This window comes from Bubalus bubalis, chromosome 2 (genome assembly GCF_019923935.1).
Source record: "Bubalus bubalis isolate 160015118507 breed Murrah chromosome 2, NDDB_SH_1, whole genome shotgun sequence".
Lineage (NCBI taxonomy): Eukaryota > Metazoa > Chordata > Mammalia > Artiodactyla > Bovidae > Bubalus > Bubalus bubalis.
In genome coordinates this window covers 73,955,559-74,222,468 of record NC_059158.1, presented here as the reverse complement: position 1 = coordinate 74,222,468, position 266,910 = coordinate 73,955,559, and the positions used below count along the sequence as shown (strand labels likewise).

The window sequence follows — 266,910 nt, the reverse complement described above, 5'->3', positions numbered from 1 at the left end:
CTGTGGGAAACAGTATGGAGATTCCTCAAAAACTAAAAATAGAGCTACGTATGATTCAGTGATTCTACTCCTAGGTATATGTCCAAAGAAAATGAAAACACTACTTTGAAAAGATACATGCACCCCAATGTTCATAGCAGCACTGTTTACAACAGCCAGGATATGAAAACAACCAAAGTGTCTGCCAAGAGATGAATGGATAAAGATGATGTGATACACACACAACAGCCAAGATATGAAAACAACCAGAGTGTCTGCCAACAGATGAGTGGATAAAGAAGATGTGATACACACACAGACACACACACACAGACACACACAGACACACACACACAGACACACACACACTGAAATACTATTCAGCCATGAAAAAGAAGGAAATTTGCCATTTGCAACAACATGGATGAACTTGGAGGGTATTGTGCTTAGTAAAATAAGTCGGACAGAAGACAGATACTGTATGATATCACTTATATGTGGAATCTAAAAAATACAAGAAACTAGTAAATATGACAAAGAGCAGATTCACAGATACAAAGAATAAACTAGTGGTTACCAGGGGAGAGAGGGAATGGGGGAGGAGCAAGATAAGGGTAGGGAATTGAGACATTCAATCTACTGTGTATAAAATAAATAAGCTACAAGGATCTATTGTACAGCAAAAGATATAGCCAATATTTTATAATAACTATACATGAAGTATAAGTTTTCAAAATTGTGAATCACTATGTTGTACACTTGAAACATACAATGTTGTGCATGCTAAGTCGCCTCAGTCATGCCTGACTCTGTGTGACCCCATGGTCTGTAGCCCGCCAGGCTCATCTGTCCATGGGATTCTCCAGGGATGAATACTGGAGTGGGTTGCCATTTTCTTCTCTAGGGGATCCTCCTGAGCCAGGGATCCTGACCCAGGGATCGAACCTTATGTCGCCTGGATTGGCAGGCGGGTTCTTTACCTCTAATGCCACCTGGGAAACCCCATATAATGTAAATTATATATATATATATATATATAAAATAAGATTGGGAAGAGGAGGATGCAGCAAAGATCGAGAAGAAGGAAGCACTGAGGCAGGAGGAGATCCAAGAGAGGGTAGGTTCTGGAAGCCAGGTGAACAGCTCTGGAGGAAGAGCGAGTGGCCCACTGTGTTGAATGCTACTGTTGGAGCCCTTGAGATGAAGGTGGAAATGAACACGGGGCTTAGCAATATGGCAGCCACCGGTGACCTTGACTCGCACAAAACCTGCCTGGAGTAGGTTTAAGAAGGGAGGGATTCGAGGCGCTTTATTGCAAAGCGTAAGGAGGAAGTAAAGTCATAGCTGTTGAGAGAGGGCATCAATAGAAGCTTTTTCTTTTGTGCCCTTTTGTGGGGATGGGGGAAAAAACAGCATATGAGCGTGATGATCATAAGGACCCAACAGTAACAAGAAAAAGAACTGATTGTGGAGTAGGGAGGTGGAAGAAAACACCCATAAAAATGTTTTTAAAAATGAGATTACTATGTATACTTTTCTGTAACTTAGAGTATATTAAAAATAGCTTCCCAGTCAAATAATGTGTCTACATCTTCATTTTTAATGGCTGTAGTATATTCTGGTTTTGCATTTATGATAATTTGTTTAAACAACCCCTTATCACTGGACTTTTGGATGATTTCCTTTATTTTTTTATTTATGTTTTTGCATTTATAGACAGTCATACAGTGGGTATCCTTATAAACCAAGCAATTTTCTGATTGTTACCCTAGGAAAAGCTCCCCATGGTGGAAGACTAGGTGAAAGAATGAAAAGACTTTAAGTAGTGTTAATGCATATCAAATAGCCCGAATCTCTGTTTTAGATTTGTTCAAAAGCCATTCAGGCTTGCCCTTATCTCTCTTTATTTTTCTATTGTATCTATCACAGTTGTGTACTGTTACATTTATTCGTGTGATGATCTGATTAATATCCCTTTCTCCCACTAGACTGCCAACCACTGAGTGCAGAGACAGTGCCTGATTTTGCTCACTCTTGTGTCCTCAGTGTTTGGCCCCACAGTTCGTCCCAAGGTAGGCATTCAGTTAATAATTATTCATGATGGAGTGAATAAATGTAAAGCTTAGTTTGGTGCATAGGGGAGAAGATCACACTGATCATGTCATCTGAAGGCACAATGAGGGGTGGCAATCCATTGCCACAGTGCCTCTCAGGCTACCTGGTTTATAGTGATAAAAGTGCTTTAATTGACTAATTAAATAGTGTATGAATGAGGGTACTGCTTTTACAAAAGCCCGCCTTCTTGTGGGATTAGTGAAAGGAATAACTGTGGATCCTCCCCAGGTCACTTACTTGGAGAAAACCCTGTCTGTGTCTATATTTTGGTGCATCTGGCAGGAGCCTGGCTACCAGTTAGCCAAACCCTCGTTTCCTGAGCCGAGCACCTCCTTCTAGCAGCCAGCAGGTGGCAACAGTGGGTCATTGATGTGTCGGTGGGGCGGCTCTCCTGATGAACACCAACCGCGGTACCAGAGCCTACCGGGGTGCCGTCCACCCGGAATCCCATACGGGATGTTTCCTGGGACCCCAGAGCAGTGGCTTCCCTTCAGGAGAGTCGGGAAAGAGGGGTCAGCTCTCAGCCCCCAAGAGAGTCCATTTTACAGTTTACAGGCTCGAGGAATCCTTACCTGACCGCTCAAGAGTCAAATGAGACTCATTTGAAAATCTGGACTTCCCAGGCCCTGAGACTTCACCAGTTCACACCAGCTGACCTGCCTCTGTTGTTTCAGTCTGTCTGAAGTGCTCAGTTTCTTTTGATTCGATTGTTTTTTTTTTCAGCCTACCTCAGTGCCAGCTAGCTTGTGTGTTAGTTGCTCAGTCGTGTCTGACTCTTTGTGACCCCATGGGCTGTATAGCCTGCCAGACTCCTCTGTCCATGGGGATTCTTCAGGCAACAATACTGGAGTGGGTTGCCATGCCCTCCTCCGGGGAATCTTCCAGGCCCAGGGATTGAACCCAGGTCTCCCTCATTGCAGGCAGATTCTTTACTGTCTGAGCTACATGGGAAGCCCAGGCAGCTCAGGCTGACAGTTGTGTAGGAATTGCTGGTTTCAAATCACTGAGTTATAGAAATGCTTCTTACAGCGTGCCAAACAGGTTTCTTTCCGTTCCGTGTGGGCCACCCCATCTCGGTTTTATTCCAGGGGCTGGGGTGGATTTGCCCCCGTCTGTCCACCTTACTCTCTCTCTTCTGTGTTCCCTTGAGACTAATGGTAGTGAGGAAATCACCGTTTGCTGAGATCTGGCTGTCTACCATTTCACCCTCACAGCCCCCCAGTGAGGTGGGTGTATGTTCATGTGTCCAAGCCCACTGGGTCCTAAGTAGCAGAGACGTTTCCAATTCCAAATATGGTTCTCCATCCACTACAATTGTGCTCCATGCTGTGCTCCCCAAGCCCCACAGAGAGGGGATGTGGCCCAGGGGTTATGCTTCTTGCCTCCTACCCTTCATCAAGGGCAACTGTACCTGGGCTTAAAAGGAAAAAAAAAAAGTGTGTGTGTGTGTATTCTCCTTCTAAAGGGAAAGCTTCTGTGAAATTTTATGTACATCTGTAAAGTATAAGGAGAGAGAAGTTCTGAGCTTCACAGGATATGTTGATTCGGGGTGCAGTCTGACATGGGACTCACGGCAGGAGTGTGCACCGTGGCTGTAAGACAGATAACAACGTTTACAGGAACTACAGCAAGGCCGTGGCCCCCAGAGCTCCAGGGTCTAACCACTTGATTAACTCAGGAAATACTTTGATGACAAAACCCTTCTGCCACTGGCTTCTCATGTTCTCAGGAACAGATACACATCAGGAAAAATGAGTCTGATATGAAGCTGAACCTACCCTGATGCCACCCTCCTCTAACAAAGGGTGTGCTTTGAACTTTAAATCACCCAGAGTCTGGGTGAGAGCAATCTGATGGAAAACTAAGGAATCCTGGGAGGCCAAGTTGAATGACAGATGGCAAACTGGGGCAGAGAGAGAAGGGGTGGAGACGGAAGAGCCTGGGGCTGGGTATCTGGTGTGGCGAAGGGAGAGAACTGGTCAGAGAGAGGAGTCCAAAGAGTATCACTAAGGAACTCTGCTGGAGATTTTTTAAATTTATTTTCAATTGGAGGATAGTTGCTTTTCAAGGTTGTGCTGGTTTCTGCCACACAACAGCGTGAATCAGCCATAGGTACACATATGTCCTCCCCTTCTTGGACTTCCCTCCCACCCTCTGCTCCATCCCACCATTGGTGGAGATTTAAAATACACGCCTACCTTTAGCATTTTCTCAAGAGACCTATAAGATTTGAACTGTTTTAATTATATTTTCCTGCAGAACTGGGTCCAAGACTGGACTATGTAGGATGCTTGATTTATATCAGTTACATAAGCGAAACTTCAGTCTTTGCTGTCATTTGAAAGAGTCAAACCACGCGTGTTTTTGTTTCCTCTTGTCAGCTGCTTGAGTTTCTATTCTGAGAGGTGCTAACTGTTAAACATTGTTATTCACTTGTGTTCCCTAAATAATTTTTAATTAGTTTTAATTTGGACCAAGCATGTTCTGTCGTTGACATAGTGACAGGAATTATCAAAACTAAAATTAATAATGAACTTCAGAAAAAAACTTGCACTAACATTATAGTATTTTATCATATCTAGCTCAACGGAGACACAGATGATTTAAATTTTGGTTTTTCGATGACTTTCCTCAAAGCAATAATTGCATTGGTAAAAAGGCTACTTAAGCATTATTTTTCACCTCTCAAGCATTTTTCACAATGGAATTTTTCTGTTGTATCTCAGTGAAATCAATTGCATTAATGCAAGAAATGGGATCAAAACAGCAACTCTATGTAGCCTTTGAAACCTCACATCAAGCTGGATAATTACTATTTTCATTACATAGTGGGAAACAGGAGCAGTGACACTTTCACCTAAAAAATTGCCAAAAGAAAAAGCTTGTCAGGGCTCTCAGAATATCATAAAGCAGACATGACAATAAATTTTAAAATATTTTTGGCGTTTTTAAATCAAGCCACTTCTCTTCCCTCCCCTGTCATTTAGGACAATGGTATCAGTTGTCCCCTAACCATTAGTGCATAATTCTAACAAAGACCTGTACATCCCTTCAGCTAAAAAGTGGTCAAATATCAAACAGCTACTAATCTTGGGGTCAGCCCCTTTTCCAAAATGAGTAAAGCCTTTTGAATCCTTTGGGGTAAAAATCTGGCAAAGATCACAGAGAATTCAGTAAAGCTTTCTGATACATCAGTGGACTATCCTCTGAGGATTCTGCCCATGAGACTCATCCAAGCATGCTCTAGTTTAGTCCAAACACCTATAAAGTCATACGTGCATGAGGGAGTTTCTTGAGTGAAAGCCTGCAGACCTGCAGGGTAAACTTGCCAAGTGCAGCAATCAGCCGTGATCCTCTCTACAGTCTCATCTTCACTGTGCTCTTAAGTACTATGTAATTTGGTCTTGGGACCACTTAGCTAATTACAGATTAGAAGGATGGGGTTTGAATGTTACTGAACAACTGACGGAATTATTTAGTATTCTGCAGTTCAGTGGGAAAGAGTATAGATGTGCTTGAATATTTATGAAGTTTTACCTTCTCTTTTTGTCCTAGAGGTCTTTCAACAAATTAAAAGATGTGTGTTAGCACCATAAGGATTTGCCTAGACTTTTAAAGACTGGCAAGCCAAGACTGACTTTTATTCAGACAAGCATTATTTTGTCATATTGATGGAACTGAGAAGGGCTCATGGGCCCGCAGTGCAGAAAGCCAAACTCTGACCATGGGTGTTTGTGGCAAAGTCAGCGTTTATGTCAGGGCTCCATGCAAGGGAGTTGGAGACAAGCATCCTACCAGGCTTTCTTAAAGGGGAGGAACAAAGAAGCTGGGGTTAATCATCGCCTTGTGACATTTCTTAATCATAGTCTTGAGTCAGGATGCCCAAGATACATGTCACTGGTCTGGCACTCCATGACAAGGGCGGTAGGTGTGGGTATGTGTCTGTTAGCTCATCTTGCCCTGGAGAAACTGATTATGTTATCAATTATGTTATCAACAACAACAGTTTTAGTCATCTGACTCTAGTGGATTAGTGTGCAGTTAGCACAGGATTGAGGTTGGTTGGTGGGGGAGGGGGTGGAGAGAATAAAGTTTTGGATAAAGAGATTAATTATAAACTCAGCAAGAAAACTAGGTTTTAGGGAGACTGGGTTTCACTGATTTTAAGTATTTTAGCTTACTGTATGGGTGTGACCGGCACTATTTAAATTGCCAATATCAGTGTATCCCTCTGTGTGCCCTGACTCCTTGTATCGGTGGCAGTAGCTTAGCTTTGTCACGGCTCTGGGCACAGCAGCAGTCCCTTGGAGAGTCTGGAGTTCCTAGATAGACACGGCGCATCTGCCCGGAGCTTTGATTTCACTTGAAGACTTGGAGAAAACAAAAGTGATCAATTTAACCATTTATGTAATGTGCTGCCAGTTCTTTATTTAATTTGCTGTGAAGCAAGTACAATTATGCATTGACTATAATTAAAAACTCAATATTGGCTAATACTTGCAGTGAGAGAATAACAACTTGTAAACCAAGAAGTGTGTCTATTAAACTGTCAGAGTTCCAGCCGGAAACCAACTGGTGACATGGAGAAAAAAATCTGACGCCATTTTTTCCTGGGAGCGTGATGGGCCAAGGTCCCACCTGGCCCCCAGGTGAGGCAGCCCAAAGCTGGCTCCTCCCGTCTCCTGTCATTGGCAGGAACTCTAAGGACTGCTGGAAGGAGAGGAAACCTCCAACCCCAGCAAACAGGACCATTCTGTTATGTGAGATCCTGGAAAACCTGGACCAGCTGGGCATGGCCAGAGACATTACGGAAGTTCCCTCTCACCTCAGCTAGGCCTGCCCTGGGCATCTGGACATCCTCCAAGAACTGTCCCCCTTGCTCTCCCAGACTTCCCACAGCACCTCCCAACTCCTGAGACCCCACCTCGGATGGGGACCATCCATAGCATGACCCCGTGGTACCCTTCCCCTCACCAGTCTACTGCATTATGGGCAGCACAGCCTGCTCACTTCCGGCCCTTGACCCTGGTCCAAGCTTCCACTTCCTGTCTTGTGTGATCCATTCCCAGGAATAAGGACTGAATCGTCTATAGCCTGATTTCTCTGTGAAAATAAATAGGAATGCAAAATTCACACTACTGGGAAGATCTCAGAGAAGATGGGTGCTCTTTTGGCCCCTTTGAGCAGACCCTGGGGGTGCATTCATCCTCCTTTGCGGCTACAGCGCCACCAGCAGGCACATTGGAGAAGCAGCAAGGAGAAGGAAACGCCTGTGAGGCTCTACCCACCCCAGACTGGGGACAGTGCTCCTCAGAGGGCACGTGTCCCACTGGAATTCGGGCAAATTCCACACCATTCCAGATATCCAGCCTCCCAACTAAACACCCTGCAAAGCCTTTATCCCCTCCTGCCAATCTGTGCAAAATGTCAGGGGGATAAGCCAGTTTTCTTTCTTCTCGGATTCACAAAATGGTTGTGCCAATTTTGTGCAGACTGATCCTTCTCTCTCTTTTCCTATACATTTTTTTTTCAGAAGTATGTGAAGTCATTTTGGTGAAATTTAGCTGTACGATGGTTGTTATTTGTTTCAAGAAAGACGAAGGCAGCTTTGGCTGGTGCTGGGGAGGTGGAGTCAGAGAACTGGAGATAGCATGGAGTGTTGTGTCTTGCTTGTGAAGACTTATGCAGCAATGCACACAGCCCCATCTCCAGGGCTCCATCCCCTTTCCTACCCTTAGAAACCCTGGGGAGCCCAGGCAAGAACAAGAAGCCTTTCTGAGCACGTGGCTGCTGATGGGTGGAGGGATCCCAGGATGACCTGGTCCTGGACTCCTGCACACACAACTGCTGCTGCTCACCTGGCCTCTCCTCCTTTTTCCTGCTCAGAGGGCATTCAGGGTGTATTTGGGTTGGGAAGAAATGCACCCCAGGGGAGCACTGATTGGAAATCTGACTGTGAGAGTCTTTGGTTACAGTCAGGCCAGTTCCAGGCCCAATTCAATTAATTCTGGATTAAGTTTCAGGGTCTGACCCTTCTCAGAGAGCCTTTCTTGCACAACCTCTTAAAAAGTAATTTCTCAGAGACTGATCTTGGTTTGTGTTTTCTAGAGAACAAATTAGGGGGATTGTGCTTCCATATTCATTTCTATTTTGGTGATTCATTAGCACATTGGTCAAGAAGGATCTTGTACATTTATTAGAATGTTCACCTTAGGGATGTGTTTCCAAGGTTGGGCTCTGTGACAGACATCCATACCCTCCTAGCTGCACAAGCTTCATGTACCCCTTTTTATCCTAAACCAAAGTTCTCTCTCTAGTATCATAAGCATGAAGACTGCACGTGGAAGTTCATCCCTGAGATGGAGGCAGAGAATCAGCCTCCTCCTCAATGGCTTAGGAAGGGCAAAGGATTTAGAGGAACTGAGCTAAGAAAGTAAGATTCAGGGAATTGGGTCAGCTTAACTCTAGGGAAGAACTAGGAAGCAGGTTTAGGGAACTAGAGGGTACTGTCAGAGACCCAAGGGGTACGCATCAGGGAGCTTCCTGGAGATGTGGGAAAGGGCCCTGGTATCAGGGAGGAAGACCCATGATGTCAAGGATGAGAGGCTGAAGGAAATCTTGACTGGCTGTGGGCAGAGAGAGGGTGAAGATATGGGGTATGGGGAAGGGAGCTGGACAAAAGAATTAGGGAGAAAATTCAGACTATCCCAATAGCGCTGGCCTTTGCAAATTTACTGGGTCCTAAATTTTCTCATCAACAAAGTAACCCTTCCACCAGGATTAGAATGGGATGCATATGTACCCTCTCCTCAATCCCTGCCACCCCCAAGATGATGATACAAGGACACTTGTATGGGAGCAAACATTCTGATATGTTTGATCTAAAAAAAAAAAAAGAAAGTTTCATTTCCCTAAAGTTATGCTTGCTGCATTCATGCTTGCTGCCTTTATGCTCTCTGAATTTGCCTTTTCAAAGCCAGGCTCTTTTCCAAAAATCCACTCTGGCAGGAGATCAAGGGAGGGCCTGATGTTCTCCAGTTAATGATAAAATTCCACAGTGAAGCTTTCCCAGCATCACCCGGAGAGGACCAGAACTAGCAGTCTGGCTCTGACAACCACAGCCTAAGTCCCCTCACGAGCTGCACGCCTTGTCTGACTAGCATCGCTGTCCGTGGCCAGCAGAGGGATGGCTCGGTCAGGTGAGGGCAGGTGTTGCTGGAACAGCATGCCCCCAGGTTTCCAGTGTCGCTGTCAGGCTGCAGAGCAGCCCCGCCGCCCGCGCCCCAGAGCCAGGGCCTGGCGCCTTGCCCCAGTGCCAGTGCCGTGGTTTGCTTATTCTGACGTACTCATCCCCGACATGTCAAGATGAAAGGCAGGAAATGGGCAGTTCCAGTTCCCACAGCAGAAGTGGTTGGACCGCATCGCATCGCGTCTCATGCCGGTCGTGAGATCCTGGAGGCAAACCTGACGCAGGCCGACCTCAGGCCTGGCTGGCCCGGCACCGCGTCCCCTGCTCCAAATCCCTTCTGACCGCAGACCGCCCGCAGCCTGGCTCACTCCCACCGGTGCCAGTGACTGGAGCCACCTCCTCAGAAGGTCACCCCCGCCCCGGGGCTCCCTGCTGTCCCCAGGGGCCTGCCCCTGAGCCGGCCCACTTCCTGCAGCCACTCCCAGCCTTGCTGGCCTGTTGCTGAGCCATCAATGTGGAGCTTTCCCTGTGAACAGAAGTGCCTCTAGGCCTTCAGGGCAGAGGCTTGGGAACCCCCAGGATTCTATTGAATTTATTTTATTTTATTTTATTTTTAAACTTTACATAATTGTATTAGTTTTGCCAAATATCAAAATGAATCCACCACAGGTATACATGTGTTCCCCATCCTGAACCCTCCTCCCTCCTCCCTCCCCATTCCATCCCTCTGGGTCGTCCCAGTACACCAGCCCCAAGCATCCAGTATCGTGCATCGAACCTGGGCTGGCAACTCGTTTCATACATGATATTTTACATGTTTCAATGCCATTCTCCCAAATCTTCCCACCCTCTCCCTCTCTCACCGAGTCCATAAGACTGTTCTATACATCAGTGTCTCTTTTGCTGTCTCGTACACAGGGTTATTGTTACCATCTTTCTAAATTCCATATATATGCGTTAGTATACTGTATTGGTGTTTTTCTTTCTGGCTTACTTCACTCTGTATAATAGGCTCCAGTTTCATCCACCTCATTAGAACTGACTCAAATGTATTCTTTTTAATGGCTGAGTAATACTCCATTGTGTATATGTACCACAGCTTTCTTATCCATTCGTCTGCTGATGGACATCTAGGTTGCTTCCATGTCCTGGCTATTATAAACAGTGCTGCGATGAACATTGGGGTACACGTGTCTCTTTCCCTTCTGGTTTCCTCGGTGTGTATGCCCAGCAGTGGGATTGCTGGATCATAAGGCAGTTCTATTTCCAGTTTTTTAAGGAATCTCCACACTGTTCTCCATAGTGGCTGTACTAGTTTGCATTCCCACCGACAGTGTAAGAGGGTTCCCTTTTCTCCACACCCTCTCCAGCATTTATTGCTTGTAGACTTTTGGATCGCAGCCATTCTGACTGGTGTGAAATGGTACCTCATAGTGGTTTTGATTTGCATTTCTCTGATAATGAGTGATGTTGAGCATCTTTTCATGTGTTTGTTAGCCATCTGTATGTCTTCTTTGGAGAAATGTCTATTTAGTTCTTTGGCCCATTTTTTGATTGGGTCATTTATTTTTCTGGAGTTGAGCTGTAGGAGTTGCTTGTATATTCTCGAGATTAGTTGTTTGTCAGTTGCTTCATTTGCTATTATCTTCTCCCATTCTGAAGGCTGTCTTTCCACCTTGCTAATAGTTTCCTTTGATGTGCAGAAGCTTTTAAGGTTAATTAGGTCCCATTTGTTTATTTTTTCTTTTATTTCCAATATTCTGGGAGGTGGGTCATAGAGGATCCTGCTGTGATGTATGTCAGAGAGTGTTTTGCCTATGTTCTCCTCTAGGAGTTTTATAGTTTCTGGTCTTACGTTTAGATCTTTAATCCATTTTGAGTTTATTTTTGTGTATGGTGTTAGAAAGTGTTCTAGTTTCATTCTTTTACAAGTGGTTGACCAGATTTCCCAGCACCACTTGTTAAAGAGATTGTCTTTAATCCATTGTATATTCTTACCTCCTTTGTCAAAGATAAGGTGTCCATATGTGCGTGGATTTATCTCTGGGCTTTCTATTTTGTTCCATTGATCTATATTTCTGTCTTTGTGCCAGTACCATACTATCTTGATAACTGTGGCTTTGTAGTAGAGCCTGAAGTCAGGTAGGTTGATTCTTCCAGTTCCATTCTTCTTTCTCAAGATCGCTTTGGCTATTCGAGGTTTTTTGTATTTCCATACAAATTGTGAAATTATTTGTTCTAGCTCTGTGAAGAATGCTGTTGGTAGCTTGATAGGGATTGCATTGAATCTATAGATTGCTTTAGGTAGTATACTCATTTTTACTATATTGATTCTTCCAATCCATGAACATGGTATATTTCTCCATCTGTTAGTGTGCTCTTTGATTTCTTTCACCAGTGTTTTATAGTTTTCTATATATAGGTCTTTAATTTCTTTAGGTAGATATATTCCTAAGTATTTTATTCTTTCCGTTGCAATGGTGAATGGAATTGTTTCCTTAATTTCTCTTTCTGTTTTCTCATTATTAGTGTATAGGAATGCAAGGGATTTCTGTGTGTTGATTTTTTATCCTGCAACTTTACTATAGTCATTGATTAGTTCTAGTAATTTTCTGGTGGAGTCTTTAGGGTTTTCTATGTAGAGGATCATGTCATCTGCAAACAGTGAGAGCTTTACTTCTTCTTTTCCAATTTAGATTCCTTTTATTTCTTTTTCTGCTCTGATTGCTGTGGCCAAAACTTCCAAAACTATGTTGAATAGTAATGGTGAAAGTGGGCACCCTTGTCTTGTTCCTGACTTTAGAGGAAATGCTTTCAATTTTTCACCATTGAGGATAATGTTTGCTGTGGGTTTGTCATATATAGCTTTTATTATGTTGAGGTATGTTCCTTCTATTCCTGCTTTCTGGAGAGTTTTTATCATAAATGGATGTTGAATTTTGTCAAAGGCTTTCTCTGCATCTATTGAGATAATCATATGGTTTTTATTTTTCAATTTGCTAATGTGGTGTATTACATTGATTGATTTGCAGATATTGAAGAATCCTTGCATCCCTGGGATAAAGCCCACTTGGTCATGGTGTATGATCTTTTTAATGTGTTGTTGGATTCTGATTGCTAGAATTTTGTTAAGGATTTTTGCATCTATGTTCATCAGTGATATTGGCCTGTAGTTTTCTTTTTTTGTGGGATCTTTGTCAGGTTTTGGTATTAGGGTGATGGTGGCCTCATAGAATGAGTTTGGAAGTTTACCATCCTCTGCAATTTTCTGGAAGAGTTTGAGCAGGATAGGTGTTAGCTCTTCTCTAAATTTTTGGTAGAATTCAGCTGTAAAACCGTCTGGACCTGGGCTTTTGTTTGCTGGAAGATTTTTGATTACAGTCCAGGATTCTAAAAAAGTGGCAGACATTGACCCACCAAAAATCAAATCGAAAAAAAGAGTAGCAAAGCCCAGGCTTTGCTGTTTTCCCCTGAGTGGCTGCTGGCCTTTCCTGCAACCACCCCAGTCAGCTAGAGGAGTCTTCAGTAAACAGGCCATCTTTTCCATAAGACATAAGTAAGCATCGCTTCCACCCACACTCAGGATGTTAGAACATTTGAAGAATGATCTGTTCTGGACCAGAAATAACCTTACAGGAAGAATCCCACTTCTCTTTCTCCAGGTATGTGCCACATGGCTGGCTTATGGGGACAGTGGGGACTGTCAGGGTCTACTTCCTGGCTTTGGTACAGTTACTCCAAGCCCTCCTCAACAGGCTGCTGCACGAGCATTTGTGCTCTTCATTTCCTTGGGGAGGATTTTTTTTAAAATGGCTGTAGGGCACTTTACATCACATTCAGATGTGTTCCCTGGGCAGCAGATGACTTGAACGTTCAGTAGAGCCGGGCTGAGCAGTGCCCAGATAGGGCCCCCCTTCCTGTTCAGCAGAAGCCACCACAGACGGGTACTCAGGGACAGTAATGTCCTTTTGTGCCTTTGTCTGGGGCAGCTTATTAAGGTAGAGACTCCTCAGCGTTGACAGGACAACCCCTTCCTGTGTGTTCCAGGAGAACATAATTGGCTGCTGCTGCTGCTGCTAAGTCGCTTCAGTCGTGTCCGACTCTGTGCGACGCCAGAGACGGCAGCCCACCAGGCTCCCCCGTCCCTGGAATTCTCCAGGCAAGAGTACTGGACTGGGGTGCCATCGCCTTCTCCGTGTGACTAAAGTAGCTGAGCTCAAATTAACTGGTCCAGCAGCCATGCAGGAGGCTGACCTGGAGCTTCTCTGGAAGTTTACCCTGATTGGTGGTCTTGTTTCAGGAGCTCTCCACCGCCTGTGGCTTGGAGGAAGCCCGGCTGTCAGGACAGGACGCTGAGCCGGTGCCAGATTTGGAGGCTTTCTGCTTTTAATTTGACTTGTGTTGTGCTTGGTTTGTCTCCATGGAGTGGGTCTACTCTGGCCTCAGTCAGCAGAGGGCATTTGGAAAGAAGTGGGGTGGAAGTCTCTAGAATGTCAGCCCAGAGGCCTGGAGAGTCAGCTGGGACTCTCGCCCGCTCATAAGCAACAGAAACCAATTCCGGCTGCTTTAGGCAGAAAATAAATGTGTTAAAATGGCGACAGGCTGGCCTAGGATTCAGAGCGGGTTGGGGTGGGGAGTGGCTGGAGAGCGAGCTTGCGGCAACAAAAGCCTGAGGGTTCAGCCGCAGCCAGGCCCACCGGCAAAATCACATCCAACCCCAGTCCTACCAGGCCTCTGCGCCCCCTGCTGGGCGTCTCCAGGCATTGGGCCCCCCAGGCCGGGGGGCTCCTGCCCGGTTCCTGCCACCATTCTGACCTCCTCACTCAAGTCCAGAGCTGCCCCACCTGGTCAAGGCCGGCCACTCGCCTGTGCTCCACCACAAGGCGATGAACATCCCTATGCCTGGGTTCTGATGCTGATTCGCCCACTTTTTACTGTCAAGGGGCTTTAATGAAGATGGAAGGAGACGTCTCCTGAGCTCTGGAAGTTTCCTCCCCTGGCCCTGCACCCAATCACTTTTGGTCCGAGGCTAGTATTCAACTTGGTGGATATCTATGTCCTTCCTTTATCTTTCTCAGACTGCTGCCATTTTTATTTTTCTCCTTAGAAACTCCTTCAGGAGAGAGGGCAGGGTGCGAGGGGTGGGGGTGGGGGGTGCGTGGGCAGAATCAAGTTGTGCCCTTGCTCTGCAGAAGGTTTAGGGGGCAGGGTGGAGACCTGATTAGAAAATGAAATGCTGAGCACCTGTGAGAACTCAGCACGTGGAACAAAGCTTCAGCCCGGGCTGCAGCTGGGGTCTGCAGCACCTACGCCCACAGGGAGTGGGAGAACCTCTCTGAGCAAGGGGACAGCGTTTAGCTGCAGGATGCAACACCAGGAGCCAGGAGAGTTCCTCCCCCGACCAGGTAGGAAGGAAACGGAGTGGGCTGGAGAACAGGGAGGAGGTTTGGAAAGATTCTAACAAGACTCTCCGTTTCTCTTCTCCCTGGCTTCTGCAGCCGGTCTGCAGTTGGGATAAATTCAGCACAGGAGGAAAAGGCAGCACATCCTCCCCCCATCTCCTCCCATTTTAGGTGAGAGGAGGAGGTGGCATGGGGGATAGAGAAAGATCTGGCGAGCTCACCAGCTGGTGCTGCAGGGCTGAGCGGCGCGAGTGTGCTCTGCGCCCCCACACAGAGGGGCCCAGGCAGGAAGGAGAAGTGCCCCCTCTCTTTTATCCCCTCTCCTTGAAATCAAGATAGTCTCAGGATGGAGGGAGTAGGTACCCCCTGACACGATGTGGTCCAAGGGTCCCCATGGCCAGCAGTCCCCTAACAGAGCTCCACCAACCAGACAGGGCAGGTTGCTTCTGGTGGGGGCCAGAAGCAATTTTGGAGAAGAGCACTACTTCCCGTAGACCCAGGAGAAATGCCATCCTATTGCCCAGGGACAAGAATGAGTACCTGAGTCCCCTCCACCAAGCTGGCCACGTGGATACTGCGGGGTGGCCTAAGGGTGCAACTGGAGAGATTTCAATGCTAGTGAAGGGGATGAGGGGACATGCAGTGGCCCTGGCCACTGGATGGAGGGGTCCATGAGACTCTTGGATAACAAGGGGCACAGGAAGGTTGAAATGAGTGAGGAACAAAGGATTGGGGACAGGATGGTCAACACATGGCTTCTTATTAGAAAGTGGGATAATTTGGTTGTTACCGCGCCCCGACTGGGTGGGAGAGTTGTTTTGAGGCCAGCATTGCCTGGGAGTCATTGGCCACTGGGTGGTATAAAAACCTAGGAGGGAGCTAAGGGAGGTGGGCGAGAGCCGCACATTGCTAGGCTATTTTGATAAAGACATCTCAAGTTAGTGAATGTTACATTGTTTATATATATATATGCACATGTATACAGCATGTTAAAAAGTAATCTTCTGGTGGTGGAATGCAGGTTAGTTTTTTTTCTTTATGTTCTGTGATTTCCAGGTTTCTGCTTTGATAATAGCTTACTATTGTAATTAGAGGAGTGTGTCTGTGTTAGTCGCTCAGTCGTGTCCGACTCTTTGCAACCCCATGGACTGTAGCCCACCAGGTTCCTTTGTCCATGGGATTCTCCAGGCAAGAATACTGGAGTGCGTTGCTAATTTTTTCTCCAGGAGAGGAAAAAATTTCTCCTGACCCAGGAATCGAATCCAGGTCTCCTGCATTGCAAGCAGATTCTTTACTGTCTGAGCCACCAAGGAAGCTCCAAGAAGCCCACAAATATTAGTTTGTAAAGAGAAGGAATAAATTTTTATCTTCAAAGGATGTTTTTTAGAATTATATGTATAACTTGTGTGTCCATATCTGTCCATCCACCCATTTATCTACCTACCTATGCATCCATCCATCCTTCCATCCGTGTATTTGCAAAGAAAGATATCCAGAGTTATGTTGACCAAATGTTTGCGGTGGTTATTTCTGAGTGGTGAGATTTCAAATGCCTTTGCTTGTGTTCTTCATACTTAGCCTGTTATTTGAAATATTTAATGAGGTACGTTTTTTAAAAGAACATCTCTCTTCTGTTCCTGGGGTGGGCCCCAGCCACCAAGCCCAAGTGAACATTGGCAGTGGGTAAGGCCAAGCGAGACTCTGATCTCAGGGCCCTGCTCCCTGATGACACTGAACTGCTGAAGCCCGGGAGGGGCATGTGTGCAGCTCGGCAGGGAGGGAGCCGGGAGGGAGATTGCAGGCGACGCTTGGGCTCTGTTTAGACCCACAGCCAGAGGCATCCTGAGCCTTTGATGGATGTTTTTTGACTGGCTGGCCAGGTCTGTAACTGGGGGCTTGCCATTCACAGCTCCAGGGTGTAAGTGACAAGCCCCCAGTCCCTCTGCCCCTAAGCATCTCATTCTCGTGTGGTGTCTCTCTCCTCAGCTCCCCTGATACGGGCATAGATCCTGTGGAGGGATCTCCAAGGGTCCCTGGTTTGGAGGTTGCCAAAGTCAAGGATGTGCCTGTTGAATGTTTTTAGCTCCAGCGGGAGAGCCAGGTGGGCACTCCTTGTATAGGGATTTGCAGAGCGTTTTCTGAATACTGGGGAGCTGAGGAGCCGCAGGCATTTCTCACCTGGGGTGAGAGTGAGAATGACAGCCACTCAGGAAAGCAGGCTGGCATTTATTATCTTGTAGAGGAGAATATATACAGACACTGTGACCTGCTCCTAGGTGAATGCTCTGCTTCTGGAAATGTATAAGGATGATCATTGGAGTGTTTTATGCAGTATCCCCGAACTGGGAACAACCTACTGTTCATCAACATTTATAGCATCCATGCCTTAAATAAACTGAGCTATATTTATGCAACGGAAGGTTATACATCTGTAAAGATTAACTAACTACAACTAGGAGCAGTGACATGGATTTAACTCACAGGCATAAAGTCGAGTGAACAGAGCAAATTTGAGAAGAATATATACAGCATTATCCACTAACGAAAAATTCAAAAACAAGCAAAACTAAACCATCTTTTTAGGGATTGCATATAAAGGTAGTGAACACTTGAAAAAAACTCAGAAAAATTATTATAGAAGTTAAAATAGGGTTACCCCCGTGGGGAGGGAAGAGTCAGCATCGCCAGGGTTTCCCAGGGTGGAGGGGACTCCTGGGGTGCCTAGCAATGTTCTTCTTAACTTAGGTGCTGGAGACAAGGATGTTTGCTTTATAATTATCCATAAACAAATCAGTTACATCTCACGTGCTTCTTTGAATACATATTTCCAACAAAAATACTAGGAAGAAAAAAAAGCAAAAGGTAGCAAAGAGATCTCCTGGCTTCCATGTCTCGAAACAGTCTCTTTTTTTACCTGGAGGACTCCTTTATTGCAAGAACCTCAGGCAGCATCTTTGTCCAAGTCTCTGACCAGGGTCAGACATGAGCATGCTCTTATTTACCAAGTTCTTCTACTAGCTCAGCCTTGGACCAGATACTGGTGGGGGTCAGGGTGGGGAATGTGCTGCTTCTAAGAGGACAAACCATTAGAAATAACAGTGAAAACACCAGACCAAGATATATCAACTTCCAGTCCTGGGGAGGTTCTCAAGAGAAGGAACTCTGTGAAGGCTTGTGTGGTACCTGTCAGTTTCTGCTGGACCGGAGGGTGGGCTGGGTGGAGGCAGCGGGGGCTGTGGGGAGGGTGGGGAATGGGAGAGGGTGTTGTGATGAAGGAAAGGATGTCGTGAAAGGTGCAGGCAGCCATGGAGGGTCCTGAAGGCTAAGGAGCCATGCCTGACTGGATGCCCAGGTCCCCTTGGGTGTGTATGGAGGCCAAGTTTTGCTGGATTGACAGGGCAGCTCAGGACAGTTTAGAAAACCAGGAAAATGAATTTCCCTCACATCTCCACCTTATTGCTAGTTGAGGTGCCAATCAATCAACAGATCATCAATCTGCTGCCCCCAGGCACATTATAGTCTAAACAACCAGTAGAAGAGAACTGAACTCAGACTAAGAAACTTTCAGAGAAAAATAGATGAGTGAATGTGAGAGAATTAAAAAAAAATAAAGACAATGATGTTCTTTGCCAAATTCCAATAGGAAAAAATTCTCATGTGCCCTAGGAAATAGACCGATCGAAAGTCCATGGGGCTGGAAAGAAAATGACACTTCTTCAGAAAGTTACATATAGAGTCCTATATGGTTCACAATTTTATTTTGGGGTATATACCCAAAAGAATTGAAAACAGAGACTCAAACAGATACTTATACACCCGTATTCATTGCAGCATTAGTCCCAACAGCCAAAAGTGGAAACAACCCAAGAGCCTATCCAGATGACTGGAAAGATGAAGTGTGGTGTATACTGCAACATAATATACTTCAGCCTCACAAAACGAATGAGGTACTGATGCATGCTCTAACTTACATGAACCTTGATCATATGATGTTAAGTGAGACAGTGAACCAGTGAAGTTGCTCAGTCGTGTTCAACTCTTTGTGGTCCCATGGACTGTGGCCTACTAACCTCCCCCGTCCATGGAATTTTCCAGGCAAGAGAACTGGAGTGGGTTGCCATTTCCTTCTCTGGGGGATCTTCCTGACCCAGGGATCGAACCCGGGTCTCCTGCATTGCAGGCAGACACAGAAGGACAAACACTGTACGATTCCACTTATATGTCATTGTTTAATGGGTACAGAGTTCCTGCTTGGCATGGTGGAAATCATTCTGGAAATAGAGTGTGCTGGGGCTACCCTGGTGGCTCAGTGGTAAAGAATCCACCTGCCAATGCAGGAGACACGGGTTGGATCCCACGTCCAGGAAGATCCCACATGCCTTGGAGCAGCCAAGCCTGTGCACCGCAGCTACCGAGTCTGTGCTCTAGAGCCTGCCAGCCCTACAGCCTATTCTCTGCAGCAAGAGGAGCCACTGCAACGAGAAGCCCACGCACAGCAACGAGGAACAGAGAAAACCCACACAGCAATGAAGACGCAGCACAGCCATAAACTAAAAAAAACAAAGAGCGAGCCTGGTGATGTTTGTACAAGCAGTGAATGTTCTTAATGCCACTGAATTATTAGGAGATTAAAAATATATTTAATATTTAGGGATTAAACCCCTTAACGGAGAAGGCAATGGCACCCCACTCCAGTACTCTTGCCTGGAAAATCCCATGGATGGAGGAGGCTGGTAGGCTGCAGTCCATGGAGTCGCTAGGAGTCGGACATGAATGAGCGACTTCACTTTCCCTTTTCACTTTCATGCATTGGAGAAGGAAATGGCAACCCACTCCAGTGTTCTTGCCTGGAGAATCCCAGGGACGGCGGAGCCTGGTGGGCTGCCGTCTCTAGGGTCACACAGAGTCAGACACGACTGAAGTGACTTAGCATAACCCCTTAAATGGTTATGTATATTTTACCATGCACTTGAAAAAAAAAGTCTACAGGGCCTGTTGTGGCTTGAATGCGTCCCCCCAAATTCATATGTTAATATCCTAACCAACCACGTGATGCTGTTAGTAGATGGGACCTTTGGGAAGTAATTAGGTCAAGAGGATGAAACCTTCTTGAATGGGACTCAAGCTCTTACAGGATGGGACAAGAGAACTTGTTTCCTCTCTCTGCTGTGAGCTGTGTGAGGGCAGCCATCTATCCACTCGGAAGCAGGCCCTCACCAGACACCAGATCTTCGGGCACCTTGATCTTGGACTCCTAGCCTCCAGAACTGTGAGGGATAAACATGTGCTGTTTGAGCCATGCGCCTGTGGTAATTTGTATTAGCAACCCCAACTGACTCAGATAGGCTCAAAAAATTGTTCCTGAGTACTGAGATAGAGACCGGGGCTATGGAATCATTTCTGAATAGCAGGAACAATAGAAAATGAAGTGAACTTTCCTCATTGAAGACTGAAGAAGGAAAAGAAATCACTGTCCTTGGTGGGTTTCTGGAGCCCCTCCTGTCAACATCGGAGATGACCGGAATGACTAATGACCAGGTAGGCTTGACTGTTCCTTGAAAAGTAGCCCAACTGTCTCTCTCGTGCATTCATGCCTAAACAAAGGCTGACCCCACCACGCTTCAAGGAGCTGTCCCTTGGAAAACTACCTTTTAGAATTCTTCTTTTACTGCATAAGCCCACCCTAAGAAAATGAATTGGCAGATGCCACAGGATGTTTATATATACACAATGGAAATTTTGCTTCTCAAACAGCTTGAGCAGAAAACCTCACATCCCCATGGCAACAAGATTCCACCGTGATCATGCATCTCTGCCGGGGTCACCTATTCGGTTTGTAAGCCTCAGCTCTTCAGCCCCTCCTGTCAGACACCTGGGGCCCAGATGATACTATGCATTGTGGCAGTTCCACGCCTCCAGGGTTGCTGCTGAGGGCTTGTTCTAGTCTGTAAGGGGCATTCCTGGAGACCCTGGATCTAATCCAGGGCAGGGGACCAGCTTTTCCTAGAAGTCACCAGGAGGCAGAGGACTCGGGGGCAAGCGGTCGCCCTGTGCAAACACAAGGCCCCTGCTGCCTACTCAGGGTTTGGAGCGCTGGGATGTGGGGTGAAAGAGGAGAGTGAAAAAGTTGGCTTAAAGCTCAGCATTCAGAAAACTAAGATCATGGCATCTGGCCCCATCACTTCATGGGAAATAGATGGGGAAACAGTGTCAGACTTTATTTTTGGGGGCTCCAAAATCACTGCAGATGGTGACTGCAGCCATGAAATTAAAAGATGCTTACTCATTGGAAGGAAAGTTATGACCAACCTAGACAGCATATTCAAAAGCAGAAACGTTACTTTGCCAACAAAGGTCCGTCTAGTCAAGGCTATGGTTTTTCCAGTGGTCATGTATGGATGTGAGAGTTGGACTGTGAAGAAAGCTGAGCACCAAAGAATTGATGCTTTTGAACTGTGGTGTTGGAGAAGATTCTTGAGAGTCCCTTGGACTGCAAGGAGATCCAACCAGTCCATTCTGAAGGAGATCAGTCCTGGGTGTTCATTGGAAGGAATGATGCTAAAGCTGAAACTCCAATACTTTGGCCACCTCATGCAAAGAGTTGACTCATTAGAAAAGACTCTGATGCTGGGAGGGATTGGGGGCAGGAGGAGAAGGGGATGACAGAGGATGAGATGGCTGGATGGCATTACCAACTTGGACATGAGTTTGAGTGAACTCCAGGAGTTGGTGACGGACAGGGAGGCCTGGTGTGCTGCGATTCATGGGGTTGCAAAGAGTTGGATGCGACTGAGTGACTGAACTGAACTGAACTGAACTGATGTGGGGGTATGCCGCAACCAGAAAATCAGCCCTTTGATAATCACGGGAACTGCAAGTCCCACATTCAGTAAAGGCTTGGATGATAATTAGATCCTCAGTGTTTTATTCCCTTGAACAGAAATCATGACCCCTGTATAGGGTCATCTTCCCTTTGATCTTTCAGAACAAGTACTAATTTCAAATGTAAGTTCTCAGTACCACTTTCAAATAGCATTTCAGAATGGCCTACCTGTGATAAGGCCACCCTCTCCTGCTGCCACTCTCCCCTGATGACACGAGGAAAGCTTTGCAGAGGGTTATGGGAAGAAATTAAAGCCTGCAATTTTGATGTTTCAGGGTCCCCAGCCCCTGAATGGCCAGCATTCCCCTCATGTCTCAGTTTTTATAATTAGCAACTTCTGTTTTTAGATTCCAGGCCTGAAATCTCTTTTCCCACAAATTACAGAAAGCTTGGGTCCCTCTGAGAGCTGATTTGGTGTGTTTGCCCTATTGATTATATTTGATTGGGTCAGGCTTCCAGTATAAGGAAGACATACATGGAAAAAAGCAACTGTCCATGTTGGATCACAGGGATTCTTTTTTCCTTTACTGTTTTCCTTACTCTCCATGGGGTTCTCAAGGCAAGAATGCTGAAGTGGTTTGCCATTCCCTTCTCCAGTGGACCACATTTTTTCAGAACTCTCCACCATGACTGGTTCATCTTGGGTGGCCCTACACAGCATGGCTCATAGTTTCATTGAGTTAGACAAGGCTGTGGTCCATGTGATCAGTTTCATTAGTTTTCTGTGATTGTGCTTATCATTCTTTCTGTTCTCTGAGGGATAAGGATAAGAGGCTTATGGAAGCTTCCTGATGGGAGAGACTGACTGTGGGGGAAACTGGGTCTTGTTCTGATGGGCAGGGCCATCCATGCTTAGTAAATCTTTAATCCAATTTCTGTTGATGGGCAGGGCTGTGTTCCCTCCCTGTTGTTTGATCTGAGACCAAACTATGGTGGAGGTAATGAAGTTAATGGCAGCCTCCTTCAAAAGGTCCCATGCATGCATTGCTACACTCAGCGCCCCCAGCCCTGCAGCAGGCCACTGCCAACCCACACCTCTGCCAGAGACTCCTGGACACTCATGGGCAAGTCTGGGTCAGTCTCTTGTGGGGTCACGGCTCCTTTGTCCTGGGTCCTGGTGCCCACAAGTTTTTGTTTGTGCCCTCCAAGAGTCTGTTTCCCCAGTCCTGTGTAAGTTCTGGCAGCTCTGTGGTAGGGTTAATGGCAACCTCCTCCAAGAGGGTGTATGCCATACCCAGGTCTGCTGCACTCAGAGGCCCTGCCCCTGCAGCAGGCCACTGCTGACCTGTACCTCCACAGGAGACAAACACTCACAGGCAGGTCTGCCTCAGTCTCTGTGGGGTCTCCTGGTGTGCACAAGGGTTTGGTTGAGCCCTCCAAGCATCTCTGGCAGGTATGGGGTTTGATTCTAAATGTGATTTTGCCCCTCCTACCGTCTTGCTGGGGGCTTCTCCTTTGCCCTTGGACATGGGCTGTCTTTTTTTGGTGGGATCCAACATTCTCCCGTCAATGGTTGCTCAGCAACGAGTTTTAATTTTGGAGTTCTCATAGAAGAAGATGAGCGCCCGTCCTTCTACTCTGCCATCTTGATTTGTTCCCATTTTGATTTGTTACAACTACACAGTGGATGTGACAAATAGATTCAAAGGATGAGATCTGATAGACAGACTGCCTGAAGAACTATGGATGGAGGTTCATGACATTGTACAGGAGGCAGTGATCAAGATCATCCCCAAGAAAAAGAAGAGCAAAAAGGCAAAATGATTGTCTGAGGAGGCCTTACAAATAGCTGAGAAAAGAAGAGAAGCTAAAAGCAAAGAGAAAAGGAAAGATATACCCATCTGAATGCAGAGTTCCAAAGAATAGCAAGGAGAAATAAGAAAGCCTTCCTCAGTGATCAGTGCAAAAAAATAGAGAAAAACAAAAGAATGGTAAAGACTAGAGATCATTTCAACAAAATTTGAGATACCAGGGGAACATTTCATGCAAAGATGGGCTCAATAAAGGACAGAAATGGTATGAACCCAACAGGAGCAGAAGATATTAAGAAGAGGAGGCAAGGATACACAGAATAACTGTACAAAAAAGATCTTCATGACCCAGACAACCACAATGGTGTGATCACTCAACTAGAGCCAGACATCCTGGAGTGTGAAGTCAAGTGGACTTTGGGAAGCATCACTATGAACAAAGCTACTGGAGGTGATGGAATTCCAGTTGAGCTATTTCAAATCCTGGAAGATGATGCTGTGAAAGTGCTTCACTCAATATGCCAGCAAATTTGGAAAACTCAGCAGTGACCAGGGGACTGGAAAAGGTCACTTTTCATTCCAATCCCAAAGAAAGGCAATGCCAAAGAATGCTCAAACTACTGCACAATTGCACTCATCTCACATGCTAGCATGGAGAAGGCAAAGGCACCCCACTCCAGTACTCTTGCCTGGAAAATCCCATGGACAGAGGAGCCTGGTAGGCGGCAGTCCATGGGGTCGCTAAGAGTCGCACACGACTGAGCGACTTCACTTTCACTTTTCACTTTCATGCATTGGAGAAGGAAATGGCAACCCACTCCAGTGTTCTTGCCTGGAGAATCCCAGGAACGAGGGAGCCTGCTGGGCTGCCATCTATGGGGTCGCACAGAGTCAGACACGACTGAAGCAACTTAGCAGCAGCAGCAGCAGCACATGCTAGCAAAGTAATCCTCAAAAATCTCCAAGCCAGGCTTCAACAGTATGTGAACCATGAACTTCCATATGGTCAAGCTGGATTTAGAAAAGGCAGAGGAACCAGAGATCAAATTGCCAACATCCGTTGGATCATCAGAAAAGCAAGAGAGTTCCAGAAAAAACATCTACTACTGCTTTATTGACTATGCCAAAGCCTTTGACTGTGTGGATCACAACAAACTGTGGAAAATTCTTCAAGAGATTGGAATACGAGAACACCTTATCTGCCTCCTGAGAAATCTGTAGGCAGATCAAGAAGCAACAGTTAGAACTGGATATGGAACAACAGACTGGTTCCAAATCAAATTGGGAAAGAAGTACATCAAGGCTGTATATTGTCACCCTGCTTATTTAACTTATATGCAGAGTACATCATGTGAAATGCCGGGCTGGATGAAGCACAAGCTGGAATCAAGATTTCTGGGAGAAATATCAATAACCTCAGATATGCAGATGATACCGCCCTATGGCAGAAAGCAAAGAAGAACTAAAGAGCCTCTGGATAAAAGTGAAAGAGGAGAGTGAAAAAGTTGGCTTAAAACTCAACATTCAGAAAACTAAGATCATGGCATTTGGTCCCGTCACTTCATGGCAAATAGATGGAGAAACAATAGAAATCACTGTTTGAGGAAAAGTCCCCCCAAATCACTGCAAGATGGTGACTGCAGCCATGAAATTAAAAGATGCTTGCTCCTTGGAAGAAAAGCTATGACCAACTTAGACAGAATATTAAAAAGCAGAGACATTACTTTGCCAACAAAGGTCCATCTAGTCAAAGCTATGGTTTTTCCAGTAGTCATGTATGATGTGAGAGATGGACCATAAAGAAAGCTGAGCACTGAAGAATTGATGCTTTTGAACTGTGGTGTTGGAGAACACTCTTAAGAGTTCCTTGGAGTGCAAGGAGATCCAACCAGTCTATCCTAAAGGAAATCAGTCCTGAATATTCATTGGAAGGACTGCTGCTGAAGCTGAAACTCCAATACTTTGGTAGCGAAGAATGGATTCATTGGAAAAGACCCTGATGCTGGACAAGATTGAAGGCAGGAGGGGGAGGGGACGACAGAGGATGAGATGGCTGGATGGCATCACTGACTTGATGGACATGAGTTTGAGTAAACTCCGGGAGTTGGTGATGGACAGGGGAGTGTGGCATGCTGCAGTCGATGGGATCACAAAGAGTTGGACACGACTGAGTGACTGAACTGAACTGGACTGATTTTCCTTACCTTTGAGCAAGTACAAAGTGGGGGAGGGGCAGCGCTTCCTCACAGGTGGAGTTTTGCTGGATCTCAGGTGGCTCAGATGGTGAAGTATCTGCCTGCCTGGGTCAGGAAGAACCCCTGGAGAAGAGAATGGCAACCCAATTCAGTATTCTTGCCTGGAGAATTCTATGGACAGAGGAGCCTGGCGGGCTACAGTCCATGAGGTTGCAAAGAGCTGGACATGTCTGACTGACACGCACTGGCTAAAGCTGGGCTGGGCTAGCCCTCTGCTGGGCCTTCCCTGAGGCTTCTCAGCACCCACTCTGGAGGCGGGCACTAGGCAGGTATTCCCTGTGCAGTGTTTCTAGTTCTCCATCAGAGTGACCAAACCCTTTGCTTCCCGCCCCCCACCCCCCACAGAGCTGGAAAAAGAGAAACAGTGGTTCATGGAGTACAGGCAAGAAAAAAAAGCCTTTGGTATAATCCATATTCACCTCGGTTGACATGGAGTGGTATGGATTTTGCAGAATGAGAATCTGAAAAGAAATGTATAACTGAATCACTTTGCTGTATTAACATAAACTACTATATATAAAATAGATAACCAACAAGGACCTGCTGTATAGCATGAGGAACTATACTCAGTATTTTGTAATAACCTGTAAGGGAAAAGTATGTGATTTTGCAGAATGAAAAGCTCTGGCTTTCCTCTGTAGATAGACAGCTAGTAAATTGAAGCTAACAGCGAGACAAAAAAGAAAGCATGGAGGGGAGGGGTGGAGAGAGGGAAGAGAGAGAAGACAAGAGGCAGAGAGGGGCCCAGAGTCTCCAGGACCCCAGGCCTGCTGCCCAGCTCAAGCACTTTCCCCTCCCTTCCTCTCTCTTGACATGATAAAGCTTCTTCCCTTTGGCAGCTGTTTTATCTTGCTACACCCAGCCAGAGCTCTAAGGATTCAAGTCTGTCTTCACAGATGTTTCCTTTTCATCACTGTAATTAATATTAATGGTGGTTAATTTCTAATGAGGACGTATCATGGAACACACTGGCAGAACTGCTCATTGTAAGTGGAATAACCTTGATGTTGTGAGGCCAGCGTCCTTTTTGGCTTGGCCACTTGTTTCACAGACAATGCATTGGATCCCGGAATTCTCTGATAATGTATTCATTTCTCCTCCTACATCTCTGGTGTTTCCAGGGTGGAAACGGTGGGGAAGTGAACTGCCCTGACTGATTTCTCCTCCCACCTCTGAGGAGGAGGCGGAGGGGCCAGGTGGGGAGCTCCTTTGATCTTTCAGCAGTGCCACCAGGAACAGGAATTGTTACTTGGTGAGCACTCTCTGACTTCACTTTCACTTTGAGCAGGCTCTGAGGCTCATTATGGACAAATCACGGTGCAAAGTCAAGTGGCTTTAGAAATCCAGAGCCAGGAGGCGTCCTGGTTCCTCCTTCTCTGACAAAGTAGGTGCTTGCCTTGTTCGCAAGCCGTAGGGCATGGTCCTCTGGAGACAGACTGCTGGATGTGGGTGATCCCTCCCTCACTAGTCAGGGAGAAACTATTTATGTTGTGCAAACCCCTCTCACCCACAGCCAGCCCAGCCCAGAGGCGCTGATGGTGGGTGGGGACTCTCCTAGGTGGGGAAGCCTGGTGTCAGCTCCCTCACCAGTAGCTTTAGGATGTCAGGGTTATATGTTACATGCGTGTGCTGTGCTTAGCTTAGTTGCTCAGTCATATCTAAGTCTTTGCAACCCCATGGACTGTAGTCCCTGAGGCTCCTCTGTCCGTGGGGATTTTCCAGGCAAGAATACGGAGTGCGTTGCTATGCCCTCCTCCAGGGGATCTTCCCGACCCAGGAATCGAGGGTCTCCTGCATTGCAGATGGATTCTTTACCAGCGGAGCTACCAGGAAAGCCAGTTACATGCCTGCTGCTGCTGCTGCTGCTAAGTCGCTTCAGTCGTGTCCGACTCTGTGCGACCCCATAGACGGCAGCCCACGAGGCTCCCCCGTCCCTGGGATTCTCCAGGCAGGAACACTGGAGTGGGTTGCCATTTCCTTCTCCTTCTCCAATGCAGGAAAGTGAAAAGTGAAAGTGAAGTCGCTGAGTCTTGTCCAACTCTTAGCGACCCCATGGACTGCAGCCCACCAGGCTCCTCCATCCATGGGATTTTCCAGGCAAGAGTACTGGAGTGGGGGTTACATGCCTAGTATGTCTTAATTTCCCTCCAGTCACTCATGACTACCTAAATCAGTGTTTTGAAAACTGATATTAAGGGGGAAAAATATTCTTAGAGAAGTTGGCACGTTTGCAGAAAAACAATACTTTCCATGTACAAGTTGCCAGTTCGCTTTGTTTTTTTGTTTTTTAAAAAATATCTATTTATTTATTTGGCTGTGCCAGGCCTTAACTGATTCATGTGGGATCTTTTTTAGTTGTGGTATGTGAACTCAGTTGTCACATGTGGGATCTAATTCCCTGACCAGGCATTGAACCCAAGCCCTCTGCATTGGGAGCAGAGTCTTAGCCACTGGACCACCAGGGAAGTCTCAAGTTTGTTTGTTTGTTTGTTTTAAATGCAGAATTTTTCAGACTTATTATGCTAACATTGTAATATTAACATAGGTGTCATTGACGCTTGAACAGTTGACCCTTGAATAAAGCAGACATTGGGGGCACCAACCCTCTATACAGTGTAACTCATAGGTGGCTATACCTGTCGTTCTTCCGTTTTCATGGTTCTGCTTCTGTGAATTCAATTCAACATATTTATTGGAAAAAAAATCCACACATAAGTGAGCTGTGCCATCCAGACCCCTGTGGTTTGAGGGTCACCTGTATAGTATTGCCCCAATTTTTTTGATTCTAGAACCCTTTGCTTCCCAGTGTATTATCAGACTGTCTGCTAATAAAGCACAACTAAGGTAGCTGGAACTGAAGGTAGTGAGCAGAACAATACAGTGGCCAAGCAGCGTTGCAGAAGGGGGATGTCAGAGCGGGGCTTTGCAGGGTTTCAGGGGCCTGGGCTCAAGTGTTTATGATGTGTCTTTCAAGGTGGGGACCTCTAACCCTGAAGGAGGAAATGGCAACCCGCTTCAATATTCTTGCCCGGAAAATCCCATGGACAGAGGAGCCTGGTGGGCTGCAGTCCATAGGGTCACAAAGAGTCAGACAAGACTGAACACGTGATGGATGGAATCAAGGTGGGGAAATAGAGTTGTTTAAGACTGGTGAACATAGCAAGGATCTTGAGAGGTAGGCTGTGGTTTGATAAGCTGTTTGCCCAGGTGAGGTGTCCATTATCTCAGGTTAAGTGATCTGCAGGAATTTCCTGATGGAGAAGGAAATGGCAGCCCACTCAAGTACTCTTGCCTGGAAAATCCCATGGTCAGAGGAGTGTGGTAGGCTACAGTTAATGGGGTCGCAAAGAGTCGGACACAACCGAGCAACTTCGCTTCTGAAGCAAAGTCTTATCTTCCCCGGGAAAGGTCTCTTGAAACAAAGAGCTAAATAATATTAACAGAAATGGCTTCAGCTGTTAGGCCTTCTAGCTGCGTGAGGCTGGCGCAGGTGGTTGTAGTTGTCAGAATAATTCATATTTCTTACATTTTGTGGAATGTTAGTCTCATTAAATGTGACCTGGGAAATATGGAATCCTTCCTGAAGTGATTTGACATGCTGCTTCCTGTTAGAACCCATCTTCTTCTGACTTAATATCTAAGTTCGGTTATGCAATGGGATTTTGAATGAAATTTGAATAAGAAAGAAAAGTATTGAGGACAGAATCAGGAGATGAGACACTGACAGGAAGCACATGTAGCCGACTGTATGGACTATACTTTCTTATTTTCTGTATTCTTGATGTTCAGGCATCTGAGGCCTTCTTCCTGGATAGACCGCCCCTCCTAGGGTTAGCTAACTCCTAGAGATTGCAAAATAGTCTGTCACTAAGAAGTGTCCGACTCTTTTGTGACCCCATGGACTGTAGCCCGCCAGGCTGCTCTGTCCATGGGTTTTCTCAGGCAAGCATACTGAACGGGTTGCCATTTCCTTCTCCAGGGGATCTTCCCAACCCGGGGATTGAACCCGTGCCTGCTGCTCAGCAGGTGGATTCTTTACCACTGAGCCACTAAGGAAGCAGGGGGTGGCAGAGGATGAGATGGTTAGATAGCATCACCAACTCAATGGACATAAATCTGAGAAAACTCCGGGAGGTAGCAGAGGACAGAGGAGTGTGCAGCGTTACAGCCTATGGGGTTGCAAAGAGTTGGACATGACTTAGCAACTGAACAGCTACAAAGAGATTGCAAAGGACTCATGAGATGTCTGATATAAAACCAACCAGTCCAGAGCCCACATCCCCAACTGTCTCCTGCATTAAACTCTCACAGACTAAGCCCACATACCCCTGGCCTTAAGTCACCTCAGTGTGGGGTCCTGGACAATGAGGGGCTACTCCTCCAGCCCAGGACTCATTGAAGTTACTCAAACTCTCCAACCTAAACCGACTCAGGGAACCCACCCTGCCTCAGCCACTCCTTCCCAATAAAGGCTCTGGGCCGTGCTCTGCTTGCTTCCCTTCCGCTCCTGACTGACCCTGGTCCATCCCCACATGGCCCTGCTCGCCTCCTGTTTCTAGGGGTCATCATTTCCATGTCTGGGTGTCTTACACCTGATTAAAACAAATCCTGGGCACATTTTAACATACCAATAGGAAATGCAACAGTCTGCACGCCAGGGACACATTACAGTCACCCAAGGAGCTGTCTGCCCAGCGCTTGTGCACAGAGCTTTCATTTAATTGGCCCGCACAAGGGCCTCAGGTGATAATGTGTAGCCAGGGCTGAGACACATTCAGCCAGTGGTTCTCAAAGTGTGATCCTGGGACCAGCAGCATCAGTATTCCCTGGGGGCTTGTTAGGAATACAGATTTGGGGGCTCCACCCACATCTCCTGATTCAGAACCTCTGGCAGTAAGGTCCTAAGTCTCCTGGGTGACTGTAAAAGAGGCTGAAGTTTGCAAACCACTGTGCTGGGCTGAAGCAGAGCAGAGTCAGAGAGGCAGGCCACCCGTGGGCCGAGGGCCTGGAGCCCTTACATTTCTGGCCACATGTTTAATGCCATCTCCTGGTGCTGAGCAACACCTTCTTCTCCTCCTGGAATCTTGGTGCCCTCCATTAATTCTGGTATGTTGTATTTCCATTTTTGTGTGTCTCAAGTTATTTTTTCATGTCTCCTGATTTCCCCTTTGACCCATTGATTGCTCGGTAGCATGTTGTTTAGTCTCCACACATTTGTGAATTTTCCTGTTTTATTCTTACAATTGATTTCTAGTTTTGTACCAGGAAAGATGCTTGATATGATTTCAGTTTTCTTAAACATATTGACTTGTGTTGTGGCTTAAGATGATCTATCCTGAAGACTGTCTCATGTGTGCTTGAGAAGAATATGTATTCTGCTACTTTTGGCTGGAATGTTCTACACATGTCTGTTAAATCAGTTTGGCCTAACCTGTCATTTAAGGCCCATGTTTCCTCATTGATTTTGTCTGGAGTCTATCCATGGATGAGTTAAAGTCCCCTCCTATTATTGCATTGCTATTCTCCTTTCAGGTCTGTTAATATTTGCTTTATATACTTAGGTGTTCTTAGATTAGGAACATAAATATTTATAAATGTTATAAGCTCTTGTTAGACTGACCTCTTTACTGTTATGTAATGGCTTTGTCTCTTATTATAGTCTATGTCTTATTTTGTCTGATATAAGTATAGCGATCTCAGCTTTCTTTTGGTTTCTATTTGCATGAAATATCTTTTTCCATCTCCTCACTTTCAGCCTGTATGTGTCCTTACTTCTGATATGAGTCACTTGTAGGCAGCATATTGATGGGTCTTGTAGTTTTTATTCATTTGGCCACTTTATGTCTATTGATTCGGAGAAGTTAGTCCATTTATATTTAAAATGCTGCTGCTGCTAAGTCACTTCAGTCAAGTCCGACTCTGTGTGACCCCATAGATGGCAGCCCACCAGGCTCCCCTGTCCCTGGGATTCTGCAGGCAAGAACACTGGAGTGGGTTGCCATTTCCTTCTCCAATGCACGAAAGTGAAAAGTGAAAGTGAAGTCGCTCAGTCGTGTCCGACTCTTTGTGACCCCATGGACTGCAGCCTACCAGGCTCCTCCGCCCATGGGATTTTCCAGGCAAGACTACTGGAGCGGGGTGCCAGTGCCTTCTCCATATATTTAAAGTAATTATTGATAATTGTGTACTTATTGCCATTTTGTTATTAGTAATTGTTTTCTGGCTGTTTTGTAGTTCCTGTTCCTTTCTTCTACTCCGGTTCTGTTCTTTTGTGATTTGATGATTTTCTGCAGTGGTATGCTTAGATTCCGTTCTCTTTATCTTTTGTGTATTTACTGCAGGTTTTTGCTCTGTAGTTACCATGAAGCTTACATAAAACAACTTATATTTGTAACAGTCTATTTTAAGATGATAACAAGTTTGAGCACATTCTAAAGCTCTACATTTTTCCTCCCTCCACCTCCACGTTTTATGCTTTGGATATCACAGTGTTCCTGGAATCCTGGACAGAGCTGGCACTGATGTAGTTGAACTTCATCTTTGTATGCCCATCTCCTCTCTTTATAGTTTGGATACAATTAAAAAAAAAAACCTGAGCAAGTTATTCCTCAAAATTACGAATTTTCTTTGGTAAGAATAAAAACTGCCTTAGGGTAATGTTCATTGCTACGAAAAGGCATCCAGATAGCAGGCCTGGCCTTGACTTTTGGCACAGACAAGCCCCAGCCTGTGCCCGCATTTTACCCATAGACACATCAGAGGAGACTCACTGCTCTGAGATCTACATAATGAAAACGAAAAGATTTTTATGTTTTTCTCGAGTATTCCAGGTTTACAACATTTTACCTCTGAGAAGCCCCTCTTGCTAATTTCCCTCAGTGAGTCATTTTAATCTCTAAACATTGCCTCCTCTGCTTTCGGTATTACCACAGTGACATGGGCAGTTAAGTACTTATGTTCCAGAACCAGATGTGGATCCAGTTTCACATGGTGATGTCACCTGCTACAATCAATCACGACTGCATCAGAACAACAATAAACCCCCTGACACTTTCAGAGCTCCCCAAACTAGGTCAGCAACATGCTTATACTTCTCGTTGTTTTATGCTATCCTTGGAATAAGCAATAACAGAAAACGTTTACATTGTGAAATATGCTATTACTGACCGTATTAAAATATTCTGTCTTCAGCAGAGAACAAAACCTCACAAATCAGGGGCTTCCTTACACTATGTGTTGATGTTAGCTTAGCTCTGTCTCGCATTTTGGTTTCAATACCTGAACTATCAATTGACATGAGATGCCTGTGTGATATGCAGGACTAGTGAAAAAGTTTTACTTTAAAAGTTATTTAAGGATTTGCTGAGAGGCCCCAATGACTTTGATAAGGTAGAAGAATGTGTGGAAACCAACAGATGTTTGAATCTGTAATGTTACGAATATAATGTTTATTAATAAAATTGCTAATTGGTCTTAAATAAGATCTGGTGTATTAGTTATAATCTAAGTCCTTGACCATAAAAATCTAGAGAAAGCAACCTGGTTTTTCCCCCCTTCATTATTATTAGGGAAATGTGCAGGCTGTCACAGTCTGTTTTAGATAAATGGTGAGACTTGGAGCTGTCAGGTTGAGATCATGTCTTTTTCCAGAAAGACCACCAACTATGTGTGGAATTAGCCAAAATGAGCTAAAAGTGCAGTCGGCTGCAGTAGACTGACTGATTCCATCACCCTGAGCCTCATGAGATGTCGGGGGATTAGGGGCCAGTGACTCCATGGCAGAGGATGGTTGACGGGGCCTCTTCGCGCTCTGTTGGCCCTTTCCAGAGAACACACCTCACCACGGGGACAGGCAGCTAGTACTGAGGCCCATAGGAAAGACAGGGAGAGAGCAGGACTCAGATTTCCCTAGGCCAGGGTGATCTGGTGCGTTCCTTCAGGAGTGGAGCTCATCTTGTTTCCAGGACAGCACAGTGCATGGCCCGTGGGGAGGGAGCAGGCAGGAACCAGGTGTGGAACAAGTGCAGACACACCAGGGGATGCAGGTTGGGCTCCGCTTGTTGAGACAGTGCAAGTGGAAACTAGATCGCTAAAAACTGGAGATGCTGACTGAACCCGGACAGTGCTCTACTCCTCAGCCTTCTGTACCCCCACGACGCTCGTCAACCAAGGGCCAGAGCTTCCCCGCGTCCAGTGGAGGGGTGATATGTGGTAATGATGTGTGTAGAGAGCATGGTTACTTCCGTTCATAAGACGAAAGTCTCTAGTTAACACTAGAGTGTTGTACAGACTTGCCGTGGGCAAGTCAAGTTAAAAAGACACTTAAAGAGTTCCGTAAGAAGCTACCCTCCTGATGGCTAAAACATATAGTTGGGAAGAGTTTGGTTACACTTCTTTTCCATTGTGCATTAAAAAACACTTTTGGCTCTGTAAGTGGATTTACCAGTATTATCTAATCAGCTTTGGGACCATAAACTCGAAAATATTTTGTTAAAAATAAAGTGTTGGAGCCCTGAAGCTAATTTATTCAGAGGCCTTCTAGTTGAGCTCATTAGGTAACCAGAAACATTTTGATATATATCCATTCTTCCACTTAAGGACACCTTTTTTCATCTCAATTCAGTGAAGAACTACCTCCTCTGACCGATTGGTATAACTAACTGGCATTTTAAAACAAAAAATGTAGAGAAGGGAAATCTTTCACTTTTCAATCATTTCTTTAAAACTATATATAGAAAATTGAGAAGAACTGGGCTCGATGCTCAGGGCAGAGTATCTGCAGTACTGCCAGATCCGTGGGAGATGGTGGAGAGGTTCACTGGCCTCTCCTCCCACTCCCAATGGGATGGAAATTGAAGCTGCTGCCTCTTTTTGTAGACGGTCATGCTTTTAAAAAATCTCCAAGTAGTTTTAGAAAGGCATATATAAAAGACTCTGAATTATTGAGTAAGAGCTTCCCTAAATGACTGAGATTTGTTCTTTCAGTTCAAGAGGTGTCACCCGATGGTACCAGGTGCTCAGAGATGACGTGGCTGTGATTTGTACCTGCACGTCTCAGGGGAAGGAGCCTCACATCCATCTACTTCAGAACATGCTCAGTGCACTGTTCATAAACCTGGTAAACAGTAACCTTGTCTGTAGACATACTCACTTTATCTGAACATCTGCTTCATATTTACTGTGATCAGGCACTGCTCCTGGTCCAGATCCACCTCTAATTCCAGAAAGTGCCTGCTCTAAAATCAAGTGTATCTGTTACTTTCAGGGCAAAAAAAGGGTGATTATATTCTAATAAGGCATATTTCTTTACAACTGAAGTTTCCTTTAAAAGGACTTAGTACAACACAGACTTCAGTCCCTAGTATGTAGCGGCAGTTCAGATGTGCCTAACCCTGGGACAGTCAGACACGATCAGATTTCTCCGACAAACGTGTTTCATAAGTCAAAGCACCTTAGTGTTCAGTGCCTTGCAGTGACCTCATTTTAAAGCCAGCATCTCTGCTATAGAAAACTAGGCTCTGAACTTCATTAATCTAGGGACCCCATGCTGCTTATGCAGTGACATTTTTCATGGGTGACTGTGGTTGAGACAGTTATGAAGGACTGCGTAACTACACTTAGCTGAGCATAAGCATTAATAAAACATAGGATCAACTTCCTACTAGAGCCTAAGGGTAAAAATGTGGGAAACAACATACTTCTGTCAGTTCCCATTATCACTGAGATAGTCTTGAAAGCATTACGGACTGAAATGGCAAAAATGGAAATGTGTCTTGTATTACTTTTTCAGTTTTTAGAGGAGGACAGAGCTTCAGTTCTGGAAGGGCGCTCATTGACAGACGAGGAAACGGAATCTGGAAGGTCATTTGCTCAAAGGCACGTTGAGTGCCTAGTGTGGCAGCAGGCCTGTCCTGGGCTTCCCAGCGCTGGGCGGTGCAGACCCCCGTTCCCCACCGTCAGGCTGCTCACCCGAGACTGCTCTCAGGTAGCGTCAGCTTCAGGCGTCACTGACTAACCAAGTGTTTAGAAAGTCAGGGGTTTTCTTGTTGGTTTTGTTTTAGCCCTTTTTCTTTTTGTGATGGCTCTAGAATGAACTCCCACCTGCCCTCCCCACTCCCCCCAAAAGCTGAGATACTATTCTACATTTCTGCCCACCTGCCCTCCCCACTCCCCCAAAAGCTGAGATACTATTCTACATTTCTGCCCACCTGCCCTCCCCACTCCCCCAAAAGCTGAGATACTATTCTACATTTCTGCCCACCTGCCCTCCCCACTCCCCCAAAAGCTGAGATGATACTATTCTACATTTCTGCCCACCTGCCCTCCCCACTCCCCCAAAAGCTGAGATACTATTCTACATTTCTGCCCACCTGCCCTCCCCACTCCCCCAAAAGCTGAGATACTATTCTACATTTCTGCCCACCTGCCCTCCCCACTCCCCCAAAAGTTGAGATACTATTCTACATTTCTGCCAGAGTATGCAAGAGAAATAAATCCATGAGTGGGTATTCTATTTCTAAGCAGTTTTAAATTACTTTTTTAAGGAGCATTCGATGCAAAACTTTCAACGGTAAACAAGAGAGGTGGCAAGGAATACTCAGTATTAAATAAATGGTCAAACACATTTTCCCACATAGGATCAGTCATGAGAAAACAGTAAGCTATCAATATTTTTTATTTCTAAAAGCCAAATTTAATAAATTAATAAATGCATGCCAGATAAAAACACAAAATTACAACTGAAGACCAATAATAATTTAACAAAATGCTCTGTGTTGTACATTTTTTTATTGGTAGAGATAATTTACTAAAGTAACAAATCTGAAAACACATTTTGCTTTTGCTGGAAAGAAAGTACTATGTTAGAGAAGAACTAAGACAAACCAGAAATGAAGCATTTGAGAAAAGTAGGCATATGTTAGTTATAGTCTATGGCAATGCAGCAGCCAGAGGTACTGTTTTCTCCATTTGTGTGCATGTTTATAGAAGCATCAGAAATCAATGACATAGGACCCAAAAGCAAAGTCACGACAGATTTACTCTGCGAAACATGCTGAATTACAACCACAGGCGACCCAGGATGAGGGGCGGTGCAGGCTTGGTGTCTCCTTTGTATGGGGTTCCCTTGCCAAACAGGGGGCTAATCATGCAATAGCTTGAGTTTCTCTGAACATGATAAACACCCAGGATTACTAGAACTGGAAAGCGTGTGTTCACTGTTTTACAAGGACATCTGAGCGGTGCTATGAAAACAATGGGAGGTTCCTTCATTTTAATCTGGTTATATGCCCAAACTTCTAACCAAGAAATAATTCAGCTATAAGAGCCAATTAAATTACTATAAAACATTCCTTCATCTGTAAAACACTTCTTTTTTCCTTCAAACTAAAAATTTAAAATAAAATGTCTTCATTTTTGATAAGCAGCTCCACCACCAGTCTCTGATATCGTATATCGTTCAGGGCAGCCATGGCGTCTAGCTCTGGAGATCTCATGAGTGTCGGGCCGAAAACAATCCCAAGGTTCTCTGCATTCATCAGATTCTCCTTTTCGTGGAGGGTGACTCTGAAAAAAACACAAGGGAGGGTGACTTCATGTAGGGCATGGGGGTCTTTGTCGTGCTGGAGCGCTAAAACAAAAACAAGATTCAAAGTGGGTTGTATCCACTGATCAACCCTTCTGCTGGGTTATTTCTCAACTTCAAAGTACTGACTCTCCTTAGAGTAAATGATAGGAATAATTTAAACTTCTGGTGACCACTGGAACTGAAGCCAGAGCTGATGTGCTGGCCTGAGTGGGTTCTGTTCTATTTGTGGATTCTCCTGCCACAGCCCAGAGCTGCAGGGAAGGGGCTGGGTCATCTTGATGACCCATCAGGTCTCCCTCCACTTTGGTGAGATCTTGTTTCCTATAGAGAGTTTTTGCAAGCTGAATAGTTTATTGAGTATCTAGGGGGAGAGTGGTAGTGATATTAATAGGAAACGGCTAGGAGTAAGCAACCTCATCAGGGAGTGTTAAGTATTTTTATGATTTTTATTGCTACAGCAAAGGCACAGAGACTATAATTTGAGAGTTATTCCTTTGTTTTAGTGTGGAGTTCTTAACTGCATCCACATATGCAGCAAACTTGAATTTATAAGTGAAGTTATAATGCTGGGCTGGAAGAAGCACAAGCTGGAATCAAGATTGCCGGGAGAACTATCAATAACCTCAGATATGCAGATGACACCACCCTTATGGCAGAAAGTGAAGAGGAACTAAAAAGCCTCTTGATGAAAGTGAAAGTGGAGAGTGAAAAAGTTGGCTTAAAGTTCAACATTCAGAAAACAAAGATTATGGCATCTGGTCCCATCACTTCATGGGAAATAGATGGCGAAACAGCGGAAACAGTGTCAGACTTCATTTTTTTGGGCTCCAAAATCACTACAGATGGTGACTGCAGCCATGAAATTAAAAGACGCTTACTCCTTGGAAGGAAAGTTATGACCAAGCTAGACAGCATATTCAAAAGCAGAGACATTACTTTGCCAACAAAGGTTCATCTAGTCAAGGCTATGGTTTTTCCAAGGGTCATGTATGGATGTGAGAGTTGGACTGTGAAGAAAGCTGAGCGCCGAAGAACTGATGCTTTTGAACTGTGGTGTTGGAGAAGATTCTTGAGAGTCCCTTGGACTGCAAGGAGATCCAACCGGTCCATTCTGAAGGAGATCAGCCCTGGGATTTCTTTGGAAGGAATGATGCTAAAGCTGAAACTCCAGTACTTTGGCCACCTCATGCGAAGAGTTGACTCACTGGAAAAGACTCTGATGCTGGGAGGGATTGGGGGCAGGAGGAGAAGGGGACCACAGAGGACGAGATGGCTGGATGGCATCACTGACTTGATGGATCTGAGTCTCAGTGAACTCTGGGAGTTGGTGATGGACAGGGAGGCCTGGCGTGCTGCGATTCATGGGGTTGCAAAGAGTCGGACACGACTGAGTGACTGATCTGATCTGATAAGCATATTAAAAGTCTTAACTTATGGTGCTTCTAAAGATGGAGAGTATGTAGAGTCTCTGAAAGCACCATGAGTTAAATATTCACTTTTGGGTAACTTGGACCTAAAGGTGTATAAAGTAGATGTCAAGTTCTGCTGAGTTTTTTTGTTTACTTCTGATTGGTCTTACATCTGGGAACCCTAAAACTACTAAAATTTGGTCATATAATTTTGGAAACTTTGCTTCAACTGGGAGAGATGGAGGGTGACTGAGCCGGGAAATAAAGCTACTTCACCATCCATCACTTTAAAACATTAAACCAGAAGTAATTGAAATATTTTATTTTCCATTCCTCTCTTTACCCCTTTCTTTACTCCATCACTTTTTACAGCAGGTTTCAGTGTTGGCAACATTAATTTGATAATCTAAAATAGTAAGTCTGAAGTGCCTATTCTGGAGCAAGACATAAGAAAAGTGAGCTTTCTTACAAGTTGCTTCATTCTTGCTTTATTATATTAATGCTAGTGTCTTTATATAGCTGCAACCTTTTCCCTTTCCACAAAAATTAATGCATGTCCTTGGCAGAATATTGGTATTTCTAACATGTCTGCAAACATATACTGGAACTGCAAATCTATTTATGAAAGAATCAAGTCTGCATACCGTATTATACTACAGAATATTTTTAGCCTTCCTTCTCAATGTGTGATTTCACACCAGGGGACAAAGTAGCTATGCATTTATTCATTCTTTGACAGATCACCTGACCTCTCTTTCACCTTTGCTTTCATTTGATTCTTAACATCTGGATGTGGTACAAGTATATTCCAAGTTGGAAACTTGCCTCTTCAGATGCGCCATGAGGTACCGGAGGGTTTCGCAGTGAGCAGGCGGCAGCAGTTTCAGTGCTTCGTGAAGGGTTTCTAATTGCTCATCAGGATCCATAATTTCTGTAACAGCAAGATGAATACCAAGGAGAGAAACTTTAACAGACAACTGGTACAAATGGCTCATTTAATTCTATTCTTAAGGTGATCTTCTGAAACTGACAAGGTCACTGCCCATGGCTTTGGAAAATAATCTTTAAGGTTCAAGTCTCAGACTTCCAAAAGGTTAGTGTCCATGGCAAGTCCATTTCCTTGGACTTCTGGGGAGGGTACCCAGTGTTTTCAACTTGAGGGTCCTGGGGTCTGTTAACTATGAAAACTGGATATTGGATGTATAGGATGTAACTTTAAAAAACTCAGACACATGTATGGTAGGATAAAAACATATATGCAAACGAGGTCATCTTTGAACACTACAGACATACTGAAGCCATGCTGCACTGTTCAAAATATTTTGAAAATCTCCTTTCAGCATCTTCATTTAGATATTTTAGTTCTCTGTTGGCCAAAAAGTCACATTCCTTTCAGGTCACAGAGTGCATTTAATCCATCAGTTACTTCCATATTCAGAAACAATAGATATCTTTGGAATTTTGTGTTCTCAAAAAGAGAACCACAGCACATTCCTGCTTCAACCCAAACATGAGGAAGATGGGGCACCTTTAAATGTTGGGTGTCAGGGCAACTGTCTTGAAATGTTGGCTAGCAGCCTTGAAATGCTGGAAGTCCACATCTAACCAGAATATAACGTTTAAGATACAAGCCCAAGAATCCTTTCTAATTTATAAAACTAATTCAATGGCAATGTACTGGAGTCAGGTAAAAACTAAAATAATATCAGTGTGAAAAGTTTCTAGAATTGGCAGAGCAGATGTGGTAAATTTTACACTGATTAAAGAGTTTTTTAATTCAAAGAAACTTTAGCCATTTTACAATTTCTGCCCAAAGTTTCCTCCGAGTTCTTGGTTCATTTCTCAGCAATAAAGGATGTGTTGTTTGCCTTTTGCTATAATAAATAACACATAGCCTTTGAACCTTGGGACATCAAGGTTCAAAGTGCCAATATATAACAGCTGTAACACCTCAGATACTGAAATTCAATCATCTAATTTCTAAAACTAAGAGAAGAAAATTCCATTTACTATAGAAAACTACTAGTTTTTACTTGGCTATAGATTTTATGATTAGACTATTCGAAACTATATTATTCTGGAAATTGAAAAAAAGAGTAACAGTTTCCTTTTAACTTCTACAGCTAATCTTTATAAGGAGAATCCTGAGATAGTATGAAATTAAGGACAGTGTTGGTGGCCTAGCAAACAAGCAAAATTCCCTGCTCACAGACAGCTTACTTTCTACTGGAGGCAACAGACGATAAACAATGAACAGTCTATCTTAGACTTTTTACGAGATTAGAATGATTCCTATGGAAAAAATCAGCAGGATAAGAAACACTGGGAGGGCTGAGAGGGTGCAGTATTACATGGGATGGTCAGGATGGGCCTTAATGAGAAAAAGGTCTTGAGTACAGACTTGGCGGGAGCAAGGGAATGAACTCCATGGAGATCTGGGTGAAGATGGTTCCATGCAGAGAGAAGCCTTGCAAAGAAACAGCCGTGCAAAGGGCCTGAGGGGGACACTGTGCCTGTGATGTTTGAGGAAAAGCGAGGAACCAAGTGTGGCTGCAGGAGCCCAAGCAAGGAGGGGAGAAGAAGGGGGTGAGGTCAGAGAGGTAAGAGGGCGCTTCATTGCGGCATGGGCTGTGGCTAGTTTAAGAGCGCAGCATTTACAGAGAGAAATGGGAAGGTTCTACACGAGGGAGGGTCATGATCTGACATACATTTTTCATATCATTCCTCTGGCTGCCATGTAGGGAACAGGCTATGGAAGGGCAAGAGTAAAACCGGAAAGATGGCTCGGGTCATAATTACACACACCCAGGTGAGGCATGGCCAGGTGGTGCAGTGAAGGTGATAAGAAGTTGCTGAATTCTGGGCATATTTTGAGGGCAGAGTCCAGAGGATTTTCTGATGAGGGATGTATGAAAAAGAGAAGAATCAAGAATGGGCCAAAATTTGGGCTTAGGCAACTGGAAGGGTGGAGTCTCAATTAACTGAGATGGGGAAGATCACAGGTGGATGAGGTTTGGGGAAAGATCAAGAGCTGCTTTTGAGATGTCTTTCAGATATCCAAGTGAACATGCTAACTATAGACTGATCTGGGGTTTAGGGAGAGGGCCAGACCAGAATTATAAATTTGGGAACAAATGGCAAAATGCAATTGAATATACTGATATTAAATTGACCAAGATTCTTCTCTAGAATTAATTTCTCTTTTTTTCCTAAAGTCTTGCTGCTGCTGCTGCTAAGTCACTTCAGTCGTGTCCAACTCTGTGTGACCCCATAGATGGCAGCCCACCAGGCTCCCTCGTTCCTGGGATTCTCCAGGCAAGAACACTGGAGTGGGTTGCCATTTCCTTCTCCAATGCATGAAAGTGAAAAGTCTAAGTGAAGTCAGGTCACTCAGTCCTGTCCGACTCTTCACGACCCCATGGAGTGCAGCCCACCAGACTCCTCCACCCATGGGATTCTCCAGGCAAGAACACTGGAGTGGGTTGCCATTGCCTAAAGTCTTACCCATGATCAATTTTTCAGAGAATGCAAACCTTTAGCCCCAAGAAAACCACAGCATAACTTAAGAGTGAGACAGATACAGCGGAATGTACTCAGAGGTGGAAGGTCACCAGTAGTTGCTGAAATGTATGAAAGACTTGCATGTGGGAGAGGGGGACACTGGGATCACCGCCCACGACACGGAGTTAAAAGCAGGCAGGTTCCTGGCGCCTCTGTCAGCGGACATCTGTCTACCAGTGGACGGGCCGCCTGGAGAAGTAGTGATCTTAGCTTTTTGTTGTTGTTTAATTGTCTACCGCTTGGCAGGCAGATTCTTTACCACTAAGCCACCAGGGAAGTCGTTCCTGTAGTTACAGTGTATTTAAAAAACAATGTGTTGGTGCTGCTGTATTTAAAATGGATAGCCAACAAGGACCTACTCTATAGCACATGGAATTCTCCTCAGTATCATGTGGCAACTGAGATGGGAGGGGAGTTTGGGGGAGAATGGATACACATATATGTATGGCTAAGTCCCTTCCTTGTTCACCTGAAATTATCACAACACTGTTGATTGGCTATACCTCAATACAAAATAAAAAGCTGAAAAAAACAAACAAAGCCCCAACAACAAAAAAGAATGTGTTGGAGAAAGAAGTCCAGTTACATGACCCCTTAGATTATCCAAAAATGCTAAGATACTATGGTTCTTAGTATAAAATTATGTTTACTCATTCAACAAATGTTTTTCAGCACTATTATTTTGGGCTTCCCCTGGTGGCTCAGTTGGTATAGAATCTGCCTGCAATGGAGGAGATCGCTCGCAATGCAGGAGACTCGAGTTTGATCCCTGGGTCAGGAAGATCCCCTGGAGAAGGAAATGGCAACCCACTCCAGTATACTTCTTGCCTGGAAAATTCCATGGACAGAGGAGCCTGGTGGGCCACAGTCCACAGGGTCACAAGAGTTAGACATGACTTAGCAACTAAACCATTACGTAACTGGGCACTGCGGTGATACAGACAGGAGAGGACCCCTGCACCTGAGGGAATTACAGTCTAATAGGGAAGACCAGATATAACTATAACCTTCGCAGGAAGGAATGAGGCTGTGAACGAGGCCCATCTGTGTGTGAGGCGACTCTGAGAGAGAAAGGTGGCCTGCAGCTGAGAGGTCCTGGAAAAATCTGGAGGATTCGGGGATGTGGGTGTAGACATTGTGGGGGCAGGAAGTGAGCACTCTGGACATGTATCAGGCCTAGTTACAAGCTCTCTGAATGAAAGTACTGTCTGATTCTTCAGAGAAATTCAAATCCAAGAAGAATAAAACTTAGGCAAGCAAAAGGGGTGAATCAGTGGCATAGCTGATGGGGAAACTCAGCAAGCTCTCTTTCCAGACTTCTCTTCAGCACATTTTAAATTGCTGAGGACAAAGAACCCTGGGTTTTCTCTCTGAGTTTATCTGACTCACTCACAGTTACATACTAACTGAGTCATGTAACTTTTCTGAGATCTTCTGGGAAGAGCTCTTAGACTCCTTGGCCGGAAGATGGTTTCTCCATTCAGCCTGACCCAGAGCTCAGCTGTGGCAGTGGTCTTTTCACTGTGATGCATGCTGGGTTACTGAGCATGGCCTCGGTTTTGTAGGGCACTGATTTCTTCACCAGGGAGACCAAGGCTTCAAGTTGATTCATAAGAGAGTTTCCAGGGGATTATGAATGAAGGGTTATGAAGCTCTTCAAGCCTTTGGTTGGGATGCCCTGGCCTTCTCCATCCTTGAATCCTTTTCTCATTTTCTGCAACCACTCCCTTCCAGCTTTCAACCAGCAGCCTCTCGAGGGAAGGCTGCCAGAGCAGCATTCAAACAGCTGTTGCAGGGGAAAGCTTTAACAAGAACTCTGACTTTATTGTTGTGGTTGCTATTTGCAAGGGCTTCTAGTAAATGCCAGAGATACCTGAGACCTGAAGAACATGGTCCCCGGTTGTTTCAATGGCTGAGATACGAAAAAGCTCATTGCGAAAGGTGAGTTAGCTCTGTGCTCTGTTTGAAAGGGGTCCCACCCCTTCCCTCTTGTCTTCCTCTTCCTTTTAATCCTTCTGTTCCCTGTCCCATGAAGGAAGCCATGCAGCGTGCAGAGGGGACAGGGCCAGGGCTTTGATGTCACACAGATGTGAATTTGAATGCCAGGGCCACCCCCTCTTGCCATGTGACCATGGACAATTATACCTATAACGTCTCATTTCTTCTAAAACAGCATCATGGGTGTAAAGTGCCCAGCACCATTTCTGGTGCTGAATATGTTCTATAAATCTTAGCTTCTCTCATTTTCCTTATCAATCAATACAGAAAGAGAAAGGCTGTTTCTATGGGTCTGAAGAATGAAACAGATTCTACTACCAGGAAAGACATGTTATAAGGACACATTGTTCCACAAACTCTTGGATACCAGTATCTAACCCGTACAGTAAACATGTATATTGTGCGTAAACATTATGCCAGGGTTTTTGGTGTCACACATCAAACAATCTTAGAGGGAAATGGAATTTCTACCTTAAGGGAAGTTTCTTACGATGTGCTTTCAAGGGCTCTCTGAGGGGTGACATAGGGAGCTTGCCGACTTCGCTGAATATGAATAGGAGGGCTGTTTCAGACACAAACCCAAGAATGGTGACAAATGCTTTGGAAGGATAATAAAGAGGGGAGATTGTCCTCAGCAGCTTGGGTGGATATGGGGAAAGGCAGTGAGGTAATCTGGGAGTGAGGGGTGAAAGGCCTTAAGATCCATAAGGAGAGCTTAGATTTTTCTTCTAAGTAGATAAAGGTTATGCAGCATTCAGAACTGGGGTTTGAATCCCGGCTCTGTCCTTTGCTAACTGGATGCCCACGGGCTCGTCACTTCTCACTGTTACTCCCAAGCCACATGGGGACAGAAACACTGTGCAGTGGAGCCCCGTGCTGTCCTGGGGACTGGGGGAAACCGAGGTCTGAGCAGCCCTTCATGGCACAGGTGTGTGTCAAGTGCGTTCCAGATAGCGGTTATGTGAGTTCTCTCTCTGGGAGGAAACCTGTGCCCCACCAAACAAGAACCTCTAAGCGCCTTCAGACAATTTTCATGATCTGTCCTGAACGCATCCTGAATTCCCATGGAAGAGATAGAGTCTTGTGGCTTCTAACATGAATGCTTGTAAAAAATCAGTGCAATTCTCACAGCTGTTCTCTACATGAGAGCTTGAACTGACCCGCGAGGAATCAGGGCTCCATGGAACTAACCACAAAAATTCTCAACACGAGCTCTGAAGGGAAACTGAAAATTAGAACAAAGAAAGTTTGTACTTCATGAAATTCCAAAATCAAAAAGCAAATCAGTGTTACTAAGGAAGTGATGTTATTATTTAAAGATCAAGACAACATATGGTTTTTAAGAGAGAGAGCAAACGACGGAAATAGCCTATCTTTTCAGAAAAAAAAAAAAAAAAGGTAATGCCAACATTTAAAATCTGTTAAGAATTCCGTTCTTTAAAAAAAAAAAAAAAGTGTGAACTACAGGTATGATTTTTGCACCATAAATAAAATTTGGCAAATGAGCCTTTGCTTTTTCTCATTTTCATCTTAACTAGAGCTTATTTTTCAACTTTTTAAAAAGTTAACTTTTTAAAACTTTTATTTCTTAACATTTGATCTAAAACAGAGCTTCTTAAAGTATAATCTATGAACCTCAGCCAGTCTGCAAACTGTTACTGACGTGTCACAGGATAAGGACAGAAACTGAAAGTAAGAATTTATATATTTTATAGCAGTCTGACAGGATCATCTTTGTGTTTGCTGAATCTGACAACAGATAGTTGGTATTTTTTCAATTTGTTTTTCTAGTTATTTTTATTTTACTTTATAAACTGCTGTTCATGTCTAGGAGAACTGGTGTAAGCCTTACTGTGGAAAAGTAAAGGTTACAAATTACAAAGATGCTTCTGATGGTAGAAGTCATAAATAACCTATGTTAGAGAAGAGTTCAAAATTCTTGTGAGTACATTAGCCATGGAGAGAGGCCAGGGAGAAATATTTCATAAAATGCATTCAAGATACTCAGCGGAAAAAACCAGGAGATTGACTACCTAGAAGAGACGGTTTTCCAGGTTACAAGTGCATGCCTACACACTTACTGGCGGACTCTATAAACTTAGGGTAGGCGTCGTATGTGATGAGTGGAATCGGCAAATCCCTGAAGTACAGTTTCAGTGCGCCAGTGATAATGTTGATGTCTTCATACATGTTCACAGAAATATCTGCCTTCTCACCATCTTTGAAGGATGTTAAAAGAAACAAAAGTAAATATCTGGATTCATAGCACTTTTAACAAATAACATTTTTGTACACTGTTAAAGATTCATAATGCTTCAGTTTTAAACATCAAATTCACTGTGCTGATACATGTGTATTTTTTTCTGTGGAAGACAACCTGAATTTTTTATTCTAAAGTTATTTATTCTTCCATGATTTATGATGGAGGGGGATAGTAGAAGATGACTGAGGTTAACAGAAATATTTTAAAATTTCGTGAGAATTCCTAGAGGAATATTGTGGGGTAACTTTTTCTTTCTTTTTAAAATAAACATAGAGAATGTGAAAAATAACAACTGAGGTCCTCCCAACTTATAAAAGACCCAGCACGAAAGGCCACCTTCGATTCACCCCGGGTTCCCATACATAATGTTCGCTCTTGCCTGAGCCCTGGGGATAGGAGAACTACTGAGAAGGAAAAAAGCAAAACAAAACTCTAGAGTGTTGCGATAACAAGAGAAGAAATTATAAAACACAGGAATGTTTTAAACTTGCTGGGCCTTAACCCTGAAGAAAAGCTGGCCTTCCTTCAGGGTGACCCCTTCTGCCCTCCCCTGCACTTAGTACTCTGTTAAAACAGCTCAATTTTCATCTACTAAAGATTTAATTAGTTTCTACTCTGAGCTAGATCTTATACTAATTTCTTTTATTCCATTTGGCTTATGAAAGATTTCTAAGGATGAAAAAGCAGCCTCTTCCCTACAGAGCTATTAGAATGGCTAGAACCCGGAACACCGACAACCCCAAATGCTGACAAGGATGTAGAGCCCCGGGAACTCTCTCTGGTTGCTGGCAGAAATACAAACAGGAGCTGGCACTTCAGAAAGCACGCAGGTGCTTGCAAAGCTAAACAAACACTTACCATATAATCCAGCAATCATACTCCTTGGTATTTACCCAAAGGAATTGAAAACTTTTGTCCACACAAAAACCTGCACACAAATGTTTCCAGCAGCTATATTTGCAATTGCCAAAAGCATGGAAGCAACCAAGGTGGCTTTTAATAAGTGAACCGATAAACTGTGGTATACCCAGACAAAAACAATATTATTCAGTGATAAAAATAAATGAGCTCTCAAGCCATGAAAAGACATGGAGGAACTTTATATGCACCTTCCCAAGTAACAGAGGCTGGTCTGGAAAAGTTACATACTGAATGATTCCAACTATTTGACAATCTGGAAAAGGCAAAGCTATGGAGTCAGTAAGAAGATCAGTGGCATTCGGGGAGGAAGGGGAAGAAGAACAGATGGAGTGCAAGGATTGTTACAGCAGTGGAAGTTCTGTATGGCACTGTAATGGTGGATACGTGACGTTACGCATTTGCCCAAAACCATAGAACTGTACAACATAAAGATGAACTTTAACGTAAACTACTGACTGTAGTCAGTAATAATGTATTGACATCAATATTGGCTCACAATTATAACAGACTGTATTATATGAATGAGAGATGTTAATAGAGGAAACTCCTGCTCTATGGGCAGGAGCAAGAAAGGAGGGGTTATATGGCAAATCTCCCACTGCCAGTGGCTGGGAATGGACTTGATCAGTTGTTACCTTCCGGAGAAAAAGAAATGCCTCTTTAACATTCAATCTTGTTTAGATTCAGGGTTGTTTCCGATGCCATTTCTTCACCTCGTCTTCTTCAATCTTGTCAAATATGTGGGCTGACCTAGATTTCCTCTTACTGTGTTGATGATACTATCTCCTTTATTTTGTCTTCTACCTCTGTTGGCTGTTAGAGGTCTGTGATGGGAGAGGAGTGTGATGGAACCAGAAGTGCGTACTTGCAAAGAAAAGGGTCTCTTCACCATCACATCTCCTGTTCTTTTTACTTCCTATATTCAAGCTTACACTCTTTGGTACCATTTATTCCAGTGCTCAACACAAAGACAAATCGGAGAACCATGGGAACAAAGCCTTAATTTAAATGTTAAAAGAAAATAAGCTGCGCTGAGCTTTTCTTTGGCTGGGCCCCTCCTCCCACAGAGGGGTCTGATGCCAGGTCTTTAGGTCCTCTCAGATTCTTGCCCCAACACATGAGCTTGATTTTTTTTTTTTTCTGGTTGGTCTTTCAAATCCACATATTTTGGCAGTTTTGTGATACTGGAGATTTAACACAATATTTCAGCATAACAATGTTGGAGAGAAGACTACTTTGACCATGTAATACCATTCCAACAGTCAATTAGCTGGGAAGTGCTAAGCATGCATGCCAACTTACAGGAAAATTCACAAAGCTTCTCCTTTTTTACCAAATAGATCATATCAACTCAGAAGTAAAGCTTTCAGGAAGTAAGTTAATTAGCACATGTGGTCAAAACCCTAAATTTCTTAAATGAAAATTAATGACCTTGAACTTGGATGACAAGATGCTGGGGAGGCATGCACAGCAGGCAGAGTTAGGTCAGCCACCACAGACCTGGGAAATCTGAGCTCTGTAATGACTTAGATTCCTTCCTCTCCCACCTACCTCCACTGTTTTTTATATGGTTTCTGGTAAATTTAATTGCTCTGTATATATTTTGGTGAACATGGACCAGCCTTGGAGACTCAAATATTGGTAATATAGTTAAATTTTACACTTCCTTCTCATCCTGAAATTTAATAGGTTAATACTTACAACTAATACAGAAATTATAAAAATTATAAGCTAAGTTATTTGGCATAATAATAATTAGTGATTTAGAAAAACAATGGAAAGAATAAAATAAGAAATTATGTCTCTTTGGGTAGAGTATTTTTGTCCTAAGTTAATGAACCTGCTGGAAAACATACCTCTGTCAAAAGCCATCTTGACATCTTCAATTAGGTCACTAAATCCTGAGACTCGGTACAGTCCTTCAGAATTAAGACCTGTAAAAATAGAGCAGAGGAGCTAATTAGTCTCTTTGGGGTAACGTCCTTTCCTCAGATTTTAACTTTTTCTCATACTTCAGGTTAGGGAAGTAATGTGTCAGGAAGAATGATGAAACATACATGTTTAGAAATATGTATGTTTAGAAACCTCTTCATACTTTTCTCCTAAAATAAAATCGTTTTACTCACAGTTCTTTAATTCTGCCTGAATATCTGTAATTTGGCTCATCATTTTGTCTAACTAGATCAAATGCATTAAGTCTTAAGGGAAATAATTTCATCATCACTGCCATACCATAAATTCTTTTACATAAGAGAAGACTGAGATAAACTATATTAATAGGCCCGTAGCAATTATCTCCAAAGTGGCAGAGACTAATTAGGGCGTAGTTCTAGATTTTGGTTGTTTGGCCTGTTTTAAACAGAGCATTTATTTCTTTGCTTTTTGGACCTAAGCAAAGTATAAAAACTGAAAAAAGAACTGGCATCTACATATCAAATTTTACAGACTGGAAGAATCATCCATAAATATATTTTTAAGCATATTTCTTATAACTGGTTAAGTGTACCTTGAAATCATGTTGGTTAATTACTTGTTAACTGCTTTCAGACTTTCAGACTGTTATCTGAAATCATTCCCCCTAAACTTGCAGAAGAAAGCCTGGTTGTGCAGGGAGTTATGACTGCTCCGAGCCCCACTGGAAATGCTCACCTCGAGATTCAATCTCCCTGATGCACATGTCCACCACCATGGGCCGCTTAGTGATGTGGGCTTTCACGAGCGTCGTCAGGTCACAACTGTACACCTTCTTGACATGTTTCAAGTCTGGCTTACAGTCATTTGGGACCATCTTGGAACACTGCTTATGAACATTCAAACCACAATCTAAAGAATTTAAAAAGGAAAAATTCATTATTATTTTCAGAATTTTGAGTGTTCTGGAGTGTTTATTTTGGCAAGACACTTCAACCTGAATTAGGTTTAAAGACTAGCTTTCAGCCAGCAGAGTGAGGGGAACATTCCTCTCATTCTCTCTTTTGGAAAATTTTGATTTTAAGTTAGAAGACTAGAATTCCAGCTCATGTTCCATCATTTACTCACTGTATGATCTCAAGAGAATACCAACCCAGACCAAAGTTAATAAGTGTTCAATTAAATGTCTACAAAATGTAATATTATGCCAATTAAAAACTTATCCATTTCTTTAAAGTTACATAAAAATTATATTCAGTGTGGGATATAACTGCATTTTAACAAATCTAATATGAGGTGGAATTGAACCCCCAAAAGTAAAGAGTATCCAAGGGCCCTCTTAAAATGATGCTGATCATATTTATATATACTCATAGCTCTTTAAATATATGCATATGATAATGATATAGAATACATCTAGATAGCTAGAAGTAGCTATAGTTATTATTTGTTACTGCTATCATCAACAGCTTACTAATGCCAAGCACACTATTTCAAGTGCTTTACATTATTTAAGCTCACAAATTTCTATAAAACAGGTTTTATTCTCTTTTATAAATGTGATGAAACCAAGCACACAGGTGTTAAGTAACTTACCTACAGCGTTTAGTACATTGTGGAGCCAAGATTCAAGCCTACAAAGATTGTAATGTCCACGATTTTAACACCTATACCATACTGCCTCTACTGAAATTATTCCTTTGCTTTGTCATTTTATTGGGTTATAAATTCTAAAATGCCAGAGTCCAAATATTTTCTAGTTAACATTTTGAGACATTTTATTTTCAAGAAGAAGAGCACAGTGGCATTTTAGAAGAAGCAGACAGAAATACAAATATTTTGCTAAATTAGACTTAGGAGACATGGACTGTACCTGAATAATTTAACTAAATTTTGTCTTTCTGGTTTTTTGGTAAATGTTACCCGTTTGTTTTTAAGCTCATGAAAACTTGACACTGACCTCTTGTAAATCAAATTCAAGTGGGGTACACACAGTTTATAGCCAGGTCTTAATGGATTAGGGGCTTCCCAGGTGGCGGTAGTGGTAAAGAACCCTCCTGCCAATTCAGGAGATTCAAGAGACGCAGGTTTGATCTCTGGGTCGGTAAGATCCCCTGAAGGAGGGCATGGCAACCCACTTCAGTATTGTTGCCTGGAGAATCCTACGAATTGAGGAGCCTGGCAGGCTGCAATCCATGGGGTCGCAAAGAGTCGGACACGACTGAAGCGACTTAGCACACAATGGATTTGAAAACCATACAATGCGATTACCACTGTCTGTGGTCCTTGGGTAAGCTTCGGTTTTGCTTACTGTTTGGGCATAAAGGGGAGCGTAACATTCACCTCACAGAATTGTTATGAGAATTAAGGAGCCAATGCAGTCAAGGTGATTTGCATATTGTAAAATGTTAGACAAATACCGACAATGATCATCATCATGACCTTTGGTAAAGTTGCAATCGAGTTATATTTGACAGTAACAGTTAACAGAGACAAGGAAAATTAGCCATGGCTTAAAAATAAAATTGTTATTTCATCAAATATGTAGACACTGCCAATCTGACAAAAGAACTTAAAGCTTGTGGTGACTCTTAGGGAGGAAATCCTATGTTCTGAGCATCGCCCAAGTGAAAAGACAGGTTTGGGTCTTTGCAGGGGTCTGTGTGTAAGTGGACAGCACCGGAGATGGCACGGCAGTGCCCACAGTGTCCCAACATGACCATCACTAAAGAACAACAGCTGCTGCTTCGAGTACGGAAAGGCTGCCAGGGATAGGAGCTCGAGTGTGCCATCTCAAGAAATGACCCAACATTGTTCTACACAGTCAAATAATGTCCAAATGAGTCCAGGACCCAAACCCTAAATTTCTCTTTATTCTATATTAGATATAAATAAAATTTGATTCAATCATAAGGCAAATCGGTAGTAAAATGTCCACTTAAAAGACCTCACTTCCCCTGAACATTTTAATATTTTGGACAGCTTCTATAATTTAGAGCTAGATCTATTGATGTGTGCTTTTGAGTGAGTTACTTAAAATTTTCTGTGACTTATACAGAATGGGAATAATAATAGTATTTATCCATTAATATTGGATCTACTATTAGGTTCTATTATTATGTTAATGTGAGGCTGTACATTTCTCTGTTGTTATTCAGAAGAAGGAAGTAACTCTGGGGGGGGGGGTTTCCTAGGCAGTGCCCCAGGGTTCCTTGAATGGCACTGTCATGACCAGCTTAGGGTCAGGAGCTAGGCTGACCTCTAGGCCAATTCTGTTTATCAGATGTGAATGCCAGGTCCTAAAAAGGACTGGGATGCTAGGTTATAGCTGCTTCCTCATCTACACAATTCTTAGTACATTTCATTTACAAAAAAGTACCTCCAAGCAGGTACATCATTTTTCTCTGACTGCTTTACCAAATTTGGGGAGTTGCAGCCACTGATTTCTCAAATATCTTTTACCCCTCCCACTTATTATTCCTCTCCTGGGATTCCAACAACACAAATGTTAAATCTTGTTACTGTCCTACAGGTCTTTGAGGCTCAGTTCACTTTTTAAAATCTATTTTCCCCTCTCATTTGAGTTGGATAATTTCTATTGATCTATTTTTCAGGTTCATGGATTCCTGCCTCTGACATATCCAATCTATCAATACTACTGAGCCCATCCTGTGGGTATTTTGTTCATAAATTTCTCAGTTCTAAAGCGTCCACTTAATTCTTTCTTATATCTTTATTTCTTTCTGATATTTCCTATTTTTCATTTGTTTCAAGAGTCTTTCTAATTGCTTCTTGGAACATTTTTATGAATGCGGTTTTCCTTATCAGATAATTCCAACATCTATCTATATCATCTCAATATTGGTGACTACTGACTGTCTTCTTTCATCTGAGTTGAGATTTTCCTGGTTGCTGGTAATGAAGTATAATTTTGAACTGGATATTTTGAGTGTTCTAAGACTGTGTGGTCCCTACTGAAATCTTCAACTTTAGCAGGTAGTTAACCTGTTTAGATTAGAATGCACATCCTGGCACACTATATAGGCTGTGTTTCAAATGTCAACCTAGTTTACAAAGCCTTTGTAATGCTTTTGCAGTGTTATTTTGCCCACCAAACTTGTATGTTATTCAAATGGCAGGACTCTACCCCACATTCTGGGCAGGGAAGAGGTCCTAGTCATTACGGCAGGGTGGAGAAGTCTTGGTTTGCCTCTATGCCTGGTTGGGGAGGAGTATTGTGCTGCATGAACTGCAGGGTGGGTACTAAAGACCGAGTTCTGATCGTGGTCTCAGCTGCCTCATTACTGCAGGGCAGGGGTGGAGACAGGGCTCTGCCCGTCGATTTAGGCTGAATGGGTGCTACTTCTACTTGAGGGTGAGGATGAAAGGCAGGGTTCCACCCACAGGCTCAGCCAAGGAAGGGTACCACTTTCTTCCTGCAGGATGGTGGGGGGAAGACTCACAGGAGAGAAGTACAACCCTGTTACTGCAGACTGGGGTGGAAAACAGGTATCTACCCACAGGCTTCTGCCACAGTATCCACGGGGGCGGGGGAGCAATGTGGCTTTGTCATGGTGTCCACCTGGAGAATGCAGATGCACTAAAAGGTTTCTATCTGGCTCAGCTGCCCTTTCCCCAAGACTTTGCCTAGGAGAGCCGGTTCTCTCAGGATTATTTTTTGTGTCTGCTGGCATTTATGACTTGTGGGTGTCTCTAGTGCTCAGGCTGGGATACACAAGCGTTAAAAAAAAAAAATCCAAAATACCACCAGGCAACTGACTTCTGAGTTCTTTGAGTCCTGAGGTCCCTAATCAGCCACCCCCCTCTTTTTTTTTAATGTGGACCATTTTTTAAAGACTTTTATTAGTTTGTTACAATCTTGCTTCTGTTTTTTATGTTTTGGTCTTTTGACCCCGAGGCACATGGTAACTTAGCTCCCTGACCAGGGATCAAACCTGCACCCCCTACATTGGAGGGCAAGAAGTCTTAACCACTGGACAACCAGGGAAGTCCCAGCCTTCCTTCTTATACCGAACTTTCACAGTCTTCTGATAGTTGACATACATATTCTGTCCAGGGTCTTTTGTTATCATCATTGTGAGGAATAAAACAAAGCCTATTTATTCATCTCGTCTAGCACTGGAAAAACTTACATAGTATTTTAGAAGTATAAAAGTCAGCAGAGCTTCATTATCTAAAAATAATGCTGAGGTACTTTGAGTTACTTTAAGATACTTTAATGCTTTAAGTGTGTGCACAGAAGTCATAGAACCAGCTGGAAAGGGCTGGTATTAATAACCTATCCCACTGTCTTCATTTCACAAAGACAGTGAAGCTCAGAGAGGCTAAAGGATTTGTTCAAAAGTTACTCCGCCAGAAAGTGGTAGAAAGGAGATTTTAACCTTGGCTTCTTAATTCCTAGTCTGTGCTCTTCCCACTCAGTGATATATATCACTTTTCACTAGCAGTACACCATGTACGCTGAGTTGTTATTTTCAGTGCTGAAGACAAATTTGGTATTTTCAACCTTTTATTCAATAATGTGTGTGGTTTCTATTATTTGTTGTATATACTTAAGTTTAAAAGACACGGCTGTATTTTACTGTTATATGGGTATCGATACATGATTTGGCAAGGACGTTTAAAAAGCAGTGATAAAACCCACCCATTATATCTTATTTTGTCACATTCTTTCCTAACTATAAACTCTAAATGGAAATCCAGTAGAAAGGAAACAGTAAAATTTGAATGTATCCACAGAATATCAAAATATCTGAATGGCACTAATGGTCTGATATTAACTTTTTTTCCTTTGAGTGTTTGCAGTTCTCTCTCATTTTAAACACCAGCAAATGCCTAATTTATTTGTGATTCACTGAAAACTGGATAAAGTGATGACAATGGTCAGATTTAGGTATTTAATGAGGATGGAAATGCTTTCTGATATTCTTTCTTCTATTTGAATAAGATTAAACTATGGGACAATATATTATGCTCAATTTTAGAATTTCAAAGGCCAAATTTTTGGCAGGATTGGATATGAAGTCCTTCAGAGGACCAAAGGATAGGGCAAAGTCATTAAAATAAAGCATCTTTATACCCTTAAGTTCACAGTGCAATATACCAGCTCTGAGCGTGCTCTGAAAATTGCTGCTTCAGGGACTAGCAGTATATCAATATTTCAGTTTGCCATTAAGACTTTATTTGGTTTTCATACTTATTTATTAAAGTCATATAACTCCTATATAGTTCCATTTCTCCCAGGGAAGCTCTACACTATAAATGAAAAAAAAAAAATCCATAAAAGATTATTTCATTTGTTGCATCTCTTGGCTTGGCAGGTTATTTTTATGTTACAATTAAACCACATTGTCCCCTCCCAATTCTTCAAGTTAATAAGCATAGAATAAACACAAGAAAGGAGGAATGAGAAATTCAAAACATATCCTATCCTTATAAAGTATTTCTGTTAGACTACTAACTTGAAGTTACTGTCAGATTTTCTGGGCTTGAGTTCTCCCCAAAAAATGTGTTTTATATTTAAAAAGCACAGAAACCTATTTTTTAAAATAAATAGCTGATATTTATATTCTACTGACATGATTAAGGGGTAATATTAATATGTGTTTTGAAAAGAAAGGTAATTATTCATTCTTTTCTATGAGTGTTCCCATTTTAAATAACTGCAAATAGAAGTTTTTAAACATGTCTCGTAGTTGACCCCACTACCACCCCAGAATAGTGGGACTAGCCCATTTTTAACATGTATTAGAAGGCCTTATTTTCACAAGCAAAATTGAGAATATTTTGCTTTTGGGGATATTTATGAAAATACTGCTTTCATGTATAAAAGGAGCTACATGAAAGTCTTAGGCAAGTCTGACCAATTTCTCATTGGATTACAAGGACAAATGTAACTTTTTAGATATAATCAAAGCAGTAATTAAAAGACATTACTTCCCTTTCTCCAACCTAAGAGTTAAGTGCTTTATACACAAAGCAATAAATACATTTTATTATTAGGAAAAAACTGCTGCTATTTCCCTTTGAGGGCTGGCAGCAATGACAATGATACACTGGAAAAATGAAGTCACTTTCCTAAATAACAGACACTAAGCTGATATGTCTGATTTACAATTATCATCCGGCTTAACTTCTTAGAATATTCTGGGCAGGCTAAATGAAAACAATTCAGGAATGCTGGTAGAATAATGGTCTTTTTAATGAGAGGGATGTTTGATGATCTCAGTGATTATATAATAATAATAATAGATTACTTTAACCTATAAGCTTACATTTCATAAAGGGAAAATGGTCTCGTAATATTATTCTATCTGAACGACAATGATCCTTTGCCCTTTACTTTTGAACGCTACTTACTTTGCTCATAACTATTTTAGTAGGAGGAGCAGTGCTCCCAAGCTGCAGTTAGACGGTCCCTTGCAGTGTCGTTTTACTCACTTTAAAGACGCGAGAGTAAGGCAGACCGTGGTCGCAGGGATGTTTAACGCAGACTGTGGGGCTTTGGAGAGCATGTCTGCAGTGACTGCAGGCCCATGCCTACCCTCGCTGTTGCCTCGGTTGTCCTTGTCTGTGTGGGCTGCTGAGCAAGCCTAGAGCGTTGGGTCCTGAAGGGACAGCTTGCTCGCTATTGGCTGCCAGCCTGGTGACTGGAACACCACCCAACACTTTATATAATGTTTTAAAAAAAAAAAGGGGTGGTGGGATACAAAATTGCTGCTCTTGCCAAACATTCTTTAAAAGTTCCTGACAAGCTCTCTTCTGCCTTGGTGGATTTTGAAGAAAAGAAAGCAAGCTGTCAAAAGCAGAAAAATACATCTCTTTTCTGACAAGTTGTAAGCAAGCCATTTTTCTTTGGAAGTACCAGCTTTAATGTTCAGTGGCTAGTGTATTAGTTTACTATTGCTGCTGTAACAAATTACCATAAACTCAGGGGTTTAAAACAATACAAGCGTATCATGCAACAGTTCTAGAAGTCGGAAGTACAAAATCAGTTTCACTGGACTGAAATCAAGGCCTTAGCTAGCCTGTGTTCCTTCTGGAGGCTCCAGGGAAGAATCTGTTTCTTTTCTAGCCTTTTCCAGCTTCCAGAGGCCGCCTGCATTCATTGGCTCATGGCCCCCATTCAAAGACAGCTGTACTTTGCACTTTCCTGACCTCTGCTTCTATGCTTGTATCTTTTCTCTGAATCAGCCTCTACTGCATTGCTCTTCTAGGGACTCTTGCAATTATGATTGCATTGGGCCCATTCTGACAATCCATAGGACTCTCCCCATCGCCATCTCAAATTCCTTAACTTGATCACAGAGTCTCCTTTGCCATGAAAGGCAAGACCTGTGCCATGGGCACAGGTTCTGGTGATTAGGAAGCAGACATTTTCAGGCAGCCAGTGTTCACCCTACCATAGTTCTGCCTCTCTTTAAATTATTAATTCTTTGCATTTTGTTTTAAATAAAGTAGATGGCTCAAAAACCAGGATGAGCCATTTTAGATGAAAGAATCTGTCGATCTAAATGTAATTAGTCATAGAATAATTCAAATCCCAACCTTCCACATTTAAAAACTGGGTTGACCTGTTTTATACAGCTCAGCAATACAGTTCCAGTAACATAGAATATAATGCTTTTGAAGGCAAGATATAACATAAAACCAATAAGCTTTTCTTTACATTCTTGACCTTTACTCACAATAAAAAGAAAAGGCTATTCAAGTCAGTGCCTATGGGATGGGATGAATCATTTTATTTCTTTTCCTTCACATTATTACTATCATAAACATTCCAAAACATTTCTTTCAAATATGATTTTGGACTGTAGCATACTGCCAAAAATTATTCATGTGTGTGGTGCTAGTTTTCTGCCAATAGCTAACTCAGAATTCTCATGTAGATGGCCTTCACTCTTTCAAAACATACATGATACACATCATCACTCTAGTCAAAGAAAAGCTTTTGAGTTAGTGACAGTCATAAAGTGTTTGAAAACCATTGCAGTCTCAGCTGGTCAAGGTTATGTCATAAAGGCAAACCAAGCTTATCGAGACCATCGTTCTTTGAACAGGTGATCTGTGCTTTGGAAAGTGTATGTCATTTGCCTTTGAAACACCATGACAATGTGGTTGATCTTAACTACACCACTATGTTCCACTGTGGGCCCCTCCAGTTCGAGGCTCAACCATAGCCTTCCCAGTGATGCTTCCTTGTAATGACTCTGGGCAACCACCAGCCAGAAAGATAATGTTCTCATTTACTCTCTGGGCAGAAACCTGCAAATGGGGCTGTCAGTCTTCTAGGATGATAGAGGAATTAGACTGGCTGAGCTGAGGCTCTCCTTGAAGGACACCTTTGCATGGTTCAAAGTCAAGGCGTGGGGAATTCTTACCGCTCCATGTGGCAGAGAAGTCCATGAATGGATCTGGCTAGTGACATAAGCCTGGAACCTTATCATGCCTTAGTGGTGCTAAGGAAGTCGAAGGTTGGGGGGTGGGGGTAACTTGGAATGCTCACATGCAATGCATACTTATCTTGCTATTCAAAGAAAATGCAATTGAGAAATAAAAAAAATCAGACTCTAGAAGTTTCTGCACATAATGGACAACAAAAATATTCCATTAAGAATCATGCCACAAAAGAAATGTGGGTTTTTACAGTGCTATATTTGACAATTACTTCAGTTACCTTCAAAATACTTCACTCTTCATATACATATTTAGAGTTAAACTTCATGCAAAAAACATGTAAGAACATATTTTTTAGCTTTAAAATTTAAATAGCAGAAACTTCTATGACCTAATATCACACACTTGAAACAAATAATAATTTTTAAGTCTGTGCCAGAATTTAGAGCAGTTGAGTAAATGGCCAGTACTCAGTATAGTTGTTATATACAAATGAATTTCACATGATTTCAGTAACACTTATTTCATAAAGCATTTCAATAAATCCCTGAGTTGGTTATTTATGTGGAAATCTTACAAGTTTCTAAATTTAAATCTAAAATACTATGGTCATATGTTATAAAAAGGATTTGGCAAATTCAAGCTTTCAAAATATCAAAAACAAAGTATCAGTGACTAAGTGGTTTTTCAAAATATGATAATCATCTTTGAAGATAAATTCACAGGTTTTTAAAGCTTCAATTTGATTTCACAAAATTCAGTAAGGACAATTCAGCTTAACAAGCTTTTTAAAATTCAGTTTCTAAGGCAACAATCATAGGTCCCTGTACATTGCTTTTAAAAAAATAATCATTTTTACAAATTTAGTTACTGCAACATCAGAGGCAAGGCAAATTTAACTGCCTTACTTTTACCTCCTTTTATCAGACTTTCTGAACAAGATGACTTCCCTCTTTTTAATGGACCAGACTGCTGCCCATTAAGTACAGGAAGGTTAAAGGCAGATAAAATATCAGTATCCAAAGGGGATGCCTGAGATGTCAATGGCCTATTGCATGTAAAGAGCAAATAGGGATTCAGCCCATTTTATGCGCCTAACAGCCAGTCTCCTCCTAAGTTATTCCTTATAACTTCATGTCTTACTCAATAAAGAGAAAAGGGACGAGCTCTTACCTGCACATTTCACTCCCTGAGCAATGAGCCCCCACATGAAGTTGGCACAGTATTCACACCAGTGTGGCCCTCTGAATGTATGGACCTGAAAAAGAGCAGTGACACAGTGGCCGGGGGAAACCATACACGAGATTATTTCCCTTCAAAGCACTCATATGCAAGTCACAGTTAGTAGGAAGAAGCACAGTACGGTTACATTTACAAAAACCTTGGTTGAGTGGATCTAAGCATTTAAGATTTCTTTCAGAGCTTGATTTTCTCTTTGTTTTAGAAATGGTGATAAATCAAGCCAATATCCTGTGATTTACTTTTGAAAACAGTTTTTACAGTGGAACTTTCCAACTGGTTCCCTCCAGCTGTAAGCAGTTTCATCTACATGTTATACAAGCACTGGCGTATTCTGAGCGCTATAGCGAGGAGGAGGAGGAGGAGGAAGAGGAGGAGGAGGAGTGATGTAAAGTCTGTCTGGATCCTGTAAGGATTTTGTTGGATGATCCACCTTCTGTTCTCTGTGATCACAGTTGGGGCCATGGGTGTTGAAGGTGATATTTAGTGACTGGTCACAACAGAATAATCAAAAAGGACCAATTTCTGTTCAAAACTATTTTGATACTTACTATGTTAGCAAAGAAAATATATTTTAGAAACTACAGAAGTTACAGTTAATCAGAATCCCTGTTTGAGTACAGTAATTACTCACTCATCTTCCCAGCTCATAAAAATTTTACTTAAATTCTTTTATCCCTAAGAAAGGAACCCCCAAAGAATTCAAACACTAAGATACCTATAGACTTTATGCATAGGAAAGAGAAGCCATTCTAGCTTAAGCCAGATGAAAAACACTGGTAGAATAGAAAAACAATACATCCAAATCCTGAACATTAAAGAATAAAGGAAAAAATATCTTGAATATTAACACTTTAAGACTTCTGAGCAAATATTGGCTGAAAATGTACTCAAGAAACAGGTTAGAAGAAAAGGGAGAGGGAACAAGGAAGTTACTGATCTACATCAATTACATTTACTTGAGATAATTTCTTATATATATGATTTCCTCTAGCAGACAACAGTAATACAAGAGTCAAAACCATAATGTGACAATATGATTTGCAAACAATGAAACTACAATGAAACAATGAAATTACAGCTAATATTGTCACTTTTACTGCTGTTCTGTTTATGTACTGAATTGGTCTTAGAAACCAAGTGTTTTTTTTTTTTTTTTTTTTTTTGCTTTGTTTTTGCTTTTTGTTGTTTACCTATTTTATATATAGTGGTGTGTACATGTTAATCCCAGCCTCCTGATTTATCCCTCCCCTGGCTCCCTTTCCCCTTTGGTAACCATAAAATTGTTTTCTGTGTCTGTGAGTTTCTGTTTTGGAAATAAATTCATTTGTGTCTTTTTTTTTTTTTTTTTAGATTTCACATATAAACGGTATCATCCATTTGTCTGGCTTCACTCAGTACGATAATCTCTAGGTTCATCCATGTTGTTGCAAGTGGCATTATTTCATTCTTTATGACTGAGTAGTATCCCACTATAAGTATGTACCACATCTTCTTTATCCATTCCTCTGTCAATGGACATTTAACTTGCTTCCATGTCTTGGATATTGTATATATACTACTGCAATGAACATTGGGATTCTTGTATCTTTTTGAATTATGGCTTTCTCTGGATATATGCCCAGGAGTGGGACTGCTGGGTCACATGGTAGCTCTATTTTTAGATTTTTAAGGACCCTCCATACTAGTCTTTATAGTGGCTGCACCAATTTACATTCCCACCAACAGTATAGGAAGGTTGCCTTTTCTCTAACCCCTCTCCAGCATTTATTGTTTACAGGCATTTTAAGGATGCCATTTTGACCCGTGTGAGGTGGTACCTCACTGTAGCTTTGATTGGCATTTCTCTAATAATTAGCAATATTGAGCATCTTTTCATATGCATTTTGGCTATCTGTATTTCTTCTTTGCAGAAAGGTCTATTTAGGTCCTCTGCCTAGTTCTTGATTGGATTGTTTGTTTTTGATAGAGCTGTACGAGCTGTTGGTGTGTTTTGGAAATTAATTCTTTGTTGGTCACTTCATTTGCAGATATTTTCTCCTCTCATGTATGTTGTTTTTTCATTTTGTTTATGGTTTTGTTTGCTGTGCAAAAGCTTTTAAGTTTAATTAGGTCTCACTTGTTTATTGGTAAGTGATTTTTAAGACTGATACAAATATATATATAAACTTCAAACTTAAGATGCCACTGAACATAAGACTTACCCTGAATGTAAGATACATATATTCCATGTAGAGAAATCACCAATTAACTTAAGGCATGCCACTGATTATAAGCTTCATCCCAATTTCAGAGATGTTGAAAAAAACAAAAAACAAAAACATGTAGTAGATTCAATGAAATATGGTATATTAAAATTCAAAATACTACTGCTGGCCAAAATATCCATATAAGGCAACAGTGGATAAACCAGGGTTCATTCCAAGCAGGTATGTACTTGTGGCTCTGGTCGCTGCCAAGTGAGCTCAAATACAAAACTTTGTGTTGATTTTGGGGAGGCGGGGGGAAAGGCGGCCATAATCCTGTCTATGTTTTTTATGGAAGTGTCAGGAATGCAGACACAGTTGCTTCTGGGTTGTTAATGATGTTCAGACCCTGCAAACTGAAAGCATTTCCTGGAGTTCCTGAAGCTGAGCCCAAGATTAATATCCAGATAGTGTCTGATGTCTTTTCCTATGTTCCTCTGAGTGAATAAAACTGGATAAAGTATGCAATCTTGCTTTTAATCTGAGGCAAATGAGTGAAATAGCACTGACTCATATTTTAAAAGTTATATAGTCACAAAACAGCTATAGAACTGTGAAGTTATTTTTAGAGGCAATCTCAGGATAATCCAGTTTCACTTAACTTGGTAAGGTTAATAAACTGGACTAGAAGAGTGGAGAAGTCCCGGGTTTGTACCTGCCGTTATGCATGATAAAAGGTGTTTAAAAGTTCCACTGGTGTGTAAATCACCAGAACAAAGAAGGGCTCTTGGCAGACAGCGCTGGGTACTGAGATGTTACAGACCCAATTCCCTGCTTCGCCTTCACAAAGCCTTCTGAAAGCCGTGTGCCATCTCTTCATATCACATATGCTAAAGAAACGGTTTCACTGTCCCATGGCCCAGTGTTCTCTAATCAGGATCACACATGCATCTCAGAAACCAACCTTTAGGAAATTGTTCTTGATTCAGTTCCTTCTCGGACAGGTTTTTATAAAGGCATTTTGCCACCTGGGGCTGGTTTTAGTGGTGGTGGTGGTTTTAATTTTGTTTTCTTAAACCACTTGTAAGGCAGGTTATATAGCTCTCAAGGAAATAGTTCTAGAAGTAGGCCTTGAAGCACCAGAAGCTTGCTAAACCAGTATTTGTGTAACAGGATTTAAATGAATTTCCTTTTCAATTTTTGTACCTAAAAATTATTATTTCTTAAATTTTTTGACTTTCCCGACTCAATGACACTGGATTGTACTTGTAAAAATTGAATATTGTAGTCTTTGTGTCTCTTTGATCCTTCTAAAGGTTATCAAAACAAATGGACATCATTCATGAATTAATCATTTTTATTCATTTACAAACATTAAGTGATGACATATACAAAATTTTTTTGAAATATTGGCTCAAGGAATTCACCATAGGTTTCTCCTGCTAAATACAACATGAAAAGCCTCTTCTAAAAGTGTCTGCAAAGTATAAGGGCAGCTGGGGAGGGGCGTTGCTTGGTTAAGATGAATGAGTTGAGGCTTCTGGGTGAGCAGAATCAGGCTTAAATGGGGTTGTGTGTGTCAGAGGATGCATTAGGAAAGGCTGCTCCAAGGAAATCAGACACACACCAGGAGCGAAACAACTGGATGTTTAGAGGATTGTGAGGCAGTTCAGTGTGGGTGGGGTGGGAGTGACTGGCGTGGCAGGAGCAGAGAGGGGCAGACAGGGCCTCTTCCATACCTGCAAACGTATAGGTTGTTCAGTCAGCAATGCAGGGCCACTGAAGATTTTTAAGGAAAGTGACACAGTCAGGGGATCAAGGCTGGAGGAAGACAGACCAGGCAGGCTGCTACAGCAATGGATCAGGTGCTGGATGCCGTGGACCTGAACTCAGGCAGTGCTGACTGAGCGCGCGGAGGCAGGGTCAGTAGGACTTGGTAACGGACTGAGTCACAGGCAAGGGAGAGGAGGACGACGGGGGCCAAGTCTTAGGCTTTGGGGCCTGCTGATGAGGGAAGATGGCATTAACAGGGGAACAGAAGCAGAGGAACAGGTCTGGGAGTGAGGTGGGAGAGGAAGAGTGGAAGGGATGGAGACAGAGGAGGTAGCTCATGGAATAAGTTTCCTGTGGGCACCCAGTGGAGATGGGACCAGGGCAGAGGGACTAGCTCTGAGTAAGAGCAGACAGACTCTTCCCCTTCCCTGAGGTGGGAGGGCCAAGGCTAAGGGGAGAGGATGGCTCTGCAGAGCAGCAGTGGGAGCCCAGGACCCAGAAGGCTAAGGGAGTACATACTTGATGGTTTAGCTGCTGTTGTGTTAGGAAGTAAGTTCAGTCATGAAGCAAATGAAGTTTAGAAAAAGTGGGGAATAGGAACTGGAACTGGTCAGAAATTCAGAGAAGGGCTGCTGTACTTAAAAGCAAGTCTCTTTCCTGGATGGCATTATAATTGTATCACTGCTGTAACAGTGTAAAGTGCATTAAAGAAAAAGTGATGCACACTTTCTTTTAAAAAGGGTGATTGTGTTACATTTGAGCTTTATCTGAATGTTTTATTTTATATGCAGTTTTACATTAGCAGTGATGTTTATATCACATATTTTACTGATTCAAAAAAAGATATCTTTAACAATTGTACAAACTGTACAACTTAAAATAGCTGTATGATTTCCAGTTGTTCTGCTCTATCTGGCACCACAGAAACAGGTCCCTCGTTACGCCCGCAGACGAAGCTCCAGGGCACTGGCACCTGCAGATAATTCTGCTTACTAGATATGGTTGTATTCTGACTACCCGTCTCAGAAAGGTTTAATCAGAAATGTAATGGACATTCAAAATACAATAATTAAAAGGTCAAAAGTTGCATCTTGGAGGTTCTTTCTGCTTAGGAGTATGCTAAGAGAAAGCTAGGCTGGAATCTGGAAGAAAGGAGGCCTGAGTGGTTCACAAGGAGCTCAGGCAAGCGCTAGGTTACAAAAGAGAACGGCTTGTGCCTGAGATGCCCTGTCGTATACAGCAAACAGTCTTAGACATCCGCCCAGGTCAGCACTCAGGGAATCAAGATTACTGATGTCTTCATAACACAACGAACAGACACTCATTAAGTAACATTTTCCATGTGTAATTTTTTAGGGAATTTTTGTAAATTGTCCCAGCTTTTTATGTTTATATAAGTCTGTGTTTTAGTTTTCCTGTCTCTTCTTATTCTCCAAGGCTGTCAGCTCTTTTTCTCTCTTTCTAACCCTTTTCCCTTTTCCAACCACTAATTCTTAGTTGTAAACCTGGAAATCTGATAAGGTAACTTTGCTAGCGCTGGATGTAGATCAAGAAAATGTATCACCTATCTTCCTCTTGAAGGCATTAACAAACCAAACCAAAGCAAACCAAACCCACCAAACTTCTGGCTCCTTGTCTGAGTTTCTTATAGCTAAGGCTGAGGGATATTGGTCCTGTGAAAAAGAATGTGTTAGTAGCATCATGCTTTATTCTATAACATTCTTTAGTCTCTATTTACTGTTTCTTATAAGCAGAGGCCACCTCAGCTTCTGTTGTGCACTGTATGACCTTAATGACATACGCTGGCTTTATAAGGTGGGAAAATAACCAATTCCTTTATAAACGGCACTGTTTCTTCCTTTTGGTTATTTAAACCAATCACTTCATTAATTTGTAAAAAAGGGATTCCTTGGGGGAATGTTTTGATCCTAATCAGTGTCAGCATGTAATGGTGTTAGTGTGGTCAGAGATGGTCCTGAGGAAAGCTACCTTTTAACCTGGCCACAGGTATTTTTTTCTAGGCCACCTCCAAAGCCTTTGGTACATCTTGACAAATGAAAGTGACGCAGTACATGGCATGAATTATACTGCCAGGAACAAAGGGCAGAGCAACTTGCTTTAAGGACCTCTTCTCTTGCAACTGGAAAAAAGACAACTGTATTACATGGCATCCGAGACTGCTCTCACCTGTGAATACCTCCTGTCACGTCAATCACCTTATAAACGAAGAAGAGAGACTGTATTAACTAGAGGACCCAACATGTCTGTCACAGGGTGGGTAACGGGCAGAAACAGGCTGAAAAGGACAGACAGGGAGTGAGACGGGTGGGCTCCTGCGGGGTCCACATGGCACAGGCCAAGGGTCCTGTGTCTCCTGGGTATCAATCTAGATAAAACTGAAGCGGTTCTTAACTGGGCCTACCGTCACATTAACACGAACCCTGGTTTCCATAAGAAAACCAGCACGTCTGCTTCTCAGGTTTCTGACGTTCACATCTCCAGTTTGAATGTCAGTAACAGAAACAGCAGAAAAGAATTCTATGCTATGGCAACAGAAAGAAAAAAATCACATCTTCATTATTCTTCCCAAGCCGTAACACTACCTCTAGAAATAAGCATGAATGCAAACAGCCAAGGAGAGTGCCTGCAAAGCCTGCTGCAAATATAAACTATGTTGGAGGCGATAAGAACATTAGGGGAAATCAAATTTTGCCTGGAAAGGTGGGAATGACATTTCAGCTGCCGCTCTTCATTTGGGAGGCTCTGATGAGTCAGTTCTCCAGTGTGATATTAGGTAATGAAGGGAGAGAACAGATGATCAAAATCAAAACGAAAGGAATGTAGGTAGGCAGGCAGCTGGGCACGAAAGGCTTTTTTTTTTTTTTCTTTTTTTTTTTCATTTTTATCTTTAGGGCACCTGAATGTACTCTTTTAAGTAGCCAATTTTAGTCTTACTGAGATGGCTTAATTTTGATCCAAAAGGTCTGGGATTTAGAATTTTGGTCCTAATTTGACTTCTTTATGGTTAAGGTATATTTTGATTGATACTATAATGAGCCAAGACTGCAGAACATTGGCTATTATCATTAGCAACAAATACTTAAAACTGTACAGAGGTACCCTGCAGGGGAAAAAAAAAATGGGAGGGAGGGGGAACTTAAAAATAGGAGTATCTTTAGTATCATAGCTTCCTGGTGGCTTAGTGGTAAAGAATCTGCCTGCAATGCAGGAAACCTGGGTTTGAGCCCTGGGTCAGGAAGATCCCCTGGAGAAAGGAACAGCTACCTACTCTAGTATTCTTGCCTGGAGAAGAATCCCATGGACAGAGAAGCCTGGCAGGCTACAGTCCATGGGGTCACAAAGAATGGAACACAACTGAGCGACTAACACTTTTTTTCTTTTAGTATCAGAGCAGTACTTCTTGCCTTGTTATTTAAACTATGAGTGGTCTTAACATTCTTCAGGAAAAGTCTATACCAAACAGTAAGGTTTGGGTATGGTTAAGCCAGCAGCACTGACATGGCGCTGGCCATGCCTCCCCGACTTGTTCTAGCGTAAGGTGGTGCCCAGGGCAGGAAAGGCATGAGGAGTGCCTGGAGCACATGCTGAAATGTGGCCTCAAGTAATGCTTGGGGCTGGAGGATGCCTGGTATAGGAGGACAGGCACAGCCTCTGGCCAACCTCAAGGGGGTTCTGTGTGCATGGAAGCACTGGGCAAATGTCCCCTTTGCCAGGTGTCCAGGTGCTAACAGCGTCCACACCTGGCTACTACCCATGATTGTGCAGGGGCTGTGAGGTACTCACTTCACCACACAAGTAGTTAATACCGTCAGAGGTATGTATCACTGTGAAAGGAGGACAAAGGACAGAAAACTCAGTAACCTAAGGTTTCAAGAGTGAGAAAACTGTTCAGAATTGAGGGAGGTATCGTGAGACTCCTGGTCATACCTTGGTCATATCACAAATCAGTGGTATCCCCCTAAATATGAGAAATAACTATAGGCAAAAGCTATCGTAACATGGTCAGACTACAACAACACTAGCCATGCTTTACTATTAAGACAATTATCAGGACACTATTAATAATTTAGTTCTGATTCCACATGTAAAACATACAAATGATTTTTATTAAAAGGTATATAAAACAATTCTTTAAACATAAGCATGTACAGAAAAAATAATGTATTATCAATTCTATTCACACAGTCCACTCACCACAATCCTATACAAGGTCTTGTTGTTCAGTTGCTAAGTCATGTCCAACTCTTTGCGACCCCATGGACTGCAGCACACCAGGCTTCCCTGTCCTTCACTATCTCCTAGAGTTTGCTCAAATTCATGTCAATTGAGTTGGTGATGCTATTTAACCATCTCATCCTCTGTCACCCTCTTGGGCCTTGTTAACAAAGTTTAAATTTCTTTATGGCTTCCTTCATGATCTATCTTTCCACATCAACACTATCCCAGTGAGGGAGGAATATCTCTAAAATTACAGCTGAGTTAATGTGGTACAGACAAGTGAACTTGCTTAGGCTCATGCTGCTAAGTTGCTTCAGTCGTGTCCAACTCTGTGTGACCCCATAGACGGCAGTCCACCAGGCAACTCTGTCCCTGGGATTCTCCAGGAAAGAATACTGGAGTGGGTTACCATTTCCTTCTCCAGTGCATCAAAGTGAAACGTGAAAGTGAAATCACTCAGTCGTGCCCGACTCTTCACGACCCCATGGACTGCAGCCTACCAGGCTCCTCCGTCCATGGCATTTTCAAGGCAAGAGTACTGGAGTGGGGTGCCATTGCCTTCTCCAGCTTAGGCTCATATACAACTTCATTAGTGCTAAAACACCAACAGTTTCTGGTGTCAATGTTCTAAGCTGCCAGACTGGCCCCTTACACAGAGCCATCAACTTGAAATCCAGGAATCAGGCAGTGGAAACACCAAACTACTCAAGGCATTTATTTATCACATTACAAGGTGAAGTTTGCATAATAAATGTATAACAATAAATATCACCCAGTAATTTAAAAACTTTCCATTCTAAAATATGGGTGTTTAAAGCGTTATAGAACCTATAATTTAATGTTTAGCCATTTTTCAAGTTTCAGAAGCAAATTTCTTTTAATTTCTTTTTATAGGAGCTCTAATGAGAGCTTTGTCTCTAAACTGAACTATGGTTAAAAAGTTTTAAAATGTCGAACACCATACCTAAAACACTTCTATTTTGAAAGTTTAGTTTCATTACTTGGACTAATGTTGCATTTAAATATCAGTGGGGAAAACTCAACAGAGTAAATCAACACTTCAAAATATCAATCTCCTAAAGTCATATTATCAAAGGATAATAAGAAAATACAATAAATGAATCAACTAGGCTGTGCAATAAAAACCACTGTACCATCCACAGCTGAGGGCCAGATAATCTCTATACCACGTTACAGGATGTAAACTCAACACTAAGAGACAAAAAAGCTCAGACTAATCCACATTATCTTATGATCCGCAATTTCTCAAAGCCAAGTCTGTACTAATAGTCACAGCTCAAAGCCAGGTTTCAATCTCTCTTTGGCTTATAGTTGTAAAAATGTCACCTGAAGCAGTTTGTTGTTTTATTATGAATATTCCTCTAATCACCTGGAAAAGGTTTCACTAAAATGCACAAAAAATTCTATGTAGGTCAAACTCTTTTTAAAGCTCTAGTAAAAGAGATTCAAATTTTCTCTACTGTTTTTCTATCGGGTTAATTGGGTCTTCTTTTTCTAGTTTCCTAAGGTCAAAGTTTAGCTAATTAATTTGACCTTTGCCCCCCAAAATAAGCATTTAATGGTACAAAGTTAAATGGCACAAAGTTAAAAGCACTATTTTAGCCACATTCCAAGAATTTTGGTATGTTGTAGTTTTCCTCTTATTCAGGCTAAAATATTTTCTAATGTTCCTATGATCACTTCTTTAATTCATGAGTTATTTAATAGTAAGTTGTTTAATTTCAAAACATGTGGAAACATTTTCAGATTTTGAATTTAATTCTGTTGTGGTAAGAGGATGTGCTTTATATGATTTCAATCCTTTTATATTTATTGACACTTGTTTTATGGCCCAGAATATTGTCTATCTTGGTAAACCTTTCATGTTCATTTGAATAGTTTGTGTATTCTGCTGTTGCCAAGTAGAATCCTCTGCAAATACCACGTTTGATACTGTTGTTCAAGCCTTCTAAATCCTTACTGATTTCACATCTGTTCTGTCTGTCTGTCCTATCACTGTGAGAGAAGTGCAGAGATCTCCATCTGTAATTCTGGATCTGTCCATTTCACTTTTCAGTTGCTGCTTTATGTATTTTGAATCTCTGATATTAGGTGCATATAAATTTTAAACTATGTCCTCTTGATGAATTTTACCCTTTTTACTGCCAATAATACTTCTAGTTCTGAAAACTACTATGTTTAAGTATAGCCATTTGAACTTTCTTTGAATTACTGTTTATATGATAAATCTTTTTATTTCTGTCTCTTTAAAGTGGGTTTCTTGTGGACAGAATATAGTTTGCATCTTGGTTTTTAAATCCAATCTGACAACAACCTCTCTCTTTTAACGGAGTGTGTAGTTTAGTTCCATTTAGTGTAGCTCTCAATATAATTGGCTTTAAATCGTCATCTTGCTTTTGTTTTCTATATATTTCATTTGCATTTTTTTCTTGCATACTTTTTATGAATCCATTCTGTCCACACTATTAGCTTATAACTTTTATTCTTTAGAGTTTGTTCTAAGGTTTACCATATACATCTTTAACAATATTATAGTCTACCTTAAAACAATACTATACCACCTCATGTATAGTGTATCTTACAACAGTACATTTCCACTTTCCGATCCTATACTTTATGCTATTGTTATTTGTGTTACTTGTGCAAACTACATATTACTATTTTTTGCTTTAAACAGTAAATTTAAAAAAAACACTAAAATGATGGAAAAACATATTTTTACACTTACCTACATGTTTAGTATTTCTGGCATTCTTTATTGTTTTGTACAGACTTAAATTTCCATCTGGTATTATTTTTCCTTTTTATAGGTCTCTTGGTGATGGAATCACTCAGGTTTTTTTTGTTGTTGTTGTTTAAAAAATATTTTGTCTTCATATTTGAAAGATTTTTTGCGGAATATAATATTCTAGAATATAGTTTTATTATTATTGTTGAGTACTTTAAAGATGTTATTCCATTGTTTTCCATATTTTGCTGTCTTTCAGCATCTGTATGTATTCTCCCCACTTCCCAACAGAACTAGTGAAGTGAAAGTGAAGTTGCTCAGTCGTGTCGGACTCTCTGAGACCCCATGGACTATAGCCTACCAGGCTCCTCCGTCTATGCAGTACTAGTGACAAAGCAAAATGTGCTTCTTCTGTTGACATATTTTTCCTACACTGAAATAATCTTTAAAGAGGTTAACCTTTTCTTCTAAAAAAGTGTACATTCTATTTCTATTTGTGATTGTGCACATTTAAGGTCCTATAAAACCATAAAACTACAAACATAATGAAACTGGAGTGTGAAAATAAAATTCAAGAGAAACCAAATACACGTTTAATTTCTAGAGCCTAGAGACATCTTTTACATATTTTACCATATGTAAGGGATTAAAACTTCACCTCTCAGGCTGAAGCAGAGTACCACTTTAGGAAGAAAACTTCTTACCCATAACCTGGTTTTCTCTTTGTTCCTCTGCTGCTCTTACAATTTTCTCTTTAGCACTGGTTTTCAGCAATTTGATTATGATGTGCCTAGTGGTGTTTTCATGTTTTTTCTATTTGGTGCTCACAGCACTTCTTGGATCTGTGGGTTTTCATCAAATGTACACAATTCTTGGTAATTACAGCTTCAAATAATTGTTTTATCCCGTGACCTCCCACCATTGCGTCTTCCGACGCCAGGTGCACCTAAGGTAGATGGATACTGTCCCATTGGTCTCTGATGCTGGGCCCCCACCCCCTGCCCTGGGTCTCTGTCCTCCATTTTGGATATTTTTATTGCTGAGTCTTCTGGTTCAATAATCTTCGTCTTCTCTGCTACCTAGTATGCTATTAACACCATCCAGTGTATTCTAAATTTCAGGCATGTTTTTTTATCTCTAGAGATTCCATTTGGATTGTTTTAAACAGCTTCCCTTTCTTTCCTCACTGCAGCCTTTAGTCTACTGCTAATGTAATCATGCTCCTAAGATGATACCATTCTGAGGACTTGTAAAACAATGCCTCATCTATTATGATGTCTTTCTACTTCTACTCTCAGGTGGGCAAAACTACGCTCAGCCTAGGGTGAATTTCAGTAATTATTCAGCCTGTTGCTTTCTGGTGGTTTTCTGATAGTTTTTTCTCATGCAGGTGTAGATAAGCACTCACTCAAAAGACTCATGAAGACGCCTATGCAGAACTCCAGAGCTCTGTGCACAGCTCTGTCCCCCAGGTACTCTGCCTCCCAAATTTTAGCTTCTTTGTCTTACCAAACTCCAATCTGTGTCCCAACTTGGTTAGACCAGAGGATTCCCCCTCCATGTGCTGTGGCCTGGACACTGCCTTCACGCAATGAGTGAGAGCAATCTTAAGACACACCTTGCTTGTGTTCCTTCTTTAGGTATCACAGAACTGTAATACCTGTTGTTCAATGTCTGACTGCTGTTTTGTATACTTTTTATGGTTTGCTAGTTGTGTAAGATGGGAAGGTATATCTATTTCTTTCATCATGGCTGAAAGTGGGAGTTGAGATTATGTTCTTGATTCTAAAACTGATCTTTCATGTGAGCTTGAACCTGCGACTTTTCTGGGCATCCATTTCAACACACGTCAAATGGCATTAACCTAATCAGCAGTCCTCACTGCCCTTTCTACAGGCTGAAATGCTTCTGGATTCTTTTACCCTCATGTTCTACATGTGCACTTCTCTCAGCCAAGTGTTACATTAACATTATACTCAGTGAGCTGTACACTAGGATCTTGTAACTGGTGATTTCATTTGTCATTTAATGTTGTAATGGGCATTTCTTATTTTTCAGCCATACAGAATAAATGTCTTGTCTTTGGCTAACAGTTTTCAACCCATGTGAACTGTATGGAGCTGACCCTATCCCCAGCTCCAGCGGAAGGTATGTGACCTAGATCCAAGCCAATCGGCACATTCCATTCCCTTGAACCAGAGCTACTGGTTCAGAGATGGGCATATAAGATAATTGGGTGAATGCCTGCCAAGCCCTTTGCTCAAATAGTCTTTAAGCAGCTGACTAGAATCTGCGCATATACAGAGCAGGAACCTCTGCCAGCCATCCTGTCACCAGAGGGAGCCTACAAATGAAGACAGAACTGAGTGGCAGAGTTCTGGTAGCATTTTAAGCCCTGGGCCAAGGGATGCCTTCAAGTAACACTGGACTCTTCCTACTATGCGAGCCAGTAATTTCCCACTTTGCCTCAGAGAGCATGGGTTGGGCTTTCGGACACTTGGATGGAAAGTCTCCCATCTGTTCTTTCAAATGGTAAATATCAGTTTGGGTTCCAAGTGGATTTCTAAAAAGACACACTGAAGCAACATCATACAATGGTGGAGTAATGAGCTGTAATAGCAAACCGTGAAAGCAAAATTACAGGCCTCTGAGAAGTGGATCTTCACTTTATGAACACACTGTGCAAGCTTGCAGGGCAGAGCCACAAGCAGCCATCAGGGTGTGGAACACGTAAGGGCTAGGACTCCAAACACAGGGAGTTCTACAAAAGAGAAAGAATGAACCTCACATTCAGGCCTGATTTGGGCAAATCCATTCACATAGCCAAAAATGTCATCTCCACTGCAACAGACTGGAGGAGATTCAAGAATCCTCTGGCTCCCATGACCTAAAAATGAATGTATTCTTTTCAACTTCTATGTCTGGATAACACTTTAAAAACACACCCAGTTCTACTTTTGCTCCCTACAAAATACACACATATAGAAAATAAGCAGTTGATTATTTTCTTCAGGAGTGTACCACCACTGGGCTATTTCCCCTTTTCTTTCTATCTTTCCTATTCTAGCAGCAGAAAGAATATTAATGTAATTTAAGATGAGAGGTTAGTAAGCCTGGAAAAAAAAAAAAAGCTATTGGTATGTTATTTATTGGAAAATAATCTGTAGTGGTTTCTCAGCTATCAGTAGTGCTGTGGTAAAATATCTAAGCAAGAAAAATCAATATCTGCATGTGCTCTCTTCACTTAAAAAGATCTTTCCTAGATTTATATTCCATTTCTTTTGGTATCTATGTGTCTGTTCTCTCTGCCCTTTGGGCAATGATATTTTGGGCTATATACTGTTACATAAGAAAAATGAATGCTAACTAATAAGTGTAATAATTGTACTGAGATATAGAGAAGATGTTATGACATGTACATATTCCTCAAGCATAAACTTTGATTATTTTATTAAAGCCACAATAGGCTTCACTATTAGACTGTCTCCCAAGGAATGTTGATCTAGTGGGCCACAAAGAAAATGAAGAAAAGTATAACGTGTCAAGGTTGTAGAAAACAGAGATATGAAATATTACACATGAATAGAATTAAGACTTAATCCTAAATTAACTCTGAGGGAGAGGGGGATGGATATATGATACAAACGACTATAAAAAGTTGCCTATAAAGCATGAACATGTCCCCAATCCTTGAAGATTAGATTACTGTGTGGACAAAAACTAAAGTACTAAGAGAAAGGAATTCTAGAGGAGGTGACTTTTCAAAATTGTGTGTTCTTCCTAAGGATTTACATCCTTAACTTGTTACTGTGTTGAGTCATATGCCAGGCTGACTCTCTACTTTAGGAAACATTTTGGAGAAACCACGTTTTCTAAAACATTGTCAACAGCACAGACAGACATGATGGAAATAATCAATACTGCATTAGATGCAGCTCTCTGACAGAGGGTCTCAAATTAGGATACTGGTTGAAAATAAGAACTAGGATAGGTTCCGGTGACAGAGAAAGAGTGCCAGGCTCATCCTCAAGGTGTTTAAAAGTGGCAACCTTAACATCTTAAAAGCTTGTTTTGTTTTTAAATTATTTGGTTTTTAATTTCATAAAAGACATAGTACACCTTGAAAACAAACTTGCAAAGTTCTCCCCAAATGCTAAATTACTCTCTAATACTTTGTTTTTTAATCCCATAAAGAAATAGGACTCCTAAGAAATTCCACTAATAGTCTCCAAGAAAGACAAACTTCCAAATCTCTCGCCAAATTTGAAAAGAACAAGAGCAAAAAATAGGCAAGTGAGACTATATCTAACGATCTTCTGCACAGCAAAAGAAATCAACAGAGTGAAAGGCGACCTGCTGCTGGGTCATCATACACTAACAGTTTTAGTTTCAATTTTTTGAGGAACCTCTATAATGTTTTCCTTAGTGGCTGTACCAATTTACATTCCCATCAACAGTGCATAAGGGTTTCCTTTACACCCTCTCCTACACTGGTTATTTGTCTTTTTGACAACAGACATTCTAACAGGTGTGAGATGATATATCTTGTTTTGATTTGTATTTCCCTGATGTGAGCACCTCTTCATACAGCTGTTGACCATCTGTCTATCTTTTGAGAAAGGTCTATTTAGGTCCTTTGCTCATTTCTGAAATGAGTGTTTTGGTATGATGTCCCTATATATTTTGGATATTAACCTCTTACCAGATACACGATTTGCAAATGTCAATGTTTTCTTAATCCACAGGTTGCCTTTTCACTCTTGACTGTTACCTTTACTGTGCAAAAGTTTCTACCTACCTATCTTTTGCTTTTGCTTCCTGTGCTTTTGGGGCTATATGTAAATAATCAATGCCAAGATCAATGTCAAAAACATTTTCCTCTATGTTTTCATCTTCTAGATTTTTGGTTTCAGGGCTTATATCTAAGTCTTTAATATGAAACAGTTTTTTAATAAATGCTGTGAGACCGGCTGAGTCCAAGAAGTACAGAGTTCCATACAGGATAAACCCAAGGAAGAACACACCAAGACACACAGTAATCAAATTGACAAAAAGACAAAGAACATCAAAAGTAACAAGGGAAAAGCAACAAATAACCTTATGGGAGTTCCCTTGTAAGTTATCAGCTGATTTCTCAGCAGAAACTCTGGAGGCCAGAAGGGAGTGGCATGAGATATCTAAAGTGATGAAAGGAAAGAAGCTACAACCAAGAATACTCTATCCAGCAAGGCTCTTGTTCAGATTTGATGGAGAAATCAAAAACTTTACAGACAAGCAAAAGATAAGAGAATTCAACACCACCAGACCAGCTTTGCAACAAACGCTAAAGGAACTTATTACTTTTCTAGGCAGAAAAGGCCACAACTAGAAATGAAAAATTATAAATGGAAAAGCTCACTCGTAAAGGCAAACACACCGTAAGGGAAAGAAATTATCTGCACACAAATATATCAAAACCAGCAACTGTGAGGAGAGGAGAGCACAAATGCAGGACATTGGAAATGCATTTGAAATTAAAAGACCAGCAACGTAAAACAATCTTGTTTCTATATAGACTGCTATATCAAAACCTCATGGTAACTGCAAACTGAAAATCTACACTAGATACACAAAAACAAAAAAGGAATCCAAACACAACACTAAAGTTAGTCATCAAGTCATGAGAGCAAAAGAAGAAAGGAAGAAAAATCATCTACAAAACCAAATCCAACATAATTAAGAATGGCAATAGGCAATGGGAATTTGTCATATGACTTGGAACTCAAACCTGAGTTGAGCTCTGCAACAATCTAGAGGGCTGGGACTGGGAGAGGAGCAGGCGGATGGTTTAAGAGGGAGGAGACATATGTATACTTATGTCTGATTCATGTTAAAGTCTGGCAGAAACCAGCATAATTGTGTAAAGCAATTATCCTTTGATTAAAAAAAAAGAGAAGAATGACAAAAGGAACGTATGAGTTGGCCTAAAATTTTGTTCATGCTTTTCCATAAGATGTTATGGAAACTCAGAATGAACTTTTTGGCCAACCCAATACATTTCAATAACTACCTTATATGTAAATGGATTAAATGCTCCAACCAAAGACACAGGCCGGCTAAATGGATACAAAAACAGGACCCATATATATGCTGTCTATAAGAGAACCATTTCAGATATAGGGACACATAGAGACTGAAAGTGAGGGGATGGAAAAGGTATTCCATGCAAATAGAAATCAAAAGAAAGCTGGAGCAGCAATACTCAGACAAAACAGACTTTAAAGATTGTTACAAGAGACAGGGAAGGACACTATAAAGATCAAGGGATCAATCCAAGAAGAAGATATGACAATTTTAAATATATATGCACTCAGGAGCACCTCAATATATAAGGCAAATGCTAACAACCATAAAAGGAGAAATCGACGTTAACACAGTAATAGTGGAGGACTTTAACACCTCAATTTCATCAATGGACAGATCATCCAGACAGAAAATCAATAAGAAAACACAGGCTTTAAATGACACATTAGACCAGATGGACTCGATATTTATAGGGCATTCTATCCAAAAGCAGCAGAATACACATTCTGAAGTGCACATGGAATATTCTGGACAGATCACACGCTGGACCACAAAGTGAGCCTTGATAAATTTAAGATCATATCAAGCATCTTTTCCTACCACAACACTATGAGATTAGAAATCAACTGAAAGGGGAAAAGAAGTAAAAAACACAAACATGTGGAGGCTGAACAATATGCTACTAAACAATCAGTGGATCATTGAAGAAATCAAAGAGGAAATCAAAAAAGCGCCTAGAGACAAATGAAAACAAAAGCATAGCCATCCAAAACCTATGGGACACAGCAAAAGCAGTTCTAAGAGGGAAGTGTATAATAGCAAAACAATCTCACCTCAGGAAACAAGAAAAATCACAAATACACAACCTAACCTTACACTTAAAGCAATGAGAGAAAAAAGAACACCCCCCCCACTAAAGTTAGTAGAAGAAAATTATAAAGAAAGAAAAGATCAATGAAATTAAAAGCTAGTTCTTTGAAAAGATAAAATCGATAAACCTTTAGCCAGACTCACCAAGGAAAAAAAAGGGAGAGGGATCAAATCAATAAAATTAGAAATGAAAAAAAAAAAGTTTCAATGGACATCACAGAAATACAAAGGATCATAAGAGACTACTACAAGCAACTATATGCCAATAAAACGGACAACCTAGAAGAACAAATTTTTAGAAAGGTATAATCTCCTAGGACTGACTCAGGAAGAAACAGAAAATATGAACAGACCAATCACAAATACTGAAACTGTGATTTAAAAGATCCCAAGAAACAAAAGTCCAGGATGAGATGGCTTCACAGGTGAATTCTATCAAACACTTAAAGCGTTAACACCTATCCTTCTCAGATATTCCAAGAAACTGCAGAGGAAGGAATATTCTGAACCTCATTCTATGAGGCCACCATCAGCCTGATATCAAAACCAGACAAAAATAACACTCAAAAAAGAAACTTATAGGCCAATATCACTGATGAACATACATGCAAAAATCCTCAATATAATACTAGCAATCCAAGTCCAACAATACATTAAAAGGATCACACAGCATGATCAAGTGCGATTTAGCCCAGGCGTACAAGGATGCTTCTATATCCGCAAATCAATGTAATAACACCACGTCAACAAACTGAAGAAAACGATATGATCAAATCAATAGATGCAGAAAAGGCTTTTGACAAGTCAACACCCATTTATGATAAAAGCTCTCCAGAAAGTGGGCACAGAGGGAACACACCTCAAAATAATAAAGGGTATATATGACAAACCTACAGCTAATATCATTCTCAATGGTGAAAAGCTGAAAGCATTTCCTGTAAGATTAGTAGAAAATAAGGATATCGGCTGTCACCACTTTTCAACATAATTTTGAAAGTCCTATCCATGACAATCAAAGAAGAAAAATAAAGGGAATCCAAACTGGAAAAAAGAAGTAAAACTGTCACTGTTTGCCAATGACATGGTACTATATACAGAAAATCCTAAAGATGCTACCAGAAAATTACCAGAACTCATCAATGAATTTGGTAAAGTGGCAGGATAGAAAATAAATACACAGAAATCTGTTTCATTTCTATACACTAACAATGAAAGATCAGAAAGAAATAAAGAAATCCCATTTAATATCACATCAAATAGAATAAAATACCTAGGAATAAATCTAACTGTATTCTGAAAACTATAAGGAGGCAAAAGACCTGTACTCCATAAACTGTAAGCCACTGATGAAAGAAACTGAAGATGACACAAACAGATGGAAAATATACCACGTTCTTAGAGGAAAATATAGGCAGAACACTCTTTGACATGAAATGAAGCAGTACCTTTTTTTGATCCATCTCCTAGGTTAATGGAAAAACAAAAATAGACAAAAGGGACCTAATTAAATTCAAAAGCTTTTGCAAAGCAAAGGAAACCATAAACAAAAAGATAACCCACAGAATAGGAGAAAATATTTGCAAATGATGAGACTGGGACATTAATTTCCAAAATATACAAGTAGCTCATACAGCTGAATATAAAAAAATAAGCAATTCAATTTAAAAAATGGGCAGAAGACCTAAATAGACATTTCTCCAAAGAAGACATACAGATGGTCAAGAGGCTCATGAAACAACATTGAAAATGCTATGTTGAAAATGCTCAACACTGGTAATTTATTAGAGAGATGCAAATCAAAACTACAATGAGCTATCACCTCATACCATTCAGAATGGCCATCATCAAAAAAGTCTACCAACAATAAATGGAAAGAGTGTGTAGAAAAGGGAACCCTTGCATACACCGCTGGTAGGAATGTAAATTGGTAAAGACACTGGAGAACAGTTTGGAGGTTCCTTTTTTTTTTTTTTTTTTTTTTTTTTATTTTTAAACCTGAAACACTGTATTAGTTTTGCAGAACTACCATATGATCCTGCAATCCCACTCCTCAGCATATATCTAGAGAAAAATCTGGTTTGCAAGGATACATGTACCCCAATATTCACTGCAGCACTGTATACAATAACCAAGACATGGAAGCAACCTAGATGTCCATCAATAGATGAAAGGATAAAGAAGACGTGGTACATATATACAATGGAATTAATACTCAACCATTAGAAAGAAGGAAATACTGTCATTTGCAGCAACACGAATGGACCTGGAGATTATAATACTATGTGAAGTGAGTCAGACAGAAAAAGGCAATTATCATATGATATCATTTATATGTGGAATCTAAGAAAAATGATACAAATGAACTAATTTACAAAACAAACTCATTCAGACAAAGAGCAAATTGATGGTTATGGGGTGTGGGAGAGATAGATTGGAAGTTTGGGATTGACATGTACACACTACTATATTTAAAATAGATAACCAACAAGGACCTACTATATAGCACAGGGAACTCTGCCTAATACTCTGCAATAACCCAAACGAAAAAAGAGTTTGAAAAAGAATAGATTCATGTATATGTGTAACTGAATCACTTTGCTGTATACTGGAAACTAATACAACAGTGTTAATCAACTATATTCCAATATAAAATAAAAATTTTAAAAAGTATCTATAATCCTTCATGTTTTCTTTTAATTAATTTGCCCAAGTAGCCAGTTCTCTGTTATTATTATTACATTATATGTAATCTTGATTTTGTCTTAAAGAGCTATTTGAATTAAACATACCAAATGGAACACTGAATGATTTGAAGGAAGTAAAAGAAATACACAAGATTTCACTGTATTCTGTGGTGCGTGAAAATGCACTGCTCTTACATAACTATGCCTGGGAGCTAAGAAAGAAGCAAGAGCTTTCTTTAGCACCACAATCATGCCAGGGTTCTCAACTGCATCAGGATCTCTGCTACTGGGCAAGAAACAGTCTTGGTATGGATTCAGAAAAAATATCCACTTAGCGGTAATTTGTAATAACAGGAATAGTGGTTATCATGTACCTACACATATCAGGAATTCAACTTTTCTCATGTAGAACCAGAGGTTTAGAGAGATGAAGCAACCTGCCCAAGGTCACACAAATAGCAAGCAAGTTCCTAAGGGCAAGGACTGGATCTGAGTTATCATTCAATCTGGAGAGCCTCAGATGTAGGACAGTCACTGCTGGTGGGGTGCCTGTGTCTGACTTTTAATGGCAGAGGTGGTTTTGTTTTGCTTAGTTTTTAAGTCGGTTTAAGATATTTGCACTTGTGCACTTGCTCTCTCTGTTGTGATAGGATAGGGGCAGTTCTCAAAATGAGAGGTTGACCCAGGAGACAGTTAAAATTATTTTCACTCTAATATATGCTGACAACTTTACAGGATAATCATTTTTAAAGGATGTGGTGTATTTATTTTTAAAAGATGACCTCCCTAAGAAAGACACCTATCTTTCTTGTGATAGATTCTTTATCAAATCCTTCCTTGTAAGTAATAATGGAGGGGGGCTGTGTTATATAACACAGCAAAATGGGAAGCCTTCCTGTTTTTTTCTCTTTTATTATAAACAACACAATAACAAAAAACCAAACACCTGCCTAGAACATGGAGTTAGGCCCAGTTGAATTTGGGGGGGGGGGGGGTGGAATTTCACCAAAGGTACAAGATACTCGTGGCTTCACCTTCTGAAATGAGATCTGACAGCTGTTCCACACCACAGAGCAACGTTATATAACAAGGCAGTGCAAGAGGCAAAAAAAGAAAACCACACTGAAGTGAGGCTTTGGTGAGTGGGTTGGTGGTTCAGCAGAGTACACTTTCAGCAACCAAAAAACAGTCAATGGCAAGGCCACATGAATGATTATCAGTATGTAAATGCTCAGGACCTTCTAAGTGAGCATTTGTGTGGGAGAGCACTGCTCCAGCCACAGACTCTGAATTCTTTTAGGGATGTCCCCAGAAGTCAAGTATGCCCCCCACTTCTCTTTTTTATAACGCGACCCTACAGAAACATTTTTTAAGAAACAAAGAGTAATTTCAATGGAAAGAGCCAAATTTTGAGACTTTTGACCTTATTAGCAACTCTAAAAAATATGTAATGCAATCTACTGTCCAACATGAGCTCTTCCTGAGCATAAATACTTTACTTTTTAAAAAAAAACAGTAAGTCCAAGCTCATTTTAATTTTTTATCTCCAAAAAGGGAAGCAGACTTCTACTTTTTAATATGCTCTTTATAAACAAACCCTAGAAATTTAAAACAGTATTGGTACCGAGCTATGAGTCACAATTGGTCCCACAGTCAGCACTTTCTGGTTATACAAAATCTGCTCATTAAAGTCACATGTTAAATTAAAACTGAGAAATTACTGGAAGACAGAACCCAAAAAATGAAAGAATGTGCTTGATTATGAAATTCTTGAACAGATCTACCCTTTGCTTTTTATCAATATTGACAGAAAGCATGTACAATGAACTTAGCACTAAAATGGCATCCTTAACAGGTCAATCTGTTTCTGCTTAACATACCAGGGGGATATATTTAAAAATCTCAGCCATTTTGAAAGAGTTCACATAATTTCCTGCTTAGGAACCTAAATGGCTATTTTTGAGACCAAACATGTACATAATTTGGTATTTGCAAAATTATATATTTGGGATCATTTTCCTGATAAAAATCCTGTAGGACCAGGTAGCACATCATGCAAGACACTGAGGCCTAGTACCTAGAGGGACTGTTTAGGTTGTAAATGGAAGAGGTAGTTAGGACTTACATCAGTGGTCTCAATTTCACTTTACATCAAAGACTGGTTGAAAAGGTCAAGTCTTTAATAATGTTGAAAGAGAGAAAAGAAAACACTACTTGGTTTACCTTGAAATATTGGCAATCATTACACAGCCCATGCATTCTGGGATGTATCCTTTATCCCCAGATAATCTGAAGTTCATAAAAATCTTTTTCACTATGGAAAAAGCTGAGCATATTGGAGGCTGGGTATTTGGCATTTTAGTAAAATTAATGCTAGTGTTAACAAGCAGGAAAAATTGCAAATTTGGAATGAAATGTCTTACTACAGAGCTTGGTGCATTCTATCTGCTAAAAAAAGTAATAAACAAATGGAAGAGCAGGGTCTCCAGCCTTATCATCTTCTGAAAACAGATACCCCCTAACATCAAAACTAATGCCATTTTGTCTACACTAACAGCATTCTTGTCTCAGGAACTTCATCATAAACTATCATAAACTGCCCGTATAACTATCGGGCAGTTAGATAGAAATGCCAGTGCATTTACCCATGAAGTGTGACTGGGTCTCCCACATACAATCTCACACATGTTCTCCGAATTAGGTTGCAAAGGACTGAACTTCAAGGTCTTGTATCATGCTATAAATGCAGGCAAGGTCTACACATACTTTGAATCTACACACACATTTTGATGAAAAATGATTAAAGTACAGTTGGTATACACATACACAAGGTGAAAGAAAATACTCAAAAAAAGTGAAGAGAAGCTGCTAAGTGTCAGCAGCATAACAGTCCCATGGTAGCCATCCTCCTTTCACCATGGTCAATTCATTAGCAGAGGAGAAAAGACAGAAACTATGGGAAATGGACACCATCTGCTCAATCCAGATGCAACAGCACATGCTTCTTAGAGCCAAAGCTTTTTTACCAGAAACGAAAGGAGATAAGGTCTAATCCTCTCACAAAACATCCCACAAAGGTGGTTAGACATATTTGCATCACAAATAATAATGCCAAGATCATTATTGAGACCTTTTAAATATCAGTCAAGACTTTTACCATTGAGTATACACTGATCAAACAGAATACTAAATCAGCACTAGAGAAAATGGGGTTGGATTCTATCAGCTTTACTCAGCTATTCCTTAAAAAAAAAAAATCATGCTTAAAACATCTTCATTCCCTGAATAGCAAGAACAGTTTAGTCCAGTCATCCTACTTTTAAAAAGACATACTTTTAATATTGTATATTTCAAGTAATGTGCATTTCCTTTCTTATAAGAAAAGGTTAAAAATAAATATTCTTACCTTGAAATTGTGGACCTTTTCATATTTTGGAATTTGTTCGTTTTCTTTCAGAGTTGCTCTTCTAACAAGTGATGTCAACTGCGAATAAGCAAAGAGTTTCAGAGGTTGCCAGATTGTCACAGACGACTTTTGAGAACCCAGTTTCATTCCCAAGGCTGCTATCAATAAATCTTGCTGACGGCCCTCTTGTTTTGATTTGTGAACTGTAGCTCTATTAGTTTTCCTACCCGACCAAGACTCTTTGGATGGCATTTTGGAATTCACAGGAAATAAAGCAAACCTATATTGATCTATGTCTGTCGATGAACTCTATTCAGCTAACAAATGAGCATTCTTCCAGCCAGCACAGAGCCCTACCCTACAGAGAGCTGCAGAGAAACAGCACGGAGAGGTGGAGGAGGGTGATGAAGCACTTCTTAAAAAGAGGTCCACTAGCCAGAAAAATTCTTCTTTCTTCCTTTTTTTTTTTTTTTTTTTTAAAGGGCTCTATATTTAAGCTTCTGAAAACTTAAAAGTCTGAACAGAAATAAAGAGTCGATGCCAACATACAAAACATTCAGCATTTCTCTTTCCTTTTTAAAGAGCCATGCAATTTTGACAAATGATACATTTCTAAAAGCTTTCTTTTCTAGTAAATGTATTAATGTCCATTCTGAAGGAGAGATGCCTACATCCTGCCTGCAGTCAGTTTCAAGCAACTGACACCCTGGGAAGCCCCTGGCAGAGGGTGGGGGAGGGGAGGGACTTGGCAAGGAAGGCTGATTAGACTGGTCACCGTAAGAAAGGAGAGAACCAATGAGAATCAAGCAACAGTATTTAAGTACTGTATTCCTCAACTCTGTATCTCCCTCCTCTCATGTAAGATTTTTCTTGCTGGCTCAAGGCAAAAAAAAAAAAAAAAAAAAAAAATCAGTGGGAAGACAATGAGCACTGAATGAGTCATGCATCATTACAAAATGGATTTTTTTTTAACCTATTAAAAGCAAAGGAAAATTAACACACACAGCACTAGGTTTTAAAAAGAAGGTACCACCTGCCAGGTAAATTATGAAAAGCTGATCTATAATTTGCCTTTGTGCATATGGACTACAGTTAGTTAACTAAAACCCCATTTTATTAAACATGAGCAAAAGCTGAAAAGCATTTTGATGAAAAACAAAAGTTTAACTAGGTATCGTACTATTTTCATGAAGAGCAAGGAGCACACCCTTGTCTGCACCGACAGCCTGGAACAGTCAGTTCAATCTCTCTACCCTGAGTAGTTTTATTGTGCATCTGTAATTTTAAATAGGTCCAACCATTATTTTAAATCTTAATCTCAACATTCTTCATTCAAAGAGCTTCAGGCCAGGTCACGGTGCAAGCCTGTTGGGAACAGTCCCTCATGTACACAGGTCCCAGATGTAGTGCTGGACCCTGAGCTGTTTCCTGATACAGAAAGGCAAGTGCTGGGCAAGAGCCTCAAACCCAGCTCCAGTGAAGAGCAATACCTACACAGTACATTTCTTTAAAACCAAGGGGCTGTAAACTTAGGTTTTCTCATATTGGTTCCCTCAACACCTCCCATCTGTTTCATCATGCTATAGTAATTAAGTTTAACCCATTCTGATTCTAAAGTTACACTGTATTTAAAGAATCAAAAATGCTATATTCAAATGAATTCAGTCCATCTGCTTAGATAAGTGCAAAAAATTTATTTCAGATTTCATAGTCTGTAAGGACTATGGGGCCCCTGCAGATTCTAATTTAATTAGGGCATGAAGTGGTCCTTAAACCATGGCAGATATTGATAATACTGAATGACTGATTTATATACATGCCCCAATATTTTTTAATGAGTCTATAGTTTCATCTTTTAAAATGATTTCTTTTTTAAAAAACACTTCTAAGTAAATAAAAAGGCAAACATTAACATTTAGATCTACAGATGTTTCATTTCCACAAATTTATACCCTTACCTGATTAATAGGAGACAAAAATTTTTTTTCCAAGTAGAAATACAATGGAAAGAACTTCCTTGCCTAACCTACATTGCTCTTTAGCTTAGACCTAGTTTCTCATGTGATGACTAAAAATAGAAAGGCCAGCCAACTCTTTAGTTACACACAACCTATAGCAAGTTTATGTTTTTCTCAGTGGGCCTGAAAAACACAGACTCTAAAGGCAAATTTGACATTAATTTTTTTCTCCACATTATTTAACAATGAATGTTTAAATTACTAATTTAGAGACAACAGTTACCCCATGTAACCCAAGAAACTTTTTTCCTGAGTATTTCTGATCAAGAAATACTTGATTATAGATCATCCCAGTTCTTCAGCTGTAGTAACTAAAATTCAACCAAAGCATAAAAATATTCATAGTAGAGTTCTCCAGAAAGTTCATGGCTGAGTAAAACTGAATATTTTTGTCACTGAGAGGTAAGGTCTACTAAGACTCCGCAGTCACTGTCTTTCCTGAGTAAGTGTTCTACTTACGAAAGAAATACTGGAATAATAACAACTTGGGAAACTATCCAAGGCACTAAGAATACAAAAAACAAGGATTCCAGATGAAAAACTTCTTAGTTCCTCTTAACTGGCTGGAGGTCTTGTCACTATTACACCTTCCATAACTGCAACTGCATTTCTGCATTAATTTTGAGGAGCTCTGAAGTCAGAATCGCTAACTCTTGAATTCAGAACCAGTATTAATGTTCTGACATTCCAGACAAATGTCTACCACTCTTCCTTATTTTTTCTGGCCATATCTATCTACTTAGATGGACAGAGCATCTATTAATTATAACTATCATTATTAGGTACTTAGGCTCTAAGCACCCAGCTAAACACTTTCATATATACAGAATCCCATTAATTCCACAGAAGAACTATCTATGAGGCATATATTACCCTCATTTTATAGCGGGAAGAACTGAGGCCTATAGAAGTTAACTTCCCCAAAATGTACAGCTATTAGGTTAAGTGATGGATAGGAGTTAGGCTTTTAAACACTATGCTGCTGCTGCTGCTGCTAAGTCGCTTCAGTCATGTCCAACTCTGTGCGACCCCACAGATGGCAGCCCAGGCTTTTAAACACTATGCTGCTGCTGCTGCTGCTAAGTCGCTTCAGTCGTGTCCAACTCTGCGCGACCCCATAGATAGTAGCCCACCAGGCTCCCCCGTCCCTGGGACTCTCCAGGCAAGAACACTGGAGTGGGTTGCCATTTCCTTCTCCAATGCATGAAAGTGAAAAGTGAAAGTGAAGTCGCTCAGTCGTGTCCGACTCTTAGCGACCCCATGGACTGCAGCCCACCAGGCTCCTCCGTCCATGGGATTTTCCAGGCAAGAGTACTGGAGTGGGGTGCCATTGCCTTCTCCAAACACTATGCTATATCCACTCAAATGAGAAAATGAAAGGAAACCATGGAGTCTGAGAGTAGTTGTTTTTTTCTCTGTGGTATTCAGGGTGTTTCTCTAGTTATTTTCTCTTTTCAGTTCTGAAGAGTAGCAATAGATTGTAAGACACTGCAAACAATGAGGAACACCGAATGGTAAGAAAAAGTAATAAATCACTAAGACCTAGATCTCAAGTGTAGCCCACAGTACATGCAGTAGGAAATGCAGCCCTCAGGCTCCATTCCGATACCCCCTCCTTCAGGACGCCTTTGACCATTTGAAGCAATTAGCTGTGACGTTACCCACCTGTGAACCTCAGAGTCCTTCACTTGTTCATTAATTACGAGACGTATCACCTTCTACCTCATATCACAGTTGCCTATGTAGCTGTTTATATAGAACTAGGTCTAACACATCTCAGTATAAATCCTGAATCTAGCACAGTAGCTGGTACAAATAAAGATTCAATGAATAAAAATCAAATGAAGGCAGCTATTTTTTACTGGGGGGCAGTGTATTATAATAAAAAATGTGATTTAAAATCAGAGACACTGAAGTTTGAATCCTGACCTTGGGAGATTTATTTGTTGCCTTGGTTATTACATACCATGGATAATAATCCTGGAGAAGGGAATGGCTACTCACTCCAGTATTCTTACCTGGAGAATTCCAAGGACAGAAGAGCCTGGCAGGCTACAGTCCATGGAATTTCAAAGAGCTGGACATAACTGAGCGACAAACACTTTCATGTTCATGGCTAATAATACTTATCTTACAGGATACTGGACAGTTTGGGGATAATACATAAAGAAGAAAAGACTACAGGGAGTTCAGTTCAGTTCAGTTGTTCAGTCGTGTCCGACTCTTTGCAACCCCATGAACCACAGCACACCAGGCCTCCCTGTCCATCACCAACTCCTGGAGTTCACACAAACTCATGTCCATCGAATTGGTGATGCCATCCAGCCATCTCATCCTCTGTCGTCCCCTTCTCCTCCTGCCCTCAATCCCTCCCAGCATCAGGGTCTTTTCAAATGAGTCAACTCTTCACATCAGGTGGCTAAGTATTGGAGTTTCAGCTTCAACATCAGTCCTTCCAATGAACACCCAGGACTGATCTCCTTTAGGATGGATTGGTTGGATCTCCTTGCAGTCCAAGGGACTCTCAAGAGTCTTCTCCAACACCATAGTTCAAAAGCATCAATTCTTCGGCACTCAGCTTTCTTTATAGTCCAACTCTCACATCCATACAAGCATTCAATAAATGATACAGGGCTGCTGTGCCAAATATTAGCTGCATAGTATGTACACTGTGTAATATAAGACAGGTTTCTGTATAAGTGAAAGTCACTCAGTTGTGTCCAACTCTTTGTGACTCCATGGACTGTAGGGTCCATGGAATTCTCCAGGTCAGAATACTGAAGTGGGTAGCCTTTCCCTTCTCCAGGGGATCTTCCCAACCCAGGAATTGAACCCAGGTCTCCCGCAATGTAGGCAGATTCTTTACCAGCTGAGCCACAAGGGAACCCATTCTGTATAAGGAGTTAGATTAATCTGCCTTTGGTTCATACATACAAGCATGCCTAAAACTCCTGCTCTTCTCTTTATATTATGGTCTCTATCAAATTCCCCCCATGCTAGTTCTAATCCTATCTTTCAAAAGGCATATAATGTGTGTTAGCTGAGGGAGCAGGATGGGATGGGGCTAAAAGGAAAGAAGATTCTCAGCATTTGTTAAGATGTCAGGAACAATGTGTGATGCTTCATATCTTTGTCCTAGTTCTTGGTTATAGAGCCCGAGACATATTGCATAATGGACGTTTTATAGGCAAAGAAATGCTCACGGGTCATTTTTGCTGGAAACACCAGCAGTATTTTGCTTTGTATTTTGACTGGGAACCTTTGGCCTGTCTTGGACCTGACTCTGTCCATCCTTAACACAGATATCATTGCTGTATTCTGCTCAGATAAGGGTGACTAGGCTGGAAAGAGAGATGGGAAAGGAGCAGATTCCACAACTTCTCTGTGTCTACCTTTGTCCATACCATTTGCAGTTCAGAGAAGAGGACTGGGAAAATGCGGGCTGGTAGTGTTGTAAGGGGGAAATAGGTGACCTTGGAAAGGAATGCATTTGCTGTTTTTCAAATAAAGAAATTTCTACCACTGACCCCACTCTGCTGTTGTCTAGTAACAATACTGGATTTGTGCTGAGCTAGCCTCTCATTTTCACCAAGCCTAGCAAAACAGGAACATGGGCTCTTGGGTCAGAGAGAAGTGCTGACCTTAACCCCTTCATCTACTGGCTGTGGTGAGTCTTTGCTCAAGCTACTGATTTAAGTGGATTAAAAGTACTTACATTATAGAATGACTAAGAATTAAATGAGATAATAAGCATTTTTCATTATTCCTAGCACAGAAAGTAATTAACAAATAGAAGTTTCACCTCTTTTCCTTCCAAGACCCCATTTGTCCAAGTTCAGAGTTAGTCTAACCTGTGACAGTGATACACATTAAAGGCCCAAGGCCACTGTCCTAAGCAACGTGAGTTTCAGGTCAAACTGTAGCCACATGGTTTAGGGACACATCATAGTTCAGTTCAGTCGCTCAGTTGTATCTGACTCTTTGCAACCCCATGGACTGCAGCATTCCAGGCTTTCCTGTCCATCACCAACTCATGGAGTTTACTCAAACTCATGTCTATCGAGTTGGTGATGCCATCCAACCATCATCCTCTGTCGTCCCCTTTACCTTCTGCCTTCAATCTTGCCCAGCATCAGGGTCTTTTCATAGGCATCACCATTCTGCAGTTTTTAAACTTACCATGTACTGGTAATCTGAATCCCTGGGCTCAAACTGAGTAACCCCGTCCTCTCCTCCTTCCTGCCTCAAATTCTGCTTACACTAGGGTGCAGATGACTGATTACACTTCCTTTTCCATGAGTATCTGATTTTAGTATGGGACCAAGACTTAAGCCAAAAGAATAAATCTCCAATTACCGAATGTCAGGACATACTAACAGTAAGAATGTTTTCTAGAAAACTACAAAGACCTCATGCAAACAGTTACCTCCTTTGTAACATCATGATGACATCACAGACTCATGACCTCAATGCTCCAGTTAACTAAGCTAAATCAACATTCCATCCAATAAGTACCATAAAAGATTGTTCTAGCTAGCATGGCCCTAAGGCTCATGGATGTGTAGAGTAGCTGGATTTGCATACTACTGGGTGATCTAAAACACTAATTCAGGTTTAGCAAATTCTGCAATTTCTGCAAAATGTTGAAACTGAGTTATAAACAACAGCTCTTCCACAATCAAAATTTGTAGATCCAAGCAAATTCAGCTCACTCTAGATATACTGATTATTCATACTTGTGTCCCCTAAATTATCATTTGTAACCTAGTTTCTCTCCATTAGAGCCAAGAGTGGAATATATTCAAGGTACTTAACAATTATATGTCAGCTTACATTTATTAACTGACAACTACACGGCACTGTACTAGTAAATGCTTTACAGGTATGACGTAGTTTAGTTCCCCTTCATGGGTCACAGCCTTGTCGTGGTGAAGGGGCTTGCATAACTCAATGAAGCCACAAGCCATGCCATGCAGCACCACCCAAGACAGATGGGTCACAGTGAAAGGTTCTGACAAAACATGGTCCACCAGAGAAGGAAATGGCAACCCACTTCAGTATTCTTGCCATGAGAATCCTATGAACAGTATGAAAAGGCAAAAAAAGATATGATGCTGAAAGATATGACTCCAAGTCAGAAAGTGTCCAATGGTAAGAGCAGAGAAATAGCTCCAGAAAGAATGAAGTGGCTGGGTCAAAGTGGAAACACTCAAGTCCTGTGAGGTTCATGAATCAAGATAAATTGGACATGGTCAAGCAGGAGATGGCAAAAATGAACATCGATGAACACTGACATATAGGGAATCAGTGAACTAAAATGTACAGGAATGGGAGAATTTAATGCAGATGACCATTATATCTACTACTGTGGGCAAGAATCCCTTGGAAGAAATACAGTAGCCTTCATAGTCAACCAGAGTCTGAAAAGCAGTACTTGAGTGCAGTGTCACAAATGACAGAATGACCTCAGTTCCCTTCCCAGGCAAGTCATTCAACATCAGAGTAACCCAAGTCTATTCTGCAACCACTAATGCGGAAGAAGGTGCGGTTAACCAGTTTTATAAAGACCACTCAAACCACGTAATCCTAAAGGAATTCAACCCACAATACTCCTTACAAGGACTGGTGCTGAAGCTCCAAAACTCTGGCCACCTGATGCGAAGAACTGACTTATTAGAAAAGACCCTGATGTTGGGAAAGATTGAGGGCAGGAGGAGAAGGGGGTGACAGAGGATGAGATGGTTGGATGGCATCACCGACTCAATGGACATGAGTTTGAGTAAACTCTGGGAGAGAATGAAAGACAGGGAGCCTGGTGTGCTGCAGTCCAGGGGGTCACAAAGAGTTGGACATAACTTAGTGACAGAACAACAACAACACCACCTTCTAGAACTAATACCCAAAAGATGTCCTTTTCATAATAGGGGATTGGAATGCAAAAGTAGGAAGTCAAGAGATACCTGGAATAAAAAGCAAATTTGGAGAGGAGTACAAAATGAAGCAGAGCAAAGGCTAACAGATTTATCAAGAAAACATGCTGGTTACAGCAAACTCCCTTTTCTCACAACCCAAGAGATGATTCTCCAAATGAACATCACTACATGATCAATAATGAAATTAGATTGATTATATTCTTTGCAGATGGAAAAGCTCCACACAATCAGTAAAATCAAGACCTAGAGTTGACTGTGGCTCATATCATGAGCTCTTTATTGCAAAACTCAAGCTCAAATTGAACAAAGCAGGGAAAACCACTAGGCCATTCAGGTATGACCTAAATCAAATCCCTTATGATTATAGAGTGGAGGTGACAAATAGTTTCAAGTGATTAGATCTGGACAGAGTACCAAAGAGCTATGGATGGAGGTTTGTAACACTATACAGAAGGCATGACCAAAACCATCCCAAAGAAATGCAAGAAGGCAAAGCAGTTGTCTGAGGAGGCTAACAATTAGCTGGGGAAAGAAGAGAAGCAAAAGGCAAAGAAGAAAAGGAAAAGATATACTTAACTGAACGCAGAGTTCCAGAGAATAGCAAGGAGAGATAAGAAGGCCTTCTTAAATGAATAATGCAAAGAAAGAGAGGGAAAAAAAAGAATAGAAAAGACTCTAGATCACTTCAAGGAACTTGGAGATATCAAAGGAACATTTTATGCAAGGATGAGCATGATAAAGGACAGAAATGGTAAGGACCAAACAGAAGCAGAAGAAATTAAAAAGAGGTGGAAAGAATACACAGAAGAACTATACAAGAAAGGCCTTAATGACCTGGAGAACCACTACAGTGTAGTCATTCACCTAGAGCCTCACATCCTAAAGTGCAGAGTAAAGTGGACCTTAGGAAGCATCACTACGAACAAAGCTAGTGGAGGTGATGGAATTCCAGTGGAGCTATTTCAAATCCTGGAAGATGATGCTGTTAAAGTGCTGCACTCAATGTGCCAGCACATTTGGAAAACTCAGCAATGGCCACAGGACTGGAAAAGGTCAGTTTTCATTCTGATCCCAAAGAAAGGCAATGCCAAAGGGTGTTCAAACCACGATATAACTGTGCTCATTTCAGAAGCCCATAAGACTATGCTCACAGCCCTTCAAGCTAGGCTTTAGCAGTACATGAACTGAGAACTTCCAGATGTACAAGCTGGGTTCAGAAAAGGCAGGGAACCAGAGATTAAATTGCCAACATTCACTGGATCATGGAGAATGCAAGGGAGTTCCAAAAAACATCTATTTCTACATCACTGACTACACTAAAGCCTTTGACTTGTGTGGATCACAACAAATTGTGGAAAATTCTTAAAGAGACAGGAATACCAAACCACCTTACCTGTCTCTTGAGAAACCTGTATGGAGGTCAAGAAGCAACAGTTAGAGCCAGACATAGGACAATGGACTGGTTCAAAACTGGGAAAGGAGTGCGCCAAGGCTGTATATTGTCACCCTGCTTATTTAATTTCTATGCAGAGTACATCATGTGAAATGCTGGGCTGGATGAATCACAAGCTGGAATCAAGATTGCTGGGAGAAATATCAACAACCTCAGATATGCAGATGATACCATTCTAATGGCAGAAAGTGAAGAGAAACTAAGGAGCGTCTTGATGAGGGTGAAAGAAGAGTGAAAAGGCTGGCATGAAACTCAACATTCCATAAAAACTAAGATCATGTCATCCAATCTCATTACTTCATGGCAAACAGAAGGGGGAAAAGTGGAAACAGTGACAGGCTTTCTTTTCTTGGGCTCCACAATCACCGTGGACAGTAACTGCAGTCATGAAATTAAAAGATGCTAGCTCCTTGGAAGGAAAACTATGATAAACATAATGTACTAAAAAGCAGAGATATCACCTGGCCGACAAAGGTCCATCTAGTCAAAGCTATGATTTTTCCAGTAGTCGTGTACAGATGTGAGAGTCGGCCCATAAAGAAAGCTGAGCGCTGAAGAATTGATGCTTTCAAATTGTGATGCTGGAGAAGACTCTTGAGAGTCCCATGGACTGCAAGGAGATCCAACCAGTCAATCCTAAAGGAAATCAACCTTGAATACCATCGGAAGGACTGTCACTAAAGCTCCAATACTTCGGCTACCTGATGTGAAAGGGTAACACACTGGAAAAGACCCTGATAGTGGGAAAGACTGAAGGCAAAAGGAGAAGAGGGTGGCAGAGGATGAGATGGCTAGATAGCAACATGGTTAGATGTCTGACTTAACGGACATGAACTTGAGCAAACTCAGGAAGATAGTGGAGAGCACAGGAGCCAGGCTGTAGTACACAGGGTTGCAAAGAGCTGAACATGACTTAGTGACTGAACAACAACAAAGTAGCTTAGTTGTTAAAACAACAGGGCAGGTTTCATTTTATAGATAAAGAAACAGAAGCTCAGATTAAAGTCACCTAACTAGTAAGTGGTGAGAACAGGAGCTGATCTCAGGTCTAAGTGACTTCAGATTCCGTCTTTCCTTTAAACTCTTCTGCCCCTCATATTACCTATAGTTAACATGCAATTTGGAAAGGCTATCATTTGAATAAGTTTCTAGATCATTTATATTCTAGTATCCCTCAGATCACTAGCCAATTTAGTACTGCTTATATTTAAATTTATAGCATCTACCAGATTCATCACCTCTTCAAAATTTTCAAATACATTTTAAGTCAAACATTAGAGATTTCTACACAGAACTCTATAAATCCCTGAAGTTATATTGGAATAAGTAACTTTTTATGTTGCACAGGAAACTCTTAAACCTGACCAGGGCTCTAAATTTTTATGCTCCTGGCATGAGTCACATTGTAATTTCTAACTGAGTCGTCACTACACAGGGCTCTAGCATTAACGTAACCTCTCTCTAAACAGATAACGATAAGGCACAGCAATGCATTCATTTCACTGTATAATAAATTTAAACTACACTATATTAACATTCACACTACCAAACTCTGTACACTCTAACATGTTCTCTGACTTACATGAAGCAATTACAGAAACATAAGACATTTAAAAACACAATGCAAACAAAAAAGCACAGCCTTGCATTCCTTATCCTTGCAAGAAATAACAGATATGATCAACTTCTCCAGGCGACAGTGTGAGGAAGTGTTTTGCACACCAGGCCGAGAGGAGCGGGTGGAGTGGCACACGGCCTGGTTACCAAGCCTGGTTCTGACTGATACCAGCCAAGTCCCTGAACTTTTTCCTAACTCCCAGATCTACTAAATGAACTCTGTGGTCTTCTCCATATTTTAAAAAGAAATTCAAAAGGAAGAAGGAAGGTTCACACTCATTCAGCACACAAGGATGTAAAAATGTGACTGTCCAACTGGGAAAGGCCAGCTGGCTACGAGCGCATCCCTTCAAGGCAGCTCTGCCTAATGTACTACAGGCTTTTGTATGGTTTAGTTCTGCGGGCTCGAAACTTAATCCGTCAGCAAGGAGGCCACATCTATTTCTCAAGAGCAGACTGACATAATGCCAAGCTCATGAAACTGAAGGAAAAAGCAGAACGATGGTTGTGTAGTTTATATGAGATATAATGATCATAAAGTGGGTGACCAACATGCTCTCTTTTGGGTAGCATACCTACACTGGAAAGAAAAAAATCATTAGGAAGCAGAGAATAGAATCAGACAAGTGAAGTGGGTTAGATGAACTGAATACAGAATGCACAGAGCTAAGATATCCTTTGAATCTTCTATAATTAGGATGGCCCTGCCAGGGAACTAGAATGCTCAGTACCCATTTATTGAGAGGTACCTTCATTTTAGGTCAATACTGAGATTGGCATAAGCAGCTTCTAGCTCTGAGTCTTTTTCCAGGTGTGTCTTTATGATGATGCTGCATAGTTCTGCTCAAATACCTTAGGTGGTGATCTTAAATCTCTTTCATAGAACAGTCTTATTTTTTTCATTTACAAGTTCTTAATGGACACTAGATTGTAGCCCTGGTGTATCGATAACAATTTTATATAATAGGTGCTTTGGGAAGATAAAATAAATGGCAGATATTTCCTGGTGTAGAATCATGTAACAAGTTAATATACACACATAATTATATATAAAATTACATAATAAGAGTAAAATATTCTAGTCTAACAGTCTCCAATATTCAGCCATTGGCAACGATAGTTGTATGCGGATCATAACATTTTTCTTGGTTCTTCCAAATGAAAAGTTGAAAATAGCCTCCATAGGAACTCGTTCCCAATTTTCCCCCTAAATGAACCTGAGGGCTAATGAGGGAAATATGTCATTAACATTTTGGATTTTGTTTTACCCAAATTTTTTATATCTATTACTTGCACAACTTAAAGAAACAATTTTTTTGTTCTGTAACAATAGAGGACATGAAATGAGAGAAGCTCTGACAACAAACTACCGCACAATTGCACTCATCTCACACGCTAGTAAAGTAATGCTCAAAATTCTCGAAGCCAGGCTTCAGCAATACATGAACTGGGAACTTCCAGATGTTCAAGCTGGTTTTAGAAAAGGCAGAGGAACCAGAGATCAAATTGCCAACATCCGTTGGATCATCAAAAAAGCAAGAGAGTTCCAGAAAAACATCTATTACTGCTTTATTGACTATGCCAAAGCCTTTGACTGTGTGGATCACGATAAACTGTGGAAAATTCTGAAGGAGATGGGAATACCAGACCACCTGACCTGCCTCTTGAGAAACCTGTATGCAGGTCAGGAAGCAACAGTTAGAACTGGACATGGAACAATGGACTGGTTCCAAACAGGAAAAGGACTATGTCACCCTGCTTATTTAACTTATACACAGAGTTACATCATGAGAAATGCTGGACTGGATGAAGCACAAGCTGGAATCAAGATTTCCGGGAGAAATATCAATAACCTCAGATATGCAGATGACACCACCTTATGGCAGAAAGTGAAGAAAAACTAAAGAGCCTCTTGAAGAAAGTGAAAAAGGAGAGTGAAAAAGTTGGCTTAAAGCTCAACATTCAGAAAACGAAGATCATGGCATCTGGTCCCATCAGTTCATGGGAAATAGATGGGGAAACAGTGGAAACAGTGTCAGACTTTATTTTTTGGGGCTCCAAAATCACTGCAGACAGTGACTGCAGCCATGAAATTAAAAGATGCTTACTCCTTGGAAGGAAAGTTATGACCAACCTAGACAGCATATTTATTCAAAAGCAGAGACATTACTTTGTCCACAAAGGTCCGTCTAGTCAAAGCTATGATTTTTCCAGTAGTCATGTATGGATGTGAGTGAGAGTTGGACTATAAAGAAAGCTGAGTGCTGAAGAATTGATGCCTTTGAACTGTGGTGTTGGAGAAGACTCTTGAAAGTTCCTTAAACTGCAAGGAGATCCAACCAGTCCATCCTAAAGGAGATCAGTCCTGGGTGTTCACTGGAAGGACTGATGCTACAGCTGAAACTCAAATACTTTGGCCACTTCATGTGAAGAGTTGACTCACTGGAAAAGACCCTGATGCTGGCATTGAGGGCAGGAGGAGAAGGGGATGACAGAGGATGAGATAGTTGTATGGCATCACCGACACAATGGACACGGGTTTGGGTGGACTCCGGGAGTTGGTGATGGACAGGGAGGCCTGGCGTGCTGCAGTTCATGGGGTCGCAAAGAGTCGGACATGACTGAGCGACTGAACTGAACTGACAACAATTAGAGACTTTAAGTACAGTGCAAAACTCTGGGATCATGGCTGTTTCCACTTTTTTTCAGAGAGCTTTTGGTTGTAATATACATAAGGAAAGTACAATTAAAAAGCTAAAAGGCAGACTCAGATAGACATCAGGAGTATTTTCAGATTTTAAACTGCCATAAGGGGTTATTTCATGTTATTGCAGCTCAGTGAACATTTCACAATCACCGATTTAACAGAAGCAAGCCAATGAATCAGAATAAAAACTAGGCATTATATTATCAGTTTTCTCATCCCTCTACTGATTTCAACTGATTAAGATGAAGTGTATGTGATTTGGTTATAAAAAAAAATGTGCTACTGATTTTTTAAAACTTGAGTTATAAAAGCATATTTCCTATATGCACAGTTTGATTAGAGTATTCCAACTGTAATTTATTTTAATGGTGAAGCCATTCCCTTCTCTGGGGATCTTCCCAACCCAGGGATAGAACCCAGATCTCCTGTGTTGCAGGCAGATTCTTTTACCATTTGAGCTGCCAGGGAAGCCCAATATGTATAGTTTGATTAGAATATTACAATTGTAATTTATTTTAATATTCACTTTAAGCCTCAATAAAGACAAATGTGGGCTCATGGGATAAAGTGTATTCATGAAGTTCAAATTGAACGTGTTTCTGAAAGCCTATTTTTAATATTTAAAAATGGCAATAGTGGCCTGAAGGTAACAGATTAAACTTTCATAAATAATTTCCCTGAGAAGTATGAGAATAATTCATAGATGTGTTAATCATGCACGTCACTGCCAGATATTAATTTGTCTTTTCTTTGTAATGACACTACCACATGGCAGGTTTTACATTAAGATAATGATGTTGAAAAGTAAAAACAACCTGCATCTGGGCATTTTTCTAAAATAAACATTTCATATTGTGTCCATAGTGTTTCATCTCATGAAATTTCTGTTAGTTCAAAGGATCCTAATGAAACTAAGAGAGAACAACCCCTAACTTGGATGTTCTTTTTCACGTAAGAGATAGATTCTTTCATATATATATATATATATATATATATATATGTATGTAAATGTATGATATATATATATATATAAAATTTAATTGTATTAAATTCTTCCATATGAACCTTGATATCTCATGAGTGATTTGAGGCATCTAGACCAGGCCCAAAAATGATCAGCACATTACAACAGTAGACACAGAAAGTCAGACTACAATCAACTTCCTGTGAAAAGGAAGAAGGAAAGATTAAAGGATGATTTAACATCTATCTTTCAGGGACATTTTAATGTACTAAGAGGGATCTACCTTGCCGTTTCCCTCCTCCACAAAGGATAGGTTAATGGGAGATAATTTAAGGAGCAACTGAAGATCTCAGGCTGGTAAGATCAAATGCTACTTAAGGCGCTCCTGCCAGCTTCAGCTAGTGCTTCATTACCTTTTCCATCAAAAGTCGCCAATAGCAACCAACCTTGAACAGGGGTGTGCAGGGATCCACGGGTGGCTCTCCAAGTTCCCCAAATGTACCCATGTAAAAACGCTTTTGATTAATGACTCCTGAGTAAAACCGATGCTCTGGGAAGATGTGTCACAGTGATCTTTAAGTTTAGCATGCCCCTGCCTAGAAACAGGAAGTCACCACCTAGTTTCAGGAGAGCAGGTGTGGGTGACTGAGGGTGCCTGACAAAATCCCTTCCAGCAGCAGGCCTGATTCTGTCACCATGGTGCACAGCAAGAAGTAATCAGTGAGGTAAATGGCTTCATAATCCTGTTCTACCATCATTCTACAATAACTTCAATTACTGTATTCTTCTGCCTGTTCAGTTTAAAAAAATTCGGGCCCAATTCTTACACTGCCTCCAAACCAGCAGCACTTGTTTAGACAGAGTTTTAGATTCTAAAAGTGCTTTTTTCATACGTATTATTTCACTGTATTCACATACATTATTTCACTGTATCCTCACGTTCCTATCTTGCAGAATGACAGTGCAAAGATGTGAAGGTACTGGATCCAGGGCAGAAATTGATAAGCAAAGTGGCAATGGTGGGGCCTCCCGATTCAAACCTATTCTCTGTCCATTCCCCCTGCTTTCCTGAGACCTGGAGATAAGATCACTCAACATGTAAGGAGACTGACTCTTACTTTAGTAAGGCTCCGGGCTCCAAAGACCCAGAACCATCAGCAAGCAGAAATATTCACAGCTGAAAATTACCTTCCCCAATTCAGTGCTAAGCATGACAAATGGTTTACAACATCCAGAGAAGTAAGGTCAGCCTTGGTGATTAATTTCTGGCATTTAAAAAGCCTTTTTCATTATTTTGAGGGTAGTGGGTAAAGTGATATTTCCTTTTCCTGACATACATGCAGCTCCTGGTTTTATTTTTGCACTGGGTTTTCATGTTTTTTTTTTTTTTTTTTTTTTTTTTTTAGATAAGAACAAGTCAACAAAACTACCTTCCAAACAAATGAATTGAGAGAGGGGTCTCTTGAGCAACTAATTAAGCTGTCTTTAGAAATAGCTAATTAAACTTTCCATTTAAATTCACCAGACATACATAATTTACAAGGTGGAAAGCCATTCTAATCTTATGGTAAACAATCAACTAAGGCTTACATTTATAACAGAGATTCCAGAATGGCCACTGCCATGAGTAATTATAATATGCATTTTTCTTTAGAAGAATTTGGGTTCTGGACATGCAGTCTGGAAAAGTACAAACACTGCATATAGCCCACAAATTCATTAAAAGAAAGTACAGAAATGGTCAATGCATATATTACCAGCTTGCCACATGGCTCACTGGTAAAGAATCTGCCATTCATGCAGGAGATGCAGGTTCAATCCAACTCTCCATCCCAGCTCTCTCTTGCTCTCCATCCACTATGAATGTGCCTTCCTAAGCCTTCTAATGCCCAAATAGGGAATTTTGCTGAACACATCATATAGTTGTTTTTTAATCAGAAATAGTGCACACAGAGAGCTGCTATCTTATTTATAATAGCCAAGATACCGAAGCAACCTAAATGTCTATCGACAGATGAATGGATAAAAAAATGAAGTGTGTATATATAAATATACACACACATACACACGCGCGTGCAATGGAATATTAATCAGCCTTAAAAAGAAGAAATATTATTTGCTGCAAAATGGATGGAACTAGGGATCACCATATTAAGTAAAGTAACTCAGAGACTTTACTTTGCCAACAAAGGTTCATCTAGTCAAGGCTATGGTTTTTCCAGTGGTCATGTATGGATGTGAGAGTTGGACTATAAAGAAAGCTGAGCGCCGAAGAATTGATGCTTTTGAACTGTGGTGTTGGAGAAGACTCTTGAGAGTCCCTTGGACTGCAAGGAGATCCAACCAGTCCATTCTGAAGGAGATCAGCCCTGGGATTTCTTTGGAAGGAATGATGCTAAAGCTGAAACTCCAGTACTTTGGCCACCTCATGCGAAGAGTTGAGTCATCTGAAAAGACCCTGATGCTGGGAGGCATTGGGGGCAGGAGGAGAAGGGGACGACAGAGGATGAGATGGCTAGATGGCATCACCGATTCGATGGACATGAGTTTGGGTGAACTCTGGGAGTTGGTGATGGACAGGGAGGCCTGGCGTGCTGCGGTTCATGGGGTCGCAAAGAGTTGGACACAACTGAGCGACTGAACTGAAATGAACTCAGAAACACAAAGATCGTATGATATCACATATGTGCAGTCTAAAACATGACACAAATGAACTTATCTATGAAAGAGAAACTGAGTCACACACACAGAAAATAGAAAACAAACTTAAACTTATGGTTACCGAAGGGGAAAGTGATGTGTGTGTGTGTTAGTTGCTCAGTTGTGTTTGACTCTTTGCGATCCCATGGACTGTAGCCTGTCAGACTCCTCTGTCTGGAATTTTCCAGGCAAGAATCCTGGAATGGGTTGCCATTTCCTTCTCCACGGGATCTTTCCGAAAAGTGATGGGAGAGGCATAAATTGGGCTTGCCCGGTGGCTCAGCGGTAAAGAATCTACCTGCAATGCAGGAGCCACAGAAGATGTGGATTCAATCCCTGGGTTGGGGAGACCCCCCTGGAAGAGGGCATGGCAACTCGCTCCAGTATCCCTGCCTGGAGAATTCCATGGACAGAGGAGCCTGGGAGGCTACAGTCCATAGGGTAGAAAAGAGTCAGACACAACTGAAGTGACTTAGCATGCATGTAGGCAAAAGGCATAAATTAGGAAATTGGGATGAACATATACACACTGCTATATATAAAATAACCAATAAGGACCAGCTGTGTAGCACAGAGAACTATACTCAGTATTTTATAATAATACATGAGGAAAGAATCTGAAAAAGAATATGTATATAACTGAATCACTGTGCTGTACACCTGAAACTAATACAACATTGTAAATCAACTATACTTCAATAAAAAATAAATTAAAAAAATAGAGAGCTGCTGTTTCTAAACTCTCCTATTCAATCTGTCTCATCACCCTTTAAAACAATTTAACAAATTTTAATCTAAAGTTCAGTGTTATTTATAGTTAAGTAGTTAGGAGCTTGGCTTCTCTGTAAAAAGAATCTCAACTTCACTTACTAGTTACTGGATCTTAGGAGAAGTCTCAGTTTCTTCCTCTGCAAAACTGGAATGAGGATATAAGCTACCTCATGGAACGAGACAATGAACGGAATGTATGCGAAGCCTGTATGTCCAGCGCCCAGCATGCAGAGAGCTCTCAAAGATCAGGTGGTGGCACAGCTGATGACACTGCTGACGTCACTAGCGTCAGTCTCATCATCCCCCACGACGCGTGCAACAAAGCAGACACTGAATATTGAAGGAACGAGTACCCAAAGTACATTAGCAAGCCTTGCTGAACTCTTCAGACTCATAGAGAAATGCCTATCTGAACGGTGCCAGCTTCTGGTCTTACGATATGGCCAGAATAGATTTAAACACAAAGAAAATGGCCATTTTAAACAATATCTTCTAGCTTGATTTAAAAATAAAAAGTAACTGCTGACCAGAGGTGCAAACCAGCAGAGCATTTTAAATAATTTTTCCTCATTTGACAGCCAAAATGTATGCAAATATGAACTGGAAACATGTTAAAGAGAAAATGTGTGACAACATAGGTATCTTAGCAACACAGCTGACTACAGGGTAAGACCGAATTGAAAACGTTTGTTGTGTTAAGAGAACAGGTGCCACCTGACATACAAAGGATGTCAGAGAGTCATGAACTGCCATTTTTCAATTCCAAAGATGGTTGAATCATGGTTTAAATTAATATGCAGGACCGAAACAACTATTATTGGAGGAATAGTGCAAAGTGCCACAAAAATATATGGATGAATAAAATCCCTCATTGCTGCACTCAATATGCCACGAAATTTGGAAAACTCAGCAGTAGCCATGGGACTGGAAAAGGTCAGTTTTCATTCCAATCTCAAAGAAAGGCAATGCCAAAAATGTTCAAACTACCACACAATTGCACTCATCTCACACACTAGTAAAGTAATGCTCAAAATTCTTCAAGCCAGGCTTCAACAGTACATGAACCATGAACTTCTAGATGTTCAAGCTGGATTTAGAAAAGGCAGAGGAACCAGACATCAAACTGTCAACATCCGATGGATCATCGAAAAAGCAAATGAGTTCCAGAAAAACATCTACTTCTGCTTTACTGACTACGCCAAAGCCTTTGTGTGGATCACAACAAACTGTGGAAAATTCTGAAAGAGATTGGAATACCAGACCACCTGACCTGCCTCCTGAGAAATCTGTATGCAGATCAAGAAGCAACAGTTAGAACTGGACATGGAACAACAGACTGGTTCCAAATCGGGAAAGGAGTACATCAAGGCTGTATATTGTCACCCTGCTTATTCAACTTATATGCAGAGTACATCATGAGAAATGCTGGACTGGATGAAGCACAAGCTGGAATCTAGATTGCTGGGAGATATATCAATAGCCTCAGATATGCAGATGACACCACCTTTATGGCAGAAAGCGAAGAGAAATTAGAGAGTCTCTTGATGAAAGTGAAAGAGCAGAATGAAAAAGCTGGCTTAAAACTCAACACTCAGAAAACTAAGATCATGGGATATGGTCCCATCACTTCATGGCAAATAGATGAGGAAACAATAGGAACAGTGAGAGACTATGGGGCTCCAAAATCACTGCAGATGGTGACTTGCAGCCATGAAATTAAAAGATGCTTGCTCCTTGGAAGAAAAGTTATATCCAACCTAGACAGCATATTAAAAAGCAGAGACATTACCAACAAAGGTTCGTTTAGTCAAGGCTATGGTTTTTCCAGTAGTCATGTATGGATGTGACAGTTGGACTCTAAAGAAAGCTGAGGGCTGAAGAATTGATGCTTTTGAACTGTGGTGTTGGAGAAGACTCTTGAGAGTCCCTTGGACAGCAAGGAGATCCAACCAGTCAATCCTAAAGGAAATCAGTCCTGAATATTCATTCATTGGAAGGACTGATGTTGAAGCTGAAATACTTTGGCCACCTGATGCTAAGAACTGACTTATTAGAAAAGACCCTGATAATAGGAAAGATTGAAGGCGGGAGGAGAAGGGGATGACAGAGGATGAGATGGTTGGATGGCATCACTGACTCTATGGACATGAGTTTGAGTAAGCTCTGGGAGTTGGTGATGGACAGGGAAGCCTGGTGTGCTCAAGTTCATGGGGTCACAAAGAGTTGGACATGACTGAGCGACTGAACTGAACTGAAAATCCCTCTGTACTGATGAGTTCCAAGAAAATGTTATATGCGAAAGGGAATTTGGTAATATCTACCTTTAATGAGCCTAAAGTTTATTTTTCTTCCTATGAATTCAAACTCATAACTTGCTGGAAAATTCCAAGATGAAACTATTTTCAAATGCATGAATTAATAAGGAAGACATTAAGAAGTATGATGTTAAAAAAATAACTTGCCTAAAATATCTCTTCCTGCAGGATCAGCTGTACATTTTTAAGTGGGTGCTTTAGTTGCCTTTTCCAGTGTTGGAAATATTAAAGCATGTCATCAATTGAACAGCATTTTCTCTGTTGTCTTCCTTTTCAAAAGAAATTGGTGAGATACTAAGCATAGATTTTGATGTAACATTTTACACCAGTGGTACTGTTTTTTTTGAACACCAGTACATTAAATTAGTTACTGTGGGTCACATACTTAGACAGTTTTTCCTAACTCTGTCTCTTCTGTTGTTTCTACTCTGGATTATGTTTAGAGTTTTATACCCCTACATTTGAAAAACTATCCCAAAGAGAGAGTCAGCATCATACCAAATGATGTAAAAGGCAATTGGGACTTTGTGGGGATGGTTTTCTCTAGGAGAAGTCTTGTTTGAGTTGCAAGCGGAATTGGTGGCTTTCTCCATGGAATACTATTTTTTAACTGGGAAGAACAACTAACATAAATGTTGATTACTGAGACTTGGAATTTCCTCAAAAATGAACAAATGAGCCTGCCACCTCAAGGAAAATAACATGACAGTCAGTGATAAAATCCAAACATGCAAATGAAAATAAGAACTCTGTAAACTCTATGTCTGCCACACTGAATGTGATGGCTTCCCACTACTTAATGAGTTTTCTGATGAAATGAATGATGATACTAAGAAACGTGATTTTGTATCATACACAGAAATGTTTCAATGTTTGAAAGTCCTAAATAACTCAGTGAACTATTATTTTCCAAATGACCAATGCATGTGGTTAAGTTGAAAGATCCATTCAGAGTTCAAGACAGACCAATGGATTTTAGTGTAACAGAATAAGAAATGCTTATTTACAACATTTCAGATTCTATATTGCAAGTAATCTTTAAGAAACTACATTTATCCAGTCTGGTGTATCAAAGAAAAACATCCAAATTATCTGAAAAGGCTTTTAAGATACTCCTGTACCAAATGTTTATTTGTATGAGGTCAGATTTTTTCATATACTTCAACCAAAATAACATACCACCATATACTGAATGTAGAAGCATTTAAAAGAATCCAGTTCTTAATATTATGTGTAAAGGGATCCTAAGTCCAAAAAGTTTGAGAATCACTGACCTAACCCATAAGCCATAACCTTTATTATACACAGGATCTCATACACATCACACACAGTATATAGAGAGACAATTATATTAACAGACGTCTGGGTCCCATGTTGATTCTATTGAATCAAAATTTCTGTAGGTATCCCTATTGTATATTAAGTTTCATTAGTAAGAGCACTGATCTGACTTAGCACTTTAATAAAAAAAAACAAAAAACTATTCATGACTATATATTTTATAACTTTCCCAAAAATTTATTTTACATTAAATTTATTTTTAAAAAGTTTTTTCACTGTTTCATTTCTCAAAAAGTACTAATATTAATATCTTTGATTAAATCTTTATTATTGGTTTCCCTGCTTCTAAGAGATACCGAGAAGAATGATAAACTCAAATTGAGTTTAAAAGCTGAGAGAGTTTTTGTTTTTCTTTTTGCCTCTAAATTACAATAAACTCTCCACAGTAAGTTTTACATATAGTCTCTGGAATACTGATTTGAAAGACACTTCAACTGCCTTCAAAATCTTGTTTATTTAGGAGGTGACTGTCAACTCAGAGGTCTCTTGTCAGTTTCAAAGAGCTAAGCAAGCACCAACTTTGACAATGAAATGCTAATAAGCACTTTGAAGACTGAAATGATGAAAACCTTTAGATGTCAACCTGAATTCAAGTGAACTACTGAAAATGTAAAAGCGTGCTGACTAATCATAAATAAAATAAATGTGACATGCTTTATTATAAATCTTACATTTCATTAATACATAGATAAATTATGTTAATCATTTAATATGGTTCAGTTATACAAACTTAAAAGAAATTTATCCAGAGCTCATTTTATTAAGTATATTGTGATTTAAAATACACATGCTGAAGTGACAGCTTTGCACATTTACGTATAATTTACATCACATAAGTATAAATCCTTTCTTATTTATTTGTGTTGCTGTTGTTCCTATGAAAGGAACAAGACTATTTGGATTTGTACACTTCTGTGGTACTTAAAGAAGGGAGGGTAGCATTTGACACGATCAACTTTTAGAGAACTAAGCTACGTTATAGAGAAGGATAGTTTTTGTTTTTTTTTTAACATTTAAAATTTGAATATAAGCTCTCTTATTCTGTAAGGCAGAATCTTCTTCCTTTAATATTTGATAAGAGTTTACTTTAAAAACAACATAAAGAGTTCCAGTTCAACAGTAACATGCCTCAGTGGGTGAAGGGCCCATTTAAACTACAACTTCCTTTGGACAGGTTCCAGGATGTTTTAACTTCTCTATTTTGAGTAACCCAATTATTCAAAATACAGTGATCTACTTAGATACTAAAGAGTCCAATGTTCAGTCTCCACAATGACATCAAGGGGCATCTGGTGGAAGGGTCTGGTTATCCTCTGTGATTTCATATTTCAAAACAAAGGGTGCCTTACTGAAACACACCTATACAATCCCTTGATAACTCATCATAAACCTATCATCTCCAAAGATACTTATGTTATTATAATACCTACCCTCAAAAGGATTGCTATAGAGATTAAAGGAGATAATCGGGTAAAGTATTTAGCCAACTTTCTCACATAAAGAGGCTCAGTAAATGATAGTTACTACTATTCCTAGTTTTATAACTTTAGGAGATCTATACTGAGGAGCAAGAAGAGATCTTCAATTTCTTGAAGCAAAAAACAAACAAAAAAATTATATGACCAGCTCAGAGACTTAAAGCAGAGTCAAGCCTATACCTAAATCAGCACGTTTAAAATTAAAAGCTTTTGCACTGCAAAAGAAACCATAAACAAAATGAAAAGACAACTCACAAAATGGGCGAAAACATTTGTAAACAATGCAACCAATATGGGATTAATCTCAAAATGTACGAACAGCTCATGCAGTTCAATATAAAAAACATACAACCCAATTAAAAAAAAAATGGGCAGAAGATCTAAATAGATATTTCTCCAAAGGATACATACAGATGGTGAAAAAGCACCTGAAAACATGCTCCACATTACAAATTATTAGAGAAAGACAAATCAAAACTACAATAAAGTATTACCTCACATAGGGCAGAATGACTATCATCCAAAAAAAAAAAAAAAATCTACAAATACTGGAGAGGGTGTGAAGAAAAGGGAACCTTTTTACACTGTTGGTGGGAATGTAAACTGGTACAGCCACTATGGAGAACAGTACAGAGGCTCCTCAAACTAAAAATAGAACTACTAGAAGATCCAGCAATCCCACTCCTGGGCATATCCAGAAAAAACCATACTTCGAAAAGACACAGGTACCCCAGTGTTCTTACAGCACTGTATACAACAGCCAAATCACAGAAGCAACCTAAATGTCCATCAACAGGTAAATGGATAAGGAAAATGTGGTACATATATACAATGGAATATTACTTAGCCATAAAAAGAATGAAATAACACCATTTGCAGGATGGACCTAGAGATTATCATTTAAAGTGAAGCAAAACATAGAAAGACAAATATTATGATATCACTTATATGTGGAATCTAAAAAATGATACAAATGAACTGATTTACAAAACAGAAACAGATGCACAGACTTAGAAAACAAACTTATGGTTACCAAAGAAGCAAGAAAGGGATCAATTAGGAGACTGGAATTAACATATGCACATACTATATATAAAATAATCAATGAGGACTTACTATATAGCACAGGGAACTCTACTGAATACTATCTAATAAGTTATATGGGAAAATAATCTGAAAAGAATAAATATATGTGTGGGGCTTCCCTGATAGCTCAGACGGTAAAGAATCGCCTGTAATGCAGGAAACCTGGTTTGATCCTTGGATTGGGAAGATCCCCTGGAGAAGGGAATGGCTACCCACTCCATGTATGACGAAACTACTGTGCTGTACACCTGAAACTAACACAACACTGTACACTGACTATACGCCAAAGTAAATACAAATTTGAAAAAATCTGCATGTTTTTAGTCTGTTCTACCTCTTAAATAATAAGTTCTTAGAAGTACAGAATCTTAAGTCTGAGAAACCTCTTCAGGGTTAACAAAAAAAATTTATGAGTGATACCTAGAGGGACTTGAATGTCATCTCTGAAGCTGAGTCCTTCATTTTACAACTGAGGCTCAGAGAAGTTGATGACATGCTTAAAGTGACAGCATCAAAGTCATATAAGATGAAGATCCTGATCTCCTGTTCCAAGGAGATGCCCAATTAAAAAAAAAAACAAAAAACAGTTTTGGGAGTGTGTGTAGGAGGGGCTGGATAAACAGAAGGTAATATGTGATAATCAAAGCTCCTTCTTAAGTGCTTCTATCTGACGAGTAAAGGTGGATCTTTATGGAAAACAAATCTCAAAAAATAAGTAATTAAGGGAGAAAGGGAATAGCATAAACAGGGCATCTGAACTAGATGCTGTGGACTGCTTCAAAGTTATTAGCTTACAGGGCTACAGAACTTCTTTTATGAGTTAACACTAAGTCAAATGTTAAGAATCCATTACTATTTACGCATTCTGTCTTCGAGTGAAAAAAATTAAATTAGCTTAAAAGTTTAGAATATTCTTGTATGAAACCCAACGTGAAAACCCCTTGTTTACAGCCCAATATCACTATGAATTTAAAAAAATAGGAAGTCATAAAGAGAGAACAAGACTCAAATAATACTGCTTATATGTGGACTCTGGAAAAATGGTACAGATGAACTTATTTGCAAAGCAAAACAGAGTCACAGATGTAGAAAACAAACTTATTGTTACCAAGTGAGGAGAGGGGGTGGGATGAATTGGGAGATTAGGATTGATGTATATATACATTACTATAAATAAAACTGATAACTAAGGAGAGCCTACTGTATAGCTCTGTGGTGACCTAAATGGGAAGGAAATCCTAAAAAGAGTGGATACATGTACATGTATAACTGATTCACTTTGATGTACAGCAAAAAATAGCAAGACACTGTAGAGCTATACTTCAATAAAAATTAATTTAAAAACTACAAAAAAAATTGGGTAGCTTAAAAAAATGAAAAGTAAATAAAAATCTAAAATAGAAAAAAAAAAAACAAACAAAGCCCCTTTGCAGTAACTATGAACACTGCTTCTAAACTAAAGCATAAGTCATAATCATTAATTAGGCAAATTAATTAGGCAATCATCAGACATAATCATTGGCAAAGGCATTGGTAGGGGGGTGGTGCTTTATCTAAAAGGAAACAAAGGAAATTTACTATTCACACTGAAATAAGTGGCAAATTTGAATGTTAAGTCCACAAGACTGTAATATATTTCTGGTTTAAGTAACAGTTTCAGAAAAGTCCTTCTTGTGTATCCTGCAGATGGAATTTAATGGAAATCCTTTCCTCTTAAAAGCTTCGTTAATTTAGAACTGGTAACTGTAAATGATACACATGTTTGGCCCTCTCTTTCACACACACACACACACACTCACATATACAAACACACTCACATATAAAACACTCAGTTTGGCTGCTGTCTGAAGGCCAAACAGCAGAATGTTATTGGTTATGTTAACCTGTCAATAGCAGGATACACTGGGATTTTTAATATTCTTACTGTTTTTCACTTTTCTCATTCACTCCCATTCCAACAGGCTTTTCTGAGGGAGATGGGAGAAAAGTTATAACCATTTCTCCAGGAGTTTTATGTGACCTATATAGTCTTCCCCATGGAAGCTTGTTACACAAGAGAATGTCATTCTTCACTGGGACTGGGCAGAGAACTCTGGTCTACAGGACTCTTGAATGGGTTACAACTGCATGCTTTCAAGGATTGTAGACAGAAAAATCTAAGTGTTTTAGCAGTCTCTACAAAGCTGGAAAAAATGCTTTAGTAGTGTTCCATAGGGAATTTTGGAAGCATATCACTGCCACAAAGAATGCCTGTTTTTCCTTGGAGTAGACTGGGAGGAGGAAGCAGAAATGGTAGTTTTTCTCATTATTATACCTCAGACCATGTAGTACAGTTCACAGAGAGCAGGAGACACCTTTTCCCATCAACTTAACCGTGACTAACACCTGTCATGGGCCCTAGCCCAGGTCAGAGAGGAATGGCAAGGGGGACAGCCAGTGGTTAAAGGAGGGCTGGCTCAGTGCTTCTGGCTCGGGTCCAAGATGCCAGCAGATTCTTCCTCCCTGCATCTAAGAGCCCTCTCTCACCATGCCCCCAACATTATTAAACTCCTTGTTATGGGTTAAAAAGTAAGAGTCCATAGTGATAGGATTCAACTTCAACAAGTTATAGTATCTTGCACTCACTATTACATATCAACAATTCTTTTGTTGCTTATATTTCCCTAAAAATACATGACCTGAAAAATTTTGTATCTAACAGAGATCAGGAAGATAGGTATTTAAAAATAATAAGATGACAAGTTTAAAAATAAGTAAAAAGTAAAAAAAAAAAAAAAAGAGGTCAGAAGTGCTATAAATGTAGAAAACTAAAACATTAAATAGGACGTCACCTGTCATATCAACCATTAAACAAATTTCTTGTCCTGATGGAAATCTAATCAGTAGTGGCCTTAGGCAGGAGGTGAGGGGTGGGATTTTCTACAAAGGGACACTTGGGACTTTCTGGAGCAATGAAATGTTCTATATTTGATTGCAGGTGGGGCTTTACACAGGTGCATACATTTGTCAAAGGTCACCAAATTGTACATGTAACTGAATACATTTTACAGTATGTAAAAGATACTCAATAAAATTCACTTATAAAGAATTCTTGGGAAATGAGCCTATAAAGAGATATGGGTTCATTTGTAGAGTTTCCCCCATTATATAGAAAAAGAGAACTTTCTCAAGAGCTAGGGCATCAGTTGTTTCCTTACTATGAACTTGCACAACAGCCCAAAGTCATTCTAAAGTTATGATGTAAACTATCAATATACCCACACTTAGGGCTCCCTTCCTGTTGAGTGGGCAAGAAGAAGGGAGTTGTAAATCTCTTAAGAAGGTGCTAAACAATCTGCAGCTTGTATAAAAGCTTCTGCTTTTGGAGAGAAATTCTACAGCAAAGGTGACCTTTCATCAAACATTGCTGGTATATAAGTACAGAAACTTAGAAATTATCAAGGAAAATGTTTAAGTTGTATGAGATATAAAATTAAATAATATAAAATAGGTCACCAGCAAATCTATAGCATTAGTGGATTTTCACTGGATGGTTCTAGAAGCTAAGGAAATAGAAGATAACAGGGTTGATTCATTCAAGTTACTGTAATGTAGCAGCACAAAAATTTTAAAAGAGATACACAAACAAGGGTACAAGTAGTAGCCATTAGAGACATCTATAACTTCCTACTGAAAGAATCTTAATAACTCCAATATAAAACTCAGGTTTGAGCATTTCTGACCAGTTATGATAACTTGTTCAAGTTATAGCTAGATAAATCTCAGGCTGGAATGAAGATTGCTGGGAAAAATATCAAAACCTCAGATATGCAGATGGCACCAATCTAATGGCAGAAAACGAAGAGGAACTAAAAAGCCTCTTGATGAAAGTGAGAGAGGAGAGTCAAAAAGCTGGCTTAAAACTCAACATGCAGAAAACTAAGATCATGACCTCCAGTCCTATTTCATGCAAATAGATGGGGAAACAATGGAAACAGTGAAAGACTATTTTTGAGGGCTCCAAAATCACTGCAGATGGTAACTGCAGCCATGAAATTAAAAGACACTTGGCTCCTTGGAAGCTATGACAAACCTAACAGCATATTAAAAAGCAGAGACGTCACTCTGCCAACAAAGTTCTGTCTAGTCAAAAGCTATGATTTTTCAGTAGTCATGTATGGATGTGGGAGCTGGACCATAAAGAAGGCTGAGTACCGAAGAATTGATGCTTTTGAACTGTGGTGTTGGAGAAGATTCTTGAGTCCTGTGGACTGCACGGAGATCAAACCAGTCAATCCTAAAGGAAATCAAGCCTGAATATTCATTGGAAAGACTGATGCTGAAGCTGAAGCTCCAATACTTTAGTCACCTGATGCAAAGAGCTGACTCACTGGAAATGACCCTGATGCTGGGAAAGATTGGAGAAAAAGGGGATGACAGAGGATGAGATGGTTGGATGGCATCACTGATCCAATGGACATGAGTTTGAGCAAACTCCAGGAGATAATGAAGGACAAGGAAGCCTGGCGTGATACAGTCAGTCCATGGGGTTGCAGAGTTGGAAACGACTGAGCAACACAGGTAACTTTAAGGAAACCAAGAAGAGTTAAGGACTAACTTAGGAGGCCATATAAAAAACATTAAGTTTTCATAACTCACAAAAAGGCTCAAGCCATAGCTATGACTTATCAGTCTCCAAGAGTCTAAATATTAGGGGGAGAGAAAGTAAAAGTGAAAATGAAGTTGTTCAGTTGTGTCCGACTCTTTGCGACCCCATGGACTATAGCCTACGAGACTCCTCCATCCATGGAATTTTCCAGGCAAGAGAACTGGAGTGGGTTGCCATTTCCTTCTCCAGGGGATCTTCCCGACCCAGGGATTGAACCCACGTCTCCCACATTGTAGACAGACACTTTTATCACCTGAGCCACCAGGGAAGTAGGGGGAGAAAGGATGACTTCAAATAGAAGGGGAAAATATGGAGCAAAAAGCAGAAGATGAAAATTACAGATCAAAATCATTGAACATAAGGTATAAGTATTTACTAAAACTGGTGAGCTGACTCTTTTAGAATGGGTCCACAAAGTTAGTTAGACAGCAACGTGGGAAGGCCAGATTATCGCATGACAGCCTCTACTTGCTTGGGACCCCAAATGCTGTGACCAACGAAGTCAGCAGAGTTGATTTCTGTTCCATGAAGCTAATGAATGGGGATCTTGCCACCAATGATTATTTCCTCACCAAAATTCTAAAGGCTCTAAAATAGCAATTGTGAAAGAATTTCTAGTAGCTTCCTTTTCAAACCCTCAAACCAGTGATTTAAGAGTTATTTTATTTATTTAATTGGCCCATACACAGAAATCTTCCAAAACTGCAGCTGGCTTGGAAAATTACAATTTGGTCTTCCGTTGGCCTGGTTCTTTGGAGCTGAGGAACTGATGTTTATCTTTCATCTTCCTCTTTCCATCTGGTTTTCCCTAATGGCTTTCAATTACTAATCCTTTCTGTGGGTGATATTATTGAAGGACAGATGAGATTCACACAAACAATTTCCTGGGTCACATTTGAATTTTCATCAATCATTTCAAGCATGAGATTTTCTGTTAGGGTCTAGCTTGTCCTGACACATGACCGGTACTGTGAGTTTGGGGAGACGCCCTCTGCCATGTCGGCTTCTTTGAGCCTATCCCTAAAGATGTATCTCCATCCACCGCCCTTCACAAGCTACTCCATGTCACAAAGACAATTTTTCTAGAATTGTCTAGAAAATATATATTTTATATATATACCATATATCAGATGGTATATCTGTGGAATGAGGAATGGCGTTCCCTGCTGCACAGAGACATTCTAAAGATTCTGAGAGCAGGGGACACCCCACTTTCCTGTCAATTTGACTGTGACTAACACCTGCCATGGGACCCAGCCCAGGTCAGAGAGGAATGGCAAGGGAGACAGCTGGTGATCAGAAGAGGGCTGGCTCAGTGCTCCTGGCTCAGGTTCAAGACTCTAGCAGGGCAGAGAAGATCTTCCTCCCTGCACATAAGAACTCTCTGTCAGTGTTACAGATTAGTCCTTATTACAGATAAGAAAGCAAAGAGTCCACAGTGATAGAATTTAACTTCAACAAGTTATAGTATTTTGCAATCACTATTACATACCAACAATTCCTTTGTTGCCCGTATTTCCCTAAAAACACATGACCTGAAAAACATTACAACTAAAATGACAGTCTTATTAAGAGACTCCACTTTGTGATGAAGCGAGTAGGAGCCTTTGGATGTTCTCTTGTGAACTCAGAGGGCCGATGAAGCACTGAAAAGACAGATCTTGAAGAGTATCTCACACATGCTGTTTCTAGTGAAGGTGGGGGAACAGTACTGAGACCATGAATCGGCATCTGGTTGGTGATCACTCTGAGACTAGAGGGCAATAACGTGTCACATACAAGGAAGGCCACTTTACAAAATCTCATTAATACTCATAACCACCAGTGCAATGGAATCCATAGACCTTTTTTTTAAAGACTACAGCAGACTGAGATCTAGGGAGATTAAGGGCTTGCTAAGAACACACATATTTGTGTGTATATATATATACTGACCATGTCAGCTTCCAAGTGGCACCAGTGGTAAAGAATCCGCCTGCCCATGCAAGAGACGTAAGAGAAGCAGGTTTGATCCCTGGGTTGGGAAGATGGAGGAAATGCCATTTTCCCCAGAAGGAAATGGCAACCCACTTCAGTATTTTGCCTGGAGAATCCCATGGACAGAGGAGACTGGCGGGCTACAGTCCCTAGGGTCGCAAAGAGTCGGACACGACTAAGTGACTTAGCATACACACTGATCACGCAGGCTCTTTCTTTTAAAACCTGTACTTGATTTCTTAAGAAGGTCATTGAGAAGAGGACAAACCCACTATGAGAAGTTCTGTATGGAAATTGTAGTCTCCTCATAAATTACTCAATTGATTTTTTAATACAAATAAGTGACGCTGGGCCCATGTGGCAGTTCTCTAAGGGCCTGTTCTCCCTGAACAACTGATCCTAACCTTGAACCAACCACACGAGAGACCTGACAAGGGGAAGAGGGATGGATGAGGATAAAGACAGAGTAAAGGAGAACAAGAGGAGCACAGCGTGGGGAGGAGCAAGGAAGAAAAAGAGGCCCTAGAGGCCAAGAAAACACAAAATCCAGTAATCAAATGGTTTTCTTCAGACTGTTTCATGCTGCCCACTTCTCTGATATTGTTACTTTTATAATGATTAAATTTAAGTTTGGGTTTCTTATGATTTCTACCTTGAGATGATACAGAAACAGAAAATGTGCTCTACGTATTTTTAAGCAAAGTAAAAACACTGGGAAGAGTGGCTTTGTGGGAGACTAAGACAATTAGCAAACCAGACAGTCCATGCTCTGTCTGCTCTCCCAGGGGATAAAGACTCCTGTCACTTTACGAAGCTAACCAAAGAATTCCAGCAGTTACAGCATTTTTGGTAGGGCTTTCATTTCAACAAAGCTCTGTAATACGTATGCAGTCTAGGGATCCCCAAAGAAGTCTTTGAAAAAAAAATTTTAATGTACAGGAAATTCCTTAAATTATATATACACCATATATACATACCATATATACCATATTTTACATATATGTTTATATATATAAACATATCAAGAATTGCACTCATTCCAAAATTCTAGGGAAGGGAAACATGTATAACACACAGACACACATAGGTTATTTAGCTTGGTGAACTTCCATAAAACCAACAAGCTGATTTTTGCCCCCTCTTGCCATCACAGGCTATCCTTATGTATGAGACAGGTTTTGAACTTAGAGGATTAATCCAAAAGGAAAGAGGTTCTGGCTAGAGTCAAGAGTTCTGACTGACTGTACGGTTTTTGAAATGCAAACTATGTATTTTATTTGACAACATGCATTATTAACAGTTACAGGAGACATTTTCAAAAGCATGGTTTTGGAGAATGTAAAGCCACATTACTAGTAAGTGCAGAATCATCACAAAACCACTGTGTTCTGCCATAGTCCAGGACCTGTTGAAGCAAGTGCACTATATTCACTACTTGGAAGAAGAAACTGTTCTCTGTGGGGGAAGGCGAGGGTGGGATGATTTGAGAGAATAGCATTGAAACATGTACACTACCATATGTGAAAGACGACCAGTCCAAGTTCGATGCATGAGACAGGGCACTCAAAGCCAGTGCACTGGGACAACCCAGAAGGATGGGATGGGGAGGGAGGGGGAGGGGGGTTTGGGATGGGGGGACACATGTACACTCATGGCTGATTCATGTCAATGTATGGCAAAAACCACCACCAGAATATTGTAAAGTAATTAGCCTCCAATTATAATCAATATTAATGATTATTAATATTATTAATAATAATTAAAAATAAATAAACAAAACAACCTTTTAGGGAAAAAAAAATGTTATGGCCATAAAGCCATCCTGCCAGGGCTTCCCTGTTGGCCTAGCGGTTAAGAATCTGCCTTGCAATGCAAAGGACACTGGTTCAATCCCTGGCCCAGGAAGATCTCACATGCCACAGAGCAACCGAGCCTGTGTGCTACAACTGCTGAACCCATGCACTGCAACTACTGAAGCCCACGTGCCTAGAGCCTGTGCTCTGCAGTAAGAGAAGCCAACACAATGAGAAGTGTGTGCTGCGCAACACGGAGTAGACCCTGCTCACTGCAACTGGAGAAAACCTGTGTGTGGCAATGAAGGCCCATCACAGCCAAAATAATAAATAATAATAAATCTTTAAAAAAAAAAACCCATCCTGTCAACCTTCCACAAAAGCTCAGACCCTCAACTTAAATACCTTAAGGACTGAAAAAAACACATGTAGAATTCTCATCCTTCAATTTTAGAACAAAGAAAGACCTTAAGAGATCATCTGGCTCAAAACTTCCCAAAGTGGGTTTCATGAAACATTATTCTCCAAAATGTTCTGAATAGGGGTAAGGTGACTCAGATAAGTTTGGGAGAATTCTTGAGAGTCACAATGCACATTAGGGATTAGCAAAGCTGTACAGTCTACAGAAAAGAAATGATTAAGCTTTTTTTTTTTTTTTTAAAAACTTCCTTTTTATCAAACCTATTTGAGCACAGAACCCTTTCTGCAGTATTTATTAAAATCCTGTAAACTACTGTTTTGTAGAAAAACCCATGTCTTATATATTGAAAAAATGAAGTTCAGACAGGTTAGGGATTTGTCTCAAGGTCATACAGTTAGTAGATACACTGAAAACAGATTTCACCTTTCTAGACTTCACTTTAGTGCTCTTTCCTGTGCCGTGTTCTCATACAAAGCCTGTGCCTCCAGAAGGATCATAGACTATATAAACCAGACCGTGGATGTCATCTAGTCCAGAGCCCTCTTATTTAAAGGGGGAAACACAGTCTCAAGAGAGGTGAAAAAAGCTTGCCCCAGTGACAATGCCTGTAGCAGAACCTAGCTCTTAATTCCAATGCTCGTATCCTTTCCACAACAGTATACCAGCTCCTGCAAAGCAAACATCTTCCACCTCGGAGAAAAAGGAGTGATGGGTAAGAGGGGATTTAGCTATTCAGGACCCAGTAAAATATTTATCAAAGTGCACTTGTGTCAGTAGGTATTTTAAACCATTTAAACATGATTGTCTTTACTTACAAATGTCATCCACTGTGACAGGGAATCAATGTTTCAAGCTGTTGAACAGGTCATCATCCCTGCCCTGTTGGATGACACCTGTAAATAAAATAAATCTAGTTTTGAGTGAGTAGATTTTAAGCCAACTAGATTTAAGATGCATGCAGCTTAAAACAAAGAGTAGTTTTGAAGAGATGATTCTTAATCAAGGTTTGCTGAAGAGAAACACTTTCCAGGGCCAGCTATTTCACTCTATGCCACTGGCCTTCAGCACAAAAATCCAGGTAATGATACAGGTAATGTTGCCAGAATATAGAGGGCATCATGGCTCTTAGAACTAAAAGCTTCTTTCAGGCACTAGCTATACCTCAGTCTCTTGCCTCTGTGAATATTTTCACTGCGTAGGAGGGGCAACCAAGACACTATGAGGTTAAATGACTAGCCCTATGTTAATGTTAAATAACTAAGTGTCTTTAACTTGAGTCCCTTAATGTAGAAAAATGTATACAGGACACATCAGTAAAGTTTATCATTACGCTGACCCAATTTGAAAGACTTACAGACATTTAAAAAAATATTTTACAGATGTTAACTTAGAATATTCTAGACACATCTTCATAACATAATATCAGTGCTAGATATTTAAATACAAGCATTACTAAAAAAATGCCATGAATGAAAAATAAAAATGAGAAAATGGAAACTCGAGTGCAAAGAACAATATTAAATGCAGCATGCACTTAGGATTCTAAATTCTGGTTACTTCCAAAAAAGATCTGTAGTTCCTAACAAATTTAAGTATATGAAAACGATTTGCTATAGTCTATAATTTAATATGTTGGTTTCTCTGTAGCCACAAAATGCCACTCTAAGATCTGCCAGAAATTAAGATTTAGGTTGGACAATGCACATTTGAAATTTCCATTCTGTACCTAAATACTCCAAGATAATGGAAAGCATTCAATATTTTAGAATCCTGCCTTGAGGTAGTATGACTGTCATAGTAACATTCCCATCAAACTCACGTTGAGTGCTTACTTTGTGTCACAACACAAAGCGTCTGATTGTTTTATACATACTATCTCAGTCAATCCTCCAAAGCTGAATATTATTACAATTTTACAAATAAAGAACATTAAAGCACAGAGAATTTAAGTATCTTGCTGAAGTTCACGCAACTGGTAAAATGATAGAATTTACGCACAAATCTATTTGGTGACAGAATCAAGCTCAAATCACTATATAATACTACATTTATTTAATATGGCAACTTAGGATACTAAAAAATATAAGAATTCATTAAAACAATTACAATTAGAAAACATAAAACTTTCCCAACTAAAGCCCACACAATATTAAATATGAGGAAATTCTCATTCTTTTTCTTGGGGGATTAAAGGGAGACTAGGGACAATTTTCAAGGTAAAATTATTTTAATGCCAAGGAATTAAAGGTTCTGATGTTAACCTTAAATATATTACAATTAAGACAAATGAAAACCTTAAATGTCTTTCATAATAATAGAAAAGTATATCTTCCTGATTTACTTTCTAAGTCCATAAAGAGGTAAATTCTCCTGTTACTTAAGACTGATTCTCAAAATAGTGTAACAGTTATTGAAAAACTGAATTTAACCATGTATATTTAAAAATACATGTTATCTATCAATCTTCTAAAGAAGAAAACTAATTATAAAGTAAATTACTTTTAAAGAAAACAAACTGATAGATAATGTAACCCCCTTGATTTTTTTATGTAATATAGCTAGTACAAGTTATGCTTCTGATTAAGACTCAAACTTTTTTACTATAAAATCTGTTGGCCATTTTTCCAGCAAATTTTTAAAACTGTAAAACTGATAAACAAGAAATAATCCGGAGTACAAAAACACACCTGACATTTTAACTGAGTAAGAATCAGATATATGCAAAACTCAGCATCACAGAAACTAGACATTAAGGAAAAGGCACACCCTTTCCAAAGCACCATGGAGAAGTCAATCTCTTCTGGCAATAATGGTTTTCTTATAAGGACCCCAAACAGAAGAAGATAAAGTGTGGTTTCATGGTAGCTTACCCTTTTCTCTGACACCCCATCCTGGCCTGTAGAATCTTTCTCATCAAGTGTCTCTTTCAGGACTGGCATATGTTTTTGGTATGCTGGCTCTCTGTTTAAGGTTGTGTATCCTATGTGCTCATAAATTGGGTTTATCGTCATCTTGGCAATGTATTCTGCTGCCTTGGTTTCAATATAGAGAGTAATCAATCCATCAGTCACCAGATCGTGGATGGACTCAAAGCGCTTCTCCCCAACAAAGTGCTTTCCATCGTAGTAGAGCCTGAAGTTTCTGGTTTGACTTCCAAATCTGCCTCAATGAAATGGGAAAGATGTTTTTAAGAAAAGTAAGCAAGTGAATTCTTTCCGAAAAAAAAAAAAATTAAAACTATTGCTCTGTGTGTGTCTTCTTTGTTTGTTTAAAAAAACTGTGGCTAATCTCTATGAATCGTCTGGAATATGGAAAGTTAAACTTTTGAACACAAAGAATGAATTTGCAACTATGAGGGATAATTAGACCAAAGCAGGCCTACCCTAGAAGGTAAATTTTGTTCTTATTTATCTTTTTAAGCCACTTCATTATGATTCTAGGAAAAACAGTGGAAAATAAACCTCATATACTATTAGAACACAGTTAATAATCAACTGGTCAACTATATATGACATTTCTGTATTAGCATGTTCTTTCCAAGTTGATCAATAAAAGTATTCAATATACTTCAGATCCCAGCATTCGTGTCTTTTAAGGGGAAAGCACCACTAAGGGCTCACCTAGGTGTGATGCCAGCAATCATTTAAAGAAGAGCTGATTCCAGAACCTGAGTCATAAGTAGAGCAAGATGGCACAGAAACACACTTATGCTATTTCTAGCCATGGGTTAAGGACACGCTCTTCCCTTTTACATAGTCATCCTTCTATCTGCTTGCTGAGTCTGGGCAAGAGATGCTTGGAATACATACAGGGCATATAAGTCATAAACTACTGGACTCGAGAAATTCTATTTTTACTTCAGTCACATTTCAGTGGCATTTAAAAAAAAAAAAACTGAAGAAGAATGGTTTATGATAAGTTCAGTATTTTGCTTCCTGCGGTAAACCTCAGAAATGGATCCAAGTTGGCACAACTAGCCTAATGTCCTTCCAAGATTACAAAGACAAGAACATGCACTGACTTTAATAAAAGCTGATGCCAAAAAGCACTAAGGGCCATCTCACAGTCTCTGGAAGATAGCCCTGAGTGAGCCTAATTTAAAACCAAACAAATCAGAAAGGATATATTTAATTTCACTGTTAAAAATACACAGAACAGAGATGAACTAAACACTAAATTAATAGCTGTTTAAGTGTTTAAATAGAACTGCAAACTTATGCAACAATACTATTCTGGTATAGGTTACATTTCAAGAAGACAGAAGTGAGAATTTTTTTAAGATTTCAGTTTAAATGTGCCCTACAAAATGAATCATTTTTTTTTTTTAAATAATGGCCTGAGGTATCTCTGATTCTGTCATTCAAATTAGACTTTAATAGTTATTTAATCTAGAACCCAATATTCTATACATGCTGGTCCTTCTTCTAAAATATAACTGATCTAGCTTTTGGTTCTTTAAGAGCAATTAAATTTTAGTTTATATTCAATTGAATGATCCATATAATTCCACTTCCCATTCTCATTTTCCTCTAACATTAAAGAGATATTTCTCCCAAGTAAATTTCCCTTATGATGTATGTCTAAAAAGTTGGGAGGTAAAATTTCTATACCAAAGTTAAATATACACTTTTTTTGAGTTAAATACACTGCTTTTATTATTTCCTCTTCACTAATATTCATTATTTGTTACTGCAAAATAAACATAGAAAGCCACTTTATAATTTTTGTAAGGTTCATACAGCAATAAACACAGTATTGTTTAACATTAAGCTCTTTTATATTTCACTTGCATTCAAGGCAGTTCAGTAAGGGATTAGACCATTTTATTCCACAGGGGCTTAAGATTTTACAAATAAGCAGTTTCACAATGCGTATGACACTTAAAGACCATCTAAGCAACGGTGGAAGGTGTTTGTCACTCAACTGTCTTCTGAAATCTGCTAAGTATGGGAGCAGAGGGCAGAAGGGAAGATGGCTGAACTGGCCTCACAGGGGTGGGATGGTTAACTGAAGAGTGGAAATCTAAGGTTAGACTTCTTGACCCTTTACAATGAAGCTCTTTACAAGCCATTCAAGGAGGGGTTTCCTGGCTACTTCTATGTTATTGGGCAAAAAAGTCTAAGAAAGTTTGTTCTCAACTTAGTGACTTTAAGAGATTGTGTGCATGATTCCCAATTTCCAATACAAAGACAAGACGAAATGCTGAACTTTTACAAGTTTATCTTTAGGTGGTTTTCTAAAAAATGATTATAATATATATGACCTTATTCACATACAGAAAAGTTACATTCCTATACAGTGATACATGATACCAAGTCAGTCCAATATCCCCCTCACATTATGAAAACCAAGAAACTCAATGTTTAACAAGATCTAACATATACACTCAAACCCACATAAGATCTGAGTTATTGTTTATGTCCCAATACAAAAGACCTTTGCAGTCTTGAAAGAGGGTTTGGACAGGGGAAGGCAAGTCCTGGTTCCTTTGTGTTTAATAAAAAACTTCAGGCTTCTGCATCAGACAAATTAAGTTTATATCCTGGGATCTGCCACTCAGTGAGGAGATTTTGGGAAAATCATTCTTCAGATTCTGCACCAAGATACAGAAATAACATTACTCTATACAAAGTAACATTACTTGACTGTGAGGATTACATAAGAATATTTAAGATAAAGTTACATACAGTTAACCCTTGAACAACACAGGTTTGAACTGCACTGATGACTTGGGTTTTTTCAACAGTAAATCCTATAGCAAGCACTACATTATCTGAGGCTGGCTGAATCCGCAGATCTGATAGTGGATATCACAGATAGAGAGGGCCAACTGTAAGTGATATGTGGATTTTTACTGAGCAGAGGGTAGGCATCCCTAATCACAACACTGTTCAAGGGTCAACTGTAGATAGTAGGTTCAAGTGCAGTCTCCTGTCTCCTATGTTAGCTTAGACTTTTGCAGAGAATAACACAATGATTATCAAACAATAAAGTAAAACAAAAGATATTCAATAATAGGTACTGAAGTAAAACTGGTTGTGTAGGAACATCTGCACTGGTTGACTTTACAGCCAATGAAAGGCAAAGAGGAGTTCCTTGTGAGTTTTTTCACTCAGGATGCCGCAGGTTTATACTATGTGGTTAACTGAGTGGAACTATAAACAGAGCGCAAAGAGGGGAGGAGAGAAGCTGGAAGAGTCCTTCCACAGGGCCTTGGGAGTTAGGTTTCTGATTTCAAAGAAAAGAGGTCAGTATATATACTTGTATTGAAAGCAGGATGTTTTAAATGGACCCAGCGATAACTCTGGTGGCTCAGACAGTAAAGAATCTGCCTGCAATGCAGGAGACCCGAGTTTGATCCCTGGGTTGGGAAGATCCCCTGGAGAAGGGAATGGCAACCCACTCCAGTATTCTTGCCTGGAGAATCTCATGGACAGAGGCACCTGGCAGGCCCCAATCCATGGGATCACAAAGAGTCAGACATGACAGAGACTAACACACACAGAACTCTTGAAAGCAGAGTATTAATTTGTAAAACCTGTTAATGCTAAACCATTTTCCCTTAATGTTTATAGGAAAATATTCTTTTCATCTTTTCATATATTCACCCTCTGCTTCTGCCCTTATTTTTAAATAGCTGTTCATTTTTTGATGAACGTGTTCAAAACTGTATAGGTCCAACTCTCACCTAGATAGAGTTCAACTAGATGAAAATTTGTTTTCTCCAAAGTGGTACTGCAGCTAACAGAAAAGAAAGACCAGAATAATCTGTTCTGTACTGCTACTGATATACATAATTATGACTTTCTAGAAAGAATGCCTTTTTATCCAGTGACTTCAGGTTTTGGTTTTCATGTTTTGAAAAACTGTTTTAATGCTGTGCCTATTTAAATTCAGATGAATTTCAAAATACATAATTCTAAGAACTAACTTTAAAAAGTGAACAGAACTCTTAATACCATCCTTTCTATTTTTTAGCAAGTAAACTGCACTCATAAAAGAAAAACTCAGTCTAGAGGTACAAAATGATGAAAATAGATACAAAGAATGACCTTTGGGGTCTTTACTTTTTTCTGAAATAAAGAATTTAGTTGTGATTTGAGCCCAAAGTATTGGGAAGTATCCCTTCAAAGGAAAGCTCTAAGCTAACAGATGTTTCCTGTTAACAAACAGAAAACAAAACATATACAACACATTTGTCTAAGTTAACAATAAAATGTTAGAACTATTTCCAGAAACCAACATACAAAAACAATTTTATTTATCATAAATACGTATTCATGTATTTTTATCAGAGTCAAAGAAGCTAGTGGTAAAATATCTCATAAATTCTAATCATAAACATACTCTTGGAAGAAGGTTGAAAGAGAGACAAGAATATGAGGAGGCATTCACTTGAATACTAAAAAATGAATTTAACTAAGAAAGGCTGAGGGAGAGAGAACATAGCTATACACAATTTCAAAATATTTTCTCCATCTAAAACTTTTGTTAGGATACTACTTATTCCTATCTTGCTGTATAATTCTGGATGGCAAAATGGCATAAAATATTAAGATATGTGAACTCAACGATGATATTCCCTTGGCAAAATAAATCATCTTGAGGAAAGGAGAAGACCAGTGTATCTAACTAAACCTTCAAAGGTGGCACCAGGCAGCTCTGGAAGGTGGAACTGACATGGAAGAATTACTGCAGAAGATCTGTTTAAGAAACAATTAGCTATGCCCCTACATTCCCCAATCTTGTCCCTGTCCCCACGCGGGTGGAAGACTTGAGCTCTGTTCTCTGGATAGTAAATCAAGGAGATTTTGAACTGAGGAACACCAGATAGAGTAGAAGGCAGAGATATCATCCTGTAAACTGAGTGAGTTTTAAACACTGAAGATTGAGACTTCATCTCTCTTTCCTTAAAAAAAGAATGGAAGACTCTTCCCTGGGAAATCTTATCAGCTCACCTGAAAAGACATAAAATAGAGACATCATCCTATATTTGGGATGCTTCCCTCAAGCTCTCAGAACTACTAGTCAACTTTTTAGTTTTTATTTGCCTCAAGATATTTTCTAATTTCCCGTGTGATTTCTCCTTTGACCCAAGAGTGTGCTGTTTAATTTCTACACGTCTGTGAATTTTCCATTTTTCCTACTGCTTGACTTCTAATTTCATTTCACTGTGACTGGAACAGATTTTTGGTATGATTCAGTTTTCTTACATTCCTTAAGACGTGTCTGGTGACCAACATGTGATATATGGATGTTCTCTGTGTGCTTGAGAAGAACGTGTATTCTGCTGCTGTTGGGTGAGTGTTCTGTACAGGTCTGTTAGGTCCAACTGATGTATAGTGTTGTTCCAGTCCTTCCTTTTCTTTCCTGTCTAGTTCTATTCATTTAGTGCCAAATAAACTTAAATTATGAGCAGTAGGCTGAGGATCAACTGATATCTGAGGAAAATCTCTTTGATGAAGGATAAAGGCAAACAAATGGAATCAAAACAAGCTGAAAGAAACAAACCAAAAGATGACAATATTTTTTAAATTATCAGTATGCTAAAAGAAACAAAGTAGGACAGTTCATATTTCTATTCTTGAATAGGATTCAGCAAGAAGTATTAGGATGCTACAGAAAAGGAACAATGTAGAATACATAGAAAAATGAGCAGAAAAAGAAAATATAACATAAATGAAAAATTTAAAGAAGAAATAAAAAATAAAGTTGAGAAGATATTTAAGAAGAACAAAATGACAAACAGATGAAAAATAGAGGAAAAATAAGATAGAGAATCAATCCAGGAAGTCCAACATGTAGGTAACAGGAGCTCTGAAAAGAGAATGGAGAAAATAGAAGGGGAAGAAATCTAAAAGGTAATTCAGGAGAATTTATCACAACTGAAGAATATAAGTTTACGTAATGGAAAAAAATAGGCCCACACCAAAACGGTAAACATGAAAAGATGCTCAAAGAGTGGTCCAGTAAATACAAATTAAATCTTCATAATGGTGAGCTTTTGTAACTCAGACAATATTAGCCACTGGCAAGGATATAAAACCAATACCTGGCATACTTTTTAACAAAATGGTTTAAAATGATCCAGTAAACTTGAATATATGTATACCTATGACACAACAATTTTATTCCTATGTAATACTCCATACAATATGAATGACTATGTGCTCTAGGAAAGAAATACACAAACAGCAGGAGCAATGCTCAAAATGCCTAAACCTTGAAACCACATAAATTCCCAATATGACAAAAAAAATCCTGTGGTATACATACTGTGGTGGTTAATTTTCTAGGTTAACTGGAAGGGTGTTTTCAGATGAGACTCACATTTAAATCAGTGAACTTTGAGTAAAGCAGATTACTCTGCATAATTGGCTGGGTCTTAGTCAGTTGAAGACCTAAATAGAACAAAATGACTGGCCTTGAAGCAATTTCTTTCTGAGGGAATTCTCCAGAAGACTGCCATTGGACTTTGCATCATCTGCTCTCCTGGGTCTCAGGCCTGCACGCCCACAATGCAGACTTAGACTTGCCAGCCTCCACAATCATGTGAGCGGGTTCCCTGAGGTAAGTCTCTTTCCATATACATACACATCCTATTGGTTCTGTTAGTCAGGAGAACCCTGACTAATACAATAAAATCCTATACAGCAAGGAAAACATACAACATACATGCAACAATCTGGATGAATTTTTAAAATATGTTGGGAAAAATTAACATGTCACAAAACAGCACATAGAGTGTGATTCAATTATATAAGTCCAAAAGCAGGCAAAATTCAACTGCATTATATCAGAATGTATATGTGGATGGTAATACTATAAACAAAAGCATTCAGGATAATTACAAAGTGAGTCTAGTGGTTAACGGCAGTGAGGAAAGTAGAGATAATTATAAGAAAGGAAAACATAAGAACCTTCTGGAAACTGAAGTGAAGTTGCTCAGTTGTGTCCAATTCTTTGCGAACCCATGGATTGCAGCCTAAGAGGCTCCTCTGTCCATGGGATTTTCTAGGCGAGAATAGTGGAGTGGGTTGCCATTTCCTTCGCCAGGGGATCTTCCCAACCCAGGGATCGAACCCGGGTCTCCCACATTGTAGGCAGACACTTCACCGTCTGAGCCACCAATGGTAGTCCGAAGTCTGGACTACCATTAAAATATAATACTTGATAGGTAGGGATTATGTAAGTTTACGTATATTTAAATGTAATCTATTTTAATACTGTACACATAAGTTTTATATATTTTTATATGGTTTACTTTATAGTAAATTTGTACAAAGTAGGAATTCTCTGGTGGCCCAGAGGTTAGGACTCTGCACTTCCACTACAGGGGACACAAGTTCAATCCCTGGTCAGGAAACTAAGATCCCTCACGCCACCATAATATGGCAAAATATTTTTTTTGTTTAAAGAATAAAAGCAAAGAACATAGCATCCACACAAAACTCAAAGACCTTACCTTGAAAGAGAAAGCCAACAAGAAACAGATTCCTTATAAGTGCGTTACATGGAATCTAAGAATATAAATTTAGTGAGAGAATTCAATGCTGAGCTTTTAAAATAGTGACATGAAAAAAGATTATACAGCTGAGAGAAACTGAGTATCAAAATACTATGACTATAAATCCAATAAATAACTAGAAATGGTAGGGAACAGAATCAACAAGACTAAAAACAAAATGGTGGCATGGAGGTAAGACCTGAAGAAACACACTGAAAGTAGAAAAATAAAACAGCACATCAATTATGGGGTAGACGACACACACAGAGGGCTTCCCAGGTGGCTCAGACAGTAGAGAATCTGCCTGCAATGCAGGAGATGCAGGTTCAATCCCTGGGTCAGCAAGATCCCCTGGAGAGGAAATGGAAACCCACTCCGATATCCCTGCCTGGGAAATCCCATGGACAGAGGAGCCTGGTGGGCTACAATCCAGGGAGGCCATGGAAGAATTGGACAGGACTAAGCCACTAAACAACAACAAACACAGAAGATTAAGAAAATACAACATTAAAAAACGCCCGAGGTTCAGATGGCAACAAACAGAACAGAACACTTAGGCAGAAATATAATTTGGGAAATATTCCAGGAGGAAAAGAACTAAATCTCAAGAAGAAAGAGTACACTGTCTGATGGATAAGTTTATTAAAGAACTATCAACATTAAAATATGTCCTAGTTTAAGCTACTAAATTTGAAAAACAAAGAATTTTCAGATCACCAGGCAGGAAACAGTCCATATAGGGGTGGAGGATGGGGGATGGGGGGGGAGGAGGAGGAAGACTGTTTCCCAATTTCTCTACAGTAACAATAAATGTCAAAAAACAGAGATGTGATAACCATACAGTGAGGATACTCTATCCAGACAAGCCATTCTTTAAAGACACCAGGAAGACATTCCTGATAATAAAGGCATACGTTCATTTCAAAAACAATGTTTAGAAGTCAGTGAATGGGGCCTTCCTTGGTATCTTAGCAGTAAAGAATTCACCTGTCAATGCAGGAGACATGAATTTGATCCCTGATCCAAAAAGATCCCACATGCCGCACAGCAACGAAGTCTCTGTGCCACAACTACTAAGTCTGTGCTCTAGAGCCCAGGAGCCACAATTACGGAAGCCCATACACCTTAGAGCTTGTGCCCTGCAACAAGAGAAGTCACTGTGCAGTGAGAAGCCAGAGCACGACAACTAGCTAGTAGCCCTCGCTCTCTATATCTAGAAAAAAAGCCCACATGGTAATGAAGAGCCAGCACAGCCAACAATAAATACATAAAATTTTAAAATATATGTATACATTTTAAAAAATAAGTCAGTGAATGATATTAACTTGGGGTATTTTTAAATATTGATACCTTTTAGAGTTCCCTAATGGTCCAGTAGCTAAGACTGTGAGCTCCTAATGCAGGGGGCCCAGGTTTGATCCCTGGTCAGGGAACTAGACCGCATATGCTGCAAGTAAGACCTGGCACAGCCAAATAAATAAATATTTAAAGTAAAAGGTTGATATCTTTAAGAAATGCCTAGGATTTTACTTACATTAATAAATGACCATCCCTCACAAAGGAACTACACGTATTAGAATTTCACTTCCATGAAATCCATGAAACTTTCTTATTTATGAACTGCTGGATGAATTCCTCTATGTCTTTAGGATACCAGTTAACAGAACTGTTAGAATGAAAACAAATCCAAGCAAAGACTGGATAAGGAGGGTTGGTCTTGAAGACCCGTCCCACCATACTAACTGGTCTTCTTCAAGAGGCCCCCAAAGTTCCTTAAATGCAGGGAGAAGCTTATCCCCTGGTAAAATCTCTTTACCATACAATTTTAGTGATAGTATCTTGAATCTTAAATTTGTAAAATCTCTCTTCTTTACTCATCTCTTCCTCCTGTACCTACTCATTCCTCAGTCAGTTCAGTTCAGTTGCTCAGTCATGTTCGACTCTTTGAGACCCCATGAATCACAGCATGCCAGGCCTCCCTGCCCATCACCAACTCCTGGAGTTTACCCACACTCATGTCCATTGAGTTGGTGATGCCATCCAGCCATCTCATCCTCTGTCGTCCCCTTCTCCTCCTGCAGTGATGCTGTGTTTTATACTGATGAGTGACTAAGACTGGGAAAGATAATTTACTTAAGTATATGTCAGTATCATTACTCCAGAAAGAAGGTATATGTATAAGTCTGCACCATCACAGAAACATGTCTCAATTTCAATCAACTGTTCAACTTGATAGCTAACTAAACTACAATGAAAGATTTGAAAATGAGAATATGTTAAAATAAATGCATATAATCCAATGAAAAATATATGAAAGAAAACCAGGTGACAATTTTCTGGAACTATAATATTAGCTTGGCAAAGCTATTAATTAATAATGTGCTTTTACTGAGCCTTACCTATACCTATTGGTTCATCTGCCAATCACAAAATAAAAATGTATGTTGAATGAATAAAGTATAAGAACTCTGGCTTCTCCTACTTTACAAAAAACCTTAAGATTGAAAGATGAAACTCTGGAGACAGAAAAGATCTTTGTGATTGTCCTGTTGTTCAGTTGCTCCGTTGTGTCTGACTCCTTGCGACCCCATGGACTGTAGCACCAAGCTTCCCTGTCCTTCACTATCTCCTGAAGTTTGCTCAAACTCATGTCCATTGAGTCAGTGGTGCATCCAAGCATGTCATCCTCTGTCGTCCCCTTCTCCTCTTGCCCTCAATCTTTCCCAGCATCATCGTCTTTTCCAATGAGTCAGCTCTTTGCATCAGGTGGCCAAAGTACTGGAGTTTCAGCTTCAGCATCAGTCCTTCCAGTGAATATTCAGGGCTGATTTCCTTTAGGATTGACTGGTTTGATCTCCTTGTTGTCTAAGGGACTCTCAAGAATCTTCTTCAGGACCACAGTTCAAAAGCATTAATTCTTTGGTGCTCAGCTTTCTTGATGGTCCAACTCTCACATCCGCAAATGGCCACTGGAAGGCCTGCAGGTCCCACCCAGACCTTCAGATAAAGAATCTTGTTAACAAGATTCTGAGGTGATTCTTATGTGGATTAAAGTTAAGAGAAACATAAGTCTACTCCAACTCCCTCATAATATAGATGAAACAATTAGATCCAAGCTCCTAAAACTGTAAAATAGGCAGGCTAATATACACAAACCAACAATTTCAAAGAAAACAAATTTTTAAAAAACCCAATCCATTGTTTAGAGACTGCTTTATAGTCTCTCCCTGGCAGCCCAACCTGATTTCATGTATGCCTTTCTCCCCAAGCATCTCTAAGCACGATCAAATCAATATGTTCCCCCAGCTAACTTATCAACTTTCTCATCTCTTCCACACCTTTAGAAAGTCATTCCTAACATCCCTTAACAGAACTACCACCTACCCAGTCAACCCTGTCAAAACTTTCATAATTACCTGAGAGTCTTCGAACTCCCTCTACGTTTAAACTTAATTTATTGATCTTTTTGAATATATGTAGACTCCACCCATTCTTCCTACAGCTACCAAGGTTTATCCCAAGACAGATCCTATCACATCACTTTCTGTCTTAAAAATTGTTAATGGTTCATTACAGTTGAACAGACTCAGTAAAGACTTCATTAATACTTTCCCTTAAGTTGACCAGCTATACATTAAAAAAAAAAAAAAGTATACTAAAAAATGCATGTAACAACAGAATAGCCAAAATATAAGCAGATCCCTAGAGTTCTGTCTGGTGTAACACATCTGCTCTCAGTGTGATGATGTGGATAACATGAACTCCTTTCCATATCAACACTGGAAGTAAATAAATGAAATACAATCTTCTAAATGTAGTAAATCAATTATAGTATCTTCTGCTACCCTCAGTTTTCATTTTACTATTAAATCAGAGACAGTATTAAGTATTATGTCTAGTCAATGCTCAGATGGTAAAGCGTCTGCCTACAATGCGGGAGACCTGGGTTCAATCCCTGGGTTGGGAAGATCCCCTGGAGAAGGAAATGGCAACCCACTCCAGAACTCTTGCCTGGAAAATCCCATGGACGGAGGAGCCTGGTAGGCTACAGTCCATGGGGTCGCAGAGTCGGACACGACTGAGCAACTTCACTTTCACTTACAGAAAAGTAACGTACACACATCATAATCTTATCAAAACCAGGGAAGATCTGGAAACATCAGTCTATTTGTATAACAAAAACAGATTTGGCTTATTCAAGAGTTGGTGACCAGTCCCACTAAAAGTTTATTAAAATATTGTTTCCAAGAGCCTATAACTTCAGGATAAAGTCACACTACTATAAAGGTTTACAAAAGCATGGAGTTATATATATATATGTGTTAATGCTTGATAAGTGTGGGGGGCGGTACAAACAGAAACTCACATGTTCATATATGTTTTCCAGCTTCCTACTATTTAATTCCTTTAAACAACAAAATGTTTTTATTTAGTCATTTCTGTATAAACTACACAATACTAAGTATTACAAACAGACTATGATTCAATGTTTTTCTTGAAGGTTCAGGTTTATTACAATGAATGTACTACTAAAACTTTGGTGTCTGAATACAGAAATATCACAGACGCTATTGTAGTGTATTGAGTTGCCTTACCCTGATCTATATGGCCCCTAATTATTGAACTTATAGTTCTTAAATCTAACTTTATATTTTAAAAATCTTCTGGGACTTCCCTGAGGATCCAGAGGCTAAGACTGAGTGATCCCAATGCAGGAGACCCTGATTCGATCCCTGGTCAGGGAACTAGAACCCATTTGCCACAACTAAGAATTGGTGCATCCAAATAAAATAAATAAATATAAAAAAATAAAAATTCTTCTTTGCAGGTTATCACCTGTGCTCATCTTTTAATTCACTACTTAATATGCAGTAAGCTTGGAAAAAAGACACAAGGGTTTATAAATATTTTATATAAAGCTAGATTAAATAGATTATAGTGGGGATTCCTGAGCATTCTTTCACTATAAACATCTAGGCTCTGTGCAACTATTTAGCCCCTCAAAGGCACTTCCCAGCCTCTTGGCCATACTTTGGAGACCTGGGGTTACCAACCGTCTGACCATCAGATAAGTAGGATGCTACTGTAGATGAGCAGAGACTAGCCTAAATTTGCTTATAGCTTTAAGTTTATTACCTAGAGGTCATTAACAATCTGCAAATTACTACATTAAATGCATCATAAAATGCCTCGCTTTAAAAATCAATTTATTAATATATAATTTATGGACAATAAACTGTACCCATTTAATGTGGATAATTAAAAGAGCTTTGACAGATGCTATTACCACAGTCAAGATTCAGCAACATTTTTAATACCCCCAAAAGTATCTTCATGTTCTTTTGTAGCCTATACCTCTATCTCTTGTCCTATTCAATGACTTATTTGCTTTTGGTCACTATAAATTTCTATTATTTTATGTAAATGGAATCACACAGCACAAACCCCTTTGTGTTTGAATGTCTCAGTTCCTACCAAGAAGATTCACTTTAAACTGATGGATATTGTTCTCATCAGATTTTAAATACAACTAGACCAGGATTTTAGTTATGGAAAGCTTTGTAATTGCTTCTGTGTTTCTGAAGTTGTTCTTAAATACTTTCATATCTCCAATGATATTAGGCATCAGATATAATCAACCTGTTAGCTAGAAAAAAAAAGAATCATCAATATAGTTATGGTTGCCACATGTTGACTTTTAATGGCTAGTAAGAGCTTAAAATGTAATACATAATGTTATCTGTATGTATTCATATTAATAACACAATTTAATATTTGAGTGTTATGTGCTACACACTTATGTATGCATGCATACTCAGTTGCTCAGTTGTGTCCAACTCTTTGCAACGCCATGGACTTTAGTACACCAGGCTCCTCTGTTCATGGGATTTCCCAGTAATCCCATACTGGAGTGACTTGCCACTTCCTACTCCAGGGGATCTTCCTGACTCAGGGATCAAACCTGCACCTCTTGCATCTCCTGCACTGGGAGGCAGATTCTTTACCACTGAGTCACCTGGGAAGTCCCACACACTATGCGTTATCCCAAATAACCCTTCCAATACATATGAGGTATTACAACTCATTTTATGATTTTAAAAACTGGGCTTTAAGGAGATAAATAATTTGCCCAAAGTCATACAGAAAATGCTGGAACCAGAGTTTGAATCCAGGACTGTCTGACTGCAAAACCATGTTCTGAACCATTGACCACATACTGATTTAAAAAAACAGGTCCAAAGCCCAATAATTAGGTCAAATGTATTTCTAAGAGTAATACAGCTAAGGAAACAATAAATAGAGCAATAAAGCAATAAATAGAACGAAAAATGGATTTCTTCAATTCCTATTTGTATAAATAACTATATCACAGGGAAGTATTCTAAGTCTGAAAATTATCCAATGCAATTTTATTAAATTAAATAAAAATTTGAAGAAACCAACATGAAGAAGAGTTATTGCCCTGGAGAACCTCAGTTCACCTGTAAAGATAAATAGACATGTAAATAGATTATTACTGTGGATAGTACCTTGTTCCTAGGGATACTCAAGGAATACATGAAGATCTTTTCAGAAAATAAACTAAAAACCATGTGATCAACAATATCAGGTATCAATGAATCATTAGAGACTGAAATATAACCCTGCACATTAGGTACCATTCATAAAAATAAAAACAACTCAGCCATAAATAGATTTCTGCGTGAGCCTAAAAACCTGGCAGCAAACATCTATTAGAATCCTTAGGGAAAATTTTGAAAGATCTAGCAAGAGGAGTCAATCTGTGGCTTGGAGAATGACCACAACTGATAGTGGAAGCAGAGCCAAGACCCAACACAATTGTCTGAAACGGGCAGATGGGGAGCAGGAGGACAGAGGAACGCTCACTGAGAAGGATGACAAGAGCCATAGGGCAGCTATTTTAATCTGGGGGTAACATGAGACATTCAGAGGAGGATTGTTCTAGGCTCAGGGAAAACAGGACAATGTAAAAAGTGTGGGTAGGCAGGATGACAAACTAGAAGAAGCGTTTAACATATTTAATGAGATAAGCATTAAAAGGTACCCAAGAACAACATGGAGGAACAGGAAGTTCTAGCCCTCATTCCCTCAGAGAGACACAGAATTAACAACAATTTATGGACCAGAATTCTTTTATGAGAACTCTAAAAACTGTTTAAGAAACTGCAGTAGCCCCAAGTGAGTGCAAAGCCAAGAAGAGCTGCACTGTAAGCAGAGTTAAGAAGAGATGTATTTTATCCATGATTGCCCCTTCCCTAAGTCAGCACAGCTCAGCCTGGCTTGTGGCTTGTCTAGGTTACACCTAGAGGTGGAGGAGGAGGCACGAGAAGAGGACAAGAGTGGACCTGTGTCTAGCATTCTGGCTTTTCAGAGGGTTGCCCAAGGGATGGGCTACTATCTCGCCTGACTGAGTCCTAACAGAACTGGTACAGTCTGGATGCCTGGGGCAGGATGGTGGGGCTGAAAGCAAGGGAGAGTGAGGGTAGCCTGCTACCGCACCAGAGGGCCTATGGTGTCCCAGACAGACAAGAGAAGGCGCCCAACTTGTTGTTTCGCCCTCAGTGGTGAGACAGAAGAGTGGGCAAGTGTCCTGTGCTCCAGTTTCTCAGATATCCACTCACAGGGACTGGTATTAGTCTTGACTAATTTGGACGTGTACAGGGAGCTGGCATACTTTGGATGCCCAGGGGCTACTGAAAACAAAAAGAGCAGGATAACTTGCTCCTGTAATACCAGAGAATCTGCTGTATCAAGACACCAGACAGCACAAGAGATTACAAAGTCCTAAAAAAGAAACTGACAAGCGTCTTTAACAGGGAAACCACACACACACAAGCCTAAAGAAGTCACATCTACCCTCAAAAGGTGTCCGAGGCCCTCATAACCTCTACCTGGGAAGACTGGTGAAGGGCTCCCTCTGAATGAAGTCAGTCTAAAGTCTCAGAGAAATGGCTGCTTTACACATGCATAAAACTCAGAAAGAAAATCATACATTACATGAAGAATCAGGGAAACATGGCCCAATCAGCAAATATAAACCTCCCAAGTAAACCAACCCCAAATAAATAAAATTAAAAAATAAAAGCCACACTACTCAAAGCAATCTATAGATTTAATGAGATCCCTAGCAAATTACTCATGACATTTTTCACAGAACTAGAATAAATAATCTCAACATTAATATGGAACCAGAAAAGATCCAGAATTATCAAAACCATTCTGAGAAAAAAGAACAAAGCTAGAGGAATAACCCTCCCAGAGTTCATATATTATAAAGCTACAGTAATCAAAACAACATGGTATTGGCCCAAAAGCGTACCTATGGATCAACTGAACAGAAGAGAGAGCCTAGAAATAAACCCACACGCCTACCGTCAATGAACCTCTGACAAAGGAGGCAAGAACATACAATGGAAAAAAGACAATCTGTTTAGCACGTGGTGGTGAGAAAGCTAGACAGCCACATGTACATCAATGAAGTTAGAACATACCCTCTCGCCATACACAAAAGTAAACTCAAAATGGTTTAAAGACTTAAATTTAAGACACAAGACCATAAAACTCCTAGAAGAGAACATAGGTAAAAGAAATAAAAGCAAAAATAAACAAATGGGACCTAATCAAACTTAGAAGCTTTTGCACAGCAATAGAAGCTTTTGTAAACAAAAAAAAAAGGACAATTTACAGACTGGGAGAAAATATCTGCAAATGATGCAACCAACAGGGATTAATTTCTAAAATGTATAAACAGCTCATATAAATCAATAACAATAAAAACAAACCATTCAATCAAAAAATGAGCAGGGCTTCCCTGGTAAGGCAGTGGTTAAGAACCCACCTTGCAATGAAAAGGACATGGGTTCCATCCCTGATCCGGGAAGATTCCACATGCTGTGGAACAATTAAGCCTGTGTGCCACAACTACTGAGCCCGAGCTCTACAGCCCACAAGCCACAACTGCTGAAGCGTGTGCACCTAGAGCCTGTGCTCCACAACAAAGTAGCCACCACACTGAGAAGCTTGCACACTGCAACAAAGAGTAGCCCTTGCTCGTGGCAACTAGAGAAAGCCAGCATGCAGCAACGAAGACCCATCACAGCCAAAAAAATAAATAAATCTTTAAAAAAATGGGCAGAAGACCTAAACAGACCTAAAAGAAGACATACATATGATCCACAGGCCCATGAAAGGATGCTCAGCACTGCTAGTTATTAGAGAGATGCAAATCAAAGCTACAATGAGGTATCACTTCATACAGGTCAGAATGGCCATTATTTAGAAGTCTACAAATGAAAAATGCTGGAAAGGGTGTGGAGAAAAGGGAACACTCCTACTACAATGTTGGTGGGAATGTAAGTTGGTACAGTCACTATGGAGAACTTGTATGGAGGTTCCTTAAAAAAAAAGGAAAACAGAGTTGCCAAATGATTCAGAATTCCCACTACTGGGCATATATATGGAGAAAATTATAATTTGAAAAGATACATGCACCTCAATATTCACAGCAGCACTGTTTATAACAGCCAAGACCCGGGAACAATCTAAATGTCTATCAACAGAGGAATGCATAAAGAAGATGTGGAATATTACTTAGCCATAAAAAGAATGAAATAATGCCATTTGCAGCAACATGGACGGACCTAGAGATTATCATACCACGTGAAGTCACAAAGATAAAGACAAATACCACATGGTATCAGTTGTATGTGGAATCTAAAATATTACACAAATGAACTTATTTATGAAACAGAAACAGACTCACAGATATAGAAAACAAACTTACAGTTACCAAAGGGAGGGATAAATTAAATTTAGGAGTCTGGAATTAGCAGATACAAACTATCACATATAAAATAGATAAATGACATGGTCCTACTATGAAGCTTGGGGAACTAGATTCAATATCCTGTAATAAATCATAATGAAATAAATCATATAAAAAAAAGTATGTGTATGTGTAAAAGTGAATCACTGCTGTATATGAAAAACACAACATTGTAAATTAGCTATACTTCAATTAAAATTTTTTTTAAAAACCAGGAAAAAGTTATAAAGGGTCAATTCACCAGGAACATATTACAATTATAAATATATATGTACTTAACATTAGGGCACCCACATATATGAAACTCATTCATGGAACTGAAGGCAGAAACAGTTACATAATAGTAGATTTCAATATCCCACTTTCAATAATGGATAGAACCAGACAGATCAATAAGAAAAGGGAGGACTTGAATAACACTATACATCAGTTGGAAAAAGACTTACAAAACATTCACCCAACAGTACCAGAATACCTATTCTTCTCAAACACACAGAGAACATTCATGTGTCACATGCTGGCACAAATCAAGTCCTAACAAATTTAAGAAAACTAAATCATACCAAATGTCTTTTCCAATCACAACAACATAAAACTAAAGTCAAGAGCACTAGGAAACCTGGAAAATTCACAAATATGTGTAAATTACACAGCGCTCTTGAATGACCAAGGGGATCAAAGAAGAGATCACAAGGGAAATTAGAAAATATCTTGAGACAAATAAAAACATAACATACTGAGAAAGAATTTTATGGCAATAAACCTCTACATTAAAAAAGGAGTTTCAAATCAACAACGTAACTTCACACCTCAAGAAACTAAAAAAAGAATAACAAACTAAAATCAAAGTTAACAGAAGAAAGGAAATAAAAATTAGAAAAGAAATAAACAGAAAATAAAAAAACAGTATAATAAAGAAAGGTCAACAAAACTAAAACAAAACAGAATGGAGAGCCCAAAAATAAACACTCATGTAGATGTTAAAAAGATCTTTAAGTTTTTTTAATTCGTTTTATTGAAGTACAGTTTATTTACAATGTTGTTTTCATTTCCTGTATACAGCAAAGTGATTCAGTTTTTATACACACACTCATATATATATAAAAAATATGTATTTTTTTCAGAATTATTTAACCATATCAGTTATTACAAATATTGAGTATGGCCAAAAGGATAGTCTCTTCAACAAATGATGCTGGTGAAACTGGTATCCAAAAGAAAGGGGATGAAGATACCATAAATAAAAATTAACTCAAAATATATTACAGACCTACATGTAAGACCTGAAACCATAATACTCCAAGACGACAACAGGGGAAAGCTTCAAGACAAGGGAATGAGTAATGATTTCTTATATATAATGTCAAAAGCACAAGTAACAAAAACAAAAAATGGGACTACATCAAACTGAAAAATTCTTGCACAGCAAAGGAAGCAATCAACAGAGTGAAAAGGTAACCTACAGAATGGGAGAAAATATTTACAAACCAGTATCAGATAAGGCACCCCACTCCAGTACTCTTGCCTGGAAAATCCCATGGACGGAGGAGCCTGGTAGGCTATAGTCCATGGGGTCTCTAGAGTCGGACACGACTGAGCGACTTCACTTTCACTTTTCACTTTCATGCACTGGAGAAGGAAATGGCAACCCACTCCAGTGTTCTTGCCTGGAGAATCCCAGGGACAGGGGAACCTGGTGGGCTTCCGTCTATGGGGTTGCACAGAGTCGGACACAACTGAAGCGACTTAGCAGCAGCAGCAGCAGCATCAGATAAGGAGATATAAGAAGAACTTATACAACTAAAGAAATTTTTTTAATGGACAAAGGACTTGAATATAACAGTTCTCCAAGAAGGTATGAAAGTGAAAGTGAAGTCGCCCAGTCATGTTCAACTCTTTGCGACCCCCTGGACTGTAGCCTACCAGGCTTCTCTGTCTATGGGATTCTCCAGGCAAGAATACTGGAGTGGGTTACCATTTCCTTCTCCAGGGGCTCTTCCCAACCCAGGGATCGAACCCAGGTCTCCTGCATTGTAGGCAGATGCTTTAACCTCTGAGCCACCAGGGAAGCCCAAGAAGGTATACAAATGGTCAATAAATTATGAAAAGATGCTCAACATCACTAGTTATCAGAGAGATACAAATCACCACCAGAGTGAGGTACTGCGTCACTGTCAACAGTATGGCCACCATCAAAAAGACAAAAACAACAAGGACTGGAGAAGACGTGGAGAAATCGGAACCCTTACGCACTATTAGTGGGATTGTAAATGGTATAGCCTTCACAGTAAACAGTATGAAGGTTCCTCAAAAAATTAAAAACACAGCTACCATATGACCCAGCAATCCCATTTTAGGATATATATACACATATACATAAAACTAAAAACGGACCTTAAAGAGATATTTGCAGATCCATATATACTGCAGCATTATTCAAAACAGGTTAAGATGTGTAAGCAACCTAAATGCTCACTGAAGGATGAATGGATATAGAAATGTGAGCCAATTACAAAAAGATAAATACCACACAATTCTATTTACATGAGATATTACAATAACCAAACTCACAGAAACAGAAAGGAGAATGGTGGTTGTCAGGGGTGGGGGAAAAAAGAGTGAGAATTGTTCAGTGGCTGCAGTTTCGCCATGCAGGATGACAAAGTTCTAGAGATGCACTCTACAACAATGTGAACAGAGTAAGCAATAGTTTAATCTATACCTAAAAATTATTGAGAGTAAAGAGATATATGTGTATATGTATATATGTAGTTCAGAAAAATGAGGGTATTGATTAGGAGTACCAAAGGGATACTCCACTGAGACAATAACTGCTCGTCCCCAGCAAATTCAAATACATCTCTTCACATAAAGCAAGTTGTTATCCTTAACCTATACAATGTCCATGATGCTCTTTGAAAAGTTATCCTTATCCATGGCAGAGGAGGTTTCTGAAATCTGAAAGAATTTATTACATTTATTTTTATTATATATATATACAAAGTTTCCATTTTCCCTTAGCTCAACTAATAGGAATTACTTATCTTTACTGACAGAGGAGAATTGAAGGATGATTAATATTTTCAGTCAGTAGAAGACAGATATAAATGTGACTGAAATCTAGACACTGAAACATTTCTAATGCAAGGAAAAAATGAAAGGCTTACTAATTATTTAAGGACAGCACCTATACTGAACTCTTAAGGCCAGATCTATCAATATTTACATGGTATTTATGAAGTCCTTGACTTTATTTTTCTGGGCACCAAAACCACTACAGATGGTGACTGCAGCCATGAAATTAAAAGACGCTTACTCCTTGGAAGGAAAGTTATGACCAACCTAGATAGCATATTCAAAAGCAGAGACATTACTTTGCCAACAAAGGTTCGTCTAGTCAAGGCTATGTTTTTTCCTGTGGTCATGTATGGATGTGAGAGCTGGACTGTGAAGAAGGCTGAGCGCCGAAGAATTGATGCTTTTGAACTTTGGTGTTGGAGAAGACTCTTGAGAGTCCCTTGGACAACAAGGAGATCCAACCAGTCCATTCTGAAGGAGATCAGCCCTGGGATTTCTTTGGAAGGAATGATGCTAAAGCTGAAACTCCAGTACTTTGGCTACCTCATGCGAAGAGTTGACTCATTGGAAAAGACTCTGATGCTGGGAGGGATTGGGGGCAGGAGGAGAAGGGGACGACAGAGGATGAGATGGCTGGATGGCATCACTGACTCGATGGACGTGAGTCTGAGTGAACTCCGGGAGTTGGTGATGGACAGGGAGGCCTGGCGTGCTGCGATTCATGGGGTCGCAAAGAGTCGGACACGACTGAGCAACTGATCTGATCTGATCTATTTCCAGCTTCAATATGTTTTACTCACATAAGCTGAAAAAGGATGTCACAAAGGTTAAGCCTAGAATTAAAAAAACAAACAAACCTTCTTTATATATGAGACCTATATATATTTATTATAGCCTCAAAAGAGTATAAAGAGCCAGTTTATATTCCTGAGAATAGGACACTGCTATATAACTCATTAACTTCTCTATGTATTGACTATAACAAAGGTTAAGTTTGTTAAAACAGAAAACCAGAAACTAGCCCAGATAACCACAATGGTGTGCTCACTCACCCAGAGCCAGACATCCTGGAGTGTGAAGTCAAGTGGGTCTTAGGAAGCATTCCTACGACCAAAGTTAGTGGAGGTGATGGAATTCCAGCTGAGGTATTTCAAATCCTAAGAGATGATATTGTTAAAGTACTACACGCAATATGCCAGCAAATTTGAAAAACTCAGCAGTGGTCACAGGAATGGAAAAGGTCAGTTTTCATTCTGATCCCAAGAAAAGCAATGCCAAGGAATGTTCAAATTACTGCACAATTGTGCTCACTACACATGGTAGCAAGGTATTGTTCAAAATCCTTCAAACTAGGCTTCAATAGTCCGTGAACCAAGAACTTCCAGATGAACAAGCTGGATTTAAAAATGGCAGAGGAACCAGAGATCAAATTGCTAACATCTGCTGGATCATAGAAAAAGCAACAGCATTTAAAAAAATAATAATAATAATTGTTTCACTGACTACGAGAAAGCTTACAACTGTGTGGATCACAACAAACTGTGGAAAAATCTTAAAGAGACAGGAGTAGCAGACCACCATACATGTCTCCTGAGAAACCTGTATGCAGGACAAGAAAGATCAGTTAAAACCGGACATGGAGCAACAGACTAGTTTCAGATTGGGAAAGGAGCAGTCAAGGCCTTGTCACCCTACTTATTTAACATCATGCAAATGCTGGGCTCACAAACTGGAATCGAGACTCACAAACTGGAATCAAGACTCACAAACTGGAATCAAGATTGGCGGGAGAAATATCAACAACCTCAGATATGCAGATGATACCATTCTAATGGCAGAAAGTGAAGAGGAACTAAATACCCTCTTGATGATGGTGCAAGAGGAGTGAAAAGGTTGGCTTAAAACTCAACATTCAAAAAACTAACTTTCAATATTCATTGGAAGTACCGATGCTGAAGCACCAATACTATGGCCATCTGATGCAAAGAGCCAACTCACTGGAAAAGACCCTGATGCTGGGAAAGATTGAGGGCCAGAAGGAGAATGGGGCACCAGAGGATGAGATAGTTGGATGGCATCACTGACTCAATGGACATGAGTTTGAGCAAACTCTGGGAGATGGTGAAGGACAGGGAAGCCTGGAGTGCTGGAGTCCATGGGGTCCCAAAGAGTCAGACATGACTGAGCGACTGAACAACAAGGTTAAGTCTGTAACAGAGAAAACCACAAACCTCTTTCATTACATCTTAATCTGTGATCTCTTCCCTCTTTCCAATCTTAAGTACACACTTGATTTCCTTCTGTTTTTAAGATCTAATGTCACCTACCTGTCACCTTTTCCTAATCTTTAGTTCTTTAAACACTAAGAACAATTAAGTCAGTTTTCTGGAAAGTGTTTGGTGATATCTGGCAGGGCAGTTTAATTAGGTAGATGCATGAATATAATACATATCTGTTTCCAACATCAGTGTACTTAATTCTGCTTATCAATAAATCTTCAAAATTCATATTTTAGGGACAAATGCCAGACTCAACTAGTTAAATTTTAATGTATATCACTAACCTTATATATAAAATGCACCTATCATATAATGGCATAAATTATACTTTTATCTACACTATAAATGTCATATCAACATTCATATCATATATGCTTTAGTGAAACAGCTTATAAATATGAAAAAATGGGGAAGGAGGAGAGAAGCAAAGAAAGAGAAGAGTTGCTTTCCCCATTTTCTATTGATACATTCTGGCAAATCTAAAATTGCTGTATTCTCAATCTGTTCTGGCAAAATGTGACTAGAAAAAAAGTTGACTAATTATTTGGAACCTCATGCTTTTTCTTATTTAAAATGGATATTCCACTTTGTGAAATCCACTGAAATTTAGAGAATGGAAAGATGATTTTTCCCCAAATAAGTAAAATCTGAATCACTCTGTATACTACCTTTTTATTATTTTATACATTATAATCTAAGAGAAAGTACATTCATTCTTTTATATTTTGACATGGCAGAAGTCTATCCTTGCAGCATCAATGACAAAAGATCAATATTTGCCTTAGGATCATGACAAAACTATCTTCAAAGAAATCTGTGTGTGTGTGGAGGGAGAGGTGGGTGCATGTGTGTGTGTGTGCGTGTCCATGTATGAGCTATAAATACAAATATACATAAACGTATTTTTTAGGCATTTCTAAGATAGACTTTACCTATTGTCAAGATAATTTAAAAAAATTAAAACACTCCAAAGTTCAGCTGTATAGAATAAAAAGCATCCTTTCTCTTCCTAGTTCATAACAGTTTCACCAACCTACCAGGTGGTGATCTGAGCTATTGATACAAATATATGCACTTCTATTTTGGAAACAAAGAAACACATAACGATTAAAACAACACAAAAATAATTACCACGGAATTTGGAAAGCTTGCTAAACAAGGTAGCTCTGACAATCCTAGAGAGACAAGGCTCCCCTGAACTGATTAGAGTCTGTTCTCTTCCCGGCCTATCAACAAAAAGGTACATGGTGAAAAAGGAAAAGGAAAGAAGAACCAGCTTTTAGTATTTCCCACAATGAATGACCTGCCTCTAGATAAGACAAAGTCTAACTGTAACCCATCATTTACTTTTGCGTTAGAGTTCCTCCACAAAAAAACCTCTGATTTTCTGGTGCAAACATGGCTCCCTAAACTGAAGAGCACATTTCTCAGTCTGCTCTGCTTTTCTCTTGGAATAGCCAATGGGATCTAAGTGAACGTGACAGGGGTCTTCGCCCTTTCTGTCTACTAGCTGAAATGTGGACACAGTCTGGCACTCCAGCAGCCACCTGAGATAAACTGTAAGCCACACACAGGAAAATGCTAAGACGGGACCAGTCTGGATCTGCCACCATGGAGAGGGCTATTGGCCTTGAAATACTTCCAGATTTCTCGAATGTGGGAGAAAAATAAACACCTATTTTGTACTAGAAACTGATGCTTACTTAGTTACTTTTAGTCAAACCTAATCCCAATTCATGCTCAAAATTCTCCAAGCCAGGCTTCAGCAATATGTGAACCGTGAACTTCCAGATGTTCAAGCTCGTTTTAGAAAAGGCAGAGGAACCAGAGATCAAATTGCCAACATCTGCTGGATCATCGAAAAAGCAAGAGAGTTCCAGAAAAACATCTATCTGTGCTTTACTGACTATGCCAAAGTCTTTGACTGTGTGGATCACAAGAAACTGTGGAAAATTCTGAAAGACATGGGAATACCAGACCACCTGACCTGCCTCTTAAGAAACCTGTATGCAGGTCAGGAAGCAACAGTTAGAACTGGACATGGAACAACAGACTAGTTCCAAATAGAAAAGGAGTACGTCAAGGCTGTATATTGTCACCCTGCTTATTTAACTTCTATGCAGAGCAGATCATGAGAAATGCTGGGCTGGAAGAAACACAAGCTGGAATCACGATTGCTGGGAGAAACATCAATAACCTCAGATATGCAGATGACACCACCCTTATGGCAGAAAGTGAAGAAAAACTAAAGAGCCTCTTGATGAAAGTGCGAGTGAAGAAGTTGGCTTAAAGCTCAACATTCAGAAAACTAAGATCATGGCATCCAGTCCCATCACTTCATGGCAATTAGATGGGGAAACAGTGACAGACTTTATATTTTTTGGGCTCCAAAATCACTGTGGATGGTGATTGTAGCCTTGAAATCAAAAGACACTTACTCCTTGGAAGGAAAGTTATGACCAACCTAGAGAGCATATTCAAAAGCAGAGACATTACTTTGCCAACAAAGGTCCATCTAGTCAAGGCTATGGTTTTTCCAGTGGTCATGTATGGATGTGAGAGTTGGACTGTGAAGAAAGCTGAGCGCCGAAGAATTGATGCTTTTGAACTGTGGTGTTGGAGAAGACTCTTGAGAGTCCCTTGGACTGCAAGGAGATCCAACCAGTCCATCCTAAAGGAGATGAGTCCTGGGTGTTCATTGGAAAGACTGATGTTGAAGCTGAAACTCCACTATTTTGGCCACCTGATGCGAAGAGGTGACTCATTGGAAAAGACCCTGATGTTGGGAAAGACAAAAGGCAGAAGAAGGGGACAACAGAGTATGAGATGGTTAGATGGCATCACCGACTTGAGTTTGGGTAAACTCCAGGAGTTGGTGATGGACAGGGAGGCCTGGTGTGCTGTGGTTCATGGGGTCGGAAAGAGTCAGACATGACTGAGCGACAACTGAACTGAACCCCAATTCTTATTCCTTACCACAAAAGATAGTCCACTTCTGTTTCTTTTACTTGGGGATTTTCCTTTATGAGGTCATGTCTTTCTGAGTATAACATAAAATTTTTTTAAAGTAATAGTATGAATGACTTTCTGTCACCATGTGCCACCAGCTACCCTAAGAATTCTATGACAGTAACAAAATAAGAGCTAAAATATGTGCAAACAGAAAGGCTCTAAATTATCTTCCATTATCTAGCTACTACCACCCTCAATGATGTTTTCAATTGTCTGTTATAACAATACAGTGAAAATCAAGAGCAGAATTTAAGTTTGATGGCGATTGGATTTGCTTGGAAAGTTCCTGGAAAAATCCAGAGCTTTAAACGTCTTCTTTACCAGTAGGACAGGCTCCATTGCCTCCAAGGCTCCCACACCCACATTGCCACTTTCTTCATTTCCTTTTAAATGTACATTTAAGAGAGTAGAATCTTTTTTAATATTAAAAAAAAAAGAGCAGAAAAAGTTTTAGAAAGTAAAAAGGTAAGGGCCCTCAGAAGAGAACACATAGAGCAAATACAAATCAGAAAGAGTCATCATATGTGTTAGTTACTCAGTTATGTTTGATTCTCTGCAACCTCACAGACTATAGCCCGCCATGCTCCTCTGTCCATGAAATTCTCCAGGCAAGAATACTGGAGTGGGTGGACATTCCCTTCTGCAAGGGATCTTCCTGACCCAGGGACTGAACCCAGGTCTCCTGCACTGCAGACAGATTCTTCACCGTCTGAGCCACCAGGGAAGCCCCATCATGCATGGTATAGATTTCTAAAATTCACTGATAAAAAAAATAAGAATTATATGTGAACAATAGAAGCAAAATGAAGTTGTAAAACCACTCTGTAAATATATTCTTTTCCTTGTGGCTATGACCCAGTGTATACATCTACTCTAGAATGCACGAGGAAGTCAAAGATTTGCCCACTGCAGCAGTAGGAACAACAGATAGTGCCTACATCAGGGATTGGCACACTATACCTCACCAGCCAAATCCAGGCCACTATCTGGTTTCGTAAGGCAAAGGAGCTAAAAATGGATTCTGTATTTTTCAATGGTTATATTTTAAATAGCTGTGTAAGTACCTACATAACATAATATTCTCAATTGGCCTGCAAAATCTCTAATATTTGCTACTGAATTTTTAACAGAAAAAGTTTGGCAACACCTGATCTACATGACTAACCATGTCTTTTAAACTAAGGTTTAAAGAAAGGAAAAATAAACATAACTTCAATTTGGAAAAGTCTGGCAAAGTCCACAGTATAGTTGACAGCATTATGATGTTAAAAATGACCTTTAACAATTGGGAAAGAAAGGATTACTTCGAATTTGAATGTGAACCACTGGTTCTCAATTAGCAAATAAATCTACTTGGAAATAAATTTTATGATATGAGGTACTAATAAGCAGTATTTGTAGTCAAAAAGTTAGGGAAATACAGAAAGCTGAACAAATTATTATCTTTTATGTGTGCTCTTCTTGTTTTACTGTAAGATTCTCAGAATTTAAAAAAAAAATCTCTGGAATAAGATGCCATATGCACCAAATCCAAAATTCATTTTACCTTACTTCTATGACACCAAATATCTGGAAGAAAGAACCCCAAATAATACTTTCTTTGGTATAACTGGGGAAATACTTACCTCATATGACATCAAAATAAGTTACTGGGGTTTAAAAGGTTAAATGTATACAATACATCATAAACTAGAAGAGAACTAATTTAACTAATCAAATCTCTTGTGGAGGTGGTGCTTTCCAGGCTGAAGAAGAATGGAAGAAAAAGACTCACTGAAAATGCAACCACATACAATTAAAATAGTTTATGTCAAAACCAACAAAAGAGAAGACATGCCCAGTAAACATGATAGATGGCTGCATATATAACATGTAAAAAATTTACAGGGCAATGAACGTGAAAGTCAAAGTACTAGTTGCGCAGCCAAGTCAGACTCTTTGTGAACCATGGACTGTAGACTGCCGGGCTCCTCTGTCCATGAAATTCTCCAGGCAAGAATACTGAAGTGGGTTGCCATTCCCTTCTCCAGGGCGTCTTCCTGACTAGGGATCAAACCCAGGTATCCGGCATTGCAGGCAGATTCTTTACTGTCTGAGCCACCAAGGAAGCCTGGGCAATGAACACGAACCAGTCACTAAGAGAAAAATTCAACAAGTTAACTTTCTTGTGTGTTCACTATTGCCCTCCTTTTGTTGTTTTCCTACTGAAACCAAAAAGAAATTCAAACTTGGTTCCAATCACAATTCAGCTTAAAACCTGGCTATGGTTCCCTAAGAGAAAAATCCTCACCATGGCCCACAGGAGGCAGATGGTACACCTCACCCCTTCACTCTCCAGCTCTCTCTCTGCCCGCAGCTGCACCCTCTTTAGCTTCTTTCAGCTTAGCAGGAGGCTGCCTCAGCGTTAGAGGCCTTGCTCGTGCTGGTCTTGGGCCGCTCTCTCCCTCACCCTCTCACTCTCAGATGTTCTTCAGTTCCCAAATCAGACTTGACTTCTTCAGAGTAGCTTTCCTCACTGTGATTCCTCGAATTTAGATCAGATTCTCCTTTGCACGGTGACAGCACCTGTGCTTTCCATGCACAGCATTCGCCTCTCAGCTTTTAATTCTATGTTTGCAGGACAATTTCATTAAAGTCTAAAACTCTCACTGACAGACTCCTTAAGGTGAGGGTTATTTCTTGACTATCCTGTTGATCCTTGTATCCCCAGCACCCAGAGAATATCATTACAATTTTTTTTTAGAAACAAAACAATAACTAAATACTTTTTTAAAAAAATGCCAAAAACCTTATGTATTTGGGGGGCACTTTTCCTACTTTTCTGTATTTTACATATTTTTTCTAGTGCACGTTTAATAAACAGAAGTGTACAATGGACCTAAAGTTAAATAAATACAAAAAGTGACAACAGCTTAAAAAAAAAACCTGAAAGATGAAACCAGACCTTATGAAGAATTCAAGTAACAAAGTTCTTACATATTTATTGACGTGGAAGATGTTCAAGATACAAAGAAAATGTATATGAAACCATTTCTACTCAACCCAGGAAAGTACTAGAATTTCATACAATTTTAAAAGTGAATATCTGTGACCAGTGAGATTAGAGGTGATTTTTTGTTTGTTTGTTTTTGCTTTTCTTTCTACTTTTTTTTTTTTTACTGTTTTTTTTCCCCCAAATATTGTTCTCTGTATTTTTTTCAAATTAGGAAAAAGCTAATCTCTCTAAACAGCTATGCACTCTTGTGGATTTACAAGACAGTTCAATTTGGAACCCATTTTTAGGAATACATCTATATTTTTTCAAGTAAGGGATGCCTTATCTTAAGCTACCCGTTCCCTACCATGCCATATCAAAACTACTTTCTATGGTTTGTTTTATTATAGCATACTTGACCAGAGGGGCCTCTATAAGAATTATTATGCCAATATTTTTTAAAGCTTATGGCACTGACAACATAGTATTACATTTTAAAGTAAACTATGTTATCCTCTTTATCAATTTTAATTTTTTGACATCACAGGACCACTAAATTCTATTGTTGTCATGTGTTTTATCATATATTCTTCCATCCAGAAAATTTCCCCCAAAAGTGATTCATAAGCTTAACTAAGAGAAGCAGAAAAACATTTTTGAAAACTTATTCTGCAGAACACTATTTTTCACTTATTCCAAATAGCATAACAAGGAGGTTTGCAGGAAATGAAGTGAAACCATGGTAACTGACTAAACCTATCATGAGCTATCAGATCAAGAGAACACACAGTACATTACACGTCAACGCCCACCAGCCACATAATCCTTCTCTGGTTCCTTTTGATCCTTCTTCCTAAATATGAAAAAGCTTCCAACCAATTTTCATATTTGAAAAATGTGAAAGCCCCTGTAGCAGTATCTACTATAATCTATGACTTTACCTAGGAACTCTTTGGGTGGGTTCACTTTAAAAGTCAACTTAATGATCTGAGATTCAATTAGAAATTTTTTTTCAATAGTTAGCGAAATTGTATTTTTTTACTTCAATGCATTTTACTATTTTCTAATACAGTAGCAATAGTTTCTTCATACTGAATCACGGAGTTGTAAAGATTACCATTCTCTTAGGAATTCCTTCCTTAATAGATCTTTGTTGTTTGTTGTCTAGGCACTCAGTTGTGTCCAACTCTTTGCGACCCAATGGAGTGTAGTCCGCCAAGCTCCTTTGTCCATGGGATTTCCCCAGGCAAGAACATTGAGTGGGTTGCCATTTCCTTCTCCAGGGGATTTTCCTGACCTAGGGATTAAGCCCACAATGGCACCCCATTCCAGTACTCTTGCCTGGAAAATCCCATGGACGGAGGAGACTGGTAGGCTGCAGTCCATGGGGTCGCTAAGAGTCAGACACAACCGAGCGACTTCACTTTCACTTTTCACTTTCGTGCACTGGAGAAGGAAATGGCAACCCACTCCAGTGTTCTTGCCTGGAGAATCCCAGGGACGGGGGAGCCTGGTGGGCTGCCGTCTATGGGGTCGCATAGAGTTGGACACGACTGAAGTGACTTAGCAGCAGCGGCAGCTCCTGCATTGGTAGGCAGATTCTCTACCATTGAGCCACCAGAGGAGTTAATAGAATCTTAGTGAAAAGTTAAAGTTGCTCAGTTGTGTCCAACTCTTTGCGATCCCATGGACTGTCTAGTCCCTGGAATTGTCCAGGCCAGAATACTGGAGTGGGTAGCCTTTCCCTTCTCCAGGGGATCTTCCCAACCCAGGATCAAACCCAGGTATCCCACATTGCAGGTGGATTCTTTACCAGCTGAGCTATAAGGGAAGCCCAAGAATACTGGAGTGGGTAGCCTACCCCTTCTCCAGTGGATCTTCCTGACCCAGGAATCAAACCAGGGTCTCCTGCATTGCAGGCAGATTCTTTACCAGCTGAGCTATGAGGGAAGCCCAAAGTCAAAGTCACTCTGTCATGTCCAACTCTTTGCGACTCCACAGACTATATAGTCCATGGAATTCTCCAGGCCAGGATACTGGAGTGGATACCCTTTCCCTTCTCCAGGGGATCTTCCCAACCCAGGGATCGAACCCAGGTCTCCCACACTGCAGGCTGATTCTTTACCAGGTGAGTCAAGAATCTTACCAGCATTCTAAACTGAAAGACACAATGAATTAAATTACAAATGGAAATGCGTTTGTAATAGGTGCATTATGAGAGGAGCCCATCTTCTCACCTTGTTGCCCATTCTATTACCAATCATCAACCCCTATGATAAGAACTAAAGCTAAACCCATAGACTTTAGCTCAAAATGTTCTTAAACGGTTACCAACTATTAGCTAAGACTAAATAAACAAGGTATTGATAACTTTTTAAAAGGCATTGTCTATTAGTTACATAACTATACAGTCAAGCAGACAATAGGACAAAGATCTGGAAAGACTAGAGAGGATCTCTGCTTCTATAATTAGCCTCTACCTAATAACTAATACTTAAAATACAATATATATACATGACATAAAAATGCACATATACTTTATACCTGACCAACTTCTAGAAGGATCGACAAGTGATTGTGAATAGCATTGTCTCTATAGACTAGAACTAGAAGTATGTGGAGGGAAAGTAAGGTACAATATAATTATATACCATTCTCTCGTTTGAAAAAAAATTTTTCTTTACCAGTCATATATTGTTTTCATAATCAAAAGAGATGTTATAAGTGACATGAATTCAAGAATACTATTATTCTTAAGATTATTATTGCTGTTTTTCTCTGAAAAAGATTCCAAACTCACTACAAAATTATTCTTATAAGCACATATGATTATGAAATGATTTTATAATGGAAGTTTACCTTATATAACTAAACTTGATACATACTTAATTTGACTTTTCTCTTTTTTAGGGGAGAGGGATGGGAAGTGAACTCTTGAGAATTAGTTGGAATAAATTTCATCCTTGAAGGCTTTAAACAAAGGTTTATCCACTTTATAAAAATGGTACTGTATTGTAACTTAAAAATCTTTATTAAAAACTCATTGACTTAAAAAGCTAAGGGTTTACTCTTGTGCCACACCTTTTCAATTTATATAAGTGCTGCATGTTTTATTATTTTGGATGTTGTTTTTCTTAAGTTATGTTTTCTATTTCTTAGCTTTTGTTCTTGAGGAAGTTAAGCCTCAGTTTTCTTATCTGTAAAATGCAGAAATACAGCATCTAACCAATGGACTTATTTGTAAATAAAACTGAGTTTTCCAGCTTGTATCTCAGAGTTAGAGGTCAGAGTTACAAGACATCAAACCTGTTGGCCCTTTCAGGGGCCAGGAGGTCTGATGTAGCTCAAGTCCTTGGGCTGCGCACATCTGCTGAGTCAGCCCCCTGCATTTACTCTTAGGGTATCATGTAACAGCACAATTTTCAGTGGGTGCCACAACATGAAACAGTACTAGAAAATACTGAATGATAATTCATAAAAGGTATTTACCATACTCCCTTATACAGTCAATATTCAGTAAACATTAACTATTATATGTAAAAAACCAGTAGGCCCATTAATAAAATATTTGGGTATGCAAATCATTCACAGGAAAGGAGGCACATTATTAACACATTATGGAGGTGTTTCTGGTTACCAAGAAACAGCTCTTAAATTTAAAAGAATCTGGTATGTTTCCTACTGCCTCTTAAAGTAGATATACAAGTTATATTCTAGTTTCTCTTTCAGAGTAGACAGCCAGAGAGTCAGAATTCTCCCTCTTGTATCAGTTATTGTTCATTAGCCACAAAATGTAGAAACTCAATTCCACCCTAAAAGAACTACTCAGTGGAATATGCCTTATGCTGTGCCTTAAAAATACAAAAACCAAAAACATCTTGAAATCTGCTTTTTTGACTTCTCTATCTTCTGCTTTAAACCCATTGCTATGGATGCATACTTTTGAGAGGAAACTGTAAGTTTTGAATAGACAGAACATCAATGAATAAAAAACATACTGTGAATAAAATCTGAAAAATTAAGTACCATTCAGAAGTAAAGTGCAAATCAAAATCATGAGATAGCACTTCATACTCACTAGGATGTCACACCCACTGTTTAAATCAGAGACATAATAACAGTTATTAGCAAAGAGTGGGGACTAGAACCTTCACACATTGCTTGTGGGGTTATAAAATGGTAAAACCACTTTGGAAAGAAAAATTTGGCAGTTCATATGATCCAGCAATTTCACTCCTAGGTATATACCCAAGAGAAATAGAAACATATGCCCACACAAAGCCTTGTATACAGCATTATTCATAGTAACTGCATTATTCGGAATGCCAAAAAATGGAAACAACTCAAATGTCCATCAATTGCTTAAATGGATAAGCAAAATATGATATTTATCCAAACAGTGGACCAGTATTCAAATATTATTTATTAATAAAAAGATATAATGTAGTGATACGTGCAGCAGCATGGATGAACCCTGGAAATATGCTAAGAGAAAGAAGTCATCACTAAATAACACATATTGTACACAATTCCACTTTTATGAAACATCCAGGATGTATAAATCTACAGAGACAAAAAAGTAGGCTAATGGTTCCCTGGGGCTGGGTGGGTTGGGGAGAAATGGGAAGTGACTGCAAATGGGTCATGGAGTTTCTTTTTAGAGTGATTAATGCTCTAAGATTGATTATGTTGCATAACTTTGTGAATGCACTAAAAATCACTGAATTGCACACCTTAAGTGGGTGAACTGGTAAGTTATTTGTAACTAAAAGAAGAGAAAAGTTTAAGACTAAGATATAGTACATGTAAAAGGCAAGCTTTGGGATATAGTTAAAAAGTAAGAAAAAGGTTGAATTTTTGTAATACATAGAAACAGTGCTTAGCTGCCATAAGTAGATGTTTCAGAACACTCTTAGGATAGGAAGTAAATCTTTTTTGGTCCAGGGAAAAAAATCAGAAAACAGGAAGAAAAAAATTGGTGAGGCAATTAGCTCTTAAATTTTTTTCCCTCTATCAATTCAACACTTCAACAAGGAATCTTTTAAGTTCATTAATCAAGAAGGAGAGTGGAAAAAAAGAAAAAAAATGAGGAAGCTGTCTATCTGACTTACTAAACAGAAGAAATCTGATACATTATTTTTTCCTTCTTTTCTCCCCTTACTCCCAACATTTAATTCTAACTTATTAACTGAAAATGAGAAATAACTCAAAAGCTCAAACAGCCTATCCATTTTTAAGTTTTTTCTTTCCGTAAATGAACCACATTGAAAGCCATTAATCAGAAAATTACATTCTATTAGGCCACCAACACACTGATACTAAAAGCTGACAAGGATACCACCAAAAGAGAAAATTACAGGCCAATATCACTGATGGCCCTCTATAGGCAAAAATCCTCAACAAAATACTAACAAACCAATTCCAACAATATAGTGAAAGGATCATACACCATGATCAAGTTGGATTTATCCCAGGGATGCAAGGATTCTTCAGTATCCACAAATCGATTGATGTGATAGACCATATCAACAAAATGAAGAATAAAAACCATATGATCATCTCAATAGATGAGAAAAAGCTTTTGATAAAATTCAACATTCATTTGTCATTTTTAAAAAACTCTTTAGAAAGTGGGCACAGAGGGAACACATCTCAACAGGACAGATAGGACAAACCCACTCAAAAGACCATGCATGGCAAACCCGCATATATGACAAAGCCAAAGCTAACATCATACTCAATGGTGAAAAGTGGAAAGCATTTCCTCTAAGATCAGGAACAACACAAGGAGGCCCACTCATGCCATTTTCATTCAACACAGTTTTAGAAGTCCTAGCCATAGCAATCCGGAGAAGGCAATAGCAACCCACTCCAGTGGGTTGCCTGGAAAATCCCACGGACAGAGGAGCCAGGTAGGCTGCAGTCCATGAGGTTGCTAAGAATCGTAACAACTGAGCAGCTTCACTTTCACTTTTCACTTTCATGCATTGGAGAAGGAAATGGCAATCCACTCCAGTGTTCTTGCCTGGAGAATCCCAGGGATGGGGGAGCCTGGTGGGCTGCCGTCTATGGGGTCGCACAGAGTTGGACACGACTGAAGTGACTTAGCAGCAGCAGCAGCCACAGCAATCAGAGAAGAAAAAGAAAGAAGAGGAATCCAAATTGGAAAGGAAGAAATAAAACTGTTCCCTTTTACAGATGACACAATGCTATACATAGAAAATCCTAAATATGCTACCAGAAAACTACTAGAGCTCATCAATGAATGTGGTAAAGTTGCTAGACACAAAAGTGGAAATCTTGCATGTATACACTAATGACAAAATATCAGAAAAAGAAATTAGGGAAACAATGTCATTTACCATTGTATCAAAAGAATAAAATACCAAGGAATAAACCTACCTAAGGAAGCCAAGTCCTATACTCTGAAAACTATAAAATGCAATGAAAGAAACTAAAGACGACACAAACAGATAAAAAGGTATACTGTGTTCTTGGACTAGAAGAATCAACATTGTTAAAATGACCATACTATGCAAGAATCTACAGATTCAATGCAATTCCCATCAAATTACCAATGGCATTTTTCACAGAACCAGAACAGAAAATTTTAAAATTTGTACAGAAACACAAAAAAGGTCCTGAATATCCAAAACAATCTTGAGAAAGAAAGGTCCTGAATATCCAAAACAATCTTGAGAAAGAATAGACCTGGAGGAATCATGCCTGCTCCCTGAATTTATACAACAAAGCTATAGCAATCGACACAGAATGGTACTGGGATAAAAACAGACGTGTAATGGAACAGGATAAATCTGCAGTCAGAGTAAGACTAATATCACATATGTGGAATCTAAAAAAATGATACAAATGAAATTACTTACAAAACAGACTCACCAACATAGAAAAAACAAACTTATGATTACCAATAGTGGGGCTGCGGGTAGAGATAAATTAGGAGTTTAGGATTAACATATACACACTCCTACATAGAAAACAGATAAACGACAAAGACCTACCATACAGAACAGGGAACTATACACCTTGTAATATCTTATATTGAAAAAGAATCTAAATATATGTTTTTTTTTATTGTTTTAAGTAACTAAGTCTTAGGCAACTCTTTTGTGACCCCATGGACTATACCTGGTCTCCTCTGTCCATAGGATTTCTCAGCCAAGAATACTGGAGTGGGTTGCCATTTCCTTGTCCAGGGGATCTTCCCAACCTAGGGATTGAACCTGTGTCTCCTGCATTGCAGGTGGATTCTTTACCAATGAGCTACCAGGGCTGTTATATATATAATGCTATATATTAATATATATATACTCATATGTGTATATACATACATATATATATATATATATATATATATAAATAATGTAATAAATGTTAGTTGCTCAGTCATGTCTGACTCTTTGCAACCCCATGGACAGTAGCCTGCCAGGCTCCTCTGTCCATGGAATTCTCCAGTCAAGAATACTGGAGTGGGTGGCCATTTCCTTCCCTAGGGGATCTTCCCAACCACGGATCAAACCATGTCTCCTGCATTGCAGGCAGATTTATAAACACTGCAGGCAGATACATAAACATATGTGTATATATATGTGTGTGTGCTAAGTTGCTTCAATTGTGTCCAACCCTGTGAGACCCTATGAACTGCAGCCTTCCAGGATCCTCTGTCCATGATATTCTCCAGGCAAGAACACTGGAGTGGGCTGCCGTGCCCTCCTCTAGGGGATCTTCCTGACCCAGGGACCACACACATGTCTCTTAACATCTACCTGCGCTGGCAGGCAGGTTCTTTACCACTAGTGGCACCTGGGAAGCCCATGTATATATATACATATGAATATATACATATAAAAAACTCACTCACTGTGCTATATACCTGAAACTAACACAACACTGTATATGAACTAAATGTCAATTTAAAAAAAGGTTTTAAAAAATCCCTCAAAAAAAAGTTACTCAGTGATCATGGAGTCCACAGTAAGAGGAACTAAGTGAATCACATGTTTATGAGATTATTTCTCAGAGTGTTTCACAGAGAGATTCCACAAAAAAGAGGGTATCATGATCAAGTGAGTTTGGGAAATGCAGTATAGTTCTATTAACACTCACAGGCTCTGACCAATACTGCATCAAACAACCCAACTGCTTATGTTTAGTGGCAGGGAAACGCACGCTGTTCCTTTAGAAGCATCTCCATACCAGAGACAGCCCTGCCGATGCTGGCCAAGACTACCCTCTCCCATACTTCCTGGACTCCAAAACACACTTCTGTGACTTTCCTGTTTCCCTCAACGCTGACCAATTCTTCTAATCAGTGATTTAAATATGATGATACATTTCACTACAGTCAAATCTTCAATGATTTAGAAGGTACTATCTTCCATTTTGACCCAAGGTTCCAGCTAGTGTCTTTGATTTTTCTCAAAATGAAAATAATCCTACTGATTTATTTGTCCGATTGTAAAAAATGATACATAAGACATTGTTAAAAATATCAGGCAAATCAGAAAGGTACAGAGAAGTATTAATAAAAATCACCTTTAAGTTCATTATTCAAGACATAACACTATGAATAGCGGCAATCATTCTTTTAGACAGCTGTCTACTTACCTATACATCCTTAACAGACACATACACACATTAAGTAGTACGATACTATACACACTATCCTGATAGTGAATTTTAATTTTTAGGATAACATAGGGTATACTTCAGAACTTATCAAATGAATATTTTTAAAAGAAAATATAATAAATATGCCCAAACATTTTACTTCCTTAGTTTTTTAATTCTCATTGCTTTCCAGTATCTAAAATTTTTACAAATAATTCTTATTTTGATGGTCAGTATAAAATCAACAGGAAGCACCAAGGACTGTGGGTATAAAACAGTCTCTGGAGCATTTCCAAAATCTGTTCTGGAACATCTAGACACAGGGTTCGGGGATCATCAGGACTCCTGCACATGTGTCATCCTGCTCACTACCCAATACAGAGAAACTAAAATAAATCTGACTCAACAGGAATGTCTCTAGAGTTGCCAAATTTGGAGTTAACATTTCTCCTCATAAGGAACCCTTTAAAGTCTATAAAGTAACTAGAAACTCTTTTAAAGATCAGTTTTCCATTGCCCAAGGAAAACCATTTACTAAATTAATTATCAAGTAATTCTGGTAAAACTTAATTTCCACCACCCTATCCATTTATTTATTCTTATTGCTCCCACAATGATTTTTAACATTACTAATATTACAAATAACCATTACTCTCTTCTATTAAAAGTCTTCAGTGACTCCTATTTCCTACAAATAAAATTCAAATTCTTAAGCATGAAATACCAGCCTTTCCTGGCAATCCTATTGCTAACTTCCTGCACCCCCGAGTCCCAGAAGCATGCCATACACCAAATGTTCCACACTGTTCTAAATATTCCTTCCTTGACTTTTTCTTCTTCCCAAAATACTTTTTTTTTTTAAATTAATCACATCCTATCCTTCTACCTGGCAAACTTACATTTTACCGTTAAGAGGCAGCTTAAATGTCTTCCTTTCTGACCCATTTGGATAATATCTGATAGAATTAAAAAACTCAATAAAAGATCCTAAATCATATATAACATTATTTCTTACTGATGTTTGCAACCAGCACAGAAGAATCTTTATAACATTATTTCATTTTGCTATGGTTTCTACTCTGGGAAGAAAATGCCTATTTTCATAGCTATAAAATACTTTGGGATGATGTGCTGCTATTTTTGATGATGCAGGTTTTTATATAATCTTTAAAATATTAAATTATTTTAAAGTCAGTTTGGAAAATACTTTAAATCAAGTTGAAAATATTATAGCAAAAGAATTTTATCAAAATAGAATTTATATAACTTTGGTACCTGGCCTTGCCTAAAACTTTCTGTGGAACTCATACTAGATTTTCTTACTATTTACCAAAGCTAAAACAGAATACGCTACTTTAATAAGAAGTTGGTCAGGACTAAAACATTTGAAGGATTATATCATGGACTGATTCTCACTATCTAATAAGGAAATGACTTTAACGAATACCTACTATGCTACACCCTGGAGAAGGACATGGCAACCCACTCCAGTGTTCCTGCCTGGAGAATCCCCTGGAGGGAGGAATCTGGGGCTCCAGTCCATGGGGTCGCAAGGATCCGACACCACTTAGCTACTAAACCACCACCACTATGCTGCACTGTGTAACTTGTACCCATTTCAACCTTCTTCCTTCTTTTAAAACAGGAAAAGAAAACCAGACTTTGATGTGGTAAGAACCAGATTCTTATTAGAAACAGTGATGAGAATGAGAAAATAGCAAATATTTAAAAGGCCATTTCACATGATCATTTACACTAGCTCGCCACTAGTCTTTTTACTTTCTTATTTCACATTTCCAAGAATTCAAGGTATAGTACTTATGTAATTTTAACAGTTACTTATAGAGAACAACTGTTTTGATAGGTTATGGTTCAAGAATATATAGGGAAAGGTGGGGAAAAAAAAAGAAAAATATTTCATCAAAGATTAAAATCTTTAAAAAAAAAAAAAGCAAATGAAAATTCTGGAACTAAGTAACACAGTACATGAAAACAGGAACTCAATGAATGGATTTACATATGACCAAAAAGAGCAGAAAAGAGTAGAATAAAGGTCTAGTGGACTGGAAGACAGGTCAACAGAAAATGTCCAAACTGAAGTTCAGAGAGATGAAAGTCAGGAAATTAGAAGTCCAGAGGGGGGAAAAAAACTTAGAAAAGTCAGAAAATAATTTATAATGAATAGCTCTAAAGTTATAGTAACATGACATTTAATAATTTTATATTTCTTATAAGTGTTCTTTGTATATATTTAACATCTCATAAAAAGGATAATACAAAGCAAGGACAGTCCTATCTTTTTCACTTGCTATTCCATATATATCACAATACTGAACTCACTAAGTTTTCCTTCTAGTGAGAAAAGTTATAGAATGACTCATAAATTTTTTTTAAGTCATTCTAAAACTATGAAAATCATATAAAGAAAAATGTCTTCAACAAAACTTCTTAAATTATTTTAGGTTAGTTGCAGCTGATATATACCATGATACCTCATTAAACTATAACTAATACAAATGCTGTCAAAATCAACCCAAAAAGTTCCAAAGTGACAGGAATCACTTCATGTTTCATGAGGTGTAACCTAGTGTGTGGGAGAACATCTTTTTTTTATAGGGTATAAAGAGCATCTTATCTTCAGCTGCAGTCTCCAACCATGTGGATGCATGTCCAATGCTTCACTGGATAAAGACTCTGACTGAGCAACAATCATTTTTCCTTAACCAAGCGGTCCACAACAGCAAAGGCAGAAAAGCAGGACAAGGCCTGGCTGGAGATTCAGGCTGAAACAGGAGTGCAGGAGAAGATGGCAAGGAAGGGGAAAGTGAGATGCCAACCGCAGACAACCTTTCATGTCATGCAATGAGAATCTCTTTCCTGGCTGCAGTAAGCTGATACTGAGACACCACACATACCACACATACTTCCTGGACTAGTAACTCACATTGTACACAAAGATCATCAGTAAAGCTTAGGCTTCCCAGGTATGGGGAAGATGCCAACGTAAGAGGGAGGAGTGGCCTTTGAAACCTTGTGTCCCAGTCAACACTACAACTTTGCTGATCACTGCATCAGATTTTACAACTGATCACTCATTAGAGGGAATAAGGCTGGATATAGAGAAATTTCTCATGGAACTAACCCATGGTGGCATGATTGAAAAGGAGGGGGAAATGTGAGAAATACTTAAGGAAATAAATGATTGTTGGGTATGACTGTGTGAAATGAGCAAGACGAAAAAGTTCTTTTAATCATTAGATAATACAGGTACAAGTACTTTAGGCTTTTCAGAGTCTATGAAAAGATACAAAATATATTAAAAAAAGATATGGTTCCAAAACATAAAAGTAAAACTATAAAACTAAAGTTAATTCCAAAAGCAATTTATATTTCAAAACACAACCAACAGCAAAAAAATAAACATTTGATATGGATATAGTATTTGATAATAGTATAAGATGGAAGCCTCTAAATGAGTAAGGCCAAGCTTACAGACGTCTTAAAACAGAACTAAGAGAAAAGAAAATGGTGTCTTGCTTTTGGTCTTATGAAATGGCTAAATAACAGTGGCACCAGCTATTAAAGGGAATACAAGCATATTTGGTAGGAAAACTGATGAGCTTGGTTTTGGACATACTGAGGTTGAGGTGCCTACGGAACAACTTGAGTTCAACAACTTATTCCTAATTTTAGGGCCTGTTTAATACAGGAAATACATGATGAACAATGACAACAACATAATGAACACTGATGGCTATAAATTCAAACTGCCCCCTACTTCAGTGGATCACACATTCTGTTAAAACAAACTGATGCTAGTTGGGAGAATCATTAGCTGAAATGTGGAGTATCAGATAAGATTAATAGATAAATCAATACAACTATTTCACATTCTGTTTATCTTCCGTGCCATACATCTAGTTCAAAACTAAGAGAATATTTCAGCATTTAAATTGCTCACAAAGCATATTCAAAAATTGCCCACCTCCACTACAACCCCTTTTACTATCTTTTTGCCATGTAAAAACTTTATGATGATTGTTCCATAACAAAAGGAAAGCTGCATGTTACCCAAGGCCTATACATCAGACTCATGTTGATCTATTCCTCAATCCAATTCTAGGATTTCTGGGCCAGAGTGGACAGTGAGTGATTATGAAGTCTCGAGTAGCAGTAGCGAGGGTGAGAGGGCAGGAATGAGGAGGAGCTGGGAAGACTGGGGTGCTGCTTGTCTCTAAACTAAATTCTTCACCCCAGGGCATATGATAGAGTCATTCAGTAAAATCAGCATTATGACCATATTATGAGAGGCAACGTGGTATAATGGAAAGTATCTGAACTTTGCAGTGGGGCAAAACTGAATTCCAATTCTAGCTCTCGAACTTGCTACGGGATCTCAGAAGAAGGTGGGGAGATGGCAACAAATGGAAAAGGAAGAGTGTACAGATTTCTTTCTTTCCTCTCACCCCACCTCCTTCTTCCTTCGTTTGGCCCATGAGCCTGTAGTTAAAGGCTTATCTGCCCTAGGCACTCAGACGACTATCTATTCGGATATGTGATGTCACAGAATCCTAGAATTATAAAATGGTAAAGAGTAGAAAGAAGAAGAAGATGGCTTCAAGAATACAGGTGATTTGCCCCAAATCAATCTTTTAGTTTATTTAGTGGCAACAGGAATAGGTATTTGGATTCCCAGCCCAGATGTTTTTCCCCTCTATGTCACAACTTAAACCTGGAAAATATATAATTAATTAATTGAAAAGGGACTTACATTTTATAATTTTCCATAAAGAGCAAATTTTCATGAATTCCTATTAACAACCTCTGTTCTCCAAGTATGCCATTGATTCCAAATTCAGCATGAAGAAATACTGTATTATATCATTCTTTTGCCAGAAAGATTAATAATAAATCTGGTGGCTGGGAGTAAGAGCAGTCCCTGCTCACTTACCAAGCATAAGTGACTGGAGAAGGAGTTAAACATGGTCATACCAGAGTCCTAAGCTACATTATCATCTTTCTATCATCTCTCTGTGGTTACCAAGAGAAATGCTATTTCTTTGACTTCTTTCTTAAATGAAGTTTCTACTTTTAAATCTTTTCCAAGCAACGTATAAGTGAATGCACACATGAACAAACGAAGGAGTGAACAAAGACAATTGATAATTATTCTAAGCCTCTGGAGAGGCAACAATGTGGAGCGGTAAGAGCATAGACTCTGAAACCCAACTGCCTAGGTTCAAATCCCAGCTACATGAATTTTTAAGTGTATGACCCTGGCCAAGCTCCTCAACCTCTAGATCCTCTGTTTCCTTATTTATAAAGTGGAGACAGTAATTGTACACACATCCTAGACCTGTTAGGAAGATTAAATGAGGTTAGAGGCCTAGCAGGAGGTAGGCCCAACAGGTAAGCATGCTACTGCATTATTGTTCTGTTATTACTACAGGGTTAATGGGTATATTTGTTTCTGGCCACTGTGCTGTAAGCGAAGAACGGACAAAACGCCAGGCAAAGTTCAATAGGCAGGAAAGAGCCAGGAGTTCCCAAAGAAAGCTGCCTGAACCAAAAGCCAATTTAAGAGAAATGACATTGGCTTTAATTTTAGAAGTTACAAAGATCTTTTCTCTTTAGTTCCTTTTCTTATTAAAAAAAATAGATGGGCGCTGACACAGCAGGACAGATGGGAGGGAACGGGTAAGATGAAATATAAGGAAGCAGCTACAATAAAAATGCCTTAAAAGTTCTTAATTACTGAGTGCTACCATTCATGAGGAATTTTTAAGAGTCTCAAAGCTATTAAAATGGTAATTAGGTCCCAAGAAAATAAGAACCAATTCAATTACATGCTGGATGCTTTCAAAATTTAAAGCCCTCTATTAAAGAGGGTTTTGAACGAGGCACAGTTATAATTACAGGTCCACGACCAACCTTAAAGCCAAAGTGTAGGTTCCTGGCTGACGCTGGCTCTCCCGAATGAGGTAGCTCCCCTCAGCTACACTCAAGAGCTGGTCTGCAGCTTCTCGGGAGATCATGCCGTGAAACCTAAGAAACAAAGTCAATTCAGAAACTGCAAGCTTTCCACCTTTTTTGATAAAACAAAACCTCCCACCTTCTCCTGTAGTTTTCTGGACAAAGTACTGCCATATAATCGGAGGGGAGCAGTTGGGTTTAACTGTGTTTGTGTTTCCCAGGGCCTGGCCCTGGGCCGGCTTCTCTGTAGCGACAAGAACAGCACCGAAGTAGCTCTCCAATCCATTTAACAATCACGGAGTCAAAATTCACTTCCATCTCCGGGAAGATCAACCACCTCTCTCAAGAGGACAATTCCCTTCTTATGTAGCTGCCTGACCATATGGACATGCTAAAAAAATACACAGAAACGTGTCCCACTTCCTTTCTTCACACCAGTGGCATTGCTTCAAAATTTTGGCTCAGAGTCTATGGTTGGCAATTTTCCAGGACCCTGGGTTGCCCTTAATTGGCATGATTGCCCAATAATGTGCATAATCTGCATCAGTGCATACTCAAGCCAAGAGCCAACAACTTTAACACTTGCTTTCACTCCCTGCTAAAACACTATTTTTGATTAACAGAGAAAAAATGAGGAGTAAGAATAAACATAAATAACACATTCCTTATATAAAACATGGTAGGTTCACCTATAACATTCTGACATAAAACACTGGAAAATTTAGAAACATCAATGTAACTAACCATTAGTATTAAAAATACAAAATCACCTTGTATTCGTATGGTGATGCACAATTTACAAAGAACCTACACATATATTATATACTTTTATTAACTCAAAGAAAATCGAATTGAGCAAACGCTCGAGACTGCAGCTTTTAAAGGTACAAAAACCCCCAACAGTCCCTTGAATTTGGAATGATACATTGAAAAGGCCCTGAAATGGTACAATAATAATTTAAGAACTTTATGAGAGTTCAAGTTGGTCTTTCTCAATTTAAGTCTTAAAGTAGCTCGTGTAACTATGCTCAATTAGAACATGTTTTAGACAACATGACAATTAGAATAACAATGTTTAATGATGGCTCCTGGAATTTCTTATCTCCATAAATTTCCTCAATCATTCAGAACCAGATCCACTCTGATTCTGTTGGAACAAGAAGATGGTAGCCTGTCCCTGGTAATAACACATATATTAGATTATCAGATTGATATTTTAAGTTTACATGACATCAATTAATTGAGAGAATTTCATATCTCCTTGCTTTTAAAAGCGCAATTAATTTAAAAGGAAATCTCATTCAAGGAAACTAATTTTGGGACAAACCTTGATGATGCTATTTAAAGACTCTTAAAACTATTCGTACCAGTTGACCCAATATTTCCATCCCAGTAAAACCTTTATGCACTAAGATATTTCTTATAGTATTACCTTTAATACTATAGTTTAAATTCAGCCTTACAAGCCAAAAGCATAGAAATGACTATAGTATAACGTAAAGACCACCACTGGCTCCCCACAACTCATAAGCGCCCAGCTTTTACTTACAAGAGTCCTGAAAATGTAAACAGAGCTTTAAATAAAAATACTTGTTTTAGACATTATTGTTTATCTGAAAGATAAATGAATTTGGGGAATGATAGGATTATAGGTGATTTTTGTTCTCTTCCCCAAAGGGCTATATTTCTATTTTTTTTAATATTTAGAAGAATCAAGGACTTTAAAAATCATTACATTTTTTCATAAAATAGAAAAATGCTCATTATTAATATTAAATCAGGCTACAAAAATTCTATGTATAATAACTCAATTTGGAAAAACCATTAAGAAAACAGATCTTCAGAAGATAATACTTCAACTTTTTAACATTAGTTATATCTAGGCAGAAAATGACTTATAGAAAATTGGAAAATAAAAGTATAAATGTAGAATAAACCACCCATATCTTTACATATATGTGTGTATATGTATCTATGTTTAATATATGCATACATACAAATATATACATTCCCTCATACACATCTAGTATTATTTATTTACTCTACATGGCTTGCATCTATATGTTAGCATTGTGTGCACATTTTTCCTCAGTTATTTTTCGCAATACTTATCTTTATGTTCTATATTTTCACCAACTGTAATTACATTTATAGTCAGAAAAATGATTAAACTCAATCAAACTTTAACACTTCTCTCCTCCTGGTTTTATTTTTTACTAAAAGTATCCATTTACCTGTTTCTCTTACATATTCCAATCTATAAAATGTTTTCTGATAATCCATACTTACTCTCTTCCGTAATACTTTGGTCTATTTTCTACCTATTGGGAAAGAGAAGAAGGATATTTATGAAATGGAAATGTTCAGAATACAACTCAACATTTTGAACATGTGACAAACTAAAGCATATATTAAGAGAAAGAATTAGAATAAGATTAGAAAAATCAGAGCCTGCAGTCCCAATGCTATCAGCAGATCAACTCTTTCATTTGGACTGGTCACTTCATCTCCCAGGCCTTTTTCTTATAAAACTGTGCTTGTAAAAACAGTTAGACTAAATTATCGTTCATTTCTAGGATTTTATGAATCTGAAAAAAAAAATTTACATCGCTTTATTCAAAAAGTAAAATAAAACGTCCAAAACCTTAATGCCATGGTTGTGTCAGAACAGATTGTGGCTTTCTCTCCCATCCACTCCCTTCCTGTTACACCATATTCCCCATTCTGTTAACATCTCCATATAATCTTGCCCCTTTGTTTGCCCCTTCAGCTCTTCCTTCACCACAGTCTACCTCTCCAAGAGCTTTTCCTGGTCTGTGTGCTCACTGTATCTAAAGAAAGGTCCAACAGAATAGATTCTAAGGAATTTTCCTGGGGTAGACTTAGAATATTAGACCTTTTCATTCAAGAGACATTTATTTAGTGGCAAATAACTGGTAGGCATCATCATAACTGTAATATGACAAAACAGTCGTTACTCTTGAGATTTACATTCTGATGATGAGAGACAGACAATAAGGTTTGAAGAAACAAAACGAACAAGAGAATAGGAAGCAGTCATAAGTGCTGTAATGAAAAGGAGAATGAGTAACAGCAAAGGGGGGACTGATGAGGTGTTTAGGTTGGGTGATCAGGAGACTGCTCTGAGATGACACTTAAACTGGGTCTTGACAGAAGTGGAACAAGGGGGTAGCTTATCGTAGTGGTCCATTGTAGACACCGTGGACTACATTCACTGAGTTCATGCTAGGTGTTATAATTACATTTCTGAATCATTTAATGCTCACAATGAGATGAAGTATTCTACTTCATCCTCATAAGATAGTATTATCATTCTCGTTACACTGCTGAAGAAAACTGAGACTCAGCATGCTTAGGGAACTTGGTCAAGGTGACCTGGTAGAACCCAAGGTGAAACTGGGACTCTTACTCTGAAGTAGCAAGAAGGGCCCAAACCCTTTGTCTATTTGACACTGACTCATCTAAATTAAATATGGCAGTTTCCCAAAGCATCTCAGTCTATCCTTTAGCTGACTATCTCCCTTCACCTCCACACAGAGCCTGACCACCAAGTTTAGGCTACCTACCCATGGGTCATCAAGGTCTGGTACTGTTTTCAGCAAGCTTGAGGTACTTATTCATATTTGAGAAATAAATTTTGCAGTTCAATGAAATGTATGATCTCTAGCATATGCTGCTGGCTTATCTAGCCCAGATCATTGTCTTTGAGCTATTTTTGAATTCTCTAAAATGCAGGTAACTGATACACACACACATACAACTCTTCCTGTGTGACAGTGGTTTTAATTGACTTCTTCCTTAGCCCTCCTCAGGGGAAAAAACAGGCTTTGTCTTCAAATGCAATTCATCTCAACATTCCTTGAATCTCTATAAATATAAGCTATTTTGACTTTTCCTTTAGAACTGATTATTAACATTTGCCTGGTTTCTTCCTATGAGAAAATACATTTTAAACACATGTTCATCTTCATTTCTGTAGGAGAGATACAATGTTACCATTTACTGAAAATTGTATTTATGTAACACTTTACCCTTTAGGAATCTTCTGTTGTCTGTTGAAATTGTAGTCAAGTCATTCAAATTCTCAAAAGTAAATTCCACCTGATTTGGTCTTGTTGCATAATTTCTCTGCTCATAAACCTCAGTGTGCTAAAAATATGCCAGCTGGTCCCCACAGCTACAGAGGAAGAGCAGGGCCACAAAACTATTTTTGTTTAAGAGCAAACCTTTGCTTTTGAGAGAAAAATTTAATCTTTAGGTCTTAAATAACTAATTTAAGGTTCTACAGTATTATATGATGAAATGTTATCCAGAACAACTGTGCAGTGTTTATTCAAACTAAAAATATGTAAACCCCTGGTACCTGACTATAGAGGAACACTTGCACATGTATATATGAAGATATATATAAGAATGCTCACTGAAGCACTGTTCACAGTCATTTTAAAAATGGAAATAAATATACACTAAAAGGAATAACTAAACTGCTTTACAGTATAAATGATATGCATGGCTTGAAGGAGTAATGTAGCTCTAAAGGAACTAACATGAAGAGGTCACCAAGACAAACTACTGAGTACAAACATAAGCTGTAATAGTAATACAGTATAGTACCATTTAGGAAAATCACTTGTGCATGCAATAATATATATCTACAGCATAGAGAGAGATCTGGAAAAATATATACCAAATTCAAATGATACCTTGAGGAAGCTGAGAGATAATTAAACTGAGAGGCCCTTGGGAAAGGCAAAATAGGACTTTAGGATTGCCTGTAAAATAATCTTTTAACAAAGAATATCACCATAAAAAACCAGAAATCAAGAATAACTTTTGTACAAACTAACAGTGGAGTCTCAGACACATTAGAATGGGTCCCCCATTCTAATTTGGCATTTCCCTCAAATTGTGGTATCTTTGTAGGTGGCTAAAGATAAATTACCTTATCAGACATATGTGACCGAGGTAAAAACAGAGGAAAGGTCTTGAATATACTCTACTCATTACTGAAAATCTGGGACAAGTACAAGTAGTAGTGAAGACTAAGGAACTGCTGGCCCAAATGGTGTGGCAGTCAGTGGCACCGAAACTGAGCAGGACTCTGTGTTCAGCAAGCTTGCCATATTTACTGCGGGGCCCTCCCAGGTACAACAGCCTCTCCTTGTTCCCTATTTCTTGTATGTAAAAAAAGGTTTTAGTCTCCTAGGCCTTTCCTGAGTTCCAAAGAGGAAACTCAAGTAGGTACTAATCAGGGAAGAATCAAGCAGTTTCTCAAGTAGTAGAAACAAAAGCAGTCAAGAAACAGTAGCTCAGCAATAAAAGCATCCAAGTTCCCCTCAAGGGATACACACAACAATCGGACATGTATTTTTGAGTTACTCTGCAGGAACTAAGGCCCATACCAGGCAGAGGACGGTGACTATGTGCTGACCAGAGTTAAGGATTAGGATTCTTAAACACCACCCCATGACCTCACCATCAACCAATGAGAACAAAGTCATTTCCCCTGCAGCCCTCAGCCCAATGTTGCCTTAAAAAAGCCTTCCATGAAAGCCATTGAAGAGTTCAGTTCTTTTCATCGGGAGCTGCCCATTCTCTGCTTAGCTGGGCAATAGGTGTTGTACTTTCCTTCGCCAAACCCAGTGTCAGTAAATTGACTTAGCTATGTTGCAAGTGTGGAGGCAAGTTTGGTTCAGTAACAGGGTTACAACCCAAGACAAATACAAATAGTGATTATTTATTTGATAGTTCTGCATTGGTCTACTTACTATATGCTTCCATTGATTGCCTAAGCAACCATCTTCATAAGACAATTAAAATTTTGGCCTTATATTGCTGAATAATTTTTTTCCTTTACCCAAAACATCTTGAATTAAAAGAAATTAGGTAAACATTGATTAGCACAGTACTGATACAAGAAACAGTAAGTTCAAAACAATATTCACGCACCAATTTACATCTTCTTTGCATTTTTATAATGGAACTGTCAAATAAAACTTAAATACAAACTAATTCTTTTTTCTCTTACTTAGGTAGTGAAGGGGATCAGATCATGCCACTTTAGCATAAGGATTATTTTGAGCTGAAGGGAATTAAGAAAGAGCAAACACAGGAAGAAACATCTGCCCTCCCCATTTCTGTCTAAAACTAGGGCATAGATTTAACTTACCTTTGTAAAGGCATCTTCTTCTCCCGAAACAGGAGCAGAAGAACCTAACTTCAGAGACAACAATGATCACCCAAGATGACTTGAATCTGCATAATTAATCCTTACTAAGTAGCCCTTACTTACTGTACAGTTCCTAATCACCTTCCCACCTCTCTCGGAAGCCCAGACTCCTGATTCCTTTGTCTTTTACACACTTGAATATTCCTTGTTAAAATGGCATATAAGCCCTTGGGTGTAACTGCCTCTTAGGGTTTTCATTTACCTGCTTTGAGCCCCTCCTCACCGAAGTGCATATGAAATAAATCTTTTCTGTTAATCTCTCTTTTGTTAAGTTTAATTTGTAGGCCCAGACACTGAATTTAAGAGGATAGAGGTTTTTCCTCCCCTACATGTTTAGGGGATGTCTAAGGTATCATTATTTAAGCAGTGACTTGGGATAGTCTTTTCAAACTCACAGACACTATAGCATTACCCTGATAATCAAATTAAAGGATTAGTTGGTAATATAACCACCTTACAATCAATTTGAAATGGATTCATATGAAATCATACAAATGATTATAAATAATCCTAAAACTAGTTTACTTGCAAGTAGATCAAACTGGGAATTTAAATGTTATATGCAATATAAAAATGTTTGTGTGTATATAAACATTTGTATGCTTATTTCTAAGTTTTTGAAGTTCATGATAATAGTCAAGGACCTTTTTTCAGACAAAAACTGGTTGAAGTCAATGTGGCTAAGACGTGATTTTAAATTAGCACTTGTGCTGAATTATATGCTTTGCTTTCTCTAATTTTCTGTATTTAGTAGGTAACATTTTTTTATGATAGCATATAATGGGTAGATAAAATGAGAAATGAGAACAAAAAATTCCTAACTAAAAATAAAAGGTGCTCATAAAAGGTTTTGTAGCTTGGTCTGCATAAATGTTGTATGTCCTTCCACCACAGAAAGAAAACTTTAAGTTAATCTAGCATTATTGAATATAACATAAAGTGCATAATATAAGAATTTGATAGCTAAACAGATGCCATTCTACAATATTTTAAATGTCAATGGAATCCATCAAATTAACATTTATTGTAGAACTTTGTAAGTAATGACCTACTTTCTTCATACATAAAACATTTTAATCAAATTCATCAAACCAGACTCTTCCAAACTGAAGTCTTAATTCTTATATTTTATTTTCCACAAAAATAAAAAGGACTTATTTCATATAGAAGTATTTTGCTCTCCAAAGAAAAACTGAAAACAGCAGAAATTAAAATATATATATATATATATACATAATAATTGTTAATCCTCTCCCTTCCTCTCCCACAATAATATAGATTCATGTTTTGGATTACTTCTTTAATGAAACCCTATTCATGGCCATAGTTCAAAACAGTAGTTCTAAAAAAATGTTTTTTCTAATTTAAATTCAATTTTAAAAAATATATAATTCTGAAGACAAAACCACTAGAATAATGAACTAAAACAGAACACTTCCAAAATGTTCAGTGCTGTTCCTTCCTAACAGTGGTACTGACCTAGTCAGACATCAATACTTCCCTTTTGTTTATATTTGAACAATGGTACATAGAGGCAGCCTCTTTAAACTTAGTCTGGAATTCTAAACGATGCTTTCTGAAAGGGTATAAATACATGAAACGTTAAGGAATATGAGCTTGGCCAAATATTATTAATTTTTCAGGTAGCAACCTAGAGGACGTACATAAAGCCTATATCCAAAAATAAAAATGCTTTCAACTGTCAAAATTTTATTTTGTACTGTTTTTCAAAATGGCTCAGTTATCTGGAGGCATGAAAGAGGGAAGAGGGAGGAAAAAAACTGCACTTGGTGTCTGCTCCTACAATGGTAGATATTGAATTAAAGACTTGTAAGTCAGTAAATATTCAAATCGAGTTTTGGATCTATTTTTACTTCCTATGTAAAAGTGGAGGGGAGGAGGACAGAGAATAAGGAGAGGATTAAAGGGGAGGAAGAGGAAAGGGAGAAGGAAGAGGAGGAAGAGAAAGAGGAAAAGGCAGACTAGGAAGAGGAGAAGGAGCTAATTTAAAACAGCTCAAAGACAATGAAGACTAAAATCAGATACTCTGTAAGGATGTGCAGCATGTAGACAATACAGTTTTCCAGTGAAGAACACATTTTCCACTACATTTTCAAAATTATTGTTCCTTCTCATGCATTTTACACCACAAAAAAAATCAACATGGACAATATTATTGTTGTTTTCTCACTAAGCTGTGTCCAACTCTTTTGCCACCCCCTTGGACTGTAGCTCACCAGGCTCCTCTGTCCATGGGATTTCCCAGGCAAGAATACTAGAGTGGGTTGCCATTTCCTTCACCAGGGGATCTTTCTGACTCAGGGATCAATCCCATGTCTCCTGCATTGGCAGGTGAACTCTTTACTTCTATGTCACCAGGGAGGCCAATAATGTGGATAACAGACTTCAACAAACCAAAAAAATAAAATAAAAACCACAAGAAAAAGCAGTGCCAGCACAGTGAAGGAGTGGGTACCTGTCAAAGAACTACATATTAACAAATGACATGCAAGGAAAAGGTGACCAAGAAAACAAGATCAAGAAGTGTCATGGAACTTACAAAGGCTGTCTAACATTTACCCTCCATTAATAGTAAAATCCAAATAGAAAAAGGAGTACGTCAAGGCTGTATATTGTCACCCTGCTTATTTAACTTATATGTAGAGTACATCATGAGAAATGCTGGGCTGGAAGAAGCACAAGCTGGAATCAAGACTGCTGGGAGAAATATCAATAACCTCAGATATGCAGATGACACCACCCTTATGGCAGAAGGTGAAGAAGAAGTAAAGAGCCTTTTGATGAAAGTGAAAGAGGAGAGTGAAAAAGTTGGCTTAAAGCTCAACATTCAGAAAACTAAGATCATGGCATCCGGTCCCATCACTTCATGGCAAATAGATGGGGAAACAGTGGAAACCGTGGCTGACTTTATTTTTTGGGGGGCTCCAAAATCACTATGGATGGTGACTGTAGCCATGAAATTAAAAGACACTTACTCCTTGGAAGGAAAGTTATGACCAACCTAGACAGCATATTAAAAAGTAGAGACATTACTTTGTCCACAAAGGTCCATCTAGTCAAGGCTACGGTTTCTCCAGTAGTCATGTATGGATGTGAGAGTTGGACTATAAAGAAAGCTGAGCACAGAAGAATTGATGCTTTTGAACTGTGGTGTTGGAGAAGACTCTTGAGAGTCCCTTGGACTGCAAGGAGATCAAACCAGTCCATCCTAAAGGAGATTAGTCCTGGGTGTTCATTGGAAGGACTGATGTTGAAGCTGAAACTCCAATACTTGATGCGAAGAGCTGACTCATTTGAAAAGACCCTGATGCCGGGAAAGATTGAGGGCAGGAGGAGAAAGGGACGACAGAGGATGAGGTGGTTGGATGGCATCACTGACTTAAAGGACATGAGTTTGGGTGAACTCTGTCTGGGGTTAGTGATGGACAGGGAGGCCTGGCGCGCTGCAGTTCATGGGGTCGCAAAGAGTCGGACACAATTGAGTGCATGAACTGAATAGTAAAATAAACTTCTGGGTTCCTACCTTCCTCCTCAATTCCATAACATTTTTGGTGGTATCGTAACTGAGAAAGGGCTTGTATGCCTACAGCGTAGAAAGCTAAACCCTGACAGTAGGTGTTTACGGTAAAGTTAGGGTGTATGTCAGGGCTCCTAGCAAGGGAATAGGAGACAAGCCTCAGATTCCCACTTGGTCTTTGAGTTAGCATGTTTTTTTAAATAGGGGAAAGTGGCTAGGATTAATTATGGTCTTATGATGTCTCTTAATCACAGTTTCCGGAGTCGAGATGTCTCAGGTTTAGGATTCTCTCAGTGGTGGTCCATGGCTCAGGGGTCTGTTAGCTCATCTTTCCTTGGATAAACAACCTAATTTGTACATTAATGATGATATTTATAATAGCAATTTCAGGACATTAATGATTTTATCAACAACAGTAATTTTAGTTATCTGATTCTGGTTGATCCATGTTCAGTTAGCACAGGTCGGGGTGGATGGTACTCAATCGCAATATTTAGATCAAAATTTGAAGTATTAAGAATACAGGATGCTTTCCATTGTGTTTTATACTTTATCCAAGAAAACACTAAGCTTCAGCATGCAAAGCAGGATAGCTCTCTATGCGCTGTTGGATTTTACAAATTCAATAAAGAATATTTATATTTTTTAAAGCTCTGCAATTACTATACAGGGACTTGCTGAAAGCCAGGTATTCAGCTTCTTGATATTAGTTATTTTTTTATTAGTAGACTATATTAGAAAGGTGAATAGGTAAATTTTTAAAAATAAACTTCTTTTCCCACTATTTTCCCACCTTAGATTCAAGTAACTTCTAGTAGTAGGGCTAAAGAGGTGGAAACTATCAATCTGTTTACGTTAACAGTTCAACAGTAAAGGCATTTTTCTGGAATTGTAGATGTGATCCCTTTTTAAATGTACTTCTACACCAAGGCATCATTAATTTTTTTACACAGAAGCATAAAGATGACATTAAAATAAGGTGAAAGCAGGTTTTTGAATGGATAGGTTGATTTTTAAATAGTTGGTCTAATAACTCAATACTATTACTGAACATTCAAAAAATGCTTTCCAGATACAGCACATAATATAAGTGTTAAATAAGGGATCATCATAATACCCAAGAGACATATGAGCATGATAGTATTTTTTTATAGAGTCAAAAGTTAAGCTATAGGCTGTGTCAGCACAGAGGTAATCAGAACTGAAGTGTATGATTTCAATTAAACTGCTTTCCTCCCACTCCTGTACCAAACTCATACTCTCACTTAGCAGAGCATGTCCTCTGAAACAGAATAAATGTTAAACATGTGCTCTGTACCTCCTGTTCATTTACTTAAGTCTTTATTAAGCACCTATACTTATGTGTCAAGCAATGTTCAAGGCACCTGGGAAATACTAATAAACAAAATAGAGTAATCTCTCTACTTTCACGGAGCTTATATTCAAGAAAAAGAAGAGAGCAATAAACATAATAGGTAACGAAATTATACAATATGTTACAGATTGAGAAGTGTTATGGAAACAAAGATCAGTGAGGACTGGAAATTCTGGGGGTGATAAAGTATAATTTTAAACACAATGATCAGGATGGGCCTCACTGAGATGAGGAGACTTGAAGGATATGAAAAAATTAGCCATGTGGATACCAGAGAAAACTTCTAGTAAGAGCTCAAGAGCATTTGAGGAATACCATGAAGGTTGGTGTGGCCAAAGCACAACAGGAGAGAAAATGAGTGACAGAGAAATAGTAGATGAGCACAGCAAAACAAAGCAGATGTGGTGATTATACAGGGCCTTATAAGTCATGCTAAGACTTGGCTTTTACCCTGAAACAGGAAACCGATGCACAGTTCAGAGAAGAGTGACATGATCTGACTGTAGTTTCAAAAAAAGAACATCCTATGATGAGAATTCAGACCAGGAGGGGAAAGATCAGTTAAGAATCATTTCTGTTACACAATAAGAGGGTAGAATAATTTAGTATGACAAATTGATTTCAATATATAGAAGTCTATTTCTTGCTAACATAGGCAGACCTCAGAGATATTGTGGGTTCGGTTCCAGAACACCACAATAATGCAAATATTGCAATAAAGTGAGTCTCACAAATTATTTGGTTTCCCAGTGCATGTAAGTTAGTATTTGCATGCATGCTACTGTGTAATAGCATTACAACTAAAAAACAATATACATATCTTAATTTTAAAATATTCTATTGCTAAAAAATGTTAACCATCACCTGAAACTTCAGTGAGTCATAATCCGGTGCAAGGTCTTACCTAATGTTGATGGCTGCTGACTGATTAATAAGAGTGGTGGCTGCTGAAGGTTGGGAAGCTGCGGCCATTTCTTAAAATAAGACAACGATGATGTCTGCCTCACCCATGGACTCTTCTTTTCATGAACAATTTCCCTGCAGCATGCAATACTATTTGGTAGTATTTTACCCAGAGTAAAACTTTCAAAGGGAGCCAATCCTCTCAAATTCTGCTTTATCAACTAAGTTTATGTAATATTCTAAAACCTTTCTTGTCATTTCGACAATCTTCACAGCACATTCCCCAGCACTTGACTCCACCTCAAGAAATCCCTTTCTTTGCTCATCCATAAGAAGTAAGTCCTCATCTATTGAAGTTTTACATGAGATTGCAGCAATTCAGTCACATCTTCAGGCTTCACTTCTAATCCTAGTTCTCTTGATATTTCTACCACATCTGCAGTTACTCCCTCCACTGAAGTCAAGAACCCCTCAAAGGCATCCATGAGGATTGAAATCAACTTCTTCCAAACTCCTGTTAATGTTGATATTTTGACCTCTTCCTGTGAATCATGAATTTTATTCATGGCATCTAGAAAAAGGTGATTCCATTCCAGAAAGTTTTCATTGGCTTTGCTCAGATCCATCTACAGATATAAAACACATTTCTTAAATAATAAAGACCTAGAAGTCAAAATTACTCCTGATCCAAGCTGCAGGATGGATGCTGCATTAAAAGCGGAAGTGTCAGTTGCTCAGTTGTGTCCAACTCTTTGCAAACCCATGGACTGTAGCCCAGTGCCAAGCTCCTCTGTCCATGGGATTCTCCAGGCAAGAGTAGTGGAGTGGGTTGCCATTTCCTTCTCTAGGGGGTCTTCCCAACCCAGGGATCAAACTCACATCTCCTACCTTGCAGGCAGACTCTTTACCACCTGAGCTTCCAGGGAAGCCCACAGACATGAAAAAAACATTAATCTCATGTATCTCCATCAGAGTCCTTGGGTGATCAGGTGCATTGCCAATGAGCAGCAATATTTTGAAAGGAATGGCTTTTTCTGAGAAGTAGGTCTCAACAGTGGGCTTAAAATAGTAAACTACATTGTAAACAGATGAGCTGTCATCCAGGTTTTTTTGTTCCATTTATAGAGCACAGGCAGAGTAGACTTAGCATAACTCTTCAGGGCCCTAGGATTTTCAGAATGGTAAATGAGCACTGGCTTCAACTCAAAAGTGACCATCTGCACTAGAGACCTAACAAGACCCCTAACCCTGTCCTCTGAAGCCAAGCATTGACTTCTCCTCTCGAGCCATGAAAGACCTAGATGACTATTCTTCCCATGTAAAGATACGAATTCCAATTTTATCCACACTGAAAATCTGTTGTTTTGTATAACGACTGTTGTTAATTATCTTAGCAAGATCTTCTGGATACTTGCTGTAGCTTGTATATCAGCACTTGCTGCTTCATCTTGCACTTTGATGTTACAAGATGGCTTCTTTGCTTAAACCTCAGGATCCAATCTTTGCTAGCTTCGGACTTTTTTTCTGCAGTTTCCTCACCTCTCTCAGTCTTCATAGAATTGAAGAGAGTTACGACTTAGCTCTGGATCAGGCTTTGGCTTAAGGGAATGTGGTGGTTGGTTTGATCTTCTATCCAGACCATGGAAACTCTCTCCACACCAGCTATTAACTATTTCACTTATTTATCATCTGTGTGTTCACTGGAGTGGCACTTTTCAGGAACTTATCCTTTGCATTCACGACCTGGCTAACTGTTTAGCACAAGAAGCCTAGCTTTTTGGTCTCTCTCAGCTTTCAACCAGCCTTCCCTACTAAGCTTAATCATGCCTAATTTCTGATTCAGTGAGAGATGTGCAATTCTTTCACATAAACACTTAAGAAGCTATTGCAAGGACTATCAATTGGCCTAATTTCAATATTGTTCTGTCTCGGGGAATAGGGAGGCCTGAGGAGAAGGAGAGAGATGGGGGGAATGGCCAGTCGATGGAGCAGTCAGAAAATCCACATTTATTAATTCTGCCATCTTATGTGGAGGTGGTTAATGGTGCCCCAAAACAATTACAGTAGTAACACTATCACAGATCACCAGAACAAAATGTCAACAATGCAAAATTTGAAATATTGTGGGAATTCTTAAAATGTGACACAGAGACACAAAGTGAGCAAATGCTAATGGAAAAATGGCTCTGACAGACTTGTGTGAAATGCAGGGTTACCACAAACCTTCAATTTGTTAATGTATTATCTGCAAAGCACAACGAAACTAAGTATGAAAGTGAAAGTCGCTCAGTTGTGTCCGACTCTCTGCGATCCCATGGACTGTTCAGTCCATGGAATTCTCCAGGCCAGAATACTGGAGTGGGTAGCCATTCCGTTCTCCAGGGGATCAGTCCCTGCATTTCAGGGACTGAACCCAGGTCTCCCACATAGCAGGCGGATTACCAGCTTAGCCACAAGGGAAGCCTAAGAATACTGAAGTGGGTAGCCTATCCCTTCTCCAGCGGATATTCCTGACCCAGGGATCGAACTGGGGTCTCCTGCATTGCAGGCAGATTCTTTACCAACTGAGCTATCAAGGAAGCAAAAACTAAATATGCCCTGTATATAATTTCTAGGTAAGTATTCAGGTCAAGAACACAACTGTCCTACATCCAAGTATCTTCCATCTTGTAGCTCCACCATCTCCTTGTCGAGAGTTCCTAGTTTTTATCTGAATCCAAGCAGAAGGTAAAAATAATTCAGAAGGACTTGGGTGGAAAGTTTTAATGGACCCAACATTAACCTTCACTTCTATTCCACAAGAGAAAATTTTCACATGGACATGACTATTGAAAAAAAAAAAAAAAGCTGATGAAATTTAGAGTAACCTTATTTCCAAAGAAAGAATGGATTTGGGTGGGAATCTAGCAGTTTCCAAAGTACATACCTGAATGGTAGCTATGGAGATAGTAAGAAGTGGTAGAATTCTAGACATGTTCTGGACTTATTCTGAAGACAGACCCAATAGGACTTCCTGATGGAATAATTGTGGGGAGATGAGAGAGAAAAAAATAAAAAGCAATCAAGGATGATGCATGGTTTGGATTGGTTCAACTGTAAGTAACGAACTGCCAGTAACTGAGATGTGCAAGGCTCTGGTAAAGCAGGTTTGGGAAGGAGAATAAAGGTCAGTTCTCCTTTGGACGTGTTATATTTGGAATGCCCACTAGATAACTGGAGGAAGAGGTAGAACAGATGCTGGATATATAGTCTGGATTTGGGGAGAATGAACTGGACTGGAAATATAATCAAGACCATGTGATTATTCTATTCACATATAACTTTTTATTCAATGTTTTAATGTCCAATGATAAATCCCTGCTTGACTCAATTATTAGTGAAAAAATCATTACCATTCTTTCTGCATTTTTAGCTACTAGTCTACTGGAAAGAACAATCTTCTCCCCTTTGTTTTCCTCTTTGTATTGGAGAAGGTTTTTCTTTAAGTAACATTATAGACTTACAAATTCTCTTTTCATTCAATGTGTTGTAATTCATTACTATGATTCTTTCTGATGTCAAATTGTCCCACATTTTGCTTGTAGGAACTCTTCAAATGGGATCCTATGTATTTTTGACACATCCTCATCCACCTGCTTTCTGACGTAAAATGCTCCCAGACCTCCCACCCCTATATTCTAGAATCAGGAAATTTCTCTAAGGAGCATTGACTCCTTTTAGTAGGAAATAGTACTTGGAAAATAAAATCTGAGCACTGGTTTTATTCATTCTTACTGGGACATTTCTTCTAAGACCCTTCCATGAACTGAGATGGAAAATACATTTTAAAAAATCTATAAGGTCATATTGATACCTCCAATTCAAATTCAATTCCACACTGTATTTGTCATTTTCCTCCCATTCCATATTTGTATCTCCTAAAACTTTGGTTCCCCAAAATCCAATATAATTACTCCTTTGCTCTATCCTATGTTACAATAGGATAACTGCAGAATTTCTGAACAAGTACCAATAACAACAACAAACTAACTATAGTTAAAAGATCTTTTCATATGTTTCAGATCTTAGAATGTTTCCTTCTACATCTGTATAGCCAAAACAATGTTTAAAAGCTACTTAATTTGGATGATTTGTTGTCATTCAGTCGCTCAGTAGTGTCTGACTCCGTGACCCCATGGACTGTAGCATGCCAGGCTTTCCTGTCCTTCACTATTTCCTGGAGCTTGCTCAAACCCATGTCCATCGAGTCGGTGATGCCACCCAACCATCTCATCCTCTGTCGTCCTCTTCTCCTGCCTTCAATCTGTTCCAGCATCAGGGTATTTTCCAATGAGCTGATGCTTCACGTCAGTTGGCCAAAGTATTGGGGCTTCAGTTTCAGTATCAGTCCTTCCAGTGAATATTCCTTTAGGACTGACTGGTTTGATCTCCTTGCAGTCCAAGGGACTCTCACGAGTCTTCTTCAACACCACTGTTGGAAGGCATCAATTCTTCAGCACTCAGCCTTCTTTACAGTCCAACTCTCACATCCATACATGACTACTGGAAAAATCGTACCTTTGACTATATGGACCTTTGTCAGCAAAGGGGTGATATAACGTTATGGATTTGTTATGTTCACTTGTTTCTATTTGTATTCAATTTTAGAGTGTTTTTAATCCTTTTTATTTAATTTGGTTATTTAAATATGTGAGACACTTGCATAGTTCAGAAGTAACACCCTCAGAGAAGTCTCACTTCCACCCTATCCCCTCTACACTGCTCCTCACCCACTCCTTATGGAAAACTATTTCACTATTACCTGGGTTAACCTTCCTGTGTTTCTCTTTTGCAAAAGATTTATTTCTCTCTTATTTTCCCTTCTTTATTACTAAATAGGGACCATAATTACTACATATAAATTCTGTATGTGGACATAATTCATATCAGCTCATAGAATTCTTCCTTATTCTTTTTAGTATTGTAATTTATTCAATCAGTTGCCTAGGAACATTTAGATTTTTTTCAACATTCTGCCATTACAAATAATCCTACAGTGAAAAACTTTTGAGCATACGCTATTTCATATTTGTACAGGCAATTCATCAGAGTTAGAGTAGAACTTGGACTGCTAGGTCAAATGATAAATGTAGATGTTAGACATTACAAAACTACCATATAAAGTTGTAGCATTTCACATTCCCATCAGCAATATATGAGTGCCTATTTCCTCACGGGTTTACCAACTAAGAGTATATTCTCAGCTGCTGGACGTTTGCCAATCTGAAAAGTGAAAATTTTCACTGTATATTTTAATTTGCATTTCTCTTATTAATGAAGTTGAACATCTTTTCATATATTATCATGTCATATATATGTATCTCTTTTGGTGAACTGTCTATGACTTTTGATTTTTAAAATCATGATTTAAATCTTCTATTGATGGAAAAATTACTTCAATAATGTTACAATGATGCCTTCAAACTTTGTTTTAAGAAGTAAAGAATAAAACAATAAGAAATGGAAGAATGTATATATTCACTGAAAAGAATACTAACATCACTTAAAGCTATATTGTCTTATTCTATCCTGTTCCAAACAGCCTATTAAAAAGTGAGAAGAATGTTAAGAAAAATGCATTCAAGTTACAATTTTATGATGTTAAGTAGCATTAACAGTTAATCCCACAAACAACCACACCACTGAAAAAGTTCAAAGTTTGGGAAACAAATGATTGAGAGACATTTCATAATGGTTTCATTGCACCCACCTCATTAGTACAGGTAATTCTCCGAGGATGAGGGGCTTCTTGTTGCAGTTGATATACTGGGAAGTTAGAAAATAAAAGATGTCAGTTTCCCTTATGCAGAACATCTGAATGTATTAGGAATCAAAATCTGCCTGCTTTTTAACTTTCATAAGAAAACTGTGGTACAGTCCTATTTGCTATTAAATTAAATTTTGTTATGAAAAAAGTAAAGAAAGTAAGCTAAAGTATATTTAGTGAAAGCCCAGAAGCAAACACAAATAAAAAAAATTATAAGCCACAGAGTGTTACAACAACTCAATACTGGATATTTGGCTCTGCTCTCCATAATCTGGTCATTTATTTTCCTCAATTTTTATGGATATATTACATAAAGAATGTCTCTGTTATAAACAAATAATATTTGTGTATTTTAACAGCACATTATTAAGTGTCAAACTTGAAACTAAAATTAGGATTTATAGGCTAGATGTAACACATACACTGTTTTTCCCCCCATTTATCTTGTGAACATATATCTTCAAAGATAATCTCTCCTAGAAACAAAGTTTCTGAGCCAAAGTTACTACCACTTATTCAACTAAGGTAAATGCAGCAAGAGAGAATTCAAACACCAAATAGCTAGCCAAAGGATAATTTTCTGGACATCTGAAAATGGACTGGTGAAAAACTTTATCAATACCATGACCTTCTAAGGGCTTCCCAGGTGGCTCGATGGTAAAGAATCTGCCTGCCAATGCAGGAGCTGCAGGTTCAATAAGTGGGTCAGGAAGATCCCCTGGAGAATGAAAGGCAACCCACTCAGTGTTCTTGCCAGGATAATCCCATGGATAGAGGAACCTGACTGGCTATAGTCCATGGGGCTGCAATGAGTCAGACACGATTGAGCACACACACACACATGTCCTCTAAGCCTCACTTCAGGCTTTTTGACCTTACACAAAGAAAAAATCAAAAGAATGTATGGTTATCAGAGAAAGTGTGTTTATGTAGGTCTAAGTTTATCTCTTGGAGAAAATCTGTTTTCTATTTCTACACATATAATCAACATAACTGAATTTAATAGTGTATTTATATACATAGACATTTGGTCAATGTAATATCTGGGACAGCATCTGGGATTGTCAAATAATACAAGGCTCACATTTCAAGTGGACATATTATATAGACTCTGCCTCTGATGATATTCACATATAGTGCAGAGACATATTTAAATATATACAGTTAGACTATGTATATGTGTGTGTATGAAAGTGAAAGCCACTCAGTCATTTCTAACTCTTTGCGACCCCATGGGCTATTTGCAAGCCCATGGACTATATACAGTCTGTGGGATTCTCCAGGCCAGAATACTGGAGTGGATAGCCTTTCCTTTCTCCAGGGGATCTTCCCAACCCAGGTCTCCTGCATTGCATGTGGATTTTTCACCATCAGAGCCACCAGAGGAGCCTGTTTGTGTATACATACAGTAAATATACTAAGAACATAGACAGACACACATCACTGCTCTGTACTGCTATGTAAAGGCACACTGAAATTGCAAATCTGAACTCCTGAACTAGACCACCTGGAATTTGAATGCTGGTGCTCTGCCACTAACACTGCATACTGAGTATCAGTTTTCATATTTGGGGATAACAATAGTTTCTACTTTACAGATAACTGAAAGGATTAAATATTATACGTAAAAGACTTAAAACAGTCCCCAGCATATGATAAACAACAAAGATTAGCTATTTTTATATGTAGGTTACTGATACTAATACAGAAAATTCTTTACAATAAATATTTGATTATCACAACGCATCTTCAGGTCATCACCAAAACATAACAACATGGTAATGCTATGATTTAAAATGGTGCTAAGAAGATGGAGCTTTATTGTTTAAGAATCAAAAAATAAACAAAACACTTCCTCATTTAATAATGTTTGACATCTACTGATAGAAATGTATTCCTTTGCCTTATTCTCCTTGTTGCAAAAATTGCCGAGACAAAATATATTAAAATAGTTTAGATAACCATATTTTACAGAGAAAGTTGGTTTTTCAAAAATACTCCTGTGAATATGTTTTTCATGGATTAAACAGATAATATGAAGGGGATAATTCTGAGATGGGAAGGGAAGAGAAAAAGCAGTGACAATAAATTTGTGTGGCCCACTTAGCGAGAGCACGTGTGCATCACCAGAGCACACATGTTGCATCATTTTAATCGTGTCCAACTTTGCGACCCTATGGACCATAGGCTCCTTTGTCCATGGGATTCTCCAGGCAAGAATACTGGGGTGGGGTGCCATGCCCTCCTCCAGGGGATTGTCCCAACCCAGGAATGGAACCTGCATCTCCTGGGTTTCCCACAATGACAGGCATGTTCTTTACCACTGAGACACGTATGAAGCCCAGAGATAATTGTAAATCTCCATCCTCCCAAGAGGACCAAAACATAATTTGCAGAAAAGGTCCATTCTTGAGGTCCACTTCTCCCTATTTGTAACTAAGACGTGAAAATTCAGTTCACATTTCTGTTTTGAGCAGTAGTTTTGCTTTGTCAAGAAAATGGTTTAGAAAGTAGGGTCACCTATGGAAACTCAATTATGAGAACTGAGTAGTGTCCAAGGAGGACATTACAAGTTATTAGATAAGTGTTGATTTTGAGTAAAAGCACAAAATATCATAGCATCTGGTTATCATCAGTAATGCATTTACCTTTTCAGTAAGCAAGTATTAAGATAAGCCAGTATGAAAAAGAGTGATAACCTCATAAGAATTTTACTCTTTGCTTCCATCAGAGTTTAAAGGGTATAGTTCTGTTTGATTGAGAAGAGTAATTTTTAGACAAACACCTCCCCTATTGGCTTGGTACCAAGGGTTAATCTAGCTCTATGACTCATTTTTAATAAAAATACATATAAAGGGAGGGTCTTTGAATATTGGATATAACTGAATATAACATATGAATTCAGGGAATGTTCATCAAAAGGATCATAAAAAATCATAAACTGTAATTAATAAGAATAATTAATTCAGACCTGCCTCTTGAGAAACCTATATGCAGGTCAGGAAGCAACAGTTAGAACTGGATATGGAACAACAGACTGGTTCCAAATAGGAAAAGGACGTCAAGGCTGTATATTGTCACCCTGCTTATTTAACTTCTATGCAGAGTACATCATGAAAAACACTGGGCTGGAAGAAACACAAACTGGAATCAAGATTGCCGGGAGAAATATCAATAACCTCAGATATGCAGATGACACCACCCTTATGGCAGAAAGTGAAGAGGAACTAAAAAACCTCTTGATGAAGTGAAAGAGGAGAGTGAAAAAGTTGGCTTAAAACTCAACATTCAGAAAACTACGATCATGGCATCTGGTCCCATCACTTCATGGCAAATAGATGGGGAAACAGTGTCAGACTATTTTTGGGGGCTCCAAAATCACTGCAGATGGTGACTGCAGCGATTTTGAAATTTAAAGATGCTTACTCCTTGGAAGAAAATTTATGACCAACCTAGATAGCATATTGAAAAGCAGAGACATTACATTGCCTACAAAGGTCCGGTTAGTCAAGGCTATGGTTTTCCCAGTGGTCATGTATTGATGTGAGAATTGGACTGTGAAGAAAGCTGAGCACTGAAGAATTGATGCTTTTGAACTGTGGTGTTGGAGAAGACTCTTGAGAGTCCCTTGGACTGCAAGGAGATCCAACTAGTCCGTTCTAAAGGAGATCAGCCCTGGGTGTTCTTTGGAAGGAATGATGCTGAAGTTGAAACTCCAGTACTTTGGCCACCTCATGCGAAAAGCTGACTCACTGGAAAAGACTGTGATGCTGGGAGGGATTGGGGGCAGGAGGAGAAGGGGATGACAGAGGATGAGATGGCTGGATGGCATCACCGACTCGATGGACGTGAGTTTGAGTGAACTCTGGGAGATGGTGATGGACAGGGAGGCCTAGAGTGCTGCAATTCATGGGGTCGCAAAGAGTCAGACACGACTGAGCGACTGAACTGAAATTTAGAAGGTAGTTTTTTTTGTAATTTAAGTTGAAAGTCAGCTGAAACTTAAATTGCACAATCGTGTAATAATTCACCAAAAATTAATAGCCAAATTCAAGATGAGAAGATGTATGATTAAAGTACTCAGCATTTTTCAATCACCTCAAAAGTGTCAATGTTTATGTACTTCTTACAGAAATTCTTAGTACCTAGAGACAATACATTGTGAATCACGTTCAGAGTCCACAAGCTGGCATCTTGAGGTCAAAATTGGCTTACATGTGTTTTTTCAGCATCTGTTTTTTAAATTAAAGTTTGTTTTTAACATTTAAAAATTAAGAGATTTAGCAACAAAAATAAAAGCAAAAGAGAATTCCAGCTCCTCTTGAAACTGTTAAGCCCCTGGTTGATTTCAAGAAAGACATATTGAAAAGCAACAAAACTACATTTGTTTTAAGAGTTCTCAACGTGGACATCTTGCTAACTCCTACTTAATTATTGATTTGAATTTGTAAGGTTTTAGAACTATGTTCTCACAAGCTCAACTGAACCAAAATCAGAATGCACAAAATAGATACAGGTTAAATGTTTCTTATAGAATCACATTATGAAAAGCTGCTCGGACCCCACCAAGCTAAAGACAGAAGAAAAATCCTTAACATGCTGCAACTTTTGACATGAGAATGTAACTGTCCCCTGCAGTTTCATAGATGTAGTACAGAATCGATGTGAACAATCAAAACATTCTGAATAGCTTTCATTCTGTTTATATCTCCTTATGTGGACAGACATGCATGATTTTTTTAAAGTCTCAATCCATTTAGATTTTACCACACCATTTTGAGAATTACTTTAATTATAAAAATTTTAAGTCACAATACAGAGAAGGTAACATATGCATTAAGGTTTGTCAGTCCCAAAGATGATCAAACAGAATTTGTTACTCATCAACTCTGAAAAAGGCATATATAGGAATTAAACAAAATGTCACAGCTCAATTATTGAGGGTACTGGGCAGGGTCTTTTACCCCAGTAACTTAAAACTTCAACCACTCATGATGATGAAATAAGGGTGTCAGAGACTTGAGTTCTAAAAAAACCTTTTCCTATTAAAATGCACAGACTCTAGGACGTGTGAACTTCTTACAGTATTATTATTAAATACCTTACTGGGGATTATTTACAGTTACCTGGACATAAAACTGTAAAAGTGACTGTGAGTGGCAAAGGCAAAAGAAAACAGAAGAATTCAACCCACATCTCAATTTCTTCCTAGAATCAGAAATTTGACAAACACATTTAACAATCTAAACAATCATACCAATTACTTCAATGTGAGAATGTAATTTTTACATGTTTCTCATTAGTTAAAATGTGCACATACACAAATTCTTAGACAACATCATGATTTCATAAAGTAATTTCACATGACTCATTTTAAATATGGGATGGGCCTTTCAGCTTAGCTTTAACAGTTTAATCACAAAATTTCTTTGAATTGGAAGTTTTTGCATTTGATGGTCAGAAAACAAAGTCTATTCTAATAATCTCCTCTTTGTTCTACTATTAAAATGATGAGGGGTGACAGTGTTCTTCAGGCTTGAAGTCACTAAAAGAAACTATAAAAACTCAGTATTATCACCAAAATAAAAGAGGAAATATGCCATTTTTAAGACAAATGGTTGCTACTCTAAGACATATGAAGATACAGAAAATACAAATTGCATATACCACATTTAGCAGTCAATATTCTGCAGGGTGAAAAATCACCACCAAGATTAAATAACAGTCTGAGGTTTTATAAATGCTCTTACATTAAAATGCGCAAGGCACAAGTCAGAGCAAAGGGAATAAAGATAAATTGAAAACCAGAAAATGCAGAGAAAAATTTTTAATAGGCCTCCCACCAATGAGATTATATGACAAAATCTTTGCAAGGTAAAGAACATTAGTCATTTTTGTTCATTCTTTGAACTATACCTCCCAGAAACAAAAAGAAAGCAACAGGAGTGAGGGAAAATACATCCATGGAAATATTTTTAGAGACTGTTCATTTTTGAACATTTTGTGCTTACTATAATTAGCCCAAAGTGGAAACCTATTAAACAATATATTGTTCTGGGAACACAAAACAAATAAGAATCTGAATTCCTGCTCTTTCAGTCAGCAAATTTCAACAACTTACAAATATCAAAATACAGAATAACTCGATATTTACAAAGATGCTAATAATCTATATTTAAACTTTTTTAGGTTGCTTATTCGACTCTATACAGCATAAAGAAGTTTACAGTACTGGTTTCTACAACAGTGCATCCGTGGATTTAAAAAAAAAACTACTGTATTAACCTTATTTCAATGTTTTAAAAATCTGAAATAGCTTTTATTTGATGCAACAATATTCTCTAGGAAACAAGGAAGGGAATATAAAGGACTAAGAACATAGACTCATTAGAAAAAAATTGTATTCTAATGTAAAGTTTAAAGAACAATATAGAATTCAAATGTCTCTTATATTTGAGAAGGCAATTCCTAAAAAAACCAAAAAACTTTCTTTTGCCTCTTTTTACCCATTCTTTCTAGCAATTTAGCCTCTTGACTTATCATCATTTATTTATTCCTTTTTGATATAAAGTCAGGATCTGAGAAAAGACTCCTTGAATTCTCAGTTAGTTCTCCTTGCATTAGTTTCTCCAGCCATTGTCAGCAAGCGGTCTCAAGTTCTGTAATACAGAGTTCCATGTGAACTCAGGCGGATGAGATGCATTCCTAACATGCAAACCATGTACAGGCTTCGTGGAAATGTTCCTGTTTCCTCCCAGTTTCTTTTCCTGTGCTAGTCACAAATCCTGTTGTAAATTAATTTTTCAATAGTGGGCACAAAATTGAGTCAATCTTCATATCTATTGAAGATTAGATTATGTAATCTAAAAATATCTTAAAATATTAAAAATATCTTAATATTTTTATGTTACTTATAAAGCACTATAACCCATCCAATTTAAAATTATTTGTACACTTACAGTAAGATTTCCAAACAGGAGGTCTATATTCATCTGTGTCTGAAAGAAAAAACAAATTAATGTTACTGAATATTTGTATTTTAAATGAGTTATTTTAACCATTAATTCATTTAATATATATTTGTTGAGGTCTATTTGTCCTAGGCATTGTGCTAGGCACTAAAGGGTATTCAAAGATTTTTAGTCTTGGTCCCCCCTTCCTTGGAATAAAATTTCACAGAGTTGTTTGAAGAAAATTATTGTTATTTATTCAACTGCATATCACTTGAGAACACCAAGCTTAACTGTTACTGTTTTATCATCACTGAGATAACAGTCAATAATGTCTCTGGGCTTAACTTTCATTCCACTGAAAGATTCCTGAACTCATTGGAATTTTTCACTTTGGGAGGATGCCAGCATATTAACATTAGGAGAAAAGAACAGCAAGGTATGGACCTTCAGTTCAGTTCAGTCGCTCACAGCACGTCAGGCCTCCCTGTCCATCACCAACTCCCAGAGTCCACTCAAACTCACATCCATCGAGTTGGTGATGCCATCCAGCCATGTCATCCTCTGTCGTCCCCTTTTCCTCCTGCCCCCAATCCCTCCCAGCAACAGTCGTTTCCAATGAGTCAACTCTTTGCATGAGGTGGCCAAAGTACTGGAGTTTCAGCCTTAGCATCATTCCTTCCAAAGAACACTCAGGGCTGATCTCCTTCAGAATGGACTGGTTGGATCTCCCTGCAGTCCAAGGGACTCTCAAGAGTCTTCTCCAACACCACAGTTCAAAAGCATCAATTCTTCGGCACTCAGCTTTCTTCACAATCCAACTGTCACATCCATACATGACCACTGTATGGACCTTAGTCCTCATACATCCTGGACAATCAAAACCAGGAAATGAGAAACACTTCAGTGTAGGTGAGTGTATCTAGGGAGCTACTAAGAACATGAGGTGAACATGTGCTCTCCAGGCCCATTCACCTCCCTCTGCTTGAATGTGGATTAGGAGAGTGTGAAGAGGCAGTGGAAAGTGATGAGGAGAAAGGAGAGGGGATCGACAGCCTGGCATTCTCATCTGTAAAGCACAGCTGAGGAATCATCTTGCCAGCTCGAAGTCATGCCTGCAAGGCCGTGCAGCCAAACCAGCAGATAGCATTTTGGTGTCGGGAGGTGTAGCCAGACACATCACCTGGCTCTGCTGGAATCCAACATAAACCCATTGAGGAATCTGATCCTAAAAATCGTGGTCTCCAAGGAAACAAGGAAATTCACAGGAAGTCTACTGAGAAGGGTGACACTTGCATGTGTAGCTCATATTAAAATTGTCACCGACTGAACACATTCAGCCCCCAATCCCCAACCTTTAAAATGCAATCTTACACTTCATTTTTGATGTGTTACCATAAACCACCACATGAATCAGAGGGCTACAGTAAGACTACCAATGATGGGCAAAAGGACACAAGAGGGAAATTCCACGTCATGTAGAAATTACTTGGCACCAGGAGAAGTTTTCATGTACGTTTTCTCAAAGAATGAATAAAAGATGACATGAATAAATGAATGAAGTAATGCAATAAATAGAGTTGACTCTCATTATTCACAGAAGTTACATCCTACAACATCACCATACACAATGAATTAACCAACACTGAACCACTGCTCCTGGGGAAACAAGTTAGGTTCCTGTGAACCTCTGGTCATATTTTCATCAACCAATAAATATATAACTTTTCTTTCTGTGTATTTCTGTTTAAAGATACCTTATTAGCATATATTGTTGGTTCATAAACACTTAACTCACAGCCAACTACACTTTAACTTATGCTTCAAAGAAGCTTATCTGACATGTATTTTCTCCATAAGACACATCATTGCCTTTTTGCACTTTGGAACACCAGACAGAATTTTGACACTAGGGGCCATTTAAAAAAATAAAATCACCAATAAAAAGCCACAAAAATACCAAAAAAAAGAAAAGTGGCATTAACTAGGTCCTGATAAGAACACTTGTTTACAGTATGAGAGCTGAAACACAGAAGGCAGAGTTGCCTTGCTCAGCCTCAGCTGGGAATATACAGGTCAGGCAACTCAATTTGCCACTCTATAAATGTTGGCAAATTACCATGAAAGTGTCACAAGTATTTATTTTAAAAGGGTTACAAATAAATGTTAGCAAGTAAGCAAATTTGCAAATACAGAATCAAGAATAAGGAGGATTATCTGTATACGAATGAGTAGTTATTTAGGAAAACTACCATCTCAGGTAAACTCACTGATAAACTCAATGATATAACATTAGGATGAAATATGACCTTAGCACAGTTATATATAGATATATACATATTTACCTAGCGAGAGGGTGGGGGTGGGGGTGGGCATGTATGTTTGGAAGGTTAATTGTACTGATGTTTGTCTCAAAAAATAAATTATAATTAATTGAATTGTATTTTTTATACGAGGAAAAATTTGCCTCTAAGCATTCAAGTCATTTAATGATTTCATCGATGCCATATGGATCCTGTTAAATTGCCATTCAATGCTAAGCCAGTTTTGGGTTTAACAGGAGAGTGGATGTTCACTCTCCTAGCATTTGGCCTGAAATATTCATGTGTGTGTCTCAGCCTTCTTGCCAGCATCCAAACAGCATATACTGCAGTGATGAGGCATCTCCTGACCCACCGGTGGAAGACACACATGCAGCCAGGAAGAAAAGAAAAAAGGCAGTCAACGAGGCTGAGACCCAGGGTAGTAAAGAATTTAACTTTGCACCTAATCACTGCAGATGGTGATTGCAGCCATGAAATTAAAAGATGCTTACTCCTTGGAAGGAAAGTTATAACCAACCTAGATAGCATATTCAAAAGCAGAGACATTTGCCAACAAAGGTCCGTCTAGTCAAGGCTATGGTTTTTCCAGTGGTCATGTATGGATGTGAGAGTTGGACTGTGAAGAAACCTGAGCGCCGAAGAATTGATGCTTTTGAACTGTGGTGTTGGAGATGACTCTTGAGAGTCCCTTGGACTACAAGGAGATCCAACCAGTCCATTCTGAAGGAGATCAGCCTTGAGTGTTCTTTGGAAGGAATGATGCTGAAGCTGAAACTCCAGTACTTTGGCCACCTCATGTGAAGAGTTGACTCATTGGAAAAGACTCTGATGCTGGGAGGGATTGGGGGCAGGAGGAGGAGGGGACGACAGAGGATGAGATGGCTGGATGGCATCACTGACTCGATGGACGTGGGTTTGAGTGGACTCTGGGAGTTGGTGATGGACAGGGAGGCCTGGCATGCTGCAATTCATGGGGTCGCAAAGAGTCGGACATGACTGAGCGACTGAACTGAACTGAAGAAGAGGTCTAACTTTCACCTTCAGCTCCTAGGAAGTAATTTTATTTGCCTGGGATCCTTGGGCTAGGCAGAGAGTAACAATGTGACTTAGGGTGGGGTTTTAGGTCACACAGTGTCAGTCAATTTGGAGACCAAGTTCCACCCTGTGGGTGGGCCATCAGTCATAAAGCCCTCATTAAAAACTCTGAACTCAAGGACTGAGAGAGTGTCCTTGGTTGGAAATCCTCCATGTGTCTCATTATACATCAGTGCTGGAAGACAATGCATCCTGACTCCACAGAGGACAAGAGACGCTTGCTTTCAGTCCTTCTCCTGGACCCTGACTTAGGTGCTTCTTCCTTTGGTGGATTATAATCTGTATCTTTTCCCTGTAATAAATCATGACTCTCAGTATAATAGTGTTTAGTGAGTCCTATGAGTCCTTCTGGAGAATTATCAAGCCCAAAGGTGATTTGAGGGAACCACCTCCCACTTGCACTTGGAGTCAGAAGTGAGAGAAGTGTTTGGGACTGTGCCCTCTTACTTTGTCATTGGCCCTAACTCCTTGCAAACTCTGTACACGGTTGTGCAGATGAGCAGGCAACCCTGGAGATCACTTCCACTTTGGAGATGGTGAGAGGAAAAGAGGCTAATATTCAAAGTTCTGTCTCTGGGAGATTGCTTACCTGGTCCTAGATAGGATTTCTGGAGGGGAATATGAACCTTAGCTTGCTGTGTGACTTTAGGAAACTTACTACCTCTTTTTTCTTTATGTATAGAGCAATAATATCATCTAAAATGGGAACAGTAATAACACAGGTTTGTTGGAGGATAAAATTAGGTATCATACATTAAGCATCTTGCACTCAGGAGAACTTTAGTAAATGAGAATCCTCTCCAGCCTTCACCAAAAGTGAAGTTAAAAACATGATGATGTTACCATATTTGCCTCAGGGCATTGTCAATGATTTCACCTATGCATTCTTATTATTTTGATCTTGCCTGTACACCCACTGTATTATAGAAGACATTATTCAAGATGCTACAGATCACAGTTTTGAGGCCAAATGAAATGAGTATTTGGCAAATAACCAAGAAATACTGGGATTTAAGTTTGTGTTTCCTTTAATGCTAAAAGAAGTCTAATCATTAGTGACATTTAAAAACAGAATGTGGGTTTTGCAAGTCTTTTCCGTATAAGCAAGGTGAAAAGACAGCCTTCAGAGTGGGAGAAAGTAATAGCAAACAAAACAACTGACAAAGAATTAATCTCAAAAATATACAAACAGCTCATGCAGCTCAATACCAGAAAAATAAACGACCCAATCAAAAAATGGGCCAAAGAACTAAACAGACATTTCTCCAAAGAAGACATACAGATGGCTAACAAACAGATGAAAATACGCTCAACATCACTCATTATCAGAGAAATGCAAATCAAAATCACAATGAGGTACCATCTCACGCCAGTTACAATGGCTGCTATCAAAAAGTCCACAAGCAATAAATGCTGGAGAGGGTGTGGAGAAAAGGGAACCCTCTTACATTGTTGGTGGGAATGCAAACTAGTTCAGCCACTATGGAGAACAGTGCAGAGATTCCTTAAAAAACTGAAAATAGAACTGCCATACAACCCAGCAATCCCACTGCTGGGCATACACACCAAGGAAACCAGAACTGAAAGACATATGTGTATCCCATGCAGCACTGTTTATAATAGCCAGGACATGGAAGCAACCTAGATGTCCATCAGCAGACGAATGGATAAGAAAGTTGTGATACATATACACAATGGAATATTACTCAGCTATTAAAAAGAACACATTTGAATCAGTTCTAATGAGGTGGGTGAAACTGGAGCCTATTATACAGAGTGAAGTAAGTCCAAAAGAAAAACACCAATACAGTATATTAATGCATATATATGGAATTTAGAAACATGGTAACGATGACCCTATATGCAAGACAGCAAAAGAGACACAAATATAAGGACTCTGTGGGAGAAGGCGAGGGTGGGATGATTTGAGAGAATAGCACTGACACATGTGTATTACCATATGTGAAATAGATGACCAGTCCAAGTTCGATGCATGAGACAGGGCACTCAAAGCCAGTGCACTGGGACAACCCAGAGGGACGGGACGGAGAGGGAGATGAGAGGGGGATTCAGGAGGGGGAACACATGCACACCCGTGGCTGACTCATGTCAATGTATGGCAAAAACCATCACAATATTGTAATTAGCCTCCAATTAAAACAAATAAATTAATTTTATTTAAAAAAAGTCTTTTCCTAGCAATCTTTTTTTCCAGTGGAAGTGTATACTGGTGCAAGATCTCCAAAGAACTGGCAATACATATCATGAGCCTTTAAAAGTGTGTAACAAGCATCTGTAAGGCAGAGTAAATGAGATGCTCTTTGAAAAAGAACATTTAAAAATTATGACAGTCTTCCTTATGTCTAGGGGTGGAGATACTAGTTCACTGTGGTATGGACCATTTGTTAAACAAGCAAGGCAAAGGGTAGGTACCACCATCCTCAGGACTCAGGGGAAAGGGGCTCATTGGGACGGGAAAGTTGCATGGTTTAGAAAAACATACCTTAGACTCTTAACAAATTAATTGCTAGAGTTGCTGAGACCAATTTTCTAGCATCCTAAATCCTTCTGGAAGGGAAGAAACATTACCCTCATCTTTGATTCCTCAGATTCAAATTTAAGAAGTTCTGTCATAGAAGAAACTTAGAACCCAAAACAAGTTCTAATGGCAGGAAAAGGCAGAAACTCTGCTGAAAGAAAAATAACTTTGAAGGTGAATTAATTGAAACTGGTGATCTAGAGTCACGAAATGGGCTCACAGGTTTATTAGGAAGAACAGATACTGGCCCAGCATGAGGCCAAGGCCAGAAGTGTCTCTGACCTCAGCCTCCTTGACACATGGAACGTTCAGTGTAAGAGTGTGAACAAATAAACTCAATCCTGACCTCCAGTTGGGTTCACTACTTTGTGACTTGGGCCAAATCTGACTAAAATGGATATCCTAGTAGCAGTCAGACAAGCAACTATCTACCAAAGGCTGGACTTTAACACTGACAGAAAGTGATAAAGAGAAGGAAGTTATGTAGAATTATACTTACTGAACTTCTCTTCTGGGTATTTGTAAGAGAATAGTACTACTTTGGGACTGAGCAAGCCTCATGAAGTTCAAACCTGGGGAAGGAGACTGCCTAAAGAGGAAGATACTAAATTTCCTGCTAACTGAGGAAATGAGGAAAAAATATGGGAGTATATTTGTTCTTTCTGCACACTTTTGACCCAGCAGTTCTATTTCTAGGAATTTATTATAAAATAATTATGTATGCTAGGCAAATATTAATACAGAGGAATATCACTGAAATATTTCTTTTAAAACTAAAAAAACTGGATTCAACCTAAATGCTTAACAATTAGAGACTGATGCAATCAATGATGATAGATTATAGTCTGAAGATACTTTGACTATATCAAGAAGATTTCACCTTTAATCTGTTAAAAGTCTGACAGATATTTTAAATATTTTTAATCTTTTAAACCAGTGGCTCTCAGACTTTTTGATTTCAAAATGTGGATTCTAAGGAGCTTTCAATTTCTATTGATATTAACCATATTAGAAGTTAAAACAAATTTTAATAGCATATATTTGGTAATTTATTAAAAATAATAAATTGGTTATATCCTAAACATTTTTATGAAAAAAAACTTTAGTTTTCAGAACAAAAATTTGTTTTACATTTTGCACATCTCTCTACTATCTGGTATAAGTGAAGACAGCTGGTTTCTCCTATCTGCTTCTGTATTCAATCTGTTGCGACATCACATGCCATGTACAGTTGGAACATCCAACTAGCCACTTGTGAGAGAGGAGAATGAAAAAGGCAAATAATGCATTATTACTATTATTTAAAATAGTTTTGACCTTGTGAAAACTCTGAAAAAACTTGGAGATTTGTAGGAGCCCCTAGAACATGCTTTGAGAACAGCTATTTCATTTTTTTTTTTAATTTTATTTTATTTTTAAACCTGAAACACTGTATTAGTTTTGCCAAACATCAAAACGAATCCGCCACAGGTTTACATGTGCTCCCCATCCTGAACCCTCCTCCCTTCTCCCTCCCCACACCATCCCTCTGGGTCATCCCAGTGCACCAGCCCCAAGCATCCAGTATCATGCATTGAACCTGGACTGGCAACTCGTTTCATACATGATATTACACGTTTCAATGCCATTCTCCCAAATCTTCCCACCCTCTCCCTCTCCAACAGAGTCCATAAGACTGTTCTATACATCAGTGTCTCTTTTGCTGTCTCGTACACAGGGTTATTGTTACCATCTTTCTAAATTCCATATATATGTGTTAGTATACTGTATTGGTGTTTTTCTTTCTGGCTTACTTCACTCTGTATAATAGGCTCCAGTTTCATCCACCTCATTAGAACTGATTCAAATGTGTTCTTTTTAATGGCTGAGTAGTACTCCAGTGTGTATATATACCACAGCTTTCTCATCCATTCATCTGCTGATGGACATCTAGGTTGCTTCCATGTCCTGGCTATTATAAACAGTGCTGCGATGAACATTGGGGTACACGTGTCTCTTTCCCTTCTGGTTTCCTCAGTGTGTATACCTAGCAGTGGGATTGCTGGATCATAAGGCAGTTCTATTTCCAGTTTTTTAAGGAATCTCCACACTGTTCTCCATAGTGGCTGTACTAGTTTGCATTCCCATCAACAGTGTAAGAGGGTTCCTTTTTCTCCGCACCCTCTCCAGCATTTATTGCTTGTAGACTTTTGGATCGCAGCCATTCTGACTGGTGTGAAATGGTATCTCATAGTGGTTTTGATTTGCATTTCTCTGATAACGAGTGATGTTGAGCATCTTTTCATGTGTTTGTTAGCCATCTGTATGTCTTCTCTGGAGAAATGTCTATTTAGTTCTTTGGCCCATTTTTTTGATTGGGTCATTTATTTTTCTGGTGTTGAGCTGTAGGAGTGGCTTGTATATTTTTGAGATTAGTTGTTTGTCAGTTGCTTCATTTGCTATTATTTTCTCCCATTCTGAAGGCTGCCTTTTCACCTTGCTATTAGTTTCCTTTGATGTGCAGAAGCTTTTAAGTTTAATTAGGTCCCATTTGTTTATTTTTGCTTTTATTTCCAATATTCTGGGAGGTGGGTCATAGAGGATCCTGCTGTGATGTATGTCAGAGAGTGTTTTGCCTATGTTCTCCTCTAGGAGTTTTATAGTTTCTGGTCTTACGTTTAGATCTTTAATCCATTTTGAGTTTATTTTTGTGTATGGTGTTAGAAAGTGTTCTAGTTTCATTCTTTTACAAGTGGTTGACCAGATTTCCCAGCACCACTTGTTAAAGAGATTGTCTTTAATCCATTGTATCTTCTTGCCTCCCTATCAAGCTACCAACGGTATTCTTCACAGAGCTAGAACAAATAATTTCCCAATTTGTATGGAAATACAAAAAAACCTCGAATAGCCACAGCTATCTTGAGAAAGAAGAATGGAACTGGAGGAATCAACCTACCTGACTTCAGGCTCTACTACAAAGCCACAGTTATCAAGACAGTATGGTACTGGCACAAAGACAGAAATATAGATCAATGGAACAAAATAGAAAGCCCAGAGATAAATCCACGCACATATGAGAACAGCTATTTCAAATGATGATTTCCTTGGCATATTTAGGACATGGGGTAAGGTAGGATGCTGATGCTGCTACTGCTGCTAAGTCACTTTAGTCATGTCCAACTCTGTGCGACCCCAGAGATGACAGCCCACCAGGCTCCCCTGTCCCTGGGATTCTCTAGGCAAGAACACTGGAGTGGGTTGCCATTTCCTTCTCCAATGCATGAAAGTGAAAAGTGAAAGTGAAGTCGCTCAGTCGAGTCCGACTCTTAGCGACCCTATGGACTGCAGCCCACCAGGCTCCTCCATCCATGGGATTTTCCAAGCAAGAGTACTGGAGTAGGGTGCCATTGCCTTCTCCGAAGGTAGAATAAGATACATTTTATCTAATAGAAGAAATATAAAAGTTAACTAAGACAGAAAAAGAGAGGAAATCATTAATTCCTTTAACGGATCAAAGTTCTTTCAGCTTATTCAAAGGAAGTTATCAAGAGCCTTCAGCTACAGGTTTCAAGGGCTCCCATCACCTCTTTTTATTCTGTCAGAAAATCCACCCAGACCAAGCATTTAAACAGGACAGACTTCATCTCTAGAGCATGACTGAAAATGACAGCCAGACAACCTATTACTCAGTGACAGCTAATTTTAAAACCACCTTAAAAAATTCAGGGACAGCTGCTTAAAATAATCTTAGCATGGTATAGATGAGAGCTTAAATTAAGTACATACCCACAAAATTCATTTTTCCCACTGCCTTTAAGTGTCAGTAATACTTTTCATTCACTACATAAAAGACAATTTTATATAAATATCAAATTATTGATTTTTGTTAAAATGTTAAATTATAAAGTTTATGGCAGAAATGTTAAAATAATCAGAAAGTTTAATTCATTCAGTAAATACATATTAAAGAGCTTCTATGAGTAAGAATGTCAGTAACAGGGTAGGTCCAGATGTAGTTTATGTCTTTAAAGGCAATAAGAAAAACAGGATGGATATGATTGGTTACTAATAAAGTAATATAATAAGAGTAATACATAATACTCTTATACATAATTACAGTTTTATAAACCATCACCTTGTCAAAATGCTTGACAAGACTAGGCTCCAATAAGTATTTGCTGACCTGATGAAAGAATGAAAGAGATATAGGAATCACTTTTGGCCAGAGTGTCAAGAAAGACAAACCAGAGGTGACATCATCTGACAATGGCTCTGAGGACAGATTTTTAAAATATAGGGACCAAGGGAAAGAGACTGGAAATAAAAGAGAGCATAACATTCTAAACAGAGGCAACACAGTGAATAGGGCACAGAAGCAAGACAGTTCAGATAGTTTTTGAGAAACTGCGAAAATGCAGAGTGGCTAAAATAAATGACACACTGAGTAAAGCTTGAGACAGGCACTGGAGGGAATCTGCACTGTGCGGTCCAGGAGGGCATCCATAAGTAACGACCACGTGTTTTCCTCTGCTTTGTGTATTAAATACTCAGATGTCTGAGAGGAACACCATGGAATACCATTTACTGAGTCACAAGGTTAAATGTGCTTATAAATACCCTGATGTTCTGAATTTTTAGATTAACTTAAAACACTGTACAACTGAATTAAATATTTATACTCTCTCCAATTAGATCCTATTTAGGCCTGGTACATCTACGATGTCATTGAAAATGACTGACCCTTGAAAATGTAAAAAAAATGTATTTAATCTATTACACAGTTTTGTGAATCATTATATAATAGTTATGTCTTATGAATTCTTTGGCTTAGAATAATATTCCACTGATGAAGTTTAAACCTGCTTAACTTTTTCTTTTAAAATATAAATAGTTCATTCTAAAGCTATAAATTTAAGCTGTTTACTGTTTTAGGCTCAAAGCAAAAAGGCTTTTACAACTTTTTAATAATATGTTGAATTTTCTCAACAAAGACTACATTGCATTTTAAATGAGGTTTAGACTAATGACATATTCACACTCAAAAACTACGTGATTAATGTTTTAAAGCATGTTTCAGATTGCCTTTGGTTTGAAAATTAACAATGTAGAGTTCTGTTTAAAAAAATGACACTATGGATAAGAAAAAGAGCCATTTTTCCCTTGAAATGAAGACTCAACTTTCAATCTACTGGCAAGAGATTTCCTATCCTGTTTTCACCAGAAAATACAATGCATTAATGACTAATCCACACCTGTTGTCTACCAAATTTTGGCATACCAAAATAGTGAAGTGCTTGTGACCATAAAACTATTTTACTAATAAAGTGATCTTCTAAAAGAACAAGGGCATAAAATTCACAATAAATACCAAGTAATTACTACAGTTAATATTTGCAAGAGTCATAAAGAAAGCTCAATTCTAAAAGAAACATATTTCTTGGAAAACAAAAGTTCACAGAAAAAATTTAAAGGCATTTTAACATTCAACATTCACAATTCTAAGGAGAAAACAAATAAAAAAGAGCTCTGCTAGGTTTCTAGATAACTCATACCGACTAAATGTCTTTCCTAGAAGATGCTTCAAAACACAATGAGTAAGCATTTTAACTAAAACAATTAATATTCACTCTGCAAAGTCATGGCCAAATCAGGTCAGTTAAATTCACCCTCAGAAGAAACAAAGTCCTTTAAAACTGCTCCAAGTTGAAAAGTGATGTGTCATGATAAAATTCTGACAGAAATAAACTATTTTTAAAACCAAAGATAATTGTTTTTAATTCTTCAGAGAATAATGACCCAGAACTGTTAGTACATGGGAAAGAAAAAAAAAAACCTCTGAGACTGTGCAGCTAGAGCGGTGATATGTAGCTTCATCAAAGATCTCCAAAAACAAATACTCTGCAAGCGCAGCGCTCAACTCTTCAACCACGGACCCACAGCTTGGCCAACAAAGCCTCCTACAGTAAATGTGAGCCCAACTTGGAAATCTCTTTTGAAAACTCAAGCTTGGCCTTTAATTAAAGATCTAAGCAATGTTTCCTCTAACCAACTTGGCAGACCTAGCAAACAAACTACACAAACAAAGCCTTCTGCTTACTCCCATCTTTTCACTCTCCAGTGTTCTTGGAACAAAAATCTATACACAGGAACTAGGTCATTCAGCTCAATTCAAAGGTAATAAGGGCTGTCATTTTCCAACCTACTATTTCTCCTTCTAGACAAGGCATCTCTCTCTGAAGTTTTCTCTTTAAAAGGTTTGATCATTTCTCGTCATGTTAACCTAACATATTGGCATATTAACAGAAAGTCCTCAGGCTCACTCAACACAAGGTTTCTAACAAGAACTTCAAGAAGAGACTTAACTCCTATCTAGCTCTCAAGGTGCCCAAATGGCTCCCATTTGGATTTTGTTAGATAAGTAAAAAATTCACCTTTACTAACATGATACAGTTCCTAAAACCCTCTACCACAAAACGCAGAATACACAAAACTCAACGAATGTGATAGAGTATATACTCTTCTACTTGATTTCTCTGCATCCCACATATCTAAAATTAAACCGCAATAAATCGTTCAAGAAACCCTTGTAATTCTACATCTGTAAGAGAGTATATACCATATAATATATACATTTTACCAAACACACGAAGAATACACCTGGGGAATACTTTTTCCAAATTCAACAACTTAAGACTTTTAACTACCCAGAGGACTTAAAATCACAGATATTAAAAATATAACCATGAAAACTCTTCACAGAATTTTTATTTTTATAAATACAAGTTCTAGAAAACACTTTTAGTGGAGATCTTAGTTATACTAAGAAGTATAACTCAGTTGTCTCAAATGCCCTCGATTCCTTCAATACCCTCGTTCTTTTCTTAATGGAAAAGTTACAAACATTTCTTCTCCTTGCTATTCATACTTTGGGACAAATCATTCCTGACCCATAGGTCAGGATTTCCCATTGCTTTAAATATACAGTTTTGTAGCAATCGCTCACTAGGATCCTTGCCCTTGGGAAAGGAATCTATCACCATATTCTTAGCCTTAGAATGTACATTATTTTTTAACACAGATTCACAGAATAGTCAGGATTCCACAATGTCAGCAAGCAATCTTTCAAAGTCTTGCCTTACAATTAATTACTGTTTTCAAGTTTTATCAAGAGGACAGTCACTCAGAAACAGGATACATTAACCCTTAAATTTAACTCTATGGGGGAAAGACAGGTAATGTTTATTAGCAATATTTTGATATTATGGATAAGTAAGGTGGAAAAGGTCACTTCTTCCCTCATCTTATCACTGATAATTTCCAAATGTGCTTCTTTTAAACCGGACCTCTCTGGGAAAACCGATCAGAGTCTATCTCTATCTGTCTTTCTCAAACACACACACAAAACAGATTCCGAAGAATACAGAAAAGTTTGCTTGAGATCACAGGATGTGGAGCCAAATGTGGGAAAAGGCAGTTCACAGCTGTAGGAAGGAAACAGTCAGATATGGAACTAATAATGTGTAAGCCACAAATGAGCATAGTTGGATAATTTTAAGCACATGCTTAGCTGTCCCAAGGTATAATAAAACGCTCAGCATGTTTTAATCAACAGTGCTCTGACTGTGCACATGCCAAGATGCAAAAACTCTATGGAAACGAGAACTTGTGCTTCAAATTGACAGGTTATCTATGCTTCTTCCTTCGAGAGCAGAACTCACGGCATGAAAGATCTGGGGCTGTGGTCTCTCTTGCCAACAGCTGCAGCCAGCAAGCCCCAAAATGAACATGTACTGGATCTCTTTGTCTCAAAGAAGCTCCTTCTATGTGGCGACATGAGGAGCAACTAACTGGAAGTACCATAGGAACAAAGATCCACCTTTCTCAAGTACCAAAATCTGAATTCTTTGAAGAGTGAAAATATTTTTATAACTCATTTGGTTGCAAACTCTAATCAAACCTGAACCTAAGACTGTTTTAATAGCTCTTTATAACTGATTTGATGGCAAAAACCTTACCTGAATGGATGTGAGAATATTTAGTCCTTATTTACTAGATGGAGTGTGACTCCACTTGTTTCAGTGAAGAAATACTATTGTGTGATTAGAGACTGGTGGCTCAGACATTACTAGGGTGTTGTATGTATGTAAAAATACAAAACGTATTACCTTTCTAAAATCTGAAAAATTCTGAATTCTAACATACATTTGTTACCAAGAGTTTTGGATAAAAGATTCCAGATCCATTATTAACATCACAGCTAATCATGTTACAACATGAAGTCAGAATCTGATACTCTCCAGCTAGATTCTCTCCAATTGTTTTCTGTCTTCACAATAGCCTACGACAGCAGTCCCCGACCATTTTGGTGCCAGGGACTGGTTTCGGGGAAGACAATTTCTCTATGGACTAGGGATGAGGGGGATGGTTCAGGTGCATTACATTTACTGCGCACTTTATTTCTATTACTATTACACCAGTTCCACCTCAGGTCACCAGCCATCAGATCTCAGAGGTTGGGGACCCCTGGTCTACAAAACTGCTATGCAAAGAAGACCCCAACACTGACATCACCTGGTAAGCCACTACAAATGCAGAACTGCAAGACCCAACTCTCATCTCTGAATCAGAATCTGCAGTTTCACAAGATCCCCAGGTGATGTGCATGCATCTGAATGCCCAGAAGCACTGACCTCTAAGACCCTAGCTGATTTGTCCTCCTTATTTGATAGAGTTCATCTCCTACTTCTCTCCCCCTCACCCACTCTTGGACAGTCTCTCTGGTTTCCTTGCCATTCATCAAACACACAAGGAAACTCCCACCTAGCTGTTCCCTGGGACTGGAATGCACTCCCCAAAAGAATCTCTGTTGACTTGCTCCTTTACGTGCTTCAGTTCTTTCCTCAAAAGTCACCCTCTAAGTGATGCCTTCCCTGTCACCCTAACTAAAACGCTCAAATCCCCCTGACAATTTACATTCTCTTTTCATTGATTGTCATTGTATTCTTTCTCTTTAGCCCATATCAATACCTAAAACAGTAACATTTTGCCAAATTGTGTTGGTTTTTGTCTCTTTCCACTAGAATGTAAACTTCGAGAAGGAAGGGATTCTCTTGCCTGTTTTTCACACTGTTTTATCCTTAATGCCTAGAACAGCAATTCCTGGTGTGGTCTGTAGACCTCTGTGGATCACTGAGGCTCTTTTAGGGGGTACACAAGGTCAAGACTGTTTTCATAATTACACCAAGAAAGGTGCCTTTTCCACTGCACGGACGTTTACACTGGTAGTGCCAAAGCTCTGGTGGGTAAGAGAGCTGGTGCTGCGGCAGAGAACAATGCAGGGGCACCAAGCCGCATCCCCGTCTTTAGAAAGAATCCAGTTTCATTGGGAATGTCCCCGAACACTTGCTTCCTCAATCTTGACCCCTGTGTACATGCCTTTGTGATGAAACGGGAAGTACGCATAGGGTATATCTGCTGCTCACTGCAGCGTGACGCTGTCTTGAGGAAAAGTACACGTGAGATCATACAAGTTGTGAGCTGAACTAGCTGTAATTTTCATAGACACCGTTTCACTGGAAAGAATGACTAACAAACTATTCAGACTTGGGTATCAGGTGTCTATTTTCTTCAAAATGAACAATGTGAGCTTGTCACTTTGAGGAAAATAACAAAAAAGAGTCATAAAAATCCAAGCCTTCAAATGAAAATGAGAGTTTGGGGAAACTGGCGTTAATATTTAAAGACTTCTGTGATGAGATCAAGGGATGTTAAAGACTGATTTGTTAATACATTGTACAATGAAATCAAGCATGTATCTGCTGATACTTTTTAAGTTGTTTGTCTTTATACTTAGAAATGTCTCTTAACAGTAGGCTTACCTGGTGGCTCAGATGGTAAAGAATCTGCCTGCAATGCAGGAGACCCGTGTTCAATCCCTGGGTCAGGAAGATCCCCTGGAGAAGGAAATGGCAACCCACTCCAGTATTCTTGCCAGGAGAATCCCAAGGACAGAGGAGCCTGGCAGGCTATAGTCCATGCAGTCGCAAAGAGTCGGACACAACTGAGCGACCATCATTCACTCACTCACTCACAATGAAATGGGTTAACTTTTGGAAGATCTGTATAACTCAATGAGCAAATATTTTTGAAAAGACAAATGCGTGTCTTTTCAAGATCTCACACAGGTAAAAGATCCAATCAAAGCACAAGACAGGACAGCAGATTCTAATGTCACAAGAATACATAATGTTCATTGACATGGTTTCAAAGTCTACGTTACAACCTACCTTTACTTAGAAACTATCACTCATTAGGTTTTATAGTCATATCAAAGAATATCTATACCTATTTGAAAAGATTATTAAAATACTCCCCTTTTCAATTATTTATCTGTTATGAGGCCAGATTTTCTTAATACACTCCAATCAAAACATATTACAACAGATGATAGCAGCTATGGGCTTTCTACTTTTAAGCTAGACATCAAAAAACTGTAAAAATGTGAAAGAATGCCATTTTTCTATCTTAAAAAGTTTTTTTCGTAAAATTTTATTTATGCTAACATGTAATATGCTCTTATTTTTAAACCAAAAGATAATTTTTTAATTTATTTTCAAATACAGTAAATGGAAATATATATAACCCACATAAAGACATGTTCTTCAATAATGTTTAAGTATGTAAATGGGTCCTGAGATTAAAAAGTCTGAGAACCACTGGCTAAAACTATGACTAGTAAATAGCAGTAAGTTTTGTTGCCCTGAATACTTAACAACGTGCTAGGCTCTTGTTAAATACTTTTACATTTATTTATGCCTCCCAACAACCTTATAAAGTAAGTACTATTGCTATCGCCATTTGATAGGTGAGAAAACGAGTACTTGAAAAAGATCAAGGCAGTTGTTTAAAGTCACAAGTAGCAGTCACTATTAGGTGACTTCAGATTTCACGTTCCTAACCATTACTGACACTGAAATAAAGGCATGCTGGGTTAGAAACAAGGCAAACAGTGCAAAGCCCGATGACGACTTTAAAAATACCAAAGCATAAGCAGCAGCCAAAATACACAGCCAAATGTGTGGGGACTGAAGAAAGGCAATCCAAGGAGGTTCATATGAGTAGAAGAAAGACCAGAATAACTTTTCAGAGGCAGAAATCAGATGTTTGAGAAAGTATTTCAAGTATAGCTCACAAGATTACAACCACCACCACTAGGCTGAAGAACAGACGATAAAAACCCTAAAGATGTCTATTCAGCTTTGAGACCACCTTCCAAGGATGGTACAGACAAGCTGATATCCCCTATGGTCAGGTTCATTCGTGATGCTGGTGAAGTCTTCTTGCTGTGGTTGAGCTCCCTGTTATCTCAAGCTTGACTATAACTTTCAATGAAATGTTTCAGATACTCATTAATGTTTCAGATACTCATTAAATCTACCCACCTCAAGAAACGCCTCCTCTACTACCCACCATAGGGTAATATCCTGAGGCTTCATCATTCTGACTGGGTTAGTGACAAGAAGGGCATTTAATGTCTGCATTTTACATAAGAGTCCTGTAAGGTCAAGAACGGTAATTCCTTTCCAACTTCAAATTGTCCTAAGCTAAAAATTCCTGGTAGAATATGCAGATATACGTTCTACAGTCTTGAAGCTTCTACAGCTTGTAATATTTAAACCATGATTCACTGGGCAGGGAGGGAGGAAGGAGATGAAGTGGGTGGCAGAGCAGTAAGCCTAGTTTTAGCAAAGCACCATTCAGACAAATACTGGAAGTTAGAGTGCAGGAAGTAAAGTGAGATCTCGGAACCATTCTCACTCTATTGAGAAGGAGGCCAAATGTCAGGCTAGAGTGGTTCACCAACATGTAATGTGTTCACTGCTGAGACTGTCAGGAATTAGGCTGTATAACCCTATCAGGAAAAAATTCTGACTCAGCTATGCATATAGAAGGCCAGAAATGGAAAATATAACTCTTGATATGTATAATATCCGCAGTAATGTAAACAATGAATTTATAAGTATAGCCTCAAAACTTTGAACAAAGAAGATTCTGAAAAGATCTAAATATACAAGGAATGATAAATGATGACTGACATTCTCTTTCTCGAGTCTTGTTTTCTTTTTGTATCAGTGAATACAAAAAGAAAATTATGAAGGCATTTCATAGCTTCACTAGTGACCAGAATTACCCTAACACTATTTTTGCCTGGAACCTTTCAGTTCCTCAACCACAAATTCTTCTACATGCGGTCATCAAAGTTATCAACAAAAATCTAAGTTTTAGAAAGAGAATGCTAGGTGAAGATGATTATGCTCACTGGTCTTTTCCAGGGCTGAGAGGGCTATCAGCCAATCACCGTGCCTCCTGTCCACCACAGCCCATGCTCTGACACACGGCATATGCAACTACGGTGACTCACGTTTTGCTAGATCGTAAGACAGAAAACATGTATATGAAACACATTTATTTGTGCTTTAGATTCCTCAGTGTTCTGCAGTCTTCTTGAATGACAGTGAAAGTGAAAGTTGCTCAGTCATGTCTGACTCTTTGCGACCCCATGGACTGTAGTCCATGGAATTCTCCAGGCCACAATACTGGAGTGGGTAGCCATTCCCTCCTCCAAGGAAACTTCCCAACCCAGGGAGCGAACTCAGGTCTCCTGCATTGCAAGCAACTTCTTTACCAATTGAGCCACAAGGGAAGCCCTCTTGCATGACAGTAATACACCAACTTGGGCCACTCAAAGCCAGTCACAGAACACAAATTTCTTAAGAAGGCCAAAAACCTGGAGCAGATGCTGACTATACATCCAACAAGGTCAAAAAAATTAATGACAGAAACAGTGTTCTGGGATATGTCTTTATAAACATATCAAACAAGGATGCCCAAGTCTTTACCACTGGGTTCTCAGGAGAAGATGAATGATACACTGTGTGCCAGGCCGGCCTGAGTTTCAGGATGACTGTGAGGACCGGCCCCACTCTTTGCTCCCAGGTATGGCAGTGCAGGGTACTTGTTACAAGTGTGGGCTCTGGGGGTTTGGAAACCTGCCTCTAGTAGCACTTACTAACTGTGAATCTCGGGCAAGTCAACTGGATAAATTAGTCATTATTATTATTAGCAAAAAAGTTTTAACTTGATTCCTTAGGTACTTGATAGTAAAGAAATTTCCAGAGACAGAAATATAGATAGTAAGACATCTTAAAGACATTCTTCAGAACATGTTATATGCCTTAATCTAAGCCATTACAGAGTAACATTCTTTTTTTGTCATTCCGCAATGAGCATTTCCCACACTACTAAGCATTTTCTGTAGAAATAATGGCAAACAGTTTAATAAAAGGGACTATTTGACGTAGTCAAAGCTGTCTAATTCTATTTCAGTCAACATTTATCTGACAGGATTTCAACCCTCATGCATATGACAATTGTACGTAGATGGCATATATAAAAAATATATGGCATATCCAACAACTGTACATATCTATATGAATATACATACATACATGTATATATAAAACATCAAGCATGAGACAGGAAACAGTGGGAAAATAGGTACTGGGTAAAACCTTAAGAAGAAATATGAGTTAAAAGCAGTACAAGAGATTTCTTACATGAAAATAGCTAGAGCTCAAAGAAGTCCAACCAGCTCTACTGGGAAGTGAGGACCACCATGCTAATACTTAGAAGTCTCTCAAACTACCCTACTTTAAAGAATGTTCCAAAATGTCCTTATTTAAAAGACATCAATTCTTTTTTCCCCCAATTATACTTCAGAACTCAGAAAAAATGCTGTGTTAATGTCCAACATACTTCAGACATGAAATGTTATAGTCCAAGTTCTACCAAAATGAAAAAGGAGATGATCAGTTTATTTAAGATATCTAAATAGAGTTTTCTTTTGTAACTCCAGACTTGATGCACTTTCTAATAAGCAATATCATGTTATTCAAAAAGCAGACTGAGTGATTTATGTCATGCAGCTGTGAACAAGCATTTTGTTTAAAGTACTGTCTACATGCTTTACTGCACTAACATTGTTAGAATGCCCTCAAGGATGCCGAACACTAGGAATTGGAGAACAAAAGGTCATTGTCACTGGAAAATGACAAAAGACTTATCAGATTCAAACCAGCATCTACACAGAGAAATGACAGCAATGGATAACATTTTCATGTGCCTTTATCAGTCTGTAATTACTTATCTCTAACCAGACTTTAAATTCTTATATCATAACAAAAATATATGAATTTTTACAGATCACAAGTGACAAATCAAACTGTCTTCTCATAAATTTTTAAATATTTGGCACACTCTGAAAAGTCAGTGCAAATATGCAAGTTGTAAATTATTTCCCAGCAACCATGAAATGCCAAAAATAGAGGTAAAGTAATATAAATCTCACTTATATCATTAACATCTACACATAATACATGAGACTGGCTTCTTTCATGTATATAATATATATATATGGGAAGTAAACATCATGCAAAATGCCAGACTGGATGAAGCACAGGCTGGAATCAAGACTGCTGGGAGAAATATCAATAACTTCAGATACGCAGATGACACCACTCTTATGGTGAAGAGGAACTAAACAGCCTCTTGATGAAGGAGAAACAGGAAAAGTCAAAAAGCTGGCTTAAAACTCAACATTCAAAAAACTAAGATCATGGCATCTGGTCCCATCACTTCATGGCAAATAGATGGGGAAACAATGGAAACAGTGACAGACTTTATTTTCTTGGGCTCCAAAATCACTGTAGATGGTGACTGCAGCCATGAAATTAAAAAGATTGCTCCTTGGAAGAAAACCTATGACAAACCTAGACAGCATATTAAAAAGTAGAGACATTAATTTGCCGAAAAAGGTTTGTCTAGTCAAAGCTATGGTTTTTCCAGTAGTCATGTACAGGTGTGAGAGTTGGACCGTAAGGAAAGCTGAGCCCCAAAGAATTGATGCTTTTGAACTGTAGTGTTGGAGAAGACTCTTGAGAGTCCCTTGAACTGCAAGGAGATCAAACCAGTCAATCCTAAAGGAAATCAGTCCTGAATATATATTGGAAGGACTGATGCTCAAGCTCCAATACTTTGGCCACCTGATGTGAAGAACTGACTTATTGGAAAAGACCCTGATGCTGAGAAAGATTGAAGGCAGGAGGAGAAGGGGACGACAGAGGATGAGATGGTTTGATGGCATCACCGACTCGATGGACATGAGTTTGAGCAAGCTCCAGTTGTTGTTGATGGACAGGGAAGCCCGGCGTGTTGCAGTCCATAGGGTCTCAAAGAGTTGGACATGACTGAGTGACCGAACTGGACTGGAAACAATTTCAGGAAACTTGAGTTCTCATACAAAACATATGTCTGTAATCTTACAGAAAATGTTCTTGGTTTTCTATGTAAACAGGCTGTAAGAAATGATAAAAATGACACAGAACATATTGACACAAGCTGGATCGCCCACTGAGGTTAACTATTAAAACAAACTCACCTAATACATAACAAAAACAATTTCTCAATTTTATTGGTAAATGTAATATTTTCTGAAAGCATGATGAGTTCTGAAAAAAAAAAAAACCCTGATGATAAACAAATGCATGTTATTAAATTCACCATTTTATTACTCTATGCTCAGCAGTAAAATGCTGATACAGTCAGAAGCAAGCTAAACTAATAATTTAAGAATATGTATGTATAGTATAAATGCAAGTGTCCTCACTAAAAGGAAAGCGTATTGAGGGGGAAATCGTTCTTTTTTCATCTCTTTGGGAGACAAATTTTCATTTCTGTGATTTATTTCCTCTATTTTTTTTTACTTTGAAAATATCCAAACCTACAAAAAAGCTGAAAGAATGGTATGGGAACAGTATTGCATCTTTCATTTAAATTGACGAATTGTTAAACATTCTGCCCCTCGGTTACCTCCTTCTCCCTCTTCTCTCTATATATACCTCTCCAAAGCAACTTCAGAGTAAGCTGCGAGGATCACAAAACTTCACAGCATGTATCTCTTAAAAATAAAAAAATTCTCCTACCCAACCACAATATCATTGTCACATAAAATTAATTAACCCTCTGTGAGCCAGGAAAAAAGTCAACACTTTACTATCCAGGTTCATGAAACTTGACTTTTCTACATTTAAGTCATTGTATGAAAAATTTATAGACATAAAAAGGATGGTAGAAAAACAACATATTGGAAGTTTAATAAACATTTAAACATGCAAGCCCACATTTTATTCCATCTTTTCTCTTTTGAAAATAATATGGCCAAAATAGGCAGCATTCTTTCAATGCAGCCAACTGCTCACCAACTGTTGTGCGTGAACCTGTGACATACCCACTTTGTAAGTACCGATTCCAGGTTTTGTGTCTAATGGATTACAGCTTACCACAGCTCTGGTTCTTCTTGCACTTACACTGCCAAAGTGCAATAAAGATTTCACATTTCAGAAGCATTTTGTTAATGTCCTAGCTTATTATATTTCTGGTTTTTCCTCTTGCACTTGCATATTCAAAACGTAACACTTTTGAAAACCTGGACAGCTCAAACATTTTGTCAAAGAGAAGAGAGCCATCTTCTTTGCTCCACGACAGCAAAACATTTTCCTATTTAGGTTTACAGAAACTAATTTAAATGGCCAAGCCAATAAATGTGTTCACTTCTACATCACTTATTTCCTTCCAGTCACTTTTATGAACACACCTGCCTTAGGTATCTGTCCACTTAAGAACTGTATCAGGTATACTCTGGTTCAAAAATATCATGAAAGATGAAAAAATAATGTCAATTATCCATACAGATGGCTAACAAACACATGAAAAGATGCTCAACATCACTCATTATCAGAGAAATGCAAATCAAAACCACTATGAGGTACCATTTCACGCCAGTCAGAATGGCTGCGATCCAAAAGTCTACAAGCAATAAATGCTGGAGAGGGTGTGGAGAAAAGGGAACCCTCTTACACTGTTGGTGGGAACGCAAACTAGTACAGCCACTATGGAGAACAGTGTGGAGATTCCTTAAAAAACTGGAAATAGAACTGCCTTATGATCCAGCAATCCCACTGCTGGGCATACACACTGAGGAAACCAGAAGGGAAAGAGACACGTGTACCCCAATGTTCATTGCAGCACTGTTTATAATAGCCAGGACATGGAAGCAACCTAGATGTCCATCAGCAGATGAATGGATAAGAAAGCTGTGGTACATATACACAATGGAGTATTACTCAGCCATTAAAAAGAACACATTTGAATCAGTTCTAATGAGGTGGATGAAACTGGAGCCTATTATACAGAGCAAAGTAAGCCAGAAAGAAAAACACCAAAACAGTATACTAACGCATAGATATGGAATTTAGAAAGATGGTGACAATAACCCTGTATACGAGACAGCAAAAGAGACACTGATGTATAGAACAGTCTTATGGACTCTGTGGGAGAGGGAGAGGGTGGGAGAATGGCACTGAAATATGTATAATATCATATATGAAACGAGTCGCCAGTCCAGGTTCGATGCACAATACTGGATGCTTGGGGCTGGTGCACTGGGATGACCCAGAGGGATGGTGTGGGGAGGGAGGAGGGAGGAGGGTTCAGGATGGGGAACACATGTATACCTGTGGCAGATTCATTCTGATATATGGAAAAACCAATACAATATTGTAAAGTTAAATAAAATAAAATTTTTAAAAATGTCAATTATTTTTAAATTAGCAAAATGGGATGGTCCAGAGTCTTGCTGCAAAATATGACGCAACGAAATCCTTCCTATCAAATGACTAACTGAATTTAAATACAGTATTCCCTTTTCTCCTTTAGACACATATTGATCATTGTCAACTTTAAGGGTTGAAAAAAATTCACCTAACACGTTAGTTGGCAAAGTTTTTCTGTAAGGAGTCAGTATGTTTGGCTTTACAAGCCAAATCAACTCTCTCTCAACCATTATAGTGGAAAAGTAGCCATGGACAATGTGTAAACAATGGGCATGGCTTTCAGTAATACTTCACTAATAAAAAAAGATGGTAGGCCAGCTCTCTGACCCTGGACCTTGGCTATCATCACTGAGTCATTTATACTGAGATTTCTTCTGTATGATAAGTTTAACCATCATCATTAGAGTCTAGAGTGCTTTTATTTATCTGATTTATCTAATAACTGTGATAAGTTGTCCTCTGTCAAAACATTTTGAAATATCTTTGCCATAATAAGCTGAAAATAAAAATTCTAAACTTTCAACGGTGTTCAGTGAAATGTGCACAATGAAATTTTAACAAAACACACCACAAAGATAGTGTCACCGAGCTTCATCTATACTTCCTTGAAAGATGATGCAACACTGCTACCTCACCAAACTTGAGTCCACTCGCCTGCCACAGGCAAAAGCCAGTCTACCGACACTGGGTTGTGGTGAAGGAAAAGTAGAGCACGTATGTCAGGGGACCAGTCAGGGAGAACAGGAAGCTAGTGCTCTAAAGGCCTCAACTCCCCGATGGCTTTCAGAGAAGGTTTTTTTAGAAGGCAATATTTGGGATGAGGGTTGCAGTATGTGGACTTTTTCTGACTGGCTGGTGGTGAGGTTACAAGTTGATGTTTCTAGAACTGCAATCATCCATCCATCCAGTCAGTCTGGGGTCTAGTGCTTGTGGTCAGCATGTAGTCATCCTCCTCCACCTGGGTGCGAGTGCAAATTCTGCAGAACAACTCATAGCTATGTGTCAGACTGCTGTGTATACCCTATGAGAAGTAACTGGGACTCTGCTTTCCTTTGTTTCTGCATTCCATCACTTCTCTAATTAGTAACTGCTTTGGTCTGCTCTTTGGAACTCTGGGAAGGCCTAGGAGACTAAAGTCTTTTTCTACAAATAAGAAATGGGGAAGAAAGAGGGGCTTTTGTACCCAGGAGGGCCCAAACAAGGTCCTGCTCAGTTTTAATGCTTTGGACAATGCAATGAGAAAACCAAAGGATACCAAGAAAAACAAAGGTCTGTCTAGTCAAAGCTGTGGTTTTTCCAGTAGTCATGTACAGATGTGAGAGTTGGACTATAAAAAAAGCTGAACACCGAAGAATTGATGCTTTTGAACCATGGTGTTGGAGAAGACTTTTGAGAGTCCCTTGGACTGCAAGGAGATCAAACCAGTCAATCCTAAAGGAGATCAGTCCTGGATATTCATTGAAAGGACTGATGCTGAAGCTGAAACTCCAATACTTTAGCCACCTGATGTGAAGAACTGACTCACTGGAAAAGACCCGGATGCTGGGAAAAATTGAAGGCAGGAGGAGAAGAGGACAACAGAGAATGAGATGATTGGATGGCACCATCAACTTGATGGACATGAGTTTGAGCAAGCTCTGGGAGCTGGGGATGGACAGGGAAGCATGGTGTGCTGCCGCAGTCCATGGGGTTGCAAAGAGTCAGACACAGCTGAGCGACTGAACTGAACTGAACACAGGTGACGATTCATACTTCCCACTGTGTCCCATTAAGACACATATCCATTCTGTAAATGCTAATTCCAAGCTTCAAATACATCTCTAATCAGTGCCAGTTTATCATTATCATTCTGGTTCTTCTTCTTGCCCTGTATTTGTCAAAATGCAGTTAAGAGCCTAGATTTCAAATACATCTCAAATAAATTCTAGCTAGTTGGAAATGTAGTTAATGACATACAGTAATTTGAAACTATTCACAGCATAAGCATACTATCTCCTATCCTGTTAGACTGGCTACAACAATAAAATGTTCTCAAAATACCCTGGAAATCAAAATGGTATGTAAACTTTAGTGACTCCAGAGATGAAAATTTATATTACCATCAGATAAAATTTCATCTATCCATTCACCCACCAAACATGTATCAAGTACCAACTACTGATGGGACCTTGGTCTATATTTTATAGAAATAAATAGGAGTAAGACACTGTTCCTGTATTTGAGAATTCCATCATTTACGTCTAAAGAAAATTTAAAAAATCATAAAGCTGTTTGAGAAATGCTAGAATAGAGTTGCTAATGGATACCAGGAAAGCCAATTTCAAGCCCAGACTTTGCCATGTACTAAATTTTACGAAAATCCACAGTACATTTCAGAGAGGATTCAGTGGAGTTACAATGAAAGAAACAAAACTATTAAGTGATGTATAAAGAGGTATTATTATAAACCATAATAACTTAATTCTTGATACACAGAGTAGTTATTTCATTCACTAAAATACTCAAGAGCAATAGGAGATTTTGTGGATTATAAACTAAGTATTCATGTTAAAAGAAGGTGAGATCAACTTAATAATATCACTCAAGCCAGAATCTCAGTCCTCCATTCCTTTTTTCCTACATTCGACCCAAGAAATCTGTCTAGTGGCAGGCTCTGGTTACCTGTAGCCCAAGAGGGTACAAAGCAACATTTAGGATACACACAGGATTAACATGGTACACCTTTTCACAGCAATTGTATGCCAAGATTTAAAATTCTGAGATTTCTGCATTACCAGCTGATTCATGCTTTTCCCTGGGGGACACAGAAGTTATGAAAGTCCTTAGAGCAGTAATGTCTCTATACAAAAACAAAACAAACTGGAACTGCTGGCACTTTCATGTTATTAGGGGATTATTCTTACTGTCACGTCTAAGTGAACTGAATGAAACTAATGCTCTGAGGCTAGTAACACTGACCAACACAACTTCTGCCATCATCATTTCACCAAGAGGGAAATATCCAACACCAAGATTTAGAAGGAAATAGAAGGTTTCACCCTAGGAATGAATGTTTGGTTGGTATTCTTATTTACTTGATATGCAAAAAAAAAAAAAAAGCCCCACCCCCTACATATCAGTTAAATTTCCTGCTGCAATTGCATTTAATCAGGTTTGTAAGCACTACATTTAGTTCTATTTTTCGGACATTATGAGTCTCCATAACATAAAAACTCCTGAGGTCCTGTTGTTTGCATGTGAAATGTTACAGCCTTTATTTATTTTTATTTTAAAACTGTTTTCAAATGGGACCATGCATCACTGGTTAAAAAGAAACAGGTTGACTAATTAAGCTTAAAGTACACTGGAAAGTACAAATGATTTTTTAAAAAGGAATTCACATGAGGAATAGCTGGTTTCCTAACCTTAGAGATGATTAGGGTGCTGTTTTTTTCCAACCACAACTAATGAATCAGTAATAGTTAGCGGTCATCATCCAAAAAGCACATGATATATTAAAATAATGATTTTTTTAATGGGCAAACTGTTGTGAATTAGCAAATGAGCCTAAGCCTTTATGTTTTTTATATAAGAAATATCTGCAGTGAAATTAATCACTCTTCCAGGGATTTGTAATTAAGTAAATTTTGAAGGAAAAGCCCCAAAATATATTTTGCAACTAAACAGAAGATACATCTTAGGTGGGAACAGTAAATTAAGAAGCTCAATGTGAAACTAATTTTAAAATTGAAAACTGCTTACTACTTCCATACAGGTCACCTTGGACGTGAAATGTGGCCAAATTTTGTCCCTTGGATATAGGCTAATCCAGCTCTGGCAAGAGGAGAGACTCAACTGGAGAAAGGTGTCACCATCAAATGATATCTTGAATGTACTCTAAGATCTATATAAGCAACTGACTGAAAAAACTAATCTGGCTCTTTAACGTCAAGCTGGATAAGAATGCTGATAATTTGGTCTTTGTTCATATATTTATAATAACATCATCTAAGTAGACATGTCATTTTGCAAAGCGTTGGATGATAAGACAGAAGTTATGAGGTAAACTAAAAATGTCCACAGGCATACATGCAAGAGACTGGAAGATGACAGGTAAAATTATATGAAGATTCTCAGCATCAAGGACATTAAGCACTTCAGAAACCACTGTATCATTCATAGCAGCAGTATCTTTTTGTCACAGAAAACACCTCTTTAACAAACATTTTCATATGACAAAGCAATTTAACTTCTCAGCAAGGTCACACCTACCAAAACTCCCACTAAGTACAAAAACATTGCCCAGGCTATTCAGCATCCCTCCTATGACTGCCTAAACGTATCTCACAAAGCAATAAAAAAAAAATTCCTCCCATTTGTGTTAACAAATTTATATATGAGTCTGAGCACTCCTTAATTCAATGCAGTGACAATTCCAAATATGACAGCCAGTTCATTAGCATCTGTCCATTAACTAAGATGACACCACGCTTATGGCAGAAAGCAAAGAGGATCTAAAGAGCCTTGATGAAGGTGAAAGAGGAGAGTGAAAAAGCTGGCTAAAAACTCAAAAAACATTCAAAAAACTAAGGTCATGGCATCCAGCCCCATCACTTCATGGCAAATAGATGGGCAAACAATGGAAACAGTGACAGACTTCATTTTCTTGGGCTCCGAAATCACTGTGCTTGGTGACTGCAGCCATGAAATTAAGACATTGCTTCTTGGAAGAAAAGCTATGACAAACCTAGACAGCATATTCAAAAGTAAAAAGCAGAGACATTACTTTGCCAACAAAGGTCCATACAATCAAAGCTATAGTTTTTCCAGTAGTCATGTATGGATGTGAGAGTTGGACAATAAGGAACGTTGAATGCCGAAGAACTGATGCTCTCAAACTGTGGTGTTGGAGGAGGCTCTTGAGAGTCCCCTGGACAGCAAAGAGATCAAACCACTCAATCCTAAAGGGAATCAGTCCTAAATATTCATTGGAAGGACTGATGCTGAAGCTCCAATACTCTAGCCATCTGATGAGAAGAACCAACTCATTGGAAAAGACCCTGATGCTGGGAAAGATAGAAGGCAGGAGGAGAAGGGGACAAGAGAGGATGAGATGGTTGGATGGCATCACCAACTCAATGGACATGAGTTTGAGCAAGCTCTGGGAGATGGTGAAGGATAGGGAAACCTGGCATGCTGCAGTCCCTGGGGTCACAAAGAATCAGACACAACTAAGCGACTGAACAACAACAAATTAACAAAGGAAAACAATAATAACATGTACTGATGATATGAAATAACATTAAAAAGTCAAAATATCAAAACTCACACTAATTTTTAAGAGACAACATTTAGTTCAAAGAAATGCCAAGCTTATGGTTGTACCAGATTATGAGTCACAAACATTTCCCAGCAACCCCTAACCCCACCCATTTGTCCTCGGCCTCTGGTTCCAAGTGTGAAAAGCCCCGGGTGAGGCTGTGTTGCTGCAGGTCCCTTCTTCTGCAGGCAACAGCATTACCTGCACCTGTTGTTAAGGTCTTTTAGTAATTTTAAAGGGACAGTTACATGCCAGGAAATACCATGCTCACTTTTACAATTTTATAATTTAAAATATATTTTTAAAATACAGTGTTTCTCCGCATATACAATTCCTTCCCCATCTATGAGATTCAAAAGCATTTTACCTGGTTGAACTGGACTCTACACTTAAGACTTCGGTGTAAAAGAGCATTTCATCATCACCACCACAAAGAAAAAATGCTATCTAAACAAGGCAAAACTAAATTTATAGTGTTAGCCATTTAGAACAGTGATAAACTCTGGAGAGACAGGAGGGGCCAGAGGGGGAAGGGTTCTGAAGGAGACTAGGATGTTGACAATGCTGTATTTCCCGACCCAAGCAGTCATTACATGAGTATGTTCATTCTGTAATAATTCATCAAGCTTATGACATCCATCTGTTACTATTTTATCTGTGTATTTTACTTAGATGTGCTTATTATTGTATATTTTTCTGTGTGTATATATTTTAGATATATATGTATTATATGACACTTTAAAATGGAAAAAAAATCCTTAAGGAATAAATATGGCTCCTTAGTGTTCCACTGCTATTAGTATAATGTCAGTAGTTCTACTAACTAAGTAGAACTGGATAAGAGGGTGCAATAATTATCTGGAGCAGTGTTGGTCATGGGCCAGAAAAATCTCAGGGCCAAAAATCTCAAACTTAAACAGGCCGCTGTTAGAGATTAGAAGAAGAAATGAATAAAATATATCTAAATCTGGAATAAAGCTTTAGAATTCATGCATTCAGAAAAAAACAAAACAAAAAACAAGTCAGTCAACCAACTGAAAAGACAGATTCTTTCCTTGACAATTACATCCACGTCTACAACTCCTAAAGATGTGATGGGAAAGACCCACAAAGAACACATTTCAATTTGAACTATTTTTCACATGGTCTCAAATATGGACTATGAATTTAAAGACAGTAAAAGAGAAATTTTTTATTGTTTGATTTTTTTTTCCATTTTCGGAGGTTCTTTAGAATTCAATTCTAGGAAAAAAACTGGAAATAGGCACACATGAAATCACATCTTCATTTCATCAATGAAAAAAACAATCAAAGCACTTTAAAAATAAAATCTTAAGATTACAGTATTCAAAGATGCCAACAGATAAATCAGCCCTGGTGCTGTGTGTACATCTCTTACATCGGTTCCCATATTACATTTCTCTGACCAACATGTCTCAGGAAGTTCCTCAGCTTAAACTAATTTAGCTTAAATTCAATGTTTACATAAATTCAATGAAAATTACTGGACTTTAAAGAGATGGTGTTATATAATCAGTTTTTAAAGGAGATCTTGTGCAAAACAGTGTGATGTAAATGATGGCAACCTGAAACCAAATACTAAATCCTTGATACAGGAAAGGGCAAGCTGACAAAGGAATGTGCAGCCTACCCACGGCACACACTCATTATGCAAGCTTAGCAGCCGGCACGTATGATAATTGTTTTAAAAAAATCCTTAGTGATTCTTTCTCTATATAAAAAAGACTCTTTCTTCACAAACCTTCATTTGAATGGTAAAAAATGACTAGTTTCCTAACCATCTAAAATATCTGATGAAAAGCTTCAATTAAGATTTTCCAAGTTTGACAATTTTCAACAGAAAATCCTTTTACTGTTTTTATTTCACGATATGCCTTTGATGCCTTTGATTCTACTGACTACTTTTATGATGAGGCTAAGAAAAATCAGACCAGTGGACTGCTATAAGACCTAAACCTAATTTGCTCTAAATTTCACTGGATATACTTTCTTGTCTCAGTCTTTTATAAATATAGCTCTTTTCTCTGAAATTATGCACATGATTTCACAAAACAATAAATATAAAACTTGCCTTACCAACATCAACATAATTTCAATAACCATTCCCTAACAACATTAATGTAAACAGTAAGGATGTAAAACAGAACATACAAAAGGCACAGGAGTAAAAATGAAGTCGACTGCAATTCATATCACGACTGGGTAGATTCCTCCTGCTCTTCATTGCTCCACTTACTATATCTCACTTATAAGCAGAAATTCTAAACCATATTCCAATTACAACTTCTCTGTTTTTAAATAGAAAACAGAACAATGATTCTAGAATGATTACTAATGGCCAGCCAGGTCCTTATAGATATCAACAGTTTAAGACATCTAGAAACTCTGTATACACACTGGATGTGTCATAAATCACATACTAAAGAATCATGTATTTTTAAAAAAATAAGTGTGAATAAAAATACAGGCAAATGGAGTAAATGGAGGCAGCCCTTTGTATTACACAGATCCTAGGGTGTTTTCAAAAGAACCTTAAACCCTTCAGCAAAAACTCTTAGTTCCTATATTAGAAATGAGCATTTTGGAAAATGTTAAATTGAGGTTCATCAATTTTAAGGAGTTAAGCTTTCTGGAAATCTGAACTTCAGCATTCAAAATACATAAATATTTAGATGTTCCTTCTTAAATTGCTGCCAAATTTCTTTAACTTAAGGAAAAACTGAGGAAACAGGTTGGCAAGTGCCATCTTGTGGACTCCTTAAGAAATATTCTCACTCATTCATCAGTACAGCTACAGAAGCAAATCATTCTAAATATTCAATACAATATTAAAAATGTTCTCAATATTCAAAATGTTACTTTAAGTCAAAGTATTTGCTAAAGGCTAATTTTCCAGGGTCCAAATACCAGTAGTTGTAATGAAGTACATTTGTGAATTTGAGGTTAAGATCTTTCTTCTAAAGCACTTGGAGTTACAGCCAAACCATTACGTCGGATGTTAGCATCTTCATGAGTTAGGCTTGAAAGACATTAATATATTATGCAATAATGAAGCTTGAGAATTTTACATACCAAAGGAATTTTAAAAGCATTTAGTCAGTGGAGAAATAAGAATAATTCTCCTAATTTTGTAATGTAGCAAACAAAGTTTTAGGATAGTACCTTGCAAAGCAGAGGCTCTTTGTTGTTCATAAAAATATCGAGAAAGTTAACAAGAATTCTAAAGTTTAGGGGAATAAATACATCCACAGATTCAGAGTGTGTGTGTGTGTGTGTGTGTGTGTGCGCGTGCGTGCGTGCGTATGTGTGTGCGTGCGTGTGTGCGCATGCGTCTCATATGCAAAAGTTTACAAGCTTAATTTGACGTTAAGGTAAAAAGTACATGGGGGGAAAAAACCAAAAGACTAACGTGAAGGAAAATGCCCCAGAGTCATGTTCATATGATTATTTTTAGACTCAGAAACCATATAGTTTTTTCCATACATTAAAGGTGAAATATTAACACTGTAAACTTACATAGTGGCCTAGAGTTGCCTCACCACCAACCCCAAAATATATTTTCTTTGGCCCACCACAATTAGGAGTTTTATATCCACCAAAACTCTTTCTTATTAGAGCTTTATGAATGACAATTTACAACATGGGGCTTCCCAGGTGGTGCAGTGGCAAAGAATCCACTTGCCAATACAGGAGATGCAAGGGACATGGGTCTGATCCCTTGGTCGGGAAGATCCTCCTAGAGTAGGAAATGGCAACCTGCTCCAGTATTCTTGCCTTGAAAATTCCATGGACAGAGGAGCCTGGAGGGCTATAGTCCATGGGCTCACAAACAGTCAGACTCAACTGAGCACACACAAAACCGGGGAAAAGAATTTGAAAAACAGGTAAGAATTTGAAAAAAAAATAAATAAATACACGTGTATGTATATGTAAATCACTTTGCTGTACACCTAGAACACAACACTGTTAATCAACTATACTTCAATATAAAATAAAAATATTTTAAAATTTTATTTCATCAGAGAGTAGTAGTTTGGGGCTTCCCTAGCAGTCCAATGGTTGACTCCCCTTCCAATGCAGGGGGCATGAGTTCTACCCCTGGGTGAGGAAATAAGATCTCACATGCTATACAGCACGGTCAAATATATACCTATCATGTGTAAAATAGTTAGTAGGAAGCTCCTATATAACACAGGGAGCCCAGTCTGGAGCTCTGTGATGGCCCAGAGGGGTGGGATGGGGGAGCGTAGGGAGGCTTAGGAGGAGAGGGAATATACATAATTATGACTGGTTTGCATTGTTGTATGGCAGAAACATTGATGTAAAGCAATTTTCCAATTAAAAATTTTTTTAAGAATTGAAAAAAAGTCACCCCAAATTTTCAAAAAACTTCTAAAAAGGAAAAAAAAAGCTGTAGTTTGCATTGTAAAAGCGCTCCTATTTCTTGTTGGAAAAAAAAAAGTACCCATTTATTTTAAATGTAACCTTACTAATAAAAAAAAAAAAACTACTTGGGACAGATCTTTTGCAAATTATCCAACACTAGTACACATATCAATACTTTGGCCACCTCATGCGAAGAGTTGACTCATTGGAAAAGACTCTGATGCTGGGAGGGATGGGGGGCAGGAGGAGAAGGGGACAATAGAGGATGAGATGGCTGGATGGCATCACTGACTTGATGGACATTGAGTCTGAGTGAACTCTGGGAGGTGGTGATGGACAGGGAGGCCTGGCGTGCTGCGATTCATGGGGTCGCCAAGAGCTGGACATGACTGAGCGACTGAACTGAACTGAATACACATATCATACAATAATGTTCCTTCTTCTTCAGGTAACAGAAAATAGCTTATTATAGGACCTGAAAACACTGGATATTTTCTGTAGAGACTTATTACTAACTTTTGATGATGTGAAAATTACTTTAAAAAATCATTTTTAAGTTTTCAGATGTCTCTGTTTTCCCTCAAGTCAATTGTGATACTTGAACAAGATGAAAGGAGAAAAGTTTTGACTAGAGGAGTGAAGTCAAAAGGCACCTGGAGCTGAAGGAAGCCTCACAGGGGCAGACACTGGTCCCTCCTCTCACCATTCCCGAAGTTCTGCGAAAAGACTGAGTAGAAAAGAGAGCAGGAGCTCCCCCGTCTGGAGACACCGAAGAACAACAGGTGGGGGCAGAGAGCGGCGCAAGAAAGGCTTGTCTCTCTCCAGAGAACTACAGAGCCATCTGTCTGGAAAATTCGAGATGACAGGCCTCTGCCTCTAAGTATTTGGTAAGTCTCCTTACTGTACAGCAACCTCTGTTTCTTCCTTTCTTTTTATTACCATATTATTTAATCCATCTTGTTCTTTTTTCTTGTTCTTTATCCTTTTAAGTTCAACTCAAAGAGTGAACTGACAAGTTGAGAATCATTTATTATTCAGATTATAGAACTTAAAAGTCTCTGGTTCACTTTTAAACATTAGGAGTCGGAAAAAAACACATGAATTTTTCTTTTATGGCTCTCATCTTTAACAATATATTTTGCATACATATATAATGAGCACTTCTAAAATCTGAAAACATTAACAAATGTCATCTGAAGGCTTATATATGAAGGATCACCAAAAACAACTGATAAGAGTGGCAAAATCAATGTCATAAACAAATTTCACAACTAAATGAAGTATTACTGTCAATACATAAAATCTGTAAACCACTGACTTCACCTTTCTTTCTGGGTTTCGGCACATTCTGAAAAACAATCAGTAGCGTGAGCTTTTGAACTGCTTAGCGACTTCTATTCAGCAACTTTAGAAACACTTAATAAGCCAGTTTTTAAATGGCAGACCAATATGCAAACATCCTATGAACCTGGCAAATGCACCAAGGTCTGAAAAAGAACCTGAAAAAGTAGGGCTCTTCACCATCTCCTTGCTAATGGCTTGAGAAAGTCTAAAAGAGCAGAGAACACAGATGAAACCAGGAGAACTCATCACTTCTCTTACTCGAGAATGGTCTCTCCACAAGGACATTTCTGTTTTCAGGAGAATATGGACACAGTGCAACATTAAAGGACCGGCAAGCCAACCTGGATTAGCCAGCCCTGTGTTTGCAGAAACTACTGCTTAGTGCCCCTTCTCCAGGATTAAGATGATTTTTACAGAATACAAAGCAGTATAAATTTGACCAGAATTTCACCAAAAACTTCTGGGAAAAGTCATGCTACCAAAAGCAAACAATCATAATCAGTACTGCAGAAATACAAATATTTCTTCCTTTAAAGACTGAAAATAAGACCATCAGATAACAAAAATATGAGAGATTCTGAGATATGCTTACTATAAAGTATCATAAAGTTATAGAAAAAAATTAGAGACTGCTTTATGTTTCTACCCTGGATATTGTTAAACTACATAAGTACTGTGGTTTAAGAACTCTTTTATTCACTTAAATATTTTTTGAGTACCTACTGCATGTGAAGCAATGTGCCGAGCATGGGAAGGAGTACAGAAATGAGAATGCCTCTTCCTTTACAGAAACCATCAGCCTAGAAAAGATGTGATAAAGATACATAACTACTGTCAAATGTCACAGGAGATTCATGGATAAAATGATAGAGTTCAGAAGATGAAGGGATTTCTTTTGAATGGGTGGCAGGAGGTGGAGAGCCTGAACTGTGGTACTGAGAGAGCTGAATATAGAGAAGGAATAGATCAGAGGCTACTGCAAAGATCAAACTGAGAGTTAGCAGCTAACATGCACTAGAGACAAGGGAGAGAGGATGGAAAGACAAAAGCTAAGGATTTGGGGCTGGGAACGTGTGGAATTGGAAGTAACTACAGGAAATCCTGATAGAGATTTGAAGGGCATGGAAGAGCAGAGTTGGAGATGGAGAGTTGGGAATCACCCAGCCACAGGCACTGTGGAAGCCTAGATACTCCCAAGTGAGAAACGAAGGTCCATTCTTGAAAAGACGTGACGGGGAGCAAACGAGAGAGAGCTGAGGAACAGTGAAAGACAAGAAAAGAATAGTTGGAGAATACAATGCTTGAAAGATGAGAAAAAACATTTAAAGAAGACAGAGGCAATCGAAAACAGCAAACGGTGCAAAGATCAAACAGGATGACTAAGGAGAAGCCACTGTTGACTGGCTACGAATTGATAAAGCACTGCCAAACAGAAGCAGAATGTAAGGTTGTGAGAGGAGGCTCTTCTTGACCAAACTTTAGTTAGGCTCCTCTAAGACTTCCCTGGTGGCTCAGACGGTAAAGCGGGAGACCCAGGTTCGATCCCTGGGTCGCGAAGATCCTCTGGAGAAGGAAATGGAAACCCACTCCAGCACTCTTGCCTGGAAAATCCCATGGACAGAGTAGCGGACAGAGGAGCCTGGTAGGCTACAGTCCATGGGGTCCCAAAGAGTTGGACATGACTGAGCGACTTCACTTTCACTTTCTAAGCCCATTTGTTAAGGGCTTAACCTTGACCCCCAGCCTTGTCAGGCCTGCACTGCCCAGTTTAAGCAAGAATTCTAAGTCACTTTAGAAAGAATCCCCCACCCTTGATATCCAATCCCTCCTGATATCTTAATCAAATTCCTTGCCCCTCACTCTTGATATCTGACCACCTGGCCTGCCCTCAGCAAGATCCTGTTAGGTCAGTTTAACAGGAACTCCCCCTACCCTTGGTTCCTCTTAGTAATTCTCCATCCACTGACCACCCCCCACCAACCTGCTCCTTGACTTATAAAACCCCACTTGTTCTCATATTCAGAGTTCAGCCTCATCTCTCTTGCCTACTGTCATGGTCTTGACACCCACTGCAAATAGTCTTGATGAAAGTCTTCCTTGTTGTTTTAAGTGTCAGAACAGTTTTTCCTTTCACAGTTGTCAATCTTTTTTCACTAGAGAATGAATGACATTCACAAATGCCTTATAATCAATTATGATAAAATACAGTGGCTGGGAAGAGAGGGTATAGAGGAGAGTGAAAGAGCAGTTGTGCAGAAAGAAGAGGTGGGGCACATCAAAGCCGTTTGAATAGATCTCTGGTAAGAAGGCCAATAAAAACTCAGGACTGCTTGCAGTGTGAGGGTTCCAACGTCAAGGAAATGCTTTCTCCAACGGAACAGGAAAGCACAGCGGTCATCAGGAGGAAACCACCCAGGATTCAGGGGAGAGGAAGAAACTGATACAAGACAAGAGAAAAAGGAATGCCCACGCTCACTATTTTCAATCCCCTTGCATTGTATTCTTCTGGAAACCACCTCAAATTCTTTCTTGAACAATGAGAGGTATTAATAAGTAATAAACAAAGTTTTCTTTTAAATCTTTCCACTTAAAAATATGAATGCTGAAACTGTTGTTTTTATCTGCTCTTCTAATAAATACACCAAAACTAACAGGAATGTTCCTGTAGCACACAAATTTATGATTATGAGAAAAAGATAATACTCTTTTTATCTTCAGACTTCTAAAAGGTTGTTAGCCATTTTCATACTGAATTTCGATTCAATTCCAATTCAATTTGATTATGTTCCCTACTGTGAGGGTAAAACATGAACAAACCAAGCTAAATTATGTACAACTCTTTTGTACTATTGAAACGAAAATGAACAATAGTTTAATGAACTAGAATTTGTTATCTAATTATACCAAATAATTTAAAACATCTGCTGGTGGTTAGTAATACTATAGTTAAATCTCAAAGAATCTGCTCCTAGAGAGATTTCCATTTTATCCAAGCCTCTGTGAGCTTTCAGTTGGGGATTCCATATTAAGAGTGTGGAATCAAGGGATGGTATAACAATTTATTTTTTTTAATTAACAAATGAACAAAAAATTATGAAAAATAGAGGGTGGACATCATATATATTTGGGCCTGAAAATTCACTTCCAAATACAATAAATATAGTAGACTACTGTAACATCGAACATGCATTCAAACATTTCTTGCTGAGCTATTAAGTAGTCAGGCTGTCTGAGGAGGCCTTACAAATAGCTGTGAAAAGAAGAGAAGTGAAAAGCAAAGGAGAAAAGGAAAGATATAAGCATCTGAATGCAGAGTTCCAAAGAATAGCAAGGAGAGATAAGAAAGCCTTCCTCCATGATCAATGCAAAGAAATAGAGGAAAACAACAGAATGGGAAAGACTAGAGACCTCTTCAAGAAAATTAGAGAGACCAAGGGAACATTTCATGCAAAGATGGGCTTGATAAAGGACAGAAATGGTATGGACCTAACAGAAGCAGAAGATATTTAGAAGAGGTGGCAAGAATACACAGAAGAACTGTACAAAAAAAGATCTTCATGACCAAGATAATCACAATGGTGTGATCACTCACCTAGAGCCAGACATCCTGCAATGTGAAGTCAAGTCGGCCTTAGGAAGCATCACTACAAACAAAGCTAGTGGAGGTGATGGAATTCCAGTTGAGCTATTCCAAATCCTGAAAGATGATGCTGTGAAAGTGCTGCACTCAATATGCCAGCAAATGTGGAAAACTCAGCAGTGGCCACAGGACTGGAAAAGGTCAGTTTTCATTCCAATCCCAAAGAAAGGCAATGCCAAAGAATGCTCAAACTACCGCACAACTCATCTTACATGCTAGTAAAGTAATGCTCAAAATTCTCGAAGCCAGGCTTCAGCAATATGTGAACTGTGAACTTCCTGATGTTCAAGCTGGTTTTAGAAAAGGCAGAGGAACCAGAGATCAAATTGCCAACATCCGCTGGATCATGGAAAAAGCAAAAGAGTTCCAGAAAAACATCTATTTCTGCTTTATTGACTATGCCAAAGCCTTTGACTATGTGGATCACAAGAAACTGTGGAAAATTCTGAAAGAGATGGGAATACCAGACCACCTGACCTGCCTCTTGAGAAACCTATATGCAGGTCAGGAAGCAACAGTTAGAACTGGACATGGAAAACAGACTGGTTCCAAATAGGAAAAGGAGTACATCAAGGCTGTATATTGTCACCCTGCTTATTTAACTTATATGCAGAGTACATCATGAGAAACACTGGGTTGGAAGAAGCACAAGCTGGAATCAAGATTCGCTGGGAGAAATATCAATAACCTCAGATATGCAGATGACACTACCCTTATGGCAGAAAGTGAAGAGGAACTAAAAAGCCTCTTGATGAAAGTGAAGGAGGAGAGTGAAAAAGTTGGCTTAAAGCTCAACATTCAGAAAACTAAGATCTTGGCATCTGGTCCCATCACTTCATGGCAAATAGATGGGGAAACAGTGGAAACAGTGCCAGACTTTATTTTTTTGGGCTCCAAAATCACTGCAGATGGTGACTGCAGCCATGAAATTAAAAGATGCTTACTCCTTGGAAGGAAAGTTTTGACCAACCTAGACAGCATATTAAAAAACATAGACATTACTTTGCCAACAAAGCTCCATCTAGTCAAGGCTATGGTTTTTCCAGTGGTCATGTATGGATGTGAGAGTTGAACTGTGAAGAAAGCTGAGCGCCGAAGAATTGAGGCTTTTGAACTGTGGTGTTGGAGAAGACTCTTGAGAGTCCCTTGGACAGCAAGGAGATCCAACCAGTCCATCCTAAAGGAGATCAGTCCTGGGTGTTCATTGGAAGGACTGATGCTAAAGCTGAAACTCCAATACTTTGGCTACCTCATGCGAAGAGTTGACTCATTGGAAAAGACTGATGCTGGGAGGGATTGGGGGCAGGAGGAGAAGGGGACGACAGAGGATGAGATGGCTGGATGGCATCACCGACTTGATGGACATAAGTTTGAGTAAACTCCGGGAGTTGGTGATGGACAGGGAGGCCTGGCGTGCTGCAATTCATGGGGTCGCAAAGAGTTGGACACGAATTAGCGACTGAACTGAACTGATACATCAATGATGGTGAAAGTGAAAATTGCTCAATCTTGTCCAACTCTTTGTGACCCCATGGACTATACAGTCCATGGAATTCTCCAGGCCAGAATACTGGAGTGGTTAGCCTTTCCCTTCTCCAGGGGATCTTCCCATCCCAGAGATCAAACCCAGGTCTCCCACACTGCAGGTGGATTCTTTACCAGCTGAGCCATAAGGGAAGCCCAACAGTACTGGAGTGGGTGGCCTATCCCTTCTCCAGTGGATCTTCCCAATCCAGGAATTGAACTGGGGTCTCCTGCATTGCAGGTGGATTCTTTACCAACCGAGCCATGGGGGAAGCCCTCAACAATGCAGTGGTTGTTAAAGACAGAAGAAATACACAGCTTTCCCATTAGAGAACTTCATCTAATGGGTTACACAGGGGAATACAAGCTAACCATTATATCACATGATAAGGGCCAGGGCAGATGGGCATACAGCACTACCTGTGCAGAAAAGGTGCTGTGATGATCACTCAGTCGTGTCTGACTGTTTGTGACCCCATGGAATGTGGCCCGTCAGGCTCTTCTGTCCATGGAACTCTCCAAGGAAGAATATTGGAGTGGGTAGCCATTCCCTTCTTCAGGGCATCTTCCCAATCCAGGAATCAAACCCCAGTCTCCTGCATTGCAGGCAGATTCTTTACCATCTGAGCCACCAGATAAGCCATTACTAACTCATAAAGACCTCTTAAAAGAGATGACTATTCAAGGTGAGTTTTGCAAGATGTGTAGAAGGTAGTTAAGGCAAAGAAAGGCTTGCAAAATGATGCCACAGCCACACTGGGCACAATCCCTTCTGGAAACATCCCGTTGTTCAGTATGCCTGAAACACAACCTCTGAGGAGGGGATGAGACAAAACCAAACAGGCAGGGAGTTTGGACTTAATGGTGATGAGGGCTCACTGGAGGATTTCAGGTAAAGAAGCAAATGGACATGAGTTTGGGTAAACTCCGGGAGTTGATGATGGACAGGGAGTCCTGGTGTGCTGCAGTTCATGGGGTCACAAACAGTCAGATGAGACTGAGCAACTGAACTGAATAAATTTCTAAAAAGCAGGTCTGTTGGGGCTGGTGCACTGGGATGACCCAGAGGGATGGTATGGGGAGGGAGGAGGGTTCAGGATGGGGAACACATGTATACCTGTGGCGGATTCATTTTGATATTTGGCAAAACTAATACAATTTTGTAAAGTTTAAAAACAAAATAAAATTAAAAAAAAAAAAGCAGGTCTGAGTTTCCAGTTATGGACTCTAATATAATATGAATAACCCAAAATAATAAACGAGGAAAAAAGATAAATGTTTAAACTGAGTCAAGGCTCTTGAGTGGCTCAGTGGTAAAGAATCCACCTGCCAATGCAGGAGACACAAAAGACATGGGTTCAATCCCTGGGTCAGGAAGATCATTGAAGGAAGAAATGGCAACTCACCCTAGTATTCTTGCCTGAAGAATCGCATGGACAGAGGAGCCCAGTGAGCCACAGTCCATAGGGCTGCAAAGAGTCAGACATGACTGCTCATGCACACAAGGTTGTTCACAGTAAGTATACAGAGTAACAGTCCATTATTAAATGTTTGTTCTTCATTCACTTAGTCACTCAATACATTTGGACTGAGCACCTACTATGTGCCAGTCATTGAGTTTACACTCCTTAATACTTTTAAGTGCCATGAGGACTGAGGCTAGATCTGCTCATATTCTGGATGACCTCCCAAAGGAGAAGCATTGCCTGTTGGCCAGTGTTCTGTTTTTGTTTTTGTTTTTTTTTACATTTTTGGAGCATACTAGAAAGTACCAAGCATCCACCACTATCAGAAGTCTATCTGGTCACTGAACCAGGTCTCAAGCATTCTCAAAGTCTACAGTGGCCTGTGGCAAGTATTTAACCACACATACAAGCAGAAATATTGCAGAACCACTTTTTCAAGTGGGTTGACAGACTTGTGAAATAAACAAATGGAGAAACTCTACTGATATCTTGGATCTTTGCTAGAATTTACACTAAGTGACAAAATTAGGTACTATGTATCTTCAATGACTGTATTAAGAATCTTAACCCTCCTTTTCTTGGCGCGGGTCTGGCGTACAGTCCCGATCCGCGTAATGTACGGAGGTAGAGGGAACGGGCTCTGGCCCCTCCCCGGCATCATGTCTTCGGTACCTGCGGCCAGCAGTCCGCAGGTTCTATCCTCAAGCGCCGGGACACAGAGAAGGAAAAAAAAAAAAAGAATCTTAGATACACGATCTCATTTATTTCTGCAGGAAATTAACAGCTCCTGTTGAGATACACGGAAAATGAGACTAGGACATCTAGCTGACACCTGGCAGAGAAAGGATTCAAGGCAGCTCTTACTTCAAAATCTAAGACTTTTCCTCCACACCACATGCTATGGAAGTAGCCACTACAGGCTTTTGATTTCACTCAGAGTGAAATCTGAAGTCCTCACTGAGGTGTACTGACAGGGCCCTCATAGTCTTTGACCCCAGCACCCCTCATCCACCAGATGCCTCTCTGTCCTGACCTGCCAGCACTTCGGCTGGCTCACTCTGCTCCAGCCACGCTGCCCTTCTTCCTGTTTCTCAGAATGGCTAAGCACACCCCTGGCTTAAAGCCTGTTCCATGAGGCAATTCCCCATCTTCATGTAACTCTTTCCCTTACTTCCTTCAGGTCTCTGCTCAAAACCCACCTTTGCCGTGAGGCTTTCCCTGACCACAGCTTGCCCCATCCTCTGCACCCTGCTTCATTTTTCTTCACAACCTGAGCCCTCTGGCACATTATACATTTTCCTCTGCACCCTCAACTGCAAATATAATTTCCTTGAGGACAGGAACTAATAAATACCTGGCACATATTAGGCTCTCGATTCATCAAACATGAGTAAACAAATCACTGAACAGGAAAACACACCCCAGGCCTCAGAGCTACTCCTCAGGAAAATTATGAAAGAGTACGTTCCTGTTTCTGCTTCCTTCTCCCACTCTACCGTCCACTCCTTCTCCCTCATGCCAGACGTCCTGAGCTTTTATTCACACCACCACCTACAACATGGGTCCCTCTTAGTAATGCCCCGCTCTCCAGACAAACACTTCTGCACTTTCTTTTCTCTTACAGTGTAGTTCCCTCAGTCAAAATGCTTGCTTGTCTTACTACTTTAAGATCTTCAGTCCATAAATTAAAATCATTCTTCCATGCATATGATGATAAGCGCCTATATTTAGCATGCTATTCCTTAACAGGTAATATACTAAAAAAAAATCATGCTTTAATTTTAATATAATGGTGTAAAATTCATTCACCATAAAAGGCCTGCAGGGAAAAGTATTTCAATCAGGCAGATATTTATACATCCCTTAAATGCACAGCTACCACCTATCTGCTGTCTGTCCCACCTAGTACAAGCAATTTCAAATCCTAAAAAGCATCTCTGACAAAGTAATGTCACACCCATTAAGGACGTGAAAAACAAAGTTCTGTAGAAGAGGTACAAGACAGAAAGAATAAGGGCTGAAGCTATGTGCTAATTGCAGAAATGGGAAAATCAGGCAAGTGTAGCAGTTTAAAGAAGAGGATCCATTCTGTTTTTGAAATGTCAAGTTTGTGGTCAGAAAGATCTATCTGTTCCAGCAAGATAATGTATTTCTTGAACAACACCCTTTTTCTGTTTGCTTTACACCATGAAATATATAAGGTAAAAGGTCAGAGTGGAAAGGGAAAGGAGCCACTTTCAGAGCAGCTGGGTGTAACACAATGAGGTGGCCCCACACCACCATTAGTTGGCAGCAGGCCGGGCCTGACTCATCTTCCCTTCTCCACAAACTGCTTCACTGTCAGCAGTAACTCTTTCCAAGAAGTGCCTGCTTTTCTAAATTTAAAACAACCATTCAAAACAGGTAGGGGTAGTTTAACCTATCAGTTTTTGTTTTTTTGTTCCTTGGGGAATAAAAGGAAAAAAAGACTTTCTAAAAACATGGACAGTTCTAAAGGTTCCTGGATATAAAACCACTCTTTTAAAAACAGTCTCAGATTTCTGGTTTTTACAGTTTAACTGAAGTGAATTTTCCTTCCATTCATTCTGATTTCCTACCCTCCTCCCACAATTTTATTAATACAATCTTACGTTGAGATATAATCCACATATCATAAAATTCACCCTTTTAGACTATACAAAGCAATGCTTTTCAGGATATTCACAAAATACTCATCCTTCTTTTTAAATGTAAGGAGCTAAATTAGGAATGTATATTTGTAACTTTATTTTGTCAGACATGATTCTTTTTTTAATATCACTTTGCAATGTAAAATATGGTCACATCGTTCTGCTTTCTTAGTTTTCCTACTTTGCTATTTTAAGTACAGCAGGATTATATTAATATATAAAAAAAATCAAAGTTTTCAGGAATCATTTCCTATGTAAGAATGATTTATGACCAGTAATAGGTTGTAAGGCCAGGCTTGAGAATTTGTCTTGCATTGGGTTAGAAATTAAGTACAGTGATTTCATTTAGTTTATTATGAGTGTGAAAGTTGCTCAGTTATGTCCAACTCTTTGCAACCCTATAGACTGTAGCCTCCCAGCTCTTCAGTGCATGGAATTCTCCAGGCAAGAATACTGGAGTGGGTAGCCATTTCCTTCTCTAGGGCATCTTCCTGACCCAGGGATGGAACCTGGGTCTCCTGCAGTGCAGGCAGATTCTTTACCATCTGAGCCACCGGGGAAGCCCCTTTAGTTTATATATTACAGATAAAAAAAGTTTTTAAAGGTACTGTTACTGATCTTTATATAAAAGAGAAAACACCAATTCCCCATATCAAGGGATATTATTATTACTGGAGGGACTTTGAGAAAAGCTACGCATACCCCAGACCAATCAAGGAACTCTGTGTTATAGCTGCTCTCAAGATGAAGCACACTGTTAAAACTTAGGTTAAACCAATCTGGTGAAAAAATGCATAACTTATTATATCTATGTCACTCCTTCAGAATTATGTGACATATAAAACAATATTTTTCTAATTCTCTTATGATTGCTTTAGATTAGTCTCAAACATGTATTCTCAACGGAGGTAAGACTGCCCTCAAGGGAGCAAAACTTGGCTTCCAGGGGTCAAAGAAAAATTACTCTCTTTACACATAAAGCAAATGTACATACAGTCCATAAACAGAATCTTGGCATTAAAGTTTCATGGAGAGATTACAAAAAAATGTGTAAAAGACCTCTTACAGAAGGTGACTTAAAAAAAAAAAGTTGAGAAATACTGATCTCAAAGAAACTAAAACTCTTAATAAATACATTAAAACTTTGTCATTACACTTATCACTATCTTCTAAGATTAGAATGCTTACAGGATGGTTATTTCAGGGACAGATGTGACTCAAGATGGCAACCACCAATATTCCCCTTACACTGTACACAGATGGTGACTATCAGAGTTATAACAACTATAATTTTTTTCTCTCTCTTACATAGTCAAGTCTCCAAACATTAAAAGAAAACATTTTAAGCTGAGACTTTAGGCTTCTGACACCAATAAAAGAAAGAATATGGACAAGCATTTAAGTAAGGATGGTGATTTTAATGACAGTTAAAAAGATGACACATTCTAAGAAAAGTAGCTGGGCTTTCAATATCAGACCACCCTGCTGCTTTTCATATTCTTTGATGAGCAATATCTGAAAAATTAAAATGGCAACAGAGAGTATATTCAAGTGGATGTTTCCTATAAAATGAGCTTTTGGTCAAATAAATCATACTGAAAATGTGCAGTTGTCTGCCAGGACAGCCATGGAAGTCAGAAAATTTCCTAACTGTATCACAAAGAATACTCCATCCCTATTTAACTGCTCCAAAGTCTCTCTGTAAAGATACCCACAGACAGGTGTGTCAGGATAGTGAACGATGCCAAATAAAGCAGCATAATGAAGGGCTTCCATGGGAGTAGGAGAGACTGAGGAAAGAATGTAAGTAATTACAGTGAAATCCTAAACATCAGAAGGGATAGACGCCAGTGATGATGGTGACTACATGGTAAGAAGAAAAAAGGGGGCGGGGCGGGGCGAGCAGGGGCAATGCCAGAGCCAATTCTACCCAGAGAGTTATTTCAGGTTTGGCTAGCTTAGCCCAGCTGAATTATAACTGAGTTCCCAATCTCACCAGCTGTCCTGGGCTATAAACCAGAGCTCCATTTAGCTATAAATGACAGAAATTCCTGCCAAGTGATGACCTGACAGGATGTTTTTCCCCCAGTTCTATCAACTCGGGCTCTACTAGTGCAGCAAATCAGGATATTCTGGCTGAGACATCAGCCCCAAAATCCTAAACTAGATGATCTGAGACTTTCCCTCTAGCCCAGCAACTGTTGGACAACATGTACTTTCTGCCAGAGAAGTTCTAACAAAGCCCAGACGGAATTAGGTAGCTAGGTGCAAACACTGTAGTTCTGGAATGTCAGCTCTAACACAGGGACTGTGTTTCCTGCACACTGCTACAGAGGTTTGTCAAATGAGGAAGGAAAGGCGAGTGACCGGAATATGAACTACATTTGGAGAGTTTTTAGGATTTAAAAATTATTTGTATTTATGCTGATGACTGGTTCATTTGAAAGATGAAGAAAAATGTTTGCTAATTCCTGGACCGTCAACAGCACTCATTTTCAACTCCCAAATGAGACTGTGAAATCATGAAGGACTGGGATCTGGTTCTTCCATCCTAGAATAAAAAGGAAATTTGCACTAAAAATGTCCTTTTAAGCAGCAAAGATGATTAATAGTGAAGACAATATATAAAACAGTCTTCACTCTTCAGCTTAATTTGACAGGTACTTTACTAAGTTCCTATAACACACGGGTTATAAAATGTATAAAAAATGTACAAAAAAATGTATATAAATGTCAAAAATGTATTAGGTAATTTTAGAGGCTCCCTTTTTAAAAAAATGAATCTAACTTTCACTAAAAGTTTTTCCTATAAAAAGATCATTCTTTACAATTATTTAAAAAAAAAACCTGGATGGAAATGTAAAACATAAAGCAAAAACACTAAGTCTCTATTGCTGGCTGCTATGCACTTCACTGTGTCCTCCCAAAAAGTTCATATGCTGAAGCCCTAACCTGCAATGTGATGGTTATTTGGAGATGCACCTTTGGAAGGTACTTAGGATTAGATGAAGTCAGGAAGGTGGGGTCCTCATGATGGGATTAGTGCCCTCATAAAAAGAGACTGGAGAAGGCGATGGCACCCCACTCCAGTACTCTTGCCTGGAAAATCCCATGGACGGAGGAGCCCAGTAGGCTGCAGTCCATGGGGTCGCTCAGAGTCAGACAGGACTGAGCTACTTCACTTCCACTTTTCACCTTCATGCACTGGAGAAGGAAATGGCAACCCACTCCAGTATTCTTGCCTGGAGAATCCCAGGGACGGGGGAGCCTGGTGGGCTGCCGTCTATGGGGTCGCACAGAGTCGGACACAACTGAAGTGACTTAGCAGCAGTAGCAGCAGCAAGAAGAGACCAGAAAGCTGCTTTCCCTCTCTCTCCATCATGTGAGGACACAGCAAGAAGATGGATATCTGCAAGCCAGAAAGGGGGCCCTCATGAGGAAGTAAACCAAATGACACCTTGGTTTCAGACTCCCCAGCTTCCAACACTGTGAGAAATAAATGGCTGTTGAGTAAGCCACCCAGGTTTTGCTATTTTACTACAGCAGCCCAACCAGCCTTAACTGCTTAACCAACACACCCAATATACACAAGACAGTGTCCTGGCAGTGGTTACTTCCGGGAAGCTTAGGTAGAAACTCTGGAACTCTGATCGTGATGATTAGGTCACACTTGTCTAGTGTTTTGTTCCTACCTTCTCTTCACCATCTCATAGAACTTTATTTCATTGTTCCTCAGTTCTAAGTTGGTTATTAAGAAGAGGTATGAGGCACTTCTAAGGCCTATTAATTAAAAAGTAGTAATATCTAAAATAAAATCCATTTCTTCTAACCCTTGGAGACCACTCCTAGCATACTCAAAGAACTATTTTGAACTGAGCAAGTTTGAGCCAATCTACTATTTATCATTAATGTAACAGTTCTCAAACTTTAACGTGTAAGAATCACAAGGGAGTTCCTCTAAAAATGCAGATTCTGTGGGTCTCTGGACAAAGGAATCTACATTTTAAACAGACATCTCAGATGACTGATGAGTGGTGTGCAACTGCACTTGAGATCAACTGTTGCTCTATCATTACTTAGAAAATAGCCTCTGCACAGAGATATACTTTGCTTTACAACAGAGAAATAGTCTTAAAAATTGTAACCAAATTGGATTTTTAAACCAAATTCTATTTTCCCACAAGATGACTTTAAAACTTTAAAGACACTTTATTCATCCTGAGAGGTGGGAGTGGTGTCTTTCACCTTCCTCAAGAGGTCAAATTCCATGCTCTTCTTTTTCTCGCCTCCCCTTCAGTAAAGATTTAATAATTTAGGAATTCATTCAAAGGAGCCTCATCATATAGCCCATGTCTCCTCAATTTATCCATTTTATTCATTGAGAATGCCAGTCTTTTAAAAAATCATTGATTTGTAAATTATATCTTTGAAAACAAACCTTGAAAATGCAGACTATCTCTTTAGAAAGGTAAATGAATTTAGTCAAAAATAGTTTAAAAGAGAATTTCCTACAGTAGGTTTTACCGCAAGGTACTAGCTACAACAGTGTAACATAAACGCTTCTTCAAAAGAAGTATCAACTGTGAGTGAAGTGTTCCATTAAAGTTTAACTCTGTATCAAAAAAGTTCACATTTAAGGAAATACTTCTACTAAGTAATGCATATTTGATACAAGCGATTGTAAAACAGGAGACTTTTATTATCCCTTTCAGAGAAAGAAGAAACATTTTTTAAAGCACTCATGGACAACCAACAAATACCAAATAAAAAATGTCATTTCTAGTACCATAGGTATTTGAGCTAAGTAAATACACTCCTAGACTGACAATGGCAAACTATATTCTAGTCTCAGTTTTGCCACAAAAAGGCCAGGAGCCCTCTGAGTCTAAACAACCTCTCTGGGTCTGAATTTAATTTTAAAAATAAAAGTAACTCTTTGATTCCAGCAGATTAATAAACTCTGAAGTATTTACATGAAAAAGGACTGTGTCATGTGATGCTTGTAATGTGCTTGATCAAATGACATTGTTAAAATGTAACTGGAAACTTGACGTTGTGATTAACTTACTATCTTGGTAGCCATCAGGTACCTCTCATTGTACTTTTTTTTTTTTGAAAAACTGAATACTTTGATCATCTAAATTTTCACATACTGAGTTTTCTTAAAGCAAAATACATATGTAACACAATCTGTTTTTGCAAAAGAAAATAAAGTATTTTTGGTCCTCCTTTCCAATCCATTGTCATTACAGACTTCTTGGGAGAGGGGGAAAAGCAAAACACCTTTAATTAACTGCTGAAACAATAGTGGCACAGTAACTACATCACAGAAATACTACTTTCGTAAAATGTTCAACGATATACTCCTGAGATTACTTATCTTCAATACCAACTTCCTTCTGTCTGCTCTCAAACGCATTAGAGCAAACATTTTCAATTTTAGCAAATATTAAAATAAGTTCACCACTTATTCTTGTTTCCAACGGAATACACCGAGCCCAAAAAATTCCCCCCAAATCCAACAGGAATCAACACACGCATTTGGCAATTGTAGGAAGGTTGGGATGCACAGACATCTTGGTCAAAATAAATAAACTTTCCAGGATCTTTATTTACCGACTTGAGAAACATAGGCTTGGAAACAGCCAGCTAACTTCGTTCCCAACTTGGCATCTTAGAGAACCCTCCGTTTACAAAACACACAGGGACCTCAGAGCCTCCCAGCCCAGAATTGGCCAGGGGAGCACACGCCCATCGGCCCTGCCTGGAGAGGAAACAATGGGAGAGGCGCGAAGGAGCTAGCCCGGCGCCCCGGGCGCCCCAACTCCCCTGCCACGGCCCGCGCCTGACACCGCCCGCGGCGTCCCTTCCCCAGGTGCCCCACCTCTGAGCCCCGGGGCGCGGCCCACCTGCGGCGGCGCGGGCAAAGGGCTGCACTTACCAAACAGGGTCAGGGCCATTGTAAAGGCGCTCGCCAACTGCTCGCCGCCGCTCGCCGGTCCACGCGCTGCTCCCAGGCTGGCCAGAGATCACCTCATCGGCCCGACGCGCTCACACCTCGGAGGGAGCAAGGAGTCGGAGGGGCGTGGTGGGGACGCGGGCGCGGGGAGGCTGCAGGCCGAGAGGCAGTGGGCCGCTGCAAGAAAAAAGTTATTCACGCGTTATTGTCAAGCGCACCCTGACACGGGGGAACCCGCTAGCCCTCGGCGAGCCGGCACTTGTCGCTGCCATCTGTGCAAAACCGTAGCGCGCGCGGGCGCCGGTACCTACGAGGTGGGGAGGCTTGGCCGCGGCGCAATGGCAGGCGGAGAGGCGGCGCCGCAGTGGCGGCGACGGCGGGGAGAGGAGCAGCCTCGCAGAACCCCCGGCGGGGTGCGCTCACTCTGCATCCCGCGGCCTCGCAGACGCCATCTTGCGATAGCGTCTCCCACTGGATCCGCCGGCGCGCCTCCTCCCTTTTCCCCCTTGGGCGGCGGAGCCCCGTGCGTTCCCATGGCAACGGGCGCGCGCGGGGGCCGAAGTCGCCCGCCCCTCCTGCCCCGGGCCGCGAGGAGCCGCCCGAGCTGCTTGCCCCCGGGAGGCGGCCTCCCAGAGCCTGGCAGCAGCAGGGGCGGGGTGCGTTTTAGCTGAAATCCCAGGTTTTTCCTTGAATGGGATTTGTGGAGACGCAGAAAGGAGCTGTTACTCAAAAGAAGTCCCTGAAGGATGCTCCATGAATAGAAGGACCCAGCCAGGGTCATCTGAGGATCGGGTTCGTGTGAGGATATTCCTTTCCCCTGGCGCCTCCGGGGTTAACAGAGTCTGGAGCCCTTGACCTGAAGCTGCAGGACCCGGGAAAGGAGCCTGGAGTCAAAACAGTGGCACTAAATGTTGCTTTCCCCTCCATTTGGACTTAGGCGCCACTAAGAGTAGTTCTGGTCAGATTATCATATGTGAGGAAACAGGAGTCGGTTAAAAAGCATCTGGGAATACATAAAATAATTTGCTATAAGCGCTTAAACCTAATTTTCTTCTTTTTACTTTACACCTCTTTGATATTGTCTGGGCGGGGGGCGGGGGGCGGGGGGGGGCGGGGGAGGGAATCAACATTTCTCACCGACTGGCACTTCTTTACCACAAAAGATTCTTCCCCTGAGCTTTTTGCATTTATCTGATAATCACTGGCAACATCCTTCTGTGATATTCTCTGATCGCCTCTGTCTTTGCCTTAATTAAGGAGAAGCCATATAACGCCTTGAGATTATCAGCCAAAAGATGTTCGTGAAAAGCTGAGTTATGATGGCTTTTTGTCGTTTTCATGTAATGTATTCAACAATTCAGTATTCTCTAGTTGCTATACTTGTTTCTTTTTTGTTTTAATCCTCATTTTTTCTTGCTTCTCTGCTTAGGGATTTGATACTATTTCAATATCTAATCATGTAAGATTTTCTCTTTGGTTCTCATTTCTTCCTGGCTTTCAGTTCCCAGTTCCTCAGATTCCCTAATATCATTTTCCTTTTTACTTTAGAACTAATTATTTTAAGAATACTATATAAATATTTTTAATTTATCTTGAGGATCAAAATCATTATAAAAATGAAAATTACTCCTTCAAATAGAACCACAGTTAATTCATCATCCTTTCACAGCAGACTCAAAGATCAGAAGAAAAAGAAAAGCAGGTTGGAAGGAGGAGCCAGCCTTTTGTTTTGTATCAGTTAACTCAAGAAAAAAGAAATAGTAAAATAATCCAACATCAGTGGGCAAATATTTAAGATGCTATAGGCTTAAAATTTTCTGATGTAGTCAAATGGCTCTCCTTTAGCCACGAACATTAACATAAATCTTGAAATCTCCAGAATTTTAAATCTTTAATGAAAAGGACTCGATTTTGAACAGGCTTACTGCTCATGAAAAATTACAAGCACACAGTTCATGAAGATAAATGAGAAACTCAAGAAGGCTTTGTGGGACAGATTTTAGAACTGGGTCAAGATTGCTGTGGATCTGCTCACACAACTAGATAAAGCAGGATCTAAAGACACCTTTTACTCTCAATCAGAAGTCCCCAAATTTTGGGGGTCCTAATTTCCTTTTGAATCTCTAATAGAAATACTGTCTCCCTAGAAAACTATTTATGTACATACAAACACCAGAATTTTTTCACACAATTTCGGGGAGATTACAAAGGCTTCCCTGGTGGTTCAAACGGCAAAGAATCTGCCTGCAATGCAGGAGAGCTGGGTTTGATCCCTAGGTCAGGAAGATCCTCTGGAGGAGGAAACAGCAACCCACTCCAGTATTCCTGCCTGGAGAATTCCGTGGATAGAGGACCCTGGCGGGCTGCAGTCCATAGGGTTGCGAAGAGTCGGACACGACTGAGCGACCAACGCACCAGGGGGATTACAGACTGTTGAGGGAACTAAGGTTAACTCCAGATATATTTTGTAATCGAGGAAAGTTTTTGCCTTTATAATTAAACTGTTTTAAAATGTCCCTTTCACATAGAAGCATGGAATATTGAACAGAGAAGGACCAAGATCCCCCAATACACAGATAAGGAATCTGAGGGTGCACAGGTCACAAGGATTCCAAATTGATACACTTGTATTGTGGCAGAATTAATTGGAAAAATCTTAGACATCTGGTCTTCTCCCTGACCACCTCCCTCACTCTCCATTCCCCCACCAATTTAAATGGTACATGGTTTGAGTTTAAAAAGAAAAACCTGTTTAGTATTAGAAGCAGAGTTGCAAGGGGGGTGTGTTTTGTCCTCAGCCATTTTGTATGTTTGAGTCTTCTTGTAGTTTGGGAAGCTGAATTTTATTCAAAAGAATCTTTTTTCACAAGCTCTTCAGCTCAGAACTGTGCATCCAATAAGGCCGAGAGTAAACGTGTTTGTTTTTTTTTTTTCTCCTCTTTGTTAAGCTCTCTTTGAGAGGTAACAGAGCATCAAGGTTTTGATGCTACTGCTCAGCTTGTTGGTAATTCTCTCCATGCTTTGGAGTGATATCCTAGGGGTGAGTCAAAAATTAACTGTCCTGTGCTCAGACTTAACCCTCCCATTGTATAGACAAGCCTTGGTTACTGGACCAGCTTTGTACTCACCAAGGATGGCTGATCACAGCTGAATCTTAGTGACAGACAGCTTGACTCAGGTGAAAACTATCTTCCCCTCCCCTTCCTCTTTTCCATACAGGTCTTAGCGCCTCCCCCCCGCCCCCCGACCCAAAACACACACGCACCACAAGATGTTTTTAGAATATTGTGCTACTTTAAACAATACAGCTGAGTGTTGCCATGTTTCCCTTTTTAAGCATCTAGCTTTCCATAAGTCCTTTGAGTTCCTAATGGTGTGATGCTCTAACAAAATGCTCTCTATACTTTATCCAAGTGTTATGTCTTGAAAATAGTATTCATTTTTATAATGTCCTATTATCTGATAAGGAATAGAGTATGTTTCTTTTCTCACTTAGCTGGAAACTAAGCAATAGCCTTTCTGCTACAAATTCAATGTAAGGAAGGGCGTTAACCACTTGGGGTGATTACTATGGGTGGGGACTTAGATTGTTTATTAAAAGGGCAAAAATGAATTGACTTTTGAGAACATTTATGTTTTCATTCAAAGATTTAATTTTGTGCTTAACACATAAGCACCTAGAAGGGCCAGATTTGTTTGTTCTGTTACTAAATAGTTGTTCGATTTTTAGACCAATGTTCTACTCTTTCTGGTTCTTATCTTTCTCATTTGTAAAATAAAGGAATGGGACTAAGTTATCCCTAATGTTCCTTTTAGGTTTGGTTGTCATTCTGTGATATTTTAAAATATTTAAATCAACTGGATTATGGATAAAACAGAAGATGACTTTTATTTGAATGTTCGATATATTCAAAGTGTTGGTATATCTAGTAAATTTAAGTATTATGTTACAGTTTCATAAATATCTAGTGTGACTAAGAAGTCATACTTTGTTAAAGCATTGATATGTGATTTCATCTGCAGTATGCTATACCGGTGTATTTATTGTATAGAGAGCAACCTTTTTTTTTCAGATTTAACAAGATTGAAATTAAAAGAGTGCACAGAACAATCCATTTCAACTATACTAAAAACCGTTTTCTCATTTTTATTTGTTCTGTTGACTAAACAAAACTTAGAAAACCCTTTGAGTTTTTTTCCTACGTTTTAAACTAATGACTTATCACAAATGTTTTGGGTTTTCATTTTGTTACTCATTTAGCTTCATTCCCATTGGTAAACATTGATTCGTTTCTCAGTTTTGAATGAAGCAGAAATTAATGAGGCAGTTTCTGCCTCACAATAACAAGTTAAAATTATAGCACTTTATCATGTCAACACAGCTTTAAACACTAGGAATACCAGTGGTATTAGCGCAGTTCCCAAAATAGTGCAGAATGTTTGCCGTTGAACAAAAATATCATAGGGTGTATTTCTGCGAATGTGATAGAAAATTCTATTCTTCAGTTATACTGATAAAGGTTCAAATTATTTATTTAAAATATTCACAAATATGTAACATTCTCTCCTATGTTTGTTACCAGTTGAAATATTTTTTTCCACAGTGTGAATTTACTTCAAGTATATTTGGTCTGTTTTTAATAATGTTTTCCTAAATACTTAATCTAGATGAGTCTCCCCACCCTCCTTTTATCTGAGGCTTACCTGATGTTTGTGTGGCATTTTATGATTCATAAGTAGCACTTTCACTGGGCAAAGCCATTTGCTTTATAATGGAGGCAGCATTTACTTTGAACTTAGGGATTTAGACCATGAAACTGTTTAGTGGGGGGAAGAAAAGAATATTTATGTCATCAGCTGTTAAATTGGCCTTCAAGCTTAGATTATTCATATTAATGTTTAGGAGAGTTAATTGTATTCTATTGACCACCAGAGGGTGCCTAAATTATATCCATAGGACCAATTTTGGATCTTAGAAATCAAATTTGAAAAACACGTTAAAATCCTTAAGAACTGTTCTCCTCCATAGTGCTTCTTATAGTAGCAGAAGATAAATCCAACCAAAATGATACTAAAAGGAGAGGTGGCTGTTGGCTGGTTGGGAACCAATTTGTAATTGCATATTACTGACAAACTGCACATTTCTGAGCAGTGCTTGCTTAGTTTTTATTATATCACCTCCAAAGTTATAGAAGGGCTGTGTGTGTGTGAGTATAGAGGTATAAAGAGAGAGGAAATTGAAATTCAAAAGCAGAATGAAAAGGTTTTCTGTCCCTGACCCAAGATAATGGATTTCTTGTTAATTGCTCAGCTTGAAGAGGAAGTTTTAGTGCAGTACATGATGGGGTCACAGGTATTACTATGAACTCTAGGTCAGAATCTTCTGAATGTCATATGTCCTATTTGTAAAATTTTGTGGTAGAATTTATTTTGACAAGTCAAAATGACCACTGGTTTTGAGTGATCAGAGAAAAAGGGTAAAAGAGTTCTGTTTTTAATTTGTTTTGAATACACATTTAAAATAATACTTATTTCCTGGTAAATAGTACAGCAGATCTTCTGGAAATTTTTTTGTAGGTTTAAAAATCAAATACATTTTCAAATACACGCTAGACAAAAGTACAGCGATTATGGCTGCTCTCAAGTAAAAGTTTTTGTTCTGAACTATAATCATGTTATAGTACTTTAAGCCAACATTTCCATTTGTGTGTATTTTTCTGAGGTCACCAGGCATATCTAATGCAGAGTGTAGCTAAATGTCTATTTAACTTGAGCAGTTGGATTGCTGCCAGATTTTGTTTCCAAGAGGGTATAAGAAGGTTTGGCTACAAATCAATTCTCCCTAACATGGCCATGGTTTTCCAGTTAATGTGGGTGTCTACAATAAGATGACTTACTCAAGCTGAATACATTGTAAGTTATAAATCAGCAAAATAGCTATGAACTCTGGGTGAGAATTACCCAGTCTCTAATTAAGCAACAGAGCTGAAACACAGGGAAGTGTATTTCCATGATTGAAAACAATCTGGGTTTAAATCTTATCTATCCCTGTGATGGATTTTTCATAAAATTCCTTTGTATATTGTTGTAAAATAGGACTTGTATCGGACATTTAGGACAATGTGCCAATTGGAATTTATCCATCCATCCTTCATCCAATCAACAAATATTTACTGAGTACCTGTGATATAACAGGCATTGTGCTAGATGCTGGCAAAGGGCAATGATGTATCAAACATGTATCCAGATCTTTGAAAATCTGCAGCTCCTGGGGATAAGACTTATAAATGGAACAATCAAAGAGCCACAAGAGGGGCACAGATTAAATACCCTGGGAATTCAGAAGAAAGATTATTTCCAGCTCATGAAATGCATGAAGGCTTCATGAGGAATGAAGCTTTGAGGTATGGATGGGAATTAGGCAACCAGAAAAAAGAAAGGGAGAGGTGAGGATTAGATAAGAGGAAAGAGGTAAGCAATTGTAAGAGAAGAATGGCAGGCAGGGCAGTTTAGCTCCAGCAAGGACTCAGGGGAGAAGAGGCTGGACATGCTGGTGGGGGACATATGTTATAGGATATCCACCGTATACTACACAGGAACACTTCTTAAAACTCCCTTTCCTCTTTTCCCGTCTGAGCCCACAGCTGTTCTGCAGCCAAGCACCCTCATACCTCCCAAATTCTCTCCCCCACCTCAGCCTTTATGGCCTTTCTGTGCTCTCCCCACCCCTATTTTCTGTTATGCAAATTGATCTCTCTGGCTTCTGTTTATTTTCCTTGACTTTTGACTGGTACCTAAATTCTTCATTATACAGGGAATTCAGAAACTGGCCCAGCACGCAAATAATCTACATCACTGCCTTCTTGCCTTTCAGTTCTAGTCTTTCTCTGCGCTTCATCTCAATTCTGCACCACACACACACACACAAAAGCATAGAAGGGCTTCCTTGGTGACTCAGTGGTAAAGGACTGCCTGCCAATGTAGGAGATGTGGGTTCGATCCCTGGTCCAGGAAGATTCCACATGCCACAGAGCAACTAAGGCAGTGCGCCATTATTATAAAGCCAGGGAACTGCAACTACTGAAGCCCGCATGCCCTTAGAGCCCATGCTCTTAGAGCCACCGCAATGAGAAGCCCGGACTGACTGCAACTAGAGAAAAGCCCATGCAGCAGCAAAGACCCAGCACAGCCAAAAAATAAACATTTTAAAGAAAAAGCATATAAATCTGGCCTTTTCATTAGAAGATGAGACAGTAAGACAAAATTCTAATAAATTTTGTCCAGTGCTTAAATGAGTATACCAGCAACTGTGTGAAATACTTTTTATATACATTTTCTCATTTAAACCTCACAGAAACCACATGGGATAGAATCTTGGAATCCAGGACTCCCAATTCAGAACTCCAGTGCTGGGTAACTGGAGCACCTCTCTCTATAAAAAGGTTTAGCCACAGACATATTTTGATCATTGGAATATTAATGTACATTGCCAATGCAGGAGATGCAAGAGATGAGGGTTCAGATCCGTGGGTCTGGAAAATCCCCTGGAGAAGGAAATGGCACCCCACTCCAGCATTCTTGCCTGAAAAATCCCATGGACAGAGGAGTCTGATGGGCTACAGTCCAAAGGGTCACAAAGAGTCAGACACGACTGAGTGACTAAGCAAACACATACACCAGGAGCTCAGATATACACAGTTGAAATCCAATTGATAAAGCAGACTACAAGTATTTATGAAACACCTATTATGAACTCAATATTTTGCAGTGTTTTTGATAGAAATGTTTACAATGTGCTTGTGGCAGACCAAATGAAAGCAATATCATTGAACAAGTGTGGGTGTGCTAAGTTCACTTCAGTCGTGTCTGACTCTTTGCGACCCCACGGACTGCAGCCCACCAGGCTCCTCTGGCCGTGGGATTCTCCAGGCAAGAATACTAGAGTGGGTTGCCATGCTCTTCTCCAAGGGGTCTTCCCCAACCAGGAATTGAACCCAGGCCTTCTGCATTGCAGGAAGGTTCTTTACCCTCTGAGCCAAGTGGGGTTAAATTTTTTTTAAATGCTGGAGGTGACTGGTCTTGTAGCTCTTGCCATCACATCTCTCAGGATAATGGTGACTAGAGGGGAGACAGCTGGCTAAGCAGGAGAGAGAGGAAGGGGAAGAGGTCCTCAGAACTTGCCTGTCATGGGACCATTAGTCCCACCATCAGTGCCCAGACAGTGCTCACCCAGGAATTGCAAGGGGTCAAAATATAATAAGTTCTTCAGTAGATGAGTACCAGGCTGAAATTTATTTTACTGACAAGATTTAAAAATTCCAACCTGAGATGGAATAACTAACTTCCTGTTGAGTGTAGATTGTAGCAATGAGTGACTTTGTTAATACTCTCCATGTTCTGGGCTTGGGTTAGCTGATTCCTAGGCTTTAAAAACACTGGAAGTGCCCAGTACCTTTTAAGCTGTTAAGGGAAACCGGCTGTCTTAGGGTATGTCTTCCTGTGTTTCCTGTGTTTCTTCTGAGGAACAATGCAAATTGGAGAGAGATAACCTCCAGAGACAGGGTAAAATAAAGTGCTAGTTTTAACAAAGAGAAGAAAACATCCAGAAAGTGCAAGAGCTCTCATATCCGGTCTTCACTCAGCCTGGCCCTGCCTCTGTGTTCTCCACCCCTTTCCAGTCTCCAGCACTAAGATTAGTTCATCCCTCTAATTTCAATCAAAGTCTCCCTTGAGTCCCAAAAGCCTTTCCTCCCAAAACTATGGTGGGAAACATTAGATTTTGTACCATTCAACCTGCATTTTATCCCATTACTTAATGTGACAAAATGACTAATTGATTTCTCCAGCTGCTTTTTCCTTTTTTTTTTATTTTAACAATATAATCTCCTTCAGGGAAGAGTGATGTTTGTTGTCTTACTGTAATCAGGGTCAGACATCTCTTAGAGTGAGGGGGTCAGGTTGGATGGTGTGCACATTCCCCATGACATTAGACCCTCAGGACCTAGAATCTGTCCCCTTCCTTTTCTTCCCCCAAAGTTGGGAGTTAGAATTTAATTTAATTGAAAATATTTAATGCCAGTTCTTCTTTAGGCCCTCCCATTAGTTTTCAAGCCTGTGCATCCCTTGGCAGTATAGGGATATGCTAATACAGATACTTGGTTAAAGCAGAACCTGTGTATATATATACACACATATACATGTATTGATATATAGAGACATATATGTATTATATATGGAGAAGGAAATGGCAACCCACTCCAGTGTTCTTGCCTGGAGAATCCCAGGGATGGCAGAGCCTGGTGGGCTGTCGTCTATGGGGTCGCTCAGAGTCGGACATGACTGAAGCGACTTAGCAGCAGCAGCAGACATATATGTGTTATATATAGTGTTAAAATATATAATGATATGTTAAATACATAATGGTAATACATATAATGATATATTGATACAACATAGACATACAATGAAATTGTTCAGCTGAAATCCCAAAACAGTCATTTAAACTGAAATTCTTTATGAAGTCATCCCAACCAGAAGTAATAATTCTTTAACTCCCAGACAACTTGTGCTTTAAGTTCAAGTATGGGTCTAAAATCACTCTACATTTGTTATAATTATTTGAGTATATATATATGCAAATATATAAAATATGTGAGGTAGGGTGAGGTGTTAGTCACTCAGTCAGGTCCAACTCTTTGTGACTGCATGGACTGTAGCCCACCAGGCTCCTCTGTCCATGTAATTCTCCAGGCAAGAATACTGGAGTGGGTTGCCATGCCTTTCTCCAGGGGATCTTCCTGACCCAGGGATTGAGCACAGGTCTCCTACATTGCAGGCAGATTCTTCACCACTGAGCCACCAGGGAAGCCCCATTAAATATGTACTTGTGTGTGTGTGTGTATATATATATATATATATATATATATATATTTGTAAGTAATACACAGACAGACACACATATTCTACCTCTCTACCCACTGGATCCTTAGCTTAAAGTAGGATTCTGTTGTGTTTTTCTTTATATTTCCCAGCACATAGATGCTCAGCAAAAGTCAGTTGCATATATTAATGTAAATATAAAAGCTAATTTGGTGATTTCAAATAGTCTGTCTCCATGATGAACGGCCCAGTGTGGAGCATGCTAGGATATTGATAACCTTCTGGCTGATGGTTTACATTGCCCTGCTCCACCCTGTATTTTGGCAAAAGCAAGTGGAAGGTCTTGTTTAAAGTTTGCGCTTACAACTTGGACTCATCATAGAGGGTTAAGGAGCACCAGGATGTCAGAAGATTACTTGTAACTGCTGAATATTTGGCATTTCCATGTTTCATTTCTGTGCAATTCAGTGCAATAAGCTTTGCAAAGTCAAGCTGGTCTTTCACACCAGTTCTCAGAAAATCTCACCTTATATGAAGTCTTTCTATGCCCTATACCTGGTGGCCCTTTTTGTACAGAGGACCAGAGCCAGATGCCTATGTTTTCCTTTTAAAAAATATTCCAATTACAAAAATGTTATTTTTTCTACACATAACAATTACAAAGATATATATGCAAAAAGAAAGAGAGGAAAGAGAAACCATTCTTAATTCCACTAGCAAAAAATAGCTACAGTTAACGTTTTAGTTTATATCCTTTGAAAAATTTTTTCTCTGGCTTTACAGATGTGGCGGGCTTCCCTGATAGCTCAGTTCGTAAAGAATCTGCCTGCAATGCAGGAGACCCCAGTTCGATTCCTAGGTCAGGAAGATTTGCTAGAGAAGGGATAGGCTACCCACTCCAGTATCCTTGGGCTTCCCTTGTGGTTCAGCTGATAAAGAATCCGCCTGCAATGTGGGAGATCTGGGTTTGATCCCTGAGTTGGGAAGATCCCCTGGAGAAGGGATAGGCTACCCACTCCAGCATTCTGGTCTGAAGAATTCTATGGACTGTATAGTCCATGGGGTTGCAGAGTCGGACACGACTGAGAGACTTTCACTTTCATTTATAGATGTGGCACATGCAAGCATGGATTTCCCCCTTTTTCTGTCCTTGAATCCCAATGGTTATAGCATGTTAGTACTGTGAGACTTTACCCTCTACCATAATTATTTGGTAGATCTGTGGATGAACACTGACCCAAGCTGGGTCATTCAGAATTTCTCTGTCTCTGAGGATGAAGCTAAAATGTTTAAATTGGGGGCTGTTGGAAATCATCTTTGACTGTGAGGAACAAGAAACAGAAAACAATCTAGTGTGAATGAGTTGAATTAAAAAATAAGAGAGAAGCCCTGACAGCATTAAAGAATCTAGCCCAATTATTCTTTGTCTTGGAAGAACACACACTTTAAGTTCTATAGGTAGAGTAGATGTTGGGGTGTCCTACCCATATCCTCCCCATCAGGAGTGAAGTATCCATTCCCCCAGAGGCCAGGAATGTCTGTTGCTGATGGCTCACAGCTGAGTTGATCCCAGGACCTGCCCTTGGACTGAAAGAGCTGTTTGGACTAATGTCACACACCTTCTCCACATAGGGGCAGCCTACATCCAATGATTGGTTGATATGTGGGTATAAAAGCCTGGGCTCCTTGCCTCAATATTGGGCAACTCCAAAGCTCTCCATGGCATTGATTATAACATCTCAATTTAACCTTGCCCTCTGTCCAATTCTCCTTTCTTCACTCTCTTACACTTATTGATTTAAAGAGGGTCATCTGTTAAACTTTCTGCATGCAAATCCCTATCTCCATGTTTCCTGGGGAGCCAGACTAAAGACAGTGAGAGTGGCAGAGATATCTAAACATTCCACATAATGCATTCTCCCTTTTACCCTTGTTATAAGTCCTTCCACCATTATTATTTGGCCTAGAACAAGTGGTTTCTTGGTTTTTGCAACCAAAAAGGTTCTAACTAGTATATTATTTCCTTATGATAAATTTCTGGAAGTAAAGTCAATGTTATACTAGAGGTACAGATTTGTAAGAATTTTGATTCTTATTGCCACATCATCCTTCAGAAACTTGTACCACTTTACATTCTCATCAGTGGTTCATGGAAGCAATCTTCCCAGATGCTGCACAACACTGATGTTATTCTCTTTTTATTCATTTATTCAACATTTGTTTATTGAGTGGCTGCTGTGTGCCCGCCTATGTACTGAAGGCTAGTGATAAATCGCTGCCTTCATGAAGCTTGCATTCTTGGTATGAAAAGATAGCCAATTAACAGTTAAGTGAAAAAGCTTTATACCACAAAGTGGTTAAATACTATAGAGACATATAAAACAGGAGGAAGAGGCAAGGCGTCCATTTCAAGCACAGTGGCCAGGGAAGCCATCCAATGAGATGGTGACTTTTCAGCAAAGGCTTGGAGGAGGTGAAGGAACAGCCATGGAGATATCTAGGGAAAGAGCATTTTTGGCAGAGGGAGCACCAAGTTCTGGAGGTTGGATAACGCACGTTCATTCAAACAGCATCAACCAGGCCAGAGACTGGAGCAGGGAAATGGGGGAGGCAAAGGGAAGAGTGAGAGGAGAGGTGGTTACTGAGGAAATGGGGGCTCCTACATTGTCCCAGGGATTGTGGCTTTCTCTAGACAAGATGGAGAGATTGGAGCACAGGAGTGACATATTCCAACTTATAATTCAAAAGATGCCCTCTGCACCATAGCTAAAAGGAAGTCTGCGTACCCCAATGGAAGATCCCTAGTGTCGCAACTAAGACCCAGTGCAGCCAAAAATAAATAAGTAAAATATTTTTTAGAAAAGGCAGCTTCTGGCTGCTGCGTTAAAGAAAGACTCCAGCAGCCGCCTCTACCCACCATCCTCAGGGAATATGGTACAGGACCCCCAGTGAACGCCTAAAACTGCGGATAGTACTGACTCCTAAATATACTGAGTCTTCGTCTATCCATACATACCTAGGATAAAATTTAATTCATAAATTAGGCATACTCAGAGATTAACAATACCAATCATAAACTAGAACAATGATAAAAATGTACTCTAGCAAAGTTATGTGAATGAGGTCTACATCCCCAAATATCTTACCACATGAAAGAATTCAATGCCTTTCCCATCTTAACAAGCACTGATCATGCACTGTGGCTGTAATTCTGCAGTCTGAGGTGAGACTTATGCAAAACTCGCATAATTCTTTTTTTCCTTCTTACCTCAGTACAACTTTTTTCTTTCTTTTAAGTTGAGAACTTTCACCTTTTCACTCAAAGAAAGTGGGAGGCCAGTCAGGAGACTTTGCCTAATTGCTGGACCAAAAACAGTATTTCATTGAGGTTTCTTTTGCACTTGAAGATTTTACATATAAAGTGATTGTTTCTATTTCTTTTATTGGAAATGGCCTATTTTAAAGAACTTTGCTGATGCTTCTATTAGCATAGTACCTTTTGTTATGGTTTTCAGTGATATCAAGAATGTAGCTCTTTGCATATATGTGTAGTTCTCGGTCCAGAGTTATTCTTTTCTTTAATCCTGTTTGTGTTTTTTAATTTTTATGAGGACAGATTTTAAAATAACTTTTCTTTTAGGAACTTTGCTTATGATATAATATTAGAAGTATTTTGCCAAGATTATTGCTTCAGGCTTTTTTATTTGAAAGCACAGGGAGCTGGCTTAATTGAAGGAAAACTCAATGCAATATTTGTGATTTAAACTGGAACCTGGAAGTAGGAGATTTAACAAGGCTACATGAGATTCTGGAACTGGAAACTAAAACCTTACCTGTCACCAAAGCATCATTTCCATTTCTCTGAGTTTTCCTCTTCTCTGCTCTCTGCCTATTCTCTAAGAATGTGCTTCCTTCTTCTCTGAGAAATGGTTTATCCACATTGTGGCCACCCAAGTTTGAGCACCACTGACATGCAGACTAGTATCTCTGTGCTCCAGTTTCAACTCATAGGAAAGAGAAGCTAATTCACACAGTCCATTCAGTAGTAGATTGGTCTATCTTCCTACCCCTGCTGCCGCGTGACAAACAAGCTATGTCCAGGGAGTGGTGGAGTCACCAGCTATACAGGGCTTATCCTGAGGTGGGCACACGCAGAAAGGGCATTCTCAAATGGGAATAGGGACACATGCATTGAGCACACCACGAAAGAAGTATAATCCACACTCATCCAAATTTCATTCGCCTACTTCCACGGTTTAAAATTTTGCATACATCCGAAATCAATTTTTATGGAAGATATACTTTAGAAATATCACTTTATTTTATATTTTGTTGCAAAAGATTAGCCAGTTGTCCCCAAATTTTGATAGAAAAGTTGAATTTGTGTCAGAAACGCTATTGATATGAGCCAGATGTCTTATATCTTGAATTGCTTAAAGTAATTTGACTAATGCTATTTAAATATTATTTATCTAATTGTTTGAAATTCCTCTTGGTATATCAGTGTCAATTATGCCTCAGTATGTGCTTTGTGCTCAGTTGTGTCCAACTCTGTGACCCCATGGACCGTAACCTGCCAGGCTCCTCTGTTGATGGGATTTACTAGGCAAGAATACTGGAGTGGATTCCCATTTCCTTCTCCCAGGGATCTTGCCAACCCAGGGATTGAACCTGTGTCTCCTATGTCTCCTGCATTGCAGGCAGATTCTTGAGCCTGCAGAGCTCAAGCTGCTGAGCCATCAGGAAAGCCCTTTGTATGTTTGTTTTTTTTGTTGTTGTTGTTCCTTACCAACTAAAAAAAAAGCCAAAGAATAGAATTAGACCAACGTGATTACCTTATGGTTGAATGACACAAGAAAGATGGGAATCACCACCAGCCCACCATGTTTGAGGAATTCTATTATAGATCTTGGTACAGAAAAGCAGTTATAGTGGGAAGTGATAGGGAAGATGCTTGTCAGTTAATCTCATGCTACTGGGATCCCTTAAGGTGCCCTAGCTCTTCTTGCTGGTGAGCCTCATTCTTTCATTCACTTTACGATTTTAAAAGCCACCCCATGGCGTCTAGGACATTTCCTTTGCCTTTGAGGTAGCCAGGAGGGGCATCTTACTGCTTGTAACCAAAGACCTTCATCTGATAAAGGTGGCTCCTGTTTACCTCTGCCTGGTGGGCCGCTCCTAATCTTCTATAGAAAACAAATCCTGCCCATCCTCTATTGGCCTCTAGATCCTAACGCCTCTAAATCAAGATCTACTCCTCTTACACTTTGGATATAATAGACCCCTCCTTTTTGGCTGGCCTGAGCCAGGTTTCTGTCACTTACATCTGAAATCACCCTGCGCCCAAGCCCCTCTCATCTGGCTGTATATGTGTGTCAAGTGCCAAGCATAAGACTTGGAAGGCAGCAAGTACTGGTCAATAAATAAACTACTATGCTCTTAAAATCAAAGACATTTTTATAAATCTGTAGATAACAGAGAAGTGGAAACGTTACTTGGAGCAGCATAGTGGTTAAGCCTACCTCTCCTGAAGTCAGGCTACCTGGCTGTGAATCCCAGCTCTGTATATGAATATCAGCTCTGTGATCTTGGGCAAATTATTAATGTCTCTGTGTCTTAGCTTCTTCAACCCTACAATGTGGATGATAATAGGATATATCTCATAAAGTGGTTGGACTTCCCTGGTGGACCAGAGAGTAAAGAATCCGTCTACAATGCAGGAGACCTGGGTTCAATACCAGTGTCAGTATGACCCCCTGGGAAAGGGAATGGCAACCCACTCCAGTGTTCTTGCCTGGAGAATCCCATGGACAGAGGAGCCTGGTGGGCTACAGTCCATGAGGTCGCAAAGAGTCGGACACGACTGAGTGACTAAGACAACCACAACCATAAAGTGGTTATGAGGATTGAGTTCATTAATTTACAAAAAGCATTTAAACAATGCCTGATACATGCAACTGTTCTAAAAATGGTTTTGCTTTGATGCTGATCATTTTTTGAATGATAGGGTCAGGAATGAAAAAGGTTTCAATGTACTCTCAAGGATTAGTATGCTCAAATCTTGGTTACTTGTTGCCGAATCTTAGATGAAATGCCTACTTTCCCTGAGAATCCATTTTTTCACTATTAAACTGGCACATATAAAGTCCCATGTGCCTGTGTGAGCTAACTCGCTTCAGTCATGTCTGACTCTTTGCAACCCCATGGACTGTAGCCCACCTGCCTCCTCTGTCCATGAATTCTCCAGGCAAGAATACTGGAGTTGACATTTCCTCCTCAAGGGGATCTTCCTAACCAAGGATCGAACCCCGGTCTCCTGCATTGCAGGCAGATTCTTTACTGTCTGAGCCACCAAGGAAGCCCCATAAAGTCCTGTATTGTGGCTCAAATAATGAAACACAGGTGGTTTAACAGAAGTTCATGTAATAAGGACCTTGAGTTTGGGGAGAGGGCTGGGATTAGCTGACCACAAGCTGATTTTGAGCTAATACAATGTCAAGGCTGTTTTAAAACTTTCAGAAGTCAGACAGGTTGCAAACAGTAGTGTCAATTAATAAAGATTACAATGCTTGGATCTTCGCTCAGTGTTCAAGTACAGATTCAGCACTTCGATAGGCTGCAGAGTGTCTGGTAGAGAGCTAGACAGGGTGAGGGATATTTCAATCAGGTAATTTGAAGAACAGTTGAGAGCCTTTAAAATGCTTGTTCTGAATAACAGGAGTCGAAGAGAAAATGAAATAAAGGTACTCAAAACATTGTCCTGTGGCGGAGGGATGGCACTTCACCTGACATTCTCCAGAAGCCCTGGGGGGAAGGCCCTCGTGGCAGCTCAACGTGAGTACGTGCTCTTTACCACGGAGAAGGCGATGGCACCCCACTCCAGTACTCTCGCCTGGAAAATCCCATGGACGGAGGAGCCTGGTAGGCTGCAGTCCATGGGGTCGCTAAGAGTTGGACTCGACTGAGCGACTTCACTTTCACTTTTCACTTTCCTGCATTGGAGAAGGAAATGGCAACCCACTCCAGTGCTCCTGCCTGGAGAATCCCATGGACGGGGGAGCCTGGTGGGCTGCCATCTATGGGGTCGCACAGAGTCGGACACGACTGAAGCGACTTAGCAGCAGCAGCAGCAGCTCTTTACCAACTAGAGCTGTTTAATGATGGAGAGGGCTGCCTTGCAAAGCCACAAACCCCTGACCCTGAGAGGAACTGGGTGAACCTGAGTTTGTGTGTGAGTGTGTTAGCTGCCCAGTCGTGTCCTCCTCTTTGGACCCCATGGACTGTAGTCTCCCAGGCTCCTGTGTCCATGGAATTCTCCAGGCAAGAATACTGGAGTGGGGTGCTATTTCCTTCTCCAGAACCTGAGCTTAGGGACATAGTAACAAAGAACCTGAAATGTAGGAAGGATGGGTTATTCATGACTTCTCTGTTTCATTTCACATTCTGAAAAAACATTCCTTTATTTTTGTTTTTTAGATTTAAAAGAGGTCAACTAAACGCTTGACTGATGGGTTGCAACTTTTGAAAAGTAGGAGCAGCTGCATATAAGGGTTGCCCTTTGCCCTAATGGGAGTGGAAAGAGTCATGATTGCTTCCCAAGGCAGAATGGCCCAGCTGGTCCTGTCTTCAGGATCATGCCAAGTGGTTAGCATTGAATCTGTTTTCACTACTGCTGACACTCGTGCCCACAGCCTTGGAATGACCTAGAGGAAGTCCCACCCCAGTGTGATGATAAGATGAAGCCTTATGAATCCATCTGGGTGTAATATCTCATTTTGATCACTTCCCCCTCAGCCCAGGAGGCTTGGAAGAGAGTTGGTAGTGCAAATCCTGTTTGCAAGTGCATTTCTTTCTAAAGAAAGAGTTGCCAGAATGTTTGCTCACAGAACAGCCACTGGCTAGCAGAACTCACAGTAAATAATCACAGGGGATTAAAATGAATCATGAGGGTCAGAATCATTCCACCATAAAAGTGGATGGTTTACTTTTTCTTAAAAAGAAAACAAAAAACCTTCCCTCCATATCCAAACACTTCTCTTACCTCCATGCTGCTTTTTAAGAAAGAAAAAAAAAAAAAACAAACTGTAGAAATACTATTGTTTAAAAATCTATTTCTTGTACGCTGTAGATTCAAACAGCACTGAGAAACAGCCCAGGGACACTTTGATATTTATGTGTTTGATATATGTGTGTGTGTGTCTGTGTGTGTGTATGTATAGGAAGAAATGTAAATATCTTATACAGAAATTCTTAACTCCAGCTGCTTATCCAAATAGAGGCAGCAAGAGGTGTCAATCAGTGAATCATTTAAACTCCTTGAATCCCTATTGCTGCTTTCCCTGGAAAATAAAATTTATATTTTAAGGCAGGACAAGAAAACAATTAAACACAGAATTCTCTCTGTTTGTTTGGGCCTTCTCCCTCCCTAATGTGCATTACACATTAACCAGAGCTCCTCAAAGATGGGAGTGCCTGCTCAACCATAAAAACCAATTTTTTTCTTTGTTCTGAGGCTAGCAATGTAACTTCTTAAAATAATAGTGCTCTTTTCCAGCACCCTAGGGGGTCATGGTGACTTGCCGCTCACTTTGTACAAGCTTACCTGGACTATGTATCCTTGGTGACCTTTATGTAAAGTATCAGTGTGTCATTTTGATATATGACCTTTGTCTCAAAAATGTATATGACTATGCCTTCTAACAGTTGGGACGGTTCTCGTAGCTTTCTGAGAATCTGTTTCTAGGGTTATAATCCTCCATTTGGCTCAAATAAATTTCTCTTTTTTATTCTTGATAGTTAATTGAATTTTCAACAGGAGTTTGTTTCTTTTCTGATTATAAAAGGAATATGTAATAATTGTTTAAAAATATGGAATATATGGAAAATTATGAAAAACTTTCTAGGTTCAGAAAAGTGAATACAAAAACAAAAATGCACATTTTGGGGGATCGGGGTCACATAAAATGTGCTTAGCTGTCCTTAATCACAGCACTTCTGACACCAGATGTGTTGGATGGTTTTTTTTACACTAATCTATTCTTCTTCTTCTCCAGACACCAACTGGGTGTCCTACAATTCAATTCTAACCCTAACTACCCAGAGTTATTTTGCAGATTCTATAGGACTACCCAGTCAAAAGTCTCAGACTGTCTGTCACCTGTATTTTTGACTAACCAACTGGCTATTAATAGGAGTTCTCATGATCTCCCTCCTCATTCAATAATTTGGTAGAATGGTTCACAGAACACAGGAAAGCACTTCACTTACTATTACTGGTTTATTATAAGGATACAACTCAAGAACAGCCAAACAGAAGAAATGTATAGGGCAAAGCATGACCTGCCTTCTCTGGGCAGGCCACCCTCCTAGTACTTCATTGTTCTCATCTACCAGGAAGCTCTCCAAACCCATGGTTTAGGGGTTTTATGGAGGTTTGATTTCTTAGGCATGACTGGTGAAATCATTAGTCATTGGTGATTGAGCTCAGTCTCCAGTCAGGGGTGGGAAGTTTGGTGGAATGGAAAGTTCCACCCTTCTACTCATGCCTTGGAGACCAGCTCCATCCAGAAGCCATCTACGTGCCTCCAGGTACCAGTCATCACATGCGCATACAAAAGACACTTCTCACTCCCCAGAGTTTCCAACAGTTTTAGGAACTGTGTGTCAGGAACTGGGAACAAAGACTAAATATATGTATTTCTTGTTATGCCACAGGGCTCTATTTTAAAATGTTTAAATGTTTAAAATGTCCTAACCGTAAGTACTGACTGGTTAATCTCCCTCTGAGGATCTCAAATCAATTTGTCAATATCCCTTCTCTGACCATAAAAGGGTATAGTGAATCTTCTAGACTTTAATCTAGACTTTGGAGCTCTTTGGACTAATTCATTCCCTGGTAAGTAGTCTCAAGAGGCGATACGCTGATGCAATCTATGCGTATATCTGCTGGAAACAGACTGCATCAAAGGGTTCTCTGGGCCAGGCACCTGAATGCCAGAATTGAAAGACCACCAGCTAAGTACCTGGCTGATTCATTTTCATCAAAACTGTTGTGGTTAAAACTTCCTTCTTTGTATGGTTAACTAACACTTACTGGCAATCCCTGAGCCCGGGTTGAGGAGGTGTTCTCGAAGTGTGGTCTTGAAGAACAGCATAAGCATCTTCTGGGAACTTGTTAAGAGATGCAGATTCTCAGCCCACCTCACACCTACTGAATCAGAAACTCTGGGGTGGGGGCCAGCAATCTGTGTTATAACAAGCCCTCCAGGTGATTCTGATGTGTGTTAAAGTCTGAGAACCACTGCCCGGGGTGCTCCCATCCCGCAGTAGGGAATTGGCTCCAATTGACTCACACTCTCAAGTCCAATCACATACGTATCTGGAACTGTGTGGCTGTTACACAGGGACATCAATTCATAAAAACTCTTCAAGCCCTACACTTACTATCAGTGGATTTAATCAGGCCTACTTTGTTTTGTATTTTGGGAGGCTTTTTGTCTTGTTCTGTTTTTTAATCACAAAATGTATTTTTAAGAAGGCTGGTTGGGGCTGGGCTTGTCCCTATGAATTAAGGTGTCAGACCCAGGGATGGTGGCCCCAGCAATACTGTCTTCTAATCAGTGATCACTAGGTGGGCATTCCATGGTAACAACAGCCTCCTTGGCCTATCCCCAAAGGTGTTTATCGACATTGTTTAGCAGTGAATTAGTCCCCCAGCAACAATCTAAACTTGTTCTATAGCATCCTGGGTATGTCTCCAAAATGTGGGGCACAGAGCCAGGAAGCCCTAAGGTGACACGTGGGAGCAGGTGGGAGGAAGTACTGGTCTTTCCAGCGGGAAAAGGGAAGCTGGAGAAATCTAGGGAGCAGTGATAAAACTCAGCTGATCTGGGCTATGTGTATACAGACAAGTCTTGGGCATGACAGAAGTCATGGCCAAAAAGCCATGAGTCACACAAACAGCGAGAACAGACCTGCTGAGAGCAGCCTCTCTTCTGCTGATAGATTCTGGAGGAGCATGAGAAAGGGGGAGGAAGAAGATGGGCCAAGAAGGGCCCTGAAGCTTCTAACAGGCATCTGTCCCCTGTCCTGGTCATCAGGGTGAGGTGCAGACCCCTGAGAGCCACAAGAGAGCCCTGCACCCAGTCTCAGGACCACAGAAATCCTCTGCTCCAGGTCTTGGGAATCCTGAAATGAAAAAAAGCCCAGCTTCCAGTCCCCATCACGAACTGTCTTCTTGATGAACCGGCCTTCCTTCGCTCTTATTTGGGGAACCCATCCTAGACTATGCAGCTGGGCCCGCTTCTGTTAATCTCCACACTGCTGGGCAGTGACAGCCCTGGACAGTGAAGGCTCAGCGAGAGAAAAGTTGGAGAAAAACTGCTCCAGCAGGTGGACCCCGAGTCCACGCCTCGCGCTGCGCATGCGCACAGTCACCCGCCTCTCCCCGCCCCTGCGACTCCTCGAGAGTTGCGTCTGCGGTCCGGGACTCGGGAATTACGCCAAACCTGGAGTTTTCCTTTCAAATGCTCCCTACAAGGTATTGTTCAGCCCGCCCTTGCCCAGTGAAATGAAAACACATTTACAACCATTCCTATCTAAATCAATGAAGTTTCCCTTCATTTCCCAGACCATTCAAGGTGAGATACAGGCTTCTGCTTTTCTGGTTCCAGGTCCTACTTGGGTTTTTTTCTGATGCTTCGATTGCATAGTTTCACTGTGGGGGGTGCTTGTTAGTTCCTGTGCCTACTCAACATCCAAACTTCGTTTCTGTGTTGGGTGAGTCTCCCATTGCATAAGGCTGGGCCGAGAAAGGCCTCCCTCTCATGGCAGAGGCAGAAGCCGACAGGTAACCTCTTTCCATCTCCTGGGAGTTAGCATGGGCAGCTGGGGACCTGAGCTCGGCCAGTCAGATGCTACTGCCTGTGGCTTTAACTCTTGAGCAACAATGCCAAGAGGAAGGGACCACTGAGGAGTTCTTCAGTGGGAGAGCAGTGCAGTTTGAGTGTGCAGGGGTAGCGGAACCAGTGGCAGCTACCTGGTTCCATTGTCCTCAAGTGTGATCTTGTCAGCTGACTAGCCCAGGCTAGTTTCTGTTCTCCATCTCCTCTGGCCACGTTAATGCTTGTAGTCAGCTCTCCCCTTCTGGGGGACTTGGTCTCCTTTCCCCGGATCCCAGGTCAGCAGTCATCACTACCTCTGCAGGCTCCGCACCCAGCACCTCCACCCTGCTGTGGGTGGCTGATCCTGGTTGTCAGGGTATCGGGCCAGCCTGCCTGGTAACGCCTGGCTGCCTGCTGCTTGTCTGCTAAAGCCAGCGTTCAGCTGAGTTTTTGGAGGTTTTATTCCAGGTATGACAGTTTTCAGCCAGTTCAGAGGAGCTTCTCTTTGTAAATGTGGCACTTCTGGCCACACAGGTTGTGCAATAGGGCTGCTCTAACAAATAACCTAGACAGCGTATTAAAAAGCAGAGACATTACTTTGCTGACAAAGGTCCATCTAGTCACAGCTATGGTTTTTCCAGTTGTCATGTATGGATGTGAGAGTTGGATCCTAAAGAAGGCTGAGCACCCAAGAATTGATGCTTTTGAACTATGGTGTTGGAGAAGACTCTTGAGAGTCCCTTGGACAGCAAGGAGATCAAACCAGTCAGTCCCAAGGAAATCAACCCTGAATATTCATTGGTAGGACTGATGTTGAAGCTGAAGCTCCAGTACTTTGGCCACCTGATGCAAAGAGCTGACTCATGAGATAAGACCCTGATACTGGGAAAGATTGAAGGTGGGAGGAGAAGGGGATGACAGAGGATGAGATGGTTGGATGGCATCACCAACTCAATGGACATGAGTTTAAGTGAGCTCCAGGAGATGGTGAAGGACAGGGAAGCCTGGTGTGCTGCAGTCCATGGGGTCTCAAAAAGTCAGACATGACTGAGTGACTGAACAGTAACAACAACAAATTACCACAGACTGGGTAAGACCAAGTAAGTGTCTTCTGTCACAGTTCTGGGGGCCAGCACTTAAACAAGGTGTGAGCAGAGTTGGTTCCTGCTGGAGGCTCTGTGCGGGGATCTGTTCCATGCTACTCTCCTGCTTTGGGCATCGCTGCCTTCTTTGGCTTTCCTGGGCTTGTAGCTGCATCACTCTACTCTGGCTCAACTTCACATGCCTTCCCTCTCTGTGTCTCTACATCTTCTCTTTTTCTGTCACCTGTAGAAAGGGAGCATTTGGACACAGAGGGAAGCCAGCATGAAGAAGACACAGGGAGAGACCTGTGTGAACACAGTGAGGCGGAAGGTGGCCATCTACAAGCCGAGGAGGTGAGGGTGGTGGGGGAAAGCAGGAGAGTGCCATAGAAATCAAGGGACAAAGATCACTTCAGGAAGGAAGGAATGACCACTGAGGTCAATGCTGCGGAGAGGCCTTAAGTTCCCAGATTCCATTTGGTTAAGGAACAAATGGCAGATAAAGAACTGGGGACAGAAAAGGCAGATAACCTGTAAAGAAGGGAAACAGGACTGAGGATATATAGAGGCGGTCACTGAATAAATGTGAGGTTTGTCTGCTTGGAGGATGGGAGAGGGAGAAGGAAATGGCAGCCCACTCTAGTGTTCTTGCCTGGAGAATCCCATGGACAGAGGAGCCTGCAGGGTTACAGTTTATTGCCGGGGTCCAGCCCCGGCTGATCCAGGGTATTCGAAGCAGGGACGGCGGCAGCGAGGATCAGGATACAATAGCTTCAATTAGATATTAATTAAAGATATAAACAGTAATAGAATGAGGATAGCTCAGTAGGAAAATTCAGTGGAGAAAAGAGGCTGAGTAGCTTGGTTTACGCAGGAGACCAATAAAACTTCAAGACAAGAAATTTGCACCACTTACATAGGCCACAGGCATCCTCCCGTTCTCCCGAAGGAGAGGAGACACTGAGGCCTCCCCGGTCGGATCTCAGAAGCCCAGGCATAATTAGTAAGCATGGCGGGTTCTGTGCTCCAGATGGAGACTCAGCCAGAGTGAGAGAGAGAGCGACATGGGGAGACCAGGTTTTCAAGAAACTGATCCCAATTCTTTATTTTCCATGGTCTACTTTTATACACTGAGATGTTATGCAAAAGTCACATGGGGTCAGCAGTCCTGACTTTTATCAAAGTCAGGTGCTTCATACAAATGTATACAGAGGTCTTAGGGGTGTTACATCATCTTCTGGCCAGGGGGCCTGCTGACAATTTATGACCCTCTCCTTGTGACAGCGGTCAGTCAACCAGGACACTTCTTTCTCCAGGGGTGATTATTCTTAAAACAGACGCCACCCAAATAAAGTTACATTCCTATAGGGTGAGGGTGTAGTGGGTTTTAGTTAAGGAAAGAATTTACTTAGCCTAAGGTCTAACGTGATTAATATCAAAGGTTAATACTTATTTCTTCTACATATTCATTAATGTGTGTAAGGGCAGGGGATATGGAGACTTAGCAACAAACATTGGCTCAACAAATGAAAAACCCATCACCAATACAATTTCTAATCAGCCCATTATACTTATACTAATAGTTTTCTAACTTTTCTAAGGAACCTGTTTTTAGAAGGTTTAAAGCATCTCGTGCCTCTCACGGTTGGGAGGCTGTGAGCAATCACATGTGGCCGGACAAGCCTGTCAGGCAGGCTAGAGAACCTTCAGAGAAGTTTGTAGGTTAAAACACTCTTGTCATGCCCAGGAGTTTTTATTAACTGGAGCTCTAGGTTAACTCCTTCTCCGAAAGAGGTGGTGGGGGACAGCCCCCCGTAAAGTCAGAGGTGTAGGTGAGAGCACAAAGTAGTAAAGCAGACAGGCTCTGGTTATGGGGGTAGATGCTCGAGGATTTCCAGGAGGACTCCTGAGGCTCGATCCTGCCTTTGCGTATGTCGAGCCTCCTTCCTCATGACCTTTGCCACGGGCCGAGTGCCTCACTCTGGCCCCCAACAGTCTATGAGGTCGCAAGGGTCAGACACGACTTAGTAACTAAACCACTACCGCCGCCGCCAGGATGGGAGAGACAGCCCACTGTAAGGAATCTGGGGATGAGTCTGCAAGGAGGTGCCTGGAGATGGCAGAAAGAGGAAAGTTCCAAGAGAGATGCTGAGATTCAGATGGAAGTAGTAGGCTCGAGCTCAGATGGGAAAAAGACACGTCTCTGACCTCTCAGGAGGGAAGTGTGTCACTTCAGTGGCAGGAAGGTGAGAGTTCCTCTGTGACGGCTCCCCTCTTCTGTGTGAAGTCACAGGCACGGCAGCTCCTTCAGAGAGACGGGCGAATGGATCAAGGTTTGAGAAGAGTGGAGGTGACTGGAGGCTACGCAGAGAAGGGACACCGCCAGGCTCATTGATACATCTAGTGAAGCAAGTGATCATAGCCTGCTAGTTTTTCTTTTTGAATTAATTTTTATCAGAGTATAGTTGCTTTACAACTCTGTGTAAGTTTCTACTGTACAACAAAATGAATCGGCCATACATTAGATGTATATCCCCTCCCTTTTGGACTTCCTTCCCATTCAGGTAGCCTGCTAGTTTTGAAATGAAAATTTTGAAATGTGGGGAAGGGTGTATTTCTCTACACAAGTAGAATCTGTGTGCCATTGGCTATGTACATGACACAGCATGTGCATTAAGAAAGGAGTATTCAGGGATACTTGGCTCAACAGGAGTTTATCAGCCTGACTTTTTACAGTTATAGCCCCCCACCCCAACCCCAACTATGTAAACCCTTCAATATTTTAATATTGAAAGTTACCTGGTAAAGTAAACTGGTAGTGAATTCGTTCCATATTTTCTCATGTTCCTTGAACGCTTCACTTTTAAATATTTCCGCCTACCACTAGGTGGTGCTTTGTTCAATTCATTCAAAAGTAAAATTTCTTTTGATTCAGAAGGAAATGCACTGAAAAGTAAACACGCTGCCAGCTGCAGTTCAGTGCTAATATTTACTTTCCAACTTATTCCAATTTTCTAGACCAGCTGTGGTATAAAGGAGAACTTTGCTTTTCTCAAGTGTTACGCACGGTCCTGCTTGTCTTTAAAGGAAATGGAGATGAGGAGGTCCTTCTTTTTGTCCCCTTCAAAGGACCTGGTGAAGGGAGTGATGCAGGAGGCAGGTCTCATCTGAGAAAGAAATATGAATGTATGTGTGATTGAAAAATCACTTTGTATTTGCAATTCTTACACCTTTTAAAAAAATTAAAATTTTGGGACTTCCCTGGTGGTCCAGTGGTGAAGACTGCGCTTCCACTGCAGAGGGCGTGGCCAAAAATAGAGATAAAATTTCATATTAAAAAAATCACATTGCCTTTTAAACCAAAGATGCTTACTGGCCCTTCTAGTTCCATTTAATAGTGCCTGTCACTTCTATGCTAGACATACCAGGTCTTCTGTAAATTCATTACTAAAAGCGCTCTGTTGAAAACCGAAATGGTTAATCTCTTATGAAGGTACGCTAAGCCAGTAGAACAACTATTTAAGTAAAAGAAGTACATTTTTTTCTTTCTCCTCAGAAGTGGTAAAATAGGATTTTATGTATCAACCCAAAGCCTCCCTTTCCCTCTGTGTGCATTCTGGGTTTGAACACTAAACTTGATGCTTACCAGCTCTGTGACTTTGGGCCAGCCTCTTAACCTCTCTGAACCTTGGCTTTCTCACTCTGTAATACCAATATCTGCCCCGCCCCCACCGCTAGAGTTATGGTGAACAGAAGCTTTTTTTTTTTTTTTAATTTTCTGAAGTTTGGGGTACAGAATGCTTGATAAATAGGAGAGATTAAGTACAAGTGCATCCTTTCCGATTCATTGTTGCTGCTGCTGCTGCTGCTGCTGCGTCGCTTCAGTTGTGTCCGACTCTGTGCAACCCTATAGACGGCAGCCAACCAGGCTTCCCGTCCCTGGGATTCTCCAGGCAAGAACACTGGAGTGGGCTGCCATTTCCTTCTCCAATGCATGAAAGTGAAAAGTGAAAGTGAAGTCGCTCAGTCATGTCCGACTCTAGCGACCCCATGGACTGCAGCCTACCAGGCTCCTCCGTCCATGGGATTTTCTAGGCAAAGGTACTGGAGTGGGGTGCCCTTGCTTTCTCCGCACTGATTCATTGTTATTTCTGCCTGAAAACGAACGTGCTAGAGTTGTGTAGCACATCTTCCACTCTCTCTTCCTCCCCCACCCCAGGCCCAATGTCCACCCATCTTCATCTTGTATTGTGCCCCAGGGGGTTGACTTGTGTTGACTGGATGGACAGGTTTCTTTATCCTCTGGCTTCTTGCTGAGTTTGGACAGTGGACAGGAGATTGGAGGGAGGGTGGAGAAAGGTTGGGATATTTGTTCGTCTAGCTCCCTTCCTGTGGGGTCACTGGGGGCTGGCTGCAGCTCTCAACTGAATTTCCCAGGTTCCCCCAGGTAGCCTCACCGTGACACAGCTCTCTCTGTTTCTCTGAGTTTTAGCAACTTCTCACTGTCCTTGCTCTCGCAGCGACTCTCACCCGTTACTGAACTTGTAGGATCTCCGTGCTGCTCTTTGTATTATTACATAGTCTCTTTATTAAACGCTCCTCACATAACCCAAGTGTACTGTCTTTTTCCTGCTGGGTCTCTGTGATCCAAGACTTCTGCTAATTTTGGAGGCCACTACAAGAAATGTCCGTGGACTCTTCATTGCTTGGGGCCTCTGTGTTTCTCTGGAAATCTTAATGAAACTTGGACAGAACCCAAATTCCAGGAGTTGAATTTGAAAGCCTCCCCACTACTTCCACTATGTTCTTCCACTGCTTTCTGTGCTCCTGAGTCCCAGTCTCCTTGGTTTGAGTGTGGATCAGACCCAGGGTGAAGCTCCAGCCCTTCTGCACTGACCTAAGAACTCTAAACATGCTCAACGTTGTGTGATGTTCTTTAACGTTGCTGAGTAGTGAGGGCGACACAGTAGGGACCTTGTGGCATCCCATCCAGATTTCAGCCACCTTCACTGCCTCCCAACACCTGATCCACTCCCAAATGAGCCCTCATTATCGCTCTCCTCGCTTGCTCCGTGTTTCTTTGAGTGAAGCACCTATGACAGCTCAAAACCATCTCAAAAGATCACCCCCATACACACACACAAATAAAGAATAAAATCTGGCTATAAGAGTAGTGCTGCCCCAGAACTGTGGGCACTTAGCCAGAGGGCCTTTCCTCTTGGAGTAGGAGGTGGGCTGGTGATGAGGTCCTAGGCCTGAAGCCTCACTGGCCAGGGTGATGGCAGGATATTGCAGACGCGGAGCACGTGGGCCCAGCCAGCTGCCAGCGGCAACCGCCCTCTGGTTAGGGAGTCTGAAGAGGCCCGAGATGGTGGGGGAGCTGCAAGGCCAAAAGAACACTGATGTCCCTGGCCACCAGCCTGCTGGGGCTGCACTGAGCTTTCAGCTGCGTCTCCCTGCACCAGCTTTGCCTCCATCACCCACAGTGAAAACTGAGGTCAGGTGGGAACATTTAAAAAGACTTACTGAGATTTTCCCAAAGGTCTATAGCAATTGTGGAGAAAGTATCATACGGGGTGGTGGAGGCGGGACCCACAAAGGAACAACACAAGAACAAAAGCTTCTGAATAGGCCAGACCTACCCAGGGCTCCTGACCTGACGCCCATTCCTCACTCCCAGCCCACCTGAGCAAGGAGTAGCTCACACCAGACATCTCCATGCTCCAGATCATGGCCTCTCATTCCCGGGACACTTCGCACTCCAGCGCAAAATGTCCTTCTGTGTGGTCTGAGCTATTCCCAGAATGACTGACAGTGAAAGTATCCACCCCGTCAAGGGAAAACCCAGTCTCCTCACAAAGGCTTCCTATAATTACTCAATAATTACAAGTATGTTTCTCA

The 266,910-nt window shown here is 39.8% G+C and overlaps 1 protein-coding gene and 1 non-coding gene across 8 annotated transcripts; one reads left to right on the top strand and one right to left on the bottom strand.

The window, feature by feature from the left end:
• Positions 1-36,231: 36,231 nt before the first annotated feature.
• On the bottom strand, positions 36,232-238,282 carry CHN1 (chimerin 1). Of its 7 annotated transcripts, XM_044933506.2 has the most exons (14): positions 238,149-238,282; positions 188,202-188,240; positions 181,186-181,241; positions 169,561-169,608; positions 165,660-165,691; positions 163,329-163,442; positions 119,943-120,231; positions 83,851-83,928; positions 59,815-59,899; positions 49,963-50,136; positions 49,170-49,247; positions 46,211-46,348; positions 39,396-39,501; positions 36,232-37,139 (listed from the first exon to the last, which is right to left on the bottom strand). In XM_044933506.2, exons 1-14 carry the CDS (start codon positions 238,165-238,167, stop codon positions 36,968-36,970), a joined length of 1,428 nt encoding a protein of 475 aa, XP_044789441.1. In that variant the 5' UTR covers positions 238,168-238,282; the 3' UTR covers positions 36,232-36,967. The 7 variants fall into 7 exon arrangements, with proteins under 7 accessions (XP_044789441.1, XP_044789453.1, XP_006073647.1 ...); XM_044933518.2 differs by lacking the exon at positions 46,211-46,348; XM_006073585.4 differs by lacking the exon at positions 169,561-169,608.
• Positions 230,107-230,257, top strand: LOC112583094. Its single transcript, XR_003107442.3, has one exon. It is a non-coding gene; the product is annotated as a small nucleolar RNA SNORA57 (small nucleolar RNA).
• Positions 238,283-266,910: the final 28,628 nt, after the last annotated feature.

What these genes read in the sequence shown, in the direction of transcription:
- CHN1 (XM_044933506.2), bottom strand. An exon ending in CAGGGAGATTGAATCTCGAG is followed by an intron (nt 49,248 to 49,962) that starts GTGAGCATTTCC and finishes CTATTTTTACAG; the next exon opens with GTCTTAATTCTGAAGGACTG. An exon ending in CTCATGGCGCATCTGAAGAG is followed by an intron (nt 37,140 to 39,395) that starts GCAAGTTTCCAA and finishes TGTTTTTTTCAG; the next exon opens with AGTCACCCTCCACGAAAAGG.